This window comes from Eleginops maclovinus, chromosome 16 (assembly GCF_036324505.1).
Source record: "Eleginops maclovinus isolate JMC-PN-2008 ecotype Puerto Natales chromosome 16, JC_Emac_rtc_rv5, whole genome shotgun sequence".
Taxonomy (NCBI): domain Eukaryota; kingdom Metazoa; phylum Chordata; class Actinopteri; order Perciformes; family Eleginopidae; genus Eleginops; species Eleginops maclovinus.
In genome coordinates this window covers 3,701,401-3,908,254 of record NC_086364.1, presented here as the reverse complement: position 1 = coordinate 3,908,254, position 206,854 = coordinate 3,701,401, and the positions used below count along the sequence as shown (strand labels likewise).

Sequence of the window (206,854 nt, the reverse complement as noted above, 5' to 3'; positions counted from 1 at the left end):
AAATCCACTGAGGGGGGGGGTCTGCTGCAGAGTTTATGAGGGTCTGTCTATGAGCTGTTTCAGTGGTGTACTGTCACTTTAAATCCTAAAATGAATAAAATACAGAGCCATCCTGAAGATGAAGAAAAGTCCTCCATATGAAAATGTATTGTGTTTTATGAGCTGCGGTTGGCTGAATGATCTGATGTCACACACTTCATTCTGTTGGGTTTAGAGGAAATAGATAATTAACCTCCTGCACCAAACATAGCGCTGTTTACTAAAAGGATCATAATACAAAGTGAACAAAGCAAGGCGAATACAAACGTTTAAAGTTTTACTTGCTGCAAGGGGGTCCGGTCAGGGTCTTAGAGTTGTAAGCTCTTCACCTGGACTCAGCCAACTCCGACGTGGGCTCCCTTGCAAGCAGCTTTATTAAATTTCAAGGTTGTACAACATGATCACGTATTATCTGGTGTGAGTGGGTGTAGGGATGTGAGTAGAGAGGATTCTTTGTCCTTATCTTCACAAATACAAGATACAAAATAGTGGAAGCAGAACTGGCTCAAACCAGTTCTGAAGGTTCACCCTGTGTGTCTTATGCAGACTACATGGGTATTGTTCTATAGCTAGTGGAAAACTACTGGCAGTTGGTTAATACAGTAATGGAGAATAAATGCATTAACAATAATATGGAAAACATAATAACATGAAGTCACACTGGACTACAAAGTAAATCAGTATTTACACAATGATTATATTCTTAACTTCCCTAACACACTCTTTTCTATCTCTGACTCATTTCCATACTCTGAGTAGAGGACACATCACTTTGAACTCTGCATTCAATGTTCTGTCAGGAACAAAACACATTACCGTTTGTGTCAAAATACAACAAGAAGAAAACCTCCAGATTACTTCTGGTTTTATTCACACATAAATTCACTTCCATCTAATAACAGAAACACTAACGTACACCTTTTTTGTTATAATCCATTTACACAAAGAAGGTGTAGCACTTACAAAGGTTTGTTGTTGTCCTTCCTGCAACATTGAGACTTTACAACCACCATACAGTAGCTCCTGGTAGATCCCACACACACATACAGTGGGGCAAAAAAGTATTTAGTCAGCCACCAATTGTGCAAGTTCTCCCATTTCAAAAGATGAGAGAGGCCTGTAATTTGTATCATAGGTATACCTCAACTATGAGAGACAGAATGAGAAAAAAAAAATCCAGGAAATCACATTGTAGGATTTTTAAAGAATTTATTTTCAAATTATTGTGGAAAATAAGTATTTGGTCAATAACAAAAGTTCATCTCAATACTTTGTTATATACCCTTTGTTGGCAATGACAGAGGTCAAACGTTTTCTGTAGTCTTCACAAGGTTTCCACACACTGTTGCTGGTATTTTGGCCCATTCCTCCATGCAGATCTCCTCTAAAGCAGTGATGTTTTGGGGCTGTCGCTGGGCAACACAGACTTTCAACTCCCTCCAAAGATTTTCTATGGGGTTGAGATCTGGAGACTGGCTAGGCCACTCCAGGACCTTGAAATGCTTCTTACGAAGCCACTCCTTCGTTGCCCTGGCGGTGTGTTTGGGATCATTGTCATGCTGAAAGACCCAGCCACGCTTCATCTTCAGTGCCCTTGCTGATGGAAGGAGGTTTTCACTCAAAATCTCACGATACATGGCCCCATTCATTCTTTCCTTTACACGGATCAGTCGTCCTGGTCCCTTTGCAGAAAAACAGCCCCAAAGCATGATGTCTCCACCCCCATGCTTCACAGTAGGTATGGTGTTCTTTGGATGCAACTCTGCATTCTTTCTCCTCCAAACACGACGAGTTGAGTTTTTACCAAAAAGTTCTATTTTGGTTTCATCTGACCATATGACATTCTCCCAATCCTCTTCTGGATCATCCAAATGCCCTCTAGCAAACTTCAGACGGGCCTGGACATGTACTGGCTTAAGCAGGGGGACACGTCTGGAACTGCAGGATTTAGGTCCCTGGCGGCGTAGTGTGTTACTGACGGTAGCCTCTGTTACTTTGGTCCCAGCTCTCTGCAGGTCATTCACTAGGTCCCCCCGTGTGGTTCTGGGATTTTTGCTCACCGTTCTTGTGATCATTTTGACCCCACGGGGTGAGATCTTGCGTGGAGCCCCAGATGGAGGGAGATTAGCAGTGGTCTTGTATGTCTTCCATTTTCTAATAATTGCTCCCACAGTTGATTTCTTCACACCAAGCTGCTTACCTATTGCAGATTCAGTTTCCCAGCCTGGTGCAGGTCTACAATTTAGTCTCTGGTCTCCTTTGACAGCTCTTTGGTCTTGGCCATAGTGGAGTTTGGAGTATGACTGTTTGAGGTTGTGGACAGGTGTCTTTTATACTGATAACGAGTTCAAAAAGGTGCCATTAATACAGGTAACGAGTGGAGGACAGAGGAGCCTCTTAAAGAAGAAGTTACAGGTCTGTGAGAGCCAGAAATCTTGCTTGTTTGTAGGTGACCAAATACTTATTTTACCGAGGAATTTACCAATTAATTCATTAAAAATCCTACAATGTGATTTCCTGGATTGTTTCCCCCATTCTGTCTCTCATAGTTGAAGTGTACCTATGATAAAAATTACAGGCCTCTCTCATCTTTTTAAATTGCCCCACTGTATGCAGCGTGCACAATTATTAGACAAGTGAGTATTTTGACCATATCATAATTTTAATGCATATTGTTCAACTCCAAGCTCTTTAGACTTGAATGCGTATTGGATTGAAGCGTATCAGGTGATGTGTATTTGTGTAATGAAGGAGACTGTTACCTAAAGAGATCAACACCCTATATCAAGGTGTGCATAATTATTAGGCAGCTTCTTTTCCTCAGGCAAAATGGGCAAACAAAGATTTAACTGAAAAGTGAAACATTTAAAAATTATTTCAGAGGGATGAAGCACTCTTGAAATTGCTAAGATATTGGGGCGTGATCACAGAACCTTCAAACGTTTTGATGCAAGTAGTTAACAGGGTCGCAAGAAACATGTTGAGAAAAAAACGCAAAACATTAAGAGCCAAATATCTGAGAAGAACCTCAATCCCTTTTGTTAAATTCATAACGTTTCAAACTGTTAATGAGTAACTAGTGATAGAGCATCACCATGTTATCACACACACACACACACACACACACACACACACACACACACACACACACACACACACACACACACACACACACACACACACACACACACACACACACACACACACACACACACACACACACAGTATAAATACTGCTGGTACTACTGTTACTCTGAGCAGATCTTTTGCAGACACTCCTCAGGTACGGCTTTAATGTTGTTTTATACTATATTCTATTATTACGTTTAAGTTATTCATATTAATATTGTGTTACAATTTAGCTCAGTTTTGATTTCAGAATGTAATTCAGGACGTTTTTTTACATGATGCCTTTGTTGTTCTTATGAAAAACGAAAGGTTTTAATCATTATCTCTGTGTTATTACGTCAGTGTAATGTGAATGCTTCGATGCAGTGTCAGATTTAAAAAGAAAAGTGTCACGAATTAAATTCATATCTATTAACAATATTTTAGTGTATTAACGTAATTCTAGAAAAGAGTCTGTTTACTGGATTTTAAAGTATTTCCCCAGTGTGGGTATATGAAGTATTATTATTATTATTACTACTATTATTATTATTATTATTATTATTGTTGTAATGTGTTGCTGTTTTGTGCATTGGCAGATTGAAAAGGGAAAATTCCTCAACTAATATTTCTTTAAAATACTATTAATTATTCATATTTTACCCTTTAACTGTTAACAATTTTCTTCATATATTACCACTGTTGTTTTTATCAAACAAAGAACTAATTATTTTCTGTAGAAAAAGTTTTTGATGTTCTCACATTGTCAGATTGCTCCCATCATCGACATTAATTCTAACTATAGACATTTAACTATAGTGCCTGATTTGATTTGAGTTGTTTTACTACCAGAAAACTTTAAATGGGATTATATGTAATATCTATTTAAGACAGTGACGTGTGATTATTATGTGTATATCCTCTGTATATAACATATTAATGTTGGTGGTTTGTTGCATTTCATTTCCTATGTATTAAAACCTTTCTTCAGATAGCTCTAAATGGACACACTCTCACACTGTGTTTATTAAAAATCTTCCTTTAAGTATTTTTCCACATTCATGTGCATTATAAGACATATTCATTAGATTATGAGTTAACACATCAATACTATGCTTCCACACCTTGCCAGCTTTATCAAACAGTTTTTAAGCTTTTAAAAGCTCCCTATTATTCTATATTTCAACAATATATTGTAGGGCAATATCTATACAAAACATGTCTGAAGTGTTTTGCTGAACATACCAAACAGATCCCCCATTGTAGCATGCCTCATCCCTGTTCCTGAAGTGCTGATTCTGTGACTGTCGCTTTAAATTTGAGCTGAGCTGAAGCTGGCCACGCCCCTTTGGAGCTGCTGCTGGCCACGCCCCTTTGGAGCTGCTGCTGGTCACGCCCATTTGGAGCTGCTGCTGGCCACGCCCCTTTGGAGCGTCATGATCTCTCTGTCTGAAGAGAGAAGTTTCTATCTATTAGGGGCGATAGGTTGGGACGGGTCACATGGGCGGGGCGTTGCCAGGAGTTCAATGTAAAGCCAGCCCACATTTCCGATATCACGTCATATCGGCAGCAAATCTGGATCAGCTTGTTTGTACCCCCGTGTTTAGAGATGTGGGTAGTGAGGAAAAGAGAGAGGGTTGTATTTTCTGACACATATTTATGTTCAAAAGACAGCAAAAAGTGCATTTTGCATAATAAGGGACCGTTAAATTAACTGTAACAGTTTTTCAGGAGCGAAGCTAACTATTTCAGATGACCAAACTAGGATTACTTGATCCAAAAAACGAATATTAGAATTATTTTACAGCAATGTTTGGAGCTGTGAACAGCTGCTGCTGCTGCTGCTGCTGCTGCTGTATGAGAGCAGCGGCTCAATAATGTTTTTATAATTACACTCACTGCCTGAACGTAGGGGTGAACAGAAGTAAATATACAATATTCTTCTTCCTGTGTTGCAGACTTTGCATCACGATGACTTCCTGTTTGTGGCGCCTCTTCTTCCTGTTATCACTGTGTTCCTCCATCCACCCATGCCCCGTCGGACTCAAAGTAAGAGTCACCGAGAGAGGCGTCGGAGCGGGTCAGTATTCATACAAATATTATAGAAATACTGTGTAAATGCTTTGTTTTCAGTGAAGTACAGAAGTATTGCAACTGTGTTTTTTTGTTTTGTTTTTTTGCAGTAAAGGATTTTGTTCTGGCATTTTTCAAGGCCTTGGAGAATCATCCTTTTCCACCAATAAAAAAGGAAAAGTATTTGCTGAAATTCACAATTAATGAGTGAGATTTTATCTTTATAATAATAATATTTATTATTATTATCATCATCATTATTGTTATGAATATCATTATTATCATCATAATTATTATGCTTATTATTAATTCTAAAATATTTTCCCCGCTCAGGTTGACGTTCACTAGTCTACATGTAGACAGAGAGAACGTGGTTCTGCGGCTGAAACAGGAAACGCAAAGTCTGCTCATTGAAATCAAAGATCTGTCCTTCAATGCACGTTTTCAACGAAATGTTAATGTTAATTTGGTTGTGGCCAACCCTACGTACGTTTAAACTTCCTATTAAACATGTCTTTACTTCCTGTAAAAAAAAATCCCAGATTCTTGTTAAACATGTCTCGGATTTGTCTTGAACATGTTTATACTTCTTGTGTCAGCATCCACTCCGCGGACTCGGTCCTGACCGGAGACGGAGTGGGGGGGAAGCTGAACCTCAGGATGGACCTGCAGCTGAAACGCACTGAGGGGGGACGGCTGGGTGTCCAGATGCTGGAGTGTGAGGCGGGGGAGTTACGCATGGAGACAAAAAGCAATCCAGGGTAATGAGAGACAGACAGACAGACAGACAGACAGACAGACAGACAGACAGACAGACAGACAGACAGACAGACAGACAGACAGACAGACAGACAGACAGACAGACAGACAGACAGACAGACAGACAGACAGACAGACAGACAGACAGACAAACAGACAGACAGACAGACAGACAGACTCACTGAATCACTGACAGTATGTCTCTCTGTGTTTCAGCAAAAAGTATGACTATGTCTCGGCTCTCCTGGGGTATCTGCCTCTTAAGGTGGGTCCTGCTAACTGTACTAACATAAGTATTTATCTGAAGGTCTACACTGAGTCCTGCAGATGTATAAAGGCCCACTGTAGAATCCCCCCACCACACACACAGGTATGACACAGAAAAACCAACCGCAAACCACTAACAGCTAACAGCTAACACCTACCTGTTATTAAGAGGCCACGCCCCTAAATGATGCATTACTTTTAGCCTCTGTCACTACCTGCATCCCAAGTCTCTAATTGGTCATTTCCTTGTTTACTCACTCAAACTTGAAATTCAACAGCCCTACACGCTGCCCTACTGTGTATTTGTCACTGATTGGACGCTGCAGCGCATCCGCTGATCGAGTGAAGACACATAACACATTAAACTCAAGGAAATATTTCAAATGATTTATCATCTAGTTGAATACAATAATACATCTGTACAACAAAACAGGAAAATATTTATTTTGAAAAATGATGAATCATTTTCATTCAGGTGGACAATTTTTGAGCGTCAGTTTATCAGCCTATTGTAAGTTACATAATTTTTCCTAAAACAATTAAGCCTGTTCAGTGTTTTAAAAAAGCACCATAATAATATCCTTGATTGTCAGATTATGAATTCAAAGTTCAGGATATCAAGTAGATGTAGATATAAATAACTAAATCAATACTATATGCACAGTCTGCTGGTAGAATATGACCTGTGTGAAACAGGTAACACACTGCTGCTGCACTGGCAGTGATAACTTTGTGCCTTTTATTAGCAGTTGAACAGCGAGCCTGCCGCACCTAGGAAAGGACTTGCCAATGCTCTTAAAACACATTTCGTTGTTTCCTCTCTTTTCAAGTAGTCGCCGTGGACTAAGACGCAAGGAAAGGACCTGAGTGAGGGAAACATGGATGCAAGTTAAGCAACATGAGATGTTTCTCATCTGTCTGTCTGTCCGTCTGTCCGTCTGCAGGTCTGTGGTAATCTGAGAGCATGTTCCTCCCATGGGTGAAATCTAAGCTGGAGAACCTCATGATGGAGCAGCAGGTGCCTGCAGGCAAAGACCTGTATCTTAGTGTGAATTATGCTGTATGCCAAGACATCAGAGTGATATCCAGCGGCTTGAACCTGCCTTTAAGAGTGAGGGACCCACCGCAATACCACAACAACAATATAATAATATTAAATAATGACTTTTAATGACCACCTGTAGCTGTTCTGTTTGGAAGAGCAGCACACTGCTCCAGTTTCCTGTTGTTTGTTTTATTATAGCAGAGCTATCAGCTGTAATCATTACATGGGCTACATGACAGACCCCACCTCACTGAGAGACCCCCCCCCCCCTTACCAACTGTTCTCTGTGTTCAGGGCCTGGTCTCCTGGAAGGGACAGGAAGTGAACGTTGCTGCGATACCAACGGGTGCAGATCCAGATGTGGGAGCAGAAAGTGAGGAGATGGTTTATCTGGGCATCTCTGATTTTTTTCTGAACAGCTACGCCGCCGCACTCTACAAAGCCGAAGCTATGGAGAAAAAACTGAATGTGAGAATATGGCCGTCTCCAGGCTTTTATTCTGAAATAAATCAGTAGGGTTTGTATAAAGTTCAGTTAAATGAAGATGGTGTTTTTTTTACTTCCTCTCCTTTGCTCACCAGCTGGACAATGCTTATGTGAAGTTCTGGCGGAACATAAAAGTAAGTGTAGCGGTATTAATCAATTACAATTAAATGTGGTGTAAAAATAAAGATACAAATATAAATAATAAGCAACGGCAAAGTAAAAGTAAAAAACTGCTCTATTTGACAATACAGTATGTACTCAGATAGGTCATAAGATGGGGTAAAAGTGTGTAATATCCCCTCCCAGACAGAAATGTGTTTACCCATCCCTGAACCTGGGCAAGCGTTAAGGTTTCTTTGACCTCTGAAGTTCTCCCTACATCAGAGTGGGAACATGAATGCAATGAACAGGGGGGGTGACATGAAAGAAGTTCCTCCTCTAGGTTTCTATATTCCTGTTTCTGGTACATTTCCTCATCAAATGATATTTTCTTATGCTTTGTCCATAGAAAATAAAGCACCGGAACGAAGATATAAATGCAGAAATCCAGATCAGAGAGTTGCCGATCATCCACATCAACCGGGAGGAGGGCATCAGTGTTCGACCCAGGGTCAGAGTCCAGTTTATATCAGGGGAAAAAAAACCGAAGCAGTTCCAAGACGTTACTGTGGTAAACATCAACAACATGGACAACACAAGCAGACCAACAGCAGCCATTTCCTGAGACCAGACTGGGGGCTGCACACAACTACTGTATTCTTCTGCTACTAAATGATCTGTCTGTCTTTCAGGAGTGTAAGATCGCTGTCCAGATAGAAGTCAAAGAAAATAAACTGACAATCCCTTTGGACAAAATCAAGTAAAACACACAGACACTCTCTCACACACACCAAAAATATCCTATTGTTAATCTTAACTTGTTTTCTTTTTTTTTAGATGCAAATTAGAGACAAATGTTGTAATGGTAAGAACCTGCTTGCTTGCTTGCCTGCCTGCTAAACTGCGAAACTGAGGGCATTATAGACAAAGAAAAACAAAGGAAGATAGAAAAATAAATCATTTAAAAATAATATGCTGTATAACATGTATTTGTTTAGGAAAGCTTAATGAGATCACCTGATCTTTGTAACATCTTCAGCAATACATTGATAAAATGTGGTTGGTGTTCATTTTAAAACACTGACAACATCCAGTGGTCCACTTGTTTAATAATATTTTGATCTATTATCTCAACTTCAAATAGTACAGTTAAAGTAACTGAGTTTATGTAATCTATGTATTTGTACTTTGATATATTTTAATCTTTACTTCAATGCATTCCAGAGGCAAACATTTTACTTTTACACCACTATATTTATTTCAAACGTTGAACACTCACAGTTACTACTTTGCACATATAGAATACCTGATATGTTATATTGAAGTACTTTAGGGGTTATCTACATAGTATTTGCAGTATCTACATTTGGTCCACGTTGTCAAACTACAACGCTTAAAAGGTCTCGTTCTCCGTTCCCCAGCCCATCCGTCCGCCTATCTGTCTGTAATTACAGGATGTTTGTTTGTTTGTAGGAATGGTTAACAAAAAAACCGCTGACAAGGGTCATCAAGAACATGCTGTATGGTGAGAAAAAACACACACACAAAAAGACACTTTCATTTATTAGTTTGTACCTCTCAGGAATCACTTTACTGTGTGTGTGTGTGTGTGTGTGTGTGTGTGTGTGTGTGTGTGTGTGTGTGTGTGTGTGTGTGTGTGTGTGTGTGTGTGTGTGTGTGTGTGTGTGTGTAGACGTCCTTAAAGAAGGAGTACCGATTCCTCTGCCTCCAAACATCAATTTAATCCAAGGACCGGCCCACTACCGTGATGTGAGTCTGAAATAAATTAAATGCTAAATGTATAATAATTTCTAATACATATCTACCTGTAACTACACCATTACTTCCTGGTACACCATTATGACCCATACCTTCCTGTGCTTCAGGGCTTCATGGTGCTGGCAGGAAGTGTGAACTGGACTGCAGAAGCCATGAAGACACTGGCAGAGCAGATGCGTGATCATGTGTTCCGCATGTTGGAATAAAATGAAGCATCCGGTCAGGGGCAACATTAGCATTATTAAAGTGAAATGTAATAAATCACATAACAGACAGTAATATAAACAGTGACTACTGTCCATGTCCTCGTGTTGTTTTTCTGCAATCAACACGCAGATTCACCTCCACAGTCTGAGAACAAGCAGTACACACTGATGATATTATTATAAAGAATAACACACATGAAGGTGTCACAATGATGAATCCCACGATGCATCACTCAGAAAGTGGGCGTTCCATTCCATTTGATAACATTTATTATTCTAGAAAAGCATTCAGTACGTCAAAGGCAGCTTATAAGAAATGATTTGGATATAATAACTGTCTGCAAACTGCAGGACAGCGAGTACTCAAAGGTTAAATACTGACCCGCATTGTGATTCCAACCAGGCAATCACCCATCAGCGCTCTCCCCTACTTAACACCAGCAACAGTTTGTACCATCTATGGGCTCTTCCTTAAATCCTAACCCGCCACCTGCCAGCCTGTCTTCCCTTTTCCTCCCCCATGATAGCAAGAATCATTCATTCCTCCCTCACCACTGGAACTGTACCATCCTACCTCAAAACGGCTGCCATCACCACCAACTGCCATGTGAACTTCAGTCCCAGCTCCACACAAATAACCTTCATGAACCGTTGCAAACCGGTTTCTGCCCAAACCGGCATTGGTGCTACAATTCCACCTCACAGACAGAAAACAGTACAGCTTAATAACAGCAAGTCCAGCTGCTCCACTGTTTCACTGGGTGTCCCCCAGGGGTCAGTTTTGGGTACACTCCTCTTCATCATTTACCTCCTCCCCTTGGCACTATCCTCCATCAACATGATGTCCAATTGAACAGTTTTGCTAATGACACACAGGTCTACATATTCACCAAACCCAACCCTGCCCCCCACCTCTCTCACCCCCTGCCTACATGACATCAGTAGCTGGATGAGCCAAATGGGAGCCAAACGGAGGCCCTGCTCGTTGACTCTAAATCTCCACTCCCCCAGACCTAATCATCGACTTTAAGCTACACGGCTCCCCGACTCTGGAACTCCCTCCCCCACACATCAAACAGTCTGACACAATCAAGTCGGCTCAAAACCTACCTGTTCAGATCTACTCACTGCAGTGCTACATGTCCCCCGTTTCCCTACATGTTTCCTGATATTGTCCTTCCATACTGCTTTAAACCTAAAAAATACAATGTAATTCAAGGGACCACAGTACTATTTGGGGGCTTTTATTCTGAAAATCCTGCTTAGGCTCCTGTAGTACTATAGTTGTGACTTTAACTAACAGATGTTTGTTTTTGAAGCAGCTTTTTTTAAATTCCTGGTTGAAGAGTGATTGTTGAGGAGAGGGTTTTCAGGTGTTTATGGAAATGTTTCTATTGACATGTTCTGAACATTTGTCTTAAAGAGGCGCTATTATGCATTTTGGGGTTGCACGGTCCTGTATGGGTTATATAGGTTTTTGTGCATGTTAACGGTCTGCTGAGGCTAAAACCCCTGTGTTCCCTCCTGTGGTGGAAACTTCTGAAGCAATGGAGACGAAACAGATAGACACTGGAGAGCAGGAACTTGATGGCAAAACACTGTTGGGTTTATTCGGAGTTACGGCCGGAGAATTGACAAGACATTTACAGCTGACATGAGTTTCCACAGCGGTTGCCAAACCAATTCTGAAGATCTCAGGGATAGGAAGAGGTTTTAACTAGTTCCAAATGGGTAATCAACATTCTCAGAGCAGCAGACTAAAGAAGCGCGGATAATACGTTTAACTTAAACTGTCATCTAGGTCACACATAAGGTGTTTACCGGAGCATCTGGGTCCAGATAAACTGGAGCTAGCTGTCCCTAAACAATAAAGCCAAGCTTAGGTCAGCTTGAGCTTGTACCCACTGTGGGAACAACAAGGCTTCGAAGGCCCAGGCTGCCCCTCTTTAATGAAGATAACAGCACCTGCAAGGCCGTTAGCCTATGCCAGAGGTGGACAGAGAGGAAGGACACAACTGGCTAACCTAAAACAAGCAGTACACAAGCAGCTGTGAGCAAACCAATGAAGAGGTCACACGTATGAGCGAAAGGTTTGAAGCTTACACAAAATATTCCCTAACACCTCCAGAGGGAGTTTTTCCAACCAGTTCTGGTGTGTGGGTACAGGTTTTTGAGATTAGGGGAGGGTGTGTAAAACTGACCTTGAGTTTCCGAGCAGGCCAGGAAACTTCACAGATGAGGATGCAGGTCAGAGGATGATGTTGGAGAATGAATCGTTTCCTCCCACCAGCTCCAGGGTTCAGTGAAACCAGAACAACTCACAAAAATCCTGCTAGGTTTTTAAGCTAGATCAGACTTCCACTTCTTCCACTTCCAGTAGTGGAGTGTCTCTTCTCCTCCAGCTCTCAGGTGTGGCTGGTTTAGCCACTCCCCTTCGGCTCAGGGAGTGAATATTTATATACATTTTTTTTGTTTGTAGGCCCAATTCCAAACCGGCCCCTATATCCTATCATACACCGCGTTATGTGCCTCATATTCCTCGAGGCACAGGCCAAGGAGGTGGAGTTGCAGCCATCTTAGACTCAAGTCTATCAATCTTAAATGTAATGTAATTATAACTCTTCCTTCTTAGTCTTACCAACCCCGAAAACACTTCAGCCACGCTCATTTGTTACAGTGTATCGAGCCCCAGGTCCATATTCAGAATTTTTATCTGAATTCTTTGAGTTTTTATCGACTTTGGTAGTTAAAACAGATAGTCATTATCTTGGGTGACTTTAATTTTCATGTTGACAGTAAAAGAAGTCTTTTTATTGCATTTAACTTTCTGTGTAAATAACCCAACCTTTCGACCTTGTTCTGACATATGGTATTGAAATTGAGCAGCTTTTAGTCGAACCGCATAATCCTGCTTTATCCAACCATTTTTTAATAACTTCTGAAGTCTTGCTTCTAGACTACAAACCATTAGGCAAAAGTAATCTTCCAGTCCTGTCTAAAATCCTTGAGAAAGCAGAGGCACAACAGTGTGATTACCTAAAAAACAATGATTTATTTGAGGATTTTCAATCTGGTTTTAGAACGCATCAATATACAGAGACAGCTCTTGGGAAAGTCACAATTGATCTTCTAATAGCTTCAGACAAAGGACTAGTGAATTGTTGACCCTATCCACCATGACATCCTATTGTAAAGACTACAGCAGTTAGATGGCACCAAGGGAACCGTTTTAAGCTGGATTAGGTTCTACAGTATCTCTTTAAGGACTAAAAAACGTCATGGTTACCTCCTATTGTTTATAACTGAGGATCATTTACCGTGTTTACTCTAGAAAAGTTGGTTTGAAACCGTTGTTGCAAAAAGTTATGGCATTTTCCTGTTTCTGCCAGAGAGAGGGGAGTTTGCTGCTGTGTCTACACCCCCCACCTGAAGGAAGGGAGCCTCGTTCAGTTGCGAGTGGAACAACAGACGGAGTGGGACAACAGGCGGAGTGGGACAACAGACGGAGTGGGACAACAGACGGAGTGGGACAACAGACGGCATTCACGGAGCAGGCGGTTTGGAATTGATCAAACAAATTGTTCATCAATGAAAGACAAATTTATTAGTAGTATTTCATGGAAAACAGTAAAAAACAGTACAGTGTCATCCTATACGGAGATAAAAACAAAAACCGTACCTGTAACCCCATTCTCCGTTTACCCAGGTAAATATATCAGTGTATTAAACACATCAGCCGTTTCAAAAGGTTTCACTAATAAAACAAAGCTGCGCAGTATCAATGTGACTTCAAGAGAACTACAAAATAAAGTGTGGGTGTATCAGTATCAATGAAAATACATAATAGTGGCAAAAAGATGTGTCATGCTAAGAGAAAGGGACCACACACACACACACACACACACACACACACACACACACACACACACACACACACACACACACACACACACACACACACACACACACACACACACACACACACACACACACACACACACACACACACACACACACACACACACACACACACACACACACACACACACACACACACACACACACACACACACACACACACACACACCACACACACACACACGTCACATGAGTGAGCAGCTGGGTTTGGCAGAGGTGGTCCAGCGCAGCCAGCTCAGCTTGTCCTCTGTGTAGGGGGGATAGCGCAGGCCGTTGAGTCTCTCCAAGGTCCACCCCCGCAGCATGACGGCCCTCTGGTGGCTGAGTCTCTCGAAGCCCCAGCGACCGTGGTAACTGCCGAAACCGCTGGCCCCTGGAAGGAGGGGTCAGAACCGTGATCCATGGCTCTCTAACAGCCTAAAAGTCAGCTCAGTGCACCACGGCAGAACACAGTGAAGTCTTACAGTTCTTCATCATTATATATTGGAATCACAAACCTTTTCAGGACATTTTTTAATTAAAATCAAATAATAATAAAACATCAGAAAAATGTTCATATAATATAAGAAATGGAAGTAGGAATGTGCAATAAGATAAATCTCAATAAATTGCACACAGTAAAGCACAGTGCAGGAAAACACCAGGAAATGAGTCAGCATTTTAGCCAGGTTCCCTCGTTTCAAATCTGCATTTTAATTTTTTCAATAAAAATTATGTCTGTCAAAGATAACAGATGTTGACGTTTTCTTCTAAGATATAGAATAAGTCAGTAAATATGGTGAATGTCTTTTACGTGTCCTAAAACAGTGGCTACGCCGAACATTAGCCGCCTTCAGCTTAGCGGTGATGTTTTTTTTTAATAGCCAACACTAGCTTTTCACTTCTGGTGACGCTTCAATTATTATAAAAATGCTTGGGAGGATCACGTGACCAACAACCGTGATGGACGCTGAAGACTAGAGCTCCTCACGAACCTCCACTTTTTGCTAAATTATCAGGTCTTTTTATTACATCAGCGGTTGAAAGTGTTTTAACTACCACCACAGTCAGTAAAAAATGCAACGATCAGCGAAGAAAGCGGCATCTATATCGTCTAAATTAGCAGCAGCGAAAGAAAGATCAGCGAACACGGCTAACGACAACGCGGAGCTAAACATGGAAGCCATCATTGCTCAAGTCCTGCAGCAGCAACAGGGTATGCTCGAATCGGTTGTCCAAAATGCAGTGAAAGGAGCATTACAAGAAATTAACACCTCTTTGCAATATATCAGAACTGAACTCGAGAGACAAGACTCCACTGTGCAGGATCTTAAGCAACAAGTTGATGACACTAAGAGAAAAAATAGGGAGATCAACACATCTGTCAAAGCCTGTGTTAGCGGCCAGAAAGAACTTGAGCAGAAGCTAGCTGAGTTGGAAGACCGGTCTCGTCGCAATAATATTCGCATCACAGGGCTCGAGGAGGGTCGAGAGGCAAACGATCCCATCGGATTCCTGCAACAACAGCTACCCGTGTGGATACCCACTCTACAAAACAGACCCATCATTGAACTGGAGAGGGCACATCGAATTTATGCGAAAGGAAAGGGGAGAAACTCGGGGTCTCGCACCATGATTTTCAAATGCCTGAGATACCAAGATCGACAAACAATTCTCAACGGGGCAAGAGAGGCACAGAAAACCGGGCCAATTAAGGACAATACAACGGCAACGATCCGCTTTAAAGCAGACTACAGTGCGTACACCATGCAGAGACGTCAACAGTTTGTGAGGGTACAAAGTAAGCTATATGCAAAAGGGATCGCAAACTTCCTCATCTATCCTGCCACATTAAAAGTGACCCATAAAAGACAACAGCTATTATTCGAGACGGCCAAAGAAGCTGAAGACTTCTGTGTAGACTTGGGCGAGGAGGACTACGCAAGAGACTCAGACACGCAGGAGCAACCGTGCCCGGATCAGCTGCCGAGTGTGAGCAGACGCCCGGAGGGAGAGACTACCTCATCGGAGATGCTGCAAGAAGATCCGTAGGCCTACGAAACTCGACCACACTCACCTAATGTGGAATGAGAACTGAACGATTGTGGTGTGGTGTAGTGATTGGAGAGGACATGTAAGTACAGACGCAATAGTAACGTTCCGAGCTGAATGGACAAAATGACAAGTAAACGGTGATCATCAGGCTATGGTTTAATATGGCCTGCAGACTTTATTCACTTCAGTTACTCCCCGTAGAGGGCTTAACACTGTTCTGTAAATGTTAGATCTAGGCTACTTTTGCAACTTAAATAGCCTAAAATGTTACCTACTGTAACTGCTTGTTTAATATGTGGAAACCACAAGACCTGTGTATATATTTTTTTTCTTCTTTCTGTTACGTGGTGGAGGGGGGGGGGGGGGGGTGGGCTGGGAATAGCGTTAACTGCGTTTGATGTGGCCACGTATCTTATTCTTGTATGGGGGGTGTTGCGGTCTCGGGGGGAAAGGGGGATTTTATATTTTATGTTTTTGTCACACCTTGCTTATTTTTCTAGCTATACAGTCTGGTATTAAAATCCTTTTAGTAGAAAAGTCAGATAGAGTACATGTCAATCTACAGCACCATTTAGAAAATGGCTGAACTTTCTGTTATGTCAGTTAATATTAGAGGTCTCAATAGCCCAGTCAAACGTCACAAGTTTTTGGATCTTCTAAAAAGAAAGCGTATAGACATAGCGCTCATACAAGAAACACACCTGCGCCAGAAAGATGTGAATCGTCTACAAAATAAATATTACAAAGTGGTGGCTTCATCTAGTGATAATACTAAGACCAAGGGCTCCACTATACTTATATCAAGGAAATGCGGCCTTACCATAGATAAATGTAGCAAAGACACCACTGGAAGAATATCTTATATATGTTCCACCATAGGTGATAGGAAAATTGCTTTTGTGTCTGTATATGCACCAGCCATATTTGATGACACTTTTTTCCCAAGATTAACTAATGAGTTGCTTGCGCTCTCAGTTAGTGAATATTCTTTAATTATAGGAGGAGATATGAATGCAGTGCTGGATTTAAAACAAGACAGATCAGGTGTTACCTACACGAAAGCTCAACAACAGGTGTCAGAGATGTTTAAAACATCATTGGACAGTCTGCACTTGACAGACATTTGGAGACTTCATAACCCAACTAGCAAAGACTACACATTCTTCTCCACGCGTCACCTAACACATTCTCGCATAGATTACATGCTATGCTCTACTGAACTGAGACCAATGTTTCCATCTATAGTTATGGAACCAGCCATTTTATCTGATCACAATCCAATAATATCAACATTTAACTGTAATAGTTCAAGGGAAAAATCTAGAAGATGGCAATTTAATACATCCCTTCTTCAGAATTCAGAATTCGACACAGAGTTCAAAGCAAAAATAGCCGAATTTCTAGAAATTAATACAGCTTCAACTACAGACCCATCATATGTATGGCAAGCCACAAAGGGGTTTATTAGGGATTTTACATCCTCCTTTTCAGCCCATTTAAAAAGGAAAAGACAAGAAAGGATTAAAGAATTGGAGGAACAGTATCAATCATTGGAGCACAAACTTAAAAACAAATTTTGTAGAACAATGCATAATGCCCTTGTAACAAACCGAGCAGAACTAAATGATTTACTGAGAAGAAGAGCTGAATTTTTAATGCATAGAGTAAGACAAAACTATTATTCCAATGGCTGCAAACCAAGTAAACTACTTGCTCTTAAGCTTAAACAAAATGAATCCAGGGCCTCAATTAATAGCATATTCACGGAGAACGGCATATCAACAAACTACCAGGATATTAACACCACCTTCAAGTCCTTTTATTCAGAATTGTACCGGTGCCCAACCAATTCCAACACAGCGCAGGGTCAAGAATTTCTTAAAAATCTGGAACTACCTTGTCTAAGTCCAGATGAGGCCGAAGAACTGGGCCAACCAATCTTACTAGAGGAACTTAAAACTGCCTTGAAGGATGCTAAGAAGCGCAAAACTCCAGGTTTAGACGGAATCCCATCAGAACTATTATTGCAATACTTTGACATACTTGGACCTACAATTCTACAAGCTTTAACATCAGCTATGGAGAGAGGCGCTTTTCTCCAGCAAGCAAATACTGCACTAATATCAGTCTTACCCAAAAAAGGCAAAGATCCGAAACATTGTGAGAATTACAGACCTATAAGCCTACTGGGGACAGATATTAAGCTGTTTTCCAAGGTGTTGGCACTGCGCTTGGAGCGTGTCATTGAGAAGTTCGTTCATCCCGACCAAACTGGCTTCATACCCAATCGCCATGCAGCAGACAACATACGCAGACTGTTACACATAATTAATGAAGCTAAAAACCTCACAACTCCTTCAGCAGTTTTATCTCTAGACGCTTTCAAAGCATTCGACCGCCTGTCGTGGAATTATTTATGGCAAGTACTGGAGAAACTTGGTCTTGGATCAAAATTCATAGACATGGTGCGCACTTTATATGCAAACCCAACTGCTATTGTTTCAACCAATGGTCTACGCTCACTGCCCTTTCATATCGAACGTGGCTCCCGACAGGGATGCCCACTGTCACCCCTCCTATTTGCACTTTCCCTGGAACCATTGGCCCAAACTATAAGACAAAACAAAGTCTGCAATTACCCACTCAAATCATGTGACAACTCAATATCCTTATTTGCCGATGACATCCTACTGTTTATATCCGACCTTGAGGACTCCATACCTAAAATTCTACAAATCTTCAGCACATTTGGGTCAATCTCTGGCTACAAAATCAATTGGGAAAAATCTAATATGCTTAAACTAAACAACGTACCAGTTAATGGGCCAGTTAATCACCCAATTCCATTACAAAACAAAATCACTTACCTGGGTGTCAGAATTCATACTTCTATGAATAAAATTGTCCAAGACAACTATGAGACTATGTTAAACAATGTGCAGAGAGATTTGAAAAACTGGGCTGCACTACCAGCATCATTCAGATCCAGGGTAGCGGTGGTTAAAATGAATATTCTGCCCCGTGTTAATTTTTTGAGCGCAATGATCCCTCTAGCACCACCTGTAAAGTACTGGAAAAGACTTGACTCACTTATCAGACAATACATCTGGAACAATAAACAACCCAGACTGAAATTTTTAACTTTGCAACGCACCACAAGTAATGGAGGAGTAGCTCTTCCCAACTTTAAAATATACAATCTGGCCTTTCAGTTACGTGCTCTTAAGATATGGATGGACCCCTTAGCCACTGTTCCTTGGAAAGATATAGAAAAACAACTTATTCATCCTGTAAGAATAGAGGACTTAGCCTTTGCATGTGCTAGTAGGAAAAAATGTTCTTTAAACTATGGCCCCATCATCACAAACACAATATCCAATCTTAGACATGCAGAGGGAATTTTGGGCCACACAAATAAATGGCATAAGCATACACCTTTATGGCACAATTCTCACTTACTGTCTGGTAATAAACCCTTTACATGTAAACCCTGGAGTGAGAGGGGTGTGTATACATTGGACCATATTGTTGATGAAAAAGGTTTATTGAGTTTTGAAGAACTTAAAACCAAATTTGATCTCCCTAGAACAACCTTCTATGTGTATTTATGCATACGATCAGCCCTGAAAAGTCAGGATATATCATGGGGAACCTCACCTGATACACACCCCATTTGGAAGTTATTTTTTTACTTTCCAGTAAAGAGAGTGGCATCTACCGTCTATAAGACAATGATGGAGGCAATTACAGGGAAACTTCCAATAATTCAAATATGGGAACGAGATTTAAACATTGAAAACGACATGATTGACTGGGAAGCAGTGTGGGATAACATTTTTCATTGCTCTAAAAACCCAAACCACCAACAGATTCACTTTAACATCTGTCATAGGACATACTGGACTCCTCAGAAAAGGTACATTACAAAAGTCATTCCAAGTCCCCACTGCACTTTCTGTAAACCAGAACAAAATGGGACCTTTCTACACATGGTCTGGGAGTGTGAAGAAGTACAGGAATTTTGGCACAAAATAGCAGAGACTATAGGTGATTTAATAGCCCGTCCAATTCCGGTTGACCCCATTGTCTGGTTATTGAATGATGATTCCAAACTTCAACTGTTTGGAAAACAGAGAAAAATCTGGCTTGCAGGATCAACAGCAGCCAAGAAAATGATAGTGCAGAGATGGTTGCCACCACACTCACTTTCTATGCAGAAGTGGATGGCTTATTTCTTGGACATTGTCCTACTTGAGCTCTCTACAGCAAGGATAAACAATGCAAAACGGAGAACTATTGACCTATGGAAAGACGCAGCTAAGCAGATCTCTGATATGTTGAACTCTATTGAAAAAGAACCAGATAATATTTCTGTAGAGGATGATTAGACAAGGTGTGATTTTACCTTTTAATTTTTAGTTTTATTTTGTTTTGTTTTATTCTCATTTTGTGTGGGGTTTTTTTTTTTCTCTCAGCAGACCGCGGGGTGGGGGGAGGGTGGTTGGGAGGGGGAGGGGGGCGGGGAAACCTTGTTATGACAAAAGACAAAAAGACATCAATATAATCTACCTGTACAGGAAGATCTTGTATGTAAGTGTTGAACTGATGTCAATAAAAAATTGATCACAAAAAAAAAAAAAAAAAAAAAAAATGCTTTAAATATGTGGACATTTTCCTGCTGAACAACATGTTTGCCACAGATCTTTATATTCAACAATATTCCAAAATCCATGGCTGTTTTAAGGGAGCCCTTTGCCATGCTAACTTCAGGGTCAGCCTTCAAAGAAAGGTCACCACTGCACCGCTCTACACTGTATATTCACTGTGTGTCCCTTACCTACACCCCCGAATGGCAGCGTCGGCAGCGCCATGTGGATGATCCCGTCGTTGGAGCAGAATCCTCCGCTGCTGCTCTTCTCCAGCACCGTGTTCACCACCTTCAGAGCGGAGAGACGGCAGGATGCCAAATCAAATAATAGTGAGCTCCGCATACTGACTGCCGTACTTTCGAGAATGGTAAATACAATTAGCAATCATGTTATACTTACAGAGGACTCTTCAGAGAACACGTAGAGGGCCAGTGGCTTCTCTTGGCGGTTGATTAATGCGATGGCTTCCTCCAGAGTCTCGGCGGTGAGGATGGGCAGGAAAGGGCCGAAGATCTCCTCCTCCATCAGAGCGTCATCTTCAGCCACATCCACCAGCACTGTGGGAGCTGACACAAGCATGGAGCCTCTACATTAGTTGTGTGTTATAGTTATGTGAACCACTTCCACAAATGCAGAGAAAGATTTATAAACACAACATTGATGAAGTTCCACAAATATAGTTACAGTGGGGCAAAAAAGTATTTAGTCAGCCACCAATTGTGCAAGTTCTCCCATTTAAAAAGATGAGAGAGGCCTGTCATTTTCATCATAGGTATACCTCAACTATGAGAGACAGAATGAGAAAAAAAAATCCAGGAAATCACATTGTCTGATTTTTAAAGAATTTATTTTCAAATGATTGTGGAAAATAAGTATTTGGTCAATAACAAAAGTTCATCTCAATACTTTGTTATATACCCTTTGTTGGCAATGACAGAGGTCAAACGTTTTCTGTAAGTCTTCACAAGGTTTTCACACACTGTTGCTGGTATTTTGGCCCATTCCTCCATGCAGATCTCTCTAAAGCACTGATGTTTTGGGGCTGTCGCTGGGCAACACGGACTTTCAACTCCCTCCAAAGATTTTCTATGGGGTTGAGATCTGGAGACTGGCTAGGCCACTCCAGGACCTTGAAATGCTTCTTACGAAGCCACTCCTTCGTTGCCCTGGCGGTGTGTTTGGGATCATTGTCATGCTGAAAGACCCAGCCACGCTTCATCTTCAGTGCCCTTGCTGATGGAAGGAGGTTTTCACTCAAAATCTCACGATACATGGCCCCATTCATTCTTTCCTTTACACGGATCAGTCGTCCTGGTCCCTTTGCAGAAAAACAGCCCCAAAGCATGATGTTTCCACCCCCATGCTTCACAGTAGGTATGGTGTTCTTTGGAAGCAACTCTGCATTCTTTCTCCTCCAAACACGACGAGTTGAGTTTTTACCAAAAAGTTCTATTTTGGTTTCATCTGACCATATGACATTCTCCCAATCCTCTTCTGGATCATCCAAATGCCCTCTAGCAAACTTCAGACGGGCCTGGACATGTACTGGCTTAAGTAGGGGGACACGTCTGGAACTGCAGGATTTAAGTCCCTGGCGGCGTAGTGTGTTACTGATGGTAGCCTCTGTTACTTTGGTCCCAGCTCTCTGCAGGTCATTCACTAGGTCCCCCCGTGTGGTTCTGGGATTTTTGCTCACCGTTCTTGTGATCATTTTGATCCCACGGGGTGAGATCTTGCGTGGAGCCCCAGATGGAGGGAGATTAGCAGTGGTCTTGTATGTCTTCCATTTTCTAATAATTGCTCCCACAGTTGATTTCTTCACACCAAGCTGCTTACCTATTGCAGATTCAGTTTTCCCAGCCTGGTGCAGGTCTACAATTTAGTCTCTGGTCTCCTTTGACAGCTCTTTGGTCTTGGCCATAGTGGAGTTTGGAGTATGACTGTTTGAGGTTGTGGACAGGTGTCTTTTATACTGATAACGAGTTCAAAAAGGTGCCATTAATACAGGTAACGAGTGGAGGACAGAGGAGCCTCTTAAAGAAGAAGTTACAGGTCTGTGAGAGCCAGAAATCTTGCTTGTTTGTAGGTGACCAAATACTTATTTTACCGAGGAATTTACCAATTAATTCATTAAAAATCCTACAATGTGATTTCCTGGATTGTTTCCCCCATTCTGTCTCTCATAGTTGAAGTGTACCTATGATGAAAATTACAGGCCTCTCTCATCTTTTTAAATGGGAGAACTTGCACAATTGGTGGCTGAATAAATACTTTTTTGCCCACTGTATGTACAGCTCGGGGGGAAAACATCTAAAATCTTTATCTTTACATGGATGGCAGTCATTCCAGTGTCTGTTGAATTCCAACACAGAGAAAAGTGTCAGTAGCTTATAAAATACAATAAAAAAAACCTCAAAGACACTTATAAATATATATAATGCTGAATTGGTCTCCTAATTTTTCCTGCGGCTGTAAGTGAATACATTCAACTGATTTACAAGTAAAAGACAATCTTTTTTCAAAGTGTAAGACTTTTGTTTTCAGTGCATGTAAATGGTCTGCAAAGGCAAAAAATCGCTGTTTTCCCACCGGAGGGAGTTTCTCTCCCACACTATGGCAAGTTAGCTCAATGCTAGGCTAGTCCGGAGTTAAAGAACGTTCTTAAAACCGTCTGCTGTTCCTTAAAGGAGTTCTTACCCCCCATAGTGATCATTTGTATGTCCAGATGTGTCACCATGTTTCTCTACCCACCAATGTACTTGTCCTCCTCGTTGCTCTCTCCTCCCATCACCACCTTTCCCTTGGACCTCTTGAACAGCTCCATGAGCCGGGTCCAGTGTCTTGGGGACACGATGCGGGGCAGGTCGGAGGAGCTCTCAGGCTCTTTGCTGTAGAAATCCTCCAGGGTTTGTCTCAGTGCGGGCAGCAGGGCGTCCCGCGTGGCCTTCGAGCACACCAGGAAGTCCGGAGCCACGCAGCTCTGGCCCGTGTTAAAGAACTTGGACCAGGCCAGGCGGCGAGCAGCATAGTTGATGTTCACCTTACCGTATATCAGGCACGGACACTTCCCACCCAGCTCCAAAGTCACCGGGGTCAGATGGTCCGCGGCCGCACGCAGGATGTGGCGCGCCACGGCCTGAGAACCTAGAGCCAGAGAAAAGGGTTCATGAGCGTGTGATAATGGGGCCGCTAGTACTCAAGATCTGTTGCTCCAGACCAAAGCGTTCAAATACTGGCAGCATACAGACAACTGGAAAAATGAGGAGACGGTTTTAACTAGTTCCACATGGGTAATCAACAGTCTCAGAGCAGCAGACTAAACAATCTAGGACAATACGTCAAAACTTAACCTGACATCCCGGTCACACATAAGGTGTTTACCGGAGCATCTGGGCTCAGCCCCAAACAATAAAACCAATCCAAGAACAGGTCTGAACTTGTACCCACTGTGGGAACAAGGCTGCAGAAGCCCAGGCTGCCCCTCCTTAATAAAGATAACAGCACCTGCAAGGCTGTAGAGCCACGTCAAAGGAGGACAGAGAGAAGAGACACAAATGGCTTAGTTGTAAACAAGCAGCTAGCAGCTAGCAAAAGACACTTGGTGACGTGTGTGAAGAGGTCACAGGCCTGATTGAAAGATTTACAAGCTTACACAAAATATTCCCGAACACGGGTATTTCTGCTCTGAGAGTCAGGACATTTTGGCTTAATGCACCACGAAGCGGAGTCCCGCCTCTAACCTTGTATCCGGTTCTCTTTATACATCCATGGGTGCAAATCCTGGGGGCTCGGTTCAAACATGCCTCTAACGATGCTAATGACCTTGAATGTGTACGGAGTGAAAGGACTGGGCACACAGACAACGTGGTACAGTCTCATCAGAGCCCCCTGTCGTCGTTTTACTCGCTTAATGTCCGACCAATTGTTGAGCAGCATTTCCGTGCACATGACAGTTTATAGTCTGTTTGACGTTCTGTGTGAACGCAAACCAGACCTTCTGAAGAATGAAACTTTGTGAAGAATTAGCATCTGGTGGGACCAAGGAATTGGACTATTTGGTGTGAATGCGACCTCAGCCTTGATACACTATATAGACAAAAGTATTGGGACACTGTGGTATATGGGGGTTGTTTTTCTGGGGTTGGCCTCTGCCCCTTAGTTCCAGTGAAGGGGATTCTTAATGCTTCATCTTACCAAGTCATTCTGGATCATTCTATGCTTTGTGGAAACAGTTTGGGGAAGGCCCTTTCCTGTTCCAGCATGACTTTGCCCCAGTGCACAAAGCAAGGTCCATGAAGGCCTGGGTGGATTGAGTTGGGTGAGGAAGAACTGGACTGGCCCGCACAGAGCCCTGACCTCAACCCCACTCAACACCTTTGGGATGAACTAGAACGGAGATTGCGAGCCAGGCCCTCTCGTCCAACATCAAGGTCTGAGCTCACAAAGGCTCTTCTGCATGAATGGGCAAAAATTCCCACAGACACACTCCAACATCTTGTAGAAAGCTTTCCCAGAAGAGTGGAAGCTGTCACAGTCTAAAGGGGGGGCCGACTTCATATTAATGCTTAAGAATTTGGCATTTGGGTGTAATGTGTAGGTGTCCCAATACTTTTGTCCATTTAGTGTATGTGCTTTGCTCAAATCCACCTTGTGACTTTTTGTGTATAGGACATAAACATATGACAAAACTGACTCATTGTTTACCTGTGTAGAAGATGTGGTCAAATCGGTTCGTCAGTAGAGCCTTGGTCTCCTCTGCTGCACCGCGGACCACTGCGTAACAGTCCTGCAGCACAGAGAGCATACAGAGCCCTGTTAATATAAACTGTGTGTTCTGAACACAGAGTGGTAATTACTGTTCGTTTTGGTGTAAATACTTTTACTGAAGAAAGAGTTTTGCATGACTTTACTTGAAACATTTTGAATCATGTATTTTTTACAATTTAGTATTGCTACATTTCTGCAAGGGGTAATTGTCCTTTTTTTAACATGCACCTCAGTTTTATTGTATTTACAGGGAAAATAAGGCCCTCAACTTCATTTAAGAAGATAACGTTGTCATTAACCCATAAAATAAGATCACTTTTAACAAAATCTCTAAAGAATCGAAAATATCTTGTTTCTAAACACTCAAGATTACTGGTAACTTGTAAAAGAATTGTTACGGAATTTATTTATTTTTTAAGAAAAAAACATGGTCGCACCACAGGACCTTTTATATGGAGGCGGCTGTTTTATCTAGAAGAAAAAACACTTAAAATCACTGTGAATTTTTGCATGCTCGACATTTTGAATTATAAAAATGTGAACAGATACTCTTAATTTTTGCATTTTAAAATGGCTTGTTGAAAATCAATACACGTCATTCACCCATGTATGAAGGGGTGAACTGCCACATACAGCTTATTGTATATCTAGTCTATGAAAGGTTATCTGTGCTCATGCCGTATGGCGTATACTTTACAGTCGAAAGTGAAGCCAAAAACATTTGTCCTTTAGAAATGTTCCCCTTTAGGAAATCACAGAGAGTTTTAACACACTTATTAAATACCAATCCCATCAAAAAGGTAAATACATGACACAGCTCTCCTGTCAAAAGAAGCATAAGCATGAGTCAAAAAATAAAGATTCTGACCAATGCTAATCCTTCTGTTGACAGGAGAGCTCGAAACATTAGTGGTATACTTCCTGGATACAAACCCCGTCTACCAATAATCTTCAACAGCCGTTGCTTTACCTGAGACATATATTTGGGGATGAGCTCTGCGACGAGAGCGTCTGTGGCGGCGCTGACCTCTGAAGGCTTGATGAGCGCACAGTTACCTAGGCAACAACATCTCTCAGTCAGTACAGGAAGCAGAAATACCCAGAGTGAGACCCTTAGCCACGCGTTAGCTTTGCAGACTACTGTGCATGTGGTGCATCTCGACAGTATATCAGGGACAGGCATCTAAGCAGGAACTTAATCGATAACCGTTTGCTTTGAGGCAAGGGAACTCTTTGCTTCTCTCTCCATGCTCTCATCCTGGTGTTGTTGCCAACAACAGGCAGCTGTTTACTGTGGAACAACCCAGATTACAGTCAGAGCCTAGCTGGTTAATATAGTAACTGGTTAAGTAGTATTCTAACCCTTTAACACTAATTTCAGGTGTTACAGGTTTAGAAAACAAATACAGTTTCAAAGTCACTGTATTTGTTTTCTAACCCTTTAACATCTCAGTGGTTAGGAAATGAGTCCTTTAACCCTAAAATGAATTTCAGCATTTCCAATTTGCTCTTCTCAAAGTCACTGTATTTGTTTTCTTTTGACCTAACGTTAGATTTTTAGCTTTGGCGATTGCAATTGCTCTTCAATTATTACATACTTTGTTATCCTGCTGAATGAAATGTGTAGGTATCATAAGTGTGTGTTTTCCATAGATCCATTTTCTAAAATTTTCCAAAATGCCATTCCTTTTATCAAGGGGGCCCTTGCGGTGCTAACTTCCAGTCATTGAGCAACAAGCCTTTAAACCTTTTAACCTGACACATTGTCACTTTTAATGTTGCAGCTTTAGGTCAATATATTAGGCAGCTGTGGCCCAGGGGGAAAATGGGCATCTACCAATCAGAGGGTCTTTCCCCCATAGGTGTGTCTACGGTACTGATGTGTGTTGCTTCAAAATGAATCACATGTAACACGAATGTGGACCATACCTGCAGCAATGGCAGCGATCAACGGTGAGAGGAGGAGTTGCAGTGGGTAGTTCCACGGGCCGATGATCAACACCACCCCCAACGGCTCCCTCCGCACAAAACACTCATCCAGCTTTGTGGCCTGAAAATTGACAAAAATACAAATAATAATATGAAGTGATGGAGAACGTTTCCTAGAAAAATAACCCATACCAAATGAATAGTTATATAACAGCTACTTTTAATAAAGGCTTTGTTAACCCTACCAGGTTTTTGCTGACGTACTCCGGCTGCATCCAGCTGTTCAGGTTAGCGATGGTGAAGTGCAGCTCATTGATCACGATATCCACCTCAGCTATGATGGACTCAAATTTTGGCTAAAGTGCAAGAAGAACGATAAACGAGGCAGGTCAGTGCTTCATAATACTCAGAGCTGCAAAACCCTACATGCAGGTCAGTAATGATCAGAGGATAGAGGATACATCTAACTCTCACCATTTATTTTGTTAGTAGTGAGCATCACAAGGGATCCCTCGACCAAAAGCAGAGGGACAACTAAAAACTGTTGACTTTACAACAAGGGAACCACAAGTGCTAAAACGCTGACTCATTTCCTGGTTTAGGACTCATTCTTGCAACATCTCTGTTATTGAAGAGTAGGATAAATGCAATATGAGGAATAGAGTAAAAGGACTTTTCAATGAAAATGTTTGGACACGTTTAAGGTAGCCTGTAAGGGGCAGGGCCAGCTCACAGCCTCGAGCATGTCCCAGCAGGCCAACAGAGACACAGTGTTAGGAGCCCGATATGTTAATCGCCAATTTACTGCAGCTTTCAGTGTTTGAGAGTGGGTGCAAAGATCTGTGGTTGTGTATGAAGCTGTGTGTGTGTGTGTGTGTGTGTGTGTGTGTGTGTGTGTGTGTGTGTGTGTGTGTGTGTGTGTGTGTGTGTGTGTGTGTGTGTGTGTGTGTGTGTGTGTGTGTGTACCTTGGCAAGGTCTTTCTTCAGTGCATCTAAAATCTGCTCTTCATTTTCTGTCATCAGGGACATGAGCTGTTTTAGCTGAGTTTGGCGGAACGCCTCTGGTACCGTGATACCCGACCGAAACGCTGAGCGCAACTTGTCCAGAACCTGGCTGTGGGTCTCCATCCTTTCACCTGAAAAACACACACAAACAAAAATGTATAAATATAAACATTAAAAAAGGTTAAAGTTTCCCTTTCCTGAAGTGTGTTCAATAGGTTTGTGTGCATGTAAATGGTCTGCAAAGGCTAAAATCCCTGTGTTCCCTCCAGAGGGAGTTTCTCTCCCACACATTTATTTATTTAAGGAAATTGAAACGCACAATATATAAAAATGAATGAATTAGGGTTAGTGAAACAAAATCACATTGGTCACTTTTGAAAACATCGCAGAGTTTCAGAGTAGAAAATAAGTATTTTTACTTCAGGAGGCTATTACATTATATTATAGATTTCATCGCTCGATGACCTGATGCAGAGCTTTCTGCAGCCCTGGAAAATGTATGATGATGTCACTCCATGAATATTACCACATAGATATCTGAGCTTTCAGACAACACCAGAGGGGATTTTTTTTATAGGCCACTAGCAGAGGTGGGAACTAAAGTACTGTATTTAAGTAGATTTTTGAAGTACTTGTACTTTATTTGAGTATTTCCATGTCCATACGCTACTTTATATACTCTACTCCACTACGTGTTAAAGCGAAATAAGGTAAGTTTACTTCACTTCCTTCATTTCACAGCGTTTGGCTTCTTTTAACAAAATGCATCTCTACAAATTATGAGTGGACTAACTCTTTGATTCCTAAAAGGGTCAAATTATTTAAATATTTTTACAAAAACCCAATCAGAACTTTTTTGTCCTCAACAGTAAAATGTTACTTATTGCAACAATATTTTCTAGAAATGCCACATATATAAATATAATTATATACACACACAAAGACTTTATAATGATTACCCCTACTTTGTATACTTTAAGTACATTTTGCAGTTAACACGTTTTTACATTCTTAAGTAAGAATTTGAACGCAGGACTTTTACTTGTAATTAAGTATTTTGACAATAATGTATTGGTTCTTTTACTCCAGTAAAGCCAATGAATACTTCTTCCACCGCTGGCTCCTAGTCATTTCTTACATACAAAGTTACGCCGAATTAATCAGAGCTTCCTAGTGTACTATACGTGTCTTCAAGAGCAGGGTTCTTCAGGTCCACTTCTGCAGAACAGCAGAACTGTAATTTGTGATATTTCCTGATGGAGGTTCGCACTGAAACACTGTCACGCGGGGACAAATGCACAATGAGGCAGCGCGTGCAGGTGGCACATTTTATCGCAACCCTTGTAAAAGTATTATATTCATTTTAATATATCTCCGAGAATAAAAAACAATCCAATTCTTACACTATATTCAAGAATTAACATAACTTTCCACGGGATGTCACACTGCACTTAAACAAACGTCGGTTTACCAGCAACACGAGAACATGAAGCAGAAAGGGAGTAGCGAGGAGGGTAACGTTACCTGCTGCTGTGCTGGGGAGACGGTGCGGAGAACGTTTCCAGAGTGATTCCTGGAGTTGTGTCTTTTCTATCAACCGTTCGATTTGGCAGCTCCCGGGGGCGGGACAGGGCGTGGGAGGGGAGGGGGGTTGTTAATCCTGAAAAACGAGATTTAAACCTGTCAGGCGAGAGCCGTGTCTAACACACCCGGCGAGGTTCTACACCTAACAGCGGAGCCCGGGAGGGGACGAAGTAAGATGAACTCGCACATGTATCAAAGTGATAAACAGTGGGGGAAGAAGTAGTCTGATTTGTCAGTTAAGTACGAGTAGCAATACTACAGTTTAAAAGTACTTCGTTACAAGTAAAAGTCCTGCATTCCAAATCAAAGTAGGGTCAAAGTCAACAGATGTGGGGAGTAACTAAATACTCACTTTACTCAAGTACTGTACTACTAACAGTAAGTACACTGTTGAGGTACTTGTACTTTACTTGAGTATTTCCATGTTATGCTACTTTGCACTTCTACCCCACTACAATTCAGATAATAATCGTGTACTCTTGCTACTCTACATTTATTTAACACCTTCAGTTACTTTACAGATCTGGATTACTGATGGTAAATATAATCAGCCCTTAAATCAGACTTTAGTTCACCTGCAGTAAATCCAGCAGCTACCCTGCAGTATACAAAGCCATTAAAACTAGCTGCACCTTTACCAGCTCTGAGAACACTTTAATGATCAATAATTATAAAACATATCAGAGATATTATTCTGAAATGGACCAATCAAACAATGACTACTTTTACTGTCGCCACTTTAAGTACATTTTGATGTTAATACCTTTGAATGCAGGATTTATACGTAACAGAGTATTCCTACACTTTCTTACTTTTACTCAAGTACAAAATCTAAGTACTTCTCCCACCTCTGAATGTAAACTTTATTGTCAATTCCTGTGTGTGTGATACACACCGACCAATATTCTGTTGCTCACCATCCCAGAGAATAAAAAAACATGCAAATATATACATTTATTATATATTCTTTGAGGACTGGGGTGATGTGGTTCCATGATTCTCTGTGTGTGAGGAGTCTATTGTGGGAGGTTGACATAGCATATACATACACACATTAAGAGGCATAAATGAAAAGAAGGCACAACATCATATAAAAAATAACGGTCACAGGTATGAATTTGGTCTAGTAGACTAGACTTCCAAACGAATGAACTTGAATATATTACAACAGTACAAATATAAACAGTAGTGCAAATACTTGTCCATGGCAGGGTGGTAGAAAAAAAAAAGTTATTTAAGTAAAACTCCTTCTGGAGTGAACACAGGGATTATAGCCTTTGCAGACCATTTGCATACCCAGAAACCTACAGAAGAGGGAAACCCCAAAAAGAATAATAGGGCCTCTCTGCATGCTGTCCGTGGTAGGAAGACACGGAGGAAGCAGCTGCTCTCAACAAAAACACAGGGGGCCAGAAGTTTGCCAAAGAGCACCTTGACACTCTGCAAGGCTACTGGGAAAATGTTTTGTAGATTGTGAAACGACTTTAATTATAGAGGAAGGACACGCTGAACTACATCAAAAACAAGAAACTGCATACCAACATGGAGACATCATCCCAGCTGTGATGTTCAGTGGAGGGAGCATCATGAGGAAAAATGAAGGCCCAAAGTTTATCAAGTTTGGCAGAATTTGGGTTATACAGCAGGACAATGACCCTACAATTCAAGCTCAAAGTAGACCAGCTACAAAATGGCCTAAAAAATGACTTTTGGAGTGGCCTGGTCAGAGCCAGTCCTAAACCTATAGAAATGCTGTGGAATGACCTAAAGAGAGCAGTTCACACCACACATCCTGAGACTATGGCTGAGCGGAAGCAGTTCTGAGAGGAAGTATGGTCCAACATTTCTCCTGTAGTTCTGCAGTTCTGACAGCTATGTGAAGCGTGTGTGTTATTACTGCCAAAGGAGGTTTAAATCCAGAGGTTCACTTACTCTACCACCTGCACTGCGACTCATAAATAGCTGCGTTCAATAAAGACACCAGAAATGAAAGATGTCAGTTTACAACTCATGCAGCTCAATGACTCAAGAACAATCTTATTTATGCGACTTTATATTTCTTACTGCACTTTTTACTCAGCTACATTTATCCGACACGTTAAGTTACTCGTTCCTTAAATTTGACCTGATTCAGATTATTGTCAGTAATTATAGCTTGAGATATACAGCAGCAGTATAGAGCATTCAACCCATAATAACCCACGGTGACACAGATGTAACAGGACATTTAAATGTTCTAGAAAGTTCCTCATACAGCTTTAACCCTTGATTTGAACTCATGAAGTCCTTCAGTTACAATAACTGAACATTGTAACCTTAACATCTCTCAGAAAATCTAGAGTGACATATGACACAATAAGAAATATGATTATGATATGCTGTTAACTTATCCAAATATATTACGTCAATATATTCTATATTATTCAATTCAAAGAATATTAAAACAAAAAATTGATTGATTAAATTATAAAATTATACTACAAAGAATAACTTTACCATTAACGCCCAATGTGACATGTGTAACTTTTCAGAGCTCTGACACTGGGGATAACAATGTCAGAAATGTGTTCAAATAGTCTTTTTCTGTCTCCCTTAATTTTCCTTCAAGTAGAAATGGGTCCGGTTCCAGGTTAAAATGAGCTCTACCTTTGAGTGATGATCACAGGAATACATCCGTTATCATAACGCAGTCATACAATGTATTTCATAGTGAAATGGGCCATTGTGCTTACGTACTTTTAGTTTTGGTACGAAGATTTATTTTGATACAAATACTTCAGTACAGTTCTGAATGCATGACATTTACTTGTCACAGTAGTTTTTACAAATTCATGTACCACTTTTACTTAAAATATATATTAGGTGGAAAATCGGAGCACTTCTTCCATCGCTGTTTGTGTTATCTAAAGCGCATTGTGTGTGTCTACAATTGTGACAAACTTGAATGTTAGATCACATGTTATGATTATACATTTCTCTATTCTACAAATCATTCACCAAAGTGCTGTTGTGGGATACAATGCTTTCCCATGTCTCCATGACAGAGGGCCATATGATGTCTGAGTCTAGCGAAATGCATCGTATACATCCTTTTTGACTGCAGCATTTAGTAAACTTCATATACGTTTACTCATCAGGGGATAGTTTAAACCAAACAGGCAAATTGTTAGATCAATACCAGCGCAGAAATAAACGCTTTCTCACAATATCCCATTACTTTGGATTGAGTTAGCAGAGTTGTAATGCTAGTTTTCTCCTCAGAGCCTATTGGGTGAACTGACCCTTTAAACAGGAAGCATTAAACCACAACTGAACAGATGTCAGCATTGATACAAAAACTTTATTCTCACAATATCAAAATTGACAGATCTAGAGAGATTTGTAGATTAAAAGGAATTAAGAGAGGAAATAATGGTGATATAGTGACCCTGCTGGCCACTCATTACATTTCTGCAGATCATCTGTGACGGTGGCTCTGTTAAATAGTGACGCACGCAATGGCTGAAACAGAAACAAAGAGCGAGAAGAACGTGAGCTGAGGGTCAGCTTACATCTGAAGCCGGCAATGACAATTATACAAAAAAAAAAAAAAACTAAAATAAAGGAGAATGTATGCATTAAAGGACTTCCTTAAATTGTTGAACTTCCTTCATGTGCATTTAAAATAAAACTTCTAAAACTAAGTGACAATGTTCGTCATGGAAAGATACCACAAGTGGTGGTGAGGTGAGATGGAGTATCTACAGACAGAAAGAGAGATGGAAGGTGGTGGAAGAAAACGATGAAGAGGAGTGACAGCAGTCTGGGTGTCCGCCTCAGAGGGACTGCTGTCATCCGCGGGCAGGCTTGAGTTCAGGCGGACACGTTGGAGGGTGGAGGCTGTGAGGTGGCAGTGGAGACCTCCACTCTTCGCTGTCTTCTGCGCAAACCCATCACAGGAAGTAGTCGGCTACTGGCTTCTTGGAGGGGATGCCTCTGGTCTCTTGTGGCGCTGCTTCGAATATGATGAACTCCCGCTGTAGATGCTCGTCCAGCTCCAAGATGGCCGCCACGTTGCCACATCTGATTGTCAAGAGACGGGAGCGGTGAGAACAGGGTCAAATACACGGATGACTTTGCATAGTGTAGATATGACAGAAGACATTCACTGCAATTTCACAACTTGTATGCAGTTAATTTTTAAATAATTAGCCAAATCTGAAGATCACTAATCTCCCACACTTGTACATGCATGAGCCCAAATGCTCTGCTCCTCATTCTGAATGCACTGCATTTATTATAAGTGCTTTTCCAGTCTTTGTAGCCACTTAGCCACTGTTAACAATGTGAGCAAAGAGAGACAAACAACTTCTATCTCTGGTTACACAAGGCACGTGTAGTTCCCAGCTAAAAACTAGGAAAACGCTTGAAACGGCTACTCTTAACACTATGTTTGCATAGTGACACACCGTCACTGTGAAGGCAAAACAACCCAGTGTTTGACTAAAGACCATGGTGATCAAGATGAGCGGACATGCAACTTGCTTGGCAGCCTCTGCCATCAGTGTGTGAATGTGCTTAAAGTTGGTAGACTCAAAAGGCACTTACTAAATGCAGCACATTTTTAGAGCTGATCATCACACATGGCCTGCTTTATTGGCAACAACCTCTGACCAAATGTATACACGTTAATTCATACTGTATTCCAGACCTCTCACCATCACTCATGTTAGTGTGGGCTGTTAGCAGCTGGTGGATTTAGCTAATAAAGTAGGCTGCACTTACATCATAATGAGTAAAAGTATGATAGTTGATCCAATACAAGCCTTCCTATCCGCCTATGGCTGAGGTTGTGTTCATGCATGTCGAATGTCTAAAAATGAATTCCCTAGTTGGAAAACTTTACAAAAGTTAGAGTGAAGCTCAACGGTCTTTGCTGTGCGCAGCCAGATTAAACCATCAAGTATTGTGGAGGAATAAAACCTGTGGGAACTCAGTACCTTGCTCCACTGACCATCGCATTAGAGGCGTGGCTTTATTTATACATGCACATGACTCTACATCTCATTGGCTGTCGGCAATGAACAAATCAAATGGCCCGTGATAAAAAAATGTAATGGGGTCAAATCAATTGTGAATCTTATCACAAACCTGAATCTGGATTAAGACGTTAGACTGCAGTTGTACTTCCTACCTGTAGCAGTAGTTGGGAGCGGACCACACGGTGAGCACTGTCTCATTGAAGTGCCACTTGTAGCCCTCCATCACCAGCTGGTGGGCTCGACAGATCATGTGGATGTCGTTGGCGGCGTTGAACTGGGCCACCACGTCGCTACCAAACAAATAGCCGGCCCCTCTGGGACTCACCCCCCACCCTGTGGTGTCTGAGGGACGGAAGATCAGAGGTCAACACAGCAGCAGGGTTAAGATGACAATAGAGGGGTACAGGAAGAGCCCTGAAATCCACAAATGGGTTAGCATTTGGGCTTCCCTCTTCCCAACAATCAACATTTATGTTTACATTTCGCTGACGCCTCTATCCAAAGCAACTTACAATAAGTGCATTTAACCATGAAGAAACAAACTGGAAGCAAGCAAGCTTCATACCTTCAGGGTCCGACCACAGGAGGTCACACATTGGCCCGTCGTGGGGAACTTCCTGTTTTCTGTCAATGGTCCGGATCTGGTCCAGTGTCTGGATGGAGGGAGACAAGCCCCCGTGCACACAGAAGATCTGACGGGAGAGAGGAGAAGGTTAACCAAACATGCAACTAAAACTGAGATTAGAGTCTGCTTGTCAGAGGTGGGAACCCGGAAATGTTGAGTAGCCCGAAGTTTTATGATGGCAATGTATCGTATGTATCCTAAGCACATAGAAACTGCCGGATGCTAACTTGTGTACGTAGCATTAATTAGAATATGCTGACAATAGTTGCGTATGGCATAGGCGATTTGGACAATCTGAGGAATCTGAATCCATTTGTGACATTTTCGGGATTAAAAAACAACCCTACAACTCTTTAAAATTGACCTGCACTTTACATTTCTATCATAAAACGTTGCTGTACTCAACATCTCCGGGTTCACACTAGGACTCTATGAGCTGGCACCTAGATTATTAGAGATGTACATCATGTCGTTCTTATCAGTTTGAAAGGAAACAGGTCTCATCATATCTCACCTTGCCATCGATGATAGCGGAGAGGGACAGGTAGTCGAATATCTCGGTGCAATATCTCCAGACCGTGACGGAGCCGTACTTGCGGAGGCACTCATCATAGAAGCCGTACACCTGGGTGATCTGCCGGGACTCGTGGTTCCCTCGAATCAAAGTTATCCTGTCTGGGTAACGCACCTGAGGAAGAAAGCAGCAGCGAGATGCAGACAGGGAAGGGGGGGGAATAACCCAACTGTTATGATGTACAGGTAAAGGGAACACTCAGATCTCTAAAACAAAAAGAGAAGCCGTCACATGTACCTTAAGAGCTAGCAGGAGAAGGAAAGTCTCAACACTGTAGAAGCCTCTGTCCACAAAGTCTCCCATGAAAAGATAATTTGTCTCGGGGACGTCGCCACCAACCTGTCAAGAGGAGAACATTAAAACAAGTTAAACAGTGGGACACTAAGAATCTTACAAAATAAAAGCTGCAAAATATAGTTGCTGATCAAGAAAAACAAGCTCCATTCTACAACATTTTATCTACCCCTTACTCAAAACATCATGTCAGATCTGGACGTTCTTATGCATAAACATTCCCAACTGAAAAAACAAAAGCCTTTTTTTTTTATTTTGCACAATATAATTTGATCCAGTAGAAAGATAGCCACTGGCAAACAGGGTCAACAATGCGGCTGAAGTGCGATACAGAACCCGGTCTTAAGAAACCTTTGTTTTGAAATTCTTTTGGCATGTCTGTTTCAAGCATACCTCACGATAAACATTCTAACATACTTAGTGTGCGTGCAGTTTGTTTTTCTCTAAATGAATAAACTCTACAGCTCTTTCAGAACCAAGCCATGCTCCTCCTGCTATAGTGAAGTGGGGTTAGCTCTGAACGTAGCACAACAACCTCCACTCAGGCTCACTTAAGGGGGACTGACCAATTATCAGTCGATTGACACGCTGCCCACCAGCAATCTCCAACAGAGGTCTAGTTTCTATCCCTTTCATTAAAAACACCTTTTAGTTGTCAAAGCTTATTCAAGTGGCTTTCTTGAGCAGTAAACTCAGTGAAATTGGCATATGATATACTTGTATACGTCATGATGATACAGAAGAGAATCTCTCCTGGTAGATTTTGATATCAGGCATCCAGTGAATCAATACGATGTTGCAATATTATGATGAGACTTGTGATTTAAACCCCTAGTATCTATCACAATTCACTGCAGCTCAAAGTTCACCTGCATTTAAGGACAATGCTGATGGCACAATAAAGGTATACTATCATCTGCAGTAAAGTATTTAAAACCAGTGATCAGATTGTGGTTACTATGCTCCAGCATTCAAAATGCAACAGTGAAAACAAACAGAAACTTACTCTAAACAGCTCCTTTAAGTCATAGAACTGACCATGTATATCACCACACACCTATGAGAGAGAGAAGACATCATTAGCACATTTAAAATATATATATAAGCTACAAAGGAAAATTATTAAATGCAACTTACTGTGACAGGTGAGTCCACTCTCTGGACATTGCTTTCTTCAACCAGAATCTCTCTGAAAATAAATACAGATAAAGCCAGATTTGTTAACTTTCCATCATCACTGATATGAGAAATGTTGGGGGAAATCCAGAAACAGTGATACCGTTATCCTTAGCTACTAAAATAAGCTTCTTACAACAAAACCAATTCTAATTCAAATAAGCAGATTAACGGCTGTGTGTTTTTTTATTACATTTTAATTAATAAAAAAGACAAAATTGTTATGACAGTGTCAATGCAGGACAGTGTAGGACATGGAATAAGCTCTAATAATTGTACACAAGTGTATTGATACATTTTAATATGCAAGCGTGACTGGAGTAAAGTCAAGAAAGAAAGAAATATCAGCTCTTTGTTCACATCTATCCTCCTTCACATGTCACACTGCTGCTCATAACAGAATGTATGCTTGCTTGAGTACTGTGAACTCTTTTGATGAGTTGCCACTTATAGCAAAATGCTCTGAGCTAATCTAATCTCTCCATGCAGTGATTGGAAGCAGACCAAACTGTCAGTCTTTCAGTACCAATCCTAATATATGGGTTTTAGACTGTTTTTAACAACAATGGCATTGCACAATTGTTCTAATATCAGTATATCACGCGACACTTATGTCTCTAACAACCAGACGAGTTGCAATTTAGATGCATGTCTTCATGAGGTAAATACTATATGCAAATAATGCCATAGGCTGTTTTGTTCAGTTTTATATTTGTTTGATTTATTCATGCTTTGTGTGATGAATGGCGTTATCACACAGGAGACATTACCACTTATTATACTCTTGAAATAGTTTTCTCTCGTGCATGTATTGTGTGAAGTTGATCATCACCTGGCTTTGGCACACAGAGCCTTCACTTCATTTTCTTTGATGAGCTCACAGCGTCTGAGCTGCTCTATCTGTCGGTCCAGGTCACTGATGTCCCCCATAGTGACACACATAGGGAGAGCTGCTCACACACAGACACACACTCTGGTTCTTCTGACACACACCGGCCCGGGACACTAATGGGACAGGCACTGCACACTTCCTCTTCGGAAACACACAGGGCTCTTCGACACTCGGTCAGCCTCTTCTTGTGGAGACGCTCCGAATGAGAACTGTAACGGGAACAAACAGTTAAACAATGAATCTAAAGATAAGCACAGCAAGGCCACCACGTTTAAGTAACATGGTTAAAAAATACTTTTTGAATGCAAGTTAACCAACTAAGCAAATTGTAATAATACCAGTTATCAATGAACCCGAGAAACTGACTTTATTCATCCAGGAATGTGAGGCCTATGGGCGTAGCTAAATGGTAAGCTAACCATTAGCCCACTAGCTTACATTACAGCTAACGACGTCAGCGAACAACTGATCGTTTGATATCTCAGCCAACCATTTTGTATAGGAATTCGTCCTGAGGGTTAACAATAATCTCTACCGAGTGGTAGCGAACAACCGCCAATACTTCATGTGCTCATAAAAAAGAAACGTGTTTAGCTTAGCTGTATGTTAGCTTGCGGTCTGTCGAGGTACCAGGCGGCGTCAACACTGTTAGCACTGCTCGGCTAACTTTGTGAGCAGAATAGCTAAGGCTAGCAACACAGACTAACCAACGTTAGCAACACATTTCAGAAGCATTCACACGACACCGTTAAACTAAACACGAGTAAGAGTGATTACCGTGAAGTATATGATAGCTGAACGGTGACAAACAAACATATATTTGGTTCATTCCGTGGATTGATCCACCGGCCGGTTCCTCTGCTTCCCACGGTAGCTAACGTCTTTTAGCCGGGTCTACTCCTGCTGCCGTGCTCATGAACGCGCTCAACTTGACTTCCGGTGTCGGGAGTGCGCGTTGTTCAGAACAGCCCACAGCCTGGGTTTGATCAAATGCACAGCTTCAGTGGTTTTACTATTTATAGGTATATGGTTAAGTAAAATGAAAGTGTTTGACTCATTGTGAAAACTTCTGACAAAGTTTCTCTCAAATTTAAAATGAAAATATTTTCATTAGGAGAATTTATTTACAGAAAAATGGCAACTGGTCCAAAAAATTGCAATGGTTTTCAGAACAGAACATTACAATACAAAGGTTGAGGGTGCATCACCAATTGGATGAATAATCCTGAGTGTTGGCATCTTTTGACCCTCTGACACATTGATAGATGTTGGCTGACTTTATGAATGTGTTTGTGAAATAAATAAATATACATACTCAAACGTATATATACTGTATATCCTATTTTGATGTGAAAAGCTGAAGCATAATCTTAGATTCAGGATCTATCAATAATTTAAGGGAGAAGGCATGGATGCAATTTAAACATTTAAAGGAAATCTGACCAATACCAGACAAAGGATTATTCAAAGCACAGTATGTTTATATAGAAACACATCGAAAGGAGATCTTTGAATGTTTTCCGTTGTTGCACAATTGTGACGATTTGGGGCAACATTTAACCACATGGTGTCAGTAGCGGTTTATTACTATACCTGAGGATACATGAAAAAAAAGTCAGTAACGTTTGGAAGCGAATCAGAGCTCACAGTATAATGATTCATGTAAAACGATAAAAGAAATGAACACATCACCACATTTTTGATAAAAATGTGACTCAACTTTCGGTTTAATTACAGGGAAACTTGAGCTGAAGAGATTATTGAACAGAAAATGATCAGCAATTATAACACAGTCATCGATTTTGGTCCAACATTGCAATTCGTAGAGGTCACATTAAGTTAAGTGTGATGAGTATTTTCATTATTTTCTGACATTTTAAGGATTAAAGATAAAATTATTGGGAACATGATCTAGTAACTGTCGTTAGTTGTTGCTTTGAATGAAATCATCCAATATAATAATTCAAAGGCAAGCATATGTGTATGATTAATTGATTTACAAACAGATGATTTGCATATGTATGAATCAGAATACTTTATTTATCCCGGTTGAAATCAGGTTTTGTGACAGTTGTTCCATTTAAAATTATATCTAAGAAAATAAATACAAATAAAAAAATAACTCAAATATCCATTTAAACATAAGAAGTTAAAGTAAGCAATACAATTAAATAAAGATGTATTTACATTTAATAAAACAAGTATTTTAAAGCTCTGGGCATATTCCAGTTTCTCCTATTGTTACAGCATAGTCAATATTAAAGCATCATTAGTAGAAAGGTTTAGTCGAAGGCATATGACCCGTTTTAACAGTACCATAGACAGAGAAGCAACGACACGTCAGTCAGTTGACCTGCTTCTAATAAAAAAGGCACTAAAGAACCTTTAACCTCCTTTGTTAACACCACTTTGGCGTGTTAAACCACAAAAAGTCAGCACTCAACAGTTGTGTCAACTGTGTCAGTATCAAGGGCCCTTCATCAAAACACAATAATGTTAAAACAGATTAAAGATCCCACACCATCATATAAATTAAAACATTGAAAATGTCTAATTACATTTAAGCCTTCAATTTTATTGTATTACGTTTTTGGAGTAAAAGCGTAACACGGTTGTATAATGCAAACCATAGTAAGATAAATGAAACTACCTGAAAAAGAAAGTGTTATGTTTGAAAATAAAATGGGCTACTCTTTCAGAAATAAAGTTAAAATGAACTGCAAATCTACAACAACATATTCAGATTAAGTGATATTTAAAAGGTTTGTTGTTTGTAACGTTTCTTCATCCAGCCCAACTACGACTGCCGTACACATAAGCTGGATATTTCCTGATCTGCTTTTGCTTCTTCATATTAAACGTTTTCACTATTAACCCGATAAAAAATTAAAGGGGCCATATTATGCTGCTGAACTGTCTGTAGTGTCTCTACTGGGACATGTCTCCATGCTTTAACGTTCAAAAAGCTCTTTATTTTTCTCATACTGCCTGTGCTGCAGCCCCTCTTTTTACCCTCTGTCTGAAACCAGAGCCCAGTCTGCTCTGATTGATTAACTTGCAGGCTCTGTTCTGATTGGTCAACCTTTTTTAGGTGTCCCGTCCATTAGCGTATCAAATAAAATGTGTTGGAGTGCTAGCCAATAGAAGTGCTAGTGTGACAAAGTGACTATGTTCAGGAACTAAGCAAAGAAGTCCAATGGAGGCGTTTCAGGCAGGGGGGAGGAACCCTGGAGGGAACTTTGGGATTTTAGCCTCTGCAGACCATTTACATGCACAGAAATTTAAATAACAAACTACAGGGAAGGGAAACCCCCAATAAGCATAACTTTAACTTGTGAAGCAGCTAAAGGAACAGTGTTTTTGTCACAGAGGTTACTGCACTTCGAGTATTGGTCTGCAAAAATAGCTTTGGTCATTTTCTGCCGGCAACAGAATCGTAATAGTTTTTACTCCAGCGCATTATTCATTTTAGTTAATTTTTACCTTGCCTTCTGTAAAAAAATACTGGGAAAAAGGCTCTGATCAGAGGAGAGCGTCCCAAAAAGCAGCGATAGTTGATCAGCAGTAGAAGTAGGTAAAAAGTGTGTCCACCATTTTTTTGTAGGAGTTAAGTCTCCTGTTTTCAATCCCTGAAATAGCAGGCACCCACCCACTTCCTGCTGATTCATGGTGGAGGTGCGCCTGGGCTGCATCATAGGGAACAGAAGTGTCTGTGCACGGGGAAAGCAGCGAGTCCAGCCAGAGCAATGCCCAGACTGTCTCCAACACTGGCAGCAGCCATGGCAAACTCCCTGTGTCTGTCTTCAGACTGTGGAAACAACACAGAATTCAGGATGCGCACACACTGAACATGTGATGTAGAATGATGAAGAGGTCAGCTGTTCACAGAAAAGGGCGGTATGCTAATGTACCACCAAACACTCTCTGAATAGCGTACTTGCTTGCTGTGTGAACCCAGAAATGTTGAATACACCAAAGTTTTAAGAAACTGCCGGATGCTAACTTGCCTATGCTATATGATTGGCATAAGTGAATTAGCATAGTTAGCATATATGCAGACAATAGCTAAAAAATGACTTGGCCTTTAGGGACAATTTTGGTGAGGTTTTGGAGGTTATTAAGGATGTTAAATGAATTTCTGATATTTTTAGGTTAAAACATGGCAGTTTTGTGTGCCCTTAAATTTTAACACCAAAAGGTATCAAAACCATCCCACCGGGAGGACAAATGTGGCCACTTTCTGGTTCTAAGACGGCCATTTCTGATCATGAAAATGAACTATAGGAGCCTATTGGCAAAGAGACTATTAAGGGTTTGATGTGGATTAAAAATACGTTGTCCCTAAAGTCAATGAATAAACGCAATCTAAATATTGATCAATACAGCAGCATACCTCCAAGCTGATGAAGTAGAAGGTGTTGACGTAGGCCGCTCCGCCCAGCAGTCCCTCGTAGAGGATGATAGCGAACACCGTCCAGGGATTGGGCAAGAACTGATAACGCACTGCCAGCAGGAGCAGTGCCGCGTTCACCACCTGGAGAACAGACAGCAGAGTGGAGCAATCACCCACCCACAAATTGCAGTTATAAGGATTTTTACTCTGGACTGTTGTGAACATTTTTATGGAATATTTTATTGTTGTGTGCATATTTGTGATAACAGCTGGTGATGAGGATAGGTGTGTGGTGTTTGAAACGCATACAGTACCTACTGACAAGCGACTGGCAAAAATTATAAACATGAATAATGAAATATGATAATAATTCCTAAAGCAATATTTATGGTGATGATCACAGCATTAACCCTAGAACACAAGAAATCACTTGTGAAATGAAAAAAATCTAAAAGATTTCCATCATTCTTAAATCGAACAAATTTAAATCAACACAAAAGACACCAATTTAAAAAGTGATAGCTATATTTGAAAGTTCAGTTTCCTACACAAACAAAACAAAGTAAATACGTGGAAAGCTTCACTGTGCATTTAAAATCAGCGCCCCATCGCTAAATATCAAATACTAGTTTTCAAATGATTTTGCATTCAATTTATCGCAAAAGAGGAAGTCGCATTGACAATAAAAAAAGATTAATTGGGAAACCCTATAGTATAGAGTGGTGCAGTGAAAACATGTTTATAGGTCGACCCAAAAGTATTGCGAGTGGTTTGTCGACAGTAATAGCAAGAAGATCTTTTCACTGGATAATGGAAGTTTGTGGAAAAATAAGACCCATTTATGATACTGACACGTTTTGATCAGCAGGATAATCGCCACATATTAACACCACTTTTAACTATTGCACAAAAGCAACTACCAGAATTAAATAGCTAATGTTAAATAACTAACTATATGACGCTCACATGACTTAACATCGCCAGCGCTAAGCTAAAGGCGGCTAATGTTACGGAATGATGTTTGATCATCTCATTTATTGACTTGTTAGCAACCTTTTTAGGGGTGTTACTGATGTATTTTAGGCCTGACATTTTAAGTGTTAAAATGCTGACTCATTTCTGAGTTTATTTATCATTCCTGCACCACTCTGTTGTTGGTTTGGGGAAAAAAGGGACAATATTTTCCCCAAAATGTACTACTACCAAACATGCTTTTGTGTCCTTGGGCGACAGACTTCATCCTAAATTGCTCCTGTGGATATTGTCCGCAGTCTGTATGTATCACATGTCTGATATATGATATGAAATGAATGCAATGAATTATCTCTATTATGATATGTAAATGTTATTATCATTACATTTATACCTACAGTATGTCAAAATGTACAACACATGTAGGGTTGGTTGTAGATTAGTGTTAGGCAGTGAACAAAATGCAAATGTACCTATTCAATTCTTACTATCAACCAATACCTTTGTAGCTTTTTATATATTTACCTTTGCCCAGGGTGTTTGTCCACCCAAATTCGTTGCCTCATGTTGACATTTTAGTCATAAGGAATTAAATAAATGCTGGCAGTTGACAATTAGCAAATATGTTCAATTTGAAATGTCATAATCATTTGAGGAAAAATGTGCTATGTGTATTTCTCACCTGGAGCAAAGAGAGAGCCCACAGTTTCCTGATCTTTATGCAGCACAGAGACGAACGAGACACCAACACACCAACCTGGTACAATGTCTGGTACCTGAACACACACACACACACACACACACACACACACACACACACACACACACACACACACACACACACACACACACACACACACACAGGAAAAAGGTTTATAGAAAATATTAAATAAAAACTATTATAACATTTAAAAATATAAAAATAAATATAAAAAGTTGGTTTGATAAGAATATGATCCTGAATTTACTCTGAGAATGAATGCGCAGTAATTACAAAGAGGAAGCGTTGAACAGAAATGTGAAACATATACAGACGTTTGGAGTATAGAGTATGAGAAATATCTACATTAACGTTTTGACTGAAAGGAAAAGAAGTAAATAAAGGGTTTGTTAATCCTTCAGACTCACCAGCGGTACTGCTCTGCATGAGACAGAAACACACCGGGGAAATACAGGAGCTCCATCTGGGAAAAGAAACGCCAACGTTAGTCTGTGCTCATTAGAGAGGGGCAGAAATCCGTCCTTAAATTCAGATTTGAGTTCGCATTTCACCACATCTGGTTTGATGCCTGTAATGAGGTCTGTGGTAAACTCAAGCTCAACATATTTGTGAAGTAAACTTCCAAGTCGGCATAGTTTAAAAGTTGAATTCTCATGAACCGCACATCTCATACCTTCTGACACTCAAACTTACCAGGCCCTGGTTGATGAAATATTCGGCGAAGTAGACCAGTCCCAGCGGAAACACAAACCTCAGCAGGCCCTGCTCACAGGAACACGAGCTGTTAGGTCTGATCAGAAGAATACTCACATTGCAAATGAAGAGAAGAGTGTGCTTACTCTGATGACATGAAGTTTTTCTGTAGGGGTGAGCGGTCCGCTGGTCCCTGATACATTGAGGAGGGGGGGGGAGCATTAATCAATAACATGATTCATTCACATCATGTTACTCAGGCTGCACATATCGGGTCTGTGTGATTTGGAAACTTGTAATTATAATGATTGATATTGCAAGTGATTATATATTTATAATATATTATATAATATGATTTGCAATACTTGAAGGAAGGATCATCATTTAGAAAATACATTAAAATGATCATTGTGTGGATTGTTTGAGACGGTAGTTGGACTTTGGAACGAAGGGTCGCCGGTTCACGTCCCGATCGGACCAAGAAATACAGAGGCTGGACTGGTACTGGAGAGGAGCCAGTTCACCTCCTGGGCCACTGCTCTTGAGCAACCAAAACCCCAACTGCTCCCTGGCGCCTGCTAGACTGGCTGCCTCTCTGCTCTGGATCCTCTCAATGCTCAATCCTCTCAAAACTGTGTGTGTATTATATGTCACTGTACAAAAACTGAATTCTTGTAAAAGGTCCATCTTCTACCCGTACCAAATGAAGATTTTATCCTGGAGAATGGCGCTTGTAGACAGGGACTTCTCTGCAGCAACTAAATAATTAATATAAAATGGTATTTAAAGATCTTTGGCCTTAACTGAGACATTGTGCTTACTGGGATTTAGATATTGCATGAGTTTGAATTGTGATGTCGATATGATTTTGTAGCACTTGCACATACATTGATTATACATTAGTTAAAACTGAAAGGAAAAATCCAATTCTGTCTCCCCAACAGACCGGAACCATTAGATCTGTTTTATATTTTAGTCATATGCATCAGGTGAAGCAGGTGGAACCAAAGGAAGTGATAATATTTGTGGTGGAGACAAAAACAAAGCTAAATAAAAAGAGCTTTGGACCTACATGTGGACTCAAACCCAGCTCCAAATGAATGATCATGTTGCTCCGTGTGTGCTACCCGTGTCACTGAGAGAATATTATACTAGTTTGGGTTAGAGTTATATCTTAAAGGTCTTTATATGTCAAGGATGTGTTCACATGAGTATCCACCACTCCGTAAAGGCCACAAGTATTCTGAATCTGCTGCTTTAGCCCTTGTGCATCCCTTAAAAATATTGATAATGCAAATAGTGTCCATTTGAAAGAAAACTGCAGTAAAAAAAGCATCACAGCTTTATTTTCTTCCTCCTCTTCTGCTTGTTCGGTAAAACAATATCATTTTATGTTTAATGACAAAATTCGAATAATTGTTTGTAAAGTTGATGCCAAGCAGAACTTATTGTTATTTAATCTGGGATATAATTATTAGCAAGAACATTACTCCCACTTGTTGCTTTAAAAAACCAAATCTACATATAATTTAAATCTTTCACCAAGTAGTTTAATATTCTTGTTTGCCGTCTCACTTAGTAGCTAAACGCACAGAATGGAAGTTGGGTTAAACGGCTCTCTATCAAAAGAAGGCTGAGAGCTAACGTATTAACACATTGAGTTCAGAGAGTAAATATTAGTTTTCATAGCAACACAGAGTGGATAACATCCAACATATATCCGTTGCCACGCACAGATATAATTTATCACTTCTGACACAACTTCCTCCACAGTGAGATAAAGTGAAGCCATGAGTCTCCCTGTGTGCACAGGCCTGGTGTCTAATGTAACGACTTGTTTAAAATTACAAGTGTGCTGATTTAAAATCCCTTTAAAATCCAAAATTAGTTCAAGCTTTTCCCCCACTGAAAGGTGCTTTCTTTATTATCTGATTAAATAACAGTAATGCACTCATAGGCCTTCCAAATGAATGCATAACGGCAGCTAATGCTTTTTGTGGCATGTACCTGGGGTTGGCTCCTCATGCTCCTCTTCCTCCGAGTCATCCATCAGCTGCCGCCTCTCCTCTGACAAAGCAGCATACTGCTTCTCTCTCCACTGAGGGAGTGTAAGTGGAGGAACCAGCAGGGAGAAGTAGCTGGTGGTGGGAAACGCACAAATAAAAACCAAGAAGAATAGTTTCATTTGAACCGTGACAAAAAATTGAGGGTAAGACAAATCTAAAGAGGCCCTATTCTGCTTTTTGGAGTGCTTACTTTCCTGTAGTGTGTTTATTTTATTATTTAGTTTCTGTGCATGTGAATGGTCTGCAAAGAAGTTCTCTCCCACACATTCTGAGCTCTCATCCCTCTGTTTGCTGTTCTCATTGTATACATCGCGCCACGATTAAAGCAAACATAAGTAGCCTCATATCCAGGGGGGGTGTCATTAGTGAGTAACTAACGGTGAAGGGCAGAAAGTTTGATGCATATTTGATGCTCTGAAATAACTTGTAATCACAACGCAACAGTTTGCAGAGCTGTCATTGGTTAAGATAAGTCCAGCGTGCGTCCTACCTCTTTATTAACAAGGAAATACAATCCCCAGAGGAAACATCAGTGTATCCTCGGTTATAGCTCCTCCGGTGAGCCTCCTCGATCCTCGATGTGCATTTATTGAAATGAGATGTCCTTCAACGTGGCACTGAAATCGCTTTCCGGGTTACTACCGGAGGACCGAGGAGTCGAGGAGGTGAACATTGACAAATGAGAAAGGGCTTCTGTCTTCTATTAGCTAGCGCTCCAACACATTAGACGTGACAGGCTAAGTGAGTGTGTATGACCTTTGGCCTCTGAATCCTCGTTTGTCTCACTTTCCTCTGTTGGAGTGTTTTTGGACTGAAGTATTTTTTTAGGGATACACTGATTTGACATTTTTCAGCCGATGCCCATTCCGATGTTTACAGTATGCCAATGTTTTTCTGTAATTTATAATAGCACAGTAGGACAATGCAGACTAGGGTAGCCTATCCCTTTAAGAGAGAGAGGCGGGTGGGATACATGTGTGGAGAGAGAGAGTGAGCATAGTATATTTCTGGAAGTGAACGGGAGTAGCAGCAGTATAACAAAGTCATAGATATAAACAACGGCCTCCATAGAACCTTTAATCTAGCTGAAAACACTCACTACATGGGGGGTATAGTTGAATTATAGGGCCCTTTCAAAGGTCTCCTATTGTGCTATATTTGAACAATATAATGTAGGGCAATTATCTATACAAAACTTGTCTGTGAAGTGTTTTGCTCAAAATACCAAACAGATCCCCCATTGTAGCATGCCTCATCCCCCTCTATTTCAGCCCTGTTCCTGAAGTGCTGATTCTGTTTCGCTTTAAATTTGAGCTGAGCTGAAGCTGGCCACGCCCCTTTGGAGCGTCATGATCTCTCTGTCTGAAGAGAGAAGTTTCTAACGGAGAAACTCAGCTAAACGCTGCCGTGATTAAACCCCATATTATGATCCAAACCACATCCAGCATTATTTCTGAAACACTTCTCAGTGTTTACCACTAGAACAGAGACATGATATGTATTATATAAACAACAACTCTAAGTCCCTCCTGCAGACATCCTGCTGAACACACACACACACAGAGGTGCTGGGAAGGGGATTCAGCTCGCGACTGTATATGGGGGACAATAGGTTGGGACGTGTCACGTGGGCGGGACGCTGCCAGGAGTTCAATGTAAAGCCAGCCCACATTTCCGATATGACGTCATAACCGAAGCTAATCTGGATCAGCTAGTTTGTACCCCCGTTTCAATTTTTTCATACTTACTAATTAAACCTTCTGCCAATCAATTTTAAACTATTCTAAATACATCCACTGAGATTCAAAGTTATAAAACAACCATGGAAAGTGTAGAAATGTCCCTCTTTCCTGTCTATCTTCAGCTGTATGAAGCATGTATCACCTTTAAAGAACGTCAGAGTGTTTTTTGGGATGAGTCACAGCTTATTGTGCAGATGCGTCAACGCCTTCTCAGCTCTGCAGAGCTGCTCTTACCTGATCAACATAGCCAAAGGGACCACCAGCATGATTTGGAGTGTGATCTGGGGAGACAGGCCGGCTTGGGTGAGTACTGAGTACAAGAGGGCTCCAGCAACACCAGCCCCCCCAGTACCTGAGCCCCACGCGCCAAGCACATCCCTGCAGCAGGGGGAGAGCAAAGAAAACTAAGTTAATTCATCTTCTTAGCACATACTGTACAAAAATGCAAAACATGGTGGTGCAGGGAGGATGTTTTTTTGTAGTCCTACCAGGATGTTAGCATCACAAGGGCGCCATTGACAAAAACAATGGCGCTTTTCCGTTGGATTTTGGAATATCGCAGAGAACAATATCTGTGGCAAATACACGTCTACACTTCTAGGTTACTCTGAGGCTGCCCCTAAGCGAAATTTTGCCATGAGGCCCCCCTCCCCTAGCCTGGCTCCACTCTCCTAAGTACTTCCATTCAATTTTCAATTCGCTTCAGTACTCTGTCTGGGTTTTCGGTATATTTGCGGGTTTTCTCTGGCCAATCTTTACCTGTCCAATCAGCAAACAGAGGGAGTGGCTGAGAACGATGACGTTGAGGTTGTGCGCCGCTCATGACATACGTCACGACCAAACGTTAGCGATTGGTTATGGCAGATCCAGAGTGGCACTGGGCAGATCCAATAGTTTTAATCTTCAACAGAGTACTCGCCTTCAAGTAAAAAGCACTTGTCAATGGGGAGTGGCCAGACTCTCTGTACAAATGAAATGTAGTACGAGAGTCCGGTAGGACCAGGCTACCCCTTCCCCCCACTCCGTGCACAAAATTCCCAATGTTTTGTATTAAAAGTCTTCTGAAATGTTAAGTTTAAATGTGCAAATGGACATTATCAACTGAAAAATGCATACATTGCATACATATTTCCAGATCAGAAACGTCTGCGGGAAATTGTGGCGGCCCCCGCACAATATGAGGCCCTACCTGTATGCACTGCACGTGTTCTGCATATAGGAAGGGGTGGCCCTGGGAAGCTCTAACATTAGCGATTTCAGAGTGAAGGGCCAAACTGAAAGCCACTTTACCTCCGTCTGTTTAACAAAATCAACACCTAATTCTTTTATATCTGTAATAAATGTTCATAATTAGTGTATGAATTCTTAAGTTATGGCGATGTAAGGTCACAGTGAACGTTCACCACACGTCTTATAGCTTTTTCCTTGGTAGGAAGAGGGGTTTACCTGCTGAAGTAGACGGTGAGTGAGAGGAAGGACAGTTCTCCCAGTCCAGCGCCGATACTGGCAAAGATCACTCCTGAAACACACAAAAGGAGGGAGGCACAGAGCCTTAATTCAATTAGTTTAAAATGAATAGTTGTATCTGAGGTTAATAGATCCAACCACATTTCTTCCTCTTGCATTTTACCCCACAATTACTCTCTTTAACCTGATGAACTGCACCGAGCTGCTCGATGGGACACGGACAATCTGTCACTTTAGTGGACAATAAAGATGTGGTCTTATATCATTTCAATTTAAATATCACCAATACAGTTAATAAGCTTTAATCAGGATTGGTCAGGACTTGTAGCCAGAATTATTAAATCATTACCTTTGTGTCTCCCAAACATGTGATATTATTGTCCATTGTGAGGAAATGCAAACATACATTTTGGATTCATTCAATTTATGAATGTTTTTTTATTTATTTATTCATTTATATAATGTTTAAATCAAACATTCTCACACACTACATTTTATATAAAAACAGTTCTGTTGAAAAGAGACCCCTGCAAAATGATTTGTTTCTGTGGATTTGACAAGTTATAGATATGTGTTTGAGTAAAATAATTGGAGGAGGTATTTGCAGGAAGTGAAAACCGATTAAAGGTGCCATAGAAAGCATCTATCTGGTATTTTAAACTGTTCTCTGATGTCTACGAAGAAGGTATATAACTTAAGTTGATCCAAAAAATGTCCAGATGCGGTTTTTCAGGCCCATTACAACCCTATGATTTAGTCCTATATGAATCAAGCTGAATGGCCTTATTTGGGGCTCATTTAAATAATTATGACGAGCTCTGCTCTGATTGGCTGGTTTAACAAGGAGCAATCCATGGCTTCCTCAGAGCCCATAGAAGTAAGTGAAGTTCGGAAACTGTGAGAGATGAACCATGGAGGCTATTGGCATCCAGTCTTACATGTTTGAGCCTTTATCGGAGGAGGAAACCGATGAATTTGAAATCAGTTCAATGTACCGAACTCTCCTTATTCAACTATGCCAAGGTGAATACAGTTTCCATTCTATGGCACCTTTGAAAGAACAAAAGATGACGTGGTTTCTTAACCTGAAATAATGCGAAAACAACAGGTTCATTCTTACAAAATATGTCTAAAAGGTTTTAATGTATTTTATTATTTGTATATAATAATAATAATAATAATAATATATTTAATTTGTAATGCACTCTTCATTCCAAGGGAATCTCAGAGTGCCACAGTACCTACACACAGTATATATACAGTCAAAACACTAATAAAAAACCTAGTAAACACATACATAGTAGAAAAAAAAACTGCAAATCAACAGTAGCACGTAAGAAATAGCTGACAGTAATCTATTACTGTGTCAAAAACGCCTTTTTGAATAGAAATGTTTTTAGGCCATTTTTACAAGAGTCCAGAGTCTGTGTTTCCCTTAGGTGGTCAGGGAGGCTGTTCCATAGGCGCGGGGCTGCAGAGCTAAAGGCCCGGTCGCCCATGGTTCGGAGCTTGGTGTTGGGGACCCGGAGGAGCAAGCTGTTTTGGGATCTAAGGGTGCGGTTGGAGGTTTGGGGAGTAATCAGTTCCTGTAGGTATAATCAAAGAAACTAATTACCTTAAAAATGACTCAGCAAAGAGCATTAGGGTTGGACAATAGAGGACTGGAGTAAGGTCATCTGCTCTCATGGGTCAATTTTTTTTTAGCTTTTCACAAGTCGTCTAATGGTTTGACAAAGACCTGGAGAGGCAACATGTTTCACACCCAGTGATACATTGGCTTGAAATTTAGTGATGATCTGGGGAGGCTTCAGCAAGGCTTGAATAGATTTGTGAGAGACATATGAATCAAACCACATCCAAGATTAACCAAGGAAAATCTTATTTTCTTTGCTATGACACGCTCCCAACCGCTGTGGTTTGCCAACAGACAGGTCAGTCGTGGTGCGTATGGAGGGCCACCAGATCAAGACCGTCTGATGGTTTGCCTAATCTCAAAACCTGAGACCCATTTACAACCTCAGGATACCTAATTATCAAGATCAAGATTGATGGTCACAGACAGTAGCATTGAAATATTTGGGTAGGAGTGGCATAAAGTCAGCTAGAATCAGGCTTATTGCACCAAATATTGATTTCTGAACCTTCCTTGGTTAAAATATTAATATTGTGGTTTATGAGAAGGAATATGAACTTGTTACGAGGTCTGAAACCCATGCTTATTCTGTTTTGGAATATATTTTTTGATGCCAGAGAGCGCCTGTTATTCGAGATACAGATGAAATGGGGAAATAGAGGGGATGACAATGCCGGAATTCTGCGGGTTCCCCAACCAGTGAGCCATCTGGCAGCTTGATTGCAAATGAATCCAAATGTCTAAAAATCTAAATGAATATATTTTATTTGGAATAAAATATAAGAAATAAGGCAGTTTATTATTTGTATCTTACATATACAGTTTGTATTCTGCATGTTGTATATTTTGTAAGTAATCGCTGTCATCTAAGTTTTAGTTTTATTATGTACTTTTAATTATTTTATTTAAAAAATAAAGAAATAAATGTTGTGCTTTTGGTTGTACATGTTGTGTATTAATCCCAATAAAAATGTTATCACAAAAAAAAGAAATAAGGCAGTTAAATAAAATATTTCCTCCACATCATGTTCTGTAACTCACCACTCACTTCGATTAATTTGCCTCCTGCTCTTAAACTTCTTTGCTACAGATTCTAGAAAGAAATATTTATGTAAATACACTCTTAACATCAGTTATTATCAGTGTTTGCATGCTGATCCATATTTCATGATAAAGCTAAAGTATCACATCTCTGTGGAATCATCGCAGCAGCACCCGGTCAGATAAGATTCCCTGAAACTAAACGGACTCCTTTTCAGATGTTCCACCACCGATGATGATAAGCGCTGTGACTGAAAATAGTAAGAATTTACCCAGAATGCTCATCCACACCGCTGAGGAGAAGGACACTATGAGGAAACTGCTGGCTGCCATCAGGGCGCAGAACCACACTCGGTAACTAGAGGAACAGGAACGAGGCAGTAAATCAACAAAAGCTCATGTTGTAAACAAACATAAACATGCTGTACAACGGCCGATCAAACGTATAGCCAGCACAACTTGTACTAAAATAAATCCCCTTTGATCAATTCCATTAATAAAAATTACACTTTTTAAATAAAATCCCATAAGAATGAAGAGTTGAATGAAACAGCAGCAGGGTGAAGCCGCTGGAAAGATTTTGTAAATGATGTCAATCGTGATAATTTGATCAATAAAGCAGGTTTAAAGGACCATCAGCAACCAAATCTGTGTAACTCCTTAATATTATAACAATAAACTGTATCAATTGTCATACACACGTTATATTTTGTACTGCAATGTGCTAACTGTTAGTTTAACTTCTCATGTTTACATAAATAGTTTTGTCTTTTTTTAAAAGCTGCTTATATTCATATATCTTTGTATTATTTCATCTTATCTTTAATAGCACGTTCTTACTTACGGAACTTATTTTGTTACTTTAAATATATTTATTTTATGTTTACTTTTTATTGAACTTTCTTACTTGAAGTTCTTATGTTTATCTAAATATCTTTATGTAATCTATTAATGTACTTTTCATTTTAACTTCTTGTTTTAGATTTACATATCTTTATTTGGTCTTTCAATAGCACATTCTTTCTACCATTTCTTATGTCAGTATCAATAAATGTATTTGATCTTTTATGTTATCTTCTTACTTTAACTTCTCATATTTATATAAATATATCTATAATAACCTAAACACAGAAAAATAAATAGAGTGGTAGAAAATATAAACATATATTTTAGATTTTTTTATATCTTGTGTTTTTATTACATTTCTATTTTTTATAAATGCATTAATTTTATCTTTATTTCATATTATTACTTTAACTTCCTATTTCAATATAAATTATTGTAATTTATTTATCGTTCTATTTTATTACATTCAAAATGGAATAAACATATAAATGAAATGTTCTGATGTTAATTAAAGGTAGAGCAAGTGTTGGGTTTCCATTAAGCATGGTACAGGGAAATGTATCTCAAAGGCATTCTAAATAAACTGAGCGCCACCACTAAATGTTTGAGTACAGCTCTGTTTATCCTGGACTTTCATGGACAGTGGGGCCGGCGGTCTTACCCATAAGGCAGTTTGTGGATGACACAGGGAGCAAACAGCTTGACGATGAGCGTTGGGAGGATGTCCGCTAGCAGCACGGCCTGAGGAGGAAAGCATCTTTGAAATCATTTGTGTTTTTATATGAGACTTACATTGTTACAATTATATTGAATATCTTTATGGGGTTCAATACTATAATGTGTGATACATATGTTCTGTATGTGTGTTACAAAGTTCAGGCCTCTAGCCTCCTCACTCTTTCATTTCTGATTGTCAGATGAGTTTCAGTACCTGTTCACTAATCTTACTTCCTTTTTGTCTAAAAAGCTGTTTAAAACTGGAGGGCTCTCACATCTCTCTGGTGAGAAATACTGTACGTGTACATAAACACACATACACACAGCGAAACACACACACATACATACACACAAGCCCACAGAGGCCCAGACACACACACGCACACGCACACGCACACACACGCACACACACACACACACACACACACACACACACACACACACTAATCCAGAGACAGAGACAGAGACACACATGCACACAGAGGTACAGCGACACACACACAAAGACACAGAGAAACACACACACACACACACACACACACACACACACACACACACACACACACACACACACACACACACACACACACACACACACACACACACACACACACACACACACACACACACACACACACACACACACACACACTTCTTATAATTAACAGCAGCCTTGTTGGGTCTCACTTCAGATGCTTGCAGCATCTTTTATGCTTTTGGGATTAATCCAAAGTGCTAATGATAATAAAATATCCTCATTAGTGTGTCTGTTTGCACAGTTAGCTAGTAGTGTAGTGACTGTGTGTTTACCGCAGTAGAAACAGGGTTACAGTCGTAGCCACTGCTGCTGTTGCTGCTGTTCCCAGCCTGGAAATCCACAGTCAGCGGGGATGGAGTCTAGATATAAAAGGAGGGAATCATTTGTTCATAAAGACCTACAGCTTCAAGGCATTGGCAATAACAAGACTCAGAGCAAATATTGAAGTATTGATGGATCTTCTCACAGGTGAGGTGGCGTTTGCTGACTCTTGCTTTTGGAGGATGTCATGTGCGGCGCTCAGCATTACCACATAGGCAAAGTTGTTGCACAAGCCGAGGAGCCTGGAGGGAAACAGAAGAAGAGTTACATAATGATAATGCAGGGTAAGCACATTCACATGCATCGATAACACAGCTGAGCCACTGGTTGGTTGTCTGGGAAAAAGATGGTGGTGTTTACAAGAGTAACTCCTAAATGAAATGGAAAAATGATCATAAATGGGAAATAAAAAACACAAATATACCCTGCTCAAGTGTACAATCAGTAGTGTAGAGGAGTGAACTATGTGCATGTAGCAGTGATTGAAGTTGTTAAATTTCCTTCAGCCATTTTCTTATTTAACTACTAAGACTACAAATTATTTTTGCTGCATTAAAGGAAAGGAGCTTTGTGTGTTTTTATTCATTATTTTCCATTTATGGCCAGTGAACGTGATAACATTAATAATAATGAAATAAACGTTGATTGTCACATTGACATTGTTTGTGCAGTTAATTAAAAGCCACTCTTTTTTACTTGGAACAAAGCTGGGAATTCTTTTTAATGTATTTTTCAGTAAAAAAAAATGTTAGACCTGTTCCTACTGTCTTTGAATTTTGTTTTTACTCAATGAAGTGGCATTTTACTGACATTTTGATATCCTATTTTGTTATAATCTCATATAGCATCTACATTAATCTGAAAGTAGATTAAATCAGTTTTACAAAGTAGCTTCAGTTAACCCTTAAAAAGCTTTGCTTTAGTTCTACCTGTATGAAGTTATATGCATAAAGATATAAACATGCATATATTTATGTACATTTATATGCACAAATACACAGTGTAGAGTGCAAAGGGGGATGGAACACATTTGGTAACTTGAACATGATAACCTAATAAACAAAGGCTAGGTTGGTATGATTATATGCAGGGCCGCCGTTCCCTATACGCAGAGTACGTAGGGCCCCCAGTACCTGGTGGGGGCCCCCGAAATTAAGATTGAAAAAAGTCATAATAATCATTACATTATTACACGAAAAAATATATATAAATTAGTTATGAACAGGCCCACCATTGTTTGAAAAAAAAAAGTATGTACCCTATCCCTCAATCCGGGTAAATGAGATGTTTTTACCTAATATGCAAAGGTAAAAACAATTATGCTTAGGGCCTCCAAAAGCTTAGCAGAGGTCCTGATGTATAGTGACAATGATAATCAAGTTGAATATCTCAAATATTATAAACAACACTTGCATGTATTAAAGTTGACAGGAGCCTTCCATGTCTTAAATAGAAATAAGATTGAAGAGAACATTTTCTACAAATATGGATACACAGTCTAATGTTCAGAGGAACTTCTGGCTCTTTATTAACTTTATATTTAGTTTCTTTTTAATTATATCAGTACTGGCTTACTTCTATCACCTTCTTATAGTCAACACCTTCCAATCAGGTATGATAGTGTTATAGCGTTTGTTCCGTTAGACTTATAACTTGTTTCAAACACTGGTCAGTCACTCACCAGAATCCAGTCCAGTTGCGCCATTGTGAGCCACTTCCTGTAAACACACAGACACACAGGACTTTAGCAGCTCACACAGCATATAAGTCGAGTTGCCAGCTCATAGAGTGCTATTGTGAATCCAGAAATGTTGAGTTATGATAAGTAACGGATCCCCAGCACATAGAGACGGCTGGTTGCCATATGTTGGGTAACTAGCACATTTAGCACAAGCTGTGTAATAAGCATTCATTACCATTAAAGCCGATCTGGACTATTTTGGAGTGGTTTTGGTGGTTATTGAGGATGCTGATTCCATTTCTGACATTTTCAGGTTAAAACATTTCAGTTTTAACCAGAAAGTGGCCATATTTGTACTCTCTGTGGGCTGATTGTTATAACATGTATGTCGATGTTGAAGATCTAAGGGTCTCAGGCTCATTGGAATTTGACAGATTGCTTATTTATTTGAAAATAAATTGTCCACAGTAGAATATATAAATATTCATCTTTTGCTCTCTATATCCAATGCTCGCAACACTACCGATGCTAGTCAAAATCAGTCCATAGAGAGTACATATATGGCCACTTTCTGGTTAAAACTACAATGTTTGATCATGAAAATGTCCACAATTCGACATCGTCAATAACTTCCAAAACGACTCCAAAATTGTTCATATCGGTAAAGCCTTTTTTAAAAAACTATTTCTGTGTATCCTAATAATGCAACTAATGCTAATTGTGAAAATTGTCCAACATGCAAGTCAGCATCCGGCACTTTCTATGTGCTGGGGAGACCCGTACTATACATTACTAACATAAAAGTCTGGGGTACTCAACATTTCCGGGTAAATAAGAGGACTCCGTGAACTGGAAAATAAACTATTAGCAACTCATAAAGCATATTTAAAGCATTTGTTATATTTTCTGACTAAGGAGAAACCCACCGTTACTGTCAGAGCGCTGCACCGGGTCTGCGTTAACGCTGGCTGCCTGCTCCATGGTAACTAACGGGAGGAAAGGTACCACCCAACCGACGTTACCGGACAGCAGGCTACCAACAGTTAACGTTAACGGGCTGTCACCGTGCTAAAGTTTTTACCGGGAGGACGTTGCTAATGTTCCCGGGATAAGCATTGTAGACTGCGGCTCACGAGCTGTGACGATGTTTATCTTAAAAGCGCGAGCTGGTTTCTTTTGCTAAACTTTGACGGCATCACGTCACATGAAACGCGGTGTTCCATAAAAATAACTCCCCCTGGAAACAAAACTATCTCAAATCGTTCCCATGTAGTGACGCGTTAAAGTGTTCTCAAAGCTGGTAAAGGTGCAGCTAGATTTAATGGCTTTGTATACTGCAGGGTAGCTGCTGGATTTACTCCAGGTGAACTAAAGTCTGATTTAAGGGCTGGTTATATTTACCATCATTAATACATATCTCTAAAGTGGAGTAGTAAAGTAAAAGTACACGATTATGTGGTGGAAACTTCTGAAGCAATGGAGACGAAACTCAGATAGACACTGGAGAGCAGGAACTTGATGGCAAAACACTGTTGGGTTTATTCTGAGTTACGGCCGGAGAATTGACAAGACATTTACTGCTGACACGAGTTTCCACAGCGGTTGCCAAATCAATTCTGAAGATCTCAGGGATAGGAAGAGGTTTTAACTAGTTCCACATGGGTAATCAACAGTCTCAGAGCAGCAGACTAAACAATCTAGGATAATACGTTTAACTTAAACTGTGATCTAGGTCACAAATAAGGTGTTTACCGGAGCATCTGGGTCCAGATAAACTGGAGCTAGCTGTCCCTAAACAATAAAGCCAATCTTAGGTCAGCTTGAGCTTGTACCCACTGTGGGAACAACAAGGCTTCGAAGGCCCAGGCTGCCCCTCCTTAATGAAGATAACAGCACCTGCAAGGCCGTTAGCCTATGCCAGAGGTGGACAGAGAGGAAGGACACAACTGGCTAACCTAAAACAAGCAGTACACAAGCAGCTGTGAGGAGACCAATGGTCACGTGTGTGAAGAGGTCACAGGCCTGTGCGAAAGGTTACAAGCTTACACAAAATATTCCCTAACAGATTATACGAGGGTAGAAGTACAAGTATCTCAAAATGTTACTTAACTACAGTACTTGAGTAAATGTATTTGGTTACTTCCCACCTCTGAGTATGTTGTCGTACAAAAAGACAATATTTAAAATAATTTGAATCAACAAAATACTTATGGCTTTAGGAGAGCTTTGGCCCCCGACCATGTATTTGTTCCTCTTTTTTTTTTTACATTCAAGACACTTTTGAGGGTAAACAACAACTTCTTAGATGAAGCAAAAAACTTCCATCATGTCAATAATTACAGTATAGAATGAATAGTAAAATAATTCATTAATCCTTTCCCTAAATGGCACAAAACAGGTTGTAGTTTTAGTAGTTAACTTAAATAAGGGCAATCCTTATATGTTATGAAACAACCAATCTAAATTATAATGATGACTTACATTTGTAAAAATAAAATAATAACAAATAATTAATTCTTTTAATTTTATATAGTAAGACATATCTTTTTAGATCCCTTGGTGAAATTCACATGCTACTGTACTACAGAATATCAACTAAATACCCCATCATTGTCCAGCAGTGGCTCAGTCAGTAGGGGCTTGGACTGGGAATCGTAGGGTCGCCGGTTCAAGTCCCCGAACAGACTTGAAATATGGAAAGTGGACTGCTACTTGGAGAGGTCCCAGTTCACCTCCTAGGCCCTGCTGTGATGCCCTTGAGCAAGGCACCGGACACCCTCCCCATCGCTCCCCGGGCACGATAGCTACCCACTGCTCGTAGTACTAGAGGGTTAAATGCAGAGGACAAATTTCCCTGTGTGCTCTGCTGTGTGCATGTATGTGACAAATAAAAAGGGTTTCATCCTCCGATTCTATCCACCTTCACACACACATATAGATGAAAATGCTGGCCATGAGGGTTGCGCAATTATATTAGTTGCATGTTCAGATTAGTCATTTGTCAATATGTGTAGTAGGTATGATTTTGATCTTCCGTTGAACTGCAGGGCGGAGTCCAGAAGACATTTCCTTACAGGGTCAATAAAGTATTGCATCATATCGTATCTAACATCAAAGTACTAATCATATCAATGCATCCATGATTCTAACTTAATAATTTAATGTATCGATCTGCAGAATCATTACTTTTTTCTTCTGACACTTATATATTCTATTATTTTAATATTCTATACTTTTACATAGGTACGATTTTGAATGCATGCCTTTTACTGAAGAGTATTTCTACTCCTGTTACTAAGTACTTAGTCTTCCTCTGTGTGTGTCATCATACATCTACATTATACTGTGTAAAGTGTTCCTTAACTATTCTATCATAAAACATGTTTTATTTTACGAGTTGTCACAACTAAATAGTAAAATGTATGCCTCAAATACAATCAGAACCCTTAAATTTGTGCCAAAAACTACAGTAAAAACAAAATATTTGCTACACATAAATGGTACATTTGGTAGATAGATTACAATATAGTTTTAGGCGACAAAAAATAAAACTATATAGAAAAAAGTATGAGACAAAAAATCAATGAAATACCATCAGAACAATATTACTAATATTTTTAAATAACCAGTCTAAGTTGTTTTACTTAATACTTAACTTAAATTCATAGATCATAAAAGATGCCTCAAGCATTAAAGCTGTTACCCAACCAGGGTGATGTTGCTGATAAGAAACTACTGTGTGTGTGTGTGTGTGTGTGTGTGTGTGTGTGTGTGTGTGTGTGTGTGTGTGTGTGTGTGTGTGTGTGTGTGTGTGTGTGTGTGTGTGTGTGTGTGTGTGTGTGTGTGTGTGTGTGTGTGTGTGTGTGTGTGCGTGTGTGTGTGTGTGTGTGTGTGTATATAAAGCCGCAGCCTGCAGAACCTGCTTCACTCCGACACAGTCAGAGGTCACTGCAATGGCCTTCATCCGACTTGTCACCGTGATGCTGCTGATCCACATCATAGGTGAGAAAGATGATTTCATTTATTCCAACTGATCTTATCAATACTCACTAGTCGAATCTTGAACTAAAAATGAAATATTTAGTTGGACTTCTTCCTTGCAGAGTTTGATGAGAGGATGCACAACTCTCAAATCTGTCCTACAGCCAGCATATGGTTAGCTAAGCTTAGCATAAAGACAGCTTGCCTGGCACAATCCAGAGTTCACAATTAAAACAATTTTCTCCTGTGTATAAAATGTATGAAATTCTATAAATGACACATTCCAAAACCAAAGATGCTGCTAGGTTACATTCAGACGTTGCACAAGTTCTCAGCATGGATGTATTATAGGTTTTCAGTCGTTGTGCTAAGCTAACTACCTGATGTTTGTAGATCTATATTTATCCTACAGACCTGACAGTGATATCTCATCCAATACTAGGCAAGATGGCAAATTAATATATTTACCAAAGTCTTACTTTAACCCAAGATTATGTTAGATTTGTCTAAACACATTCAGTCTGATTTGCTTCTTCTAAGATCTCTTGTAAGATTTGGGCGGGAAAATGACACTTCATTTATTGCTTCTACCTTAGATGCTCTGAGGATTTGTCTGTCTTCTTCTGATCCGTAGTCAGATTTGTTATCGATGGCACCACTGTTTTGTTTTTTTTCAGGTGTTCTTGGTGCTGAGGTGAAGAGCTCCATCATTGGAGGGGAGGAGGCCCCAAAGGGCAAATGGCCGGGAATAGCCTTCCTGAATGTCATCACAGCTAATGGTTTAAAGAAGTGGCGCTGTGGCGGCACCATCCTCAACAGTGAATGGGTGCTGACTGCTGCTCACTGCTGGGATAAGTAAGTTGTCTTTTCCTCATCCTCTTCCATTTAGTGACTTCATGAGAGGTTATTGTAGGTATCTAGGTGTATCAAGATCAATAGATTACATTTTAATAAAATCGAATTCAATAGGATTCAAAACAACAAAACGTAACAGAGTTCAGTGGACAGGTAGATTTGGTAGTTTTGTGACAGTTGTTCTATTTGAGAATGAAATATAATCAAGAATAAATAAATACATATATAATGAAAATATTACTAGGTAGGTAGGTGGGTGGGTAGGTAGGTAGGTAGGTAGGTAGGTGCACCTCGAAATGGATGCATGTCTGAGTATGTGTGTGGATGGCAGTCCCTACATCTATGAATGCAGAAAAAATAGCACGTGTGTTTTTGTTGCCAGACATCCTAACCCTGATGTCACTCGATCGATGGTTACTGTGGGCACGCACGAGCTGAAAAAAGGTTCTTCTCGTTACCATGAAATCCATTATTTCCTCTCCCACCCTGAGTACAAGGCCCTGAGCCACGGCTACCAGAACGACATCGCCCTAATTAAGCTGAAGAAGAAGGTGAAGTTCAATGGTTTGGTGAAAAATGTGACTCTGCCCAAGGCTGATGACGCCCTCCCCCTGTCTTCTGAGTGTTGGATCGCCGGCTGGGGGGACGTTGGGGCCAACGGTAAGTTTTGCATAAAAAGCAGCAAACACTGTAAGACCACATATTAGTCACACAACAGGACATATAGAGATGCTAAACTGAGGGGGATCAAAATCCTCACTGCTGATTAAATGTTTGACTTTTTATGACAATATGAACTCAACCGCACAAAAAAGGATGTGTAAAGAGTGTGAGTGTGTGCGTGTGTGTGCGTGTGTGTGTGTGTGTGTGTGTGTGTGTGTGTGTGTGTGTGTGTGTGTGTGTGTGTGTGTGTGTGTGTGTGTGTGTGTGTGTGTGTGTGCGTGTGTGTGTGCAGCTCCTCTCCCTTATCCGGAGACCCTGCGACAGCTACGGATCCCCCTGGTGGCTCAGTCCACGTGTAAAAGTCAGTACCGTGACCTCCCCGCCAACGTGCTGTGTGCGGGGGGGAAAGAGAAGAACGCCTGCGAGGTGAGTTTAATAAATAACTGAAATAAGTCTGTCTTTTGGGGGGGGGGCGGTGATTAAGGATTAACAATCTAGTACAATATAATGTATAAAGTATTGCACTTTATAAATTTGAGGTACATATTCATTTCTAATGCCACTTCATACTTTAACTCCACAAAATTTCAAATGAAAACATTGTAATTCTTGCTTTACTACATTTAGTTTACTGCTTTAGTGTCTTTACAAATTCAAACTATTGCATAAATACCAGTAGTTTTTAAAATAGGACATTTTGAAAAAACTCACCAACAGTTTGTACAAGAATAGCTTATTTGATTAATAAAATATCCAATTGAGAGATCCTTTTTGCCATCTTTGAACATTTATGTAATTTATTTGTATATTTTTAGGGTGTTTTTAGACGTTCGTGCATTGGGTACTCATTTTACGGAAATAACAATTCCTATGCAGTACACATTTTGGAAGTTAGGACTTTTACTTAAGTAAAGGATCTAAATACTTCCATTATTAGCCACATTTGCAATTTTGTATCTTTACTTAAGATTCTAATAGAAGACTTTTAATTGAGATTATGAGGAAAAGTGCAAAGTCTAAGATTTACACAATGTGTGTGTGTGTGTGTGTGCGCCTTTGCAGGGGGATTACGGCGGCCCGCTGTTCTGCAATGCACCAGGGGTGGGCTTAGTTCAGGTGGGCATTATGAGCTACGGGAGTTCTGGCGGCTGTGGTGTCGATGGCCTCCCTGGCGTCTACACCGAAGTGTCCAAGCAACTGCGCTTCATCAACGACTACATCGACATTGAATAGGAAGCCTCCATGGAGGTGTAGCCCCACCCATCCACCCTGCCTTCCTCTAGGCCCCTGCAGTCCTTTATTCTACATGCATTGATACAATGGTCTGCATTAAAGCTTTGAAGCATCAGTTTGAGTGTCACGTTGGGGATTTTTGGGATGAAACCACACTTATTATGATTGTGACAGATGTGACATTTTCACTAACCTAATACAAGTTGTCCACACTACAATAGTTTACTAGTTACATTTAAATAAAGGGACACCTCTTTAGAAAACACCATCACTTTCTGCCACTTAGATTTTATGGAATCACATTTGTGCCAATAAGATCAAGCAAGACTTCTTTGAGAAAATAAAACAAAGAAATGTGTGAAGTCCAAATTATAAACTGGCAAACAAATCCTGTGTGTAATCATGTAAACTATAAGTCTTTTTGCTTTTTAAAACATGTCTTTATTATTGTATTCTTATTGGCACAGCTGATTCCACAAGAGGCTGTAATATCTCTGCTTCACACTTTTAGCATTTAACAAATATTAGAATTTCCATCAAATTTGAAATAATGTATAACCGTACAGCGCTAAAGCAGATGCAGCAGCACATCCCGGTGTTTTAGCATACTGCTGTTGATATATTATAGATTTTTCAGATGAAAAGCTGCAGAAACAACAAAAAGGTGGTGCAAATTTAAAAAGCAAAGGATGATTACGGCTTTAAAATGGTTTATTGATAAAAGGACACACTTATTTGATCTCTTACCTTAAAAGCCCTTGAAACACTTCCTGTCTTCTGTTCTGAGCACCAATCAGCATCAACATCAAATCACACAGTCCTGACGAGGCAGTGAGGAGTGTTCACTCAGTAATAAATAATACCTAACAATCTTTGACCTTTATGTCAGACATCTCACAGTTCTGATGAATTAGTTTTCAGGGGCTTTAAGTCAGATAGCATGACCTGTCTGTGCCTTCAGTAGGGAGGATGCTGACCTGGTTTAGCATCAGGACTGTGGTCCCTGGAATAAGCTAGCCTAGCTGTTTCGGCTATAGGCTACTTGCCAGCAGTGTTAACCTGGAAATGTTGAGTATCCCAGAGTTTTATGTTAGAAATGTATAGTACGGGTCCCCAGCACATAGAGACTGCTGGATGCTAACTTGCATATGTCGGGCAATGCTAATTAATTAGTGTTAATTAGCATTATAGCCTATGTAAACAATAGTCAAATTGGCCAATTTGGATAGTTTTGGAGGTAATTGAGGATGAATCAATTTCTGAAATTTTCAGGACAAAAATGGCAGTTTTAAACAGAAAGTGGCCATATTTGTACTCCCTGTGGTTTGATTTGGATGAATTTTGAATGGACTCTGGATCATTTGGATTGGAGAGATTGCTTATCTATTTGAAAATAATTTCCCACAGTAGAGGTAATTGTTTGAATTGTGTGCTGTCTATATCAAATGGTTGCAACTTTACTCAAAATCCGTCCAGGAGAGTATAAATATGGTGGAAAAACTGCAATTGTTCAACCTGAAAATGTGAGAAATGTTTTCTAAATGCTCAATAACCCGCAAAAACCACTCCTTAGTTTTCCAATCGCCATTCAAACTATTGATTAGAGGCTATAATGCTAATTAATGCAACTTATGCTGATTGTTCAAATTGCCCAACATATGCAAGTTAGCATCCGGCAGTTTCTATGTGCTGGGGACCGTACTGTACATTTCTAACATAGAACTTTGGAGTACTCAACATTTTTGGGTTCACAAGAGGACTCTATGAGCTAGCAAACAGACTACTCTGCTAAACAGTGACATGTTAGAGGAGCATCTCATCCAAAGTTTCAAACATAAGTCAATGCACAACAGGAAATCCTTTATGTTCATCAATGAATCCAATGAAGAAATAAGAGACCCTTAACTTTGGCTTAAACAACTCAGAAAGTCTGCTCTTAAAATATTTCACTTAAAAATGTCACAGCAACAAAAAAAAAAGAAGAAAAGAAAGAAAACCCCATCGCATAAATCTTTTGGAGGCGGATCAGTCTCTTCCTGTTGAGGTCGTCTCTACATGCACACACCAACCACCCCCCAGCACAGCTCACATGAGAGGCTTACTCAGGAGAACACCTGGACTCTGATGAGACCAAATGTTGGTCAACCTCTTCCACATCAAAATATCTGACCAAATGGCTTGTCTGATCAGAGAAACGACCTTATCTGTCTTAGTCTCAGCAGGCGGGTCCGACAGGGGACAGCGCAGTGTGCATGTAGAGATGTAGAGTCTTGTTCATAGTGGCTGAACCTGAAGCTGTGTGGGAGGCTGAGGAGAGGAGCTGCAGCTGATCTCTCTTTCTGTGGCACTGCCATTCACCCTTTCTTCCTTTGTCTCCTCCCTCGTATCCTGGTTTGTGTTCTCCCTGGTCTCCTCTTTCCTCGTCTCCTCTATCCTCTCCTCCCCGTTCTCCTCAGCTTTCTGTTTCTCGGCCTTGGTCTTGAACCTCAGCCCGTGGCCTTTGAAACAAATGTTTCACAATATTATATACACAGGCATTTATGTGTAAACACATTTATCATTTTCTACATACAAATGCATAAACATATAAACCCATGAAAACACATGCACGCACACTAATGTTTTAGGGCAACGTTTGTGAATACCCTTGCAGAATTTACTAGGGCTGCCCTCGACGAAAGATTTTTCTAGTCGACAATTCAGGTGATTAGTCGAATAATCGTCTCACGTATATAATATGATATTGATTACATATTATAGGTTTATATATGTAGATACAGAGCTATAGGCTACTGCCTGACTCACTGCAGCTGTTTTCCTCCGAGTCTTACAAAGGAACACACGTTGTTGGGGATAATAAAGCTCCGTGTTTTGATATGACGGCGTGGATACGGAGGCACCTTTTTTCCAGCGGAGTTTGCATGTCACCTTTTGGTGCTCGTCCCTTACATGCTCAGAAGGATCGCACACTTTGGATATCCTCCCCGAAAAAAACATCGGGACCAGGCACAGCTCTGAATGAAGGAGGTTTCCGGCTGACGCGCCATAGCACTTGCAGCGTGCAGATGGAGCTTTTTTGTTTGTCGACTAATGAAAAATTTGTCGACAAATATTTTTTTTGCCGCAAGTAATATAAATTGTAGCCTTTGAGAAGCAGCTTTATCTGCCTTTTTTGATCTCCACACACAGTATGTGCAGTTCTCGGTTAGAATGATAATGATAAACCCATCATCAGATACATTTTGAATACTGATCAGAGTGGATCAAGCTATCCACTCTGATCAGTGCACACACTCACTTGGACAGTCTGCCACCTCCTTGTAGGCCTTCTTCTTGCAGCAGGCTCGACACAGGTTGAACACACATTTATTCCCCTGCAGAGAACACTGAGCGTCAGGATGCAAATGTCTTCTGATGCACAGCTCTACAGGACAGCTTGGTGTCCTTATAGACATCACACACACACACTGACCTTAGGGTTCCCACACTGCTCACACTTGACGTACTTGGCTGTAAGAGAACAGAAGGACATTTCATTGGATGTTCTGTGGTTTCTAACTTTGTCTTCAGTTTGACGTTAGAGTCGGCTCACGTTTCTGTTCAGGACAGAAGTTCTTGTTTGGGTTTCGGGATTTCTTCTTCAGCTTGTTTTTGGAGATCTGGTCAGCTGCTCCTTCCGAGTCCTCCAGCGCTCTCTTCTGACACATCACCTTCATCACCTCTGGACCCCGCTTGTTCCCGTAAGGTTCCGGCTCCTTGGGTCTGAAAGGGTTGTAGTAAGGTTAGTGGTTGCTAGTCTCAGCTCATAGAGTCTTATTGTGAACTCGGAAATGTTGAGTACCCCAAAGTTTATGTTAGAAATGTATAGTACGGTCCCCAGCACATAGAAACTGCCGGATGCTAACTAGCACAATTAGCATAAGTTGCACAATTAGCATAAGTTGCACAATTAGCATATGCAGACAATAGCTAAAAATGGAGGATGTTGAATCAATTTCTGACATTTTAAGGATCAAATATGGTCTGTAGTTGTATTTCCTGTGGGCTGATTTTGATGAATTTTGGGTCGATTCTAACGTTTATTGGGGAAAATGGACATTTCCGATTCTAAAAATGGCAGAAAACATCCTCAACAACTTTCCAAAAGCCATTTAAAAAAGTTATTTCTGCATATGCTTGTTAATGCAACTTATGGTCATCAAATTGCCCAACATAGCAAGTTAGCATCCGGCATTTTCTATGTGCTGGGGACCGTACTATACATTTATAACATAGAACTTTGAGATACATTTCCAGATTCACACTGTAGACAATACCGAAGAAATGTATCAATAAATCCGCAGCTCAATGTCCAAAAGTTTCAGTGAAAAAACTCACACTGGTCTGATGTATGGCTGGCAGATCCAGTGGGGGAAGGGCAGACTGCTCTTCTTCTCCTCCTCCCCTCCTTTTCCATTGGCTATCTCCTCCTGCATGCGCACACACGGTTAATAACCCTCGGGTATCCTCACAGAAATAGTTTTGCAAACACAACCTTTTACACAATGCTGCGTGCTGTTACCTGGCAGCGCAGCTTCAGCTGTTTGCTGACATCGGCCAAAGCCTCCAGGGTCTTCACTTTGGCCAAGTCCTCTCGGAGGTCCTGGTGGATCTGAAGCCTACACACACACACACACACACACACACACACACACACACACACACACACACACACACACACACACACACACACACACACACACACACACACACACACACACACACACACACACACACACACACACACACACACACACACACACACACACACACACACACACACACACACACACACACACACACACACACACACACATTTGAGTGAGACATTGTTGACTTTCTATCATGCTGTGAACACTATCTGTTCCTGCAGCGCTGACCCTCTCCAATATCTCACACTCCTTTTTCAACCAAAGTAGTTATTGGAGCTACAAATATTGGGTATATTATTTAATAGTTGAACATTTATTTTCTTGCTGTTTATTGTAAATTGGCTTTTTTGACTATTTTAGTATAGTTTAAGTTAATTGACAATTGTTTTATGCTTTTATTTTTAAGGCAACTTTGGGCGCTGAGTGATGATTGTGTAATTGTATATATTGGAAACAGGTGGTGGTGGGATAAGCCCACCAGTTTGGCATATGGTTTTTTTACCAGGGGGAAACAGGGATAGTGTAAGGCTGCAGGACTAGAAAAGGAAAACCTTTCTAACTTGCCGTACTTTTTTTAAAAATTGGATCCTTTTTATTTAAACTGTAACTTTACCGTAACTATTTAAATGTCTGCGCTGTGGGAACAATAAAGGACTTCTGATTCTGATTATAAAACTTGGGAAGTGCAATAGAGGAGAGATCCCTCTGCCAGGAGGGATAGAAGTGGAATATAGAAAAAATATAAAGAAGAGGATTTCAGATAGCTTCCATGTGCCACACAGGTACAAAACAGGGACGACATCTCCATAGACAAACATGTGTGTGTGATCATGCACCAGACATACGTGTGGTGCCAGAGCTTGAAGAGGTGGGCTCGTACGTAGGACAGAGTGCAGGGGGGGTGCAGCTCCACCACCTCCAGATACTCCTCAGCCATCTCCCACACCGGAGGGCTGCGGCCTTCAAACAGCGCCGGGTTGTGGAGGTTCCCCTCTGAAAAGAATATCAACAGATATGAGTTTTACATCCATAATAATATCCCTCACAGCTCAATGCCATGCCAACCAGACCGTTGCCATCCGTCCTTCTGTCTGAAATGTCATTCATCATTTTGAAGAAATTCCCTCGTTATGATATGATGATATAGCCCTACTTTTAAATTCTAATTTGGATTGAAATCAACTTCCATGTGTGAGACAGATAACTCTGTCTTTAAACAGTCTTTTTATCCTGCTTTCAAGAAGTTATTGGCACAGAAAAGCTGTTACCTGTTTGCAACTTCATTAATACATACCCTGGTTTTTCTCAATATCCTGTCCCTTTTTTTCATAGTTACTTTTTTTTCTTTAAATACATATTCTAAAGAAGGATGTAGGCGCGTGCTGATTAGGCATTATTATTAATAATAATAATAATAATAATACATTTGATCTATAAGCGCACTTTTAGAACTACATAGTAAAATTGTAGAAACAAAAAATAAAATAAAGTGAACTATCAGTATAAAACATTAATGTTTAGGCCAACATGGCAACAAGTGGGTGTTTTTAAGTTCTAGTAGAAGGCTCTGTTAAAAAAATGGGTTTTTTAGACATTATTTAAAAGCATCCACAGTCTGGCTAAAAGATCAATAAGAACAAAGTTTAAAGAAATGAATTCCCTTCAGTTTTTCCTCTTCAGTCCTACTCAAGAGACAGGGAGGGATTGGCAACAATGCATAGCCTGAGCATGAAATAGAAGATCACTTGTTGACATCTAATGTGAAACAATACCTGCACTCATGACTCCCTGCACTCCCGTCTCCTGAATGCAGCGCTCCACGTCACTCAGGTGATGAATGTTGCCATTTGCAAACACTGGAATATTTACCGCCTTGCTGCAGCACAAACACACCAGACGTGGTTTAGTATTAGGAATGATAATGATTAGTTGAGGATTTAAAAGGAGGTGAATTAGCTTACCGTACTGCCCTGATGTGCTCCCAGTTAGCGATCCCCGTCATGGCTCCTTTCTGCTCTTTGGTTCTGCCGTGAACTGTCAGCAGCTGGGAAGATATTTGACAAACATTAACCCTAACCTAACAACATCTAATGCTATCTGGAAAACATTGCAGATTGTACAGAAGCCAGTTGATAAATCTGTTTGGCATGAACATGGTCCCACCTGACAGCCAGCTCTCTCCAGCATCTGGGCGTAGCGGACCGTCTTCTCCATCTCCTCGAAAACACGGATCTTGCAGGTGATGGGCACCGAGAGCTTCTCATTGGCTAACCTGACTGAAACACAAGAGGAATGTTCAGTGACGGTAAAACATTTGAATAATAACTTCACAGAGTGGTGCAGTGATTACAGATTTTTTGTAGGGCGAACTGAAGTCAGCGTGACAAGACTTTCCTCGAGAAAAAGCAATGGGATTTTTCCATTGGATTTTGAAATATTGCAGAAAATAAGATAAACACTTTAGTGATACTTACATGTTTTTTTCACCAGGCTAAAATGAAATCCCCAGAATCAAAATGAGAACATAATGCCAAAAACAAAATACATGATGGTAACATGACTTAATGTCAACACAGCTAAGCTAAAGGTTCAAAGGGTTTTATTGGTCATATGCACAGCAGATACAACGTATATGTTGGCAATGAAAATCTTATATCCCATGCTCCTCCAACAACTCAACATACATGGTGCAAATAAGATGAATACAATAGTGCAAAAAGAGAGAAGAATATTTACAATAACAACAATAAAGATTTAAGGATGTGAAATATATACATATGTGGAATACATATGCTGGGGTGATGGGGGTCCTTTAATATCCTACCGGCCTTCTTCCTACACCGCTGGGTGTAGAGGTCCTCCATGGATGGCAGCTCCGTCCTGGTGATGTGCTGAGCAGTTTTCACCACCCTCTGTAGAGTCTTACGGCCGTGATGCAGTCAGGATACTCTCGATGGTGCACCTGTAGAAGTTGCAGAGTATCCTGGAGTCCATGTTGAACTTCCGCAGCCTGCGGAGGAAGAAGAGCCGCTGTCGAGCCGTCTTGGATATGACCCTGGTCTGATGTGTCCATGTCAGGTCCTCACTGATGTTTACCCCGAGGAACCTGAAGCTGCTGACTCTCTCCACAGGAGTCCCGTCGATGGTGATGGGTGTGTGTGCCTCTCTCTGCCTCTTCCTGTAGTCCACAATCAGCTCCTTTGTTTTGCTGACGTTGAGATGGAGGTTGTTGTCCTGGCACCAAGATGTCAGGGCTCTGACCTCCTCTCTGTACGCCGTCTCGTCGCCAACTGTGATCAGGCCGATGACGGTGGTGTCGTCAGCAAACTTGATGATGGTGTTGGAGCTGTGTGTGGCCACGCAGTCGTGTGTGAACAGGGAGTAGAGGAGAGGGCTGAGCACACAACCCTGAGGGGCTCGGGTGTTGAGAGTCAAGGTGGAGGATGTGATGTTCCCCATCCGCACTGCCTGGGATCTGCCCGTCAGGAAGCTCAGGATCCAGTCACAGAGGGCGCTGTTGAGCCCGAGGTCCCTGAGCTTAATGATGCGCTTGGAGGGCACAATGGTGTTGAATGCTGAACTGTAGTCAATGAACAGCATTCTCACATACAGTGGGGCAAAAAAGTATTTAGTCAGCCACCAATTGTGCAAGTTCTCCCATTTAAAAAGATGAGAGAGGCCTGTAATTTTTATCATAGGTATACCTCAACTATGAGAGACAGAATGAGAAAAAAAAATCCAGGAAATCACATTGTAGGATTTTTAATGAATTTATTTTCCAATGATTGTGGAAAATAAGTATTTGGTCAATAACAAAAGTTCATCTCAATACTTTGTTATATACCCTTTGTTGGCAATGACAGAGGTCAAACGTTTTCTGTAAGTCTTCACAAGGTTTTCACACACTGTTGCTGGTATTTTGGCCCATTCCTCCATGCAGATCTCCTCTAAAGCAGTGATTCTTAAACTAGGGGTCGCGACCCCAAACGGGGTCGGCAAAAACTTCCGTGGGGTCGCAAAATTATTTGTTACTTCAGTCGGAAATTAGCTGTTATAACACCTGGTGAAACAACGAAAAATAAAATGTCAATACAATGAAAATCTGCCTTTTTCTCATTCCTACACGCTGTTAAGAGGGAGAGAGAGAGAGAAAAAAAAAAGTTGCCCAGCTTTAAATGGCGTTTCGAATCGTTTATTGGTCCTATGATAGAAACAATGTAACAATCTGCGCCCACTGTTCAAACTCAATTTCTTCCCGGTTTTTTTACAATACGTCATAGTTAACTCGCCACGTTACTAGCCACGTTTGTGATACTAGCCACTTTTTTAGCCACTAGCCTAGTTATAACTTTCATCAAAAATGGACAGGTGGCTGCTAAAAAACAATGATTTGAGCTCAGAAGTGCCATCTACCTCCAGTTGTGCACCTACTCCTCCGCGATCCTCAGATGGGACAAGTTTGGCCGGTGGTGAGAATAAAAAAGACCCACCAACGAGGCGTCGCCGATACCTGAAAGAATTTCTTAAATATGGATTCACGTGCCAGGTAAAACATGAGCTCGACCACCCACAGTGTGTTATTTGCGGCGATGTTCTGGCACATGAAAGTTTAAAGCCCACAAAAATGAGACGACATCTCGAAAGCCGACATCCAGATGATGCTCAGAAACCCATGACATTTTTTTTACGAAAAGAAGCTGCGCTGCATGGGCAAAAGACCGTTGTGCATAGCCAAGCTACTGTGCCCACCAAAGCCTTGGCAGCGTCATACAAAGTGGCCCACCTTGTAGCCAAAGCACAAAAGCCACACACAATTGCTGAAAGCCTCATCCTTCCTGCAGCAATTGCGATGACCACAGCAATGCATGTGAAAAGATCGCACAGTGTGCTTAAACAGATTCCCCTCTCCAATGATACCATGTCCAAACGCATTAACGACATCGCTAATGATATGAAATGCCAGCTCATCGAGAGAGTGAAAAACAGCCGGTTTTTCTTTGCAGTTAGACGAGTCTACTGACTTGACTAATGTACCCATTAATGTTTTCTCCAACAGTCATGAGGGAAACTGCATAGCCTGCATGTGTGATCACTCGATTGACAACTAGATGTACTACTGGAAAGACTTCTGAACTGTCCTAATGTTGGATGAGAACGTCCTGGATGATGGATAAAATGAAATTTTACCCATGCTGCCACAAGACGTAAGCGGGCTATAGATGGGGAATAAAAAGGGTGAAAGCAAGCGTCCTTAGCGTTAGCACCCATGTCATTCCCCCTGCTTACCATAGGATGGGCCCTGGCACTGGAAGACACTTAACCCTAACCTAACAATGTTCTTCAAACATGCAATTGCAGAAAGTTGATAATTTGCATGAAATCGCGCCCTTTCAAATTCACGCCCGTCTTCGCCTTCCCCTCCAAAAAGGGATCTGCACACAGAATTCCCTTCTAATTTGCACAGAGGAATGTCATTGACGGCAAAACTTTGATAAAACTCCAGATGTGTGCGAACGATTGTGGCGCACCTGAAGTCAGACGTGCAATTCCCTCTGAGAAACCATGCCAATGGTTTATCCATTGCTTTATTGATATTTGCAGAAATTAAATAACTAAACTTAGTCACTACAAGGCACCAGCAAAAGAAATCCTGAACCCCCAACAAAGGAACTATTCCAAAAAAAAAAATGATGGTTCATGACAGCCCGTGCTAAAGGTAAGGGATTTGAAAATTGGTTTTCCAGCTGCACGACTATTTTGGAATGACAATGAATACCAATCTCCTCAAAAGTCAATAACAGGGTCAATAGAGAATCTAGTCGAAGAAATTTCAAAAACTAGTATTAAGGAGAATATAACAATGTTATTGCTGGGTATGGGTCCATTACCTACCGCCTCTTCCTACAACCGCCGTGTAGGCTCCAGGATGGCAGCTTGGATTGAGCTTCACACCCCGTAGACTTCAGGCGTGTTTGCTCAGAACTCTAGAGGTGCATTCTGCTGAAGTTGCAGGAATCCACCAGTTGACTTCCGAGCCTGCCATGAGAAAGCCTGCGAGCCGTCTTGGATCAACCTTCTGTGCGAAATGTCAGTTCCTCACTGATGTTCCTACATAAATGAACACTGCTGATGTCGTCCAACAGCATGGAGGAGATCTCGTGTTGCTGTGAGCAGCTCTCCCTTGCCTCCTTAGTCCCAAGCAGCATCCTTTTTTGCTACTAAATGGAGTTGTCCGCAAAAGAAGTCAGGCTTGCCTCCATCTCACCCTCTGTTGCCAACTGTGTCAGGCTCCGTTGATTTGTGACAACTTGTGTGTATTGCTTGTTGTTCCAGTTCTTGTTTGCGTTAATAAATTGTTGCCGCCCAGGCCTTTTCTTACACATTGCCTATTTGTTTTTGCTTGATTGACAGTCGTTACATGGGTTTGCAATGCATAACGTTGTCCTGGCAACGCGATTTACAGCCCGCCCCCCAAACAACCAAACTGCAGATGGGCATTGCTGTTTCTTTCAAAATGTATGACTATCACTCAAATCATTGGAGACGCAAACTCGTAAATTAATTCACACAAAATCGTTCCTTTTCCATAAAATAATCGTCATACATTGTTAATTTGTTTGGATTGGAACAAAAAATCGGTTGCTACGGAAACGTGACGTCACACTTACACACTTTTGGGAAAGTGGGGTCACCAAACCTCTCCAGTTTTTTTGTGGGGGTCGTCAGACAAAAAGTTTAAGAACCACTGCTCTAAAGCAGTGATGTTTTGGGGCTGTCGCTGGGCAACACGGACTTTCAACTCCCTCCAAAGATTTTCTATGGGGTTGAGATCTGGAGACTGGCTAGGCCACTCCAGGACCTTGAAATGCTTCTTACGAAGCCACTCCTTCGTTGCCCTGGCGGTGTGTTTGGGATCATTGTCATGCTGAAAGACCCAGCCACGCTTCATCTTCAGTGCCCTTGCTGATGGAAGGAGGTTTTCACTCAAAATCTCACGATACATGGCCCCATTCATTCTTTCCTTTACACGGATCAGTCGTCCTGGTCCCTTTGCAGAAAAACAGCCCCAAAGCATGATGTTTCCACCCCCATGCTTCACAGTAGGTATGGTGTTCTTTGGATGCAACTCTGCATTCTTTCTCCTCCAAACACGATGAGTTGAGTTTTTACCAAAAAGTTCTATTTTGGTTTCATCTGACCATATGACATTCTCCCAATCCTCTTCTGGATCATCCAAATGCCCTCTAGCAAACTTCAGACGGGCCTGGACATGTACTGGCTTAAGCAGGGGGACACGTCTGGAACTGCAGGATTTAAGTCCCTGGCGGCGTAGTGTGTTACTGATGGTAGCCTCTGTTACTTTGGTCCCAGCTCTCTGCAGGTCATTCATTAGGTCCCCCCGTGTGGTTCTGGCATTTTTGCTCACCGTTCTTGTGATCATTTTGACCCCACGGGGTGAGATCTTGCGTGGAGCCCCAGATCGAGGGAGATTAGCAGTGGTCTTGTATGTCTTCCATTTTTCTAATAATTGCTCCCACAGTTGATTTCTTCACACCAAGCTGCTTACCTATTGCAGATTCAGTTTTCCCAGCCTGGTGCAGGTCTACAATTTTGTCTCTGGTCTCCTTTGACAGCTCTTTGGTCTTGGCCATAGTGGAGTTTGGAGTATGACTGTTTGAGGTTGTGGACAGGTGTCTTTTATACTGATAACGAGTTCAAAAAGGTGCCATTAATACAGGTAACGAGTGGAGGACAGAGGAGCCTCTTAAAGAAGAAGTTACAGGTCTGTGAGAGCCAGAAATCTTGCTTGTTTGTAGGTGACCAAATACTTATTTTACCGAGGAATTTACCAATTAATTCTTTAAAAATCCTACAATGTGATTTCCTGGATTGTTTCCCCCATTCTGTCTCTCATAGTTGAGGTATACCTATGATAAAAATTACAGGCCTCTCTCATCTTTTTAAATGGGAGAACTTGCACAATTGGTGGCTGACTAAATACTTTTTTGCCCCACTGTAAGTGTTCCTCTGGTCCAGGTGGGAGAGGGCAGTGTGGAGGGTGAGGGAGATGGCATCATCCGTGGACCTGTTTGCCCTGTAGGCAAACTGCAGGGGGTCCAGTGAGTCAGGGAGGGAGGAGGTGATAAAAGTTTTCACTAACCGCTCAAAGCACTTCATGATGAAGGAGGTGAGTGCAACTGGGCGGTAGTCATTGAGGCAGATGGGTTTTGTCTTTTTGGGGACAGGGACAATGATGGACTCTTTAAAACATGTGGGGACCACAGACTGGAGCAGTGACCTATTGAAAATGTCTGTGAACACATCTGCCAGCTGAACTGCACACACCTTGAGAGCACGGCCAGGGATGCCATCAGGTCCAGGAGCCCTGTGTGTGTTGATCCTTTTCAGAGATCTACACACATCTGCACAGGTTAAAACCAGTGAGCAGGGATCCTGGGCCTTCTGTGCCTCCACAGCCGGGGGCTCTCAAAGCGTGCATTAAATGTGTTCAGTTCATCTGGGAGAGATGCAGACACTTCCTCAGCACCACTCGTTGTCCTTTTGTAGTCTGTTATTGTTTTTAGTCCAGACCACATGTTTCTGGCGTTGGAGCCCTTGTAGTTCGACTCCACCTTGTCCCTGTATTGTCTTTTCGCACTGCTAATAGCTCTCCGGAGTGCATACCTGGAATTCCTGTACTCATCCAAATCACCGCCGCTGTGCGCAATGGCCCGTGCTTTAAGTTTAGCTCGGACCTCGCCGTTTATCCAGGGCTTTTCATTTGGGAATGTCCGTACAGTAATCCGCGGAACGACGTCATTGATGCATTTGCCGATGTAGCAAATGACCGCGTCAGTGTGTGTGTTTATGTCGTCCTCCTCAAACACACACCACTCTGTGATGCCAAAGCAGTGGCGGAGAGCAGAATCAGACTGCTTGGACCAACGCTGCACTGTCCTCGTCACAGGTCGGTCCCTCTTCAGTCTCTGCCGGTAAACGGGGAGCAGAAGAAGAGATATGTGGTCTGACTCTCCAAAGGGAGGGCGGGGGAGGGCTCTATATCCATGCCGGAAAGGAGTGTAAACATGGTCCAGTGTATTTCCAGCGCGCGTAGGGCAGCTGACGTGCTGATAGTATTTCGGCAGGACTTTCTTCATGTTGGCTCTGTTAAAATCCCCGGCCACAATAAATGCGGCCTCTGGCCGTGTAGTCTCTGTCTTGTCGATAATCCCATACAGCTCCTCCAGCGCTGTGGTGTTGTCAGCGTGCGGCGGAACATACACTGCTGTTAAAACAACCGATGTGAACTCCCTCGGGCAGATAAAAAGGCCGGCATCCGATCATGATGTGCTCTAGGCTGGGAGAACAGTCCGAAGAAATTATCTCCACATCTGGTCTAAAGGCGGCTAATGTTCGGCATGATGACATTTAGAAGTCTCATTAGGCCCCTTGTTAGCAGCCGCTGTTTTTATGATGAAGCTTCAGGCTTTCACCAGTGAAGTATTTACTGACTTAGTTTGTCATAGAACAAAATGTGAAATTCTCTTAAGCTTGTGTTAACCTCAGACCTCATTACTGAGAATCTAACCAAAAACATGTTAAAAAAAACTATGGAATTCAAGACAGGGGAAGTGCTATAATGCTAACTAATTTCCAGGTTTTAGGACTCATTCCTGCAACACTCTGTATTGCACTAATTAAACTGAAGTCATCCCGACAATACGTTTAAAGCAGACTTACCCATCTTCTCTAGCAGCTCCCACTTGTCTTGTAGGAAAGCTCCATACTGCCCTGAGAAACAAGCATCGAGAGAGGTTCATTTTTTGGCCAGGGGGGTTTTTCTGATCATCTACTAAGAGCTTTTCTGTAGCAACTGACCATACCTCTCTTTGCGATCATCTGCGGGCAACCGATGTTCAGGTCGATGGCGTCGCAGTAGTCCTGGGCCAGCAGAGCCGCCTGAACAAACACCTCTGGATCATTGGCACAAAACTGCCACAGGGGCAAGCAATGATCACGCATGTCAGAGAAAATGTGTTGATGGGAACTAACATAACGTGACTTTGAAGGTATAATAAAGATGATGGTAATGTTCCATGAATCACCTGTGTGATGAGCGGTCTGTCCTCCTCACACACTTCGTTGTAGAGGTTTTCTCTCCTGTAGTTGGCGTCCCTAACAAACACCTGAGCGTGCAGCATGGGGGTGTAGCAGAGATGAGCGCCGTGCCTGCGACTCAGCAGCCGCCACGCCAGCTCGCTCTGGTCCACCATGGGGGCCACCACATAGCGGGCTTCCTTCAGGTTCTTCCTCCAGAACTCAAAGCCCTGCAGCTTGGCCATCACAGCAGACTTCAACAGACGGGAAGAAAAGAAAGTCAGAAAGAGTCAGCAGGAAAGCTAACAGACCAGGACATCCTCCATGACATAAAATGTGAATAATAACATTGTGTAACACATCCCAGGCAGCTGTCAAAGCTTGAACAACTAATAATGAATGGTGTAGAGTTCTGAATTACAGCAAGGGGTGGAAGAAGTACTCAGATTTTTTACTTGAGCAAAAGTAGCAATACTCAATTGCAAGTAAAAGTCCTGCATTGAAATTTTACTTAAGTAAAACAACACAAGTATTGGCATCAAAATATAATTAAAATAACAAAAGTAAAAGTGTCATATTTGTAGTTTTATAAATATATATTAAATGCATTATTGATGCATTAATGTGTTCATTACAGCTGGTTAGGTGGAGCTCATTTGTATTACTTTATGTACTGCTGCTGGATATCTTAACCTAATCATTTAATCAAAGTTTATTTAATAATTTAGTTATTTTTTTGTATAAACTAATAATCTTAATCTGAAAAGTAACTATTAATTATAGGTGTCTGATAAATGTATTGAAGTAGAATATAAAGTAGCAGCAACTGAAAGTACTAAAGTACAAGTACCTCAAAATTGTACCTAAGTGCAGTACTTAAGTAAATGTAACATTTCATCACTGAGAATAGCTTTTATTGGCATAATGTGAGCTTCTCTTTGTTAAACACTTGTGTGTTCGAAACTGTATTATTATATTGAATAGCCCAACTAGCTAGCCTAGCTTTATTTGCAATGCACACCCAACGTTAGCACGAACGAATAACACACAGTACTTATTTCTGTTACTTTTGAGTGTTTCTGTGTAACACGTAATAGCTATTATCACCATTATTGTTGTTGTTGTTGTTATTATTATTATAAATAGCTGTGTATGGTCTGTGTTGCAGTTAGCTATCTGAGCTATCTGTTCCAGCAGCATGTGTCTCTCTGGCAGCGCGTGCACCTCCCCACCACAGTACTACCTGTATGTACCAGTAATACCCGTGTGTACCTGTACTACCGATATGTCATGTACCACTTGTACTGGTAATATATGCTGAGAGTTTGCCGTGTCACCTGCTGTACTGATAGATTTGAAGAGTAATCCAGGCGCAGCACTTTCCAAATGTGTGCAACAGAGAAACACCACCGAGGAGAAACCTTCTCTTTCTGTCGTTCCTACGGCTTTCTTCTTTTACTTCTTTTTAATTCTTCATTTGGAGCATTTCCGCCCCCAGCTGGTATGGAGTTTCTACTATATACTTGTTTTAAAAAATAATCATATTTTCTCAATATTAATTATTACTGTTAATTTGTCTTAATAGATTTGAATGAATGAACTACATTCAATGTTGGGGGTCTATTGTGGAATATGTGTCGGATCAAATTTTTATCATTCTGAGGCTTTTTCTGACAAAATAGATGAAAATGCTGTATTATGTTTACCTATTTGAAGGAGTGCTTTTGGTTATTTTTTAATCTCTCATGTTTTCTTTAAACTGTGAAACCATTGCCCTTTTGCAACCATTTCTGCAATTGTATCCACTTTCATACAAATACCATCCATTAAAAGTATAAATCAATCCCATGGATGTAGGTCAATCCATAGTTTGACCTTCTCCCTGTGGATGCATAGTGGAAAAGAATCATTCAGACTCATTTCATAATAGCAATGGAAGCATTCAAAATACTTCATTACAGCGTTCTACTGACCACTTGTAATTAGCATACTGTCAGGTAAATGTGAATATTGTCTTAATTAATGTATTACGTAAACATATAATTGTATCGGTTAGTTGAAACCAAAACTATTAAGTTTGAATATAAAACAATAGTTTCAACGTAATCCTATTGCTTTCAACTAACCTAATACATTTATGTGGAACCTGTCGACATAATACATTTAATTAAAGTCAACGTTTCAGTTATTTCAGTTTGTAAGTGAGTAGTAATTTGAATACAAACACGTCATTTGACACATTTATTAGAGCAGCATTGACAGGCTTGCAAATATTGCTCATTAAAGACACAGAGGAATCTGACTTGATTGACAATTATATTTTACAACTTTCTGCTAACGGGTGATTTTCTTTCAGAATATTTCAGTCTTCTATATTATGGATACAGAATCTGTCTTTTACAGAATCATACAGAAACAAAAACGCTAAAATGAAAGTAGGTGTGTAGTGCTGGACTGCTATCAGGAACATTCAGTAGGAATTTGTGTTTAAAGTGACTTTTATTCATAGCTAAATCAGCTGCTTCTACAGCTTGTCGTGAGCTTTTCTTTCACATTCTGAAATACATTGACTCTAGCTTTGTGTCATAAACACATAAACTGTACATTGAAATCACAGTGCATCACATTTAACAGACAGAACAATATAAAGCTAGAAGAGAGCATGGTCTTACCTTAGATAAAATAACCTATATCATATGAAAATAAATATATATTGAATGTGTAAAGTATCCCTGTCGAATGATAAAATGAAGACATGAGAGCTGAGTGACACTTCAAGTCCCACTCGTTATTCACCCATCACCATGGAGACCAGCTGCTGTGTTATATGATGTACTCCAAGTGCACCACTCATAACAGGGAACACGTTTGGCTTTCTGTACTAAAACAAGTGTATTGCATTATGGGACAAAGTGATCTCTCCTTACTACACTCTTTGAGAGCTGTGTAGGCAAAACACTTAATTTAAACACATGTTTCAACACTTCAATTAAAGACTGTGAATCTCTAATGGGACATGGTGATGAAGACAATACTTACAACCTGAGGAGGAATCATAAAGCTACCACAAGAGCAGCAACAATCTTTAAACACTTAAACTCCATACACTTAGCAACCATTAGCAACCATTAATTACTGACACAACCGAAACCACTTTAACATCGAGTCAGCCTTAACTGTTGAGCACAGACAGCACAGGAAGACATTTGTACTTTGATGACAGCAACTGATTTTCAAAGCGCACATTTTAAGCATCAATGGAAAGAAGTTTTTTCTCACACGACCGAGTTGTTTTCACTCCTTCTAAAAGCAGTCATGAGAAGACCAAAGCTAACTGTGTATTAGTCCATCAGTCAAATATTTCACAAACACACTGTTTTAATCTGGCTCTCAGCTCCAAGCCCACTGGTACCTCCTGCAGATCTTCAAAACTGTAACTTTTGTCATTTCCTAAAACAGCCAATACTGCATTGTTTTTGCTAAGCTAAGCAAATGGACAGCTATCAAAGCTTAATGCTCATCCACCTTTATTTATAGCTGACCCTATCCTGGTAGAGTACATCATAGCCTTGCTTTGCTAATTGACAGTTAGCATGTTAGCTAACTAGCCAAGAGAGCTACTGTGGCTGACTCATGCTAGCATGTAAGCAGTTAGTCTGCTATTCTTCAATATATCACCAAAGGTCGTTTCTAGAGTGACCCAGAGTTGTGTTACTTTTTGTGAGTTAGTTAAGGTTAGGATAGGTCCAAAGACATCAAGTCTGGCAAAAACTTTCACAAAGGTTCACATATTGACGGTCACCTTCTGAACACGCATGAATCTATATATCTAATATGAGTCGAACTGCTCCACTTTTTAATGTATCAAGGTTCAGTGAGATACATTGATGGTTGATTTAACTGGTGAGATAAACAATACATTTATTTTTCCAGCTAAAATCACAGCAAGCAACTGTATCGATCTCTTCTGATGGCATTTGCTGACACTATGATTTCAGAATATCTTTAGTTGCTGGTTAATAAAAAATAAAACTTTTGATAAAAACTGTTTCCACAAGTCATTGCTGCACCACATTTATGACATCTAGTGAGGAAATATTGCTGACATAACTATTACTATTTTATATGGCAGTGGTAGCAATAAAACTGGCTCTGACATTAAACACTGAATCTAAGGAAAGCCCAACTATCTAACAGTGTTCAAAGTTCACTGTTGGGGGGGTTATAAAACAGGTATGAGCCCCCTGCATGACCGATCACAGGCTTGTCTCAGGACTGTTGGCCATGTCTCCATTTTTTTGAGGCTCTTTTAAGAACTTTTCCACTTCCTGTGAGTCCACTGTTACACTTTCTGGCCTGATCGCCTCTACTTTCTCTCTTTTCTCTTTGTCTGTTTCCTCCTTCTCCTTCAACTCCTCCTTTGTCTCCTTTTCTTGCTCCTCTCTAGCTCCCTTCTCCTCTTCGTCATTGACATCTGGATCTTTGCTGCACTCCTCTGTCACTGTGATGTTTTCAAGCTTGTCTGCTGATGCTGAGGGCTCTTTCTTAATAAACAGGAAGTTACATGTAGCCAGAACGACAGCTGCCAGGACCACCTCGCATCCTGCCAGCAGGAAGACCCACATGTAGTTATGGGTGGCATCAAGAAGCCGTCCTGTCCGAGAAAGAGGAGACAAAGACGAGATCAAAGGATCAAATAGTTGAACCATACACAGAAACTTCTATTTTAGACATTAAGAAGCTCGTATACGGTCCACAGTACTAGTATGGCAGCCCTAACTGTGTACTGAATAACAGGGGAGAGGAACATGTGTCTAGGTGCATGGAATTTGTTTTTGTCTGATAATGTTAAGCAATCAAATACTGTAGCTTGTCACCAATTTCCAGAAGGTTAGGAAGCAGACATGGTGCCTGAAAATAATCATTCTGCATGAAACTGAATGTATTAAGGTGTTGTTCAACAACCCTCTCTAATGAAGTATTACGTGTTGTTTCTGTTTACTTTTACCTAAATGTACTTAAACTAATTTGGCGAGCTCTGAGCAATCCGTGCATGGTTGACAGTCCAAGCACCCATTGGACTCTTGGGAAGCGACACCTTGGGAGTTCACTGTTAAATCCTTTTCTTAGCAGCACTAGATGACACAAATTTGTTGTGGCCTGATAATAGTTGGTGTTCTTTAATTTACGTAGTTGTAGCAACTAATAATATCTCCAGTATTAGCTGTATCAGACAATATAAAACCCCAAAAAGGCTCCACTACGGAAGCCTGTCACACAAATTGACCACTTGATTTAGTATTCTATGGACTATGGACAGTAGCTGCAACCCGCGGTCATGTGGACAAGTTTTGTATGTCATTACTAAAACTCGCTAGGGTTATGAAGAATGGTGCGAGCTACAGAGACACATTAAATAATACTACACTATTTGCATGGAAGGTAATAAAAACATGTCCTGGTACAGACAATGCTAATTTAAAAATAAAAAAGTGATTTGCAGTTTGTTTTTTTCAGTCTGTTGCCTGCTCTTTTATCTAAACTTCACAAAGCTGTCTTGGCCCCTATCGAAATCTCAATGGGAAATACTTTCAATGAAGTTAATGAAGGTTAGAAAACACTTTTGGATTGTAGTCTCTGTGCTGACTGACCTGCACCAGGTGGCCCCACTAGCACAGCGATGGCCTCCATAAGCAGAACCAGGCCAATGGCACTGGAGAACTTCTCAGTACCAACTATTGCCATGAGAACCTCAAACTGCAGGGCCCCCACCATGCCGTAGGAGATGCCAAAGAAGATGCAGAATATCACCAGTGATGTATAATCCTTGGCCTGGTGAAAAAAATGTGACACAAATTGTAAAGGACGAGCAAAATGTAGGTTAAGCTTTGAAACCACACTTTCCAGTTGATAAGGAGTAAACCATTACCAACCTGTGATCCGACGAGGTCAGTGACTCCGTTGAAGATCATAGCAAAGCTGAAGAGGTATACGCAACGAGGACGCACCCATTTCATTCCGGCTATCACACCACATGTGGGCCGTGCAAACATGTCAATGAAGCCGAGGATGGTGAGCAGGAGTGCTGATTTGGTGTCCTCATTCCCCAACTCCTTCGCATAGCTCACGACAAACACTGGCGGTACAAAGAGCCCCAGCACCATGATGGACGCCGCCACTGTGTAGATGACAAAGCCGCGGTCTTTGAACACAGAGAAGTCCAGCAGTTTGGCTTTGGGTTTCTTCTTCTCTGCTTGTTCTTCGTTGTCCTGTTCCAGCTCCTTAGACTTGAGTGTCTTGGGAGCAACCAAAGGACGCATCAGGGCTGCACACACACAACAGTTGAGTAGAATGCCACCCAAGATGAGGAAGCCCCCCCTCCATCCGTACTGGTACTGGAGGACCTGGCCCAGTGGCGAGAGGCAGCACAGGGCCACAGGGCTTCCTGCTGCTGAGAGCCCATTGGCCAAGGGACGCTTCTCACTGAAGTAGCGGTTAAGCATAATGAGCGATGGTTGGAAGTTCAGGGCTAACCCCAAACCTGCAGCAAAGAAAAGAAAGGTCCTTATATTCTTTGACTTTCTTCAGGCAAACATGCATCTGTCTTGTAGGAAACAGGAATGTATTCTTATAGATGTGTCACATTCTAAAATACTTATGTCAGCTTGAATGACTGAGTATGGTAGGTTTTTTCCAAACAAATTTCAGCAGAGCATCAAACCTGTTATGACACCAGTAGTGAGGTAGATGTGGATAATGCTGGTGGAGAAGGAGGCCAGGATCATTCCCAGAGAGGCGAGGACGCCTCCTACCAACATTACTGGACGACAGCCGAAGCGGTTCACCAGCACACTGCACAGAGGACCTGATGAAGAGTAACACACTGTGAGTGAGTCAGGCAGAAAATATTCAGGCCTTATAAATACCTCAAAAAGAGAGAGAGAAAACCAGTTGTACCTGTCATTACATGTTACACTATTCATTTCTAATCACACAATGTACTTGATATGATACAGTAATATGATTAAGTATTTAGTCATAATCTTTATGATTGTTTATGTTCACACCACTAGACACCAAATTCCTTGCATGTGTAAACATACCTGGCAATAAACTTGATTTTGATTCGTAATGCTACTCAAGTACACATTTTGAAAGTCACTTACTGGTATTAACATTTTGGTCGAGAGTTAGATGAAAAACAGTATACTCTCATGTCTGTATGGTATATACAATATTTTGTATTAAAAAAAGCTGTGCTTGTATACATACATACATGCATGTGTGTAGTTTGAGTACCTTGGGTGTACAGCATTATACTGTATATGTATTTGACTGTATTTATGTATATTGTATTGTCCGTATATTGTACTTTATGTATTGTATTGTACAGTATGTATATTGTATTCTGTGTATGTTGTATTTTATGTGTATTGTATTGTGTTACACCTTGTGTGTATATAATACTGTGTGTGTACCATCTTTGTATTGTATTGTGCATTGTGCTGTGTGTACTGTAGTGTGTGTATATTATACTGTGTGTAATGTTTTGTTTTTTGTGCTGTATGTGTATATAACTAGTAATACTGCAGGTGCTGTGTGTGTATTGTGCTGTGTATAATACTGCAGGTGCTGTGTGTGTATTGTGCTGTGTATAATACTGCAGGTGCTGTGTATGTTTTGTGCTGTGTCATACCGGAGCCATAGAGCATGGCCAGCAGGATGGAGGAGATCCAGGCCGTGTCGCTGTACCCGACCCCAAACTCCCTGATGAGCTCTTTGAAGAACACACTGACGGCTTTAGGGAACGCGTAGGAGAAACCTGTGATGACAAAGCAGCCGACCAGCACTGCCCAGCCCCACCCGCCATCTGGAGCCTTCACCCCCCCTGGACCCTCATCCACCGCCGCGCCACCCATAGTGCTTTAGGGCTGTTGCAATGGAAGTACACAGAGAATCTAAAAACAAAAAGGACAGGACAACAGGCCGCATTAGAGGGATTCTCTTGAAGTACAGTTCATTCTGCACTGGTTTTTTTGGGATAATATCAGCAGTTAGAACTCATTTAACCAAAGTTGATACGTGAAGCATTTAACATTACCGCCTTGACTAAAGATACACTGTGATGGGATTATCGTTAAGGTGTCTTTAGCTTCACCTTTTTGCCGTTAATGCTAACAGTTGCTCAGAGAGGCCCCCCTCACAAGTCTTCACAGTGACACACCATCTGTACCAGCTCGTGTTGGCAGAGCAGGGGACAGAGTTTCCAACAAAAATGAGATTAGACCAACACCCAACAGGAACTACAACAAAAATATAAAGAATTGTTCCAGGTGCTGTTACTGTTATCATTGTAAACGGTGTACAATGATAACAATTGCACATTTACCAGCCAAATTAAAGAGACAAAAGCAAGTTCTCTGTCCGAGGAAATTTGATCAGCTGTTGCCCGCAAGGTAGTAAAGCTCAAAGGATGAGTACATGCTATAATATTGAGGCTAAAAGCTAAAGTGTCCAATGTAAAATGTCAGCATCCTCAACATTCATCCATGTAAGGCACTGCACAAAGAAACAGCAGTGTTCCTGTCCTGCAGAGTAGAGCTAGTCAGCGCTAGTTTAACATGTAGCATGACTCTCATTTGATTTCTTTGACGTGCGTTATAAGTAGCTAATGTAAATGGGTTGCAAACTTCAGGCAATCATGCAGGAAGGATTTTCAGCCACTTTGTGAGTTTTTTTAGACCTATCCTCATTTTTTGCACAAATAAGGGGTAAAATTGAGCAGACTATGTTTAAAAATAGCTACAATTACAGTGTTAAGTTAAGGGGAGTTTAAACAACCTCGCATTGAAGCTTTAAATCATCATTTTAATCTCATAATAAGCAGTTCCTCATTTGAATCAAATATTCAATAGTTTTTAATGAATCACTATTAACTAACTATAGGCCATTAAGGATGAAATGGATAGATATGATTTATTTCCATTCATTGCAGTTTAACTATTTCTAACATTTCAGCTCAACAGGACCAGTATAACCAGGCCAGCAGTAACCAGAGCAGCAAGTGTGACCGAGTATGACTCTGGGACTGCACCCTCTTATTCTTAGTTATGGGACAGGACTGTGTGATTAATAGTTCCCTGGCCTCTGGAGCCAGACCTGGCTTTTACCATCACAGCTACAATTTAGCACCTCCTCCCAGAACATGGGACAATTCTCTCCAGACTCCTACAGATCGAAGCAGTAAAGTCACTTTGGATCAGTAAGGAAAAAGCCAGTGGTTCCATCAGTTAATTTACAACCTCTTAAAGAGCTGAAGGGGTTGAGTTGTGCGGGAAATGCCAGCTGGGCTCAAGCCAAAACAGCCAACAATCCAGTGTCTCTTGGTAACATGATCATTTCCCACCTCATGCTAACGGGAATGTGACGTTACAGAATCTCTCTTCAAGTTGCACCATGTGCCAAACATCTGAGTGATGGAGGCTGCTTCACTAATCAGCAAACAACTCAGGCACTCTCTGATTTTTAGTGGCTTAAAATCCTCAAATATCCTCCCATCAACAGTGTCTGACCCATTTGCTTTTTGGGTGTTTTGGGAATGACCCACAAGGCTAATGTACTGAAATGTTGTATGTTATGTGACTTTACAAGCTGTATGAAGTTTGCTCTTACTCATTCACAGGATAAACAAAGGCACACAAGCAGCCAAGCAACCCAGAATATCTGGAGTCCTGAACCACAATGGACATCTCCTGGGTTGTGGTTCTTGGCCTACGACCTGCAAGTTCCTGTGTCAGGCACCCCGGTGAACGTCTTGATAGATCCTGGGTCGTGGGTCCTGGCTGACATCTCGTCCTGTGTCAGTAGCCATGTTCTTGAATTGCCCTGTCTCAGTTTTGGTCCCTTCTAAGTGTACCAATCGGGGACTGTTCCAATGTGGGCTGTGTTCAGTGTTCTGGCTCACATCTTGTACGTTTCTGTGTCAAGGGTCCAATGCAAAGTCTCGTCAGTTTCTGTGTAAGTTCCCGAACCCTACATGTATTCAGTTCCTGTGTTGAGGGTCCTGTCCAACATCTAGTCTGTTCCTGAGTCAAGGTCCCTTACAAAGTGTTGATAGTTCCTGTGACGTTGGTCTAGTACAATGTGAAGTAGGTTACTGTGTCGGGGTCCTGTCCAACATTTCTTTGGTTCCTGTGCCACGGCTCATGTCAGGCATCTCGTTAGTTCTGTCTCATCAGTTCCTAAGAAGGGGTCCAGGATGACGTTTCCTCTGTTCCTGTGATAACATGTCATCTCTTCATTTTTCTGCGGTCTCGTCTGACTTCTCTTTAGCTCCTAACAAGTAGTCCTGGACAATGTCTATTCAGCTCCTCGTGAGTCATGGCCGACATCCTGTTATTTCATGTTTTAGGAGTCTTTAGTTCCCGTCCTTTCTAGAATAATATACCAAATCAAGTGCCATCATGCCCTTCACATTGAATCGTAGCCCAATTTCTCATATCTCATTTCTCAACCAGACCACACTTACAGGATTCACTTGCACTAATAAATCTTGTCATTCGACACTATTTTTGTCTTGGTAGTCAATCCTTCCTCAATATCAGCTGTACTGCCCTCTCCTGTCTAAGGTCACATCTCACAAACAGACAACAGATTATCAACAATACACCTCCTTCCATGCTCCCCTTCCCAAAGGCGTCCCCCAGGGTGTGGTGCTTGGTCCTCTCCTGTTTATCCTCTAAGTCTTCCCAACGTATCACTGTGCTCATTGGCTCCCGTGAACACATCACCCCTGTCTTCCAGAACCTCCACTCTCTCACTGTCTCTCTAGGCACACATTTTCAAGCCCTTTTCCTCACTTACAAAATCCTTCACAACCAGGCCCCCTCCTACCTCACTGACCTGCTCCATCACCACCATCCGGTCCGCAGCCTTCACTCCTCTGACGCAAACATTGTGTTTCCACCTCACAGGACAGAGGACCGGACATGGCCAGACAGAGCCCTCTCCACAGCTGCCCACTCACTGTAATCCCTCCCCAAAACCCCTCTGAGACTGCACCCATCTGTTCATGATGAAATCACACATCAAAACTCACCTTCTCAGAAGTGTGTTGTATATTTTAAGTATATGTTTTTTATGGTGGTCTTAACCTGTACATGTTGAGTGTCACTGAAAAAAAGCATTTCATCGTCTAGAAATGAAAGGTTTTAGTTTTTAAAACTTAAATATACAATCCTGACTAGTTTCATCCAAACAGGGGAAGAGCCTCAGCACACAGCACTCTGTCACGACATGCACTGCTAGCTGGCATTTTTCAATAAAGGTACAGAAAAAATGACAAATCATGCAAAATGATGCAGCTGTTAATAGTCACATGTTACTGTGGACGTGACAAATGCTTCACTCACACTGACCGGCCCCATATTGACTTGCACTCATATGTACGCAGGAACATTGTGCACACATTGTGATCTGTGGTGATGTCAGAACACACGCAGGGATGTGAGCCTCTTACCGGCTTAAGCTGCATATAGAGATGTCCCTCCTCCAGCCTCCTGTCTCCCAGGCTCTATCCCTCTCCCAGCCTCCTATCTCAGACTCTCCTGTTGCCTCCTGTCTCCAGTTTCCTGCCTCCTGCCTCAGCCTCTCAGTATCTGTCCCACCTCCAGCCTCCTGCCTCAGCACCGGAGCTGCGTTCCTCCCCGCACGTCGGCCCGCAGACCATCACCACAGCAGAGGAGCAGCTGCGCTGCTGGGTCCTAGTGCTTCCAGGTCAGTGTCCCTGATCGCATAGCTATTTCTGACCTAATGTTTTATTCACACACTGAGTACATAGATGATGGGTATAGGATGCAATACGCTCAAAACACGACGTACGCCAGTTACTAAGCAACATTTGCGAATTGTAAAAAATACCAACTGGTCGGGAGAATTGCATCCCTTCACGGACAATTTGACCCATGCGTGCACTCATTGACTGACAAACAGAGGTGGGAGAAGTACTCAGATCTTGTGCTTGCTTGAGTAACAGTAGAAATACCAGAGTGTAGGAATACTCTGTCACAGTAAAAGTATTCTAAATGTTCCTCCAGTGAAAGTAGAAAGTACTCTCATCTAAATGTACTTAAAGTAGCGACAGTAAAAGTAGTCATTGTGTGATTGGTCCATTTCAGAATAATATCTCTGATATGTTTTATAATTATTGATCATTAAAGTGTTCTCAGAGCTGGTAAAGGTGCAGCTAGTTTTAATGGCTTTGTATACTGCAGGGTAGCTGCTGAATATAATCTGCAAATGTATTATATATATAACATAAATGTAGTGGAGTAAAAGTACACGATTTACCTCTGAAGTATACAAGTAGCAAACAATAGAAATACTCATGTGAAGTACAAGTATCTCAAGATTGTAAATACTTAAGTTAAGTTACTTTACACCTCTACTGACAAATTAGTAAGGATGAAAACAGAGAAAGACAAAAACAGAAAAAATAATAATAAATAAATATTACCTATGAAGAGTTCATTTGCAAAGACGGATTATTGTAGTGAGTAACAAAAACAATGTGTATCCAAGCCAGAGTCATTGCGTTCCATTTCCATTACATTTATTGCAAAAAGTTTAAATAATATCCATGCATTATGCTCTTGTTAAATAAATAAAAAAGCAATCACAAGCGTTGTGTTCAACAAAATGAGGGCTCCCTATTCAGCTCGTCTTCGTTAGAAACAAAACCAGTGAAGAGTATCTTCATGGGTGATTTTAATACCCATTACTTCACACACACACACACACACACACACACACACACACACACACACACACACACACACACACACACACACACACACACACACACACACACACTTCCAGAGATCACACACACACACCCACATTAACCATTACTGACATGGTGGCAAAGTAACAACTCAAATAAGTTCCTTGGCCCTGTAGGGAAACAAGTCAATTTTTGTAATGAATAAGCATACACCGGTTTAATTGATACTCCCTTAGAAAATATATCATTTAGGTAAAGAACAAACGAAGATATCTGTTATTGCTACTGGAAGAAGTATTCATGTTCTGGGATCTTCTACTTAAGTAAACCTAGCAATACTTTATGTATAAGCCCCAAAATATACATAAATTATCCAAAGTGAAAATGCTCGTAATGCATTATGGCCCATTTAAAAATCATATATATTGAATGATAATGTGTTCATCACTTCATAGTTGCACCTGGTAAAGAAGGGTATATTTTAATTTCTTTCGATGATGGTAGTTGAACCTATATTCATAGATTATTATTTAAATGATCAAAGTAGGCTGTAACTAAAGCTTTAAAATAAACGTAGAGGAGTAAAAAGATCAAGATTTGCCTCCAAATGTAGTTGAGTAAAACTAAAAGTCCTTCAAATCTTTACTCAAGTACAGAAGACCACAATGATGGCATGTTACGAGATTTATTGTCAATCTATCATAAGATAAACAGTACGACTAATGACGTTTGAACAGAAGCTGTTTTCACTAGGTCGGACAAATAGTGCATATTGTAATGTTATCATATTCAGTTGTTTTAATCGGCCCATTTATTTTTATGGCTTTGAGGTCGTTTTTTCACTTTCTGAGTCATGAGAGTCAACCACAACGCCAAAGAAGAAATGGAATGAGCTTCAAAACATCCAAAACTGCTTCTACACATAATTGGATCCATTGTGAAAGTTTCGGGAAAAAGATCCCCTCTCCTTTTGTCCTGATCCATCTCTATAAAAAACCTCTCTGAAAACGAGCTGATCAGATTTGACCACTTTGTGATGTCACAATGTTTTTTGGGTTATGCAACCATTAGCCAATAACCAACCAAGGTAACACCCACCCACCTCATCACCTGAATATCCTCCTAAAGCATCATTGTGTTTTTTAAACCAATCACTTCTCAGAAGGGCGTGGCCAGCAAAAGCTCATTAGCATTTAAAGCTACAGACACTGAATCAGCACTTTAGGAACAGGGCTGAAACAGAGGGGTTTATGGGATGCTACAAGGATCTGTCACACACTTCAGAGAAATATTTTTGTATTGATCTGAGACCTATAATATACTGTTTAAAAAGTGTATAATAGGGGACCTTTAATACAAACATTTGGACTAGTGCAGCTTTAAGAACTAAAGGGACTCATGCTTTGGGGCATTTTGCTTGATTGATAGCTGTCTTCCTGTATCAGTCAGTTGTGGTGATTGCTTGCATATCCAAGCCTCAACAAATTATTTTCTTCACTTCTTGCACCCGGGCCTTTAGTCCTGATGTGGGGTCTGGATTTGTGATGAATTAGCACTGATCAGACGCTGCGCTGTGGCTCTTTTCTATATTTATCAATACCAATATGGTGTAGCTGATGTGGGTAAGACCTTTATCCCTTGTCCACTTTATCATTGGGCAGGAAGGACATGTTTTTTAATCACACATTGCAACCTTTTTCCCTAGACCACCTCACATGCTCACAGCTCATTTTACGCCAACGTATAAAGTTATTGATATATAGCATCATAAATAAGTCAATTGTGTGCTTTGGAGCCTCGTTTCCTGTCTATATGTTGGGATACTTCACTGCTCACATAAAAGCATTACTGCTTTCATTATATCCTTCATGTGGAGTTGAGATTTGATGTGTGCTGAACTGCATGTAAGACAGTTCAGTAAGCATGATGTACAATAAAGTATGGAGATCTGTTCTCTCCAGAGGATAGTTCGAAGCGCTCTAAAGACCAAATAAAAAACACAAGTAGCTAAAGCTTTTTCTTCAGTCAGCCCAATAAATAAAAAGAAACACATACAAGTACTTATTTATTTACACTTTTAAAATACACAAATACAGTGGCATTACAAATGAGGAGCATAAGTCTTAAGGTGGGAGTGGAAAGAAAGATTTCCCTTGAATCCACAGTAAGAGATAAATCCGCTGCGCAGTTCAAAGCAAAACTGGACCGGAGGTGACAAACTAAGAAAAGAAGTGAGAAGCAGACATGGAAAAAACTATTATCCCTTATTAAGTGTCCCTGTATCTATCATCGCCAGCGTCAGTGAGACAAGCTCATTGGCCACTTTCTGAGATTGTTTTTCAAGCCCCCATGTGAGGTGTGTAATGAGGCATTTTCCAATCCCTCCGTATTCCGCCTCCATCATCCGGACGTGGCAGACAGTAACACCTTATACACAACAACAGAACAAGCATGTACAACCCCCCCATCCCACCCTCCCACGATTACAGCCTACAACCAGTCTATCACATCAAGGATTCTTCTACTTTAAAGTCTGCAGGATTCATTGGTCATTCACAGGTGACCGAAAAAGTCCCACATGGCTCGTACACGCTTTCTTAAGACAGCTCTCCATGACCTCCTTACGTCCGTAAAGCCTCGTAAAAGCATGGCGGTCCATTTTCTACCTGGACTCTCACATTTACTGATCCAAACGAGTGCCTTTTATTTTTGTTTCATGTCAAAAATGAATCGTGTGAGCTGCATGGCTTCACTTCTGTTGTGTACTGTACAATCACGTAGCGAAGTCCTAACAGGAATTATTTGGATGAAGCTGCCTTCACAAACTCAGCGGGAAAACAGCTGTGTTGACATTGTGCTGTTTCTATGAAGAGAGCGGTCCTTGGCTTCGCCCACTGCTTGAAATTGCAGAGTTGACATTTCTTTCGATCTCGATTGTCGATTACCTTTCAACCAGCTTTTAATAGCGGTGCAAGCCAGCAGGGGAGGTTACCGTAGAAGCTAGCTAGCTGTTTTCCTGCAAGGCTTACCCTTTAATCGCGTAACAGGAGGAGGCACCTTTACGCGAGAAGAAATGCTTTGATATCGACCAAACTCGCAGAGCAATCACATACCAGCTGCATGTAGCGGCGCAAGCTAGCAGGGGAGCTAACTATAGAAACAAAAACTGCTGAATATGTGAAGGCGGCTACAGGCGAGGAGAAATGCTATTCCAACTAAACTCGCAGAAGTGATGTTTTGCTGTGCCCAAACTTCAAATTCTTAACATGTTGTTTAGCTTGATTGTTGCGCAACCAATCAGATAACCGCTGTACTTAGCGGTGCTAGCTAGCAGAAAAAGTTACCATACTAGCAAAACTAGCTAGCTGTTTTCGCTGCAATGCTACATGCCTAACTTCAGTAAGTGAGGTTTAAATTGCGCATAATGTGAAGGCAACTTTAAGAGAATAAATGCTATTCTGACCAAACTCGCTGCTGACCTTTCGAAGCGCAACTAATCAAATACCAGTTACAGTAGCTAGCAGGGCCGCTAACCATAGAAGCATCGCGCATCATATGAAGGCAGCTTTAAAAGAAGAAATGCTTCCTTTATGTGAATGCATTTCTGAAATACAATCCAGCAAACAAGCAAATAATATTCACCACTATGTGACCGCGGTGAGAACGGCCGTGGATTTATCTGCGCTGAAGAACAGTCATTCCATTGGAAAAGACAGTTTTGTTGGCATCTGTGAGGTTGTTTTTTTTTTTGCAAAGAAGGAGGAAGTTGTAACTTCCTGAAATGCTGAGTCCACCGATAATACAGAGTTTGTCGAGGTCTCGGTAGAAAATGGCCAGAGGTGGACTTGAAAAAAATGGAGGCAGATGTTATGTGGTGTAAAAAGCAGTTAAGGGGCTGAGGAGTAAGGAACCCTAAAAGAAAATACACCCTGACATGTTCTTGTATAACCCTAAGACAGAACCACACAAAGCACATCACTACGCACAGATTAAAAACAACATGTCATCCATTCACAGATTTCCCAAGCAGCACACTGCAGTCACAGCCTGTACACGGACAGAGAGTGTGCTGCGTGTTTTCGGATCAAATACAACACGCACCTGAGGAGGACAAAAAAAAAAGAAAAGACACCTTTGAAACTAGAACATTAAAAAGACCTCTTGTCCCATTTTTAAAACAATGCCTACCTTAACATTTAAACCTCAAACATCTAAACAAAAACAGACTTGTGGGATTCAAGGAGTCGTTCAGGACAAACATTAGAGTTTAGGCACTGTCCTTTAACAATGCAAAGATGGATCGTGTCTCTTCCAGTTTTCCAAAAAGTCCTACGACAACAGACCCTGGTGAAGTCTGATCAGTGGTGGAAGAAAGGTTTTAATGCTAAAGAACAAAAAATAAAGTAAAACCAAAAAGGTTAAAAAAAGAAGATCCAAGGCTTCAGGGAGGGGGGGAGGTGCTCACATACAGACACACACCAGACACTCCTGGTTGTGCAGCTCTTCCTCTGTAAAGTGAACAAGAGAGCAGCCAGACTCTTCTGGTGCATTGGATGGTAGTCCCCCTCTGTCATTTAACAGTCCTGTGTGTATACATGAAAGTGTATGTGTGTGTGTTTGTGTGTTTGTGTGTGTGTGCTGCAGGCAGGCGGTGCATGTTGAGGCCTCCATGGTGCACAGGTGGATGTTTTTGGCAGCTTTCACCGTGGAGCTGCAGACTGGAGGCCGCTGGGTGTGACTCGGGAGGACAGAGCCTGCGGGAGAGACGGAGACAACATCAATGCCTGATACGAACGGACCATTTAATAAATCAACGCCATGTTTAGTAATTTAACCATATCTGTTCGAGCCATACATAAAATTATGGTTTTTAGTCATTAAAAATATATATTTTAAATGTATTTTTTTTGCCTATATTAAATGAATCATTATTTAAGTAATTCTTTATGCTTTTATTTTGAAGGTGGTTTGGGCACCTGGTGATTATTATATATTGGACCCAGGTGGTGTTGGAATGGGCACACCAGTATCAGCATACGTTTTTTTATCAGGGAAAACATAGGAAAGGCCACAGGGGAAAACATTGTTCCTTCTGTGTTGTATTATTGGGATAAAACTAAATAAATGCACAGAAGATAATCTTGCCTGGACATTGATATTTTTTCCTGAGTAGGATTTGCTTCCTGGGCAAAAGCGGAAGTTTATTTTCAAGTAATTTTTCTGTTTTAGTTCACCGCTGCAGTATGAATAGATGCTATATTTGAACAATATATTTTAGGGTAATATCTATACAAAACTTGTCTGTGAAGTGTTTTGCTCAAAATACCAAACAGATCCCCCATTGTAGCATGCCTCATCCCCCTCTATCTCAGCTGCAGGATGGAGAAAAACAACTTCCCAAAAAAATGAAATGTACCAATATCTTAATCGTTCTCACTGCTGCTGCTCAACAAAAACATCTGTGTTCTTTTGTTGTACCTATTTTTGTCCATCTTTGCGAAACAATTAATCACAGATGATCAGTGTTACTTGGACAGTGACCAAAGTTGAATGGAGTTTACTACACTACAGTATACGCCTTAAACCAACAACAGTGTGTGTTCTTCTCCATCCTCTCTGAGAAATGCAACCTTTATGGACACTACCACACCGCTTGATCAATAAGAGGCAAATCCTGAAAACCTCAGTGATTCGGAAAGCTACCGTACTCAGAAATGGCTTTGAACTAACCTGCTCAAAAGCGATTACAAAGGTGTCAGACCTATTGGGGTTTACCTACATTGCGTAACTAAGCATTGTGTGTGTGTGTTACCTGTGAGGACATGCGGGACGTGTCCTGGCGTCCCGTCAGGTCTGAAGAGGAGATGTTGACTGGCGCTCCGCGATGAAGACGCATGCTCACCTTCCTCTCCTTCTCTAAACCTGAGAGACACAACAGACTCAATAAAGTTACCGGATGATGACCTGTCATTCCTTCCGTTTAAAATATGTGTGTGTGTACTGACCTGTGTGTGAGGCGGGGTTGAGTGGGGAGGGGGCTGCGACTTCCTGTGTTGCCCTGGCTCTGCCTGAGGCCGAGGGAATGCCCCGGGCCCCGGGGTTCCTGCTGTGCCTCAGACGCTCCTCACGCTCCCGCCGCTCCCTCTCTGCATCCTCCACGGCTCGGTTGGCACCCTAACACACACACACACACGCACACACACACACACACATTAACCTGAATGTTTTCTCAATCCAAGAACTTGGTGAGAACAGAATTTTGGCACCGGCTCAAACATTGTATGATGGGACTTGTATGAACAGATTCTGAGCGTTGAATGAATTGTACCATGCCTGTCACATGATCAAATACGTTCCGCTGCAGTGTACAACTCGACACGCTTTTCGGATTTTCCATTTGCCAAAGTTGTGGATAGTATCTTGAAATTATTTTAGTTCCACGCTAGGTTCCAAGCTGAGGCGACACTATAAGGTGGAGTTAAAACCCTCCAGACCACTGATTGGTCCGAGAGGAACGTCCCCCAGTCTGACGGCTGTTTGTACCATTACCTTCCCTTGTAATGTGTCTATGTTTATTAGATCTCACTTGTGTTAATAGACATGTTTACACTCATAAAATAAATGCATTGGGACCGTTTAGTAGTTAGGATTGGATAAGTATATTCTTCTTAGGGTTTCTTTAGCTTGTAGATCTTTCTTTATAATACAAGTAGTATCTATTAAATCATTTCTGCTTTGTGTCTGGGCCCTTATTCTACAATTGTTTATTGGAGTGTGCCATCTCACATATCTCTGCTCTGTTTCATGTTGCACTTTAAAGACTTTGGGAAGTTAATTATTCAATTGAATTTCAAGCAGCATTTCTACTGTAATCCGCTGATTGTCCCGCCTACACTGATGTGTTCTACGGGCAGGGGAAACTAAATAGAAGAAGCAGCTGGCCAGGATAACACTCATGTTACTATCCAGTGAACAAGGTATTATTATTATATATTTTAACCTTTTATGCTCTTAAGCTTTTTTCTTTTTAAACAAGCTCCAAGTATTTTTTTTACTGTATTTTATTAAATATGTTTCTTCGATAACTTTATTTCATTTGAGGTTTTTTCCCCCCTCATAGCATTGTGAAGCATCTTGAGAAGACGTTGTTTTTAAAGTGTGCTATAGAAATGAAATGTTTTATTAATTAAAGGTACTGATCTTTAAGCTTAAAGTGAGTGCCTCCACGGCTGAATGTTAATAAACCTGGGCTCAATAATAACTATAAAGCAACCAAATACATGAATCCACTTATTGTGACAGTGCAACTTACAAATTTGAGCATGTTCCAGTCGAAGACGTAGTCGTAGGAGAAGCCCTGTCGATGGAACAGGTTCCTGAAGAGCTGGCGGAGGTACGAGTAGTCGGGCTTGTCGTCGAAGCGCAACGAGCGGCAGAAATTCAGGTAGGTGGCGAACTCCGCTGCGGGGGGGGGAGGAGAAATGAGGGATTGGATCAACATTAAAATATTATTATTTTTCCCTGTATGTTTTTTTTTGGCTTTACAGGAAAGGAAGCAGAGCAAGGGTGTCAAACATATAGCCCACAGCATACTGGTTACAATGTGCAATATAATGTCGTTCAGCAGCTCCAGTAGAGAAGAGTTTGGTTCCTGCACTGCCACAACTTATCTATTTTTTATGTTTGTATACGTTTACAAGTGGGGGGATAACCTAACTTTCTTCCTGAATAGTTCCCACTGTAGTCTGTATGGTGGTGGATTACACAGATGTGGAAAATAATCTAAAATCATTTCTAGATCTTGACACGTTGTTTTAATCATAAAGTCAAATACTAATTGTTTAGTTCCAGATACCGGTGACTAAATGTGTCTGTAGACACACTGATCTGTAAGCTGTAATGCACATGTGTGAATGATACACTGAGGCATAAAATTGTACTGCACTTATTTTTTAAAGAAATGTCAGGTTGTTGACACTGTTCAGATAGTTCATTAAATGTGAACAATGTACTTTCTTTTTTGCACAAGAACAAGGAGTGGTGTTTTCTTGAGCGGCTATTATGCTATGGTTTTACTGGACCGGGCCATTTGAGATCAAATTTGGTTGTGTGTGGCCCCTGAACTAAAATGAGTTTGACAGGGGTGTGACAGCTCAGACTCTGAGCAGGAACCAGTACATCCGGCCACAGGTTCTTCATGAGTACTAAACAGGGCGCTAGATCTGAACCTACATGGGTATCCTTTGCAGAGGACCTCGATGGGCGTGGACATCTTCTTCTCACTGATGCGTTCATACTTCTGCCTCTTGGTGGCAGCCTTGAGGCCCTGCCAGGGCAGAGAGCCCAGGTTGAAGTACATGAGGACATAGCCCAGGGACTCCAGGTCGTCCCGCCTGGACTGTTCTGTGGACACAGAGGACCGAGGCACATCAGACGGTACCGCAGCATCAGGACAAAGCACCAGAATCCTACAGGCCGTAAGACTGCTGAACTCCAGAGCTCTTGGCAGTGTCCTGACCTACTTATTTTAAGAACACATACAGTTGTTAAAAGACTACATATAAAATAAGGAAGTGAGGCGCAAAGGTATGTAAGTAGGTAATTAAGTAAGTAAATAAGTAAAAAAGGTAAGAAACTAAAGTAATTGAGTAAAAAGTAAGGAAGTAAATAAATAAATAACGTAGTAAATAAGTACTCAACTAGGTAAGTAAGTCAGTAAAAAGGTAAGTACCGTAATTTCCGGACTATAAGCCGCTACTTTTCTCACACGCTTTGAACCCTGCGGCTTAAACAACGATGCGGCTAATCTATATATTTTTACGGGCTAACAGCTACCAGGCGGCGCTCTAGCAGGAAGCGCAATAGCGAGACCACGAAAGAGAGACTGAGAAAGTGTGTGATGAAGCCATTCTGAGGCTGTTCAATTCCGACACCGTTTGGAAAAAAGCGGTAATTAGAAATGTTTAAAATCTTTCTGTGTAAATATCTCATGTTACAACACCTGGAAACTTGCAGCTTATAGACAGTTGCGGCCTATTTATGTACAACGTTTTTTTTCTTCTAAAAAATAGTTGGTGCGGCTTATATTCAGGTGCGCTCAATAGTCCGGAAATAACGGTAATCAAAAAAAGGAATTTTGGCAAGAACGGAAGAGATAGATAAGGAAGAAAAACAAGTAAGTTTGTATATTAGTTAGTAAAAAAGGTAGGAAAGTAAGTAAGTTAGTAAATAATCAAGGAAGTACACAAGTCAAAAAAGTAAATGAGTAGGTAAATAAGCAGATAAGTAGGTCTGTAAGTAAGTAAGAAAGTTAGTAGGAAAATAAAATAAGTTAGTAAAGGAGTTATGTAAAAGAAGTCCTTTGAATCTTGAGGGGTCAGGAGACGGAGTTGGGTGGAGGCCGGCGGCTCTTACCAATGCCCAGGTGAGTGTTGATGGAGGCGTAGCGGGCGGTGCCGGTCAGGTTCTTGTTCTCGCGGTAGGGGATGTGCTGGTGTGTGCGCGCGTCGCGGTACTTCTTGGCCAGGCCGAAGTCGATGATGTAGACCAGGTTGCCCTTCTTGCCCAGCCCCATCAGGAAGTTGTCCGGCTTCACGTCTCGGTGGATGAAGTTCTTGGAGTGGATGTATTCGATGCGGCTGATCTAGAGGGAGAACATGAATATTACAGCGTTTACATTTCTCGAAGGTTGTTGAAAACACAATTCATCCTAAATTGGGAAATGATTTTGTTACAGCAGCAGTGTGTTCAGGCATTACAATATTTTGAAGGTGGAATAAAGTACAAACAAAATAAAATCAATAGAATCAAAAATATAAACATATCTACAGTAGAAAAGATATGAAATCACAAATAATAAACTATATAAAATACATTTAAATATTCTATAAAATACTGCAGCAACAGAAATATAGACTTAAAGTACAGTAGCAGAAACATGTGTACATAGGATAAAGACGTGTGCCCAACGTGGGGCTAATAAGATCTTTAGCAAATACATGTTTATAATAATTACACGTTTAGTAATTATAAATAATCTCCATAAGTAAAAAGTTAAATCGACATGATGGTCACATGACTTCACGTCTCCACCGCTAAGCTAAAGGCGGCTAATATTCAGTGTGATGGCGCGTCGTAGTCACATTTAGCTACTTAGCATCTTCCATTTTTAGAGACAAAGAAGCTTCAGGCATTCACCAGTGGGGTATTTGTTGATGTAGTTTGTCGTAGAACAAAATGTGAAAATATCATAAATGTGCGTTACCTTGTTTCAGGCATCTGACCAAAAAACATGGACTTTAGGATGAGGGAACTCAGAATGCTAACTCATTTCCGGGTTTCAGGTCTCGTTCAGAAGCCTTATCTATCCCCACACGAACTAGCACTATAAAGCACTTGGTAAATAAAATGTATTGTTATTATTATTATAGCTAGTGTCTCCCGGGTATCTCCTCTCTTACCATCTGGTCAGCCAGCAGCAGGACTGTCTTGAGGCTGAACTTCCGGGAGCAGAAGTTGAACAGATCCTCCAGGCTGGGCCCCAGCAGCTCCATCACCATCACATTATAGTCCCCCTCCGCCCCGCACCACTTTATCGTCGGGATGCCCACTGAGGAAAGAGAGCAGGGGGGAATGTTAAGTGCTAATTCATTCAGACGCATAACAGGAAGTTAAAGACATTAGGACTGACAGCTTTTTTGGTAAATTGAACAACAGATTTAGATTAAGTATAACTTGTCGCTGGTTTGATTTGATAAAACTATAAAGGAACTGAGGGAGAGGCTGAACAATTATTCAAAATGTTGTCCAAATCACAGCAGACACAGGGTTTGTGTATATTTTTGTAATTGTTATAGGCAAAATATGTTCCACAATATTGTTTAGCCCTAAACGGAAGACAAAAATGATAGAGGAACTGGGAACGTACGTCCAGTAAAGGTCAGAGTTTATCAAATAAACTAAATATACAGCCCTGGAAAAAATTAAGAGACCATTTCAGCATTATCATTTTCTCTTGTTTTATTATTTATAGGTATGTCTTTGAGTTAAATGATTTTTTTTTAACCTAAATTTATTGTTTTCTATAAAATATTGACAGACACTGGAATGGCTGCCCTACATGTAGAGATTTAAGAACAATGTGGACTGGTCTCTTTAATTTTTTTTGGAGCTGTATATGCCTTAAGCAGTTCCAGGAGCTCAGAGAATACTAACCACTTCCAATAAATCCTGTAGTATTTCATATTTGTTGTCAGCCACGTGCATAAGTGCATGGTGATCATTTAGTTGGTGGTAGCTGTAACACTACTATAGAGGAATGAAATGCGGATGTGCACACACACATCAAAGAGGCCATCTTCTTTGGTAGTAGCTGGTAACTGGCAGACGTGATGAAGAGGCCATCTGGCATTTCCTTCTATAGGCAGACCGCAGGAAAAAGCTGACACACACAAACACACACAAGCACGGGTGCACTATTTATATACATCTGCCTGGGTCAGCCAGCCGGCCCTCCAACATCTCGCCCCACTAGACAGAAATACAGATGCATGTGGACAGAATGCTGACAGAGACAAAACGTCTCTCACACACCAGGTCAGGAAGACCGTTTGTTGAAAAGACACTAAACACTGACGAGAGGAAGTCCAACCAGTTCCAGAGGAAGCTCCCCACTCATGCAACAGAAGTCATTTCATATCTGGATAACCATTTATATCAGTATATAGGTCATTTCATCTAGATACAGGTGCATCTCAATACATTAGAATATTGAGGAAAAGTTCATTTATTTCAAGTCAATAAAAAAAAATTAACTCATATATTATATGGATTCATTGCATAGAAAGGGAAATCTTTCAAGCCTTTATTTGTCTTAATCTTGATGACTACGGCTTACAGCTAATTAGAATCTCAGAAAATTAGAATATTACATAAGACCAATAAAAATAACTATTTTTAATGCAGAGATGTCGGCCGTCTGAAAATAATGTTCATATGTATGCACTCAGTCCTTTTGCATGAATTACTGCATCAATGCGACGTGGCATGGAGGCGATCAGCCTGTGGCACTGCTGAAGGTTTATGGAAGCCCAGGTTGCTTTGATAGCGGCCTTCAGCTCGTCTGCATTTTTGGGTCTCGTGTCTCTCATCTTCCTCTTGATAAAACCCCATAGATTCTCTACAGGGTTCAGGTCAGGCCAGTGTGCTGGCCAATCAAGCACAGTAATTCCGTGGTCATTAAACCAGGTCTTAGTACTTTTGGCAGTGTGGGCAGGTGCCAAGTCCTAACGGAAAATGAAATCAGCATCACCATAAAACTTGTCAGGAGAAGGAAGCATGAAGTGCTCTAAAACTTCCTGGTAGACGGCTGCGTTGACTTCGGACTTGAGCAAACGCAGTGGACCAACACCAGCAGAGGACATTGCTCCCCAAATCCTCACTGACTGTGGAAACTTCACACTGGACTTCAAGCAACGTGGATTCTGTGCCTCTCCACTGTTCCTCCAGACTCTGGGACCTTGGTTTCCAAATGAAATGCAAAATGTACTTTCATCTGAAAAGAGGACTTTGGACCATTGAGCAATAGACCTGTTCTTGTTCTCCTTATCTCAGGTAAGACGCTTCTGACGTTGTCTCTGGTTCAGGAGTGGCTTGACACGAGGAATGCGACAGTTGTTGCCCATGTCCTGGATACGTCTGTGCGTAGTGGCTCTTCATGCACTGACTCCAGCCTCAGTCCATTCCTTGTGAAGCTCCCCCAAATTGTTGAATGGCCTTTTCTTGACAATCCTCTCAAGGCTGCGGTTCTCCCTGGTGCTTGTGCACCTTTTCCTCCCACACTTTTTCCTTCCATACAACTTTCTATGACCATGCTTGGATACAGCACTTTGTGAACAGCCAGCTTCTTTAGCAATGACCTTTTGAGGCTTACCCTCCTTGTGTGGGGTGTCAATGACTGTCTTCTGGACAACTGTCAAGTCAGCAGTCTTCCCCATAATTGTGAAGCCTGCTGAACCAGATTGAGAAACCATTTAAAGGCTCAGGACACCTTTGCAGGTGTTTTGAGTTAATCAGCTGATTAGAGTGACACCGTGAGTCTACAATATTGAACTTTTTCACAATATTCAAATATTCTGAGATGTAGCTGTAGTATCTCAGAAAATTTGGGCCGTAGTCATCAAGATTAAGACAAATAAAGGCTTGAAAGATTTCACTTTGTGTGTAATGAATCCATACAATATGAGTTTAATTGACTTTAATTGATGTATAGGTAGAGGGCATTTTATATCTAAATAATGATGTTTAAATAGATATTAGTCATTTTGATATAAATTAGAAAAGGGTCATTTCACATGTACATAACAATATACAGTATCAGCATGAAGGTCATTTTTATGTTTAGATATTTTAGGAAATAGTAAATTCCTTATCTATATGTACCAGGAATTAGTTATTTTCACAGCAGGAAAAGGTAAACTCATATTTACAAACTGATGTATCAGCATAAAGGTCATTTTTATGTCAATATATAATCAGCATTTAGGTCATTTCTTATCTTTATAGTTCCAAACATATTAATTTAAATAATTTTTAACAATATATATCCAGATATTAGTCATTTCATATCCATACATGTCAGGAAAAGGGTAATGTCGTCCTGATAAATCGGCATATAGGCTAGCTCATTTCGCCTCTAGTCCAGCGGCTGCCTGTTACCATCAGGACTGTGAGGAGATGGTCACAGGAGGCTGAGGAGACTTTGCAGGGCTGCTTTGAGTCAACAGACTGCGATTTGCTCTGTGATTCTCATGGGGAGGACATTGATGATCTCACGGACTGCATAACAGGGTACATCAACTTCTGTGTGGACAGTGTTGTTCCCATAAAGACTGTACGCTGTTTCCCCAACAACAAGCCGTGGGTCACCAGAGACATCAAGGTCCTGCTTAACGAGAAGAAGAGGGCCTTCAGAGACGGGGACAGGGAGCAGATGAGGCGAGTTCAGAGGGAGCTGAGGGAGAAGATACAGCAGGGTAAAGACAGCTACAGGAGGAAGCTGGAGCACAAACTCCAGCAGAACAACCTGAAGGACGTGTGGAGTGGCATGAGGAGCATCACTGGCTACAAACAACCTGGTAGCCAGACAATAGAGGGTGGGCCTGACCGGGCCAACGAGCTGAATCTGTTCTTCAATAGATTTGATGAGAGGGCTCCGGTCTACCCCTCCCCCAGCTCCTCTACAACCATCCCCCTTAGAACCTCCAGCCCTGCTGTCCTCCCTCCCACACCGTCCCTCCACAGCTACACCGTACCTGTTCTTTCTCCCCCACCATTACCATTACCTCACCCCTCCCCCATCAACATCAACACAACACAGACTCTTTCTGCCCCCACACATGGCACACCGACCTTCACAGCAGAGCAGGTGAGGAATGTGCTGTGCAGGCTCCGCCCAGGCAAGGCTGCAGGTCCTGACGGCGTCAGCCCGAGGGTCCTCAAAACATGTGCTGCCCAGCTGAGTGGAGTCCTGCAGTACATCTTTAACCTGAGTCTGAGTCTGGAGAGGGTCCCTGTGCTGTGGAAAACGTCCTGCCTGGTTCCGGTACCAAAGAAGGCGCGTCCCAGCACCTCCAACGACTACAGACCGGTGGCGCTGACGTCCCACCTGATGAAGTCCCTGGAGAGTCACTTCTTCGGCCCCTGGTTAGTTCATCGCTGGACCCTCTGCAGTTTGCCTACCAGCCCAAGCTAGGAGTGGAAGACGCCATCATCTTCCTGCTTCACCGTGCCTACGCCCACTTGGACAGACCCGGTAGCACTGTGAGAATCATGTTCTTCGACTTCTCCAGTGCGTTCAACACCATTCGGCCTGACCTGCTGGGGAGTAAGCTGACGGCGGAGGTGCAGGTGGACTCCTCCCTGGTTTCCTGGATCACAGACTATTTGACGGGTCGACCACAGTTTGTCAGACTGCAGGACTGTGTGTCTGACACTGTGGTCAGCAGCACAGGGGCTCCACATGGAACCGTTCTGTCTCCCTTCCTGTTCACCCTGTACACCTCAGACTTTCAGTTCCACTCGGAGTCCTGCCATCTGCAGAAGTTTTCAGACGATTCTGCAGTTGTTGGTTGTGTCAGCGAGGGAAATGATGAGGAGTACAGGGGCGTCGTGGACTCCTTCGTTGAGTGGTGTGAGCTCAACCACCTGCAGCTCAACACCGCCAAGACAAAGGAGTTGGTGGTGGATTTCCGCAGGAGGAAATCTACCCCCACACCCATTTCCATCAAGGGGGTGACTGCCGACATTGTTCAGGACTACAAATACCTGGGTGTTCACCTGGACAATAAACTGGACTGGGCCAAGAACACTGAGGCTGTGTATAAGAAGGGCCAGAGCCGACTCTACTTCCTGCGGAGGCTCCGGTCCTTCAACGTCTGTAACACCATGCTGAAGATGTTCTACCAGTCAGTGGTAGCCAGTGCCATCTTCTTTGGTGTTGCGTGCTGGGGAAGCAGGTTGAGGTCAGCAGACGCCAACAAGATCAGCAGGATCGTCAGGAAGGCTGGCTCTGTCCTGGGGGTCCAGCTGGACTCTTTGCTGGTGGTGTCTGAGAGGGGGATGCTGCGCAAGCTGCGTAGTATCATGGACAACAACGCTCACCCTCTCCACCAGGTGCTGACCTCATACAGAAGCACCTTCAGCAATAGACTCATTCCACCCCGGCGTACCACAGAACGCCACAGGAAGTCCTTTCTTCCTGTGGCCATCAGACTCTTTAACTCATCCACCTCAGGTCGTTAGAGGAACATTGGAGACTCAGTGACACTTTATTCCATCGCAATGCTGTCATTTCACTGTACTTTCACTTTCACATGTCACTTTATTCACATGTCACTTTATTTAGTATTTAGTATTCAGTTTAGTTTTATTAGTTATCTTATTACTGTACTGCCATTTGCACTATACGTATTGTTGTATATTGTATATACCTACGTAGTTACTGTTACTATTTCACTATTTCATATTTGCAAAGCTGCTCTTATTGTTGATACATTTAGTTTATATTTAGTTATACTTAGTTTATACTTAGTTATTTTAGTTTATATTTAGTAATTTAGTAGTTTACTTATATTGAGTGTATATTTCTCCTTCCTTCTTTGTATTGAACTGTTGCACCTCAATTTCCCTCGGGATAAATAAAGCTTCTTGAATCTTGAATCTTCATATCTATTTAACAATATATAACAATAATGGACTGATATATGTCATTTCACATCTGGATATTGATGTACGTATGGATATAAATAATTTCCCATTGCGATAACCTTATAAAATAGCATAAAGGGAATTCCATTTCTGGATAACAATATATTTATCACATTTTAAAACAACAAACTTAGTTATTTTTATCTTGTATATGCAAGTGTATTCTCTTGACTTTATCCTCACTATACTTCTGCTGTTGTAATAATGTACATTTCCCCATTGTGGGACAAAAAAAGGAGTTCTGATTCAGACTTTATATGTTGAGAAGTGCAAAAACAAGTGTCACTAAGTGTGTTTGGGTGAGTTAGCGTGGCCCATACCTCCACCCTGCATCATCTTGTAGATTTTGCTCTCTATGTGGAGCTGGGGGTGTTTGGTCTTCACACATTCCAGCTTGATGGCGACCTCCTCTCCCACGGAGATATCAGTTCCTGCAGAGACAGACGGAGAGAGAGGTGAGCGGCATGAACACACGGCATGTGGCTTCAACAAAGCGTGATGTTTACCAGACAGGACAGTGATGCATTGCATGAAACACAATCTCATCTGCAAGTCAAACAAGTGCTGCAGTCAGGTCAGTGTAAGCATCATGTCTTTAGAATAGATCTTTACTGTCATCATAAAAAGTATAACGAGGTTTCTTTGGCATCTCTCACTGCAGACATCACGCTTATTCAAATCCATCAAAAATAAAGATGAGATGGATATTATTATTAGTACCACAGTCCTTCACGTTTCATTTGAGGCACTCAATACGCTCAGGATCCAAAACAGGGGGTAGAGGATCATTTGGTTTTATATCACTTAATTAATCGACTTATTCTTAATCTTTCCTGTTCATCATGTTATATTTTGTTGCTGTGCTGCACGTATCTGAAAATGTCTCAACATCTGATCCGAGGGGAATCTATTGTTGTTTGTTTTTAACTTGTGATGTGTGACATTTTGTAAAGCACTTTGAGCTGCACATGCTCTATGAAAAGTGCTATATAAATAAAGCTTTATTATTGTTATTAGAGTTCAAAGCTCCTTCAGGCTGGAATAATTTGCCCCCTAATATAGAATATAGAATATGTATTTTTCGTGGCCATGTCTGAATTTGTGTCTTACATTTTTGTGTTGTGGTTGAAGTCTATTCTGTGGTTGTATTGTGACGTGGGTTTGTTTGAGGAACCTGGGACTGTCGGTATGTATGACTAATAAAACCTTTTCAGGGAGCACATCAGCTGCTGGTCAGTGTTTCATAAGCACGCTGCATATCAGGGGCTATTAACACAGCAGGCCAGCCAACAGTGAGCTCTGCATGTACCCTCCTCTTCTTTCAGGGGTCTACTTCCATGGGCTATAATTATATAAGAGGAATGAGACCACTCTCTGCCGCCCTGTGTGATCTGAGCAAGCCCCATGAAATACAGATAATAGATATAAAGCTAGATCAGGGGCAACCACACTTTGTTCACTGAGGCCCACATAGAGAAAAGATTACTAAGGGCTGGGCCCCTCACTAGAGGGATAATGCTTCATAAGTTGAGTTCTACTGTGAGTTCAGAATCACATGTACAGGTACTTTACGCTTGCTACTTGAATATGGGTTTCATTTAGTTACATAAAAGTATTTTCAGCTCTTTTCTTAAAACAGAAGCCTCAGAATGCTTATAATAAGGGGAAATGACAGGGTTTTGTCTAAACGGGGTAACAGGGTCTCTGCTCCCTCTTCCTGTGGGCGTGTGCCCTCATAGCAGAATGCAGATTTTACCCGTAACATTTTAAAGTGATGCCAGAAAACAATATTTCTGTCGGTCAAAATCTGTATAATGAGTCCAGAAATATGAAGATGGTGTCAAAGAGAGCGTCAGACAGATTTGTTTTTACGGACAATAAATAGGGGATGGTCTGCCGGTGGACGAGTGGCAGACAGCAAGCAGGCTTACCCTGAAACTGAGATTTCTGATCGTTTCTTTTACTCTCCTTTTTTCTGTAGAGGAAGTAAAGAAACCGTAACTCTGGATTAAATGTTTGAGGTGCAATATATGACTCTGCAGCTTTGAGACATGCATACAATATTATTTTCCGCTCCGTTAGAACGCATGATTTTCATTGGAAAGTGGGCGGTCCGTAATTTTCTCCAGAAGTGACCCAAGCGCCTAATACTATATTTTTCTAGAAAAAAACCCTGAATAGGAAGGCTAAATTTCAAGCTTATTATTTCAGTTATTTGGCTTTTTTTCTTCATCAAGTATAGTCAGCTATAACTGACTGAATTTATTAGAAAATTGGGCTAATTAACACATTTATACCGTGTAATTTATTTTGACATATTTAAGAAGTACAATGAAGGAAAGCACAAGTGTCAGGTGTGGACAATTTTCCATTATAATTTTAGAATTTGCTGCAGGCCAATAATCATTAAAAAAAACCCGGGCTTCAGCTGCCCTTGTGTTAATTACAGTTATAGAGTCCAGTTCCCGCCAGAGAAACACAGCAGCTGGAAACCAGGTTACGTTATCCCTCTCAGGGCCGGCAGCAGCACCAATGGAGCATTATTGATTTCCCTGCATGAGGTCATCTGGGCAGGGCCGATGACCTCATGCAGAGGAGCAGGCTTTGCATGTGTGGCTGTACAGAGTGAGAGAGTGCTGCAGTGACGGGGGGGGGGGGGACAAATGATCCACATTGATCCGTTTCATCCAGGGTAATTACTTTAAGGGTCGGTAGCGTTAAAGTTTAATGGATTACTTTTTGTTTCTCAACAGTGAGAAGAGTGGGATGTCAATAGATGGAAACCGCCCTGGTGGATACTCATGTGGTGGATTACATCAAAGGTGTTCAAATTTATGACGTTACGTTGACCAATAGGACTTTTTTTAAATGAATAAAAAAATCACAACTTTACTTATAAATGATTGCTTAATTAAAACGTGTGTGGTGTAATTAATTAAAAGAAAATCCAATTTCATTTTGTTATTTAACATTATTATCCCTCCATCAACCAGTCAAGGTGCAGTTTAAATTCTTTTGGTAATCACTTCATCATTGTATCCTAATAGACACTTATGTGTTAAAAATAGCTTCTGAATTCCTGAGGTATGACCAAAAACGTGCTTCGTGAGTTCACGGCGACCTTGACCTTTGACCACTATCATCGAACCATTTCCACCCTGATTCAAAATGGAGTCTTTGTGCAAAAATTTGAAGGAATTCTCCAGGTATTTGTGAAAATTGGATGGCGGGTGCATGCATAAATCCATAAAGCTCTGTGTGCAAAATGAACTGCAACAAAGATAATTGATAGATGAATATATAACGGAAACAACCCCTACAATGAATGAGTGTGACAACGGCAGTTCTACTACAAAAAGACACACAACAACAACACTACCCCTAGTTGTTCCAGTTATGTGCCAGGTCAATTAATGGATCAATCAGCTCCAACAGTGAAAACGTCTGTTGTTACTTTTTCAGCTGCACTCTTCAGTTGGTAGTGTGCTTTGTTGCATCACAGGAATATGATTTGTCTGGGCAGATGCTTTCTGCTGTGTGTAAAAGTGTGTTCCTGTATACATAGGTGTGTGTTTTTTTATTCCAAGCTACATTGGTTCACAAACAGCAACAGATACATCTAGTTCCTTCACTTCAAAAATAAAATCCCAGACACACCATACTGACTGTAGTGTCGCCTTTGAGGAGTTACCTCTCTATACCAGAGAGGGACAACGAGAAAATGTAGGACGCTAGATATACAAGCTGTTAGGTTAGACACATAGAGACAGTTTCACACCACTTTGTTGCATTCAGTCAGACATGACGTGAAAATATCCGAATATTAGAACAATCGGAGGACATTTTAATGAGGCTCTAATGTGCTTCTTGGGGTTTCCCTTTCCTGTATAGTGTTCTGTTTTAGTGCATGTCAATGGTCAGCAAAGGCTAAAATCCCTGTGTTCCCTCCACAGGAGGTTTCTAACCCACACAATCCCCCCTGCCTGAAAACGCCTCCATTGTACTCCTTTGTTTACTTTGTGATATCACTTCGCAACACAAGTGAGCTTTCCAACAAGCTAACCAATCAGAGCAGACTGGGGGCTGGTTTCAGACAGAGGGTGAAAATACTGCCTGCAGCACAAGCAGTATGAGAAAAATAATGAGCTTTTTACACATTAAAGCATGGAAACATGTCCCAGTTGAGACACTACATACAGATATGAAGCTGAGAATGAGCAGAATAGGGCCCCTTTAAAAGACTGTACTTGCCCTATTGACTTAAGTCCTCTGTGCGTTTCCCTTATGTCCGTTTCTCTTCCCAATACTGATTTGCTTAAACTGAACAGCCAATCATTTCACCAAGGGTGTTCAACATGCTGAATTGCCCAAAAAGTGGGCAATGGTCAGGACGAAGGCATACTAACTTTTAACGGTCATTTCTAGTATGTGTATTTAATCATTACGGACAGAACATGAAAACAGAAGCATTGTTCTGCAGACAGCCAGGGTAGTAGGAATAAAATTGACAACAATAGACCACAAATATAATGAAACTAGTTGATGGCAATCAGGTGTGATATGGGTGCCAATCCACATTTTTGAACCCACGCAGTGTTCCCCACAGGACTGATTTTATGGTGGCGTGTAAGCAGCTGATCAGCTCAACTCTTGTGTAATCTGTGCTTCAGGATAAGGACACCTATCATCCTCGAGCCGGATCCCGTGCTACCAAAATGGAATTAAAGAACATTTACTCAACTCCCAATTTTCTTGAGAAGAAGTTGTCTGAGGTGACGTCAACACACGAATAAAACACGCAAAGACTTCTTACACAACCAAACCACAAGAGGCAGAAGTGCAGTGAGTCAGGAGCTGAGTCAGCGGCAGGTCTGAGCATGTCGTAACTTCTCTGTTGATGTTGTGAGCCCTGCTTATATAACAGGACCCATCCCTTTTAGCATACATGCTTTTAGTTTAGCTCCATAAGTACCTGTTACACAAGTCCTTGTCGAACAGGTCATAAACCGAAACGGCGCTTTGTGTACTTTTGAAAAATGCGGCGTTGTTGGCATGGGAGTGTTGCTTCAGGTGCAACACCAATAAATTATAGTATTTGGTTTATGACATCTCATTTTATGGGTTTTTCGTTGTTACATGGTTTTCTGATTAAGTTTTTCTTTTGCATTATTCTCTACACATTACAAATCAATCCCTCTATAATATGACCAACACAGCATTGGATTCAGTCGACATATAAACTGCTCTTTCATGCAGGCCAGGCCTATGTGTTCTGATAAAATGTGGTGAATTGATGTAAAGAATATAGTTTAGTTAGCTATTGCAGTATATCCAAACGTAGTGGAATATTCATCTTGTAAGTTTAAGCCTTGTAAACATGGGATATAACCATTATGATCTAACCTGAATACAATCCGAAATAAGAACAACAAGTTTAGTGTGAACATTGATAAATAAAAAATAAATAGAAATCTGACTATCTCCAGTCCCTGATGGTTTAAAAAGCACACATAAGAAACAACACACTCTGCAATTTGAGATTAGTCAAAGTTGTCAACACATCTACTCTTGCTGCTTCAGCCTCCACTCTGTGGTCAAAGCAAGGAGACTTTATTTAGTCTTTGGGACTTAAGTTGATTCTGGCTTTGGCATTAACCCTTAAACAGGAAGTTTACCTGGCTCCCTATAGAGGGTGGTGCAGCAGTGACCTATCTCTTACGCTAACCCAGAAATTAGCATCGCAAGGGACTCCTCGACTAAAAGCGATTGGATATTTCCATTGGATTTTGAAATGTTGCAGAAATCAATATCATTGGTAAACACATTTCTATGACATTTTTTCCTACAACACAGTGAAATGCATTTATGCGAAAATGCATTTTATTGATAGTAAAAAGCAAATGTTAGGCTTTGAATTAACTAAATGACAGCTGCATGACTTCACTTTAGACACTTGTTAGCAATCACTGTGAGAACCTCATATGCTTGTGTACCACAGGTCTACTTTTGGGAATCTCACCAAAAACCATTTTTAAAAAACTTTTGATTTTTTATTGATTTTGAGACATTTCTGCTTGGACTGCCAACACATCTCGTAGTACTGTAATCTTCTGCTTGATGTCCAGGATGCAGAATCTGAAACAACAAGATTCCGGTCCCCATAAAAAAACATTAGCACTCACGGTGCAGCAGCATTTCCTCCTCCATCCCTCCCATACTACCTTTACAACACCAGTAATCACTCTAAACCCAGTTTCAGCTCGTACATTGTTTATATTGACCGCCTTTTTCTCTACAAAGTAAACAAGCCTTCCTGTGGACTTTGCTGGGCTAGGTCCAACTTTTGCAGATGACCCTTCAGAGAGTCCAGGAAGTGAGTGCCTCCGTCCAGTAAATAGTTGAGCACATTTCCCCATAAAACCACAGTCTGGCAACAGATAAACAAGATATAGCGTGTCACTAAGTGAGCTACAGCTTGGACAGAGCCAGACGAGCTGTCAAGACAAGCCTGTCAAAGACTTTAAACTATTCCAGCCAGCTCTGAAGGTTTGTCATTGTTACACACAGTCAGAGCACAGGGAGTATTCAAACAGCATATCCACCGTCAGCCAACAACAAACAACAATCTAAGCATTATGCGAGCACGGCTGAGGATAGAAAACCATCAGGAAATGACTGGACAAACGGCCCACTCAGGTACTTTCATATTTCTCTGATCATCACATGCAAAAACATATGATTTACTATGAGCAGAAATATTCTAAATCATACTTTTAAGAGCAGAGGCAACAATATTTTGGCACCACGTTAATGCCAACATTCTTTACTCTTTTTTGTACAGCAGCATAAAAACCTGAGGGCTCGAGGCAAACTGCTTCCAATTGACACATTAACATTGGAAGGGTCCAAAAAATTACACGATACAGACTTAAAGCAGTCTTGTACAAAAGTTCTTGAAATCTTACCACAGTATTTCATTTTTCAAATCCCATTTTTTTCTGCTGCTCTGTTTTATATAAATATGAGCAGAACATCAAGCATGTAGATGTAACCTTGGATTCAGGTGGTCATTTTCACATTGTTTGACTTCTTATGAAGTAATAGAACAAACTGACTGATTCACTAACACTGGGAATAAGCACATCAAATTGTATCATCATTTGATCACATTGTGAGTCCGGCAGATTGGTAAGATGTCAGTGAAGTGACCAGTCCACAGCCAGGAACAATGCTTCATCAATTAATAATGTCTCTTCTCTATTCTTGTTCAGATGACTAAGACTTGAGCTTAGCAATGAGATCAGCTGTTCTCAAACAATGTGGACCTCCAATATGGTCACCAGAGGATGCATTACAATAACAGTCTCTGGTGTTCAGTCGGTACTCTAATTAGATGGATGCAGATTTGTATTGATTTATAAATGATTTCCTTTTTCTATGTTTTCCCATCTCTTGTTTGTCCCTCAAATGCACATAGCTCAGTAAAGATTGATTTCCTCATGTCCATACTGTTGACAGCAACGTTGCTAACAATCTAAATGCCCTTTTTAATGTACAGAGAATATTTCACTTGTACAGCTGATGATCATATCTCTTAAAATAACACATCTTATCAAATCTTACACAGACTACCTAGCCCTGGGCCATAAGTAGATGAAACTGGGTAATATGTGAACATGTCCTATCAAGCACCACACAGGCAGCAGGATCATTTATTAACCACTTACATGCTAGCTAAACCCCACTAGGCCTTCAGTAGACATAGATACATAATTCCATGTTTGATATACGTGTTATTTCCATAAAACAATATTGTGAAATTAAAGTGTCTTAATTAACCTCTTGAGACCTCTCCCGTTTTACTTTATTTCTGCTGCAGAGTCTCTCTGTTACTGGGACCAAACGAGGACCGTGAAGGGGCCTGTGGTGCTATATTCAGGGACCTCACAGTACAGCCTGTGGCCTGCTCAGCTGCTCTGTTGACGGACTGCTGCTGCTACTTCCAGCAGACACGAATATTAGCTAATTTTAGCTACATGCTAATTGGGGGTTAGATACAGCTTCACAGCAGCCGGCAGTTTCCGTTCTCTCCGTTAACACGTTTCAGTGGGAACTTAATTTGACATTGTGACAGGCAAAGTGTTACTGCAGGTAGAGCTTATTGCAACGAATTATCTCAGTGTAACGATCGCCTTGTTCCTGTTAGCCTATCAGCTAATGTGGCTAACACTAAACAGTAAACAGCTGATCGACTGTCAGGTAGTTTTTCAGGAAACCAGCAAACAGACAGGCGGCTGGAGCTTTATTTACCAGGCTGAGCTATAACTGGAAACAAAGACAGGACAGCAGGTTTATTTTACTAGAACTTACCCAGATAGATGTCCCCAAATGATCCACTTCCAATCTTCCTGCCCAGTCTGTATCTGTTCCCCACTCTCAGCTCCATGGTCTCGGCTAGCAAGCAGCTCGCTAGCTCCCAAATTTCACCAAAATAACGTTCAGGTTCACAGCCCCAGCCTGTTCAGCATCCGAAACATGAAACCTCCTTTCAGATAAGATGAACAGTGTCCTCTGTTCTGTAGTATGTCCTCTCCGGATAGTCAAGTCAGCTCTCACAATCTTTCGCCTCTTGTTTTAAAATCCTAATAACGTCATGCCGTGCTAATAAAGCACTCGTTAGAAAGGTAGAAGTGTGTACTTTATGCTCCTGCTGTTTTTGAGATGGCTACGCTTTAATTCAGTACGGATGAAGATGGATTTTGAGAGGGTTCCGCAGGATCCTGTATGTCTCTGTCAGTGATCTGTTGTAGCTGTCTGTCTGTCTGCCTGTCTGTCTGACATCACCTCCCTGCTGCTGCCGGAGGGAGGACACTGCCACAGACAGCCTCTCAGAGAAGAGATGCCATCGGAGACCATGTTCAGTAACAGCTCCGTTACACCGTGATTCATGAAACAATAACGTAACAAACGCTTAATCACCAGTCCAGGATTTACGTTTTTTGCACACGTTCTTATTGCTCCTTTTGAGTTCAATCTGGATTTACGGTTCAAAAAATAATAATAATCTGAATTCCATCCAAACTAATAAAATATTATTATTTGTATATATCAGATCTATGAGGTTTTTTTTCCTGCTCTGTGTTGTTTCACCACAAGTCTGTTAATTGTCATTGTATTTTGTTTTGTGTTGTAGTTGCGCTGCACGTCAACAAGAAATTGCTAAAAAGTAATGATATATATATATATATATATTTTAAACACTGCAGTATATGGCATGTTTTTTATTTGGATTTTGTTTAGGTACATAGATATGTACAGCATTTTACAAAAATATAGTGTAGTAATATCTTGTTTACTTGTGAACCAAATTCAGTAATAGTTTTTAGAAACATATAAAGATAAAAAAAACGTTGCCAATATATATATATTTTTCTATTCCTGAGTTCTGTTTTCTTGTTCTCCAGTAGGAGACCAAACTTTATATTTCAAAGTGTCTGTGGTTTGCAGGTCTCATATACATGATATCGTAACGCGTGGTAGTTTTATTTATGGCAGCCATCTTGCTTTTCACGCTCAGTCCATTGGTTGTTGCTGCATAGGTTTGCTACTGGAGGCCAATCACTTCCAGGTAAAGAGTCTGGTCCTGCATATCAACAAAAGAGTGGTTTCTTTGTCCAGCTGTCCTCAGTCCATCTTCTCGTAGACAACCCACCGCACGGATTCCTTTAAAATAATAATAAAATATTATAATAAAAATATTAAACATTAAAGTAATCTGAACATTCTCTTTAAAAGGGAACACAAGACGTACGTAGTAATGTACACTTATTAAAGTACAGGGTTATGCAGGGTTTCAGAGTAGGAAGAAGTACTAAAATATTGTACAAAAGTACTAGAGTGTAGGAATACTCAGTTACAAGGAAAAGTCCTATTCAAAATGTTACTCAAGTAAAAGTAAAAAAATATTTGCATCGAAATATACTTAAAGAATCAAAAGAATACTCATGATGCAGATTGGTCCATTTCAGAATAAAATATATTGTATGATTTGATTATAATTATTGATCACTAAAGTGTAATCAAAGCTGGAAATGGTGGAACTTATTTTAATTGATTTATTTACTGCAGGGTATAATGTGAATTTAATCAGATCTAACTAAAGTCTTATACAAGTGTTGACCTTATTGTTATCATTTATCAATACCTGCAAAGTAACTCAAGTTACTACATACATGTAGTGGAGTAAAAGTACAAAGTAGCATAACATGGAATTATTATTTAGTAAAGTACAATTACCTCAAAATTGTAGTTTAGTACAGTTCTTGAGTAAATGTACTTAGTAACTTAAAACCACTGCAGGGTTTTACAGTTCAAGTTTCTGTTTCGTTTCTGAAACGTCACTTTTCGACACTTTTATTTATGGTAATACAGAAGGTTTTATTGTGAAGGATTAAGGGCGGAAGTGTTGTGCTATTGTTCCTGGAAAAACCGGACGCAGCTTTCCGTTTCCGGCTTCCTCAGTTTGATTTCTTTACTTTTCCGTGGTTTCTAAAGCTGGTGATGAGATGGACGTGCCAGAGAATGAAGAGGAGCTGGACACCAGTGCCCGCAGCAGGTAACCCTCACCTGTCTCACCTGTAAATGCTGAGAGTAGCCTAGTCATCGTCAGCTAGTTAGTGAGTTAACTTACTGTTTGCTGCCCCAACACTGGCTACATGTCACTCGTTAGTTTCATGTACTTTCTCCTTTAATGATGCGGAAATCCCCCTCAGATTAACAATGGCCACTGTGCGTTAACGTCAGTGGTGGGAGAAGTATTCAGATGCATTACTAGAATAAAAGTACCAATACGTTATTGTGAAAATACTTCATTACAAGTAAAACTCATGCATTCAAAATCTTTCTTAAGTAAAAGTAAGTTTCTGCAGTAAAATTGCATTAATGCAAATAAATGACTATTATCCTGTAAAATATTTTTTAAATATTCAGAGAATCTGTTTTTATTTTACAAATGGGTATTTTTGGTTAAATTCATCATTAGAATCTGGAATTGACATTTTAATAATAACCTCCACAACAGCTATTTTGCACAATTATAATGTGTATTAAATTCAGTGCCATTGTGTGTCTATAGTATATCTCTATATACCTGTAGCCTAGACTGTATATTGAACTCAATTTGTCCAACATTTAGTTATATTGTGTATTATTAAGATACTCTGGGGATGCTGCTGCTGGTTCTTGCAGCAGCAACGGGGTTCGGGGTGGGGGGGTTTGTTGCGTGGGGGGGAAAGTGGTGTGTTTTTGTCACTGTTTGGTAAGCTTTCTTTTATTGTACGTTTATTTGTATTTTTCTATTGTATCTGTGCTACTACTACTGTAATCCGCAATGTTAGACCCAGACAAGTGCTTTATTCCCCCTCTTTGGCGTTGAGCTGTGAGCGGCGATGGGCGGGGACACTCATAGAGGCAACATTTCCACTCACACAGTCAATCCCATCATACGATGACTAGTGCAGGCTCCTTCTCTGCACCAAGTGGTGCTGTTCGATTTACTAGTTGGAATGTTAGAGGCCTGAACTCTCCTGCTAAGCACAACAGAGTGATTAACCATCTTAAAACACTGAACACTAAAATAACCTTTTTACAAGAGACTCGCCTTAAGCCATTAGATCACGTTAAACTTCATAGAGGTTGGGTGGGGCAACTTTATCACTCCTCATTTTCAAGCAAGGCACGTGGGGCGGCTATTCTGATTCATAAATCAATCCCCTTCTCAGTGTCCACTGTCATTTCAGACCCTAATGGACGTTTTGTAATTGTTACAGGCAAAATTAGAGCCAATAACCTGGTGTTGGCAAATGTGTATGGCCCAAATTGGGATAATGAGAACTTTTTAAAGAACTTTTTTTTCTCTCTCCCTGACCTAAACTCTCACCGGCTTATCCTTGGTGGTGACTTCAACTGCTGTCTCGACCCCTCGCTTGATTGTTCATCTAGCAGGCCTTGTGTTCCATCTAAATCATCTCAAGTTATCCAGCTATTCATGGAACAGTATGCTTTAACCCTAGCACCAAGCAGTTCTCATTTTTCTCACCTGTCCATGGCACGTTCTCACGACTAGATTTCTTTCTCATTGATAATAAGCTCCTCTCCTCTGTCACGTCATATTCCTACAATCCCATTGTCATTTCAGATCATGCAACCGTGGTCATGGATGTCTACTTCCCAGGCAAATCTCTTTCCCGCTCTCCCTGGCATTTTAATTCGCTGTTACTTTGTGACACCAACTTTATTAGCACAATTAACAGTCGTATTGATCTTTTCATATCTACTAATGCCAATCCAGATGTATCTGCAGCAGCTATATGGGAGTCATGTAAAGCTTACTTAAGAGGTGAAATAATATCTTACGCCGCCTATAAAACAAAGATTGCTAGGGAAAAGAAAGTCTCTCTCTCCAAGGGCATAGCAGAGCTGCAGTCAAAGTGTATAGACACACCTGATGCTGATGTTTTCAAAGAACTACTCACAAAGAAAGCAGAATATGACATTCTGGCTTCCAATGAAACGTCAGAGTCCCTTTTAAAAACATGTCATACTTACTATGAGTTTGGAGATAGACCAAGTAAATTGCTTGCTCACCAAATTCGGCAGTCCTCCTCATCTATGCACATCAACCAGATTGACACGGATATTGGAATAACTATTAACCCTCAATCCATAATAATCAGTTCAGAAATTTTTATGCTTCATTATACTCCTCTGAGTGCCTAATTAGCGAAACGCAATAAGAACACTTTTTTAGTTCCTTAGATATCCCTTCCATCAACTAGGAAGTGGCATCTAGTCTGAACACACCATTCACAATAACCGAACTTAGGAGTGCTTTAATGCTTATGCAGAATGGGAAATGCCCTGGCCCTGATGGTTTCCCTACCAAATTTTTTAAAACATTTGCAGATACACTGTCCCCACTGCTACTCAACATGTTTAATGAATCGCTGCAAAGAGGTACACTCCCTCTCACGCTACGTCAGGCTACTATCTCTCTTGTCTTGAAAAAGGATAAAGACCCTCTGTCCTGTAGTAATTATCGCCCTATCTCTCTTCTTTGTACAGATGTCAAAATATTGGCTAAAATGCTGGCTAGACGTCTAGAGTGTGTCCTTCCAAATATCATCGCCGCAGACCAAACAGGGTTTGTGAAGAACAGAAATTCCTTTCACAATATCAAGCGACTGTTTGATATTCTGTATTCACCCACAACCTCTGACAACCCTGAGCTGGTCATGTCAATGGATGCTGAAAAGGCATTTGACCGTGTGGAGTGGCCCTACCTGTTCTGCACCTTGAAACGTTTTGGCTATGGCAATACATTTATATCATGGATTAAGCTTGTATACATCCCCTCTTGCTTGTGTCCGCACAAATAATGACTATCCTGATTATTTCTCCCTCAAACATGGTACCCGACAGGGCTGCCCACTCTCTCCATTACTGTTTGCCATTGCCATTGAACCTCTAGCAGTGGCCCTCAGGTCCAGTCAGATGCAGGGCATCTCAAGAGGCGGCATAGAACATAAGGTATCCCTGTACACCGATGACCTCTTGGTCTTTCTTTCTTGTCCAGACAAATCTATCCCCCTCGTACTTACTGTGTTGAAAGACTTTGGGCATATCTCAGGTTATAAATTAAATCTGCATAAAAGCGAACTTATGCCAGTTATTGCGGCTGCCACAGCCTTTCCCCTCTCAAAGTTACCATTCAGAACGTCTCTGGAGCACTTTAAATATGTGGGTGTCTGTGTAACAAAAAACTATTCAGAACTATTTAAATGTAACTTTTCCCCTCTCTTAGCCAGGCTATCCCAAGACGTCCACCGGTGGTCACTCTTGCTTCTGTCTCTCGCTGGTCGGATAAATTGTATTAAAATGAATGTACTGCCCAAGTTCTTGTATCTTTTCCAGGTCATACCTATTTTCCTCCCTAAACCCTTTTTCCACTCTCTTGATAGCTTAATCTCACAGTTTATTTCGAACAAAAGCACCCCTAGAATCAAAAAATGAATTCTACAAAAACTTAAACAGTTCGGCGGCCTAGCTCTACCCAACTTCCTGCTTTATGATTGAGCTGCAAACATTAGAAATATATTGCACTGGTGCCAAACCAACAACCAATCTTCATCATGGCTGCAGGTTGAGGAAGCCTCATGTAGTACCTCCTCTCTGATGTCCCTGTTGTGCCTCCCCCTGACTTCGTCACCATCTGCACAGTCCAGTAGTGTTGTAGTGAAAAACTGCCTTAGAATCTGGAATCAGTTCAGTCGGCACTTTAGGCTACAGGTAATACCTGTCTTGGCCCCAGTCCATTCTAACCCTCTGTTCATTCCATCAGTTATTGACAAGGCTTTTTTGATCTGGAAAGACCTAGGGATTGTGTCAATAAAACAGCTTTACATTAGTGGCATATTTGCTTCCTTCGACCAACTCCTCTCATGCTTTGCGCATTGCTTGGTCTGCAGAGCTTGGTGAGGATATAGGTCCTGCTTCCTGGAAGCATGCCCTGAGTTGGGTCCACTCGTCGTCCGTCTGTGCTCGCCATGGAGTTTTACAGTGCAAAGTGATTCATAGAGTTCACTGGTGTAAAAGCAGGCTTGCTCATATCTACCCCAACATCGATCCAAACAGTGACAAATGTCACCAAGGACCAGCCCATCTCAGTCACATGTTCTGGTTCTGCCCCACCCTTGTTCCCTTCTGGACATGTGTTTTTGACTCCCTCTCAGCCATCACATCTGCCAACATTCAACCTTCACCATTGCTTGGCCTGTTTGGTGTCCTACCCATTGACCTCTCACTGCCGTCCTATTTTACTGAGCTTGTTGCCTTTCTCACACTGCTAGCAAGGCGTGCAATTCTCTTGCGGTGGAAAAGCCCTTGCCTCCCCTCTCACTCAATGGATACAGGATGCGCTTCATTTTATGAGATTGGAGAAAATGAAATCCCTTTGTTTCTTAGAACAGAAATTCTATAAAATCTGGCAACCTTTCCTAGATCATGTCTGGTCTCTCCATATAGACACTGACCCTGATGTCTACACAATGGTTATATTCCCTCCTATAAACAGTAACTGTTTTTGTTTTATTTATTTATTATCATTTTATTTTATCTTCTCTTTTGATTTTATTTAGTTTTTTTGTGTTATTTGTTTGTGTCTGTGAGCATATGAGCATGCATGACTTGTAAGTATGTCAATGTATATGTGAAGGCATGCATGGCCTATATTAGACTACCACTACCACTATTACCTGTATCAAAACCCATTATACTCTATTTCACTGATACTTCTCTGTCACAGAGGGATGGGGTGGAGGGTGGGAGCTGGGGATAAACTGTGTCTTTGATTGTACCTTGTTTTACAGAATGAATCTTTGTATTAATGCCGCTTCATGCATGAGGCGTAATGTGTATCTGTTATGCTCAAAATCCCACAAATAAATCATAATAAAAACTAAAAAAGATACTCTGGGGATAAATGTATTTTCTATTGGGAATTTGTATATACTCACTGATAGTTTTGATTTCAATTTTAAATGTTTAATCTTACTGTGTATGTCATTGTATATTTTAAACATTTTTAACTACTATTGGAACAAAATAATTACCCAATTTGTGATCAATAAAGTATCCATCTATCCGTCCATCCATCCATCCATCCATCCATCCATCCATCCATCCATCCATCCATATCCATCCATCCATCCATCCATCCATACATACATACATACATACATACATACATACATACATACATACATACATACATACATACATACATACATACATCCATCCATACATACATACATACATCCATACATCCATACATCCATACATAATTGTTTATTTTCTACTGTTTTTCATTTGTAATTATGTGCAATACCTTGTTTTACATGCTGCTGCAATGAAAACATTTCCCAATTTGGGATCATAAAGTATATCTTATCTTATTGTTTGTGTAATATGTTAATAAATTATTCCTCAATGTCCTTTCCCAGGCCAGAGTCCTGTTTGGACCAGCCCATGGATTCCAGCAGTGTCCATGAAGTCGTCCATTTGGATTCCTCAGCGCTGCCAGGTGAGCTGTTTTGTCCGCAGTCCTTCAGCTTTGACATCGAACCACATTTTATTTTTTGATATTTTGTTTCCTGTCCCTGTCAGCCAAACATCACGACCCTGACACCACTGAACCAATCAGCTGTGGTCTTCAGACTTTAGAGGAGTTGTTGTCGTGGAAACGAAGCGATGCAAACCTTTTTAATGTGGCGACTGTCCGTTTGGCCCCTCGGGAGCCTCCCCTCGCCGCCAGTGCCTGTCGGACCCTGGTGTCTCACGACATGATGGGCGGCTACTTAGATGACCGGTATGGAGGATATTTCTGATTACATAAACCTTGACGTTGTATGTAAATAATGTATAGTAGAGTCCCCAGCACATAGAAACTGCCGGATGCTGACTTGCATATGTTGGGAAATCTGCACAATTAGCATTAGTTGTTTTAATTAAAATGATTGGCATTATATCCTATAAACCAGTGTTTCCCAACCTTTTTTGAGCCATGGCACATATTTCACGTTAGAAAAATCCCACGGCACACCACCAAATAAAAATGTCACAAAAAGTTTATATAATGAAATATAATGAAAATGTAGTCTCATTTTACTTACTCAATGTGAAACCTGGGCTTGTTTAGTTGAACACAAATCTGATATTCTTGCAGGAATTGAAGAAAGGCAAACACGAAGATCTTCCTCAACAGCTCTGAGTCTCTCTCTTTTCTTAGTCTTTAAAGTAGTCATGCTTGAAAAGCCCAGCTCACACAGATAGGTGGTGGAGAAAGGGAGAAGAGCTGAAATTGCCTTGTTTCCCAGAATAGGAAACTCCTTGGCAGCAGTCAGCCAAAAACTGTCCAAAGGTAGATCAGCAAAGCTCAGCTTTAGACCACGATTCTGTCTCAGTTCAGTTATTTCTTCCTGCTCCTGCAATGTCATGTCCCTTCCAACTGCAGTTGAGCTATATGGGTTCCTCACCCAGTCAAGGCAATCAGTGGAAAGTGAAGGGAAATAAAATGACAACCTCTGCTCAAGACTTTGCAGATGTTTACCTATTGTCTCACACAGTGCAGCACTGTTGACACTCGGCCATTTCTCTTGCCATTTCTGTGTGTTTTGGAACATTTCAAGATTGGCACTTTCCACATGTTGTTTCCAGAGCAGCACCTTTGAACGAAATCCCTGTATTTTATCTGTACTTGTGAGCAGGTTTTCATTTCGGCCTTGCATTCGTGTGTTCAGGTCATTCAGATGTTGAAATATATCTGCCAGATATGCTAGTCTTGCACACCACTCATCACTTGAGAGCAACTTAGCGTCATCATACTTCTCATTTGTCAAAAACACTTTAAGTTCCTCCCGCAGCTCATACACACGAGCTAAAATTTTGCCACGGGACAGCCACCGGACCTCCGTGTGCAGCAATAACACTTTATGCTCCGCTCCCATTTCCTCACACAATGATGCGAACATGCGGCTTTTCACAGGTCTCGTTTTCACAAAATTTATCATGCGCACAACATCTCCCAGTACAGGAACTAGGTCTTCTGGCAATGTTTTGGCAACGAGTGCTTCCCGGTGCAGAAAACAATGCGTCGCGATGACATCTGGATGTTGTTCTTTCACCCTGTTAACAAATCCTTTGGTGCGCCCGACCATGGCAGCTGCTCCATCGGTGCACACACTTACGCAGTCTTGCCACTTCAGTCCTCCTTGTTCAATGTACTCTGACACAACTCGAAAAATTTCTTCTCCTGTTGTTCTTTCTGGCAATTCCTTGCAAAACAGAAACTGTTCTCTGATGGTGTCTCCGTCTACAAAGCGCACATTTGCCATAAGTTGCGCATGTCCACTGATATCCGTAGATTCATCAAGTTGTAATGCAAATTTAGCACTGATGCGCAACTTTTCCAAAACTATCTTTTCAATGTCTGCAGACGTGTCTTGAATAGGTCTGGAAATTGTATTATTTGAAAGAGGGACTTGGGCTAATTCTTTAACGGCGCCAGGGCCGAGCATCTCTTGCAAGATAATTTTGCATGCAGGCATTATTAATGTCTCTGCCACGGTGTGTGGTTGTTTTGATTTGGCGATGAATTCAGCAACTTGGTAGCTAGCTTTAAGAGCTTTTTCACCCGTCTTGGTGGTTTTCCTCAATAACGCTGCCTGTTTCCCAGTCTGTTCACGCAGTTTAACAAAATAGTCTGTATTCTTGTTTTGAAGTGACGGGTGTTTTGTCTCTAAATGGCGTTTGAGTTTACTTGGAACCATGGCACTGTTGGACAACTTTTCCCCGCACACCAGGCATAGCGGAGTTGGAGCACTTGGTTCCCCGGTAAAGGTAAATCCAAAGGCAAGATAACTTTCACTGTACTGTCTTGGGCTCACCTTTTTTGTTTTCTTCTGACCAGTACTCGTGCTAGGGCTTTCATCTGGGTCGGAATTTTCTTCAGGACCCAGGTCAGATTGAGTACTTTTTCTTTTCAAATATTTATCCATAGTTATTGTCACGATACGCACACACTGTGTCACTTATCGTGTAGTTTATTAGGGCTTTGGATTAACACGTTACAAACTGCATTGCGGAGCTAACTCACGCGTGTCTCTATAACTTGTTCAACTGTACAGCCGAGACCGGAACTACGTCACTGCGTAATATAACTGATAACGTTCATACCATCATTACATTACATCTCCCCCTTTTGAGACAATAAACTAAAAGTAACCTTTACCAGAACTGAGTCCATTCAGAGTATCCTAAAACATAAATAAACAATACTTACTCCAATTGCAGATTCAGGTAAGTAAATTAAGTCTTAATCAAAATTAAATCTATTTTTACCAAGAGCAATTTCTTCTCATTTTTTTTTCAGAACCCATTCCCCATTCATACTACTGTACTGTAGTATTTGTAACACATTAATATAAACATTACCCTTAAGTGCATTAGCAACATTAACTGCAGAAAACATTTCTTTCTTTCTCCTCCTTTTTTTTTTTTTTTTTTTTTACATTTTGTCCATTGAACTAAATCTGTTTCAGTAGGGAAACCTGAAAAAAAAAAAAGATTAGGCATTAGCAATAAAGCAGTCAGCAGTCATAAATCACTCATTGAGTCTGAACCGGAGAGGTGGTCTGATTTCACGGCCCCTGGAGGTCAGTCTGGCTGTGCCACTGGACAGAGTAGGCCGTGCCGGTGTTCCCTGTGTAGTCTCTGGTGTAGGCCCCGGTGATGCTGTGTGGCCCCTGGTGACCATCACAGGAAGTGGACTGCTGACGGGACGTGCTGGGCTGGTCTCGGGCTGTAGTTGTGGTTCTGCAGGCCCGGTGGTCTCAGCAGGCCCGGTGGTCTCAGGAACAGCCTGGAGGTGTCTCCTGTTACGCCGCAACACTGTGCCGTTGTCCATCTTGACCATGTAGGATCTGGGTTGTTCCGCTTTCCCCAACACCTGCGCAGGGGTCTTCCACCCCTTGTCTGTGTCCAGCTTGACACGCACTGCCTGACCTGTTGGCAGCTCTGGGAGATGGAGGGTGGAGTGTCGGCGGTTGTAGAAGTACTCGTAAGATCTCTTGGCTTTAGAGTCATTTGTTCTTACTTGTTCAGGGCTTATTGGAGTCATTTGCAAGTTTTGCTCCAATGTGGGGACTGTGGTGCGAATCTGTCGTCCCAGCATCAGTTGAGCCGGACTGGCCCCCGTTGCAGCAATGGGTGTGGCCAGATAGCTCATCAGGGCAAGGTACGGGTCTGGTTGTTTCAGCAGTCTTTTAGCAGTCTGGACTGCTCTCTCGGCTGCCCCGTTGGCCTGGGGGTAGTGGGGGCTCGAGGTTGTGCGCGTGAACCCGTACTCTTTGCAAAAGTCAGTGAATTCAGCTGACGTGAACTGCAGACCATTGTCGCTGACTAGTTCGAGAGGTACACCCCATCGGCTGAAGATGGCTTTGAGGCGCGTGATGACCTGCTGGCTTGATGTAGAAGGTAAGTGTACCATTTCGACATACCTGGAATAGTAGTCCACGACTACTAGATACTGCTTCCCTTCCAGCTCGCATAAGTCAGCAGCGATCCTCTGCCAAGGCCCCTCTGGTAGGGCCGTAGTGATGAGAGGCTCACGCCTCTGCTTGGGCTTGTGCTCTATGCAGAACTTGCACTGCGTCACGGTTGTTTTGATGTCGCCTCCGATGCCAGGCCACCAGACAGAGAGCCTGGCTCTCTCACGGCACTTCGTCAGTCCTTGGTGACCTGTATGGATTCTTTTCAGAATGTCTGCTCTCAGTCCTTTTGGAATCACAATTCTGTCGTCGTACAGAACTAGTCCCCCCGCTTCAGAGAGGTGATGCCTGGCAGAATAGAGTGCAGAGAAGGAGGAAAAGTTGTGTCTCTTACGCCAGCCGTTTCGCACACTGGAGATGACCGCCTGAAGGTCTGGATCCATCCGCGTTGCTCCTCTTATCTCCTCCAACTTCTCTGGTGACATCGGCTTGTTTGTCACCACTGCATCGACGTACGCCTCGACATGGCGCTCCGTCTCTGACTCGGCCTCCTGAGTCAGAGGGCTCCTGGACAGCGCATCTGCCACGATCAGCTGCTTTCCTGGAACATGGACAGCTGTCGCATTGAACCGCATCAGGCGCATCAACAGTCTCTGGCACCGCACGGGTGCTTTGTCCAGGTCACATGCATTTATCAATGGGACTAGCGGCTTGTGGTCTGTCTGGAGGCAAAAACTGTCTAGCCCCTGTACATAACGTACAAAGCGTTCGCATGACCACACCGCTGCCAAGCACTCCTTTTCTATTTGGGAGTAGCGTTTCTCGGTTTCTGTAAGAGTGCGTGAGCAGAATGCAACAGGTTTCAACTCACCGCTGTGCTCCTGGAGTAGTGTGGCGCCCAGGCCGTAGCTGCTGGCGTCCGCGCTGACGATGGTGCGGCGGTTGGAGTCGTAGTAGGCCAGTGCTGGGGCTGACGAGAGCATGTCTTTGGCTTTCTGCAGCGCTCTCTCTTGGAGGTCACCCCATGCCCACGCACTGTCCTTCTTGAGCAGGTCAGTGACTGGGTGTAGCGCGGTTGAGAGGCCTGGCAGGAACCTCCCCAGGTAGTTGATCATGCCCAGGACCTGGCGCAGCTCTCCCACGTTGTTTGGGCTGGGCATCTCAGTGATTGCACTCACTTTGCTTTTGTCTACTTTCATGCCCTCTGCGCTGATTATGTGTCCGAAGTAGCCGGTCTCCGACTTGTTGAACCGGCACTTTGCTTTGTTCAGTTTCAGTCCAGACCGCTTGATGGTCTGGAGGACTGTGTTCAGCCGCCTGTTGTGCTCCTCCTCGTCCGCACCGTAGACGAGTATGTCGTCCATCACGACCACGACTCCCTCATGGCCCCTGAGCAGGTCGGTCATCAGTCTCTGGAAAATCTCAGGGGCTGAAGAGATCCCGAATGGGAGCCGCCTGAAACAGAACCTGCCCATGGGTGTGATGAAGGTGGTCAGTTTTTGGCTGTCGGGGTCCAGGGGAATTTGCCAGAAGCCACTAGAGGCATCTAGCGTGGAGAACACCTTTGCCCCCGCTAGCTTGGGAGCAATGTCCTCCAGTGTGGGCAAAACATACCGTTCTCGCTTGACAGCCTTGTTGAGCCTCTTGAGGTCCACGCACACTCTGACCTGGTCTTTATTCTTTTTTTCCGCAGGCACCATGGGTGCGCACCAGTCGGTGGGCCCTGTGACATGCTCGATTATGCCCATCTCCAACATGCGCCCCAGCTCCTTTTCGACCTTTGGCAGGAGGGGAAACGGCACCCGGCGCGGCGTTGTGGCGACATAGGGCTCCACGCCTGGTTTCAGCTCGATTTTGACAGGGTCGCACTGTAGGAGTCCTATTTCTCCGAATAGGTCGTCCGTCACGGTGCACACTGCATTCAGCCGTTTCACAAGGCCCATGGATTTTGCCACTCCTCCCCCCAGTAGGTTCTGTGCAAACTGTCCTTTGATTACCGTTATCCAGAAGGCATACTTTTGGCCCTTGTGCAGGCATGTGGCCAGGAATCTGCCTATGCACTTTACTTCCCCGCCTGGGCTTGTGGCACTGACTGTAGTCTTAGCTAATTGGGGCTTGTTTGGCATTTTGTTGTACGTTTTCTCAGTCATTACAGTAATGTCTGCCCCCGTGTCAATTTTAAAGTCAACTAGACTATTGTTGATGGGAAGTGTGACACGCCAATCATCACTGAAATCTGGCTGCTCAACTACTGTATGGGCCTGATTTGTCACTGTACCGATAAAGAAAGCTTGATCATCATCATCATCATCGTCAAATTCGTGTGTCACAGCCATTAATTGTTTTGTCATTTTGCTTTTGCACACCAGTTCAAAGTGTCCTAGCTTACCGCATCCCCGGCATTCCTTGTCGTGTGCGGGGCAACGTTCTTCACGTGCGTGTGTCCTGCCACACCGTGAGCAGCATCCATTTTGTTTGCTGTACTCCTCTCGTTTGGGACCGTTTCGTCCATCTCGCTGCCACCTGCCCTTGCCGCGTTTCCAGCCTGCCTGTCCCCTTTGTCCCACAGCATTCACTGAGCACTCTGCCCGCTCCTCGCTCTGCTTCTTGATCTGCTCGCTCTGTCGGGCTAGCTGGATAGCCCTCTCCAGCGTAAGATCCGCCTCAAGTTGCAACCTTTGTGAGACCTCGCTATCTAGGATGCCAATGACGAGTCGGTCTCTAATTTGTTCATCCTTTGTTATGCCGAATTCACAGTATTGGGCTAGCTCATAAAGGCTCCTCACGAAAGATTCCACCATTTCTCCAGCCCTCTGCACACGCTTGTGGAAGCATGCTCGCTCATGTATCACGTTGCGCTTAGGCACGAAGTGATCATTAAACCTAGCTATAACTATATCGTAGTCAAGTTCTGGGTTATCACTTTCGTCGTCCTCCGTATACACAAACGATTCATAAATTGGCTCTGCTTCTTTCCCCATCGAATACAGAAGAGCGTTGACTTGTACCTCACAGTTCTCTTTGTTGAGCTTGGAAGCCGCTCGAAACCTGTCGAATCGGCGCCTCCACACTGGCCATTCCCCTGGCCGGGTAAAGTCAAACTGTTCTGGCGGTCCAAACTTGGCCATCTTAGTTCTTTCGGCGTTCAGTCCGTAACTTCTGACACCATGTCACGATACGCACACACTGTGTCACTTATCGTGTAGTTTATTAGGGCTTTGGATTAACACGTTACAAACTGCATTGCGGAGCTAACTCACGCGTGTCTCTATAACTTGTTCAACTGTACAGCCGAGACCGGAACTACGTCACTGCGTAATATAACTGATAACGTTCATACCATCATTACATTACAGTTATCACCTGCACTGTCTCACTCGAAGCATGGCTATGAACTTCCGGCTGCTGCGGGACATATCACTCTTCTTCTTTGTATTTTTTAAGACCGTTGGCAACCAAACCAGCAACAACTAGCATTACCGTCACGACATATCGCTCTGATACACTGCCCTCTATTGGAAGAGCATCGAATTGTTTTGCTGTCACTACATGCCGCTCACTTAGAACCAATCAGGTGAAATTGGATAATTTTCCACGGCACACCTGATGATTTGTCACGGCACACTAGTGTGCCGCGGCACAGTGGTTGGGAAACACTGCATAAACAATTGTTGAAAAATGGCTTGGCCTATTTGAACAATTTTAGAGAGATTTTGGAGGTTTTTGAGGATGCTGAGTCCATTTCTGATAATTTCAGGATAAAATATTGCAGTTTAAACCAGCAAGTGGCCATATATGTACTCCCGTTGGACTGATTTTGACTACCATGAGCAGTGTTGTGATTATTGGATATAGTGAGCACAAAATGAAAATCAATTTATTTTTAAATAGATCAGCAATCTGTCCAATCCAAATGATGCAGAGTCCACTACATTTTCAAAATCAACTCAAAATGTATCAATGTCAGCCCCCCGAGAGTACAAATATTGGCATGTTCTGGTTAAAGCTGCCATTGTTGATCCTGAAAATGTCAGAAATGGACTCAGCTTCCTCGAAAACGCCAAGCTGTATTTACACTATTGTTTACAAAGGCTGTAATGCTTTTCATTTTAATAAACAATAATAATACATGGTATTTATGTAGCTCTTTTCCTGGTGCTTAAAGACGCTTACGCTAATTGTGCAAATTGCCCAAAATATGCAAATTAGCATCCGGAATTTCTACATTTCTAACATAAAACTTTGGGGTACTCAACATTTCCTGGTGGCAATTAGACTAAATATCTTCATTGAGCATCGAGTATGATCCCATACAGAAAAATAAAGAGATGAAAAAATAAAGACATTTTTAAAAGGTATTGAAAATGTAATTTTAATTTAAAGGAAATAAATAACTAGGTTGACCGCTCAATACATCCAACAATGAAAAACACACACAGAACATGCCAAGCGTATTTATTATTCCATATCCCACTCCTTCTCAGAGAGACTGTTTTCCACTTCATCTTGTGTTGTGCCATCTTTTGATTTTTTGGTGGCACATATTTTTCCAAAATGAATTATCTTTGCAATATATTTTCTTTGACACTCTTCGTTGTTTAGCTTCACCCAGGGCACACACACCGATGCTCCGTATGCCTTCTACCACTGGCATTACATTGATATTTTCAACTACTTCACACACAACTTGGTGACCATCCCTCCTGCTGTGTGGACCAATGCAGCACATAAACACGGAGTCGTTGTTCTTGGTGGGTAAAAAGTAAAGTCATCCTGAGTTGGGTTATACATATCGAATCATTTCAAATATAGTATGACTGCAGAACAATTTCAGTCTTGTTGTAATGGGGCTTCCTGACTTCCTGCTCTCAGGGACCTTCATCACAGAGTGGACTGAAGGAGCCGCGGTGTGCGAGGCCTTCCTGAAAGACGAGGAGTCGTACCGGGCGGTGGCAGATAAGCTGGTCCAGATCAGCCACTGTTACAGCTTCGACGGCTGGCTCATCAACATCGAGAACTCCCTCAGTGTGAGTCAGACTTCTGCTGATCCCTACCAAAATGTACTTCTTTGTACCGATATTTTTGGTACCCTGAAGATGAAATATTTGAATCAGAATTTGAATCAAGTCTATTGCCAGTGTGGATTAGGAACTTGGTTGAAATTATGCACACATTTCTGCACAGTCCATTTTACAATTTAAAACAATAAACCACAATGTGATTACTTGTCAGTAATTGTTAAAAATATAGAGTATTTTCTTTTTCTAATTATTATATTTTTGACCCTCCCTTACAACTTATTTTCTCATGTTGTTTATGTTTGCACCATCATACATCAGAGCAAAGTCCTTGTATGTGTAAACGTTCCCGGCAAAAAATGGATCCTGCTTCTGATTGGTGATGTCCTGTGTGTGCAGGATGTTGCGGTGAAGAACACTCCTTTGTTCCTGCAATATCTGACAGAGCAGATGCACGAGCGAGTGCCCGGCAGCCTGGTGCTGTGGTACGACAGTGTCCTCGAAAAAGGGGAGCTAAAATGGCAAAACGAATTGAACCAGTCCAACAGGTAATGACAGTTAGTGACAGAACTCAATGTAAACAAACCATTCTGACCACCAAGGAAAATGTTCATTGATAACTAAACAACATTTTATCTCCATCTCAGGGTGTTTTTCGCTGCTTGTGATGGTTTCTTCACCAACTACAACTGGACAGTGCAGAGCCTGGAGTGGATGGCGGGCTACAGTGGCCTCGAAGGCCGCCAGGCTGACGTCTACGTCGGAGTGGACGTCTTCGCCCGAGGCAAGGTGGTGGGAGGAATGTGGGAAACAAATAAGGTACACACTGTGGGACGTGTTTCTGTTGATTGAACTGTTCATCAGTCCTGACTATACGTACAGTGATTTTGTAGGCAAACCCAGAAGTTAGCTTCACAAGAGCTTCCGCGACTAAAAACAATGGGATTTTTCCATTGGATTTTAGAATATTGCAGTAAGATCTGAAAAAAATATTTATGATACTCACACGTTTTGTTCAGCAGGACAATCTCCACATATTAAAACCACTTTTTGAATACTTGAAACATAAATGCAATCAGCAGAAGTAAATAGTTAACTAAATACTACAAACAAACTACATCATGTTCACATGACTTCACGTCACCACCGCTAAGCTAAAGGCGGCTAATATTTGCAATGATGAAGTTGAGTACTCTCATTTAGTTAGCAACCTCCCCCTAAAAAAGGGGAAATTCTTGTAAGCTTGTATTGATCACATACCTTATAGAGTGGTGCAGTATTTTTGTGGGCTGAGCCAGTATTTAGAAAAAACCAATGGGATATTTCCATTGGTTTTTGAATATTGCAAAAAATTGTATCTGTGGCAAACACACATTTCTGATACTCACCACGTTTGCTTCAACAGGATAATCTCCACATATTTACACCACTTTATGATTTTTGAAATGGAAATGCAATAGTCATGAGTAAATAGGTAACGTTAAGCTATAAACAAACTTCATCATGGTCACATGTCTGCTCATAACACCCCTAGGCTAAAGGCGGGCTTGTGTCAGCGTGATGAATGTTAAGCGACATCTAAAAAAGAAACATTAATCCGCTGAGAGGCAAAATGCAGAGTTCCCTCCGACCCACTTTATCCATAGAACTAAGCACAGTGCAAGTTGTTGAGTAATCCAGTTTATTGGATATGGTATAGGGGGGTAGGTATTGTTATTGTTAAGATAAGATGTTTAATGCAGTAATAAGTGCTATCAAGTGCATGTGGTTTATGCTGCGAACAGAAATTAAATGCTCCCCAAACTCCTCCCCTCTCCGTGACAAACAAAATTAACTATGAGCAGGTGCGCAGATGATCTTAAATACCCCGTGACAATGACACACCTCGCCCAACAACACGCACACAGCCACAATTACCGACAGTAACCCGGTGAAAACACAAAACTCACTCTTTGCCTCTACAGTTATGTTTAGTTTATTTAGTCACTGTTTGGTAGCAGACTCAGAGTTTATAAAACATAGAAGCTTTGGATATTCAACAGTGGGGTATTTACTGGATGTGTTTTATGTCGTAGGACAAAAGGTGAGAATCTCGCTTTTGTTAACAACAGACATTATTTCAAGCGTGTTACTACAAAACGTTCTAAAAAACATTGACTACGAGACGAGGGAACTGAGAGTGGTAAAATGCTAACTCATTGCAAGGTTTTAGGACTCATTCCTGCACCAATCTATTTCAGAATTTATAAACATTGTAAAAAGCGAAGTCATTTCTTGCTCCTCTCGTGTGCAAATTCTTGTTTTTGTTGTCTACAGGCTCTGGAATTCATTCGAAAGCACAACTTCTCTGTCGCCCTGTTTGCTCCAGGCTGGGTGTACGAGACTCTCAGTGATAAGACCCAGTTTCGCAAGAATCAGGACAAGTAAGATTAAAACAGTAAAAACACTAAAGTACAAACACACAATAAAGAAGCAGACAAAGCTTTCAGTGCATGCTGGTCAGAGGGGATGTGCTGTGTGCAGGTTCTGGGCTCTTCTGTCAGACTTCCTGCCCATCCATCGGCCTGCCTCGCCCCTCCCCTTCGTCTCCTCCTTCTGCCAAGGCTTTGGGAAGGCCGTCTACAGGAAAGGACAGGTACTGCAACTTTGGGGAAAATGACAAGAATCTGGGGGCCAGTCAATAACATGTTTTTCTAATTAACTTAATGTTTTCGTTGGAACAAGAACAGATTGGCGTGCCAACTGGCACCCTATTAAGCCCACTGTATATTGAATATAACAGCTTTATTTTTTGACGATTTCAGTCATAATGCTACAGTTAGTTACATTTTCACCATGAACACATATACCATAGAATAAAACTGTTTCATTAAAGAAAAAAAAAAGAAAATAAAGAAACTTCCAAGAAAGAACAGCATTAATCACACTCGTATGTCTATTTGAGAGTTAATTCACATTTTATTTCATATCAAAGCCAGTGATCTCCTGGGTATGATGGGTGTCTTATTTGTTGAGATTTTGCTTGCTGACTGTGTGTGTGTGTGTGTGTGTGTGTGTGTGTGTGTGTGTGTGTGTGTGTGTGTGTGTGTGTGTGTGTGTGTGTGTGTGTGTGTGTGTGTGTGTGTGTGTGTGTGTGTGTGTGTGTGTGTGTGTGTGTGTGTGTGTGTGTGTGTGTGTGTGTGTGTGTGTGTGTGTGTGTGTGTGTGTGTGTGTGTGTGTGTGTGTGTGTGTGTGTGTGCAGCTTGAGGCAAGCAGAAGCTGGTTTAATCTGAGTGCCCAGGAGGTGCAGCCCCTGTACATCAACACACAGCTGGAGGGCGGGGGCTGGCTGAGCAGTCGTGGTTGCCCTGACGACGCCTGGAATGGAGGCTGCTCGCTGCTGCCTGGAGGGACTCATCCCCATCACAAACACATCTCCAGTTAGTGCAAAGTGTGTGTTCGTTTCTTCCTCCCTTTACGTTGTTTTAATGTGCAGGAAAAACTGATCCCTCCACCTTTACCTCCCCTAACACAATTGTCCGCTCATGCGCTCTCTCAGGATCTTCTCCCTCCATGTACCCCTGGCCACCAAGACTCTGGTGACCCTCATCTACAAGTCATCACCTGGGATCAGAGTGTCCCTGGAACTGAAGACGACAGACGCCAGTCAATGCACACACATGAACGTCTATGATGTCAAACGTGAGTTTCTCAGGATCCATCCAGTGGCAGTGTTAATTTTGGCTGCTATTTTAGTCTTAGTCTTAGTCTTTAGACGAAAATGGTTATTAGTTTTAGTCATATTTTAGTCCTTTTTATCCTTCATAGTTTTAGTCGACGACAACTCAAAAGGTTTTAGTCCAGTTTCAGTGGATGAAAAATCATTACATTTTAGTCAGCTTTTAGTCAAAATGTTTCCTCTCTATAAACTAATTCAGTTAGGCAAATACAGGTATCTGAAATTGGAATCAAGTGTTGAAATTCGTAAAGCAACATTTCACTCTCTTAACACTGTGTGAAATATCTGGATTCCTTTCCTTAGTTTAGTTGGATATCTCTAGACTCTCACATTGATGCGATGCTGCTGTGCTGTCCTTGCCGATCCGCTAAGGTGCATACTATCTATATATACTGATCTCATAATATTATCATTAAAATATAGTTTATCAATAATATCAAGTTTAGATTCAAATTATGTTATAACATAATACAACTAGCCTATTATATATGCCTACCTGGTCTTAGAGATAAGAGGCCACACACAAATAACTTCCAGATAAATTGCTATGTAATCTTAAAAAAACAGCTAACTGCAGTGTGACCGGATAGTTACTGCAATGCAAGCCCAGCCAACATTAGCCTGGAAGCCAGGCTCATTCCTTTGTTACCGCAAAACTTTTTAGCAAGAAAGGCTAAGCCAACATGGCTAGCTAGCAAATGTGCCACTAGTTGCCGACTGCCCAGTAATATTGACTTAACGTTAGCTAATTGATATAAGTTAGCATCATGACTTATTATGTATCATTACAGTTTACAGTTAGCTAACGTACCGTGGAATAAATAGCAGGATGGTGCGCCTTCAAGTGTCTCTTCAGGTTGGTCGTATTCTTCCCAACTAAGTTGTAGCCACATGGTGTCTCTCTTCCTCCCACAGTAACAGTGCAGTGTGTCTTCCTTTCATAAATAAAGTGTGTCCATATATCTAGTCTTTTTTTTCGACCAAAGCCTTTTTGCGCTGAAGCCATCATCTTGTTATTTTCTTACTGTTTGGACATCATCACTTGTAGCTGAGGGATGTGAGTGACATGTGCAGATTCCCAGAATGTCAACTAATTCAACCAATGACAGGGATGCATTTTGACAAGATGGACAATTTGGGGAAAATAAAATATCCTGCATTTTGAATGTCCAATATTCCACCATTAACACTTAAGCCCCGTCTCGTCTTAGTCAACGAAAACAAAATAAAGATTTCGTCATAGTTTTTATTATCAAAAATCTATTTTTAGCTCGTCATCGTCTTGTCTTAGTCATGTAATTAACACTGGTGTCTGGTCCGACCATGACTCCGAAACATCAGTACGTTAGGATTCTTACTGACTGATCTGGGATACAGATTCGAATTTGCTCTAGTTTAGGGGTTAAATTGGTGTCCAACAGTCAGAGGTTTGATCCCAAGCCCCTTCAGTCAACAAGCTCATGTCGTAGAGTCCTTGGTCAAGATACTCAAGCCCAGATTGCTCCTGTAGGCAGGTCTGGTGGCTGGTTCACGTCGGGCATGCAATTTAGTAATTTGCCAATAAGGGGAGTGGCATCCCCCCTCAAATGTCATACTGGCTGTAGGAGCCAAAATGCTCTGTTAGCCTGTGTTCATTGTTTTATTATTCTCATAATTTGTTTACAACACACACATTGCTAATTGATTGTTTCCGGTAATTGTCACGTGGGTGTGGTTAATGATATTTAGGGGACCTGGTGTATGTGTGGGATTATCAATGGTGGTGAGTTTAGGTCTGAACACACTTTTCCTGCTTCTAGCTCCTCTGTGCTGATGGTTCACTTTTGTACGGTCATGCTAACCATTAAATGTGTTTCTGCAGTTCCCGCTGTGTCTCCTGCAGGACTGGATGATGGGCTGGAGTCGGTGAGCCAGTTCTCTCAGCTGTGTGGCAACCTGAGTCCAGATGGCTGGACCACCGGGTAAGCAGGCATGGGGAGTAATGGCATGACAAATAAGGATTTCATTTATTTAGAACTGTAATCCGTTACAGTTACATTTTTAAAGACTGGGGATTCCTCCCAGGATTATGATGCATTTTAAAATGTAAAAAGATGTATACCAGTCTCGCAACAGCAAGTGAAGTGAGCGGAATGTGAATAACTTACCTAACAAAGTATATTCAGGTGCATAATTATCTCTATTAATCTGATGTGATTATCATAACAAAGGAAGTAATAGCTGTACAAACAATTAAACCTATCAACGAACGGACATAAACATTATATTAGGCTAAACTATTTTAACAGCTTATGAGTTAGTAGAGTAGTGGACGGAAAATTGCTTGCTTTTTTACTTCATCATCATCAAATTCAGTATTGGAGTCCAACACTTTTGGCGTACTGCCTAATGACGGGCTTGTTTTGAATTCCCATTAGGTCCCATTTTAGTTGAATATCTTGGTTTCTTCTTTTCTAATGTTTCATTGTTGTGTTGTCTTCTCTTTTTTTAAATCAGAATACAATGAGGCAAAGCTAAAAGCAGTCTTTTTGATATTTATTTTCTATTGTCTTATTATATTATAGTTTTTTCATATTTTATATTAAGGTGATCCAAAAGTAATGGAAAGTAATCAGGATACATAACTTTAATATTGGGGGTGATTAAATTACATTACCCAATACTTCTTCAGCAGGTAATTAGTAATTGTAACGGATTGCATTTTTTAAGTTACCTTTCTAACCCTGCGGGTAAAGTAACTCTAACTGAATAACAGCTACAGTGAGCAAGTAAGTGTCATGCTAAAGTCTTGGTTTCTCCCTCATGGGCAGATGTTCACAGCTGGAGCTTCGTGGCTGTGTTCTGCGAGAACTGAGTTTGAACATCCAGAGGGATAGAGAGCCGCAGGAAACGCCTTTCAGCTGCAGAGTGGGAGAAATCCTGGTGAGAGCGAGTCCCACAGAGCTTCCACTGACAGTCAGATCATTACTGATACAGGGTCCCACTGACCCTCCCTCTCTTTATACTTAAATTAACAATTGAGCACTTCCCTTTAAATGTCTCAGCACCAAAGGCACTTAATATTGAAGCCTTTCAGCATAAGAATCAAAATTTGTATACTTTATTTATACCAGGGCAAATGAATCTCATTAAGTTTCTACAATTCCTTTTTTTTGTTGTAAAAAAAAAAAGAGCAGAATTAGCATAGGTTGCGTTATTAGCATTACTTACCATTAAAGGCTGTGTGGACAATAGTCAACTATTGAATAGTAATAGTTGACAAAAATTGTTTGGCAGATTTGGACAGTTATGGAGGATGCTGAATCCCTTTCGCACATTTTCAGGATCAACAATGTCAGCTTTAACCAGAAAGTAGCCATGTTCTTCCGATTGGATGATTTTGATTAATTTTGGGTCGATGTGGAAGGTTTAGGGGACTCTGGATCATTTGGATTGGACAGGTTGCTTATTTATTTGAAAATAAATTGTCCACAGTTGAGATAATAATGGTCATCTTGTGCTCTCTATATCCAAATAGTCACTACCCAAAATCACTCCACCGAGAGTACACATGTCCACTTTCTGGTTAAAACTGCAGTGTTTGATCCTGAAATGTCAGAAATTGATTCAACATCCTCCATAATCCCTTACACCACAACAAATCAGCCAAGCCATTGTTTAACTATTGTCTAACTATTGTCTGCATAGGCTATAATGGTAATTAATGCTAAATCCATGTGTTGGGGACCCATGTTATACATTTCTCTCATAAAACTTTGGGGTACTCGACATTTCTAGGTTCACACTGCTGGCAACCAGACTGTAATGTAATAATGTACGCACACTTTACACCAAAGCAAATTCCTTGTTTGTGTAAATCTATTTGCCATTAAACCTGACTTATCGGTATTGTCTCCTCTTCTGTCTTTCAATAAGCTTTTGGATGGAGCCAGTCTGCAGACCCCCCCTCAGCTGGTTCAGGGCTTGTGTATTTATGACGTGGTGTGGCTGCGTGGTGCTGGAACCTCCACCTCTCCCTGCCTGCACTTAAACGCCACTATGCGCTGGGACTACCCCACCGAGCTGGTGCGCCACTTCAGGGTGTACTGGCAGCGTCTGAGAGGACCCGACCCCCGGATACCCCCTGGCCAGCTGGCTCTGGTGGGCCGGGCGTACTCTAACCTCTATAGAGTGACAGAGCTTGAGGTGCCAGAAGCCCCGGGCCTGCTGGAGCTGGTGGTGGAGCCGGTGATTAGGAAGGGCTTCCAGCTCCCAGAGAGCCACTGGGGGAGAAGGATCCTCAGCTACACAGAGGCCAAAACACAATGATCACAAACATCTGTTGTCTTTAAGATTGATCTGAATTTCACACAGAATGGTGGGGGGGGATACTTTAAACAAGGGACCCAAAATCTAATTTGTTTTATATAATTATTATCATTTTTTAATCAGAATGATTATATATTAAATATATAATATATATAGTACTTTGGAGTATCCAAAGAGTGTGTAGAATATGATTTGTAAGCGGGAAATCTGTACTTTAGCCTTTTACAAATCTTGTGCCTTTTGCAATTTGATTATTTGTGCGTCTCTTCTTGATACAGTAACAACAAAACGATTTCGATCATACCAAGCATTTTTCTTCCAGTAATGTAAACACTTTGAAGCAGATAGCCTGGCTCCGTCCACCTACCAGTTTAAGCTAACTAGCGCATCACATCTCGTTTGTACAAAAACGGTTTGGTTTAAACGGTTTGAGGGAAGAATTTCTGATGGTTGATACCCAAGCACACTATGATGAAAAGACTCCAGGACTAATCAAAAAAGGAAATTTAACGTTTTAATAAGTACGTTTAAAAGATGCTGCTAGTCAGGTTAGCTGCTGCCACCTGTTGCTAGTATTTGTGCTAAGCTAACTAGCTATAGCTTTACATTTCGTGTTTAGACTTGAGACTTTTATCAGCCTTGTTTTTTTTATTTATGTCTTTATTTCAACAAGGAGCATGCATAGAAAAGCCCTTATCTCAAAAAAGATTATTTGGAAATGCCAGATTCAGATATGCTAATTACCATCTGCAATCCCTGGGCAGGAACACTTCAACAATCAACAAGCACTTAAAACATTACGTAGTCTCTATCACACTAACAATTATACATACAGATCAAAACATGTAAATACCATCACATGTATTCTACAACTATAATATGAAATTAATATTAACTAAAATATCAAAATACGGTAAAATAATGCTGACTGGTTGCTCAATATGTATGCTGAAAATATATTCTCATTTAGGTCTTATTGTATTTCCCATAATGTTTAATTATTCCTTATGTTACTACATGTTACCTGTGGTGCTGGGGGGTGCAACCTCTATAACGACATGCCCCTATTCAGACATGCCCCTATTACGACATGCCCCTATTACGACATGCCCGTATTACGACATGTCCCTATTCCGACATACCCCTATTCCGACATACCCCTATTACGACATACCCCTATTACGACATGCCTCTATTACGACATACCCCTATTACGACATGCCCCTATTCCGACATACCCCTATTACGACATGCCTCTATTCCGACATACCCCTATTACGACATGCCCCTATTACGACATGCCTCTATTACGACATGCCTCTATTACGACATGCCCCTATTCCGACATACCCCTATTCCGACATAACCCTATTACGACATACCCCTATTCCGACATACCCCTATTACGACATGCCTCTATTCCGACATGCCCCTATTACGACATGCCCCTATTCCGACATACCCCTATTACGACATGCCTCTATTCCGACATGCCCCTATTACGACATGCCCCTATTCCGACATACCCCTATTACGACACACCCCTATTACGACATGCCTCTATTCCGACATACCCCTATTACGACATGCACCTATTCGGACATACCCCTATTACGACATGCCTCTATTACGACATGCCTCTATTACGACATGCCTCTATTCCGACATGCCTGTATTCCGACATACCCCTATTACAACAGTTTAGTACCGCCATTCCGACGTCTTGGTAGACTTCCGACGCCAGTCTACCCAGACGCGTCGGGGCATCGTCTTTCTTTCATTTGTTTGTGTGTCTTTTTAACATATACATTTTTAACATATTCAGTTTATTTTGTACAATATAATATAGCCGATTGTTGTAATGAATGCACTGACTGGTTGGCATTCAATTTCATTGTTGTCCGATCGCCCTGCATCCGATCTGCAAGGGAGTCGCTCAAAGAAAGTTTAAGCTATGCAAGCCATCGACGCTGCTCACAATTCTGCGGAGCTGTAGACCGGAGCTGATGGGATGACGATGGAGAGACTTGGAGGAGCAGTGGCGGTGGATTCGGGAGGGCTATCAGAAGCGTCCATGAGGGAAGAGGGGGGCCCTGCGTGTCTGACAGTGTCAACTACCGCTCCGAATGCTTCCACTTAAGTGGAGCGATGCAGAACCAACGCACCACCGATGCAGACCTTCCGAAACCCTCCCAGCACATCACACACACTTGCAGAGATGACTTCTCCCAGGTGGATCCTTAACCAACACCATCTCGTCTCAAGGCTAGGCCTACGTCTCCACTAGCTTCCTCAAGATGCCGGATACCTCATGTTGGAATGTTTGAAAAAAAGTGCCTCTACTCCGACAATGGAAAATATTTTGTTGTAGTGGCACGTTTAAAAAAAAAATGGAAATGCCGCCACTCCGACAATTAGACATCAGTGTCGGAGTAGAGGTATATCGGAATAGCAGCATATAACCGCCAAAGACAGCACTTGATAAAGGATCAAATACTGGATATGATATTCATATCAAGGGCTACCATGTATTTGTACAATTGTCTTAATCATATCAACTCATATTACATCTCAGGTTTCTCAATGCAATGGTGTGTTTCAACCATAATCCGTATTTAACTTAAAGGACCAGTTCGCTGTCTGTGTGGTCTCACTTCCGTATGGGGGTGTATCGGTTTACAGACGTATCACTTGACAAGATCTACCTTTCTATACCACATATACACCACATATTAATGGATTAAGTTTAATTTGTATAGCACTTTTATACTTGGATCCAGCAATGTGCTTTATAAGATCTATGTTAACTATAGGGGAACATTGTAAACTGAAAAAACTGAACTGAAGGATTATTTAAAAAAAACTTTGTTAAAGACTATTACAAACAAACTACATGCTGTGATTGCTTTCTCTTAAGTATTCACTAGTCTTGTCAGGCCAGCTCTTTTTGGCTTAACCAGGTACATCATGGTCAATTCAGGAATAATGCTTACTTAAATCAATTTGTCAACATGTTCTGAATTTGATAATAAAAATATCTGTGAAAAATTAATTTCGTTGTGATTTAAAAAAACAGAATTCATTATAGGTTTTCCAAGAAATACATAAAACGAAAACAGTGTGGCAGTACACAGACAAACCTTTATTCCACTCCAGCATGCTTTACTCCAGCACATTAATATATAATTTTTATTGTGTGTCTGGTAAAAGGATCACTTCTAACAAAAAGACAATTTATCATGCATTTTGTCCCATAAACCACAGATGATGAATGGCAGCAGGACAAGGCTATAACTATGCTAATGCTATCAATTGCAATGACCTGTGATTTTTAACCATCTTACTTTAGTGTAACCATGCTAACATGTACTAAATATCATTAAACATGTGGTACACTGAGGCTGAAGGAATGTAATTTGTTGTGCAGGTTTTGTAGGCATGTTGGAGCCATACAAATTTGGACTAAAGGAAACTAGCCCAACTATGTAATAAATGTTAGCATGCAAACATGCCAAATCTGTTATACCTGCTAAACATTAGCATGTTGGTATATGTTTTGATGTATTTGGTGACAACAAGCAATACGTTCATATACACACACACATTACCAAATAAATATCCCTGCTAAGATTATGCAAAACATGTGTTCATGTTTTTATGATTTGCCATTCAAACAGTTTTCAATCAAATTAGCAATCATTTCAGATATGTAGTAAGGACAGTTGATGGTGTTTTAGTCAAAGAACCACTCGGTGATTAAAAAGAAGTGCCTTTATTGTTTTTTGGCTGAAAGTTAAACAGGTCAGTGTTGTAATCACATAGCTCAGAGTGTTGATTTGGTTTAGCAGAAAATATAAAAAAGGATCGTGTCATCATCGAGATTGTCAGAGCCATTCCAGCTGGCAACCGAGTGGGAGATTAAACCTGCTGAGTGATCATCTTCATCATCAGCAAGGCCATCGGGCCCTGGTCTGAGGGGATCTGGGACATAAAGACTCAAGTTAATCAACCAAAATATTCCATCATGAGAAAGTAACAGGAGTTCAAAAATATCCTCACTCTAAACTCTTGCTAAATAATGGACGTAAATGTGCCTCTGAGCTGGGTTAAACATATCACCAATACGCAACCACAAATGCCAGTGTCTTACCATGTGACCTGCTTTGAGGATCCAATAGAAGCCAAAATTCTTATAGGTCTTGCAGAAAGCTCCAGTTAAACCTGTTGAGATGGGATCGTTCAGGGGGGTCCAACTCAGATTGTTAAAGTGAGGTAGCCCCTCCCACTTCAGTCTCTTCACCCACAGCTCCTGACCTGTGACAAGAAAAACAGACCATGTGACAGGAAGTAGAGACCAAAGGCGCGCTTCAGTAACCATGCTTTAAAGTGGCGCAGTGATGAAGGGATTTTTGTAGGCCTACCTGGAGATCACAAAAATCAATGGGATTTTTCCACTGGATTTTGAAATGTTAGCCAATAAAGTCTATAAACAAACTACACTAGGGTCACATGGCTGCATGTCAGCACCGCTAAGCTAAAGGCAACTTATGATCGTCATGATGGCGTTTAATAGTGTCATTTAGTCACTTGTTAGCCACCACTGTTTTTGAGACACAAAAGCTTTATATGTTTGCTAGAGCAGTGTTTATTGATTTACTAAATCAAGACAAAACATGGCATTTTGTAAGCTGTTATTAACCACAGACCTTTTTTTGGGAATCTAGCCAAAAAAGTAATAAAATGCCAACTCATTTCCCAGTTAAGGACTCATTCCTGCACCAAATTAAACCCTTACTATAAAAGTTCTACGCTATACGTCAAATGCAACATGCTTATAATACCAGGATGTATCTGGTCCCATTTTACAGTGCTTTCCATGCTATTCTTACCCACAATCCTTTGCTCATGGGATACACTAGTAAGTAATAATCCCCTAAAATGCTAACTTTGTGCAGGCAGCTGCATTACATGGGGAAAAAAAGCCATGCAATATGGAAAGCAGCCCATGTCACAGAAGAATAGACCATGTGACAGGAAGTGCCCCGCTGCACCGAAAGCAAAAGTAGAAATACTGCACTGTAAAAATCTCAAGTTAAAGTACAAAAGTATTGGCATTAAATATAATTCAAAAATACTAAATGTTCCAGTATGGCCCATATCAGATTTAAATATTGCATGTTTGTATTATAATTATGAATGCATTAATGTCAGCGTTCAGTTGGTAAAGGTGGGGATTATTTAAATTGCTTGATCTACTGCTGGGTTGCTTAATTTATAGTAATCTAATGGTTGATTAATATTCGGTATAACAAATCAATACCCGCAAAGTACATTCATTTTGTTTAAAAAAAACAACACAGTACAAAATTGCCTTAAAGATTTGGTCAAAGTATTAAATAGCAAAACATGAAAATACACAACTTAATCACAAGTAAATGTACTTAGTTACATTCCACCGCTGCGGCTGCACTTAAAGTAATAGAGTGAGGGAGTTACCCATGGTGTCCACGATGAGATCCAGCTGGCCGTTGTACACAGTGAGGTTGACTCCGGCGCTCAGCAGCTGGTCCACTACATCCACCACAGGCCTCATGAAGTCTCCTGCCATGTTGCTGAACACCTCCTCTGCCTGGCCTAAAACACACAAAGACACAGTATAAAAAGAACATGAAAAGCATGCATGTAGAACTAAAGATACGGTACAGTACCTCCCCAGGTGACGTTCTGGGGGATGATGCCCAGTTTCTTTTTGATCGGCCCATTCATCAGCTCGCTCAGTGATTGGCTGTGGAGGGGTCGGATATGGCGACGAACCTGGAGAGCTGTGGGAAACACCACTTCTTAGATTAATAACGGACCTATGAGTTATCGGCAGTCAGTTTTTAACTTGCTGGGCTCTTACTGATGAAGTTTTCTCCTGCTGCTAGGCTGCGGCTATCATCCGGCTCCTGGGTCAGGATGTTGTAGAAGTTGACGCCATTGGAGTTCTGACAACCAAAACAAACACATGTTTATGATACTTAAATGTTTAGTTTGGCAGGATAATCTCCACATATTTACACAACTTGTATTATGGTTTAAGCGGAAATAAATCAGCAGAAGTGAAAAGTTTACCTTATAATATTACACTACATCTCTGACGCATGTCTTCACGTCACCAGCGCGAAGCTACAGGCGGCTAATGTTTGGAGTGATGCGTTTCATAGTCTTGTTTAGCAACTTGTTAACAAAAACTGTTTCTATAATACATGGAAGCATCCGAAGTTCACAAGTGGGGTATTTCATGTCTGAGAAGATAAATCTTATATGCTTGTATGAGCCACAGACCTTTTACCAAAATCTACCTGGAAGTGCTAACTAACTTCCGTGTTTAGGACTCCCTACTGAAACACGCGTAAGTTGACATGAATCATGGCCACGGTTACTATACAGCAGTAAGGTTTAACGTGTAGAATAACCGCTACGAGCAGAGATTATGGCTCTGTATGTGAGAGGGACCCTATGGGGGTGTATCGGTTTACAGACGTATCACTTGACAAGATCTACCTTTCTATACCACATATACACCACATATTAATGGATTAAGTTTAATTTGTATAGCACTTTTATACTTGGATCCAGCAATGTGCTTTATAATATCTATGTTAACTATAGGGGAACATTGTAAACTGAAAAAACTGAACTGAAGGATTATTTAAAAAAAACTTTGTTAAAGACTATTACAAACAAACTACATGCTGTGATTGCTTTCTCTTAAGTATTCACTAGTCTTGTCAGGCCAGCTCTTTTTGGCTTAACCAGGTACATCATGGTCAATTCAGGAATAATGCTTACTTAAATCAATTTGTCAACATGTTCTGAATTTGATAATAAAAATATCTGTGAAAAATTAATTTCGTTGTGATTTAAAAAAACAGAATTCATTATAGGTTTTCCAAGAAATACATAAAACGAAAACAGTGTGGCAGTACACAGACAAACCTTTATTCCACTCCAGCATGCTTTACTCCAGCACATTAATATATAATTTTTATTGTGTGTCTGGTAAAAGGATCACTTCTAACAAAAAGACAATTTATCATGCATTTTGTCCCATAAACCACAGATGATGAATGGCAGCAGGACAAGGCTATAACTATGCTAATGCTATCAATTGCAATGACCTGTGATTTTTAACCATCTTACTTTAGTGTAACCATGCTAACATGTACTAAATATCATTAAACATGTGGTACACTGAGGCTGAAGGAATGTAATTTGTTGTGCAGGTTTTGTAGGCATGTTGGAGCCATACAAATTTGGACTAAAGGAAACTAGCCCAACTATGTAATAAATGTTAGCATGCAAACATGCCAAATCTGTTATACCTGCTAAACATTAGCATGTTGGTATATGTTTTGATGTATTTGGTGACAACAAGCAATACGTTCATATACACACACACATTACCAAATAAATATCCCTGCTAAGATTATGCAAAACATGTGTTCATGTTTTTATGATTTGCCATTCAAACAGTTTTCAATCAAATTAGCAATCATTTCAGATATGTAGTAAGGACAGTTGATGGTGTTTTAGTCAAAGAACCACTCGGTGATTAAAAAGAAAGTGCCTTTATTGTTTTTTGGCTGAAAGTTAAACAGGTCAGTGTTGTAATCACATAGCTCAGAGTGTTGATTTGGTTTAGCAGAAAATATAAAAAAGGATCGTGTCATCATCGAGATTGTCAGAGCCATTCCAGCTGGCAACCGAGTGGGAGATTAAACCTGCTGAGTGATCATCTTCATCATCAGCAAGGCCATCGGGCCCTGGTCTGAGGGGATCTGGGACATAAAGACTCAAGTTAATCAACCAAAATATTCCATCATGAGAAAGTAACAGGAGTTCAAAAATATCCTCACTCTAAACTCTTGCTAAATAATGGACGTAAATGTGCCTCTGAGCTGGGTTAAACATATCACCAATACGCAACCACAAATGCCAGTGTCTTACCATGTGACCTGCTTTGAGGATCCAATAGAAGCCAAAATTCTTATAGGTCTTGCAGAAAGCTCCAGTTAAACCTGTTGAGATGGGATCGTTCAGGGGGGTCCAACTCAGATTGTTAAAGTGAGGTAGCCCCTCCCACTTCAGTCTCTTCACCCACAGCTCCTGACCTGTGACAAGAAAAACAGACCATGTGACAGGAAGTAGAGACCAAAGGCGCGCTTCAGTAACCATGCTTTAAAGTGGCGCAGTGATGAAGGGATTTTTGTAGGCCTACCTGGAGATCACAAAAATCAATGGGATTTTTCCACTGGATTTTGAAATGTTAGCCAATAAAGTCTATAAACAAACTACACTAGGGTCACATGGCTGCATGTCAGCACCGCTAAGCTAAAGGCAACTTATGATCGTCATGATGGCGTTTAATAGTGTCATTTAGTCACTTGTTAGCCACCACTGTTTTTGAGACACAAAAGCTTTATATGTTTGCTAGAGCAGTGTTTATTGATTTACTAAATCAAGACAAAACATGGCATTTTGTAAGCTGTTATTAACCACAGACCTTTTTTTGGGAATCTAGCCAAAAAAGTAATAAAATGCCAACTCATTTCCCAGTTAAGGACTCATTCCTGCACCAAATTAAACCCTTACTATAAAAGTTCTACGCTATACGTCAAATGCAACATGCTTATAATACCAGGATGTATCTGGTCCCATTTTACAGTGCTTTCCATGCTATTCTTACCCACAATCCTTTGCTCATGGGATACACTAGTAAGTAATAATCCCCTAAAATGCTAACTTTGTGCAGGCAGCTGCATTACATGGGGAAAAAAAGCCATGCAATATGGAAAGCAGCCCATGTCACAGAAGAATAGACCATGTGACAGGAAGTGCCCCGCTGCACCGAAAGCAAAAGTAGAAATACTGCACTGTAAAAATCTCAAGTTAAAGTACAAAAGTATTGGCATTAAATATAATTCAAAAATACTAAATGTTCCAGTATGGCCCATATCAGATTTAAATATTGCATGTTTGTATTATAATTATGAATGCATTAATGTCAGCGTTCAGTTGGTAAAGGTGGGGATTATTTAAATTGCTTGATCTACTGCTGGGTTGCTTAATTTATAGTAATCTAATGGTTGATTAATATTCGGTATAACAAATCAATACCCGCAAAGTACATTCATTTTGTTTAAAAAAAACAACACAGTACAAAATTGCCTTAAAGATTTGGTCAAAGTATTAAATAGCAAAACATGAAAATACACAACTTAATCACAAGTAAATGTACTTAGTTACATTCCACCGCTGCGGCTGCACTTAAAGTAATAGAGTGAGGGAGTTACCCATGGTGTCCACGATGAGATCCAGCTGGCCGTTGTACACAGTGAGGTTGACTCCGGCGCTCAGCAGCTGGTCCACTACATCCACCACAGGCCTCATGAAGTCTCCTGCCATGTTGCTGAACACCTCCTCTGCCTGGCCTAAAACACACAAAGACACAGTATAAAAAGAACATGAAAAGCATGCATGTAGAACTAAAGATACGGTACAGTACCTCCCCAGGTGACGTTCTGGGGGATGATGCCCAGTTTCTTTTTGATCGGCCCATTCATCAGCTCGCTCAGTGATTGGCTGTGGAGGGGTCGGATATGGCGACGAACCTGGAGAGCTGTGGGAAACACCACTTCTTAGATTAATAACGGACCTATGAGTTATCGGCAGTCAGTTTTTAACTTGCTGGGCTCTTACTGATGAAGTTTTCTCCTGCTGCTAGGCTGCGGCTATCATCCGGCTCCTGGGTCAGGATGTTGTAGAAGTTGACGCCATTGGAGTTCTGACAACCAAAACAAACACATGTTTATGATACTTAAATGTTTAGTTTGGCAGGATAATCTCCACATATTTACACAACTTGTATTATGGTTTAAGCGGAAATAAATCAGCAGAAGTGAAAAGTTTACCTTATAATATTACACTACATCTCTGACGCATGTCTTCACGTCACCAGCGCGAAGCTACAGGCGGCTAATGTTTGGAGTGATGCGTTTCATAGTCTTGTTTAGCAACTTGTTAACAAAAACTGTTTCTATAATACATGGAAGCATCCGAAGTTCACAAGTGGGGTATTTCATGTCTGAGAAGATAAATCTTATATGCTTGTATGAGCCACAGACCTTTTACCAAAATCTACCTGGAAGTGCTAACTAACTTCCGTGTTTAGGACTCCCTACTGAAACACGCGTAAGTTGACATGAATCATGGCCACGGTTACTATACAGCAGTAAGGTTTAACGTGTAGAATAACCGCTACGAGCAGAGATTATGGCTCTGTATGTGAGAGGGACCCTGACAGTGAGGTACCGACCTGCTCCACCACCGTCTCCAACACCGACCACAGCTCTGTGGCCTTCTCAAACTGCTCCTGTTCCACAGCACGCTTAACCGCTGCCGCCGCACTGCTGACCTCTGCCAGGCCCACATCATCCAGCAAGGACTGCAGACATAATGGTAAGACTTATGATTAGAGGAGACAGACAGACAGACAGACAGACAGACAGACAGACAGACACACAGTTTTTTCAGTGTATGGCATTTCAGCAAGAAGTATATCATTATTAAAATGAGATCCAACTCTAAAATCCGCTACATTTAAGTTGGTAAAATGGTAACATTAATACAATAAATAGTGATATATATATTGTTCTGTAAAAAGGCCATTTTGATAAATATTATAATCTTTTTATGTTGGTAATTTAATTATATTTTAAAGCCCATACCCTTGTAGTTTTACTTGACATTTTGAATGCAGGAATTGCAGGGTAACAAAATATTTCTACATTCTATATCTCCATCACTACTTTTAGTAGTAGAATGTCTGTGTATTCCACCTCTGAAGATAAGGTGTGTCTAAGGTTTGTTACTTACAGTGGTGTAGAGGTACGGGCCCCAGGTCATGACAGAGTCTGTGGGTGAAGGAAAGTATTTTGACATCACACCTTTGATAAAGTTTCGATCACTGTCATGAATTTTACTTCTTCCATTTGCCTGTCATTGGTGAATAAAAGTAACAACTAGATAATGCTGAGCAATTAACCAAACTGTCTATTTCTTTTTTTTAAATGACCCAAATTATAAAAAGATACTGACCCAGGGGCGAAATCCAAGAGTCCCCAAGAGCCACACCAGCAAAGTTACATTTCACCTTCCCCTGTGCTATAGCCTGGAAATAGAGGGCACACATTAGAGTTTTACACAGTGATGAATCCTGAAGATTTTCATCATGAAAAAGCAGTCTACAAAAGCGGTTTGAATAGGAGAACAAAATACATTTAAAAAAATACAACACCAACTGCTCTAAAACTATTTAAGAGGAGCCGTGAAAAGGAGATTGAAATCAGACATGTAGCCGTTGCTGTAAAAACTAAACTCTAGTCACTGACATATTGGAAAAATTGGCGTTGAATAGTATTAAGTGTACCTAAAAAACAATTAGCGGTACACTTCTCAGAATTAGGTTTTTGACATGCAGGTCTCTTAATAAATGGAATCTGCTTTGGTCTATAAATGGGGCAGATGAAATGGGTTGTGAAAAGGAGCAAATATAGAACAAGTATAAAACTATTGTTAAATTAAAATAAATGTTAAGAGGTAGAAATATACAGAAAAAGTACATACAAAAATATGACAAATTAAAAAAACAAAATGTGCAGTATACTAAATCTGAAAGCAAATGAGCCGTTTAATTTTAAGAATGGTAGTATTGAATAGAAATGTGCAAAATGAAGTATTATTGTCATTAAATGGATAAAGCAGAACATTTTGGTTTATTACTTTTACTGTAGAGAAACCCTTGCTGACTCATCATCACATGCCAGCTGTTTAACACGGGACTTTCCATCATCACTGAAGGACTCTGAACTCACCTTGTTGAGCTCCAAGGAGATCGCAGCGGCCATCTTCCCTCCATACGACTCAGAGAAGATGTAGAAGGGCACGATCTGCACAGAGTACAAAAAGCAAAGGCTGCAACCATGACACATTAGAGATACATATAGATAGTGAACAGTTTCTCCTCTTCAGCAAACAAAGGCTTAGAGAGGATACACTGGGCAGCTTCTGTGGTATCATGTTCTGCTATAGTCTGGAGTTTTAGTCCTCATATGTCCTTAAACTATTGTTTTAAAATTCAGCTTGTAGTGATGTTCTGTGTGACACAAATTCAGGTTAATCAGATGCTGCATTAAAAACCATGTGATAAACCTTTAACACATGCATCTCTGAAAATGTAACAATTGGACCAACTGTTTAAAAAAAGGTTCAAAGGAAAATTAGACAAAAAAAATTCACAACATAAATAGTGTATCAACTTTGTCTACAACAGTAAAATGCAATGATAATAATAATAATCAAATAAATTCATATAATTATACATCACTTATAAATGCCATTGTTCTGCAGAATTAGTACTTCTGTACTTTTACTGTAATGGTGTATTTTGACAATAATGTATTGCTCCTTTTAGATATACATGCAGGACTTTTACTTCCAACAGAGAATTTTTTACATTTTAGTATTGTTTCTTTTACTTAAGAAAAAGTACTTCTTCCAACCCTGCCCGTAGGTAGATTTGGTTTGAGGTTAAAGACAAGGTGACACATTTAAAACACAGAAAACAGGCAAATCTATAATAAATACATCCAGGCTGCTACAACATGTTCATTTAAGCAATGGCTGCTGGAAATAAAGCTGCTTTTATATTGCTTTGTTCGACAAGTCGGGACTATTAACCTCCAGCCTCAGTGATAAAAGTCAGTTATACTCGATCAGCATGTCTGGAGTGTTAAGAGTTTTAAGCACGAGAACCTTCAGTGTGTAATAAAATGAAGCAGGTAAACATGTTTCATTGTTCAGTACTTTGTGGGACAGACCTGGAAGTCCGCTCTCTGTGTGAAGAATTGTTGCAGCAGCACCAGCATGTCCGAGGCCACCGTGGCAACGTTGGTAGCGAAGGCATCAGGCCGGTCAGTGTAGCTGAAGCCCGTCCCCACAGGGTTATCCACAAACAGCACGCTGGCTGCCTGCACCTGAAGCAGCCGGTTAACCAGACGTCAACAACGTGACCATCATCAGAGTTCAAACAGGAACTATTTGTTGAAAGATACAGTGCTCCAATAAAAAGGCCCATCTTACCCAGCTGGTCTTTCTGGGCTCCAGGTCCCTGTCCAAAGGGCCGATCTCCTCGAAGTTCCCGAAGCCACTTCCTGATCCTCCTGGCCCCCCCTGAAGACACAAGGGCAAACTTCCTCATCATCATCATCATCATCATCATGCTTAGCAGAGGGTCTACTTCCTACAGCAGCAGTCATATTTACATTTAAATAGCTGTATTTCCTAAGAGTTTCTTTCAGCTTGTTTATTTTTACTTCATGAGTCAGTTTCTGCTTTGCAGCGACCCTGCTGTTAGTCACTCAGTCACACTACAGAAGGTTTTTATAGCCAATGCTCATAACATCAAGCTACCTTTCAACTGCTTTAAACAAACCACAGCAATGTTCAATGTTAAGCTAGCCCTAAACCCATGGACGTCAATTTCCATATTCTATAATCTGAATATCAACTTGCGAAAGTCTTTTCTCATCAGTTCTGTTTTCTTAGTAACTTGATTTATTGAGAACAAAATATAAAAACCTTATAATCTAACAGCTCTAATACTGTGCAAATGTCCCCCAATGCCAAATTCCCTATCTCTCAACGATTTTTAACTTTGGTTGGTTTCAAATACACTGATGTGAGTAGACCCGGCCAAATGTGAGTGATGTAGCAGCAAACTTGAAGTGTCTACCCAAACTAATTAAAGAGAAAAAAAATTAATGTAATTCTTAAAGTCAAGAATATTAAACCCATTATATGACATGTCCATGGACTTTTGCTTTAATCCAAAGCAATTTACATACACCTCAATAGATCACAGTCATTTGGGGTTAATTGTTTTACCCACTGATGTACTCAAGTACAGTACTTACATTTTGCTATCTCCGCCTGTGCCCTGAGCCACAGCTGAACATCCCATCCACTACCAAGTCTGCTGAGAGCCCGCTTTGGAACGCTTTGCCACGCAACAATGATGTCAATTTCGACAAGGATTCAGGCAGAAACAGTTTTCTGTCCGTCATGTGAAACAGAAAGCAGACACATGATGAAAAGAGGAAGCAGCACTCCTACCTGCAGCCATAGGATGAGAGGCAGCTGAGTGGGCCCAGCAGACTGCCCCTCAGAGGGGTACAGCCACCAGAACATGTGGGCCCCGTCCCTCACCGTCACATAGCCCCATTCCTCCTTAGCTTCCAGGGGGCTGCAGAGACCTGCACACACATACACACATTTACATTACACACACACGTCACTGAGTGTTCACTTACCGTATAACTTACAGCCTGTAAGTTACAGGCGCAAGAAGATATTAAAGTTAACTATCGTTTAGGAGTTGGCAGTTTAGAATGTTGGCATGAAAACAGTAAGGACTTACCCGTATTGACGACAAGGGCCAGCACAAACAGAGTCCAGACTGCTGCCATTGTTAGACTGACTCCGCTGTGCCCGCTGCTGCTTTAGTGCTACAAGAAATCACATGACCAGTGGGGAAGTCAGGTGACTCATGGCGTGCTTTTTATTTTTGTGTACAGTCTGTGATTTGGAACACTCATTTAAGAGCATTTCATTCATCCCTTAAAGCTTAGGGACACTATTGTTGGTGTTGCAAGCCACTGTACATCCTGGATTTCTCAAACTTGCCTTCAAAGACATTTGTACGAAAAGCATTTCAATGAACTACAATTCCCTTGAGTCATTGCACAACATGTTGTTGTCTGCATACGGGTGGCGCGGTTATACTCTGTCTTTGTGTGGTCACCTGATAAAATAATATTGCTATGCATGGAGACCATTATTATTATAAAAATAATTATCATAGTATAATATACATGTATATTGCATTATATAAGCTGCCACCAACTGCATCCTCGCCACCAGAGGGCAGTGTAACCAAAGACTTCAGATAAGTCTGTTGTCTTAAGATAAATACAATTACTTTATAGTAAATAATGTATGTATAGCATATTGGCAGAGCCATATAAGTCTCTGATTGGGTATATACAATTTATATTCAAATTGCACATCACTTTAAAATCAGTCAATTTAATATTTGATAGATTTGTATTTGTTTATTTATTTAATTACTGAACTTTTGGCTCTTTTTTTCAGTCTCTTTCTGGTGAATTAAAAACAGTAACATAGTAAGTGTGAAACATACGTATCTAAATTATTTTTAACACTCTTGTTCTGAAACTCCCGGTTAGAAATACCGTGACTGCTTCCGGCGGAACAGAGCGGTGTTTTGGTGTTCTCGTGCTCATGGCTACCCACGGTAAAAACTTTATCCGCGTGCGCCTCCACTTCGACTACCCGCCGCCGGCTGTGGCGGGATGCCGCATGTGCTGGCTACTGGCGGACCTGAACACCTGCCGGGTGGTGGCGGACCTGGAGAGCCTAATCCTGGAGAAGTTCGGGTTCAGCCGCAGCAGCATCCTGCAACTGTTCCTCCAGGACTGCTACCTGCCGCACACCGAGAGTGTGTGTGTGGTGCGCGATGACGATAGCCTCAGGTGCGCGTGTCCCTCTGTCGATAATACTGTACGCATCATATTGTACTTATAGTACTGTTCACATAATCCTGTGCCAATAGGACTTTTCCCATGCTACTGGACCTGTATTACTGCACCTACGATGCTGTACCCATAGTACTGTACTTACATTACTGTACCCTTGATGCTGTACCAATATCTGTAGACTACCAAAAATAGTACTGTACACAAACTGCTGTACTAAGAGTACTGTACCCATAATAAGTGTAGTAATACTAGTAATATATCCCAAAAAGGGGATTAATAGTATATGTCATCGTATAGTTGTACAATAATATATTGTACTAATGCTACTGGTCTGTAATGCTGGGTGGGCTGGATATATTCAAACCTATATCCGGGTTTTGTATTCTCACCGTGTTTATGGGTTAGGCTACTGTGTTTAATGACATATTTGTAAACCCTTTTTATATTCTAGTTTATACTGGCCAATGTGCTGGCATGTTGCAAATTAACCTATAAACTGAGTGCCTTTATAAACCATATACATTTTTGGGAGAAGTTGATTTCCTGTTTTTAAATAATCTATTAGAGCTACTGAAGCCAGCTGGAGTTAAACTTACCTAACCTGGTTTCCCCTCTCAAATCCCTACCTCACTGTGCTTGATTCAGGAAGGTTTTCTTGGTCAAAAACTCTGTCTAAGGTCAACAAAGTCTTAAACTCCAGGGATATAAATATGTATTTTATATACCATGTTTGACTCCTCCTTTTTAAAGACTTGATTTTTGATTCTCCAGGGTGAAGGTGGACTCTCTGGTTCATCTTAACGGCCACAGCAGCGGTCCAGATGCAGCAAGTGAAAACTGCAAAAAGAGACAGAGACCCACAGAAGAGGAGGAGTGTCCAGAAGAGAAGGCAGTGTGTGTGGAGCGGAAGAAAAAGAAGAAGAAAAAAAAGAGTGAGGAGAGTGTGGAGACAGATACCAAGCAGACTTTGGGAGAGGACAGGAATGAGATAAAACAAAAGGACAAAAAGAAGAAGAAGAAGAAGAAGAAGAAAAAGAAGGCAGAGGAACCCCCCAAAGCAGCTGCTTGTCCCCCAAAACCCCCACCTAGTGTAGAGCAGCCAGCTAAAAGCAGCAAGAAGCCCCCAGTGACAAAAGCAAAGAAAATCTCTTCTGACTCCAGCAGCAGCAGCAGCGAGGATGATGAAGCTTCTAAAAAACCAGCTGCCAAAAAACCCACACCCAAAACGCCCTCCTCCACTCCTGCTGCTTCCAAGGCACCTCCAACCACCAAACCCCCCCAGTCTAAACCATGCCCTCCTACGTCATCCTCTTCAGAAAGCACCTCCTCTGATGAGACCCCTGCTGTGAAAAGCCTGCCCAAAACAACTTGCTTAACTTCCACTGCCCCCAAAGCAGCAATAAGTAAAGGCTCCAAACCCCAGCAGGCCACAAACGTTGCACAGAAGAAGGCAGCAGCGCCAAATCACCATGAAAACGCAGCGTCTTCTGACTCGGACAGTGAGGATGATATCAAGCTGTTGATCCACCAGCCGATGCAGCAGCCGAGCTTCGCTGTGGGCAGCATGTCACTTTGGAGAGGCCGGGGACACATGGGGCGGGGGAGTCTTGCAGAGCACGGCAGGGGTGGGGGTAGAGGGGTCCTCAGTGGGTCCAGCTATAACGGATTCAAAGAACCGTCCTGCCGCACTGACGCACTGACCAACCTGTCAGTGGTCCTCCAGGTGTGTCTCGCATTAATGTCTGTGATTCAGTGGGATTTCAGTCCCTGCTTAGGTCATGTTTTAAATTTGAGTTCTAATGACAAATAAAGAAGTAAAGCCAAATACAGTTTCCCCAAAGTACCCCAAAGTTATAAAATGTATAGTACGGGTCCCCAGCACATAGAAACTGCTGGATGCTAACTTGCGTATGTTGGGCAATTAGCATAAGTTGCATTATTTAGCATATGGACACAATAGTTTAAAAATTGGCAGAGCTTATTGAGGATGTTGAAACCATTTCTGACATTTTCAAAATCAAAAATTGAAGCTTTAACCAGAAAGGGGCCATACTTGTACTCCCGTCGGGCTGATTTTGATAAAGTTTGGTTTGATTTTTTTGGTTTTAGGGGACTAAAAACTGCCATTTTTTTGTCTTAAATTGTCGGAAATGGGCTTGGCATCCTCAGTATATCTCAGAAACCACAACAATTTGTCCAAATCAGCCAAACCATTGTTTTGCTATTGTCTGCATATGCTAATTAATTCAACTTGTGCTAAATGTGCAAATTGCCCAACATATAGAATAGAATGCCTTTTATTGTCACTATACACATGTACAATGAGATTAAAAGCAACTCATAAAATATAACACTTACAACAATTAGTGCAAAAAAGGGGGTAAGGGGGGTAAGGTAAGGAGCACTGAGACGCCGTGTACCTTAACAAAAAATAAATATAAATATGATGCTATATACAGTGTAGTGTGGGTTATTGCACATTATGAAATATGGCGCAGTAGTGGAATTTCACAATAATATCGATAATATTAAATCGATAATATTAAAAATTGCACAGTAGTGGGTAAAAGAAAGTCCGGGGGTTGGGGGGTTAGATCGTAGAGTCAGTTTCTGAACAGGAGATGGCGGCTGAGATATGCAAGTTAGCATTCGGCAGTTTCTTCATGTTGGGGACCCGTACTATACATTTCTCACATCAAACTTCTGGGTACTCAACAGTCAGTTGCATGAAGGAAATCCTCTGTGTGTTATCATCTGGTTTTATATTTGTAGACGTGGTCAGTTCTGCACCATTCAGCAATACTTTGTTCCTCCCCTGTTGTAGAACGAAGCAAACGGAGCAGAAGCTGCCCCCAAACGGGACTACAGCTCCATGCCTCTGTTGGCCGCCCCACCTCAGCCAGGGCAGAAGATCGCCTTTAAGGTAAGACTCACTAACTTTATCCCATGGCTAGCTTGTTGGTGGATAGCTGAGCAGAGCAGAATGTCACTGTCTTGTAATCCCTGCTGAAAATAATGGGTACTCCCCAATTACCAGTAGGTGTAATTCTGTTTAACAACTCTTTTTCACATTTAATGTACTTACAATAATACAATAAACATTTGTGTGTGTTCACAGTTACTGGAGCTAACTGAGAACTACACCCCAGAGGTATCAGAGTACAAGGTAAGTGTGATTGTCTCTGACCTCATCATACTGGAATCCCCACACTACTCACCCACATGCCGCTTCTCATTTTAGGAAGGAAAGCTTGTGAGCTTTGACCCAACAACCAAACAGATTGAGCTGGAACTTCTTTATGCTTATCAAGGTAAGAACCCTTTCAACACTTGTACAGTATTTATCTTACTCTAAAATGGCAAATTTAAATTGAACGTGTCCACATTCAAAAAGGTTTTCCTTGCAAAACACATGCTTAAAGCAAATATCGCATTGCAGTACTCGCACAAGTTCGACTGCGAGATGATTTGTATTCCTCGCGTCACTCAAACTAGACGCTCCGACAGAAGGCCAAAATGACCTTATTTAATGTGATTAAAAAGCAAGAGTATGTCAAAAACACATACATATTTCTAACGATTAAAAAGCCTGAGTTAATGTTTTGTCAGGTCTGTAAGCAAAATTGCATCAATTCGTTTCTTCCATGACTAATTTGATCTGGGCACAAACGCTTTTTTCTTTGTGTGAATGCACCATCACAAAGCTCAGCACGGGCTTCCAGAATCATTGGTTTTCATAAATAAAACTTTAAGTCTACCATGGAGAGTATCATGGTTGTCGTTGGTTGCAAGCAGACTGGTTTTCTGTTATGGTACACACATTTTCGACTCCTCATACATTGCTGCTTCTCCCTCAGCTCCTGTAGAGCCGGGCAAGTTTGACCTGGTGTATCAGAATGCAGACGGCTCTGAGAGCGTGGAGTACGCCGTGTCCAGAGGCTCTCGGGTAAGCTATTCAGCAACTGCTCTATTGTTAAAGGAATCGTTTAACCTTAAGGGAAGGAGAGGTGAAAGGATGGAAATCAATCTCATGTCTGTTTGTCAATTGTATATATTTTCATACAGCTCCAGAAAAAATTAAGAAACCACCCAAGCATTATCAGTTTCTCCGGTTTTACTATTTATAGGTATGTGTTTGAGTTAAATTAATTTATTGTATTGTATTCTATAAACTACTGACAACATTTGTATGTGTTGGAATTCAAATGACACTGGAATGGCTGCCATACATGTAAAGATTGAGAGTTAAGAAACATTCGGAGAGGTCTCTTAATTTGTTTCCGGAGCTGTATATAATAAGGGAACTTAAAAAGAATATATGTATGTAACAGCAGAAGAAAATGTCCAATAAAAAGTAAGAATTAAATCAAATATTTATGCAAACATAAGAAGTTAAAGTAAAAACGTGCACATTGTACTACAATATATAACAGCTCGGTTCATCTATGCACTTGAACAGACACAACATTTATATATATCTTCTCATCTCAAACTCAGATAAGGGTTTTTTTCCAAAAATGTTAGGTGCCAGTGCGAAGAAGAGTAGAAAGTTGCTGCAGACGCAGTAGCGCTGAGATCCTAAACTTAAAGCAGGACTATTTATGTATACTGAAATGCTGGTAGAAAGCCTTTAATGCCACAGTGATGGCGACAAGTATCTACTCAATCAATGTGGTGAATTAATGATGCCATACGTATGAGCATATTCGTAGTTGAAAAAATGTCCTCATCTCCTCCTACAGGTGACCGAGCGCTGGGACTCCCTGCTGGAACCAAGGCTGATCCTCTAAAATGGATCAAGCTGTTTCTCTACTTGTCTTTATTCAGGATCCTTCAGCTTGTACTTAAACTGGGGAGTCACTGCTGTGCATTGTACATGACGGCTAAGGAATGTGATAAAGGTTAATTATATTCTCTCTGAAGTACTGCTCAACAACTCCTCATTTGTACAGAAAAGCTAGTGTAGCTTGTCAGTATTGACACGTGGAATACGTTTGCATTCGAATTTGGGAAAGATATTAAATAATTAGTTTTGATATGTTGGTGGAATTTGTGGCTTCCAGGACAGAGACATAATGGTTTTATGGTTTTTACAGTATTGTGTTGATATCAGTCTTGTATAAACAGTTTTTCTAATAAAATTCTTTGTATATTGTTTTATTCCAATGTTGTAATGCTGTCTTTGATGAAAAGCCATTTCTTCCAGAAGAATGACAGGAATGCTTTCAGAAACATATTGATTCCCTATGCCGATGTTATGAAATTGGTCATCTCAAATGTAGACTTACAGCATCAAATGTATGAAACAAGGCAAATCCTGAATCCTTACTCTCCCATTTTATTATCAGGAAAGGATAAAGTGCCTGCATTAAATCCAACTGATTTTAGTCAAAAAGAACTAAACACAAATGCTGAATGTGTATTTTAGTTATTTTTATAAGGATTTTTCTGGAGCTGTGTCGCCACCATTGTCAGTTTTCTCACATGTTTTTTTAGCTGCTTGAACCATATCTTTTTTGCATTGCATTTTGGGATACAAATGACACAAGCGACAATTAAAGGATTATATCTACTTTATTATCTATTTTGTTGAACTTGGCTCTACTGCAGCTTTACAAACAGCTGAATGGGCATATCATCTATTTCGGAGGGTGGTCACACACCTGGATTAATGAGCTGCTGGCTTGTGACGCAATGCCTCGTGACTCAGTCGTTAATCATCGGCCTTTTCCGTCACTCGTCGCGCCTCTTGAGCACGCGCCGCTGCTTATGTCACGGCAGCAGCATCAGCAGCGGTCGGTTCGGCTGAGGAGAGCGGAGGACGGGATGAAGGAGAAGACGACGGTGATGATGGCGACCGTCACAGACATTCTTTAACAGGAAACAAATACCAAGCAGCTCTGCGATGGAAGGACATGTTCCCGACCAGGAGCAGCTCCTGCAGTTTCTCAGGAGGCTCAAGGAGGTTTTCGACGTCTGTGACGAGGATGCGGACGGATTCATCCGTGTGGAGCACCTGGTGGACCTCGGGCTGCAGTTCGGCCAAGGAGACGAGGTGAGAAGCTGGAGGACAGGAGTGCTCCGCTAAATATAGACCATTGGTGCTTAATATTTTTATATCAGTATTTAGCTAACCGTAGACTATAGCATGTGTGTTCATTATTTAGCTAATTATAGGTGCTTTACCTTGCGTGTTTCGTAGGCTATTCGGCTAACTATGTGTTCAGTAGCTAACTATTGACGATATGTTCCTTGCATGTTCGGTGTTTAACTATACATGTATGTTCATTTAGCTAAATACAGTCTACGGGTGCTCTGTATGTTCAGTTGCTTACTATTGACTATAGGCCTATGTTCTTTCTACATGTAGTGTTAAGTATCTATAGACTAAAGGTGCCTAACAGGTCTTTTCAATATTTAGCTGGATAAAGAGTATAGCTAACTATAGGTGCTTACCTTTCTACAGTTAACTGAATACTAACATGTTAATGTACTTGTTAGTATTCATATACATTTACATGTTAGTTCAGTGTTTAGCTAACTGAAAAAAATGTATTATGTCAACAGATTTCCTGTAACTGTGTTAGGTTAGTTGAAAGCAATAGTGTTAGTTTAAATAAAACATAACTTAATATTATTGCTTTCAACTAACCTAATACAGTTATCTGACATTATTGACATAATAAATAACAGTTTTTTCAGTGTATCGAACTGGAAAAGTACTCAAAGTTATCAAAAATATTACTCAAGTAAAAGTAGAAAGGTATGGGGAGAACAAGTATTTGATACACTGCCGATTTTGCAGGTTTTCCCACTTACAAAGCATGTAGAAGTCTGTCATTTTTTATCATAGGTACTCTTCAACTGTGAGAGAAGGAATCTAAAACAAAAATCCAGAAAATCCCATTGTATGATTTTTAAATAATTAATTTGCATTTTATTGCATGACATTTGATCACCTACCAACCAGTAAGAATTCCGGCTCTCACAGACCTGTTAGTGTTTCTTTAAGAAGCCCTCCTGTTCTCCACTCATTTCCTGTATTAACTGCACCTGTTTGAACTCGTTACCTGTATAAAAGAGACCTGTCCACACGCTCAATCAAACAGACTCCAACCTCTCCACAATGGCCAAGACCAGAGAGCTGTGTAAGGACATCAGGGATACAATTGTAGACCTGCACAAGGCTGGGATGGGCTACAGGACAATAGGCAAGCAGCTTGGTGAGAACACAACAACTTTTGGCGCAGTTATTAGAAAATGGAAGAAGTTCAAGATGACGGTCAATCTCCCTCGGTCTGGGGCTCCATGCAAGATCTCACCTCGTGGGGCATCAATGATCATGAGGAAGGTGAGGGATCAGCCCAGAACTACACGGCAGGACCTGGTCAATGACCTGAACAGAGCTGGGACCACAGTCTCAACACACTACGCCGTCATGGATTAAAATCCTGCAGCGCACGCAAAGTCCCCCTGTTCAAGCCAGCGCATGTCCTGGCCCGTCTGAAGTTTGCCAGTGACTATCTGGATGATCCAGAGGAGGAATGGGAGAAGGTCATGTGGTCTGATGAGACAAAAATAGAGCTTTGTGGTCTAAACTCCACTCGCCGTGTTTGGAGTAAGAAGAAGGATGAGTACAACCTCAAGAACACCATCCCAACCGTGAAGCATGGAGGTGGAAACATCATTCTTTGGGGATGCTTTTCTGCAAAGGGGACAGGACGACTGCACCGTATTGAGGGGAGGATGGATGAGGCCATGTATCGCGAGACCTTGGCCAACAACCTCCTTCCCTCAGTAAGAGCATTGAAGATGGGTCGTGGCTGGGTCTTCCAGCATGACAACGACCCGAAACACACAGCCAGGGCAACTAAGGAGTGGCTCCGTAAGAAGCATCTCAAGGTCCTGGAGTGGCCTAGCCGGTCTCCAGACCTGAACCCAAGAGAACATCTTTGGAGGGAGCTGAAAGTCCGTATTGCCCAGCGACAGCCCCGAAACCTGAAGGATCTGGAGAAGATCTATATGAAGGAGTGGGCCAAAATCCCCGCTGCAGTGTGTGCAAACCTGGTCAAGAAGTACAGGAAACGTCTGATCTCTGTAATTGCAAACAAAGGTTTCTGTACCAAATATTAAGTTCTGTTTTTCTGATGTATCAAATACTTGTGTCATGCCAGTAAAATTAATTAATTAATTACTTAAAAATCACACAATGTGATTTTCTGGATTTTTGTTTTAGATTCCTTCTCTCACAGTTGAAGAGTACCTATGATAAACAATTATAGACTTCTACATGTTTTGTAAGTGGGAGAACCTGCAAGATCGGCAGTGTATCAAATACTTGTTCTCCCCACTGTATACTAAATGTAAAAGTAGTCATTGTTTGATTGGTCCATTTCAGAATAATATCTCTGATATGTTTTATAATGATTGATCATTAAAGTGTTCTCAGAGCTGGTAAAGGTGCAGCTAGTTTGAATGGCTTTGTATACTGCAGGGTAGCTGCTGGATTTGATTATTTGTCACATCATTAATCGAAGGCTCCTAGCGTTCAGATGATGTAAACGACTTCTTTGTAGCATTTAGCGTTACCTGCTATCTCCCCCTTAAAACCCCCTTTCCCCTTATCAAAAATAGAAAAGTTGGTCTATGGTTGAGAGGGGTGAAGAGGAGTTTAATGGTATAAAGCAAAGTTTTAGTCACCTTTTAGTCATGTGAAGTTGCCACATTTCAAAAGGAACAGCCTTTTGAAATGTTTACATGAGGTCTGCCAGTTTAATGTTTCTGCCAACATTTAAATGTTTTAGCCGCATATTAAACATTGGACGTTAAATCCTCCACAGCTTTCAATACGCTCCAAGTTTGAAACTGCATTAAAGCTGTCCAGGTGTTATTCAAAGCATTCATCACGTTTTTTTCACCCTGCTGAAAAATTCAAACCCATTGCTGCCCAGAAGAATTGGAAATAAATGCAACAACATGTGTAAAGTGGCAAATCCTAGACTTATACTCTTCCTAAGCCACCTGAGGTTAGAGGATGGATGTCCAAAAGCATTTCCCCAAAAAAAACTCACTGAGATGCTGTTTCGTTTCACTGAACAAAAATGATTTAATAAACAATTAAGTCCAGTTAACGTTCTAGAAATCTAAACATTACTCAAACTGATAAGGCAATTTACTGATATATACTGAAGCAACTGCAAACAGATATCTCTTTAGTTTAGTTTCTTAAGTATATCGTTTTTAAATAATATATTTAATAAATTGTTCTTTTAAATATTGCTCAAAACTAATTATTTTGATATTTTCAGACAGGCACATATTTTCTCGGCTTATACATTGTTCTGCTTTGAATAGTTATAAAAAGATACAATAAATAATAAATGTACTATACTGTACCAAAACCACATATACAATTACAACTCCTTATGTCAGTGATGAAAAAAGGGAGACTTTAATTTGTAGCACCATTCTTTTTGTTAAGTAACCTTAATTTACTCAAAAATATAGGCTTCAGGTGAGGCCTAAATTGGTATACTGTATTTAGTCACACCATATGGTTTGAAGTAAGCTGTGTAAAATACACTCTTGGAAGAAAGGTGAATCATGTTGGAGGACGGTGCAGGTTAAATCCTGGATGCTCCTGTGAGCATGTCAGAAGACTCAGAGTAGATTCTCCTTTAAGCTGTCATGGCGGCTGAGCACCCACTATGAACACACTACTAAAAATAACTCCGTCGTACTAAGAGGTAGCTTCTCCTCCATCTCCCTCCCTCACATCGCCTCTCTGTGTTCTTTGTCACCATGGAGATGAGAGTCTGACGAGGAGTCTCTGAGCGGATTGGTCGGTTATTAAGAAATGAAGCAGCCTATGAGACGGCGCTCACTGCAGCAGTCAAGTATTTACGTTTGTGTCGTTTGGAAAACACCCGTTTCTATGGTGATTCATTCTCTGCAGTCAGCATATCAAATAACATCTGAATAGCACACTGCTGTTCCTTTACTGCAAGCACACTAGGGGTTATTAATATTCATATATATTTCATATTAAGGCTTCCTGTGAGCTGTGTAGCTTCACACTGCTCCTAATAGCATGGGTAAATGCAGCTAGGCTACATTTAACTGGGTGTGTATCATGTGCACATTTGTGACTATTGAACACTGGTTCCTTTCAAATCCTCCATTTCCACTAAGATAAAAATGCAATAATTATAAAAGCACATAGAAAGCATGTAATTGAAACGTTATGTCTGTATTTGTTTTGTTTGCCTGCTGCTAGCGGCTAATGTTACCTTTCCTGCAGATTCCAACATGTGTTGGTTAATTTGATTGTAACACGGATTTGTTGGAAGCTGTTGTTGTTCCATTATACGGACAATCAAACTAATGTGAAAACTAATTTGGCCGGTATAATGTTATCTGTAATCACCATGTTAGCTTAGCAAGCGTTGTATCCAGGTAGCTAATAATACTCATAACTTACATTTATATAGCGCCTGTAACAAATCCAAGGACGCTCAGGTAGGTTTTTGGACACATATATTTATTTGACACTGTAACCTAATTGAAATCTTCAGCAAAAATGATCATTTTCATTTACAAAATGACAAAAAATTGTATACCGGCCAATCAGCCCGCACTCAGAACATGAAGCTTGGTCCCTAGCGTAGCTTAAATTCCCAACCCAATGTGGTGAATAAAGAGGGTTTTACTCATCAACGGAACTAATGCCAGATGCGGATGGTCTGAGGATCCAGAGTGCGGTACTGTCTGTTAAAGATCTCTTGTATCTCTTGCAGGTCAAGAAGTTAACCAGATACCTGGATCCTAACGCTCATGGGAGGATCAACTTCAAAGACTTTTGCCACGGAGTGCTCGCCATTAAAGGTAAGACATGCACAGCAGATGTAATTGACGTATCAAAGAGTAGAGTGGAGAATCAGCTGAATGCTGCGTTTTATCTGCATTAGGATGAGCCAGGCTAGCTCTTTTCCTTCTGTTTCCAAGGAAGTGCTAAGCTTACTGCAGTTGCAGTTGTCCTCAAAATGTTAACCTATTCCATAAAATGTTGATAGCCTTCCTGAGGTGATTTCTTAAACCCACAAGTGCGGTTGTTCTTTTGTGTCTCTGTTTTACAACCTAACCAGACAAACTGAAGCAAAACAACCATGAACATTGTCAGACATTATAAAGTCACAAATATTGAAAAAATATATCTGAAAAATTCAATTTTTGGGTTTCTCCTATTTGATTTTGAAATGGCAAAGCCAAAAAAACAAAACGATTAAAGGATTATTGTGCTGATTGATGTTGATTTCTTCCTCCCTTGTTGCCAGGTTGTGAGGGGATCCTGAAGATGGCTGTGGGTCCTCGCAGTGTGGCCTCCACCCAGCCGTCTGTCACTGACAATGGTTACATTTACCAGGTACATTCTTTAGCCCAACAATGGCGCAACTTTGAACCTTTTTTTTTACTGTAAGGTGGTTTAATAATCAAGAACTGTCATTTTAGAATGACCATCCTCAAATTTGAGTCAGTGATCACCATCAGAGTTGGAGGACAGAGGATGACTGTTGCATTGTCCTCACCGTGCACAGTGATGGAGCAGCAATACTCTTCTCCTCCTGTCTCTCTGTGGCACCTCATTCACTCACGTGGCCGAAACTGTTTACAGTGTTTCTGTACAGGACCATAAGAGAAAAGATGATGCTTAAGCAATGAACAATAAAAATACAAATACATCACCTATGGCATGTCAACGTGATGAGATAATCAAAATTGTGCCTGTAGCTTTAACTTAAAAAGTAAGAATGCCTAAATGTTGACTTATTGATACAAACTATACAAAAACAAATCCAAGAGCTTTATGAAATATAAGTCACGTCTTCTTTTAACAGACCAATACAATTTCAAAATAATAATTATAATGTATTTAAAGTTGCTGTGAGAACATTTGTTTTTGTTGGTCTTCAGAAATGGGAGTCAATGAAAAGGAATACTTTTAGAAAAATGTCTGGAACAAACCACAGCTTTTTTCCAATATATTACTATATATCTTTTTACAGATTAAACCAGGTTTCAAATTCCCCCCCTGCTATAATACACTAGCATTGTTACACAGTATTCAATGTCATACATAAGTGATGTTTTTAAATGTACAATGTTCATTTTATTCTCTATCTCTATTTTGCCGTGCAGTATTCTGTTATTTTTATCATTTATAGCAAGCTACCATACCTCATGTCAGGACTTCAGCATGCACAGTAGCATAAATAATATATACAATATCATGATGCTGCGCACTGGAGATCAACCCTACCAAACTGTTGCTTAGCAACAGGGAATAGAGAGAGGGAGAGAGAGAGGGGTGTGGTTTTGTCCCAGCTAAAGCCTGAGTGTGTGTTCAGATGACTGAGTGAGCTGCAGCAGTGATGTGTGTGTCCCTCGCACTGAGCCTCCATCTTCAGGATCACAGTGGATTCTGGGCCCACCTCCACCATAAAGGAAAGCGTATGTTTGTTTAGAGGACACACACACACACACACACACACACACACACACACACACACACACACACACACACACACACACACACACACACACACACACACACACACACACACACAGGTGTATTCACTTAGTTTGGCTGAATATAACTTTTGATTGACACCTTCCTCACTCTGCTGTTGCACCTGGGAAGGCGGGACATCTTCCACCTTGGTGTTTTATCATTGGTGCATGCAGTTTGATGTTGAATGCACACAGGTGTTCTGAGTTCCGTGGATTAACCACGTCTGCTGAGGGTGTCTTTGAAGACGTTGCTGAGGGGACAATACACAGTGTGGTGGTGTTAAAATGCAGTGGAATTCCATGAGCCTTTAAAAAGATAGCTAGATGGTAAGAAAATGTCACTAACCAGCACAATGCCGGCTTCTTCCTCTTATGTTGGCATGATGTTGATTTGTAAACAGGCAGTGAAATCCCTCATTCTTAAATAGGTCACTGTCCTGGTACTGTTCTGTTTAAAAAATAATTTATTAGAGCACAACAACCCCCAGAGAGAACCACACTTACAGTCCTCATTTAGTCTTTTTTCCTTTACTCATTCCTACACACCCCTTATCTCAGACATTGATGTGTGCATAATTGATTAATATACTCTACCTAGTAGTCTCTCAGAGAGTAAGGAGGGAGGCAGCTGTTTTGTGTGTGGCTCAATTCCAACACAGCCCCAGCATCTACCTATTCTCTTCCCACCGTGCACGTGGAGGCTTTTGTATCTGTCATGAAACATGCTACGTAGAAATAAACATTATATTGTCAAACAGACTTAAAGGTGACATTGTATTCTATTAATTTGACTTCATATCATATAAACCTGAGTGTAGTGTAGGAAGTGGTAGACGTGTGCATTTGATTGTACCGTTTGTAATATTAACAGGTCAGATTTTTAAAAGGAGAAGGGGTTTGCAAAAAAGAATCTCCAGTCAAGGAGGTTGATTATTATTTTTTGTCTGAGAGATGCTGATTCAAAACCGAGTTGAGTGTGACCACCTTAAAGACGGAGCCTCACTCAGCCTTTGTGTCGGGTGGAGCCAGACCTGCGTGTGCATTATTGATGTGGGCATGCTTTTTGTCCCACTCAGTGTCTGATATATCCTCCCTGGAGACCGTCTCTACAGGTCTACTTTATCAAAATGTATTCCGGACTTGAAGATCAGGTCAGATTATATGTGATTTAAACCGCACCAGTTTCTGTGTCACATAGAGATGTCCCCATCGTATGTGAGGTTTAACTGAAGCTCCTCCTTAACAGGGCTCCGAAAATGTCTTGATGTTCTATAAAAACAACAAAAATGTATTACATTTATCTCAGGGTTCCTGAAGAGACTGTTTATTCTCCTGTATGAGTGACAGAATGTGTTTGACTTTAAAGTAGATTATTATTATTGCAGGGCTTTTTTTGAGACATGGTTTCATTTATATAAAGTGTATAGTATAAATATTAAACAGTGGAGCTGTTAAACTGTACCTTAAAAAATGCAAGACTCATTTTCTCAATTCCCATTTTCTAAGATAATACATGTTCTTACAGTGCCATTAAATACATTCTGTTCTGTTTTAACTCCTTTTAAATATTTTTAAATTCTATTGAAATTGCAATGTTCAAATCGCAGGAAGCTTTGGTTTCATTTGAGTTTAAAAAAGTATTGTGGAACTGAATATCCTGGCCAACAAATCATATTTTACAAACTTTATAAAGATATTTGTGGTTCAGATCCACCTTTAAAAGATCATAATAATTTAATGTTTCAATATTAATAAGAATTATAAGTAAAAAAGGCCAACTTTCCAATATCTTCCACTGTTTTACAAGGAGGTTTTTTTTCGAATCGAGCAGCCTCAGAAATTAAATATGCTTGAATGGAGCTGCATGGCTGTTGGTTTTTGGAAAGTTTAAGCGTGTAGTTTGGCATGTATGAACACTATGACACTGAAGTCTGGTCTTCAGGACCAGCACTAGAGTACTGTGACTTCTCTGGGTCTCATTTCTAGTTGCACTGTGATTGCAAAAATGACAGAAGGTACCTTCAAGTTTATCGCTGTCTCAAAATGTGTTTTGTACTGACATGTGTTGCCTTGCTAAGCTCTGATGTTGTGTGTTTGTGTAGAACGGCGAGGCCAAGCTGGGCCCTCCCATCATCATGTGTACGCGCTCTTACCCAGATTGCAACGCGTACGGTGAGGGTTGTGCTGACGGGGAGTGCGCTATGGACAGCAGTGCTGAAAGCGGCTGCGACTCTTTGCGTCCAGCCCGGCGGGACAGGTGAGGAGATGGATCTCGACTGCTGACTTCCATGCCACTGTGCGAGCATTATCTGCTTTTAAATGAACGCTTCCTGTGTTTGATGTTTGTTTATTGAAGTGCACCTAGCCTACTAAGTGCAACGATGTCTCAGTTCCATAAACACCTTTTGTAAAGTCTCACAGGAGGCAGGTCAAACTTGAACATGCGTTTATTTAAAGTAAAGTACCAACAGATTTGTTCCATCCAAACTATAACTGGACCATTCCTCTTCCAAGTTGATGATTAAATAGCTATAATAACACTGCAACAGATAACCCTGAGGTCTTCAGGGAGGCTGTTCCACAGTTGTGGGCTGTGATAATAGGAAGATGCCTAAGCGTGGGTCTGTGTTTTCACTTTAGGAATAATTAAGAGACCAGTACCAGAACACCCGAGGGCTGTAGAAGGTTCATAAACCAGAAGCCAATGGGAGAAATATCTAGGCCCAAGACCTTTTTAAGAGGTTTAAAAACGTCTTTTTGAGAATAGAACAATAGACAACATTTCTGCAAAACGTTGGTATTAATTTAAGATTTGAACAACAACTATGTTATCTGTCACACCAACACAAACATTTCTCTCAAACCCCAGCCGCCTGATGGGCTCAGCGTCTGTGATCTCCAGGGAGGAGCAGTTTGAGGACTACGGGGAGGGGGAGGACGTGGATTTCACTCCCAGCAGCCCTTGCCCAGAAGAGGAGACCCGAACAAACGCCTTCTCCAACCTGGGGTCCTCGCTTCCCTCCAGGTTGGTGGTCCAGTTAGAGCTCACACCCTGAATCTCATGCTCTAGTATTATCCTCTGATTTGTCAGGGACTTCATGGCAGCTTACCTTCCTCCCTAGCAAGCCAAAGGTTTGATCTCTGGTCCAGAACATCGGAAACTACAGATACAGTCCTTCCCTCGGTTCACTTGCTGCCAATATTAGGTCCGTAGCAAAGCCTTGGCGTGTCTTTTAAAAGCTGTGATGGAAATGTAATGAGCTGAAAAAATGATGCTGCAGACCGATCTGATGTCTGACAAACTGCAGGCTTAATCAAAAGGCTTGGCCAAGGAGAACAGAATATGAACAATACAAGTGTGCAGTCACATTGTAAGCAACCATCCATTCTGAAGCACAGCCCGTCCTGTCCTTATTTACCCTAAACAGGGCAAGCAAAACCCTTGTTTATCTAAAAATGAGTCATTTCGACGGCTCCACAGATCTCAGACTTAGCATCTCCTCAACCGTGCATAGCAGAGCACTGTGTCTTATTGGTAATGGGCCCACAGCTCTGTATGTTTATGTGACTATATTTCTGAGAGACTTAACATTTGATAATAGTTCAGTCTACGCATATACTAATAGATACATAAAGGCTAAAAAATGACTGAACATCAGCCACTTATCCTTTGAGCAGCGTCCCAGAAATATCATGCAGGCTCATTTTGATCGTTGAAGGGAAACTAAGATCAGTTCCAATGACGCAGAACGTGGTGCATGCTTTAATATGATCAGCCGTGGCTACTGTTTATCTCTTTTACTTGTCGTTTAGTCCCTCTCAGTCTCACAACAGAAGGACTGAATATTGATGGTCCTGTCTTAACAACATTACATTAGGCATGAGTGTGCAGTTTATGAGATCAGCTGACCAAAACAACACAGAAAACTTTTATAGTGTAACTCATTGATGACTTAATAATGGTGTTTTATTTTAACTAAATTTGGAATTCATTACATATTTATATTGGGCTATTTCTGTATTTTTGGGTGTTTTTATATTAATATGACTTCTTATATTGACCTTTTGTTTCCGTACCTACATTTTACCAGACTCAATTCAGCTTATTTCTCTTATCCAAATCTTACTTGAATTTATCATTTATTTCATGGTTTCTTGAATTGTTTTAATGTTAACCCTATAAACACTTGGTGCTTGAACTTCACTAAACTATAGTACAGTTTATATATTTAAACATCTAAAAAAATCTATTATTATTCTGCTTCTAAGAAAGTTTCAGTGTGTAATATCTGCATAAGATTTTTCAATTTGTTTCTGCAAATAATCCAAAAATTGGTACCTGCAGTGAATGCTGCCTGATTCCTGTGTGTGGTATTTATTACTTCTCCCACAATGCACAAAAGAATCAGAATAGATGCCACCAGCACATTGTAGTAAGGGATGTTTTGTGTTATATTAATCGTCTAGACCTCATATCTTTGAGTATTTAGTTTCTATTGATCGTTGCTGTTACACTATATGCTGCTCGCCCTTGTCACGCTGTGTTTACCGTCTCTCTGACGTCCGCGGTGTTATCAGCACAGCCACCCTTCAGACCCCTCTCTGTGTTGCAGTGCGGGGCAGACTCCTCAGAAGATGCGGCAGCTGTATAACAGCGAGCTGCTGGACATCTACTGCTCTCAGTGCTGCAAGAAAGTGAATCTGCTCAACGACCTGGAGGCCCGCCTGAGAAACCTGAAGGCCAACAGGTAAAAGAACACAGCAGATACACACACTCCATCCAGCCAAATCCTTCCTGACTGGTCCTTGGCACTCACACGCTACACCCACATCTGAGGGCGAGCTAGAGCTGTTGCTATAGCAACCATATCTCATTAGATGTGATGGCAGGTCCTTGTGTTTCTGTGTGAGATGCAGTACATCATCAATAACACAGTATGAGAAACAGTTGGTAGATCAATGATATTATGTATTTAAAATGCCTTGAATTGTGAGCAAAGCAAAAGTAAATGGGCATTTAATGAGTCAGCATTCTGGGGCCTTAACCACTGCAGGGGGCAGCTCGTCACATCCCAAACTCGGCAGCCAAAGACTTCATTTACAGCATGTATGGATGAAACACCCCGTCAATAATCATGGTTACTGATAAATAAGACATCAGAGCCAAAATGAGCGTCAACTTCCCCTTTTTTATTTCTTCAGTCAAGGTGTGAAAGCTAACTCAATAAAAACATGAACTATTAGTAATCAGAAATGCTTTATCAGCCCACAGAGGGAACATTTAAATTGTTGCAACAAAGGGAAAGTGCACATCCAAGGTAAATAAAGATTCAATAAGTGCATATCCAAGGTATAAACACAAGTAGTTCAAAAGTTAGTGAACACATAAACAAAAGCAGCCCGTAATACCTTTATTCAATTGTAAGTTGTATTGTATATATTGCAGTGTTATTTCACAACAGCCTAGGAGCATCTAGTAGTCACAATATTTAACTGTATAAAAAAAGTGTAGTAATTAATTAAGTTATATCTGAGATTGGGTTAAGTGTTAGGACGTTTTTCCATCAGCTGTTGTGTCATTGAGCGCTCTGTAATGACACGTTACTAAGGGTCTTTCCTTTAGCTCGGGGACTCTGAACAGACATATGGGGATTATCCTACAGTTTCTTCTGCACATCTACGGGGGTGTAGGGCACAGGAAAACAGCTCACTCAGCCCCGTGAAAAATGATGAATCACTCCCACTCTGTTTGGATCGTTCTCATTTAACACACCCCTGATCAAGTGCGCCACAGGTGCACCAAGGTAGCCTGCCCACAGAGTGAATAAAAGAGCCTTCTGGGGCACTTGGCAATGATCCTGAAAATAGAGCCCATTAGAGCGTTATCCTCACAGCAACCTACCATCAATGTGTTTATGAGGAGCATATTTTAGATTTTAAAGCTGTTCCTGCTATACTAAGATGTAAGCATGTAGGTCTCCAGGGCAGCCCTAGTTTCAGTCATTGATGATTTTTACTCTGCTAGGACGAGTGTCCATGCGTGACGGTAAGGTTACGGTCAAATTGTCCAAAAATCAGCTCCTATCCTCTATTCCTTGACCTCTGTGAGAAACGTCACGGGGTGAAGGAATAGTGGATAGGAGAACTCAAAAGGACTTAGGAAAAGAGACTGTGGTGCTTTGAGAATCTGACTGCACTTTCACTATCCCACGTATTTATGATGAAGGCCGTTATTAATGTGCGTCTGCTGTGGGGGACTACAGTCTCTATAAAGCGGACTACTGAAAGCACATCTACTCTGCACCGTGCTCTGATGGTGTTGTTTTATGCTTTATGAACGAGGACAACAGAGAGACATATATTCCAAAGGTTGGAATTGAAATAAAAAAGGAAGTGAAGCTTATGCTCGTCACCCTCACCCTCCGGTCCACATGAATGAATCCCAATACTATGATTATATGAAACATTTAAAAATAAATACAAATGTGTTTATTATACACTAGTTATGCCTTAACCTATCACTGTATACATCACAATTCAAACATATTTTAAAACGTTTAAGAACACCACACAGCTCAGTGAACACTGTGAAACGATGATTGTATTTGATCATTTCAGTAAAAAAGTAACATTTCAACAGTTCATATTTCTCCTTTTGATTAAGGAATGTTCAAAACAAAGCAGTTTGGGAAGGTACGGCATAAGTTTTAAACTGCTTAAAAAGCACCGAAACTTTCATGAAATCCATTTCTCATCACGATCAGTTGTTTCCGTGAACGGCCGAATGCTGTGCCATGGTAAATGATGCGGCTGCAAGGCATTGTGGGACAGCATTTTCTCCTTTCCTTTCGTAATGGAAGGTCCAGTGTTTCCTAAACTAAAGGAGGTTATAGAGGAAGTTTCAGAGCTCCTTTCCTATCATCTAAAGAATCAGAACAGCTCTTATCATGGAGGCCACTGAGGTATTTCCGGGTCATTTCACTCCGTCAGGAGCCTTCCTAACATATACTGACTATTCGACCGTACCCTGTGTTGTGTCAGCAGTCAGTGTGTGACTCAGCTTCTCTCTCTTGTGTTTCAGCCCTAACAGAAAGATAACCAGCACAGCGTTTGGACGGTGAGTGACCCAACCTTCATGATGACCTTTAAAGGAAAATACTGCACTGAGGGGGGGGGGGTCACAGATACCATTGATGGGTTCAGCATTCAGCATGGTCATGAATGCTTTCTGTGTGTGTGTGTGTGTGTGTGTGTGTGTGTGTGTGTGTGTGTGTGTGTGTGTGTGTGTGTGTGTGTGTGTGTGTGTGTGTGTGTGTGTGTGTGTGTGTGTGTGTGTGTGTGTGTGTGTGTGTGTGTGTGTGTGTGTGTGTGTGTGTGTGTGTGTGTGTGTGTGTGTGTGTGTGTGTTAATAATCATGTTGGTTGGTCGTCCTGCAGTCAGCTGTTCCAGGCCAACCACAATGTGTTTGGATCGAGTCAGGGCAGCAGCACGGAGGATCTGTTCACCGATAGCATCGACTCCTGCGACCTCGACATCACAGACAAAGTACACACACACACACACACACATGCAGGCACAAATGTGACCCTCTGCATCGAAATCAGTCGGATGTCCGGACTAATCAAACTTCTGTTTTGGTCCTTTGGGGGTTTTCGTTGATTTTAACAACAAAGTATTTGCTTTAGAAATATCAAATATTCAGACGATAAATACAGTTGTCTAGCTTCTAAAGACATGTATACAACGACCCCAAAAATATTAAGCCTGAAGCCCCCTCTTAAAGGTCTCCTATTATGCTCTTTTATGGCCTATATTAAAGGTCTCAAATATATAAAAAAACATGTCTCTGACGTGTTTTGCTCAAAATACCAAACAGATCATTGATTTTAGCATGTCCGCTATCCCTCTGTTTCAGCCCTGTTCCTGAAGTGCTGCTTCTGTGTCGCTTTAAATTTGAGCTGAGCTGAAGCTGGCCACGCCCCTTTGGAGCGTCATGACCTCTCTGTCTGAAGAGAGAAGTTTCAATCGGAGATACTCAGCTAAACGCTGCCGTGATTAAACCCCATATTATGTTCCAAACTACATCCAGCATTATCTCTGAAACACTTCTCAGTGTTTACCACTAGAACAGACATTATATGTATTATATAAACAACAACTCTAAGTCCCTCCTGCAGACATCCTGCTGAACACACACACACACACACACACACACACACACACACACACACACACACACACACACACACACACACACACACACACACACACACACACACACACAGAGGTGCTGTGGAGGGGATTCAGTTCGCGACTGTATATTGCGGACGATAGGTTGGGACGTGTCACGTGGGCGGGACGTTGCCAGGAGTTCAATGTAAAGCCAGCCCACATTTCGGTTATGATGTCATATCGGCAGCTGATGTGGATCAGCTCGTTTGTACCCCCGTTTTTAGAGATGTGGGTAAAAAGAAAAAGAGAGAGGGTTGTATTTTCTGACTCTCTGTGGGTCTCCTTACACACTGGGGACACATTTATGTATAAAAGACAGCAAAAAAGTGCATTTTGCATATCAGGGAACCTTTAAAATAAATATGGGTCAAATGTTGTCGGCAACCTTTAATGGCCTCTTTCTAAAATATGTTCTTGAAAACAGATATGTGAAATATTTTGCAGAATAAATTGAGATTCCAAACAGTAAGGATGTCATTGGAAAGCTAAGAATCTCACCTGTCCAATGGTGTACAACTTAAAATGTGTTTCAGTTAAAGTTATTATGGTCTAGTTGTTCTAAAGGTTCACTCACCTGAAATGCAAATATATGGAAGCCTCATTTTAGAGCCAGTGTGTACAAATGTTTGAGACAGTAAAACACATAAACATTGATATAATAATACTAAAAATACGTATCAACAAATGGGAGGAATAAACAATAGACAAACTAATGTAGAATTACCCTCATTTAAAACCACAGCGTGTTATATTCATTTAAATCCGTACAGAAATTTTACGTCACCGAGGAAGGTTGTTCCAGCTAAGAAACCGAACAAAGCGCTGACTTTAGTTTGTGCTTCTGTAGTATTGACCATAAAGTGAGGCTATTTTTAAAGGAAATAATTAATGAAAGGATTTCTTAACCAATTTCAAGCCGAACTCTGAAACAAAACCTGGCCCGGGTAAGGTTTGGTCAGGTCTGCAGCCAATTTGGTAACATGGGAAAATCTTTTGGCTCAACACACCACGCTAACACACTAATCTTACCCTTGTCTCCTCAGCCTTTGAAAGGACAGTGTGTGTTGTGGTGTCCTTGATAAGGACTCATAACATCAGTTATGTGTGTGTGAGGGGGGGGTCTAAAGCCTCTCTGTGCTCCTCAGGTCAGCTATCTGGAGAAGAAGGTGACAGAGTTGGAAAGCGACAATCTGGCCAACAGTGACCTCAAGTCTAAGCTCAAACAGGAGAACACACACCTCGTACACAGGTAAGAAATGTCATCATTGTAATCATGTGTGTATGTTGTCCTGAATCTAAAATAACAGAGAGGGTCTTAAACCATTAATTCAAAAGCAGTTATTGGGTTTGGGGGGAAGCTCATGGGGGAAAACGTTCGAGAGGCTCCAGCAGACGTAGTAAGTCAACATTCAAATTGAACTGATGATTTTGGTTTTGGTTTCTCTGCAGACCAGCATGGTGTACTGTAATCTTCACAACATTAAACTGGTTCATATGGAATTCTGAAGTCTGGCACGTTTTGGTTTAAATCTGTTTGTCAGTTATGAATCTGAAAACAATCCTTCACTCCAGTCTTTCAATGTGATGAATTTTATTACTTAAGGACAATTTTTTAAAATAGTTTTTAGTTATACTCCACTACAATTCAGAGGACCATCATTTACTAGTTATAAACAATATAATCAGCCCTTAAATCAGACTTTAGTTCACCTGGAGTAAATCCAGCAGATACCCTGCAGTATACAGAGCCATTCAAACTAGCTGCACCTTTACCAGCTCTGAGAACACTTTAATGATCAATAATTATAAAACATATCAGAGATATTATTCTGAAATGGACCAATCAAACAATGACTACTTTTACTGTCGCTACTTTAAGTACATTTAGATGAGAGTACTTTCTACTTTCACTGGAGGAACATTTTGAATGCAGGACTTTTACTACTTTCCTACACTCTGGAAATTCTACTTTTACTCAAGTGCAACATCTGAGTACTCCTCCCAACCTCTGTAATGTTATGGCTCATGTTGTGCCAGTGTGTAGTTTGTCCATAGGGGGTGCTCTGGGTTAATTTCTGTGTTGTGTGTCGCTCTCCTAAGGAGGTTACAGGAGCTGAAAAGGAAAACATGTATAGCTGAAGCTAAATGTTCCAGATAATGCTCTATTGGAGTGTTAATTCAGAACATTACATTGCCATTCACCCTCTCTCTGTGTTTTGATGTCAGGGTGCATGAGCTGGAGGAGCAGGTAAAGGATGCTGAGGCGAGGGCCGATCAGAGTCTGCAGGAGGAGACCAAGAGGCACCGGGAGGCCTACAGCAAGATGGACCGGGACCGAAACCTGGAGATAGACCTGCTCTCTAACAGGTCTGCTCTACACATATCTGAGAGCAGTTAGTGCCTCTCTTTGTGCTACAGCTTGATGAGTCCGCAGCTCACTAACCCAAGCTGCAAAACGCCTCTGCTCCCTCCTTCCTGTGTTTCTATAGGCTGCTATGGATACTTTTTAAAAGTGTTTTCATGTTATTAGTTTTACTTCGTGATGCCTCATCTGGCTTACAAGATTGGATAGATGTTATGCAGCTTGTGTGGTTAATCAAAAATAAAATACAACTGTTTCCACACACATTTAATGCATAAAATAGTCAAACAAATGAAAAAAAGGGGCAAACTAAAACAGATTCAAATCAAATTGAATATGTATTTATTTCTGTTAGATGATATAAAAACATATCACGTTGCATCAAAAATCTAACTGAGAAGAGTCTCGTCGACGTCTTCCACACGTTTGCCCATAACAATTTGTCTGTTAATAGAATGGCGCTGTGGGAATTGTAGTCTTTTTGATATTCCATTGACTACAGAAACTAGGTGGCAATATTATTTATCGTTTTCACCAAACAAAAAATGTCCCTACTCACAGGCTACAGCTGTTAGAGGAAGAGAACGGAGAGATGAAGATAAATGTGTGCCGACTCAAGTCTCAGACTGAGAAACTGGACCAGGTGAGTGGGACTTAAAAGCTATTGTGCGTTTTGCTGTCATTTTTATATCTATTTATTAACTGCTTAATATTTGAACTACCTTGAATATGTATAACATTATTATGGTGAGATCTGGGAAGATTACAGACCCACTTTTTTTTTGCAATGTTGTTCCGACGCTTGACATTTTCTCTAGCAGTGATATTTTGAATAAATAAATATAGTCCCACAAAGTAACAGGAGAGCAAGTGTTGAATTGTTTCCGTGTGCAGGAGAAGCAGAGGATGACAGACAAGCTGGAGGACACGGGTCTGAGGCTGAAGGACGAGATGGACCTCTACAGGAAGATCATGGACAAACTGTGGCATAACCGCCACGAGTTCCAGAAGGAGAAGGAGGCCATGCAGGAGGTGAGGCTCAGTGACACACAGCTCCCCTGTTCTCTCCATGGAGAGAGCTCAGGAGGAATATTTAACGGTGCCTTCTCTCTGCAGCTGATCGATGATCTGCGCCGCGAGCTGGACTACCTGCAGCTCTTTAAGATGGAGATGGAGCATCCAGGACAGGGAAAGAGCCTTTCCAGGACCAGAGAGACCGAGATGGAACACGAAGTCAAGAGGCTGAAACAGGTTCTTCTATCGTTCTCTTTTCCCTACATTCATTCCCAAGTAGAGCTGGGCAACAAGTTCTATCTGGATATACTGCAGTTCATTTTATATCTAGATAACAATATGTATCAGAGCTCCAATATTAATATAATGATATACATCAGGATAGAGGTCATTTCATATCTACATAATTATGTCAAAATCTGAATAATGTGTTTATTAAAAAAATGTAAAGGATAACACAAATAAAGGAATTCATATAAAAAGTTAAAGTAAAATGTCCACTAATCGATAGATTCAAATAAACATAAGTTAAACAAATGTAAATATAATTTCCTGGCTGTATAACAATATATTTCAGAATAAAGGGCACTTCATGTCTAGATGATAAAATCAGAATACTTTTTTCAAATAATTGAAATGTAATCAAATATAAACAAAAGATGTTGAAGTTAGAATTAGCAATGATAACAAAAATAAAGATGTTTATACAAACATCCTGTTAAAGATAAAAGTTAAATGTCTTATAAAATACAAATATTGATATATCAGGATATGTCATTTCTTATAAAGATGGCAATAGATACTGTATATAGGGTTTATAGGGCATTTCTAAATTGCAAACCATATCTTAAAAGAAGGAATTCTGGGAAGAATAAAAGATCAGACGTTAATTCTAAGGCCCTCTACTTTAATGCAGTTGTTATTCTTTTGTGAGATGCTGATCAAAGTTTACCTGAGCATATTTAATACCTTTGGTCTCTGTACTGCCCAGAGTGGAGTGTTTCCTTACGTCCCCCTCTCAAAGCAGCTGTTCTTCTTTTGCTTCCTCAGGAGAACTTTAAGCTGCGGGATCAGAACGAAGACCTGAACGCTCAGATCCTCAGTCTGAGTTTGTACGAGGCCAAGAACCTGTTCTCCTGTCCGTCCAAGGCCCAGTGCCTGGCAGCTGAGATCGACAACGCGTCCAGAGACGAGGTGAGTGAGCCTTCATGGTGACTTGTAATCTCCTTTAGTAAAAGTAGAAGTGCCAGACTGTAGGAATACTCTGTCACAGTAAAAGTCCTGCATTCTAAATGTTCCTCCAGTGAAAGTAGAAAGTACTCTCATCTAAATGTACTTACAGTAGCGACAGTAAAAGTAGTCATTGTTTGATTGGTCCATTTCAGAATAATATCTCTGATATGTTTTATAATTATTGATCATTAAAGTGTTCTCAGAGCTGGTAAAGGTGCAGCTAGTTTGAATGCCTTTGTATACTGCAGGGTAGCTGCTGGATTTACTCCAGGTGAACTAAAGTCTGATCTAAGGGAGATTATATTTACCATCATTAATCCAGATCTGTAACTAAAGGGATTAAATAAATGAGGGGAGTAAAAGTACACCATTTACCTCTGAATTGTAGTGGAATAGAAGTACAAAGTAGCATTAAATGGAAATACACAAGTAAAGTCACAAAACTGTACTTAAGTACAGTACTTGAGTAAATGTACTTAGTTACATTTACTCAAGTACTGTACTTAAATACAGTACTTGAGGAAATGTACTTAGTTACATTACACCACTGCAGGTGAAGGGATCATTCCTATGCACTTCAATAAAAGAAGATTCACAGGTTCATTTTTATGCCCCCCCCCCTTTACATAAGACCAATGGGTTTTTTGCCTCTTCCAACACTGAAATAACTGAAACGTTGACTTTATTTAAATGGATTGGGTCAACAAATGTCACATAATTGTATTGGGTCAGTTAAAAGCAATAAAGTTCTATATTAGGTTCAATTTAATATTAATGCTTTCAACTAACCGAATACAAATATGTGAAATGTGTTTCCAAAGTAAAATCTATCTGTCCCTGATGCATCTCTGTGTCCCTCAGCTGGTGGACGCGTTGAAGGAGCAGGAGGAGATCAACTTGCGTCTGAGGCAGTACATGGACAAAATCATTCTGGCCATCCTCGACCATAACCCCTCCATCCTGGAGATCAAGGGTTAAAGGACACGCTCACACAAGCACTCGTGTTACTGTACTCACCTTAAAGTTATAATCCTCATGGTTACTCTCTGACAGAAACAAACATCCTGCTTCTAATGGACTGATGACCACATCATATTTTTTCTAGACGCACTTCTGATGAATAATGGGGTACAGCGACACTGGCTTACACACTGAATTGTTTCCTGTCAGTCGTTCAAATTTCGAATACGGAAACGGTGGCCACTTACAATAAACAGCTATATAGATAATTACCCATGATCAAATACAGGATCTTATTTCATGAAAATCATCAGGATTATAACTTCACATTTGGAATGTGCTAAATATTCTCACCGACTATAACTGAAACAGTCGTCACATACACAAGCATCTTTATTTTCCAGTAGTACCAAACGCTTATCTCTGAGGCAACCACTGTAGAACTGCTGTGTCATGTTAAATCTGTCCAATGTTTTCTAACTATATATTCAAAAATGTGAGGAATGGGAAGTAGTTGGGAGTGCACAAAAACATATTTTGGTGATTTTCTTGTACACACTGTAGTAATTATTACTGATTCTAACTGTAGGCCAGAAGTGAAGGACATAAAGCGAATAATGTTTGAAGGACCATAGCAGTGTTTGGCATGTTTCTACAAATTAAAACAGGTCGTCATGTTAAGTGCTAAGGTAATATGAAAATCAGTTTGACTTAGAATGAGGCTCAAAATGAGTTCCAGTTCAGGTTGAATGTGAACATCATGGTTGTTTGTATTGATTGGCGATGCTAGCCAGAAGCAAGCTAACATTCTAAAAGCTATTTGACTTTCAAACTGCATTTGAATCATGAGAAGCAGAGTGAGCATCAGGACATGGTTAGCTTAGCTTAGCTTAGCTTAGCATTAAGACTGAAAGGACCAGTTAGCATCTAAAGAACACTGACGTAAAGTACACAAACACACATGTGAAACCACAAGTTGTAGTTGATGAAGTATTTCTTGATGAATAGATGTTTTTAAAAAACATGAATTTCTTTGAAAATGTGAACAAAAAAACCCTGTAAATTGTAGAGTATTATTGAATATAGTAACTGACTACAACATGCTTAAACACTGACATCTTCTAACCCTTTAATATGGCTGTCCCGACACATCTGGATGCCCACAGGGTTCACACACCATCACCATGCTGAGGGACAAATCAGTTCTGTAAGCGGTATTTAAAGGTGTTAAGAGCCAGTATTATGTGCCAAATCATTTCACTGTTTTACGGGCATCCTACTTAACTTAAATTTGCAATGTGTTGCTGCCAAAATGTCCCATAATGAAGCGTAAGACCTGGAAACATTGTGATGACACTAACCAGGCCACCTTCTACCCAGCCTCTTACAAATGGTGATTACTAATGTATTAATCAGAATTCTTTATAAATACTCTAATATTACTGTAGACGTTGCAGTATCTCTATAGAAAACAAGCTATTTTACTAAAGCTATGTACTCATTTTAAACAAAACTGCCTTGATTTATGCATCCAGTATGTTTAGGGGAAACACTTTACGGTACTTATGTTGTGAATTGGTGCCATTAAACATAATTTCACCTAAATATTAAACTTGTTTCACATATACTTGTAGAGGCACAGTGTGATCTGAGTTGAAATGGTATTCCCAGAGTGTTTCACAGTGAGAGCAGCATCTACATAACGTTTTTCATTGTTTATTTGCTTGTTTTTTCACCGGTTCTGAGCATTTGCATATAGAACTATTTCATTTAAGCAGTTCTGTTATGGTTTTGTCCATTTTTGCCATTGCGAGTAATATTTTTTGATATGTACATGTTTTCTTTAAGGCACCGTATTTGTGATTTCATGCATTGTAAATGATGTACAGAAACTAGTTAATATTAATGTGCAAATCATGTTGCTTATTCAAAAGTCTCTTGGAGAGTATTGACATAACAAAATATGTTGTAGGTTACACTATGAAGTCAATAATGCATAGCACACTTAAAACTTTCATAGCCAAATATTGGAATCACATAAAAGATGATGAAAAATGTTATAGTCTGTCACATCTGACATTTGTTCAATTTCATTTCTTTTACTTGTGTATCGCACAAATAAATGTGTAAATAAACCAAAATGCTTTGGCATGGCGCAGTGGGCCCTGTTGTTTGTTTCCTCTACTTTAGAAGTCGGGTGCCGAAATAAAACTGCACGCCTTTCTGTGAATTGAAAACAGTTCCAGCAAAAAGAAACATTTATATTAGAATTTTTAGAAGTTGTACATTTACACAATAAAGTCCTGCAGTGATGTGTTTTTGTAGGCCGAACCAGAAGTTAGCATGGCGTAGGCTCTTCACAAAACAATAGATTGTTCTATTAGATTTTGAATATTGCAGAAAATAGGATCTGTGGTAAACACATGTTCATGATACTTACATGTTTTGTTAAGCAGGATAATCTCCACATTTTAACACCGATTTAATAAAAGTCAAAGCAAAAATTCAATTGATGGAAGTAGATAGGCTAGCGTTATGGATGAGGGTCACTTGACCCTTAGCCACTCAGCTAAAGGTGGCTAATTTGTCACATGTTAGACTCATTGTTGCACCACAATATTGCAAAAAAAGATAGTTACTGAAACAGATGGAGATGTAATGCTTCATTGCCACTCCCTGGAGCAGTATCACACAGTAATTGGGCTCTAATTCAAAATGCAAAGATTTAATGTCATGTCACATACACAACTATGGTGCAATAAATGAAAAACTTCACAGGGCAGTTACAAAACATACTTTTTTTATAAAAATACTAATAAAATAGTCTAAAAAATAAAGCTAGTGCAAGTTCAGGTGTTTACTAGTCTTATGGCTGTGGGATGAAACTGTCTCTGGGTCTGATGGTTTTGGTCCTGATGCTGCGGTACCTCCAGTTCATCACCACACTCTGAAGTATACTTATTTCAAGAAAAGGGTTACATGCTTTATTGTTAGAAAAGCATGTTTTCACCCTGTTCTGTGATGACAAATAGCTTGGAGAATTGGAATTGGAGTTTATGCAGGTTTTTGGATCTTGTAGAAAGCATACTCAATAATGGCTTTAATTCAGAAAAAAGGTACACTTTAACCAAACGGCAGGATATTGATGAAGACACATTGATCACATTAATAATTAAACATGATTGACTTTATACAAATAAACCATATCACTCTCATACCTATCGAATCAGTAAACCTTGCTCCCACTCCAGGCCAGCAGGTGGCGGTAATGAACCGAGTGCCGTGATATGTCTGCCGCCAAAACGCTCATCTCACTGAAGAAATATTTTTCTTTTCGGAAGAAGATCCCGACAAAGCGGCCCTATTTCTTTTCAGTCACAAAAAGTCAAATAATCCGAAAACCGACAATGTACGCCAGGACAAATACCGGCAGCACACACGGAGACTTTCAGGATCGAAACGGAGTGAATTATGTGACATCGACAGAGACTTTCGGCCACTGCTCTCAATTGTTCTGGAAAAAGGATCCCAACGACTCCGGAGTAAGAAAGCAGCTGCCTACCACCAGCTAGCGAGCCGTAGCTTTACTAAACTATTTACTTAACTAGCAACAGGCAAAGGGTCTTTCTGCACGGATTTTTAAAAATAGTGTATAAAGTCCAGTTTAGCAACAGTGTGTGATGTAAAGCTGCAGGTTCTGTTAGCTCCGTTAGCTATTTGCTAACGGACCAATTGTCATGCTGAGCTGCTCACGGCCTAGTTTGATTCTTAGCCCCCGAGCTAGGTGGCTAATAATAATAAACGCAGACATACTGTATCACTTACTCGTGCCACAAGTGCTTTGGTGTAATAAAACGTATATGCCCAGCCTTATGCCATAACGTGTTCTGAAAAAGCACCCAATGCTGCAAAAAATGCATGTTATTGTATTGGAGCATCACCGAGCTACTGCTAACACCAGCCAACACACTCCGGCTAGCTAACACCTCCGCCTGCTGTTAAACCAGCGTGTTACTGTTTGGAAGAGCCTCGCATTGGCCAGTACTTTATACGGTCTGGTCTAACATAGTGAACCTGAGAAGGTGTATGTGAGCAGAGAATGCAGAGTTGTTTGCATAAGGCCTGCAATATTGTTATCGAGCAGCGCAAAGTAAACAGTAGCAGACTGCCCCGCAGGAAACGGGAGCGGAAGACGCCCCGCGGAGGACTCTGAAAGCCCTCTTTGTGATGCACACTGTGCGGTGCATTCATGGTCGCCCAGTGCCCACACACTATGTGCACAGTGCACACATTAACTGATATGATTTACATGTTTATATTACAGACTTATTTTATTTTTGCTTTATTCTGTCACACCAAAGCAGCTTCATAACACCGTGTTAACTGGAATCGTAGTTAAATCCGAGTATGAGATTGGGTTTCCCGAAACAAAACTTTATAGTTCAGGAGTTTGCAGCACTTTCCAGGTGTCACTCACCTGATGTTGTTTCTCTGTCTTCAGGCTGTGTGCATTTAAACACTGTTGATTAAACATCATTTGTGCTTATTCTGGTCGTTAGATGCATAGGTGTCCCCTGGAGCATTCCCCCTGTTCCTTATAAAAACAACGTAATACCAATAATATTTACAAAGCATTCATAACAAATAATGTTTTAAAAAATCCGGAAAGTTTAAAGACAACCTAGAAAGTATAAGCTTAATTAAGGTAGAGTATGTGGAAGAGCTGTTATATTAGATTGCATTTGATCACATTGGTCTCTCAATTTGTGGCGGTCAGTCATGAAGATTATTTCTTGAATTGTTGCTCATTTGCATAATTTTTGTAGGGTAACACTGAGCCTTCGGTCTCCATAGTAAACAAAAGTCTTTCATTTTATACATCAGAGCGGCGTTACACTTGACTCTCGGCTGATGTAATTTATGAATTCTGTGACTGGGTCAATTATTTGAGTCTGTCATGTGTTGTGAGTAGCAAATTATAAAGATTGTATGCAGTGTGTTGCATTAGCCTGGCTAGCTAACGGTTTCTGGATGAAATTAAACAAAGATATAGCTTAAAGTTGTGAGTTTGGACCTTAAATGTCCTGGTATGGGCCTTGTCACTAATGAGTGGCTTTCCGTGGTGCTGATCTGTCTTTTCTTAACTTTACACCTCACATTATTATAAAACTCGCAAGTGTAAAGCTTTATTTTGTGTTTTAAATTAAATGTTAACATTATTTCCTGTCACGAATGCACTCGCATCATCTCCCATAATAAACCTAGTGTTTGTTCACACACTCCAAGAAATATTTCTCTTTTTTTTTTTTTAACAATATATAATTTCATTATAAAAATATCAATGTTATGACATGTTGATACGTTTGCTGTGGCTTGACTGTCCTCCTCTCTGTTGCAGCCGAGTTCCACCATCAGCTGGTGTGATCAGCTCCCCTCGTCCTCAGCAGCCCTGTCCAGCTCCAGTCTGTCCTCAGCGTCCCTCTCCACTTCCAGCCTCTCTCTGGAGTCCCGGGCTCCGCCGCCACCAGCAGCCACGTCAGCATCAGACGACATGGAGTCAGACGAGAGGCCGTACGTGTGCGACATGTGCACCTGCGCCTACAAGCACGCCAGCTCTCTGCTCAACCACAAGCTCACCCACAAGACCGGAGACTTCAGGTAAGATGACTGGGGATGCACCTATGTCACATTATTCATCCAATACCAATGTTTAGAATAACAGTTTGGCCGATTATTAACTCGCCTTTTTTGTTAGGTAAGAAATACATCTTTATTTTAACTCTTTCATCCGTTCATCATACTAACCTTGAATGCAACTATATACTCCAGTCAGTGGTTATGCTTGTCTACTTTAAAGTTCCTGGGATCGTCCTCCTTATGTGTTCTTATCCTTTAAAGAACAGACCACTTTTAGATTTTGTCCAAAGTCATTATTAAAAAGGATTTGTGCTATATTACTAAGTCCAGGGAAACCGATAGACATTGGCCACTGCTACTGATGTGGCTGCCCGGTTTGAAACAAAGTAGTAATGCAATTATTTTGACTAACATTGCAATTGTAATATGATTCAGGATATTAGAGTGGTCATACAGCTCTGGAAAAAATTAAAAGACCACTCCAAATTTTTCCTAAATCTTTATTTCTACATGTATGGCAGTCATTCCAGTGTCTGTTGAATCCCAACACAGAGAAATGTGTCAGTAGTTTATAGAATCATTTTTTTTTTCAAGACATACCTTTTTAAATAGTGAATAAACTGATAATGCTGCAGTGGTCTCTTAATTTTTTTCAGAGCTTTATTTGAAACATCAAATGAACAAATAAATATGATCATGGTGTGATTAAAACACTTTTTTTTAAGATGATCTACAAAACAAGGGTCTTTTTTATATGTGTGTAGCAAATTGTTTCTCTGCATCTCTACAATAATTCATTCAGATATTTTCACTTATTTAGCCTTACCAAATATTGAGCCTGCACGATTCCATATTGTATTGTTTCAATACATTTTGCAGCCTCAGCGCGTCAACCTTTTTTTTTACCGATGAACCGAAGAGAGGGTTAATATCAGCCTATGCATTGTAACATCCCTAATGACTGTATGTTGGGGGCATCAGGTAAAGCCTAAAACTTCCCCTCTAACCTCCACGTTATTGTTGTCTCCAACACAGGTGCGACTTTTGCAGCAAGCCCTACACCAACTACATGTCCTTGCGCAATCACATGCGGATCCACGGTCAGAAGCGCTACATGTGCGACCTGTGCGGGAAGGCCTTCCGCCTGGCGCGGTACCTCCGGAACCACCAGAGGATCCACGACGACGGGCCCAACCGCTTCGACTGTCCCTCCTGCTGCAAGAGCTACAGGACCATGCTGGAGCTCGCCCAGCACCGCTGCAGCTCCGCCGTCACCAACCAGGTGGGTGTGGCTCTGGGGAAGAGTGGGGCTGAGATGGTGTGTGTCCAGCTGCTTTTGTATCAAACAGTTTTGGGATGGCAGCCACATGAAAGCTTGCATATCTTCTATTTGAATGATGTGTAGTGAGGTATTTGGATGTGTGAGGGTTTGCTACATAAACCCTTCCTTAAGGTGATTGTTGTTAGAGCTGCAGAATAAATTGAAATGTAATCAAAATTGCAACATGGGTTAGTAGAATATTAAAATCGCAGTAGGGTGAATATTTGTTACGGGCAAAATATGCTTTATTATCATTTTAAATGAGTTATGGTGCAACAGAAAAGTCCCGGCCTACAAATGGTATTCTACGGACTAATTAAAATATATTTGTTTGGTACAAATCCCCTTAAAGAAATCACACCTTATAATGTTAATATATTTTTCAATGATGGGGATCAAACTAAAATGATCTAAGCCCCCAAAAATCTGTCAATATATTTGCAAAAATATTTTTTTCCCAAAATTTGAACCCAAATTCTACTATCGGAGGAGATGAGGTTCCCCTGTATACCTCTCTTTTTGTGCTCTCAACCTTTTAACAGTTTTAAACAACGTATTAAAACTCAATTTTCATTACCACATGAAATCAATTACCAATATTTGAGTGTTGGCATCGTATGTATACCTTACTTGAGACCCTGATTCCCCTGAGAATAAATGATTTACAGATATCACCATGTTACCCGCTCACACAGCTAGAGCTCCAAAATCTGACCCTGGTTATTTTTTCATCCATGTACTTGAGGTCTGGACAGTTCTGTTAGTTTAAATGACGGATCTTTATTTACGTTATATTGTTGAACGCAGCTGCCTGAAATGCCCACCAAATTTGCATGACAGTTTTCCTACAGTTTCAAAGAGGCGTATAATCACCCTCAGGTGTCTCATTTGGTCGAGTCTATTCTGCTGCACCCCTCTCCAGCCCTCTCAGAGAGCTCTGTTTTGTCACTGTGCATCAGCTTCCATGTGAACATTAATAGAACCAGGATGGAGCTTTTTTTCTGGCAGAGAGGTGCTGAGCAGAGCCTCATCCCGGTGTTTCCTCCTAAAATACGCTCCGAACTCAACACAACCCAGCTGTGAGAAAGAACTCATATCGCAGTATTTTTCCAAATTCTAACGGATTCACTGTACTTATTTATTTTTCATTGATTGGAAATGTATTTACCTTTTTTTTAATATGTTTTGGGCCCCACAAAAAAACACCTGACCAGTGGTGGCCCTATGTGTTTAAGGAAACAACTGCCAATTGTAAACCATTTTATGTGCAAACTTTGCGTACCACATAACTAACAACAAAAGCAATGCTTGAGAAGGTAAACAAATCCCTCCTTCCCTGAAACTTCTTTTATGATTTATGATTGAATAGGCTCCTTTCACTGCCGCCCCGCTCGAGTGCCCTTCGCCACTTTTTCCACGGTGTCGCAGTGTATGAAAATGAATATCACCGGTATAAAGTTGATGGTATTTGGAATGAAACGCTATACCGCCCAGCACTGCATCGCCCCTTTGCTTTTTGTTTTGTACTTCTGCTACTTTTCTATTTATTTGACATTTGATTTGAAAAAAATGTTTTCACACTTTGTGTAAACGGGATCTCCAACACCCCCCCCCCTGTAGTGAAAGTGTGTGTGGAGTCAGGGTTAGACCAGGGTTAGGCTGAGTTTAGGGAAAGAGTCAGGGTTTAGAGGTCAGGGCAGGCACACACTTCAGTGGATTTTTCCTCTCTGGAATAGTAATCCAAATATATGTGTGTGTCTGTGTCTGTGCGTGTCTGTGCGCGTGTGTGTGTGTGGGGTTGGGTTATAAGAACCGGTTCAACTGTCCGTCCTGCTTTAAGAGCTACAGAACCATGCTGGACCTGGCCCAGCACCGCTGCAGCGCCGCGGCCAAAAACCAGGTTGGTGCGAGCATCAGTGGGCATGTGTTTGTATGAGTGTGTGTGTGTGTTGTGTGTGGGTTCAAGGTAGTGTTAGCTGATGGAACTGTAGCTGTGAGAAAGGGCAAACCTATGCACAAGTTTTAGATGTGAGGGTCAGGGACAAACCAATCTGATAAAAGCTCTTCAAACTGCTTTGATGGGACTTTTCAGCAGAAAATTGTCAACGTTTTCCCTCGCTGCCACCATGTGTATGAGCTTTAGAATTAAAGTAAACTATTGGTTCGGGAGTCCTAAAACTCGGAAATTAGTTTGAATTTTGGGGATTTCTGATTCCATTTTCCCAAATTCGATGGATTTCTTGAACTGTTAGACCTCTGAAATAAGGTGACTTTTTGTTCTACAACATAAATAAATACTGGTGAATTGAATTTGCAAAGCTTTCACGTGTCTTTAAAAACGGAGTGTGACTTAATGACACTACTAAACTTCATCATGCCATAGATAAGCCGCCGTTAGCTTAGCGGTCTCAGGAACCCATGCTATTCTCATTTCTTGGTCGGGCTACCAGAATACGCCGTCCCTGCACCGCTCTACTGATGGGTGTCTGAGCAGCTCTGAGCATTTCTATCTAAAAATTCAAAGTATTCGTTAAGAAATTCATAGAAATGACTTAATAATATATTAGTTATTAGCCCACACCAGTGGACACAGCTCAACACGCACAGCTGAATGACTGATTTTGTCAATTTAAAGTGAAAATTACTGTTCAAGCTAAAAGCATCAAGCCTATCCTAAAAAATTTAACTCTGAAATGTCATATCATTGGAAATTATAATTCTTTCTGTCCATACTGGCTACTACACACCTCTGATGTGAGTGTCTGAGGACAAAATCAACAGTTTAATACATCCCGTAGAGAAGATGAGTGTTAACGGACAAAGTGTCTGTTTAATGTACTGAAAATATGTTGAATAGTCCACTGTACCTAAAAGTACTTCCTACTTTAACTCAAAATATGTGTGTAAAGTAAAAGTTGTGAAGCTGGATTAGTTTAAAAACAGGTTCAGGTCACTTGAAATATCTCTTTGGCTTGACAGGAAACCTGGCATGTTGACTGTAAACATTCCGACACTAAAAACATTCAGATCTACAAAGATAAGATCTAGGCTGTAAAATAAAAACAGACTTTATCTCGTTAAAGTTTAGAGTAGCTTTAAATCTTCAGGGGCATGGTTAGGCTCTAACACAAGTGTAAAAGTGTCAGGGGGAGAGGACAAGCAGACAAGACGAGCATCTTTTATAGTTGTCACAGTTACAGAAGATCGATTGGATTCATGGTAGCGAAGGAGTTGGCGGCCTGAATCATGACTCAGTCGGGTTGAGCTTGTGTGAGTGTATCTGTCTGTGTGTGTACTCCATCCCCTCACATGACCGGGTCGACTGAAAGCTATGGAAGGACTCTGTGAACATGAACTGCACGTCTCTGCTCTGATTGGCTCAAGAATCCGACTCATCACATTCATCCGTCACCGGTCCTCGGCTCTTTTATTTTCTGTGTGCATGACTGACGACAAATGATTTTACCAAATGTCCCTCCTCCCAATCCAGTCCGGTGGAGCTGCTGGGGGAGGCGGTGGGGGTCGTCGTTCCAACTACTCCAACCATCGCCGTCAGCAGCAGCAGCAGCAGCAGCAGCAGCAGCAGCAGCAGCAGCAGAACAGCGCTAACTCCATGATGCAACCGCAGCACGGAGGACACGGCCAGCAGGAACCTCTGCCGCCCCACTGCGTCTCCCCCATGTCCCAGGGAGGCGTGGGCAGCCAGCCAGACCCCCACCAGGTATGAAAACTCTAGGACTGCAAGACTCTTCCATAACCCGCCATACAGGGTTACTTGGTTCTAAAAACAGCGATAAACCCGGTTCCAGCTGTTACTGAGGATAAATGTGGGGGGCATCATGACTATCTATGAAGGGTCTGGCCATTTAGTGTTGGAAATAGCACTTCAGAATTTGTATTGTCCAAAAAACATAAGTAGAATAATTTTTTTAATATTGAAGTGTAGATGCTATTGCCAGAAGTAAATGACGTAAGGCTATAAAGGAACTACAGCACGGTCACATGACTTCACGTCAACACCGCTAAGCTAAAGGCGGCTAATGTTCGGTGTCTTTACGTTTTAGTCCTCTCATTTAGCCACTAGTTAGCAACCAACGTCTTTAAGACATTGACCAGTGGAATATTTACTGACATATTTTAGGTTTAGAACAAAACATAAAAATCTTGTTTGTTAACCACTGACCTTATTTGGGAATCTTACAAAAAACCATTGACTTCAAGGTGAGGGAATTGGATGTGCTGTGGATGTGCCAGATTTGAGGACTCATTCCTTAACCACTGTATTCCCATATCAGGTTGAGGGTGGGGGAGGAAGGTAGGACAAATAGATTATGTTCAGTTGCATGTATGAGCAAAGCCCTGGTGTAATTGAGTGTTTTTGAAAATGTATACAGTATCCTGAAATAATATTTCAACACTGATTATTTTCTCTGACTATATATGTTAGTGGTTTGTTGTAATGAGTGTGTATCTCCCGTGTGTTCCAGCAGGGACGCCCCAGCTCCGTGTCCTCCCAGAGCAGCCAGCACAGCATGAGGAGCTCCTCCTCCAACAAACACATCTCCTCCTCCAGTGCCACCCCGTCCTCCTCCTACTCCCTGCTCCAGCCCCTGGTGCCTGAGGTAAAGGAGTTGAGCTCGGGATACACTAGGCTGAGCGCCAACCCCATGGTAGGAGAGAGAACCCCCCCAACACACACTCGCCGTCTGCTGGCTTCCTAGCTTCCCAGCTGCCTGCTCTCTGTCTGCCTACTAACATCAGGAGAGAGGACTAACATTTCCCTGTGTCCAGCAGGAGCGGTTCCTGTCTGTCCTCCTTTAAAGAGAGACTCTGCTGTCTGCAGGGTGGACTCAGTGCTAAGCTTTTTAGCTGTTCTCATTTCAAATATTCAGGGGCCAAGATGGAAATAAAGCTGTGCAGCAATGACGTATTTGTGTAGGCCGACCCAGTGGAACATGGCACACGCGTTTATGATACTTAAAGAATAATCTCCACATATAAACACCGCTGCAATATAAATATATTTTAGATAAATGCAGTCCACAGAAACAAAAAACTAATGTAATGCTATAAACAAACTACATCTCGTAATAGCCAGGAGTAAAAGGCTAACGCTAAGCTACAAAGGACCTAGCCAACAGGGTCCTTGTGGGGGAGCATCATGACTATCTAATATCTATGAAAGGTTGGGCCATTTAGTGTCAGAAGCAGCACTGCAGTGTTTTTATTGTCCAAAAAACACTTGTATTTATCTTCTTGTGCAGTCATGACGTATTCTAGTTGGCAGTTAGCATTGCTAAGGCTCCCTCGACAGAAACCCAAAGCTAGTTTTCCATTGGATTTTGGAATATCTAAGAAAGTAGAACCTTTTTTTAAATATTGAAGTGTAGATGCTATTGCCAGAAGTAAATGACGTAAGGCTATAAAGGAACTACAGCACGGTCACATGACTTTCACCAGTGGAATATTTACTGACATATTTTATGTTTTGGAACAAAACGTAAAAATCGCGTTAGCGTTTGTTACACCGCTAAGCTAAAGGCGGCTAATGTTCGGCATGATGGCGTTTAGTAGTGTCATTTATACACCTGCTAGAAACCACTTTTCTTAAACACACAGAAGCCTTTGACATTCACCGTTGGGGTATTGGGAGCCCCCTAACGTTTCCCTTGAGCAGATGTAAATATGGTACTTTATTGTGTCTTCTTTTATGTTTATGAGAGAGGAGCACAAATGTTATCTCTGGCTGCCATGCATTAGCCTGTCCAAAGAGTAAGACCAGAAAATAGGAGAAAAGATAGAAGGGTGGATGAATGAGTCATTAACCCAGTGGTTCCCAAATATTTTCGAGCCCCCTCAACCCGGTTCCGACCTCCATTTGTAGGATAAATTGTATATAATTGTACAAACATTCCATTTTCTCTGCTAATAATGTCAAGACGCAAAAATCCAACTATAATTTTATATTTCTTTATGGATGAAACATCCATTTATATGTAGTTGGTTCGATAACATGTGCAAGATAACTGTTATGTAGCAATAAACAATAATACATCTATTTTTAAAATTATAACAGAGCAACCAATATTTGTTTATAACTTCCTCCCAAGCTTCAGGCGCCCCCCCTGCTGTACCTCTGTGTCCCTCTACGGGGAACCACTGCCTCAACCCTTAAATCAGTCATCATTTTTGACAACCAAAGACAACCAAACGCCATCTATCCGAACATTAGCCGCCTTTAGCTTAGCGCTGGTGAACTCATGTGATTGGGATGCAGCCCGCTTATAGCCTAACGTCAGCTTTTTTCATTTGACAATTTTATTCACGCTTCAAATCCTATAATACTGGTGTTAATACATGGAGATTATCCTTGTGAACAACATTTGTAAGCGTCATAGCAAGTGTTTTGCACAGATCTTATTTTCTGCAATATTCCCCCTCCCCAACTACGCCGCAAAGTAGAGCGCCAAACCAGCTCGGTCTCCTGGGGTTTCCTTGGGTGTAGCTGGGGCTCTGACCTGACAGTAGGACACTAACTGGGGGCTGTGCTGCTAACTTAGTCCCGCCTTTCACACCTGTCACTCTCTCAGCTTGGTAGTGCACATGCTGATGTTGGAGATGGGGCTTCACTTGCGTCACACACTAAAGAAGTTTAACAATCAGGAGGTATCGAGTTTGATGTACCACTTGGATTCCTCCGATCTTAATATTAGTCCGCCAATCCAACAGGTTTTGGTGTGACGTGATGTCTTCAGTGTCAGATCTGACCCCAAGGCGCAGACTGATTACACTAATGTAGGAACAAGAATATATGCTTACAATTTTAGTTGACCTTGTCTTTAATAATGAAGAAAACAACTTTAAACTAAATCAAGTCACAGTGTTCTTGATAGTGTAGGAATGATGTTAGAATCCTACTCATTGGCCTTGGTGTGTGATTTGTCACGTCAGGTAATATTGTAACTAGGGATGCACCAATGCTAAATTTCTTCGCCGATGTTTTAATGTAATTTTCTGCCACTGTTGTTATTCCACTTTCTGCCAGGAAAAACAAAAAGAAATTCTCGCACATTTCAGTTTCAAAGGCTGAGCAAGTTCGTTATTATAACATGATAGTACGCTGGTTAGAAAGTACGCAGCTTCCCCGGATCACCTGCAGCTCTGCCCGCTGAGGGGACCGGTGAGTGGAGTAAAACACACGTTTAGAGTTAGACCTATCATGCTATTTTATCTACCTCTGAGTCTACCTAAACTAGTTATAAATATATTTACTCCTCACTGTCGGGTCACTCATTACTGGATCAGCGAGCTGCATGAGACGGATACGGACCAGCTGTCAGGAGAGGGAGCGAGAGCGCTCTGTTTATTATTCCCGTGTTTTTATCTAAAGTTACTGTACACTTGGAATAATGTAGTTAGTCTACTTAAGTAAATCGCGGATCTCTGGGTGAAACAGTGAAATAGTCCCACACTGCCGTTGTGCTTTTGTCTTCTTTAGTTTTTTTAAAATGTTATATAAACGAACTACGGGTGCCGCAGATCTTTTGACGGAACACGAGAACAAATAACAAAAGCATCGGTGAATTTCACCTCATTTGACGATGTATCAGTGCATCCCTAATTGTGACATTATTTTATGACCGCTACTATTTAATTCATTTAGTTTGTCAAGGAGCCTCGCAGACATCCAGTGAAAAGATGTCAATCCTTCAGAGAGTGTTGCTCAGGCGTGTGCAGCTCTCTCTCTCTCTCTCTCTCTCTCTCTGTCTCTGTCTCTCTGTCTCTGTCTCTCTGTCTCTGTCTCTGTCTCTGTCTCTCTCTCTCTCTGTCTCTCTCTCTCTCTCTCTCTCTCTCTCTCTCTCTCTCTCTGTGCACTATTTAATCTGAGATGTCCCTCCTTTGACTTTTTTTCCATTTTTTTCCCCCTGCAGCCAAAGCACCAGGAAACTTTCTCTCTGGCCCCCCAGCGGCCCCTCACCACCATCAACCCCATCGGCCACTCCCTCCATCCAAATGGTGCGCCCACACTCAAGCCCTCCCCCGTGCCACGCAGTATCCAGGCCATGCCATGGGAGCAGCGCTCTCTCTACAATCAATGAGACCGGCAGGACCCAGCTGCACCCCCCTTCCTCCAACACTCCCCACACGCCCTCCTCCCCCTACCCCCCTGTTGGACCCAGCATCAAGGAGGGGAGGACTTTGGATGCCCCTCCAGCACCTCACCCCTCCTATGGGGGACGGGGACCCCCCCCCATGAGAACTAGTTGAGATTGATTACTGAGTAGTTAGGTTAAAATGTGTTGCCTTGCCCCTCATGTATGATCTATGCCATGTACTGGATATAAGTTAAAATGTCTGTCCCCCATCCTCCCCCCCACTCTAGTTATGAACGTATCTATCCTCCCCATTATGAATATTGTATCCCCCCCTCACCCCTACCCTTTTTCCCCCATGTTAAACAAAAGGCTATTTTCTATTAAGATAGCATTCCAAACCCTGAACAACGAGGGATTCAGATCCAGACCCATCTGAGTCTGAACATTCCAGGGCACCAAAATGTCCAGTAATGTGACAAAATTCCCCCCCTACCCCCTCCTCACTTATGTTTCTGAACATAAAACCCAACATTTAGTCAGATAAGGCTCTGGAAAGAGAAGGGGGAACTCTTCTTTTGTTACTTGCTCCAGAATGAAGTTTGTGTATATTGTGCGTCAGGGGCTGTGATGACTCTTACCGTAAAAGTTTTCCACAGCAGGGCCCCCTCGAGGAAAAGGGCCCCATTGACGAGCCCTCTTCGCGTGAAGACTGAAACCCTGCTGTTTTAAAGGACCTCATCGTTTCCCGCCACAAGGACTACTTTGGCTTGGTTTCCTTCTTTTAACACAACTGAAGCTCACTCTTTTTCCTGACTTGTTGTTATTGTACTTTTAATAACCTGTTGGCTGGGAATCACATCCAGAACAATCACATCTCCATCCCTTTTGTTCCAGACTGACTGTTAACATGTTGCAAAAGCACTTTAAGACAAGTGCTGTATAATTATTACTGTCCAACCCCCCCGTCTAGAGCTGTGTGGGCTGTAAGGATGCAACACTGCCTTACATCCTGTCCTCATCACGACACACACACGATCACCACGGCTGCACCCGGAAGCTTCAGTGGCCAAAATACACTCCCCCACCCCACCAACGCACCATCCAGTGTTGCTCTCCCTTTCAGAAAACGTCCTGCCTGTCTCACAACTTCCTGTGAGGTGTTTCAGCAAGCAGCCAATCACAACTGGCCAGATAACTTAAATGAAATGATGAGTTGAATCCTGTTAAACGGTCAATTTAATGAATAACAGTTTAATCATGTTTCCAATATGTAGTTCTGTTACGTTATCTGCTAACACGGTGTTCACTGAAATACCCACAATTCTACTGACATTGTATTTTCTCTTTTTAAAGTTGTTTCTATTTTTATCATGACATGTTTTCATCGTTGCTTTCTCTCTCCTTGTAAAGTGTCTTTGAGTATTTAGAAAAGTGCTATACAAATAAAATGTTTTATTATTATCACCATCAGGGCTGCTTCTCCTATGTAAACCACTATCTAATACCTAGAGTGTTGTATTTCTAAATTAAAATACTTGGTTTTTCTGAAAAATGAAAATATGCATGCAGGTATTTCACATTGGTGTGGATTGCATGTCTACGAGATCCAGCCATGAAGAATGCAGAGTAGAGACGCCTACAGTTCCTTGAAGACTGAGCGTCCAATGATCTGACAATGATCCTTCTTTTTGACTCGGGTTTGGTTTTAATTTCAAGCCACCAGAGGGCGACATATCTTTCATTTACCTTTATTTCGAATATAATAACAAAATGAGATCTTTGACACTTACACCCCTAATCATGGTCTCTCTGATAGAGGGCCTGGTCAGAGCTCGTGTTGATGATGTTGGAAATAGAGCCAAATTAACTTTCAATCAAAAAGTCAAGATACAGTTGATCATAAGGACACATGGTAATTCTTTGGGAACTTATTTATTCTTCAGGCAAAAGCTAAAGAAGAAGAGCCTTTATTAATCCCCCTAGGGGGAAATTCAGTTTTCACTCTGTGTTTACATGCATACATACCTTAACCACACACAGGTACAATAATAAATACAATACACAATACAGGGTTTTTTTTTGTAGGTTGCAAACATGCACATGCATCTGGAGAGGTGCCAGAGCGTAGGCTGCCAGTCTCGAAGGAGCCAGGGATCAGTTGGGGGTTCGGTGCCTTGCTCAAGCACAATTGTCTACAAACTGATATATAAATATACATTGGTTGGTTTGAATGTTAGCATTTTGGAATACATGACGAGGGGATGACAGACCGATGTGCTGTGAGCTACTGTATAGATTTGTGATTGGTAATATGATGTATAATTGAATATCTCAACATCAGACTGTGAACAAGATTGGTCTAAATCCGGGGATTCAGAATGATCAGGGTTTTCAGAGTTTTCAAAAGTATCCCCTTAATCCTCCGTGAAACAGGAAGTGTTAAAATAGTGGAGGTTGTGTTTGTGACGGGGTACTAACCTGGCATTAGGGGGGCCACACTCGGCCCCCCAGGAGTCATTTTAGTGTTAACAGCTTTGGTGGACTGGTCATTTCTGCTTATAAAAAATATAAATAATACATTATCATATACAAATACAAATATCATAACATGACATGACACGTAGAGTCAAGTTAATCCTGCATAGTCCAAACATTTCACTAACCTGCGTGCACGTGGCGGGAACGCGCATTAATTGAGATTTCATAGGAATGAATGGACCGACCCTGGCGCGGTTTTCGGGTCGATTTAAGGCTCTGAAGTGTTCGGCCACCGACTCTGCAGTGTGGTTTACAGGGAATTAATATCCGCGAGTCGGTGCACGTGACGTAATGTCAGTATCCATGCTTGTTATTAATAAACAATCATTTTCATTTCCGACGGCAGGGCTCCTTTCAGGGCCTCTGAGGCCCGGCCCGATGCTTCGACCGGGGGCTCGGTCCCTAACATCGTCCGACTCACGAGCTGTAGTGATAAGTGACTAATAATAATATTGATAATAATATTTTAACAATGCGTGCGTTATAATATCATAAACTATGTGGGTGGATACCGGAAACGCACACATTTGCATCCGACGAAATAAGTCAATGGAAGTATTAAGCTATTTGTTTCTGTACAAAAATGTCTCATTGGTTATATTCATTTTGATAATATAATTTGATAAATAACGAGGAAATAAATGAAATCGTAGAGTTATTAGTTCATGGTGAAATTAAACTCTGACTAAGAAGATTTTGTATTTGGGGCTCCATAAATCAAATTACTTTTAGAGACATTCGTTTCAAACTAAAAATGTTTGTAATTCGGACAGTGCGACGAAGTCTGAGCAGGCCTCCCAGCGGAAGGCCCAGACCTCGGCCTTCCCTTCATTAGCTCCCCGGCCTCCATAGGTCCGCCCCGAGTGTAGTTGCCTGCCTCACACCGGTGGGTGGCGGTAGTGTCCCGGACAAAAGGAGACGAAGAGAATTTAGTTCTTAAATGTACAGCTATATTTACTGCGCAGCCTTTAGCAATCATTAGCAATTACAGTTAAAAGCCAGATTAGAGAATAACTAAATTAATATTAGGCTAACTGTGCTCAATGAGATTTGTAAACTACCTATTGGTTGTGTGTGAAGTAGCAGAATCTATAGCTTTCAGGATAACACTTATTCCTCCTCATATGAGACTTCCATTTCCATTTCAAAACATTCTACAAGACCAAATTAATGTGGTTTATGAAATCTCAATCTCTTGTTATTTAAATGTTTTTTTCCTCTTATCTTTAAAGGTTATTATTCAGCGGATAATTATATTTAATGGTTCTTTTTCCAGTTTTTTCTCCTAATAATTAAAATTCATATGACGTAACAGTTATTGCATATTTGTAATACAATTTTTCTAATGTGCTTTTGTGTATCTTCTTTGTGTCAAGTATACAAAAGGCTTAAATAAAATGTCATTGCTAGGAGAAGTTATATTTACTCCAGGCTGATTTGGGCTTTTTATTGATATATGAGTTCTGGTGATTTTATAAAACATGATACATTGTTAATCACTTACAGTAATTATATCACGAGTAAGTAGTAGTATAATCCAATATTATAATAGCTAAAGGCTTAATCAGCCAAATCAGCAGTACTTTTTTTAATACTAACTTTTACTGGATTATTATTACTTTAATTTGCTAAAAGATCAAAATGCCTGAAGCATCCTACATTTAAACACGTGTCCTAGCTTCTTGCCTTTATCATCTCAGAAAGGAAGCATGTACTCAAATAATAAAGTGAAGGAACATGATCATTTGTGAAATATGAAAAAAGGTTTTCAGTTGAATAGTTACTTCAACTTCAATGTTTCAGTTGAATAGTTACTTCAACTTCAATGTTTCCAGTCAAATACTTTGATCATTAAAGTACAACTTCATAAACCTCTGTCCAATTTGTCTCATGAACATTCTCCATGACTGCATATACCACCAGAGGCAGGTGTGGACTTCATGTTTGGAAGAAGAAAGAGTGACTTCCTGCTGAGCCTCTTCACATTCATCAAATATGAAACAATGAACACTTAAACATAACTTCTGAAGAGCCGGGGACCCATTGATTACAGTTCAAGTGCTCATTTATTATTTCATTTTTTTGGTTTACATTACCAGGGCCAACTGAAGTTTATTTTCAGGATTTCACACCCACACATCAGCAGACGGGCCCATCTCTAAACACTGGCCCTGTGTCGAAAGACAACAAAGTGACACCCTGCACCCAGGGGCCATAGTGTTCAGCTTGTGAATAGTACTTTACCACTGTAAATAGTATTTGTGTTTTGGAAACAATGACTCAAAATGTAGATTTTAGTCTTTGCTGGTCTCTCACCTAACACTTTAACAGCATCCACTGGGGCCCGCGTTCAGGGGCCTAACATTAAGGGACAGTGTTAGTTTTAGTCTCAAGCCTTCTGTCTGTCAGCGAATCTTATGAAAAGACCTACACTTACAGTGATTTCTCAAAGTCAAAAAGCATTCTTCAGCATCTGAAATACCAGCATGTTAGCAATTGTTTTGATTCAAAATTAGTGAGAGAATAAGATGAAAACCCAAAGAGAGAAAAAAGGGCAACGGATTATTAAAATACTAAATAATTTGAGTGCATTAAGTGATAATGATGTAGAGCAGTACAGAACCACTTCTCTGACTTTGTCTCATGCAATGTAACAAACTATACCTGTCAGACAGTGTGAAGGGAATACTACCAAAACAACAGAGCAATTACTTTCTTTTTTTCCTTTTTAAAAAAAAATACTACGACTTTCTAAAAATAATATTTTCTTCAAAGGTTATGACCTGTCTCAACTTCTTAGATAAGATAGATTTTTTGTGCAGTAGGTTTTGAACTTTAAAAACCTTAATGAAACACAAGTGCTGGTATAGTCCAGGGGTTAATAAACAAAATAGTTGAATATCATGTGAGTGGTTAATAGGGAATACCTAAGAGCTTTACTGCATTGCATTCAATTAGATGTATATGTTATAAAAGTTAGCTTGGTGCCTTGATTCTGTCTTTCCCTTTATACAAAAGAAAGACACTTCCACCGTAACAGGAGGAATTCCCTAACTCAGTGCATTACAGTGACCAAACCAAATAACAACGATTATTTAGCAAGGTAAAATGACTGTTTCTGATAATGGGATTTGCTGTCTTTGATTAGAGAATATTTATTTATTTTTATAATTGAAAATCAAAAGATATTTCCACTCTGAAGGAGCCCACCTACAAAGGAAGCATCCTCCAAATGGAAAAACACTTGTTGTGTTAGTTTGTCTCTGAGACTTTCCGACTTCTTGTCTATCTGTCACCCTTGATTGTTTCAAACAACAAGAGGAAATAGTGGGGACTATTTTCAGCGGCGGACTAATACAGGTTTGGTGCTCTGGTGAGTGCAGTCAGTAAATGTTTGAGGAGGATTGAACACTTGGGCTTCACCTAAAGTGTGTAGAGGTTATTCTTTTTTCTGCTACTTTATACTAACACTAACCCTAACCCTGCATTTCAGAGGGGAATCTTAACTTTACACTGCATTAGCTTACCTTCCATTGAAGAGTTTCCATTAAGGACACACGATGCATTGTTAGAGATGAACATGATTAATAATATAACTGCACTTTTTTGAGTTAAAATAATTTGTAGTTTCATGTGTTAATCCATATGCAAACATTCAATGGTTCAAACCAGTTACTTATGTATACTTCATCTTGCCTCTTTCAGATTCGTACAGCCGAAAACATGATCTTAACCTCAAATGGATACAACAAATAAAGTAAAGTCAATTCATCATTCATGATAATACATTACTATAGTGCAACACCCACAGGGGCCAAAGTTGGACCTTGCTTTCACCTTGAGTACATTTTGCAAATGACGTGTTGTATTTTCAATGCAGGAGCCTTTCTGTGTTAAAGTTATATTTCATATTGACTTCAGTATAGAATGGGAATTCTTCCTGCAGCACTTTGTATGGGTGAGGGTGTTGCACTTTTCCTTGTTCATGTGATGTTTTGGTATTGTGTTTTTGTTTTGCTTCTTTCCCTTAACTGCCCAGTGGAAACTTAGTATTTTTTAAAAAAGTTTTTGTGTTTATCTTATTTGCCTACAGTACGATAGTGTAATGATTGGCTTTGTATAAGAAAGATATGAAGGACAGGTTAGGGTTACACCATCTATTTCTGTTTTTTTTTATTTTCAGAAAGGGGAAAGTGATATAAGTTTATTTTCTTCTCCCTGCTGCTTTTTGGCTATGGTGTGTTTATGACATGTTTTGTAAATAATTGTTATACATGCGTTTGTGCATACCATAAATGGAACAAATCCAAATGAAATAAAATGTGCAGTATTAAAGGGCATGCTTAACAAAGAAACATCTATACATTAATTGTAATTTTGTAAAGGATGTGGCTCTGTCTAAACTCTAAACCCTCCACAAGGCACAGTATGCAAGGCTTCAGCAGGAAGTGATGTGTCGGGCCCCTCACAACCTCCACACTTAAACAATACTTTTCTTTCTCCACTAGCCTCTGGGAAACATTTTCCCCTGCTATAGGAATGAAAAGCCATGAGCTTGCCATGACTTCTGCTATAAAACTTCCTCAATTCTTTCTGAATATTCTGGTCCCAAACGTCATCTGAGTTTATTCCTCAGTCCCTAAATTAAAGAAACGTTTTTAACTTCTGCATCAGATCTGTAAAATAGGTAAGTACTTTATTTATTTCAGCGCATTCTGGAATTTTGAGCCTTTATATTTAACATTCCTTATGTATGCATCACTGGAAAGCAAACAGAATCAATGTAATGGTCAACATATGTGTGAGCAAAAGGGATATCTGGTAATTCTAACATCCACACACTAACATGTTTGGAGATAAACGTGAGCAAAACAATGTCTAACCATTTTAAAGTTGTGACTTAGGAACAAATGCATAGTCTTGCAAACAAATATCAGGAAAAAACACTGCAAAAATATCACCAAAATTCAGGTTAAATAGCTAGACATATTTTTGGTTTTAGGTTTTATTTTCAAATGCACAGTATGTGACAATGAAAAGTCCAAGGCTCCTCCAATAATGCAACATGTATGACAAAAAAACAAACTACACAAACAGTGCAAAAAAAAGAGAACGTTGCAAGACTAATGCAGGAATGAGAAAAACCAAGCATGACCTAGATGTTGATAATGGAGGTGAAGAAAATTAAGCTATGATTTAGAAGAACCTCTTTCCTATATTTTTAAATGGCTCTTTTTGTCCAGGTTCTGTGAGGTGTGGTGCCACGTTGGCTGCGGGCGGGAACAATTTGGCTCGAGTGTGAAGCTGATGTCACCAGCGGGAAGAGGAGCTCTGAGAACCGGATGTAGGCCCAGCCAGCAGGAGAAGGGAGGTGGGCACCAAAGCAAACCAAACCGTGTGTGTGTGTGTGTGTGTGGGGGGGGGGGGGGGGCTCAATACTTACCTCCATTTTGAGAATCCTACATCCTTACTGGAGGGCGCGTGCTGCTGTAGCCAAGCAACTGCGCCATAGCGTCATTTCCTCTGCGCCCCGCACACATATGACGCTCACGAGCCTGCCCGTATCCAACACCTTGTGCGGGTGGACAGGGCTCTCAGGGCCCCCTGTGTCAGAGAGAGAGGCTTTCAGCGGGTTTCAGTGGCTCTTGCGCGTGCGGCCCCTAGAGCTAAATGGGGCCCTGGACCTTTTGTTCCCTGCGCCACACAGCCCGAGGTTCACCATGGGTCATTTATGTAACATCATGACGACTGACCATTCTGCACGCATCATATAAGGGGGGTGGGGGGTCATTTAAATGTAACGTTTCGCCTATTAATGGGGGTTGAGTCCAGGCCACATCTCCCGCTCTATAGGCCACAGCACACTCTTTGCAGCACGAGCAGATCGAGCGCACAAAGCGCATGTGTGTCCGCCGGTTGCGTAAAGCCCTGGTGCAGCGCGCGGGACAGTACAGCACAGAGCGCGCGTGCACAGCACCGAATTAGGGGTCTCAGCTTGTGCCGAGGCGCGCGCACTGATCTGGTGAATACCCTATGAGTAGGGGATGCCTCCCCCTTTTCCTCCCCGGTATAACATACTCTAAACACACCACGTGGTTTCCTCTTTGCAAACAAAAAAAAAGTGAATCAGTCAGGGGCGGGGTCACCCTCCGCCGGCAGCAGGCTGAAGGGGATACTGAGGAGAGAGAGAGCGAGAGCGAGAGATAGAGAGAGAGAGAGAGAGAGAGAGGGGGGAGGAACACATTTTCCAGAGCCGATCCCGCCATAGTTGTCCTCACTCTTCCAGCACAGACCCATCAGCGTCCACCAGAACAGCCAGTGCTCACAGTGCGACAGACAGACAGACAGACAGACATAC

The 206,854-nt window shown here is 41.1% G+C and overlaps 14 protein-coding genes across 19 annotated transcripts; 6 read left to right on the top strand and 8 right to left on the bottom strand.

Moving 5' to 3' along the window:
• Window positions 1–5,089: 5,089 nt before the first annotated feature.
• Window positions 5,090–9,956, top strand: LOC134878416 (uncharacterized). Of its 2 annotated transcripts, XM_063904448.1 has the most exons (14): window positions 5,090–5,227; window positions 5,331–5,427; window positions 5,554–5,706; window positions 5,820–5,981; window positions 6,196–6,244; window positions 7,191–7,357; window positions 7,586–7,759; window positions 7,873–7,911; window positions 8,286–8,447; window positions 8,569–8,636; window positions 8,714–8,741; window positions 9,350–9,401; window positions 9,570–9,646; window positions 9,763–9,956. In XM_063904448.1, exons 6-14 carry the CDS (start codon window positions 7,211–7,213, stop codon window positions 9,859–9,861), a joined length of 846 nt encoding a protein of 281 aa, XP_063760518.1. In that variant the 5' UTR covers window positions 5,090–5,227; window positions 5,331–5,427; window positions 5,554–5,706; window positions 5,820–5,981; window positions 6,196–6,244; window positions 7,191–7,210; the 3' UTR covers window positions 9,862–9,956. The 2 variants fall into 2 exon arrangements, with proteins under 2 accessions (XP_063760518.1, XP_063760519.1); XM_063904449.1 differs by lacking the exons at window positions 5,090–5,227; window positions 5,331–5,427; window positions 5,554–5,706 and having other exon boundaries at window positions 5,731–5,981.
• Window positions 9,957–13,439: 3,483 nt separating this feature from the next.
• On the bottom strand, window positions 13,440–29,813 carry aldh3b1 (aldehyde dehydrogenase 3 family, member B1). The gene is made up of 10 exons (XM_063904921.1): window positions 29,688–29,813; window positions 28,125–28,294; window positions 27,404–27,514; window positions 27,159–27,279; window positions 26,200–26,285; window positions 25,167–25,248; window positions 23,214–23,606; window positions 20,862–21,028; window positions 20,651–20,750; window positions 13,440–14,152 (listed from the first exon to the last, which is right to left on the bottom strand). The coding sequence occupies exons 2-10, from the start codon at window positions 28,284–28,286 to the stop codon at window positions 13,965–13,967; spliced, it is 1,410 nt and encodes a 469-aa protein (XP_063760991.1). The 5' UTR covers window positions 28,287–28,294; window positions 29,688–29,813; the 3' UTR covers window positions 13,440–13,964.
• Window positions 29,814–33,067: 3,254 nt separating this feature from the next.
• Window positions 33,068–39,287, bottom strand: LOC134878265 (serine/threonine-protein phosphatase 4 catalytic subunit B). Its single transcript, XM_063904193.1, has 9 exons — window positions 39,107–39,287; window positions 38,270–38,538; window positions 37,399–37,450; window positions 37,268–37,318; window positions 36,205–36,306; window positions 35,908–36,081; window positions 35,334–35,460; window positions 34,921–35,110; window positions 33,068–33,809 (listed from the first exon to the last, which is right to left on the bottom strand). The coding sequence occupies exons 2-9, from the start codon at window positions 38,377–38,379 to the stop codon at window positions 33,680–33,682; spliced, it is 936 nt and encodes a 311-aa protein (XP_063760263.1). The 5' UTR covers window positions 38,380–38,538; window positions 39,107–39,287; the 3' UTR covers window positions 33,068–33,679.
• Window positions 39,288–39,787: 500 nt separating this feature from the next.
• cln3 (CLN3 lysosomal/endosomal transmembrane protein, battenin) lies at window positions 39,788–58,369 on the bottom strand. The gene is made up of 15 exons (XM_063904250.1): window positions 58,087–58,369; window positions 57,161–57,197; window positions 55,625–55,721; window positions 55,431–55,517; window positions 54,565–54,644; window positions 53,330–53,415; window positions 50,363–50,435; window positions 49,151–49,294; window positions 47,116–47,246; window positions 45,255–45,301; window positions 45,109–45,177; window positions 44,823–44,878; window positions 44,377–44,470; window positions 42,723–42,863; window positions 39,788–42,137 (listed from the first exon to the last, which is right to left on the bottom strand). Exons 1-15 carry the CDS (start codon window positions 58,139–58,141, stop codon window positions 42,021–42,023), a joined length of 1,314 nt encoding a protein of 437 aa, XP_063760320.1. The 5' UTR covers window positions 58,142–58,369; the 3' UTR covers window positions 39,788–42,020.
• Window positions 58,370–61,069: 2,700 nt separating this feature from the next.
• Window positions 61,070–64,007, top strand: LOC134878305 (tryptase-like). Its single transcript, XM_063904258.1, has 5 exons — window positions 61,070–61,162; window positions 61,819–61,996; window positions 62,379–62,656; window positions 62,952–63,085; window positions 63,722–64,007. Exons 1-5 carry the CDS (start codon window positions 61,114–61,116, stop codon window positions 63,890–63,892), a joined length of 810 nt encoding a protein of 269 aa, XP_063760328.1. The 5' UTR covers window positions 61,070–61,113; the 3' UTR covers window positions 63,893–64,007.
• Window positions 64,008–64,585: 578 nt separating this feature from the next.
• On the bottom strand, window positions 64,586–80,131 carry dus1l (dihydrouridine synthase 1-like (S. cerevisiae)). Of its 2 annotated transcripts, none has more exons than XM_063904950.1 (14): window positions 80,019–80,131; window positions 78,690–78,935; window positions 78,468–78,576; window positions 78,325–78,375; window positions 70,747–70,859; window positions 70,545–70,627; window positions 70,356–70,459; window positions 69,429–69,576; window positions 68,454–68,550; window positions 68,270–68,361; window positions 67,485–67,654; window positions 67,365–67,402; window positions 67,191–67,266; window positions 64,586–66,390 (listed from the first exon to the last, which is right to left on the bottom strand). In XM_063904950.1, the coding sequence occupies exons 2-14, from the start codon at window positions 78,924–78,926 to the stop codon at window positions 66,167–66,169; spliced, it is 1,542 nt and encodes a 513-aa protein (XP_063761020.1). In that variant the 5' UTR covers window positions 78,927–78,935; window positions 80,019–80,131; the 3' UTR covers window positions 64,586–66,166. The 2 variants fall into 2 exon arrangements, with proteins under 2 accessions (XP_063761020.1, XP_063761021.1); XM_063904951.1 differs by lacking the exon at window positions 80,019–80,131 and adding an exon at window positions 79,954–79,973.
• A 778-nt stretch (window positions 80,132–80,909) lies between these two features.
• Window positions 80,910–90,419, bottom strand: slc16a3a (solute carrier family 16 member 3a). Its single transcript, XM_063903140.1, has 6 exons — window positions 90,200–90,419; window positions 86,378–86,639; window positions 85,403–85,546; window positions 84,615–85,222; window positions 84,333–84,513; window positions 80,910–83,335 (listed from the first exon to the last, which is right to left on the bottom strand). The coding sequence occupies exons 2-6, from the start codon at window positions 86,598–86,600 to the stop codon at window positions 82,938–82,940; spliced, it is 1,554 nt and encodes a 517-aa protein (XP_063759210.1). The 5' UTR covers window positions 86,601–86,639; window positions 90,200–90,419; the 3' UTR covers window positions 80,910–82,937.
• A 3,095-nt stretch (window positions 90,420–93,514) lies between these two features.
• On the bottom strand, window positions 93,515–116,670 carry csnk1da (casein kinase 1, delta a). The gene is made up of 9 exons (XM_063903387.1): window positions 116,099–116,670; window positions 108,049–108,159; window positions 101,923–102,071; window positions 100,877–101,105; window positions 99,695–99,865; window positions 98,775–98,923; window positions 97,468–97,636; window positions 97,275–97,384; window positions 93,515–96,216 (listed from the first exon to the last, which is right to left on the bottom strand). Exons 1-9 carry the CDS (start codon window positions 116,172–116,174, stop codon window positions 96,163–96,165), a joined length of 1,218 nt encoding a protein of 405 aa, XP_063759457.1. The 5' UTR covers window positions 116,175–116,670; the 3' UTR covers window positions 93,515–96,162.
• A 1,553-nt stretch (window positions 116,671–118,223) lies between these two features.
• On the top strand, window positions 118,224–143,926 carry engase (endo-beta-N-acetylglucosaminidase). The gene is given in 15 exon segments (XM_063903470.1): window positions 118,224–118,343; window positions 123,787–123,866; window positions 123,950–124,151; window positions 132,433–132,581; window positions 132,703–132,857; window positions 133,248–133,396; window positions 133,496–133,667; window positions 135,165–135,271; window positions 135,372–135,483; window positions 136,090–136,230; window positions 136,232–136,278; window positions 136,387–136,529; window positions 138,428–138,527; window positions 139,377–139,488; window positions 140,482–143,926. Coding segments are annotated over 15 exon segments (2,112 nt in total). The 5' UTR covers window positions 118,224–118,293; the 3' UTR covers window positions 140,875–143,926.
• Window positions 143,927–144,634: 708 nt separating this feature from the next.
• Window positions 144,635–146,984, bottom strand: LOC134877815 (retinoid-inducible serine carboxypeptidase-like). Its single transcript, XM_063903473.1, has 5 exons — window positions 146,777–146,984; window positions 146,583–146,696; window positions 146,371–146,508; window positions 145,025–145,188; window positions 144,635–144,855 (listed from the first exon to the last, which is right to left on the bottom strand). Exons 2-5 carry the CDS (start codon window positions 146,638–146,640, stop codon window positions 144,793–144,795), a joined length of 423 nt encoding a protein of 140 aa, XP_063759543.1. The 5' UTR covers window positions 146,641–146,696; window positions 146,777–146,984; the 3' UTR covers window positions 144,635–144,792.
• Window positions 146,985–148,473: 1,489 nt separating this feature from the next.
• On the bottom strand, window positions 148,474–155,546 carry scpep1 (serine carboxypeptidase 1). The gene is made up of 13 exons (XM_063903471.1): window positions 155,396–155,546; window positions 155,092–155,231; window positions 154,060–154,149; window positions 153,798–153,953; window positions 152,793–152,867; window positions 152,017–152,089; window positions 151,795–151,832; window positions 151,235–151,363; window positions 150,619–150,703; window positions 150,425–150,538; window positions 150,213–150,350; window positions 148,867–149,030; window positions 148,474–148,697 (listed from the first exon to the last, which is right to left on the bottom strand). Exons 1-13 carry the CDS (start codon window positions 155,442–155,444, stop codon window positions 148,635–148,637), a joined length of 1,314 nt encoding a protein of 437 aa, XP_063759541.1. The 5' UTR covers window positions 155,445–155,546; the 3' UTR covers window positions 148,474–148,634.
• Window positions 155,547–156,253: 707 nt separating this feature from the next.
• On the top strand, window positions 156,254–161,702 carry coil (coilin p80). Its single transcript, XM_063903030.1, has 7 exons — window positions 156,254–156,530; window positions 157,308–158,259; window positions 159,361–159,459; window positions 159,655–159,702; window positions 159,778–159,847; window positions 160,394–160,482; window positions 161,279–161,702. Exons 1-7 carry the CDS (start codon window positions 156,280–156,282, stop codon window positions 161,324–161,326), a joined length of 1,557 nt encoding a protein of 518 aa, XP_063759100.1. The 5' UTR covers window positions 156,254–156,279; the 3' UTR covers window positions 161,327–161,702.
• A 583-nt stretch (window positions 161,703–162,285) lies between these two features.
• Window positions 162,286–183,634, top strand: rab11fip4a (RAB11 family interacting protein 4 (class II) a). The gene is made up of 15 exons (XM_063903040.1): window positions 162,286–162,591; window positions 167,333–167,420; window positions 167,870–167,958; window positions 171,206–171,360; window positions 171,973–172,128; window positions 173,717–173,851; window positions 176,185–176,220; window positions 176,540–176,648; window positions 178,481–178,584; window positions 179,562–179,702; window positions 180,259–180,340; window positions 180,592–180,729; window positions 180,814–180,948; window positions 181,762–181,905; window positions 182,806–183,634. Exons 1-15 carry the CDS (start codon window positions 162,442–162,444, stop codon window positions 182,920–182,922), a joined length of 1,779 nt encoding a protein of 592 aa, XP_063759110.1. The 5' UTR covers window positions 162,286–162,441; the 3' UTR covers window positions 182,923–183,634.
• Window positions 183,635–186,213: 2,579 nt separating this feature from the next.
• Window positions 186,214–199,425, top strand: LOC134878537 (zinc finger protein 646-like). Of its 4 annotated transcripts, none has more exons than XM_063904635.1 (6): window positions 186,214–186,446; window positions 188,303–188,562; window positions 189,577–189,823; window positions 193,353–193,583; window positions 194,353–194,484; window positions 197,794–199,425. In XM_063904635.1, exons 1-6 carry the CDS (start codon window positions 186,312–186,314, stop codon window positions 197,959–197,961), a joined length of 1,173 nt encoding a protein of 390 aa, XP_063760705.1. In that variant the 5' UTR covers window positions 186,214–186,311; the 3' UTR covers window positions 197,962–199,425. The 4 variants fall into 4 exon arrangements, with proteins under 4 accessions (XP_063760705.1, XP_063760702.1, XP_063760704.1 ...); XM_063904632.1 differs by having other exon boundaries at window positions 194,353–194,532; XM_063904634.1 differs by having other exon boundaries at window positions 194,350–194,484.
• Window positions 199,426–206,854: the final 7,429 nt, after the last annotated feature.

Excerpts from the sequence above, each read along its gene's own strand:
- LOC134878416 (XM_063904448.1), top strand. The coding sequence starts at position 7,211 with ATGTTCCTCCCATGGGTGAAATCTAAGCTGGAGAACCTCATGATGGAG. Across the intron at positions 7,760-7,872 it reads CTATGGAGAAAAAACTGAAT|CTGGACAATGCTTATGTGAA; the intron begins GTGAGAATATGG and ends TTTGCTCACCAG. Across the intron at positions 9,402-9,569 it reads CATCAAGAACATGCTGTATG|ACGTCCTTAAAGAAGGAGTA; the intron begins GTGAGAAAAAAC and ends GTGTGTGTGTAG.
- aldh3b1 (XM_063904921.1), bottom strand. The coding sequence starts at position 28,286 with ATGGAGACCCACAGCCAGGTTCTGGACAAGTTGCGCTCAGCGTTTCGG. Across the intron at positions 27,280-27,403 it reads AGTACGTCAGCAAAAACCTG|GCCACAAAGCTGGATGAGTG; the intron begins GTAGGGTTAACA and ends GTCAATTTTCAG. Across the intron at positions 26,286-27,158 it reads GATCGCTGCCATTGCTGCAG|GTAACTGTGCGCTCATCAAG; the intron begins GTATGGTCCACA and ends GTTGTTGCCTAG.
- LOC134878265 (XM_063904193.1), bottom strand. The coding sequence starts at position 38,379 with ATGTGTGTCACTATGGGGGACATCAGTGACCTGGACCGACAGATAGAG. Across the intron at positions 37,451-38,269 it reads GCTCTGTGTGCCAAAGCCAG|AGAGATTCTGGTTGAAGAAA; the intron begins GTGATGATCAAC and ends ATTTATTTTCAG. Across the intron at positions 37,319-37,398 it reads GAGTGGACTCACCTGTCACA|GTGTGTGGTGATATACATGG; the intron begins GTAAGTTGCATT and ends TCTCTCTCATAG.
- cln3 (XM_063904250.1), bottom strand. The coding sequence starts at position 58,141 with ATGGAGCAGGCAGCCAGCGTTAACGCAGACCCGGTGCAGCGCTCTGAC. Across the intron at positions 55,722-57,160 it reads CGCAACTGGACTGGATTCTG|GCTCCTCGGCTTGTGCAACA; the intron begins GTGAGTGACTGA and ends GTTTCCCTCCAG. Across the intron at positions 42,864-44,376 it reads GGGCTCTCTCTTTGCTCCAG|GTGGTGAACGCGGCACTGCT; the intron begins GTGAGAAATACA and ends TCTGTTCTCCAG.
- LOC134878305 (XM_063904258.1), top strand. The coding sequence starts at position 61,114 with ATGGCCTTCATCCGACTTGTCACCGTGATGCTGCTGATCCACATCATA. Across the intron at positions 61,997-62,378 it reads GCTGCTCACTGCTGGGATAA|ACATCCTAACCCTGATGTCA; the intron begins GTAAGTTGTCTT and ends TTTTGTTGCCAG. Across the intron at positions 62,657-62,951 it reads GGGGGACGTTGGGGCCAACG|CTCCTCTCCCTTATCCGGAG; the intron begins GTAAGTTTTGCA and ends GTGTGTGTGCAG.
- dus1l (XM_063904950.1), bottom strand. The coding sequence starts at position 78,926 with ATGGCCAAGCTGCAGGGCTTTGAGTTCTGGAGGAAGAACCTGAAGGAA. Across the intron at positions 78,376-78,467 it reads GCAGATGATCGCAAAGAGAG|GGCAGTATGGAGCTTTCCTA; the intron begins GTATGGTCAGTT and ends CTTGTTTCTCAG. Across the intron at positions 67,267-67,364 it reads AGCAGTGTGGGAACCCTAAG|GGGAATAAATGTGTGTTCAA; the intron begins GTCAGTGTGTGT and ends TGTTCTCTGCAG.
- slc16a3a (XM_063903140.1), bottom strand. The coding sequence starts at position 86,600 with ATGGGTGGCGCGGCGGTGGATGAGGGTCCAGGGGGGGTGAAGGCTCCA. Across the intron at positions 84,514-84,614 it reads CTGACCTCGTCGGATCACAG|GCCAAGGATTATACATCACT; the intron begins GTTGGTAATGGT and ends TTTTTTCACCAG. Across the intron at positions 83,336-84,332 it reads AGTGGGGCCACCTGGTGCAG|GACGGCTTCTTGATGCCACC; the intron begins GTCAGTCAGCAC and ends TTTCTCGGACAG.
- csnk1da (XM_063903387.1), bottom strand. The coding sequence starts at position 116,174 with ATGGAGCTGAGAGTGGGGAACAGATACAGACTGGGCAGGAAGATTGGA. Across the intron at positions 102,072-108,048 it reads CAAGATGATGCAGGGTGGAG|TGGGCATCCCGACGATAAAG; the intron begins GTATGGGCCACG and ends CTCTTTCCTCAG. Across the intron at positions 99,866-100,876 it reads CAACACTCACCTGGGCATTG|AACAGTCCAGGCGGGACGAC; the intron begins GTAAGAGCCGCC and ends CTGTGTCCACAG.
- LOC134877815 (XM_063903473.1), bottom strand. The coding sequence starts at position 146,640 with ATGAATGGGCCGATCAAAAAGAAACTGGGCATCATCCCCCAGAACGTC. Across the intron at positions 146,509-146,582 it reads CCAGAACGTCACCTGGGGAG|GCCAGGCAGAGGAGGTGTTC; the intron begins GTACTGTACCGT and ends TGTGTGTTTTAG. Across the intron at positions 145,189-146,370 it reads TCTCATCGTGGACACCATGG|GTCAGGAGCTGTGGGTGAAG; the intron begins GTAACTCCCTCA and ends TTCTTGTCACAG.
- scpep1 (XM_063903471.1), bottom strand. The coding sequence starts at position 155,444 with ATGGCAGCAGTCTGGACTCTGTTTGTGCTGGCCCTTGTCGTCAATACG. Across the intron at positions 149,031-150,212 it reads TCTCATCGTGGACACCATGG|GTCAGGAGCTGTGGGTGAAG; the intron begins GTAACTCCCTCA and ends TTCTTGTCACAG. Across the intron at positions 148,698-148,866 it reads TCCTCAAAGCAGGTCACATG|ATCCCCTCAGACCAGGGCCC; the intron begins GTAAGACACTGG and ends TTTATGTCCCAG.
- coil (XM_063903030.1), top strand. The coding sequence starts at position 156,280 with ATGGCTACCCACGGTAAAAACTTTATCCGCGTGCGCCTCCACTTCGAC. Across the intron at positions 159,460-159,654 it reads GGCAGAAGATCGCCTTTAAG|TTACTGGAGCTAACTGAGAA; the intron begins GTAAGACTCACT and ends GTGTGTTCACAG. Across the intron at positions 159,703-159,777 it reads CAGAGGTATCAGAGTACAAG|GAAGGAAAGCTTGTGAGCTT; the intron begins GTAAGTGTGATT and ends TTCTCATTTTAG.
- rab11fip4a (XM_063903040.1), top strand. The coding sequence starts at position 162,442 with ATGGAAGGACATGTTCCCGACCAGGAGCAGCTCCTGCAGTTTCTCAGG. Across the intron at positions 173,852-176,184 it reads AGAAACCTGAAGGCCAACAG|CCCTAACAGAAAGATAACCA; the intron begins GTAAAAGAACAC and ends CTTGTGTTTCAG. Across the intron at positions 176,221-176,539 it reads ACCAGCACAGCGTTTGGACG|TCAGCTGTTCCAGGCCAACC; the intron begins GTGAGTGACCCA and ends GTCGTCCTGCAG.
- LOC134878537 (XM_063904631.1), top strand. The coding sequence starts at position 186,312 with ATGTACGCCAGGACAAATACCGGCAGCACACACGGAGACTTTCAGGAT. Across the intron at positions 188,563-189,576 it reads CACAAGACCGGAGACTTCAG|GTGCGACTTTTGCAGCAAGC; the intron begins GTAAGATGACTG and ends TCTCCAACACAG. Across the intron at positions 189,824-193,352 it reads GCTCCGCCGTCACCAACCAG|TCCGGTGGAGCTGCTGGGGG; the intron begins GTGGGTGTGGCT and ends CTCCCAATCCAG.